This window comes from Rhineura floridana, chromosome 3 (genome assembly GCF_030035675.1).
Source record: "Rhineura floridana isolate rRhiFlo1 chromosome 3, rRhiFlo1.hap2, whole genome shotgun sequence".
Taxonomy (NCBI): Eukaryota; Metazoa; Chordata; class Lepidosauria; order Squamata; family Rhineuridae; genus Rhineura; species Rhineura floridana.
In genome coordinates, this window is record NC_084482.1 from 41,079,711 (window position 1) to 41,301,458 (window position 221,748).

At 42.3% G+C, this 221,748-nt stretch overlaps 2 protein-coding genes and 2 non-coding genes across 8 annotated transcripts; 3 read left to right on the top strand and 1 right to left on the bottom strand.

Annotated features, from left to right (window-relative positions):
- The first annotated feature begins 8,202 nt into the window (after positions 1 to 8,202).
- On the top strand, positions 8,203 to 26,629 carry LOC133379722 (uncharacterized). Of its 2 annotated transcripts, none has more exons than XM_061615523.1 (6): positions 8,203 to 8,224; positions 9,918 to 10,293; positions 20,105 to 20,358; positions 23,949 to 24,280; positions 24,393 to 25,840; positions 26,164 to 26,629. In XM_061615523.1, the coding sequence occupies exons 3-6, from the start codon at positions 20,295 to 20,297 to the stop codon at positions 26,552 to 26,554; spliced, it is 2,235 nt and encodes a 744-aa protein (XP_061471507.1). In that variant the 5' UTR covers positions 8,203 to 8,224; positions 9,918 to 10,293; positions 20,105 to 20,294; the 3' UTR covers positions 26,555 to 26,629. The 2 variants fall into 2 exon arrangements, with proteins under 2 accessions (XP_061471507.1, XP_061471505.1); XM_061615521.1 differs by having other exon boundaries at positions 8,210 to 8,887.
- On the top strand, positions 9,366 to 9,430 carry LOC133382654 (small nucleolar RNA SNORD104). The gene has a single exon (XR_009762038.1). It is a non-coding gene; the product is annotated as a small nucleolar RNA SNORD104 (small nucleolar RNA).
- Positions 10,074 to 10,210, top strand: LOC133382656 (small nucleolar RNA SNORA50). The gene has a single exon (XR_009762040.1). It is a non-coding gene; the product is annotated as a small nucleolar RNA SNORA50 (small nucleolar RNA).
- On the bottom strand, positions 12,765 to 152,571 carry TEX2 (testis expressed 2). 4 transcript variants are annotated; one of them, XM_061615519.1, is made up of 12 exons: positions 152,200 to 152,571; positions 68,493 to 70,129; positions 59,012 to 59,212; positions 58,139 to 58,478; positions 55,284 to 55,531; positions 53,780 to 53,917; positions 51,599 to 51,698; positions 43,075 to 43,207; positions 34,494 to 34,619; positions 18,756 to 18,965; positions 15,775 to 15,895; positions 12,765 to 14,693 (listed from the first exon to the last, which is right to left on the bottom strand). In XM_061615519.1, the coding sequence occupies exons 2-12, from the start codon at positions 70,101 to 70,103 to the stop codon at positions 14,571 to 14,573; spliced, it is 3,351 nt and encodes a 1,116-aa protein (XP_061471503.1). In that variant the 5' UTR covers positions 70,104 to 70,129; positions 152,200 to 152,571; the 3' UTR covers positions 12,765 to 14,570. The 4 variants fall into 4 exon arrangements, with proteins under 4 accessions (XP_061471503.1, XP_061471504.1, XP_061471502.1 ...); XM_061615520.1 differs by lacking the exon at positions 152,200 to 152,571 and adding an exon at positions 152,003 to 152,134; XM_061615518.1 differs by lacking the exon at positions 152,200 to 152,571 and adding an exon at positions 83,955 to 84,053 and having other exon boundaries at positions 34,494 to 34,613.
- Positions 152,572 to 221,748: the final 69,177 nt, after the last annotated feature.

A 221,748-nucleotide genomic window follows, 5' to 3' on the forward strand; every position in this document is an offset into this window, starting at 1 on the left:
AAAATGTTCTTGTGTGTGTGTGTATAAAACATTACATACTTACACACACACACACACACAAGTTGCATGCCATTTATGCATGTGCAAGGAATCCAGGACACATAACACCACCTCCTCTAGCCCTACATACTGGTGGAAGTTAGATTTTAAGAAGTCTCCGGCCCCCCAGCCACCTTCAATTTTCAGCTATAAAATATTGAGGGAGGCATGCACTCTAAAAGGCATGTCCTTTAAAGAAATAAAAAGAACATAATCCTGTTCTTTTTGTATTTATTCGGTTGACATTTTGTTTCTCCCTGGAATTCTGCAATGATGATCAGTCAGGCCTACACTGCACACCCTTTCTGAATAAATAAATAATTAAGACTGGTTTGCAATCACAAGATTTTTAGGTCTTCCTGTGATGAAAAAAGTGATGACAGATATAAATTGAATTAATAAAATAAACCTGTGTCAGAATTGTTCCACATCTGCTCCCAGCATTCCTACAAAACTAGGTGTCAGGGAAAAGGGTTCTAAACTAAGCATTTCCCTAACACACATTTCCCTGACTCTTTTTCTCTATCTACTTTAGACCCGTCACCTGTCTAAAGAGGTACAGTCCAGGTGTGTTGACCACCTCAGTGAGAAATAAGCCACACTTTGACAGGACTGTTGTGAAGTACTCTGTAGTGAAGTAAGCTGAAAAAATTACATTGAGATTATTAATGTCTCTGCAGCAAAATTTGTGAGTACCAAAGACCCCTGAGCATTTGGTGATGATGCCTAAGGGTTTTAACCGCCTGAAGGTATGCAGAATAAGATGTGCCAAAGCACTTTAGAATTGATGCTGCATGGTGGTGATCCTACACGACGCATTGATTTATGGAAAAGCTCATTGTCTCCTAAATACATTCCCTGCTACTATGATTCAATGCGACCCATCCAATGATGGCTTGGAATTCAATCTGGGAAGTGCAAGTTCATGATCTCATTCTACCGTAAACACAAGTGACTTGGAACTGCTTCATACATTACATTTTTTTGTATGCAGAAATAACCTTTGTGTGAAGAAACAAAAAAACACATACACCACCATGTGTTAAATATAATAACTCTCTTCATCACACTTTCACTGTGTAGTGCTTTTTGTGTTTGTTTAAAGAGTGTCTAGTTAATAAATCAAAATAATGGTGCAGGCCCTGGCTTCCAGACATAAAAGGGAACGACCATGAAAGGAGAAGGCAGAGGAGGGAGATTAGTTTGACAATGCAAGAACAAAAAAGGTTAATTGTTAACAGGCATGCACATCTTGTGGGGGCAACCAGGCTGTTCTTTCTCTGCTTGTGTTCTTGCTGGGAGAGAGGTGCTGCAACTACCTAGTGGTCCTTGGTCCTCTGACTGTTAATTATTCTAATAACACCCCTGATATTGGAGAGTTTTAATGTAATCTTCTCTGGCTGGTTAGGCGCAGCAACATTTCCCATAGCATATGATCTCTTATTCTAAGCCAAATCTTGAAAAACCAAAATTTGATATTCATCACGTGCAAAGTACATAGTCCTTGGTACCCCCAAATATTTACATGGACAAAGTGCTGGCCAAATACCACACTTTGTGATATACTACCACCCACAGTCTTAGTATTTGTTTCTTAATTTCTACTGTATGTATGAGTGAATATTCACCATATATTTTTATTGATAGAACTTTTAATCAATTACCATATGGGGTTATTCATACTTGACATGATTTTACAAAAAAGAAAATTAACAGCAATGGAGTTAAAAGTGCATGGCGTTAAAGCTCGATTAGGGCAGCAAGCTTGCAAGTTCTAGAAAGAACCATGCTTGAAAAAAATGGGGGGCCGAATCCATGCTGCTAAAATGTCTAAAAGTCAGCGCATTTAAAGAGTGTGACAAAAGCCTGTCTAACTTCCCTGACAATTTTAACCTGCAGAGCAAGTTAGTCCAATGAGAAATGTGTTTGCTTTGCACATTGGCAGGCTGATTTAGACAGAGAAAGTCACCCTGACCCTCCAGTGCCTAGGTGAATTTCAGTTGTAATAATAAGAGAAACCATGCATTTCTATTAACTATTCATCAGTTCCAAAGGTTCTTGAACAAACATAATAGAGATGAAAGGTGAGGTTTGACCCCTATGAATGAACGAATGCTGCATAGCAAATGATTTTCCTGACGGCTCCTAACTTGTATTTATATTTTTATGCTGTACTCATTGGCCCTTGTTAGGTAACATTTGCCTATGTTATAATTAATGGGAGTTGCAAGGCAAATGGTGTTCTGTTCAAAATCACAGCTTGTCTTCTAATTCTAATTTAGTTTTCCAAGTGCCATTGCTTATATAGTCAAAGGAGAGGCATCAGCAGATGCAGAGAGAGAGACTTGAGAAAACACAAAGGTCTGCAGAAGTACAAAAAATTGCTACAGTGGAGGCAGGTCTATTAGGGCGAATGGGGCACAGCCCCACCAACTTCAGTGTGCGCTCAGCCACCCCCCACGTGACTGCCTTCTTTCTTGCAACCAGTCCAGGGAGTGGTCCTACCTGTCAGCTTCAGCATGGAGGATGGAAACACAAGCAGAATTAGTTGGCTCCGCCTGTCATTAGCTCTGGCTCCACCTCCTTTCCGCTCTACCAGTCCCAATGGGCACCAGCCACCACTGAATTGCTAAGAGAAAATCTGTAGGGGAGTCCCATTGAGGACTGAGCATGCCCAGTAGCCACAAAATGCTGACCAACTTTTTGAGATGTGTGCTTGAGTAAAAATTTAGAACCAGGTAGGAAGAGAAATGGAATGGAGTAGATGGAAAAGAATGGAGGAAGTGACACATAGATAAAAAGGTCCCTCTCCCCAGCTGGTAACTGCCCCCCCCCTTTACTTCTGTCTTACCAGCTGGCGCCCACCCGGTCATTTCCTCCATTGTCAGCCTGTACCTGACTGTTCACTCAGTCCCTTGCTAGCTGGCACCTGCCCATTGACTTGCTCTGGGCAGCCTCCTGCCTGAGAAGAAAGAGCTTTGAAGGCCTCCCCCAACACACACATTTTGTTACGGGCATCCTTTTATATTTATTAATATTGAACTCAATACTCTTGACTGCTAGTCCTTATCTAGCCAAAATGGCACCATCCTTGTGCAAGAGGGAAGTATCAGCCAGTGATCCAATTAGGTAACTTTAGACTCTGGACTTAATAGTGTTTGTCCACATTTGAGCATTATTTAGCTGTCAATCCATTTTCCCCCCTGTCCCCTAGAGTAGTTTACACCCAAATTATGTATATGAGGAGCAAGTTCTCTCATTCCTGTTCATATCAGTAGCTGTTTCCTTCTGTGTTGGTTGCCACCTTCTAGTCTGTTGATTCTATTATGCGGGCACCTTGGTGGTTGGTTTGGTTTTTTTTAACTCCTCACCCAGGAAGCGTACAAAAGCACACAGTCAGGCAACTGTAAATTTGCTTATGCAGTTTTCTGGTTTTGTATTAGTTTGAGGGATTAAAAGAAAATTGGGCACGGAAAGGGGAGTAGCAGAAAGTGATGGCTGATCTACCCATTCCAAAACACTGAAACAAATTGTTTGTGATCCTAACTGCAGTCAGATTTCCTTCAGTTTATTGGATTATCCCTGTATTTGGTAAACCTGTATTTACAGGGGGAAAGCATTGAGATTGGTAATGTTTGAGGGTAAAGTCATGTGGACTACACAAATTAAATGGGAATGCAAACAGCTGCAAACACACAGAAAACTCTGTTGTGGACGGGCCCATGATCTTACGGGGAGAGGGGGAGGCTGTTTAGAATGACTATGTGTATTGTTTCAGTTACTTCAGAATGTGGCAAGCCAGCCCTGCTGCTCAAGCGCTGGGTCCTGGACTTGTACCCTAAAATCCTGTCCTGACAGCACCACTGACATCATCAGGCTAGAGTAATCTCAAAGTTTACAAAAGTACAAAAAAAAACTTTAGGGGATAAAGGGAGAGATCCCCAAAACAGCCCAATAAAGACTGAGCATGTTTAGTAGCCACAGAATACTTACTGTTGCAGGGGGTGGGGTGGAATTTAGCATCATGGAGGAGTGCATAAATGACTGATGGGATCAATGAACAGGAGTACTCCACACTGCAACATTTTGTTGCAGGTCCTACTTGTCTGTTTCTGTTATGCACTGTGAACATGCATCAAGTCTACCTCCTTTTTAAAAAAGCAGGTTTAATTTAATTTAATTTAATTTAACAGAAGAGGGTTTTAAAGCTTCCTTCTAAATACTTCTCCAACATAGCAACACTGCTTGAAATTTTGTTTTGAAAAAATTATATTTGCATTTGCAAAACAAAACAATTAAATAAAATAAGAAAAGGATAAATGCTGGCTCTGAACAGTAACAGGAGAAAAGATAGTACTGCATAATATGGAATGATGGAGTTGAAAGCAGTCAATGCAGGTTAAAATCCTGCCAGTCAACCATTTGGCAGGGAAAGGGGCTGAATCTAGTACCCAGCTTCCTCTCCCCAAGCAGCTGATCTGTGGAATTTTAACCTCACTGAAAGGCCCCAATGGACAGCTAAGGACAGAATAAGAAAAAACAATACAGAAAGATGGGGCTTCACCATCCATATCATCAACTGCATCATAGACCTCGCAGCGGAGTGGGGATGGGGTGCCAGGTGAACCACAAGCATGTTACTAATCGATATGTGAACGAGTGGCACTGCAGTTGTGATGGAAATTGAGGTGAGGGTCACCACAAACCAGGTTTTATAGGAGGACAACATTGGGAACATTGGAATTCAGTGGTCTGGCTGTGACATCCTCTGTATTGTAGTAACAGTGAATTCATCTGTCAGTTCTAGAGAAACCAGATAGTATGCGGAAGCACTCCAAGACATTATGGAAGTGAAAACACTTCTTCTGCTTTCACTGGAATTCACCAATGTGATCATAACAAAAACATGTTGAGGATTGTGTTCAATGATCAGTAGAAAACTTAAATGGCACAACCAGGATCCCAGTCAAATTGAGATCCAGCAGCAGCTCCAGAGAGTTGTATTCTTTGCTAGTATTTTTCCATGTTTTAATTTTTATATTTAAAATGTTAATTGGGAGCTTATTTAGAAATAATTTAGTACTTCTAAATTTGATTTAGTAGGAAGCAGGTGACCCTGTTGAAATCCTTGTTATGCCGTGGAACAACATGACGTGTTGAGCTCTTAACATGGTTGCCTCTGAGCGCCCTCTCTGGCCTTGTGGAGCCCGGTACACCAGTGAACTAAGGGCAATGAAACAGGTTAGATAATGGCTAGAGTGCAAGTGGTGAAAAATGTGCTGTGAGGCTGATAGAGTGTGAGTAAAACATCCTAACTGTGCCTACTGTGTGGCAGTGAGGGTGGTGAAAAAGGCCCACTTCTCAGCCTCCATCGCGTCCTCAAGTAGCCATCCAGTGGAGCTTTTTCGTATTGTCAGAGGTCTGTTAATATCAACTCCAGGAAATGGCATTTTAGACCTTGGGAAGCCCATTGTGAATTGTCTGCAAGGCTCTTTGAGGGTAAACTAGCTCACCTCCATAGCAATCTTGATGCCCCATCTACATCTACCATAGTCCTCAGTGAGGTGTCCAGTGCAACGTCTGCTTGAACTTCTTGGGATCAGTTTCATTTGATGTGGCCTGATGACGTGAACAAGGTGCTTGCAACGATGCAGCGAGCAATGTGTCCTCTCAACCCTTGCCCTTCTTGGTTTATTAAAGCTTGCCAAGGAGATATGACTGAGTGGATCCAAGGTATGGTCAACACGTCTTTGTGAGAGGAAGTGGTTCCAGCTGTCCTGAAAGAGGCAGTAATTTGATCGCTCCTGAAAGGGAAGGCGATTGAGAGGGTTGTGGTGCAACTCTTGAATGAAACAGATTATCTTGACCCATTCCAATTTGGGTTCAGGTGTGGTTATGGGACTAAATCAGCCTTGGTCTCCTTTATCAGGAAAAGGACGGGGGAGTGTGACTCTGTTATTCTTATTTGATCTCTCAGCGGCTTTTATACCATTTACTCATGGTATCCTTCCCAGCTGTCTTGGTGAGATGGGTATCAGCAGCACTGTTTTACAGGGGTTCCAATCCTATCTCAGGGGTCATTTTCAGAGAATAGCATTGGATGATTGTCTTTTGGCCCCCTGGCTGTTGTGCAGTGGGGTGCCCCAGGGTACCATCTGGTCCCCAATGCTGTTTAACATCTATATGAAGCCCTTGGGAGTAGTCATCAGGAGATTTGGGATGAGGTGTCAAGCAGTATGCTGATGATACCCAGCTTTATTTCTCTGTAGCATCTGAATCGGGAGAGGACATGCACGCCCTGGACCAATGCCTGGACTTGGTGGTGGGCTGGATGAAGGCCAGTAAACTGAGTCTGAGTCCTAGCTAGATGGAGGGATATGGGTTGGTGGTTCCCAAGTTCGGAAAATTGGTCAGTTGCCTGCTTTGGATGGCGTTGCACTCCCTCTAAAAGAGCAGGTTTGTAGTCTGGAGGTGCTCTTGGATCCATCTTTTTTGCTATAGGCCCAGGTGACCTCAGTGGCTAGGAGTGCCTTTTACCAGCTACGGCTGGTAAGATAGCTGTGGCCGTTTCTGTACTGGAATAGCCTGACTACTGTTGTCCATGCGCTGGTAACTTCCAGGCTGGATTACTGTAATGCAACTCTGTGTGGGGTTGCCTTTGAGGTTGGTCCGGAAGCTGCACCTGGTGCAAAATGTGGTGGCACGACTGCTCACTGGAGCCAGGGTATTGCCAACGTATTACCCTGCTGCTGAAAGAATTGCTCTGGTTGCCCTTTAGCTACTGGGCCAAGGTCAAGGCTCCAGTTTTGGTGTACAAAGTCCTATGCAGCTTCGGACCAGGATGCCTGAAAGATCGTCTTACCCCTTATATACCCAATCTATCAGGGTGAGGGCCTTCTACAGATCCCACCTTACCAGGATGTCCATTCAGCACAACATAGGAAGTGGACCTTTAGTATTGTGGCACTGACACTTTGGGATTCCCTCCTCTTCCTGTAAATATTAGACAGGTGCCATCTCTGTTTTCTTTTCAGCGCCTATTGAAGACCTTCCTCCAGTCTGCATCTGTGCTGGAACTGCTTTTTAAGATGTTTTTAAAGTTGTTTTTTAAAGATGTTTTTAAGATATTTTGTTTTAATAAGTTTTAAAGTATTTTGTTTTCAAGATGTTTTAAAGTGCTTTTAATGTTTTTGTTTGCTGTCCTGGGTTCCTTCTGGGAGTAAGGAGGGGTTATGTAAAACAAACTACTGCTTTAGTTTTGTCTTCCCATAGGGATCTGCAATAAAGATAAAAGAAATCAAGTCTTTAATCTCGTATTCATATGATTATTTTCTTCCAGCTGACTGTTCTCTTAAGAAACATTTATTTTGTTCAGAAGTTCAACCCCCGGCAAGGGATGTTTTTCGGGAAGAATGAAGAATCCTCTTCCCAGCTCCACCTGGCTGACTTTTTTTTTTTAAAAAAATGAGCAATTAGTGTCCTCTAGCGGGTAAAAGCATGAAATGCACGCAAGAGGCTAAAAATTAAAATAAATGGAGCCCAAATCGAAAAGTAGTCAAGGCAAAACAACTCCTTTCAAAACCAAAGACATTTTGCGTAAATTAACTGGACTCGCCTTGAGCTGAGTAAATGGCTTCAGAATAACATTAATCTGGGTTCTCTGGCCATTAAAACAAATAAATAACAAGTGTATTGCAAATAAATAAAAGAAGGAAAGCGGGTTAAAAATAAAAGTCAAGCAGGAAATGATACAGAATAAAAAGACATGGAAAAAAGACAAGATCTTCTTTCTTACACCGTTTATTTATTGCATCGGTTCGTGCGTCACATGCTGGCTCTTCCCTCCGCAGCATCTTGATTTACAGCGCAAAATTACATTCAGTAGGGCTTACTCACAGGTAAGCGTGCAAAAAAGAAAGTGCAGTCTTATTATTAATTGTTTTAGGGTGCAAAACTTCAAACGTCTATAAGAAAGAATTCCCCATATCTTCCCCCCGGGTATGAAGCGTACAAGGCAGAGAAAAAACAAAACGTATTGCGTGTTAGCGAAGCACTTCACCGCTTTACGTGTGGCCCAATTGGTTTCTGACGAAAAGGGGCGGGTCCCGGCGCGTCACAATGGCTATAAACAGTCCGCAGAGGCGGAGCTTGGCCTTTTCGTTGAAAGGACAGGAAGCTGGTGGAGGTTGGTGCAAATTGTCTTTGTTCGGAGGTGTAGCTGGTAACTCTTGAAGGGAAAGGAGGCCTTGGCTGTTTTGGGGATTAGAGAGTAGGAAACTTTTAGAACCAGCCATGCACAGGTGCTTTGAATCGAGGGGAAGACCGAGTGTCTGGGAGAGCCGCCCTGTAGGCGAGGAAAAAACGACGGCAATCTAGGCCTTCTCTGAGCCGAAAGCTGCAGTGCTATGTGTGCTTAGTGGTTGGTGGGCAAGCCCTGTTGAGCTCAGTGGGGCTTACTTCCCTGTAAAAATGCGTCGTGTCTGTTGCACGCGTCACCAGCAGAGTCCGGAAAAGAAAGACGGAGTAATTTGAGATAGTGCGGATTTGGGGTCGTAAAGCCCCATGTTCAAAAGGCCCGTATGCTTGCGTTCTATGTGATCCGAAATAACGGTTAACATAGATTTTATGTTTGCACTTACCAGTGAATTTTAGAGCTTTGATATAAAACACGTGTAACCATGAAGTGAAATGCGTTAAAGCTTTAAGTAACCGTGCTTTGAGCATGACCTGTTGGTGATGAGATTGGATGGCCTCAAATGTGCATGCACCGTAAGGATATTTAATATTAACAATTACACAGTTGCACACCCTCTTCAGTTTGTGCACAGACCACATGGTCAAAGATTTGGTGAGTATTTTGCAAAATTGCCCCACACTTTAAGCGCTCTCTAGTACAGTACTTAATATATGGTAGTATAAAAATGCATTTTCTCCATGATCTCAGTTTCCTTATATAGTCACAGTTGTGTTTTAATGACTGGTTGGATATCGCCAGAGCAGTTAAGCTTATAGTGGAGGGTCTCCAAAAAATATATATGTGGACTTCTGTGCAGGAAGTGGTTTAGACTGGAGTGGGATTAGAAGTCATTAGGCATGAAACAAACCTTGTTCTCCCCAAGCCAGGGATGGGGAACCTATTTGGATTAGCCTCAGCCAGCATAGCCAGTGGTCAGGGACAATGGGAGTTGTGGTCCAACAATACCTGAAGGACTACAGGTTTCCCATCCCTGTCCTAAGGCCTCTGGGATGCAGCAGGGTTTTTATTGGGGGAAGTGCTAGTAATTGAGTGAGGAAGGGAACACTCCTGACTCTGTATATTGCTGGCTGCTGTGATGATTCTCTTTTGGCGTGTTAGACTGCTGATGCAGATGAGGAGTCATTGAATCTGAGCAGCCAACATCAGAGAAGTCAAGTAATGGTACTGTTCGTGTCTTTCCACTGCAGCTGTTATGTTGCCATACCTGTCCCCGTTAGGATGCATTCACAGTGGGAGATAGAATGATGCTCCACGGCATGTTTAGTGGCAGTGTTGCAACGAGCAAATATATTCATAAATGTTAGTTGTAACTGTTAAGAGAATAGTAACAGCTGCAACAGGACTTTATCCTTGCTCCTATCTTCTATGCTTGCAGTGTTGTGGAGTATCATTTTCACATTAGATACCATGATAGCAGATAAATTCTCTTAGTTATGGGAGACAGGAGATTTACATATCTTCTGGGTTTACAGAAGATTTAATGATCACAGCCAGCTAGTATCCATTAATTACTTTGTGGTGTGCGTCCCTGGAAAAAGAACAGGCACGCCAGCTGTTTGTGCTATATAGGAACAAAATTGCCTCATGTTGTCAGCCTTCTGAACTCTCCTCTTCTTTGCAGGTAAGATTCTTTTTTTTCCTTGTGGAAAGAAAACCACTGGAAGAAACCGATGTTCTTTGACTAAAGCCATGCCGAGAGAGCTGCTGTGGGGATGCACTGTATATAAATAAAACTAAATTAAAAACCACTGTGTGGATCTTTTTTCAGTTGACTTTGATGCACTGCCTTTGAACTGGTGCATGGCCTGTTCATGGCCTCACTGGCTACGCTACAGTGCAAAAACAAAGGACTTGCTTATAACTGGTGTTGCTCAGCTGAAACCTGAGTAATTCTTTTAAGGGCAAGTTACATTTCATCCTATGATTAAATGCATCAGCTTTACTTGAACTGAAGATACTAGACCCCAGGAGTCTACTGCTACCTCCTCTTTGCCTAGGTACGCTGTCTTTGCTTTATTTGAAGTACCCCCTATGATTTTCATAGAATACTAGGGTTGGAAGGGGCCTATAAGGCTGTTGAGTCCAACCTCCTGCTTGGTGCAAGAATCCAACTTAAAGTATACCCAGGTGGCTGTCCAGCTGCCTCCTGCATGCCTCCAGTGCTGGAGAGCCCACCAGTGGGAAGGTGGAATATTTAGTACATTTCAGGGTAGAGGTTTTCCTTGGACGGGGGCTTATCTTAACAGGATTGAATTTGTTTAATAAATGCTAATTGGAGTTTTGTTGCTTAAGCTCCAGTAGCTCCTCCCAATTTCCTGAAAGAGTGTTTATTAAACCAAGGCTTGCAGATAGGTCTTGACAGAACATAGGATGATTGTTCCCTTCCCATACAGAGGAGGCTTCAAAATTGCAAGCTTCAAACTTTTTAAAATCCCAATAAAAAAACAGCATTGAACTAAATGGTCTTAATATAAGAATTGTGTATATGCAGCTATGTTTTCACATGGAATACAGACAATGACTAGGTAGTGTTACTCTTAGCCCTATATTGGTTATTAAAAGTTCATGCTATATACAAAAAATCATGCTTAAGCTGACAAATCGCTTGCATTGTCTAAATGAAAGTGCTTGAAATTGAAAAGAGTGAAAGATGTACACAGAGCTTATAAATATCCCTATTGCCAACAGGGATAGTTGCCTAGAGCCAACTGCTATGTGCTGCTGAACCCAAGTGAGTTGCAGAGGTTTAGCAAGAAAGTTTTAATTTGAATTTTTACTAGAGCTGTCAACCACATACACAGCTCCTTGACAGTGCTGTTGTACTACTTATATAGTATGTTTGTTGCAACTTCAAGCTACTGTTTAGTCTACAGCCTCCTGCTACTGAATAAATTTGGTTAGGATTCCTTAGTACTCTACTAGGTTGTAACCATCATTGTGCCACCACAAGGAAAAGTTGATAGAATATTAACAGCGACCCTTCAGCAGGCTATTAAAAAGGTCCCTGTCTATTCTGTAAGATTCTTACTCCCCACCCCACCCCACGGACCTCTGCTCAGAGAAGACCTGTTTATAGTGCATTGCCAAGACACTGCTTAGTGGTACCACCCTATTAAGCTTTAGTTTTTGGGTAGGAGACTGTTGAAAATATCTTACATTTAAGTACTGAGAAGTGCCTGCACTTACGCAGCCAAAAATGGTAGCACCAGAAACTCAGGTTTGTAGAAGTATGAAAAAACAACCCTAATGGGTGATCTGAAACAGTGCACAGGGCATGCTGTGGGCATAGATTGCTGATGGGAATGAGTAGGCGGCAGCAAATTGAAGGACCCTTTCTAACACTGGCATGAAAAAAAATACACATGTAGGTCATTGTTCATATTGCAGGCTGGAAGTGAAGAGTAGTTTCAGATCAAAAAGTCTTAAACCCTAGAAGGCTCATTCATAACTAGGCTAGGACTGATCATACTCTATGGGTATGAATGCAGAAAAATGAGATGAGATGTACTGTAGAAGACATTTAAGGTCAGGGGGAACCCTCTTTATGGATTGTGTTAAAAAGTCTAAATGAACCTGCCATGACTGCAATCTGGCACATGTATACTCAGAAGTAAGCTCCATTGGGTTCAATGTGACTTACTCCCAGGTGTGTATTGGATTGCAGCCTAAGTATCTCTTTAATCCATCCCACCTTATTTATTTATTTAATTAAGCTTATATACCGCCCGACTAGCAACAGCTCTCTGGGCAGTGAACATTAAAAATACAATAAAAATAACACAAAACTGTACACAAAACTCTACAGTCTAAAACCTTTGCTCTTACTGGACCCCTACAAATAACTGCAACCTCCTACATGATCTTGCTTTTGCCTGAAAGACAGCTTGGTTCGTGTGCATTTTGCATATAGTATTCATAGCTGCTGTTCTTAAAATGGTACCAGTCATGATCCAGTATTCATGACTTAATAGAACCATGCAGACTACTTTTAGGAGAAATCGTGAAATCACTACTGAAAATCATGTCAGCAGTAGGCTACAACTACCAGTGTGACTAATCAAGCTATGTCAGAAGCAAAATCACCATGTGCCCCTTTCTTCAGGAATCACCAGAAGCCTGGAGGCTTCTGGAGATTTCCCCACAGGAGCTTGTTCTAGCTGAGGCTGTACTGATGTCATAGGATCTGAGCAGATCGGACAGGCCGCAGACTGAACAAGAAAGCTAGCAGCAGTTTGGATGCAGGATTGAACTAAATGGCTGCTTATGGCCCTGATGTTCTTCTACTGGATAATCTAGGGAGTGGGGGAGAGAACTGACACTCCATTTGATGCTGATCCCTGACCGATGGTATGCTGGGTGGGGCTGATGAGAGTTGGGAGTCCAACAAGAGGGGCAAAGGTTTTCCACCAGATTTTGGACAGGACCTCAACATCCCTCCTTCATGGCTTCAGAAATAACACCCAATCAGTTCTTTGACATGGGATAATTTTATTTCAGAAAACAAAGCAAACCCATTGTACCCACACAGTCCAATTATGAAGTGCAATGAAGTCACGTGTGTCAAATCTGGGTATCTGTTTACATATTAATTAGTGCATCTAGTCTTTAGACTTTGATTGTTATTGCACATGGGGAAGAGAGCTGTGAACAAGACATGCAGACTTCTTAAAGAGAAAAATGTTTCCATAAGGAGCAGTACACAAAATGGGAATGGTCACAGGAGTTTAACAAAAATAAAGGTGACCAAATAATAAGACAACTTAAATATATTAAATGCTAATTTTTCTTTAAATATGTTTCAGGCAAGGTGCTTTTTTTAAACAAAAAACTTCACTCAGATTAGCTTCATTTAGAGATGGCAAATATTGAAAAGTTTTACGCACGATAACTGAACACAAGATACAAAAAGTTTAAAAACTACTTAAAGCATAGCACTCTATTAAAAGGTGAGCTGAATAACTCTCCTGCTTTGTAAACTAAATTAACATTCTCTTGACATAAATAGTTGGCAATATTGAGTATCAAGAAACACTCATTAGTGGTGTTGATCATTTAATGTAGTGTTAATAGTTACTGATTTAATGTGCTTGTATGGTCTAAAAACAAATGGTCTAAAAAGGAACAGCAAGGCAATTTGTCTTGAGAGTTGGCCACTATCAGTAGTAATGCTTTGGAGTTCTGTTGAGCTTCCATTTTCACACACCAAGATGGCCTAAAAAGACGCACACAGCTAATGATGATGCATGAGTTACAATCAGGATTTGCACCTTTTAAAAAGATTTTGTTTTTTAAAAAGTAAGTGGATCCACCACTCTATATCCATGAACAGTGTGTGCAATGAGGAAATCTCAACAGAAACGTGAGACAAGTTTAGTCAATCAAGCTGAATGACTTCATACAGGCTTTCAATCATTTTCAGTGGACAAATGGACGTACTCACACAGCATTAGACATTTCCATGTGTGTTCATGTCTAACATTTGTTATTAAATCACAAGCCATGGTGATTGCACCTCACTAAATAAAAGGCTTACTATGGTTTGGTCTCATGGCTTTGCCTAATTTTTATTTTGTTTCTATCGCTAAAGGACCGCTAGATCCCTCACTATACACTTCTGTATGTTTGCATGTGTTATATGGCTACTTGTTTCCAAAAGAAGCACAATTTTATATGAAAAAATAAGTGACTATGTATAATCCACATGAAGTGTTTCATAATATCACCTATACATCCAATTTACATTCCTATCTCCAGAAAACAGTTCAAAATTGCTTGACACAAGCTATTGGACTGCAGAAGTGAAAGAACATACCTTGTTCATTTTACACCTCCAACTGCCTGAGAGAAAAGCGTGGGGGAAAAATATTCCAGTTACGCAAATTTGTTCCTTATAGAGGACAGGTTCATGTGGCTGCATGAGACAAGCCATCCAATGTGCATTGCGCTAATATTGCACCCTCACAAACAACTCCATTTGTGTCAGCTCCTGGTTCAGTTGCAATTGGGAATTTTCCTAATTCTTTACTTCAGAATAGTGCACATTAACTGCTATGCTGAAAGCCCAACAGCAGCTACTGCAAAGATACGGACCAGTTTAGAATTGGAATTTATGCTCAAATAAGTAGATAGGAGCAATACTTGGACAACTGGAGCAACAACGGATATAAAGCAAAATAAAATGTGGCACAAGGACAAAATCTACTGGATAGATCATTTAAAAAAAACATACATATAAACAAAATCTGTTAATACTGTAAACTGTAGTCTTCACATTTCATGACTGATCAGAAGCTTCTGTGAGAGATTCTTTCAGAGAATACACAGATGAGCGGGGATCCATGGCTGAGTGCATCAGAGAGATATAAACATCATCCATGTTTGGCATGACAAAAATTTTCTGCAGGAGTGTAGAGATCAATCAGAAAATTCAAATGATACAGTTAAGTCAAAACATTGCTTCAAAATTGAGTTTAATTTTTCTTCAGTTTAGTCCATCTCCTTTCCCCCAATAATTGCATTAACGCATAAATGGGGCTTAAGAAACTACAATAAGTCTGCTACTTTTTAAACTTGGAAATAGTGAATATTTCAGACCTTCATATCAGTGGGCCAAACAAGTCCAATACTAAATAGGCTTATTTCAACCAAGCATAAATCATGGATTCCCAGTAACATTTTATTCTAAATTACAAAGCAGTTGATAAATGAGTAATTTACGACCCTTAGTTTTTAGATGAGAGAACATCCATCGATCAGACCCATAAAATTTTGATAAGCAATGTATCCTTATTTGTGTGTGTGTATGTTCACTGAGGCCTGGCAGAAGCCCTTTATTCCTCCACCCAGAGTTTTGAAGGAGGTACTAACCTGGTTTGGACAGAGGGTTTTATCCAACTAAGTTGCACTCAGAGTTCACTCATTTCAATTACAGTAGGGCCCCGCTTTACGGCGTTCCGCATTACGGCGTTCCGCTGATGCGGCGGCTTTCAAGCAGGGGAAATTTCCCGTTTTAAAGCCGATTTTGCCACGTTTTTGCGTCATTTTTTTGCGACGCAGCCCATTATAGCCTATGGGGCCCCGCTTTACAGCGACTTCCGCTTTACGGTGGGGGCCTGGTCCCTAACCCGCCATATTAGTGGGGCCCTACTGTAATGGACTGGTTAGTTATGGCCATTTCAATGGACCTACTCTGAGTAGGCCTAAAATTGGACCCATTATTTATGCTTCACCAAAAATATTACAGATGGAATTTTTCTATAGATGTACTCCACGAATTGTCTTTGAGCGCCTGGCATCAAACCAATGTGCAGTAAATTTAATCGAGTTTTGTATATTGCTTTTTTTCAGTTGGGTTATTTTATTATTGTGACAGTTTTTTCTACCCTGCTATCCTCACCAAGTCTTGTAATTTGGATAAAATTAGCAAATGACATACTAAATACACCAGTCAAAACTAAAAGATCTTTGAAGAAATATACCTGGAATTCTTGTTCCAATTTTTTCTCTATCCACTCAGTCACATGGACTAAAGTCACTTCTCTCTCACCAAGCTTTGGCCGAGCTTTTAGCTCCAGGTAGGGTGGTCTTCGGAAGCCGTACCTAAACAACACAAAGATTGAATGACTGCATTTCCTTGTTTATCAGATTTGTATCTAGTCCTTTCTCCAATTTGCCAAGGCAAGCACGTATTCTGCTCTATCATCAACTACCACCCTCTGAGGTAAGTCCAAGATAGGCACTTGCTCAGGGCCATCTTGAGACTTCCATAGCTGAGCAGAGACTTAAATTCATGTCCGCTTGATACAAATCCAACAATATAGCTAGAACTCCACATGGCTATCTTGTGAATTTCCTTTACGACATGACAAAGATGTGTATCTTCAGTGGTATATCCCACTAATAATTTGCATTGCTGCTGAATTCCATTATCAAGCTAATGCAGTCTTGGCTGCTAATAAGGTATTCAACAACAATACAGACATAAGCTCTTTCCAGGTATTAATTTCTTCAAATTTAATTGTGAAACAAAAGGTTGTTACTTGAACATATTGTGATCAAAATGGAATCCAGTCTTCCTGAATTTACAAGTATTATGTCCCTCCCCCCAATTAAAGAACACTCAGATTGCCATCAAGATTAATTGTAACTGTTTTAGAATGTTTTAACTGTTTTTGGAATGCTTTTGTTTTTGTTAAATTGTTTTATTGAGATGTTTGCCACCTGGACTCCTTCGGGAGGAAGGGTAGGATATAAACTCAATCAATAATAGATTAAATTTTGGATTTTTTAGAACCAAAGTAAGTGTGAAGATACCCACAAGTAATTTCCTTGTAAATTTCTTCCAGCCTATCAATTAATTGAAGAGGCAAGTTCCCCCCCCCTTCATCTATTTCAAACTACAGCAGGACCCCACTCATACGGCAGGTTCCGTTCCGGACTGCCGCCACAAAGTGAAATCCGCCGTAAAGTGGAACGCATTGACTAACATTGTCTAAAATGGTGCCCGCCTGAAAAACACTGTAAAAGTGGAACAAGCACCGTAGGAGCGGGGCCTTTCTGCAATTGACAACCGCCATATCGGTGGAAAGCTGCAAAGTGGGGCCCTACTGTATAGGCTAATACCATCAATGCGTGCTCTACACCCTTTTTGATTCTCATTTTGTGCAGTACATTGTTCTACCTAGCAAAGCATCTCATGATACAGTAACCTAGGAAAAGCAAATTCTTCTTTATGAATTGATTTCTGGATTGCAGAAGCTCCCCCTCACCCCATGGGTGCTTCCTTGTCCTAATAAATTGTTAGTTTTTTTAACAGTTTTTTAAATATTAGAAATATACAAAGGAAAATATTGAAAATATTTTAAAAATTGGATTTAGACACTTACATCATCAACTTATTTTGCATGGAAGAACATTCAATCAGGTAACCCCACTTTCCACAATAAGGAATGAAGGTCTACCACCTTAGTGTATATTAGGCCTAAGTAAACTGTTTATAGCAACAGTGGCTAACCCGTGGCTCTCCAAATGTTGGAGTACAACTTGCATCATCCCTTAACATTAGCTGTGCTGCCTGGGGCTGATGTGAGCTTATTTTTTTATTATTAAATTTATATCCCAACCTTCCTCCTAGAAGGAGCCCAAGGCAGCAAACAAGTGATAAAACACTAAAAATATCTTTAAAATCTTAAAAACGGTATCTTAAAAGAGAACATCTTGAAAACAAAACATCTTAAAAAACACCTTAAAATCAAGTCCACTACTAGATGCAGACTGGAATAAGGTATTTATGTAAAAGACTTGTTGAAAGAGGAAGATCTTCAGTAGGTGCCAAAAAGACAATAGAGATGGTGCTTGTCTAATATTTAAGGGGAGTGAATTACAAAGGGTGCCACAACACTAAAGGTCTGCTTCCTATGTTGTACAGAATAGACCTCCTGATGAGATGGTACCTGCAGGAGGTCCTCACCTGCAGAGCACAGTGATCGACTGAGTATATAAGGGGTAAAACAATATTTCAGGTATCCTTGTCCGAAGCTGTATAGGGCTTTGTACACCAAAACCAGCACATTAGCCCAGTAGCTAATGGGCAGCCAGTAAAATTCTTTCAGTAGTGGGGTAGCATATTGCCAATGTCCTACTCCAGTGAGCAGTCACGCTGCTGTATTTTGCACCAGCTGCAGCTTCTGGTCCAACCTCAACGGCAGTCCCACATAGAGCACATTACAGTAATCCAGCCTGAAGGCTACCAGTGCATGGATGATAGTGGTCAGGCTATCCCGGACCAGAAACAACCAAAGCTGGTACTCCTAGTCACTGAGGTCACTGACCTCTAGCGACAAAGATGGATCCAGGAGCACCACTACACTATGAACTTGCTCTTTCAGAGGGAGGAAGACCCCATCTAAAGCAGACAATTGATCAATTGTCAGTCTTGGTTTTGGAATCCAACAACATGTAGTAGGTTAGCCACGCCCAGTTTGCAAGGACAGTGAATGTCATACATACTTACTCAGAAGTAAGCCGCATTGTGTGCAATTAAATTCACTTCCAGGTAAGCGTGCACAGGAGCGCATCCTATGGGTTGTATCCAACTAAGTTATATACCAAAGTAGACCCATAGCAATTAATGTATCTTAGTCATGTCCATTAAATTGCAATCATTCTACTATGAGTAGGAGTAAGACTGGACACAACCTAAAGACTCAACATACATTTTGTATTTACAAAATGCTTTTAAAAAAAATGGGTATCAGCCAGTAAGTTTGAGCACCACAATGCATACCAGCTTGCAATGTTGCTTTAAATAGGAAAGAAATGGGGGTGGGGAGCAACCCAAATCCCAAAATGTGAAATAATAAATAATCATCACAACAGCTTCATATGAAGAAAGGATAAATTATACAGATTGTGAGGGTGACAGCTTTGAAATAATCTAAGGCTACAAATCTTCACTTACCATATTCTATCAGTAGGTGGTGGCGGAATGTTGACTGCTAATGTTCCTTTACATTCTTGTACCTCAACGGTTAGCAATAATGGAGTATTGGAGACCTCTTCAATCTTTTTTTTGATGAACTCTGTCTCTGTTGCTTTCTGGAAATATTTTGACTTGGTAATTTTATCCACAAATCTCATTATTTTACTTGTTCGGTGCCCTCCCACATACCTTTAAGAAGGGAAGAAGAATGCAAGGTGAGTTTACAGCTGTTCCTGGAAAATAAGGATTTACCTTTTTTTTTTTACTATTCCACAGCTGTAAATAGAACATTTTTGGCTGAGATAGCCAACATGATGCTCTCCAGATGCTTCTGGGCTACAACTCCTATCGTCCCTGACCATAAGACAAATTAAGCTGTGGCTGAGGGCACCACAGAGGAAACCATGTTGGTTATTACAACTTTAGGTGATGGATGAGCAATTTGCTGCTGCAGGGCTGTAAGGAGCATCAGGGCCGGTTCAAAAGGGCGGCCAGGTGGGGCACTGGCCCGAGGGCCCCTGGAGCTACAGGGGCCCCTGAGGGACCCCTCTGCTCCCCTTCCAAGATCGCAGGACAGGAGGCGCTTCCAAGCCTCCCACCATCTTGACTGATGGCAACCCTGCTCGCACTGCAAAAAACAGCAGACGAAAGGTAGGTGAAGCGGGGGGATGGCAGGCGGCTCGGAAGCTCCTGTCCTGCTGCTGCGGATTGCAGAAGGGGAGCGGAGGGGCCCGGGGCAGGCTGGTGCCCAAGGGCCCCTGCATGCCTGGGGCCGGCCGAGGAGCACACACAACAAGAGCTGGTGGAACTCCTGAACAGCAGCAGAAAGGCCCATGAGACTGGCTATGCTGTGGACAGAGAGAGAGAGACCTGCATGGCTGCCTCTCTTGCATCCCTTTCTGTAAATCAGTAGAATAGAAGCAAAATGTGCATTGATGCCTGGAGAGAGATGCATAAGGTGGCTATTGCTACAGGCTCAGGGGCACTTCCAGGTACCAAAAGGATCCAGGGCACACCAAACGCATAACATTTGCATCCACTAATTTCTATGTAGAGATGCTTTTGGGCAAATAGACATGATGGGTGGCTTATAGACATGAAGTAATCAAAGTACAAAAATGGGAGAGAAAGGGAAAGGAACATATGCTATCCAACGATTCTGGATGCAACTCAGAGGCAGAGCTTGGAAGTAACTCGTTATTTTTAACGAGTTACTTGTAATTAGTTACAATTTTAAATAACGAGTGGGTAATTCCATTACATTTGGCAAGTAAAGGAACGACTAGTAATTTCCCTACTTTTCAGCTGCAACTTTAACGTTTCCACAGGTTGGACGTTACTTGGGGGCGGGAACAAGGGGAAGTCAGCTCCTGGCTGTGATTGGTTAACACAAGACATGTGCCTCACACTGATTGGACCTCTGCGCAGACTCTCTCTTCCCTCGTGATCTGTGTTAGGAGGCACGAGGGAAGAGGTGAATAGGCAGGGCCTGCTACCGTCTGACTCTGAGAGGAAAAAATGGACGCCAGAGGAAAAAGCCAGGGCAAGGAAGGCAGCAGCAGAATGGCGAAGAGCTGTGGAGGTGAGTGATGATGATTTGTGTGTGTGTGTGTGTGTGTGTGTGTGCCCCGGTGTATGTGTTTTCGGCTGGAGTCTCTGGTTTTGGGGGGGGCCTCCGGCTCTCTGGCTACCACCCCTTACTCTCCGGACTCTCAGCTTCAATTTAAAAGAAAAAGTAAGTTCTAGGTGGTCTAATTCCCGAGATATACACCAAAACGTCACCCCCCACAACTTTTTTTTAAACAGATCCATGCTCTAGCTACAACTCCCACCAGCCCAATCCAGTGGCCATGCTGGCTGGGGCTGATGGGAGTTGTCATTTAAAAAAGTAACTTTTCAAAGCTCTGGCTGTAACCCCACCCTTTCATGATTGTAGCCAATGACGCCAGAGTTGTGACTTGTTGATCCAGGCATGCCTAGGCTGAACGTCAGAATATGGTGGCTTTGAGTTTTTTGCAGTTTGCGTAAGTAATATGGCTTAATGTTTTTTTTCCTCTTCTGTCCAAGAGTCAGACCCTGGGCTATGAAATATGAAAGTATTTAATCCAATATCTGCTTTTCTGGGAGTAAAGCCATTTCTGGGAGTAAAGCATGTACCTGGAGTAAACCCCATTGAACTCCATTAGGACTTGCTTTTGAGTAGACATGGTTAGGATTGTGCTGTAAATTAATGGGACGTGAGTAAACATAGTGCAGACTTGTGTTTGTGTTGTAAATCTCTCTCCCTCCAACCCTATTTTAAAGAAATTAGGCAGGGTTTATCACTGTTTTTATTATGTAGGAAACTAATACTCATTTTTTAAAAAAATGAATGAAGTTTATTTATTTATATTATTTGATTTATATCCCACCCTTCCTCCCAGTAGGAGCCCAGGGCAGCAAACAAAAGCACTAAAAACACTTTAAAAATCATAAAAACAGACTTTAAAATATATTAAAACAAAACATCTTTAAAAACATTTTTAAAAGCTTTAAAAACTTTTTTTTAAGAAAAAGTTTAAAAACATATTAAAAAGCAATTTCAACACAGACGCAGACTGGGATAAGGTCTCAACTTAAAGGACTTGTTAAAAGAACAAGTTCCTTATCACTTGAGGCTGCAGTTTTCCCTGGTTGAGTAAGCCCCATTGAATACATTGGGACTTGCTTCTGAGTAAACAAACATAGGATTGCACTATAAATATCTTTACAGGTTATATAAATAAACATATTTGATAGTCATGCTTATATAAATCTTTTCATAGAATCATAGAATAGTAGAGTTGGAAGGGGCCTATAAGGCCATCAAGTCCAACCCCCTGCTCAATGCAGGAATCCAAATCAAAGCATTCCCGACAGATGGCTGTCCAGCTGCCTCTTGAATGCCTCCAGTGTCGGAGATCCCACTACCTCTCTAGTAATTAGTTCCATTGTTGTATGGCTCTAACAGTTAGGAAGCTTTTCCTGATGTCCAGTCGAAATCTGGGATCATCGAGAAGAGATCCCGGCCCTCCTCTGTGTGGCAACCTTTCAAGTACTTGAAGAGTGCTATCATATCTCCCCTCAGTCTTCTCTTCTTCAGGTTAAATATGCCCAGTTCCTTCAGTCTCTCCTCATAGGGCGTTGTTTCCAGTCCCCTGATCATCCTTGTTGCCCTCTTTTGAACCTGTTCCAGTTTGTCTGCATCCTTCTTGAAGTGCAGAGACCAGAACTGGACACAGCACTCAAGATGAGGCCTAACCAGTGCTGAATAGAGGGGAACTAATACTTCACATGATTTGGAAACTATACTTCTGTTAATGCAGCCTGATATAGCATTTGCCTTTTTTGCAGCCACATCACACTGTTGGCTCATATTCAGCTTGTGATCAACAACAATTCCAAGATCCTTCTTGCATGTCGTACTGCTGAGCCAAGTATCCCCCATCTTATAACTGTGCATTTGGTTTCTTTTTCCTAAGTGTAGAACTTTGCATTTATCCCTGTTGAATTTCATTCTGTTGTTTTCAGCCCAATGCTCCAGCTTATCAAGGTCCCTTTGAATTTTCTTTCTGTCTTCCATGGTATTAGCTATGCCCCCCAATTTTGTATCATCTGCAAATTTGATAAGCATGCTCTGTACCTCCTCATCGAAGTTGTTAATAAAAATGTTGAAGAGCACTGGGCCCAGGACCGAGCCCTGTGGTACCCCACTCATTACTTCCACCCAGTTTTGTCATGCTGTGTCCCTATAAGTATCCAATTGCATACTATGGTTGTACAATACTTCCTTTACATTTTAAGTATGCCTTGGGGTAGTCATGGTTCTCCATTGTTTTCATCCTGAGGGGCAGATAGGCTGAGAAATGGTGAGTAGCCCATGGTCACCCACTACACTTTATAGCTTATTTCCATTTTGAAAAATTAATTAAAACAATTTACATGCAGGCAAAATTTATTAAGTGGATTCACACAATATGTGTAAAGCACATCCAACCCGCATTTAAAGCGCATGACTTCCCCTAAAGAATTCTGGGAAGTGTCATTTCCCCCTCACAGTTATAGTTCTCACCACTCTTAACAAACTGCAGTTCCCATGATTCTGTGGTGGGATTCATGTGCTTCAAATGGGTGTTGAATGTGCTTTAAAGGAATGGTGTGGATCTGCCTTAGGTATGATGTGCATTCAAGAGTGAATTGAAAAGAACAATTTTAAAAGATACTTCTTACTCTTACTCATTTTTCAGACCTCTTTCTGAAGTAAAGGGTCAAATCTGTAAAAACATTTGGAGCAGCCACATTAAAAGATAAGGGCAGGGTATTCCAGGCTTGGATATGGATGCCTTTGCAGAAGAACCCTAGTCAAGGTTTACCAACAGCACAGTCCAAACTATATCTACTTAGAAGTCAGTCCTGTTGAGTTCTATGGGGCTTAATCCCTTAGTAAGTGTGTTTAGAATTGCAGCCTTCAGGAGCCTCCATCTTTACTCCCCAAAGCTCCCATCTAACATCTCCACAACACTAGGCTCCTTTGTCTCTGCTGTGGCCTTCTGGTGACTGCCCTAGCCTGAAGGCACTTAACCCTTCTTGCTGAAAGCAAGTAGGCTAGATTAAATGTTCCCTACCCAGGCTCATATATATAAAATATAAAAGATAAACAGCATTTTGTCAAAAGTATTTTTGTCTACATTTTATACCTCATCCTTGGTTTTCCAAGCTTGGCATGGAATGCTTCTCATACAGAATTAATTTGAAATGCTGCATATTTATTATCATAATCATCATATTCAAAATAAAAAGTATATGTACCGCCTTCAAGTTGATTCCAACTTATGGTGACCCTATGAATAGGGTTTTCATGAGGCTGAGAGGCAGTGACTGGCCCAAGGTCACCCAGTGAGCTTCATGGCTATGTGGGGATTTGAACCCTAATCTCATTTTGTTCTCACAACAACCCTGTGAGATAATAGGTTAGACTGGCCCAGGCAGGGTTATTCAGTGAGCAAAAATGATGCAAATAGGATCTCTTTTAATTGTGCTATCGACCTGCTTACTTCCACTCTGACTGGGGCATCTTGCAGCATGGGGAAGAGATGGGGGCACATCACAGCTGAAGTTCACCCATATAGGAGCATTATCTCTTGTTTATTACAGAGACGCCTGTTGCAGGATTTGCTGCTGAGAGCAGCAGTCAGTTAGTGCGGCCACTTGAGTCACAGCTTGTTGATCCTGAGGAGGCAAAACTAGAAAGTGAGGTTCAGAAAGGAGGCCCTGTGCATGAGGAGGAGGAGGGCATGAAGCAGTGCCAGTTGCCCACAGCCACATCTGCAGAACAGCAAGTACCATGGTTTGGCTTTGAGAAAGCTTGTACATTTGTGAGCCAGAGTGGGAAAAATGTTGTCGTACGATGCAATTACTGCCTTCCAAGGATCAAAAATCTGAGATCAGCTGTTTCCTCCTCATCCAATGTGAAGAAACATTTTGAGGTAAGCCTTTGTCATGCTGGTCCTCAAAGAGTGTCCATTGTCTATTTATGTTTAAATTGTGAAGTTCCTCTTCCATTTTTTCTTGGATTCATGCTTTGTTCTTCTTCCTCAGAGGGCACACCCTGAGAAGCTGAGAGCAATTGAAGAAGCAATAAAGGCAAGGAGACGTGGCCTTCCTGAACCAATGCATGACACCCCTCCTCCCAAAATGCTGAAGCAGCAGCAGACAACCCTTGAGAGGTGGGGATCTGGCAGGGAGCCTGTCACCCAGAGCAATCTCGACAGGAGAATCATTGATTTCATTGTAGAGGAGACATTACCACTTCAGACTGTGGACAAACCATCATTCATTAATCTGGTTCGCATTGGACTCCCCAAAGATCTCACCATCATATGTGCCAAGACTCTGAGAGACAGAATTGAGAAGAGAGCATGCCACATGAGAGAAACTCTTGCAAACCGAACGGGTGCTGTGGCATATATAGCAACCACTGCAGATTGTTGGACCAATGGCAAGAAGAGTTACTTTGGGGTAACAGCCCACTGGATCAACCCAACTACCCTGAAACGTGAGGTCGGGGCCTTGGCTGGTAAGCGTCTGAAGGGGCGCCATACATACGATGTCCTTTCAAAAGCACTGCATGATGTACATGTGCAGTACAGGATCCACAACAAAATTATGTGCACTACTACAGACAATGGCTCCAACTTTGTGAAAGTGTTCAGAGTTTTCATGGCCAAAGAACCAGTGGAAGCTGCAGGCACCAGTGACGATGATGGTGATAACCAGGAGGAGGAGGAGGCTGAGGTGGAGTTTGTGCCTATCTGTGAGATCCTGGACACAGGACCTGAGGCAGAGGAAGAAGCTGCAGACTCAGGAGAGGATTTTGTTTTACCACCACACCAGAGATGTGCTAGCCACACTCTCAACCTTGTGGCAACACAAGACATAGAGGCCATGCTTTCTGACTCCTCCAAAAGTAGTCTTCTTGGTCCTTTCAAGAAACAGTTTCGTTCCTTGATGGGAAAGTGCAGCAAGTTGTGGTCCAAGCAGAACCAGTCAGCCCAGATTGCTGAGTATATCCGTGCGCAATGTGGTGTGTATCTGAAGGTACTGAATAAGACCAGGTGGAATTCCACCTTTGATGCGTTGAAGCAACTACATGAGCTCCTGTCAACTGTGCCACTAAAAATGCATGCCATAATGGACCGCTGCTCCTTGTCCAGGATCACAGCTGCTGAGATTGAAGTGGTACAGGAATACACAGAGATTATGGAGCCACTAGCCCAGTCCCTAGATATCCTGCAACGGGAGAACGGCATGTTCATGGGGTATTTGCTACCAACGCTCTGCAATCTGGACCGCAAGTTAGAAGGACTGGAAAACAAACCTGAGAGTTACACATACTGTTTTCAGCTGCTGAGAGGTGTGCGCGAAGCCCTAAGAAAGCGGTTTGCAGCTATCTGGGAGGACAAGAGGCTTCTTCTGGCAGCCTGCCTACACCCTCGCTTCAAACTAGATTGGCTGGAATCGTGTCAGGCCACCACCCATACCAACAAGTAAGAACATTAGGGAAGCCCTTTGGGTGGATTACTCCAAGGAAATGTTGTCTCAAGGGAGGCATCAGAGGGCTTAAGGTGGTAGGCAGGGGCTGGGCCTTTTCTTCCTGGGGCTCCTCATCACAACCTTGGGTTGCTGCAGGTAATCCTTAAGGGTCTGCTGTGCTGCCCCATGAGTGTGGTGACTTGGTCACCTTCCTACCTTCCATGTCATCATCCACAGGCTGGACCCTGAACCAGGGGACATGACAAGCATCTGGAAATGAAGAGCAGATGATGGTTTCCTAACATATATGTGTTAACATATCCTCTCTCTTTCTTAGATACACAATGGAAGCCTTGCTGAAAGCTGAAATAAAGATGGGTGTACTTAATGAGGACAGTGATCAGTCTTCAGATAAAGACCAGGAAGGAGATGACTTAGAAGATGACTTCTTTAACTTTCTGCCCCAGGGCAAGAAGTCAGCAGTGGACACTGCTGAGGAGGAACTGGTGAGGTACCTGAGGTCTCCCAGCAGGAAAGTGTCATCACTCCATGGCTTTCCACGTGTGCTGCGGTGTTTTTTGCAGCACAACACAGGCATGCCTTCAAGCGCCGCAGTAGAACGCCTGTTCAGTACTGGTGGCAACGTAATGACTGTAAAAAGACATTCCTTGTCTGACATGCTCTTTGAGCATCTTGTTCTTTTGAGACGTAACAGAAACATATTATAAAAGCATTTCAAGTGTAAAATTTGATTTCAAGAGTTGGGGTATCTTCATTGCTTGGGGGGATGTGAGATTCTGTTATGCCATTATGTTAATCTTATGGATAAATTTTTTTATTCTACTACCCCCTGTGTGTGTGTGTGTGTTTATTTTTAATATTGTTTTAGGCTTCTTAGATGTGCAGCAGCCAAGGCCAGCACCTTGTAGGAGTTTTTAAAAAAAAGTAACTGAACTGTAATTGTAGTGATTACTTTTGAGAAAAAGTAAAGTAATCAGTTACTTTCAGAGCAATTGTAATTGTAACAGTAATTACTACTTTTTGGGCCAAGTAATTGTAACTGTAATTTATTACTTTTTAAAAGTAATCTTCCAAGCTCTGCTCAGAGGTGCTTACATTCTCCCCAAACGTTTGAGAGTTTTGGTCTGATAGGCTGCTCACATAGGTTATTTCAAACTCAAGCAGAATTTGGAGGTATTTTGCAAAATAACTTCTTTAAAAACCTGCATGCTATTTCCTCCCCTTCCCAGTGGCCCCTTTGCACAGTTTTTACATATTGTCACTACTACTTTTAAAGCTCAGGAGAGAAAGAGGAGCATTTTAGGGATTGGAGAGAGCAGCTAGCTTAAAGCATACTTTGTTTGAGAGGGTTTTGAGGTGGCTGGTTTCTGGTGCATGTTTGTCAATGTTATTTTCTGCTTGTTGCATTACAGTTCTCAACTTGATACTGATTTTTTAGTATTTTGGTTTGGTTATGTTTGATTGGTAGTTGCTTTGAGATTCCAGGGAATTAGAAATATGGAATACAAATTTTAGAAATAAAAAAAATATTGAAATGTGGGTGAGAATATGACTAAAAGGAGGTCCTGATATTTTTAAGAAGGTGGAAGCCATATCCCTTAGAAGTGTTAAAACATTGCTAAGCATGATCTATATGTAAGGGAATGTTCCTGAGTTGCCTGAAAATATAGATGTGGTCATTTGACAGGTCTTTACCCAAGAACATGCAGGGAAGATAGCAAAGGCAGACCACTCATGATTGGACTTACAAATATGCAGTGGACAATGAAAAATGCTGCTCCCTAATAGTTACTGTATGTGCTACATCAGAGTAGGCAGCAGTTTCTGGAATTCCTATAAATCAGTAAAATTTGCTAAATTATTTATGATTTTCCTGAGACGCTGCATAAATCTACATGCTGGTCAACAACAACAAAAGTCTTTGGCACACAGACTCCTCAGCAAAAACACCTTCCTATTTACAAATGTTTAGCAACTATCTTTCATTCAGCCCAAATGCTTCTCCTTTCCAGATGGCACTAGATGTGTGACAGCTGGCTATTTTTAACCACGAAATGTTTTCATTGTAACGTGAACTAGCATAAGGAATGGCAATTTATTCACCACAGTGCGCGCACACACACAATTGTCTGGGAAGACACTTAAACATATGGAGTTATTTCCCAAGCCTTTAGATATCATCCCTTCCTTAACCTCTCCCATCCTATTAAATTCATTCAGTGACAATGCTGAGCTAGCTAGACCAATGCGCTGCCTCTGACTCATTATAAGGCAGCTTCCTGTGTTTTGTAAGATAGTTTTATATGCACAAAAGGGACAACAGCAGCACAGGAATAAGAGGGACACTACTGAAAGCAATGGGCATCTTATTCCTGTTCAGAACCAGTAATGCAGCAGCTTTGGTGTATTTCCCAGGACGTGCTTAATTGTGGTTCACAGCCGAGGTGGCTCTTGAACAGCCTGATGATGCCACCCATCACTACGCCTTCTATGGACATGCATATGGACCACATTTATTATGTGTGATGTACATTATTTACGCCATCTGAGGATTATATTCTATATGAAAAGAACAATGCAATTTGCTGGGAAGAAGTACACATCAATTATCTGCCGGGTCCTTTGGCTTCAAGAACAGGTATTTTTAGGTGAGCTAAATCCAGCTTCATACTCCTAGTGGGCTAATCCCATATGTGGTCTCTACAACAATCACTACCTCTGGAGCACTGACTGGCTTTAGGTTGTATAGAAATGTAGTAACTTGCCTTTTACACGAGCAACTCACAGTCCAAGTCTGCCATTCCTTCCATTGGCAAAACAACTTAAGATGGCCTAGAGTAGGTGGGGGAAGCCTTTGGCCCTCCAGTTGTTGCTGAACTACAACTCCCATTATCCCTGGCTATTGATTATGCTTGCTGGGTCTGATGGGAGTTGTAGTTTAGCAACATCTGGAGAGCCAAAGTTTCCCCACATCTGGCTGTCCTGGCCAAGCCTGTTGGAATCGGATTCAGAGTTGCTGGTGTATTTTTCTCCAGTATGTTTTAATGAGAAACTTCACTTTAGAGCAGTGGTTCCCAACCTTTATGAGTATGGGCCCCCCTTTGTAAGCTCAAAGTTTTTGTGACCCCCCCCTCCACGCTAACTGTAATTTTAAACTCTGTTAATTGAAAAAATGGTATGTGGCAAAATCACATCTCCAAATATCCCTTTCCATAAAAAGCTCCCTGCAGACAGGGAGGTATTGCTTTCTTTTCTTAATGCAAAGGTCCAATCAAATTGGTATCCCCCCCCTTCTGGAGATGTACAGTCCTGTCTCCCAGCACCAGTGGGTTACAGTGTTGGCCGAAGATCCAAGTTGAAAACCCCACTCAGCCAGGAAGCCCACTGGGTGACTTTGGACCAGACACAGTCTACCGGCCTAACCTATCTCACAGGGTTGGTGTAAGGATAAAAGGGAAAGGGAAGGAACCATGTGCACCACCACGAGCAACTTGCAAGAAAGGTGGGATATAAATGCAATAATAATTAAATAAATACATTTCAGCTGAAGTATGTGGGCCCCAGCTTCAGCCAACCTGACCTTTTTTAAAAATAATAATCAAGAAGCAGCAATGTAGTAGTGGTAGGGATGCTAGATTGTAAAGACAAAGGGGTAGATAGATTGAGGAGGGGGATTAGTGCTTTTAGGCCTTGGGATGATTATCAGAACTGATGACTTGGTTAGCATATACTTGGGGAATGAGAGTGGAGCAGAACATAGATCAGTGCACGCATACAAACACACCTGCCCCTCCTGCAAACATCTGCAGGAGTGCATGCATTTGGGCACAGGGGGAAGCCCTCAACTGCCGCAGCATCTTGGAGAGAGAGATTGGGGGGGCAGAGTGTAGGGAGAAGAAAGGGGGGATAGTGGCACACACACTTAGCCTCAGAGATGGGGGCGAGCAAGTCCTGCACTTCCTCACTGCTCCTTGGCTCCATCTGGGCTGAAGGCGAGATCCGGGTGGCCTTGCAAATAAGAGTAATTTTTAAAAGGAGGTGGCAGTGAAGCAGGAGCCAAGAAAGGCAGGCAGGCAGGCTGGCTGCCAGGAAGGAAGGGGGAAAGCAGCTTTTCCTTGTAGCCTTGCTACTTTTTGCTTCACGAAAAGCCCTCTCCTCTTGTTCTGAGTAAGGGCAGCAGCAGCAGCGGCAGTGCAAGAAGATGGGAGTCAGCGATATTAATCCTTCTTCCTGGAAGCTCCACACGCAGCCTCCTTGACATGTGCCACATGCTTTAAAGGCAGATGCCTGCCCTCAGCATGCCTGAAAGACACTCTGGTGCTTCAGCAAAAGGCCTCCCCTCTCGTTTGGAGCAAGGGGGAGGTGTCTTCTGCAGCAGCAGTGGGGAGCAGACAGCATCCAGGGAGTGAAGACTTTTTTTTAAAAAAAAAAAATTCATTACCTAACTGTTCATGGCCCCCTTTGGATTACTTCGCAGCCCCCATGGGGGTCAAGGCCTCTAGGTTGGGAACTACTGGTTTAGAGCGCTTCATGGATCAGCTTATAGGTCACACAAGATTCTGCATCACTATACAACACAACTTGACATGACTACTCAAAACTAAGACATTGTCACTGCAATTACACACACACACCTACAACCCTTAAATAGGTTTGGGGGGCTCCTACTACGTGCGTGAGGAAGGTGTCACAGAACAGGAATGTGTGTACAAACAAGTACTCCGAGTTGGGAAAGTGGGGGGTCAGCTGAGCCTATTGGTGCAGTTGTCTGCATGTCTGGGGTGATGATGGTGGCATATCATCAAGATCCTTCTCCTCTAGAGGAGATGCATGCGGCAGGTGCAGTTTGGGTGAAGAGGGGGGGAAGGGGAGGAGAAGGGACTGGCTCCTGATCAGCCAGTGTTCCTTCTGTTGTAACTGGAGGAAAAGGGGATGATCTGTCCCTGTCAAAAGTGCTGAAGCCTCCCCTGGGTCCCATTCTGTATCTTCTTCTTTGTCACTCCAATAAAACTCCACGGGGCTCATGACACTGGCCTAGAAACACTATAAGCTTCCTCAACATAAAGCAAGGATGAAACTGGTTGTTTTCTAAGTCGGTCCAAAGGTCAGGAGTGGGTACTCACTAAGAACTTGCTTCAGATGTAAAAAAAAAAGTGCCATCAGAGGATGCACAAGTGACTTGCATTTCTATATTTATTCCTAGTACAGCACACAGAACATTGATTTAAATGTGTTTCCTCACTGCAAGATGCACATGTGAATTTCACATGTCTCACCACAAGATAGATGTCTGAATAATTACTGTGCATGTTACACAAGAAATATGGGAAGAGAAAACATGAGTCACTTGGGCACTCCACTGGCATTACTCTGAATGCTCAAGGCCATCTTCTCACTCATGAGTAGAAAACTATGGAGGGTGTCATTACATTCAATTGCGTCAGTATCACCTTGACACCATGGCATTTCAAATTACCTCATACTGGTATACAAACCAGTTGAGTGGTTCATGAGCATTTTTAGGGCAGATATCTGCAGAACATAAACAGCAGCCCCGCTGGATCAGACCAAAGGCCTATTTAGTTCAGCATCCCATTTCCCCACAATGTTTCCCCAACCAGATGCCTATGATAGTCCACAAGCCGGACATGAGTGCAACAGCATTCTCTGGTTGTTCACCTGTAACTGGCATTTGGGGCATGTTGCCTCTGATCCTGAGGTACAATATAGCTGGCAGCTACAGACAGCCTTATTCTCCATGAATTTGTATATTCTCCTTTTAAACCCATTTACAATGGTGGAATTTGCCACATCTTGTGGTAGCAAATGCAATAGTTAATACACTGTGTGGAAAAGCACTTTCTTTGGTTTGTCCTGAATCTCCCAGCATTAAGCTTCACTGGATGACCCTGGGGATTCTACCATTATGAGGAAAGGAGGAAAATTTCTCTCTATCCACCTTTTCTACATCATGCACCATGTCTCTCCTTTATTTTCCTTAACTTAAACTAAATAGTGCCAGGCACTATAATGTTTCTCTATGGGGCAGTTTCTTTACCATATGCTCAGAGGCACATGTTACCAAATTCCTCCAAGCTACACAGCAAGTGGATTGGACTGTGAAAGACCAACCCAAATTGTGTTTGCATTTTGACAACTTTGTAGGGCAGTACAGTATCTCAGAGAGGAGTTCAGGTCTCCTGCTCCCCTGGTGCATTCACTATAGCTGCCCAATTTCCCTGCTTTTTAAAGTTTGGTAGAAATATCTGTGGGCTATAGGTACATTCTTAAACCACAAGGTTTTTTTGCCTATTAGTGAATTTCCCTGCTTTTTAATCCGGGAGGTAAGATATAGGATCCTGCGCACGTTTGCTGAGAATGGATTGATCATTTGCATGCTTATTGAGTTAAGTGGGATTTACACACCCACACACACAGCAATCATGCTTAGGATAGGTGAAACTGACCACGGGATGGGGAAGGGAGGAGGGGAAAAGAAGGACAGATGTGGTCGTTTGCATGTTTATTGAGTTCAGTGGGATTTACTCCCGTGCAATCATGCTTAGGATAGGTAAAACTGACTGGGGGGGGGAGGGACGGAGGGCTGGAGTGGGCAGGGAAGGCGGAAGAAGGAAGAGGGGAGGAGAAAGGGCGAGGAACGGGGAAGGAGGGGAAAGGCAGGTCTGATCATTTGTATGATTATTGAGTTGAATTGGATATACTCCTATGCAATCATTATTAGGATAGGTAAAACTGACCAGGCTGGGCCTGCCAACCAAGATGTCTTCTGTATCTTTCACAGTTGGGCAGGGGGAAGGGACAATTCTACCTTGTGGTTTTTCACATGACAATGTTGCAAGAACACCGGCACTTGGCTGACTTTCTCTTCTCCTAAAGATACAGGATCAGTCTCAGGCCCTGAACCTGGCAACCCTACCTCCCACCCAAATTTAAAACAAAGCTGTCCCTGGCCACATCCACACCAGGCCTCTATTACACTTTGGACAATCATTATTTATTTATCTATTTATTTAGTGTATTTATATACTGCCCCATAGCCAAAGCTCTCTGGGAGGTTTACAATAACTAAAAACATTAAAAACAATATACAAATTTAAAAACACATCTTTTAAAAACAATTTAAAACAATTTATCATGGCTTCTCTCAAAGCCATGGCTCAAAGCCAATCATGGCTTCTCTCAAAGAATCCTGGGAAGTGTAGTTAGTGAAGGGTGCTGAGAGTTGCTAGGAGATGCCCTGTTCCTCTCACAGACCTTCAGTCAGAGTGGCTGACTGTTAACCATTCTCTCAGGGGAATAGGAGTCTCTTCTCAGCACCCTTCAGAAACTATACTTCCCAGGATTCTTTGAGGGAAGCCATGACTGTCTCAAGTGAAATCAAGTCTGGTGTGGGTGTGGCCCTCTTATTAGCCAAGCCCAGCAGCTGTGAGGCTTTTAGAACACTGACAGTTGGTCCTTACTGAGCATGCCCCGCGTTATAATAGGCTTCCAGCCAAAATTTCTTAAATTAATTAAAAATCAACCAGGCATTTTTTTTAACTTTTAAACTGCAGTAGATGAAGGTCAGAGTATGGGGCAAGGTCAGTATTAGGATTACAGGTACTCTGTGAACATGGCTGGTTTTTAATGAATTTCAACAGATTATGAGAACTCGCAGAAAAAAGTCCAAAAGGGCTCTGAGTTTTTTTTCTCTCTTTTTAGACTTTGAACTCTCGATTCTCTCTGTTTTGTGTATCGCCATGAAAATTGACAGGGTCGTTAAGCAAGCGTTTCTGAGTTCAGAACTATAAGTTTTGTAAGGTTTTGTTTTGAAATGAGCTTATGGGAAGCCTCAGAATGGCATGGGGGGATATTTTCCATTTAACATTGCGGAATGTGAAAAATCCCCGCTGACTATAGTATACAGCCACTCTCGTGGCTGTATAATACTAGTATGGGTGATGAGCACAGACCACAGGATTTGGTTTGAACCTTGGCACTTTGAAAAACAGCCCGTTTTTGTTTGGACCAATTTAGAGATTTTGATCTGAACTTAATCTGAAGCTTCATTTCTTCCCATTCACTATTATGGGGAAATTTTTAAAAAAGCTATAATCCCCACCCCCACCCTCAGTTTGACAGAACTGGTTGGAATTTGTAGCCACAGGAGCTCCTGAAGACAAATGGACCAGGGAATTTTATGCTGGGCACCTTTAAAGTTTGATTTAAGTAACTGAATGTGGTGATGCATTCCTTTAATATCTCCCCCAAAGCACTGTGATTAGAGAAGCCTGGCAAACCCATTCCTTCCGATTAGTAGCTAGATCTATTAGGAACAAAAGAGACGTCCCTCCCCCCAACCGTCCCCACCCTGACATTTTTCGGATATGAGAGAAAGTATGTCTGCCAGAAGTGAAACCTGCCTACAGTATTTGTCTTTCAATTTCTGAATCTCTGAAGTGACTGAGTTGCTTCAGAGGTCTCTGCTTTGGTTCAGTGCACTTTGGAGAGATCCCACTTCATTTCAGACCAGCCCAAGATCTTTTCAAAGTGGCTCACTTCAGCCTGGGATTTGTCCAAATCCACGTACACCCTGGCCTAGATCACGCTAGCCATGAACCAGACATAAGACAGAGATGAGCTCACCCTTCTCCTCCTGCCACTTGAGGCTTCTCACTTCCTGTTGCTTCAGGAGCATCATCTTCCTCTGAGGAGCCGGCACTAGAAGATTCTTCATCACTGTCTGCCAGGCAATATGTCCTTGGTCTGAACCTGAAAGGAAGGACACATTTCAGTGCTGAAGTGAAACTTCATTAACCTGAGCTGGAACAGTATTTTCATTCATTGCATATGATTATACTATGGTGGCACCCTTTGTCTGTCTCCCCAGACAAAAATGTACACTGTAGTATACTTGTTTTGTACAATAATTATTTCCTTCAACACAGCTGTGACAAACCTTATTTAAAATGAAATGAAGCACATGTGAGTTTCTTGCATGCAGTCAAATGGAATGGGATACAGTTTTTAAAGTATGCACAGAAATGTATCTTCTTCAGTAGTGTCTTTCCAGGACAAATAAACACAATGCAAACAATTATAACACCAAAGTACAATGAGCACTTTGACTTAGCACATTTTTTTTTACTTGATGGGACATGCTTGGAAGGTCCAAATGGGTTTCTGTATGAAACTGAGGGTTGCTTTTGCAAGAATCATGCACTTTTCTTGCCCATTCTATCATATATTTTCCTCTTATTGCCCCCTGTACAGTAGTAGTTATTGCCCCTTGTGGTAGCAGAATCAGAAGTGTTTTAAACATTTGGTATGCAGCAGTAAAAGCAGTTGCGGTCTCACATTCAGAGTATACAGCTGTCATACTACTACGAAGGCCTGAGACAATATAGGATTCACTAATAGGCAAAAAACCTTGCAGTTTAAGAATGTACCTATAGCCCACAGATATTTCTATCAAACTTTAAAAAGCAGGGAAATTGGGCAGCTAAAGTGAATGCACCAGGGGAGCAGGAGACTTGACCTCCTCTCTGAGATATTCTACTGCCCTACAAATCTGCCAAAATGCAAAGACAATTTGGGTTGGTCTTTCACAGTCCAATCCACTTCCTGTGTAGCTTGGAAGAATTGGGTAACATGTGCCTCTGAGCGTATGGTGAGTGGTGGCAACACCTGCCATCTCCAAAGATGGAGAATTACATTTTTGTATGTTTGTCAGTGTTCTTCTTACTTTGCTTCATTCCTGTGTTACTATTGTTTCTACAGAGAATCTAATTTAGAAAATTTTATTTCTCTCATTATTCATCCTAGAAACCTGTGTCAAATGTATTTTTTATTAATTTCAAAGCCTTTTTATTAGTCAGTGTCATATGATGGTGAAGACAGCCTTTTGTGTTTCAAACTGGAGGTTATGTTCTATTTCTATTTTGGGTGCATTAACAGTTGAATCTGAAATTGCAGTTTGATGTAAAATCAGACTGATTACAGTATGTTGCTACTTCAGGAATGACTCTAGCTGTTGGAAAAAACAAACTTAGCCCGCCCAAGATGCATGTTTTCAGCCTACTATGTTTAAACCACTTCATTTAAGGCATTTAAAAACATAGAGCACACCTAGAATTTTGTTACAATATATTTCTCCTCCCACTGTTTTATCTTGTGCAAACTGAGACACTCCTCATGTCCACTGGAAACTCTTCTGCAGAATCAGTGCCATTATCCCACAATTGTTTTTGGAGTTTTTTTAGTGTAAATTTTGCAAAGTGTTGCTGTACTTCACATATTCACAGAAATAGAAGCACTAAAATTGCAAAGTAAATCAGACATATTTAAAGTGACCATCTGAACTATGTCAACTGTCTTAATAATGTTGCTTCCTTCCTGCTAAAACAAGATCAGCACAGCACATGTCTTCTTTCTATTATTTGGGCTGATTGCAGGTGTTGCCACCATTCACCATATGCTCAGAGGCACATGTTAACAAATTCTTCCAAGCTCCACAGGAAGTGGATTGGACTGTGTAAGACTAACCCAAATTGTGTTTGCATTTTTACATATTTGTAGGGCAGTACAATATCTCAGAGAGGAGGTCAGGTCCCCTGGTCCCCTGGTGCATTCACTACAGCTGCCCAATTTCCCTGCTTTTTAAAGTTGGATAGAAATATCTGTGGGCTATAGGTACCTTCTTAAACCACAAGGTTTTTTGCCTATTAGTGAATTTCTCTGCTTTTTAATCTCGTAGGTAAGAAATGGGATCCTGTGCAAGTTTACTGAGAATGGATTGATCAGTTGCATGCTTATTCAGTGGGACTTATTCCCCTGCAATCATGCTTAGAATAGGTGAAACTGACTACAGGGGATGGGGAGGGGAGGAGGAGAATGGGAGCAGGAAGGAGGGGGAGGGGAGGAGAAGGACAGGTTTGATTATTTGCATGTTTATTGAGTTCAGTGGTATTTACTCCTGTGCAATCATGCTTAGGATAGGTAAAATTGACAAGGGGGAGGGAGGGACGGCTGGAATGGGCAGGGAAGGAGGAAGAGGGGAGGAGAGGAGCAAGGGAGAGGAGAGGGAAAGGCAGGTCTGATTATTTGCATGCTTATTGAGTTCAATGGGATTTACTCCTATGTAATCATGGTTAGGATATGTAAAACTGACCATGGGGGAGGGGGAGGAAAAATGGAGGGTAGGGGGGAGTGGAAGGAGGGGGAGGGGGAAGGAGGAGATTGGAGGGGGAGGGGCAAAGAAAGGGGCAGGGGAGGGCAGGTTTGATCATTTGCACGCTTATTGAGTTCAGTGCATTATGCTTAAGATTCCCATGCAATCATGCTTAAATTTAACATTGCGGAATGTGATCCACGCTGGTTATAATATGCAGCCACTCTCGTAGCTGTATTATAAGGTTAGGTAATGCATCTTATTGGGGCTCTGTTGTAAGTGTTTTTAAGATAACATGGGATTTAGCCCCTTGCATGGAGAGCATATGGTATTCCTAGCCCCAGGCTCCAATGTTATGATTATTGGATTGCCACCTAACCCAGAATTACTTAAATAAATAAATGGAACAATGCCTAAATTGTAATCCAAAGGCCATACCCTGCCATTTCTCCCTAATTGGTGTATTAATCTGGTATGAATATTTCACACTTGTATTATCACAAGTGGACAGTCATAGCCATCCTTTCCAAACACCTGCCCTAGCAAGAAGCTCAGATTTTTTAAGTTACATGTTACCATACAAAACCAGAATTCAAGACGACTATTTGCAAGTGGTAACCTATCAGAGTGTTCATAGTAACATGGAAAAGCCAGTTATCAGCACCATCCTGCCAAGCTTTCTGGATCACTATGGATACTTTCCCCCACTTCACCCATCCAACCATTTAGAATGGCCAGATGCAAAACAGGACAAGGCTCTTGTACCTTTAATAGTTGTGTAGAAGAGGAAATTTCAGCATGTATAGCTTGCATGACAATCTACATTTGCCATAATTCCCTCTTCTCCATAACTTCATAATAAAGGCGACATGGGGCAGACTCCAGCAACTTTCATCAGGGGCTGCAGCAGACCACTGGTCAGAAGCATGCCCAAGCCTCCAAAACCTGCTGGAACATAATATTTCCTGTAGTTTTTCAGGGGTTCCAGTTTGCTATTCTGGTCCTGGAAACTGCCACTGGTCCATTTCAATTTGATCATAGACAGGAATCTTTTGAAACCGAAAGCCTAATAGCACTAACCCAACCAAAAGCATTTCCCTCGCTTCCATGACTACTTCTTACATTTTGTTTTAATCTCGGTATCTCATCCCAAGGACAAAACTTAAATACTGTTTGATTTTGTGGCAATTATTCTGCCATCTCTCTCATAAGTCAATATTAAATCCTAGCTCATTATAATGAGCTTTGTGATGAAAACAGTGAACTCTGAATGTTACAAAGGCTTTCATCCAAATTAAAATCTCCTTTTGAAGTCTTATATAGGGACCGCAAAGTGCTGTTAAAAAATGTGTCCTACAATAAAGTAATGAAATGATTCTGGCCCTGGTCACCCCATTTTTAAGGGCCATTCATAGAAAATGTGAAGTTATTAGAAAATCTGTTGGTGCCTACAGACAACAGTAAACACGGGGGGGGGGTCTTGTATGCTTTTGCCACAACAGCTCCAAGGGTTGAGAGAGACAAGTCTCTTTTTAAATTAATAGCAGCTTGTTTCTTCAGCAGTGGGAGCTGCCATGATAAGAACCTCAAAGAAAGGGATAGCTAAATGCATAGTCCTCGCCTGTAGCTGTGGACATAGCTCTTTTGGACCACAGCCATTAATACCGATATTCCTAGGAACAGACAGCTGAACTAGAATTCTAAGGGTCAAACTAGACACAAAGCTAAACACACAACACATTAGTCACAACATCTGCCTCTTAACAACAATTAATAGCAGGCATGAGGGATCTCTGATAGAAGCTTTCCCTAAGGGCTAATGGCAACTTTGGGGGGATTTTCCTCGGGGGAGAGGCTAATGACCTCTAGTCACATCTAGGTGGCTTTCTTTATAGCAATTTAAAGAAAAGTGAAAATTGACATCCACTGTATTTCTGCACTATTCAAAAATAAGAATCCTTGAAAAAGGAATGTACATTCCCATAAGTCTTTGCAGACATAATGAAAGTTTCCAATCTATCCCTAGAATTTGGTGTACTTTGGGGAACAAGACAGGGAATTCCTTTATTTTGCAAAAAACACTTTTAATACCTGGTCATAATTTCCAGATGTTGCAATTCATTGCTAACTGTGGTGGGTAAAGTTGACTCCACAAGTGTTTTCTTCAGACAGAAGCTGAATTCATGCTATACAGAAAGGTACCCCAGCACAAAAAATTGCACAACTTGGTGTGACTAACCTACACACAAGCCAGGGCTCAGGAGTCTCACAATGTGTGAGTCAAACTCATAACCCCATTATGATTATTGGATCGGAGCAATGTTGTTATGAATCCACCTGACAGCTGTGGGACACCTTATCCAAAGTGAAGATGCAAGAAGGGTGCTTAGGAGCTGCTGGTTGGGGCTGGGGGGAAGGAGAGAGAAGTGGTGCTGAATGTACATGCAGGAACCAGGAAGGTATACCCAATTAGGTGTCTTGGTAGTGGCAGCAGGGAAAAGGGGAGAAATGGAAAATCTTGTAAGTTCAGAGAAAGAAACTCTGTACTGCTCAATACTTAGATCAGATAACACTGCCAATAAGATTCTTAATGTGTTGATGTTCCTTGGTTTGTTTGATTTTTAAAACGGGAAAACCTGGGCAACAGGTTTGTAGTTGTTATATTTAGGGCCAAAATATACATGATGTTGGAGATTCAGATGACCCAACGTTTGTTTACTTAAAAGAAGCTGCCAGGGAAGGAATTGGACAGGGGTCAGCAGAGCTGGGCCTGTTTAGCCTTCCCCCTGTGCCATTTCCCCACTCCACCCCAATGCTGCTATTAGCGCAGCAGGAATGGGGAGGCAAATATCCACTGTTGTCAATCCAGTGGCTCCCTCCCCTCTGCAGCTGCTTTTAGGTATGTTTTTAAAAGTTGGGAAATCCAGTCATGGATCTCTCACATCACATGTAGTTTGGTCCTGTGAAATTTAATTTTAGTACCATTGTACCTGGTCAGGTTATCATAATCATAATGCCAAATAAAGCATCATGAGTTAGCAGATCAGTCAGAGGACCAGATTTTATCTGTAGACTTGATGAGTACAGAGGCTGCAGTGTTTTCTCCTTGAAGCCAAAACCCAGAGGTGCTCTAACAAACATGGCAAAATTGTAAATATAGAGAGGGCACACACTTCTTTCTCTAACTTCAGCTTCAGACATTCCAAGAAAACCAGGGAAAATAGGACTTTATTCTCTTGTGTTTCCTCTCTCCCTCTGCTAGTTTGGAAGTCATTCCAGTGATTCTAGGTAGAATCAGTTACCTAGCATGTACAAAAATCAGTTAATGAGTACGTTCAAGCAAATTTAAAGAATCTAGCCTTGATTCTGTAATTCAAGAAGGTAGCTAATGTGGGTTAAAGACAGATATTAATTCTGAGGAATGCCATGTCCACATCAAGGCTACATAAGGTACTACAATGACCTTAGAGAGGCAGGTGGCTTCAGCAACTAAAGGGGCTAACAACTTGCAATACAACTATCCCTTATTTTCAGTAAAGAAAGCCCTTTGAATGGTTTCAGCACTAACAGAATGACACTCCACAAGGGGTGAGATGTGATGACAAATACCACTCACCAGATAATATAAATCCACAGATTGACGAATCCAAATATTATTTTAAAAAAAGGAAAGAAAATGAAAGGGAAAAAATAAAAAATACAAGTTAGAGAAAATACAGTATTTCAAAATTGCCGACTACCTTTAACTAGGAGGGGCTTTACTTGGCAAACATGAAGCAAACTGAACTAGCTAGCTGACATTCAAGCAAAGCTTTTCTTTTTTTTTAAAATCATGTTAGACCATGCAGCAACACTTGAACATTTGGCACAATATCAGATACATTGATTCAACTGTGTAAACCAGGAATGTACCATCAAAACAATAACACTAGACAAAATATTTATACTAATTCTTAATAATAGGTAAGCAAGAATAACCACTAACGTATGTGTTAGATTCAAATACAACTCAATAGTAGTACAGAGAGGGGAAGCGGAATCAATGTGGAAGAGGAAGGTACCCAGTTCTACCATAGCTATGACCTCTCTTCCTTAGGTCTTATTAAACATGCATATGCCCATTGATTTTTTTTTAAAATTAGTTTTCAGGTAGAAACAATGAAAGATTAAAAAAAAATCAAGGAGGAGGAAAAATAATCCCTCCCATTCTCCCAGTCAATCTGACAAACTTCACACAGTTCATCCCAAAGTGCTTTTCCAAAGAAGTCTATGCATTCCAAGTGGACAAAAACCATAGAATCATAGGATAGTAGAGTTGGAAGGGGCCTACAAGGCCATTGAGTCCAACCCCCTGCTTAATGCAGGAATCCAACTTAAAGCATAGCTGACAAGTGGCTGTCCAGCTGTCTCTTGAATGCCCCAGTGTTGCACAGCCCACCACCTCCCTAGGTAATTGGTTCAGTTGTCATACTGATCTAACAATTAGGAAGTTTTTCCTGATGTTCAGCTGAAATCTGGCCTCCTGTAACTTAAGACCGTTATTTCATGTCCTGCACTCCGTGACGATCAAGAAGAGATCCTGGCACTCCTCTGTTTGGCAGCCTTTCAAGCACGAAGAGTACTATCATATCAGTCGTAGTCGACTTGGAGGCACATAACAACACCACGTAATAAAAGGTGACCAAATAGCGTACGCCTACTGATTTATGTTCACATATAATGGATGTCCTGTGTTCCGCATCTGTATTTTGTCTTCCTCATTAGCCTTGTTGTAGTCCAGGAGCACAATATTCTGTGTCTATGCAACAGACAGGGAGAGGTAGCCTTACAGTTGTTTGCTATTCTCCTGTAACGCGGACAATGAAATAACCTCCAGCATTAGGGAGGAAAAGTGCAAAGCCTCCAAAAGGACTAAAAACACACCCACCCCATGCCTAAAAGGTGCACAGAATATGGGGAGGGGGTATTAGAAGGTAGCAATGGTGCCTTGTTGCTTTTTGCAGCCGTTTCAATATTGGATTGAATATGTCTTTTAGTGCTGCGCACAAAGACATACATACGATTTACAAAAATTATTTTCTCTCATTTCATTTATTGCTTATAGGCTGCTTTTATTTATTGCTTATAAATAAAATTTGCATTGTGCCCCTTTTTTCTTCCTATTCTTATTTGGGATAGAGAAACCAGGAATTGAAAAAAAAAATCTGGAATAATCTGTATTCAGTGCATTGTTATTACTGTTAGCTTACCAGAGCAATGTAAAGCTAACTTTAAAGCTGGCATTTGCAGCCCGCCTGAGCATCAAATTGCAGGTGGTTGCAAGACTAACTAGCCCTCATACATACACATTAACAGAGTTTGAGATCGGTTTACAGCAGCTTCCCCATAGCTGTAGTATTAGTTCTCCATTATCAAGAAATAATTTCAGACTCATTCAGCTCTTTCAAAGAATTAAGCTATAATTGCTATTAGAATTTTACTAACAGCTTTTTGTACTAAAGGTACTGGGCCAAGTTCAAGGTTCTGGTTTTGGTGTACAAAGCCCCATACAGCTTGGGACCAGGATACCTGAAAAACCGTCTTAGCCCTTATATACCCAGTCGATCACTGCGCTCTGCAGGTGAGGGCCTCCTGCAGGTACCATCTCATCAGGAGGTCTGTTTCGCATAACATAGGAAGCGGACCTTTAGTGTTGTGGCACCTACCCTTTGGAATTCCCTCCCCTTAAATATTAGACAGGCACCATCTCTGTTATCTTTTCAGCACCTACTGGAGACCTTTCTCTTTCAATAAGCCTTTGAAGTACAGACCTCATCCCAGTCTGCACCTGCTTTGGAATTGCTTTTTAAGATGTTTTTTAATGTATTTTTTAAAACAATGTTTTAAGATGCTCTATTTTTAAGATTTTTTAGATGTTTTACGATGTTTTTAGTGTTTTGTCCCATTTGCCTCCCAGGGCTCCTTCTGGGAGGAAGGATGGGATATAATAACAATAAGAGGAGGAAGAGCAGGAGGAGAAGAAGAAAACAACAACAAAGTAGTAGTAAAATTCCTTACCCTTCTTTGCCAATGTCTCCAACTTTCAGTGCTTCACCCAGAGGTTCTTTCCCAAGTTTGGTCAGATTCATTTTGGTCTCCAGGGTCATTAGAAAAGATCCACTGTACGAAATTTCCAAGTCAATCCAAAGCCCTAGAATTATTGTTGAAAGCAACATTTTAAGGACAACTGGCATAGACTTTTTAAAAAAATATAAAAGATTTTTAAAAATCCATATTGATCCCTGGTTCTTTTTTCAGACTGCTGGCTTTATAGTAAGCCAATATTATTATTACTAGTCAAATAGCTATTTAAATTTCAAAACATGAACATAATACAGGGGAAGTACTCTGAAAGTCACCAAGTTAGAAATGCTAAGTGTTTTAAATGGTATTTGCCATATTGGTCTCAGAACAAAATACAATTATATTTTTACTAGACTAACTTTAGGAGGAAAGAGATGGCATTTTCTCTTATAACCCAGAAGGTGGTCCAATAAAGAACCAGCTTTCCTTTGCCCTCTCAGAAATTCTGAAGACAACACTTACTGTCATAGGTCATAGCACCGGTGCCTCAAGTGGCACAGGCATCCTAAAAGAGAGATGGGCGACCTGCAAATGTTGTTGGACTTTCAACTTCTGGCTGCCCCAGCCATCATGACCAATGATAAGGGATGGTGCGAGTTGATAGTCCAAACAGGAAATCCACCAATTTCCCCATCCCTGTCCTAAGCAGTAGCAAAAGGCATAAATTTCTGCCTGCACCACTGATTCTCTGAAGTTCAGCAGATAAAGAAGGCACACCACACAAACGCATGCGATCCACACAGGTATTATACTGCACATTGAAGCGACATGACATATCTTAATTGGACTTCATATGGACCACCTTTGCAAAAAAAACCACCACTGCAATTATTTTTGCCTCTGATGGTTCCCTCTAGGGTATTCCACTGAAAATAGTTCTAAAGGTATTGGCAAGGATTCAAAGCAACCCCCCCCCAGCTACTACTTTTGTCCCCAACTCCAGCTGCTTGTACTCCACTGGATAATGGTCTCACAAAGCCCCCCTATGCTTGAAGCAGTTTGCCAGGGAGTGCAATGTGGAAAAAGACAGTGACAGGAAATAGAAAACTTAGAAAACCAGCTGCATGTGCAGAAATACCTAGACTGATCTTTGGATCCAGGTTATTTAACTGCCATTAATTTTACATGGACATTTATTTGTTCAAGATATACATGAGTAATGGGAGGTGTTCTGAAGAACTGCCTGCATCTGAACTATTGTGTTCCTCCGTGCAACATCCTGCAATTACAAAGGAGGAAGTTTCAGACAGAACATCTGTGAGGCAAAGAGAGATAAATGGCCCCTTAACAGACCTTTGTTCTTGTTTTGCTAATGAAGGAAGTAAAAAAAAGTGGCATTTCATATGCAATGTAATCTTTACAATTAATTTGGAGGAAGTATGCTCTTGATATTGTTAGGTCCAAACCCAACACGCAAGTCGCCCTGTCAACCCCAACTCGCTTATTACACCCGGGAAGAGTGCGGAGCTGAGTGCAAATGAACCCGCTATCAGAGATCAAGTAACACGAGACAAAAACCTTTGCAAAGGGGACCCAATACTTACAAGCCGAAGCAGGCCAGCATGGGAACCTCGTTTATTGATGTTCAAGGGTTTATATAGGCTTACCCCGAAGTTTACAATATCGGGTTCACGTCATAAAATACAAAAGAAGCAATTGCTAACTGTCATAGCTTTGGGGCATATGTAAGGAGGTAAAGGGGTACAGGGGGAAGGACAAAGTAGAAACATCAAGACTATCTTTCAGACTCCATGTCTGCATATTTTGCATGTCCTTGAGATAAGCACTATGCAGCAACAGACAAAGGCAACTATTGAGGGGAGGCCCAGCTGCAACCGGGCGCCCCCTAAACCAGAGACAGACATGATATTATTCTGCTTACATATCAAAAGGAGTGTTACAAGTCAAGGATATGAGGGGCATTGGAATAGCGTTTGACATTTCTATGCAAGGCACATTTGTAACAATAAGCAAGGCCATAAGCATAAACGTGATACAGAAATGCATAGTAGGGAAGTTTCCAGCTTAAACCGGCTTTTATTATGCGAGCCACTGGAATGTAGGTAAGGGTCAGGTCACCAGGAAATAAACCGACATTTTATATCAAAAGCCAAATAAAGGCCACTTTGGTTCTATTTCCCATTAAGCCCAAACTGGTTGCAATGGGACGAGTGAACTATAGTTTTATAGGCACTGAGGATTTCCATTTATCCCTAACAATATGATAGAGTATGCAAGCTGCTGATGAAGACCAAAGATAAAAAAACATTCAACCAAATCATTGACTGCAAGAAGGCAGCTTTTAGAATGTGTTCTTGACATTCATAAGTTATATTTAATGGGGATGTAAAAAGTCTGTCCCTTTATTACCATCGATTTCCCCCACTTCCCCCCCCCCCATAATCTCAGAAATCCACAAATGCTCTTTGAAGTATCTTGAATATCCTTGCTTTTAAGAACTGCAGACATAGATCTGGATGCTCATTGGCATGTGCATCCAAATGCAGAGGCTGTTTGATTTCAATTGATTTTGCAGATCCAGCCACAAGTAGTTCTTTTCCAAGTCAATTTTTTTTAATCCCACCTTTCCTGCAAGCAGCTTAGGGTGGTGATCATCACTCATCCTTTTTATCTTCACAACAACCCTTTGAGATAGACTAAGACCGAGACATAGCATATGGTCACTCAGTAAGCTTTGTGGCTTAGGCATATCTGAACCTAGATCTCTCCAATGTATGTCTGACACTTTAACCCAGGGATAGTCAAAGTAGTGCCCTCCAGATGTTATTGGACTACAGCTCCTATCAGATCCAGCCAGCATGAGGGATGATGGGAGTTGTCGGTCAAGCAACATATGAGTGGCACCATACTGCTCTAATCACTACATCATACTGGCTCTGTTTGGACAAAAACAGACAGAAGATGAGTTCAGAATAATTGTCAGCATCAAAAGAACTACAATATCAGTGCCAGAAATCAAACTTGCCATATTACCACACCATCTTTATTTTTTATAATTTTATAATTTATTAAATTTGTTAGTTGCTTTTCTACACATATATACACACTCAAAGTGACTTACCATAAAAAATAAAAGTAAAAGATTTCTATTAAAAGTAAACAACAAAAGATGGTGGAGCAACCCTTCTTAGGAAGGCTACACTACAGAAGCCCTCCAAAAGCCTTCCAAAGTTAAGAATCCAATGCCTGGGAGAAATGTTGTTGCCCGATGCCTCAAGATGGATAATGATGCCACCAGGCATACCTCCCTGGGGAGAGCGTTCCATAATCAGAGTATGCTGCAGTTTTACACTCTAAAATCATCCTACTAAGACTTCCAGTTTTAAAGTTCTGCAAGATGGGCAAGTGTCTTCTCTTTGGACTAAATGCCATGCCTAATAGAGGCAATAACTTGTTGGATGAGTAGCAGCCTGTCAAGCAGCAGCAGCCTTCCAGTCTCTCAAGTCCAACCTCTTATTCAAAGTTCAATGCTCTTTGGATATGCAGTTTAAGAAAAACTGGCATATCTTTCATTCCTTGTAATGACTTCTCCAAATTATCATCATCGCTAACATACTCAAACACTTAAGTGGGTGGCAACAGTGAATGGGTAGAATGATTTAGCATCCACCCAGAATTTCTAAATGATTATCAAAGTACTTTCTCCAGCACACTACATTTGGAATTAGTTTAACATAAGAACATATGAAAAGCCTGCTAGATCGCCAGTGGCCCATTTAGTCCAGCATCCTGTTCTCACAGTGGCCCAGATGCCTATGTGAGCGCAAGAGCACTCTCCCCTTCTGTGGTTTCCAGCAACTGATATTTAGAAGCATACTGCCCCCAACAGTGGAGGTAGAACACAGCCTTATCCTCCATGAAACTGTCTAATCTTTTAAATCCAAGTTGGTGACTATCACTGCCTCCTGTGGGAGGGAATTTCAGAGTTTGATTATGCACGGTTCTTAAAGATCTTTCAGCATTCCATTACTTTGCATGACTTCATAGGCAGCTATGAAGACACAGACATATTCTGCCAGGCAATTCTAGATTATAACCTAACCAGTTCAAGATGAGCAGGGGATGGAATGTTTATTCACACTGCAAATAGTAGTTTAGTCTTATCAATGAATGCACTGGACCATAAAACACACTACAATATTTTCCCTGCATGGAAAAATGGGATTGTCTTTGAAAAATCCATTTTTTCCAATAAGCCACAGCAGAGACCATCCTGCAAAACAATATGGAGTCCATAAAACCTATAGCCTACATTTTCTGAATCTATTAGTCATTGTGCATGCATGCCTGTGTTTCGGATGCTAGGAACTTAGTACTTTGAAAAAAGCAACATGGGAAGGGCTTTCTGAATAGTCAGTATTGCTAACAAAAAGCAAAGATGAGTTGGAATTTAAAATAGAAGAATACGAATAATTCCCATTTAACCCCCCCACAATAAAGACAAAAACAAAATACAAGATTTTCCTTGGGTTTCAACTGGTGAAATGAAAGGGCACCAGAAACAGTCAGATTCCATATGTAATCTGTTGAATAAAGCTCCCACTTATGTAAACAGTGAGTCAGCATGCTCCAGATAACAACAATTCTTTTTAAAAACAATATAATGAATCAAGCAAAGGAAACAATTCAATCAGATTACTGGGAGGATATTTTCTTTTGCACAGCACAAATCCAGGTTTTCAAATATTGAAAACCCAGAGGGGATAAAAAGCAGATGTGCCATACAATGTAGTCCAAGTGTTGTGTTTTTTACAAAAACAGGACAGCAGAATGACCGGCTGGAGACAGACGACAGTCTGAGAAGCAGAGGCATGTTTGATAGTGTCACTGTTTTCCATATTGTACACATTCATTTTTCTCTCTCTCTGTTCCACTATTGTCAGGTCAGATACATGTTTTGTAGTTTTTTTGTTTAATCTCCTTTTTTTGAAAATGCAACATACATAAGAAGAACAGCACAACCACAAGACAAACAGCATACACTTCTTTAAACACTAAAATTCAGGCTAAGACTTCACATGTAGAAATTAAATATTCCTGTCAACTTTCTGCCTCATTGCTACAAAAAGATGTTCAAATGAACATACCAGTTTGATGTCATTCTAGAACTTCTTGCTCCAGAACAGTTGACCATCATTCTGCACATAACCAGGAAAACACACACACACACACACAGTTCTCTCTAGCCTTAATGTGTTAAGTATGACGTTTCAAGATCTACTTTTTTTCAGAAGCAAAGCATATGTCTTGGAGATCAATATTCACCTTTCATTCCAATGCTGTGAGAATGTGAGCCAATAATCTACAAACTTCATAATAAGTTGCAAATACTAGAAAAACCACCCCTCCTAGAATATAAGATCTCCTCAATGTTGTGAGATCAGTTCTGGGACATTTCCCTCACCATATAAAAACTCAATACAAAGCAATTATCATGTTTTCAAAAAAAAGAGATCTCTTAACGCTTGTTGTTATGTGCCTTCAAGTCGATTATGACTTATGTCGACCCTATGAATCAGAGCCCTACAATACCTTCTGTTATAAACCACCCTGTTCAGATCTTGTAAGTTCCTGGAGATTTGTTTCTTCCAAGTATTTTAAGAGCAGCTTTCAACTCACATTCTAAAATTACTGGTTCTTCATCATATGGTTCCTCCGTGAATGAATCTGTCATCCTTGCATCTCTTTTATATAGTTCTTCAGGGTATTGCTTCCATCTTCCATTTCATCTCCGTCAGTCAGTGTGCTCCCCTGTTGATTATTCAACATCCCTACTCTTGGTTTAAATTTCCTTTTAATTTCTCTAATATTTTGGAATAGGGCTCTTGTTCTACCTTTTTTGTTGTCTTCTGTTTCTGCATAATAACTATTGTAATAGTTCTTTGTCCCTGTGTATTAGTCGCTGTATTGTTGCATTTAGGGTTCTGACTATGTTTCTATCACCTTTTGTTTTTGCTTGCTTCCTTTAACCATTTTAAGAGTTTCATCAGTCATCCATTGAGATCCTTCTCTCTTTTTAACTGGTGGTATTGTCTTTTTGCATTCTTCCCTGATAATGTCTCTGACTTTAATCTATAGTTCTTCTGGATCTCTATTAACTAAGTTTAAAGCCTCAAATCTGTTCCTTATTTGATCTTTATATTCTTCTGGGATGTTATTTAAATTGTATTTTGGCATTATTATTGCTTTGTTCTTCTTCTTTAGTTTTACTCTGATTTTCGATATGACCAGTTCATGATCTGTACTACAGTCTGCTTCTGGTCTTGTTTTCGCAGAAAGTATGGAACTTCTCCATCTTCTGCTACCAATTATATAATCAATTTGATTCCTATATTGACCATTTGGTGATGTCCACATGTACAGTCGTCCTTTCGGTTGCTTAAAAAATATGTTTGCACGAAACAAATTATTGGTTTCACAGAATTCAATAAGTCTTTCTCCTGCTTCATTTCTATCTCCTAAGCCCCATTTCCCTACAATTCCTAATTCTTCTCTGTTCCCTACTTTTGCATTCCAGTCCCCCATGATTATCAGCACATCTTGTTTTGGTGTGTGATCAATTTCTTCTTGTACTTCTGTGTAAAATCTCTCCAATTCCTCCTCTTCTGTGTTTGCTGTTGGAGCATAGACTTGGATGATAGTTATGTTAATAGGCTTCCTGTTAAATCTCATTGATATCACTCGCTCAGACCTTGCATTATAGCTCCTAATTGCTTTTGCTACATCACTTCTCACTATTAAAGCAACTCCATTCCTTCTTAATTTCTCATTTCCTGCATAAAATATTTTGTAGTTGCCTGATTGAAAATGTCCCATTCCCGTCCATTTTAATTCACTCACGCCAAATTTTGTAATGTTGATGTGTTCCATTTCCTGCTTGACAATTTCTAACTTTCCCTGGTTCATGCTTCTCACATTCCATGTTCCTACTGTGTACGTCGTACAACTCCGGACTCTCTCTTAACCCTAAGTGGGATTATGTTAAATTGGAAGAACATTTATTCTTCAACCAGCCATATTGAGCATATTTATTTATAGCCAGCTTTCCTTCCATCATGAAACTCAGGATGTCAGGTGTGTGTTCCCAGACAGTTTCCCATCCAAGCACTAACCAACCCTAGACCTGCTTAAGTTCAGCAAGGTGGCTGCATCACGTGCTCACAGACTATGAAGCAACTACTAGGAGTATATATATTAAAAAAAGCTGTAAAAGACAAAAAAGACAAAAAGTGACAGGTGCAACAATATATGGTTTCCAGTGCATTTTGTGGTAAGTCCCTTTATCAAGGGAATTCCTTCAATTACTTCCAACGCTGCTTCTAACGTCAGGATGGCTCAGCTTTGTCTCTCCAGATTTCTTGGCCTCCAAATCCCATCAGCCACAGCCAGCATGGTCAGGGATGATGGGAACTGTAGTCCAGCAACATCTGGGAGGACCAGATGTTCCCCACCCTTGCTTCCTGAAGAGCTACTTGAGCAAGCTGAAAGTGAGGTACCCCAAGAAGTTCGCTCATTTATCTTAATCATCTGAGTGTGTGAATCTGAACCCCGCATGAATCTGAACCCTGCCTAACATGCCAAACAACCAAATATCAGAAATGAAAATGTTGTAACCAAAAATAGAAGGGAAGGCATGAGGGCAGAGGGAGAAAGGGGAGATGGGAGGACAGGTGGTGAGGGAATAAGGGATTTACTGTTTTATTTTAATAATGTGAAAACTCTAACTATAGATTTAAAAAAAGTTCTTTAGGAAACATTCGAAGAAAGTGAAGAAATTCCCCTGCATATTTTGACTTTGGATTCATTCTCTCTCCCCCCCCCCCGTCTCTCTCTCTCTCTCTCTGTCTCTCTCTCTGCAGAAATATATTCCTGGTTGGCTGCCTCACAATCTCAGTACCATTTCTTCAGGCTCAGTCATAAAAACATGCTGTCATAGTAACTATGCACACACGCATTTTGGTCTCTGTGCAAGAGTATGAGCTCTGACATTCAGGTGGGTCAATTTGTAATTCGATGAGAAGCCTGACCTCCACCCCGGAAGCAGTATCCCTTCATACACCCTCCTTTCAATGGTAAAGATAAAAAAGTTACCATATACCACTAGTTTTTTTGCTCCTGTGCTTTTCAAGGAAAAATTCCCCACTCCTAATGTATATGTGTATAAGCCTTACTATTCAAGAGCATAAATCTTCTATTCAAAAATAAAAGGCAGAAAGGCTGCAAAACCAAATAAAATGAATTGTCATACAAATGTGGTATACAAAAAGGAAAATGTAAGTAACATTTAAAAACCAGCATGGTTACCCTTCTGCAGTTTCTCGAATTGGAAACGTGATGGTCATAGCCCAACTGCTTGCCTTCAATTGTTAGCTAGAAACAATCACAGGATAGTTGCATTATAAAAGCATTCTACAACATTAAAAATCGAACATATTACCTTTATAATCAATGGCAGGTTTGTAGGCTTGAAGGATTTTCGGCACTGCTATTCCCATGTCCAGTTCAGTCAGAGTCAGCTCATTCATGAAATATGGCAACTGGGGGGGGGAATAAAGGAAGAAGCCAGTCTTTTTTGAAAGCATAAAAGTACATGAACATTATTCAGAATCTAAGCCCCACTTAGGGTGTAGTAACCTTACTTCCTAGTAAGTGTTATTGAAGCCTTAGCACCCATCCACACCATACCTTTAAAATACATGATTCCCATCAAAGAATCCTGGGAATGGTAGTTTATTAATGGTGCTAGGAACTATAGCTCTGTGAAAGGTAAACTACATTTAAAGCCATGTGCTTTAAATATGTTTTTAAATATATAGTGTGGAAGTAATCTGAGTGTTGGGAAGACAGGAGTGGGGCAAGCAGAACACTGGTGCCAGGGGCCACCTTGGGCACTACTGTATAGAAAAACAGGATATATATATTTAAAAATAATAATAATAATAATTCTTGCGGGCCACCCAGAACCTGCAAAGGATGCTGCCCTGGGTGAACCTTTATCTGATTACGTCACTTCTTGCTTACATTCTCAAGATGTATACTCAGGATTGGTGAAAACAGAGTGCTGTGTATACGTTCCTACTTTATAAATTTAACAGCCATCACTGGCCATTGGGTATTTTGGTGTTAAAAAAAAAGTTATCCACACAAGGCTGAAATAAGCCCATCCCATGTTAAAAATATAACAAAAATACATTAAAATATTTGATATTCAAAACATAATGTTTCAAAGGCCTTGGTTGAATGTAAGCTTAGCAATAATTTGTGTTAGGTTCCAGAAATGCATTGTTTCTAACATTTCTTGCATTGTATTCATTGCAAGAAATGTGAAGATGCTGCATATGTATTTCTGACCAACTCTTCGTACAAGAGTGACATAAAATAAACAAACTACACACCTTAGTGGAAGATCAGGACCTATGCTGACTACCTTATCATGCTGATTTTTGCAACACCCTCAGGAGAGGTCAATGGCAGCACTTCAAAAAGTGTCCAACATATGCATTCACTGTGTAATACAGTTGCTGGAAGCCACCTTTCCACTGGAAATTGACCAAAGTAGTGGAACAAGACAAGCAACACAAAATCAGTACAATGATCAGTACATGATGGATGGGGCTGATAAGAGTTATAGTCCAAAACAGCCTTTGCGATCATGATGCCCTCCAAATGTTATGAACTTTTTAAGGTAGTAACTGGAAGTTTTATTCAAGCCTGGAAACAGGCAGCCACGCAAAAAATAAGAGTATGATATGGATGTGTTAAATCTGACAATGTTTTCAGCCACAAGAAAAAAATTTATAAGCAAGCCATCCTGATGATGCTCAAAGTCAAATTATAAGTTCAGAACAGGTTTTGCTGAAAAAGTAGACTAGTCATTAAAAAGCAATACAAGGACCAAACACAGCCAATCTTAGTCACTGTCATACCTTGTAGTAATGAATAAAAGAACATTCAAGTTTGCCTAGCTGTGTTAGAACAAAAACGACCATATAGGTTGACATTCTGTTTCCAACAGCAGCCATCCAGAGCACTACCATTTTTTCTCCCAAGTTGCAAGCTGCCTATGCATCGCAGCTTTAAAGCACATTCAAAGCACATTTCAGCCTCTCCTCCCAAGAATCCTGGAACTGTAGCCAATTAAAGGTGCAGGGAATTTTAGGTATGTGAGGGGTAAACTACAGTTACCAGGATTCGTGGCAGGGGGTGAATGTGCTTTAAAGTTACTGTGTGTGTATGCAGCCTGAGCAGGATGGGAGTGTGAAAAGGTGGGCAGGAAAGGCTTCTTAAACTTTTCTTCCTCAGGTATTTTTTAAAGCTTAAAATAATTATCTTTCTCAAGTTGCCTTTTCAGCTTTCAATAGTGGAAAGCATACAGGGACCCCATGTTTTCCTTATAGGTGAAACAGCAGCTTGGGGAGAGGTGATTTTGAGCTGGAAAATGCTCAGAGGGTTAAGCAGTCTTTCTCTACCCACCCTTTGTCTGCTCAGAGCTGCAGGATGCCCAAACTATTTTCAGTTCAAGGTAGCATCCTGGAACTACATAGCCTGGAGCTACATGTTAAATTCTTTATTCAAGAATAAAAAAAAAGAGGGTACACGCTTAGGAAAACATTCATACCTTTATTTTGCTGAGCTTCATTTGTATCTTCTTGGATACCATGTCAGACCAGTACTTTTCACCCAAGAAATCCCAAAATATTCTTCCAAGCAAAGCATTTACCCATGCTTCCTGCTCCTCTTCTTCACCATCTGGCAACTGGCAACAGAGAGAGAGGTCTCCTTACTTTTAGCAACTCTGACAACAGTGCTGAAAATATACAATTCTCCCTGGGCTGCTATTTACACAAGGAACTGCATAGCACACTTAACAGACTAACATGAACTTCTTTATAGAAAGGATGTAATTTTATCTACTCAATAGTAAGTTAAACTTATTTCATATGCCTTATTCAAAGAACTGTATTTCCCAATGTAAGCAAGCCTTTATTTGAGAACATGGGGTCATTTTAGCAAACAGTTTTGCCAACAGTTTTCACAGGATGTATTGTACAGAGTTTCCTTTCTTTTTCAAGAAAGCCAATATAAAAAAGGAACTATGTAAAAGGTCACATTAAACCAGGCTGGAGATAGCAAAAGAGAGGGTTGAGAGAGGTTTTGCCTCTCATATAGTGTATAAACATTTCTTTTGTTCCCCTGTCACCTCTGGTCAAATACAATTACATTTCATGGCTTGCACGCAAACCTGAGATGCTAACAGGATCACCTTATACCATGCCAATATACTGCCCTCCATACTCTTTGGGGGGTGCAAGGGAGAAATCAGTTCACTCCAGCCCAAGTGGTAAGAATGAAAGTGTAAGCAACAAGGGAGAGGGCCTTCTCAGTGGTGGCCCCAAATTATGAAATGATTTCCCTGACAAGGTGTGCCTGGCGCCAACACTGTTCTTTTCAGTGCCAGGTCAAGACTTTACACCCAGGCATTTTAGCATGTGTTTTTAAATTGTTCTTTAAAAATGTGTTTTTTAAATTTGTATATTTGTTTTTAATGTTTTTAATTGTTGTAAACCACCCAGAGAGCTTCGGCTATGGGGCGGTATACAAATGCAATAAATAATAATAATAATAATAATAATTTATTTCTCTTTCTCATGCTCCTTGGGTAACCATGGACAGCTTGTACATCCAACAATGGAAAAAGCACTGGATGTTGCACATAACTGGGGAAAGAAAGGAAGCTCACACTTCCTGAGTAATGTCCAAAGCTGCTCTAAGTCATATTGACAAGAGCAGTATATTGGGGAGGGGGGTGATTATAGAACAGAGGCTGGCCTCATCTTGCTCCTTTTATCACATTCAGCTTCTGGATTACTGTGTAGACACCCTGGCAATTGCCCACTGCTATGGAAACACTACGGAGACCAGTAAAAAGGTACTGTATCATTCAAAGTAGACAAATATACTGAAAATAAAAAGTGGGCTGAGCTCTATCAAGCTCATGGAAGACATACCCTTCCCAACACCACACTACTGGTAGTAAGACGAGAAACCTCTTGGACACAACAGAAGTTGAAGGGTATTATTATTATTTTCAGTACATGTAAGTTAAACCCTAGAAACCTCACCTTCTTCACAGCTGTAGGGCTGCTGTTGGCACTGTGAACTGGACTAGCAATAGGGCTTGTGTGTTCTTGTGGAATATACTTGGCCATATACACGTTATAATCCAAAAGCATTTTTTGTCTCACGCCTGCTGCCAGTTCCTTCTGCTTTGGCTGAGAGAGGATTTCTTCTATGCTTCCTTTGCTGCTGCTACGGCTATGTGTAAGAACTCCAGACTGGCTGTCAGATCTACTATGTGCTGGCAAGAATCCTAAATGCAGGGAAGGAAAAAGACCTCAGTCATTAATAAGTAATCAGGTATGAAATCTGATGACCAGAAGGTAAGATTCTTGTGGGAGACAATAGCTGCAGCAAGATGAGAAAAGCATGTATTTTATCTACCAGCTGAGGAAGTGGATAAAATATATTCCAAAGTCATCTATTCCAAATTGCTATACATTGGAATTGGGCTTTCACGTAGCCACACATGCAATCGGAGGCATCATTCTCTCATGTAGTCCCCATACAGGTGTTTTGATTAAGTCATCAGTGAAATAGATTTACATTTTTACACTGCTGTGCTAGACAGTGCCCCAAGGCATATGTTAAGTTGTTGCTAGCAAGTTTTTTTCCTCAGAAGTTAAAAACCCTGTGTTCTTAAATTTGCAAGCTGTATTTTGGCAATTGCAAGGAGCACCTGCCATTTGGAAGGGAACCACAAGGAAGGAAAATAAAAACACAGGAAATTCCAGGAAAAAAGACGGCCAAGGCTCAGCTACAACACGACTGCCCACAGCCCACCAAACCAGGTATGTTAAGGAACTTTGACACAAAATGGAAACAAGGTTCCTGTCAAGTCTACAGCATGGGCAGAAAGCTATACACCTCCCCATCTAAACCCCACTGACTTTTGGCAAAAGAATCTTCCACTTTCTACCAGAATCCTAAGTACTTAATATGCCTGGGTGAGTGAAGCCACTAAGGATAAACCAAGTGCTAGAGGAGACATTGTGTATGTCCATCATAGTTTACAGGAAAAAAAAAATCTCTGAACTTCATTACAAGCAAATAAATAATGGGCAGAGCAATCCTACTTTGGGCCAGGGAGGAGCACAGTGGCAGATCTGCTGCTGCATCCAAAGCCCTGCCTGATCTCAGAAGGCAGTGGGACGGAGTGGGGGGGTGGGAGTAGTTTTGCCTAATTTTCTACTATTGAAAACTGATGGTGACACCTCTGCTCACGAAATGCCCCATTTCAGGGTCTTCTGATTGCTTCCACTGGAAAGATAACAAGCAACTGCTGTCTGCTTGCCTGGACAAAGCTGGAGCCTCTGCTACAGCAAAGTCCCCTCCTGACTGACAGCACTTCTGGTGGACAGGCAACTACACACAGTAGTCTTAACCCTCTCAGCCTTTAAAGTTGGTGTCTGTGTGCAGGATTGGGCTTCATTTTAATAGAAGGAATGCTGGATTAAATACCTCTCATTGATGAGGTAGAAAATTCTATAAGCTTGGTAGGTTATGCAAACCTGTTGAATTTGCATGAGTTCAATTTGTAAATTTATATTAGTATTTATTTTATAAAACAGGCAAGAATTTTGCACTACAATTAATAGATATGTTGGTTTTGAACAATGGCAGGGAATGTGTGAACTATGGGGAAGGACTGAAGTACAAGTGAAGTACAAGTCAGTTTGTATTTTTAAAAAACTATAATCACCAAATGCTTAGCAGAAACTGTCTAAACTTTCTTTGGGGTTATTTTATTTTATTGATATACAATGCACTCCAAGGTTCAATTATGGCCAGATTTCTAGATTCTACATCTATATTGCTAAACAGGGTCAGATTCAATGCCAGCCCTTCTCAGAGCAGACACACTGAAGTTAATAGACATGATTAACCTAGGTTCATTAATTTCAATGGATCTACTCTGAGTAGGCCTTAGTTGATGACAACCCATAAGCAAGCTACAAACATTTCCTTCCACAAACATTTTAAAACGGGTGGGGAAAGATTTGTGATGGGAGAGGAAGGATGAATTAAAAAGAGGCTTATTAAAAATGTAATGGCTGCTTGCCACATTAGATTTTACAATTATATGTCTTAGGCTGCAATCCAAAACACACTTACTTGGGAGTAAGTCTCATTGAATCCAATAGAGCTAGCTACTTCTGAGTAGACATGTACTGAATTGCAGCCTTTGGCAGTAAGTCTGATGTTTCTTGTCAATGTAACTTTAGAACATTTAGATTCATGTCAGGTTTTGAGATTAGCATACCCAACTGTTTTTCCTAAGTATTTTTCTCTGAAGAGTATCTGATTATTCTAAAGAAACAATGGCATGTTTTACAGGAGGACACCAATTAAATAAATTGAGATCACAAACACTCTAGAAGACTCTACCTCCTAGGATACTTCAAAACAGAACATCAAAACATTTTATAATTCCCCTCACAAACAACCTTTTAAACAGAATTTGTTGGGCTGATAACTAGAGTGAATTTCAAATGCACTACAAGTTCACACAATATTTGCTGAAGGTCAAAAACTACTTTATATTTTACCTTTAGGACAGAGTATTAACTCCAGTGAAAGCAGAAAGTGCTAGTAGATACTCAAAATCTCATTTCTACTTAATGCATCAAACTACATATGGCAGGATATAAAAATGCAGATAGTTAAACACGGTTTTAAAATATGGAATGACTCTAGGTGGTGTTAAATTGTCCCCAGACTGCAGTCTAGACATGTTCTGTTTAACACACTGAATACCCAATGTTCCTTCTGGAATATGTAACTTCAGTGAATCTTTTATAAGCTGGTATTTTGAGCTCACTGCAAGTAGTCTTAATAACATGAGCAAACAGGTTCCTACCAGGTTTGTTTCCACACAAAGCAGTTGGCTTTTTTCCTTCCGATTTTAATTTGGAAGCCAGAAGGAATCTCCTAAACCATTCCTCCTTCTCTCTACCAGTCCTTCCAAAGAGATAAAGCACTTGGTCCTTCTGAGTAATGGACTTTGTGCCATCCTGAGGTTGTTTCTTCAATTCTTCACTATTTGTATCCACTTTTTCTGTAGGTGGCTTCTCTTCAGAGGTCTCTTTGTCAGTCTGGGCTTTAGCCATAAAGTCGTCTTGTCTCCCAAGCTCAACGCAAATAGGATACTTTTTATTCCAGATTCTTTTTCGAGCCAAACTTTTGGGGACCAGATGAATCTGGAAAACAAGTCATGAGACAGTCTCATAGTCCACCTCACTTGGCAGAAAAGTACGGAATGGTATGCATTCACTGAATATATAAACAGCTGCAAATAATGATGGGCAAAGACCCTCCCTTACTATTTGGAAGAGGCACTGGCCTTCCTGAGTTCTAGACTTCTTTCGTAGAGCTCATTGAAAGTTTGGAAAGTCTTGGCACAGTGGAGCTCCCCATCAGCCCTCTGCTATCCCCAGCCTTTCCTCATGCCAGTTTACCTCCCCCATAACAAGCTAGGTTTGGGAAATCAAGAGGAGGAAATGCTGGATCAGCTAATACCAAGAGGAGTCAAATATGAGCAGAGCCTAATTTCAGAGGGCAAAAGCTGGTTCATCTTGCAATGCTGTGGATCTTCCAAGCTGGCAGAGATAGATCCCCCCACCACAATTCAGAAATTAAGCACCTTCTCCAGTTGCAAATGGAGAAAAACAAAAGTCCCATTATAATATCAAACACTCTTAGTTCTCATTATTAGAATTTCATTGGCGCTCACCTTGCTCTCTGTAAGATCATAAATTTTCTGGCTAATGTAGGTGACTTCAGGCTTAGCTTCATTGTAAACAGCCCTTCTGGAAATATTTTTGTTGGGTTTTGAAAGTCTCAAGGTGCTTCCTTCAAGTCGCACAAAGACAGAGTGAGTCAATGTAGCATGGTATGTTTCTGGATCATAGCTATGGATCTCATTCATCCAGCCCTAGAGAAAACATATGCACTTTATTGAAGGTGGTTCATAATAGTTCCAAAGACTAATTAAAAACATCAGCCACTGAAAGCCTAAATCCAACAGAACAGGTTCAAACTATAATCTAGCTAAGATTCTGCATGGCAGAGACCTCATGCATTCTAGGGAGGAACTGATTCCTGCATCTCCATAGTATGTCAACCTCACCTCTTCCATAATGTCTGAAGAGGAAATACATTTAGATATAGAGCTGGAGAAGGCTGGCGTAGGTTAATGGCTAAGCAGGCAGTAGGACCTAGAATAAAACCTTTAAGGTCCTCACGATATAGAACTTTCTAAGGTTCTAAGAGCTTTCTAATGTGACTTCTCCCAAAGGATAATGGAAAATGCAGTTTGTTAAGGGTGCTAAGAATGTGTAGCTTTGAGAGGGGAAAACCACAGTTCCCAGGAGTCTTTGGGGGAAGTCATGTGCGTTCAATGTGTGTTGGATTTACTTTAAATGTATAGTGTGGATCCCACCAATTCAATTATTTGGGGCAGTGGGGAGAGGAGAGAATAAAGAAGACTGAGGTGATTAGCCTGTCCAGATTTAAAAAGGAAATGGAAGAGGTAAGACGCAGGCTAATAGTGGTGTAAAATGCTTCACTGAAATGCTTACTTGCTAGCCCTGCAAGCAGGTCAGACAGTGTGACTAAATGGATGTATAGAAAAGCAAGGCCTCAACCTCATCCCAGGGATTCCCAACAACCCAAACACTCAGGAGCAATGCCCAGGAGCCTTATGTACTTGCTTTCTCTCCTCTTCCAAGTGTTAGGGAAAAAAGAGATCAATATATGGCATCAGAACATTACCATTCTGACATGTCCAAAAGCCATTAGCTACTATGGTACAGTGCAAAGCTCAGCAAGACTCTGCTGTGCAAACTGAAGAGTGTACATACAGGGGCTGCCTACAATCTGCTAAGAGTTGAGGACTGATCCACACCAGCAAGGGGATTCCCCACTACACACACTTGGCGTATTTCCCTACCTATACACAAGAACAAAACAGTCTTCGTGTGCATGAAGCTCTTGGGTAAGCTGGAGGCTCTGATCACATAAGCGTTTCGTTAATCCATTACAAAACACAGATTCAGCATTAATGCAAAATATACTTACAGAGAGCAACAGAAAAGATTCCTCCAACAGTACACCACTATATAGCAGGAAATGAAGGCACTATTGAAGTACTATGTTTTTCTGCAGCAGATTACATTTCAGACAGTGACACACGCTCACAAAGACATACTTCAGACCAGCCTCCAGTTGCTCTTTTTTCAGGGTTCCTGCTTTCATTTCCGTTTAACTGGATAATGAAATTAGAATAACCACATGCTGTTCTACTGATTTATTACACCTGTTGCCTCAGGTTTTATGGTTAAAGTAAGTGGATGACACTCTGCACGTCTAACCACATTAGAAACCCATCCCATTCATTTAATCACTTTGCTAAGGGAAAAACAGCACCTTCATTTTTTTGGCACACTACACAGACACGGATTGGCTAGTAGTAGAAAAGAAGATTGCCACCTTTTCAGCTAAAAATCTCTAGGATCTCCCAATTCCATGCCCAATTCCTTAGCCATCAAACTCTCTCAACTACAGATGCACAGTACCTATAAACAGCAGGTTTTCAGAAATCTGTATAATGATATAGCAAAATGAAATTCAAAAGGCAGAACAAGTAAAAATCAGTCTCTAAACTCAATAGAGCAATGAGGGCCTCATTATATTGAGTCACAGCAAAGCAGAAGAAAACAGAGGTGCAAATCAGATGCCAACATTTTCATAATGTCATCACCATTTTGTATTTCAACAAAATTTATTGTTTTCAGTGTCTTGATTGAATCTATGTACATATTCAGAAGTATGTGTCAAAGACTGGCCGGGATTGCTTGCCTGAATGCTTTAACACACACCCCCCACACACACACCAGTGCTGTCTGAACACAGAATGTCAAGAAGAGGACTAATGTAGAATCCTCCTTTCCAGTGTTCTAGATTTCCATGGGCAAGGGGCTTTTTCATCTGGGAACACATTCAAACATGCAACCCTAGCCAGATTCTGCAACCATACACTCCAGGCCAGTAGTGAAGTGGCAAATTCAGAAGTGCAGGGACCCTTCATGAAAGTTATGCCACACCCCCTCACAGCTATACACTCTCATTCCCTTGCTTGCTCTCCATCATCATCTTCACACTCCTCAGTCCTTCCAGCATGTGCCTTCTCCCACAACAACAGACGTCCTTAGGAGTCAATCAGCATGAAAGGGGAGTGTGTTAGCTACTGAGAAGAGTCTTCTCAGTGGCTGACTCACCTTCATTCATGCTCATTGGCTCCAATCAGCAAGAAAGTACAAGGAAACAAGTTAGAAGACACTTCTCAGTGGCTAACACACTCCCCTTTTATGCTGATTGGCTCATAGGTCACTGGGACACAGGGACCTGGCTGGGACCCTGCTCCCAAAAAGGTAAAGGGTCTAAGACCTCCTGAGACCCTGGACAACTACACCCCTGACCCAGGCAAACTAGAGCAGGTAAGGATCTATGAAGTGATTTGGGGCTGGCCTTGCTAGCTAAGCCAAATCTTGTGGTTGTCAAGACTTCTGTTCCTCACCTTCTCCTACCAAGGAAATCCCACTTCAGCCTTTCCCAAGAGAAAGGCAGGTTGAGAACATTTTAACGTAGTCAGATAACAGCCATCCACAATGTTTGGGAACAGCGTTTGGGTTTCTGGGAACACTAACTTGAAAACCACTGGTTTGCAGCATGGCCCTTCTGCAGCAGCTACTTTTTGTATTAGCATGCAAGTGCAGAATTCAGAGGCACAGCTGTTTTAGCTTTAGATACTTAGCATCCATTACATTTCTACCTTATTTTATATTAAACTAAACATTAAAACCAGTCTTTCACACATAACAGATATGTGGCATACAGTTTCACAAACTAGACCCCACCTCATCAGATGAAGTCCATGAAAGTTTTTGCCACAAATCTGTTAGCCTTTAAAGTGTCACAGAATCGTTTTCGTTATCCCTCTGGAATAACAGCCATGTAACATTAAAAAATAAACACAGTTGACTACCCATTGAATTATTTGTTGAGTCAATCTCAAAAGATCTATCTGCATTTGGACTAGAAAAGCACAGAATTCTATACCACTACACTAATGTTTTAAGGTAACACTGTGTAATGCCTAGCATTAAGTACACTGTCCTAGCGTGGGTGGATTACTCCCCACAGATACTTGAACACATGAATCATACCGAGTGACGCATATATCCCCAATAAACTTGTTCATGGAGATGCCAAGCAGAAATGTATTATGCAAATCCAATAATAAGTGGCACAGCTGTGACAAAGCATCAAGTGTAACCTAAGCTGCCACAAGCAGAATAAGAAGAGAATGGCACTCTCCTCCTCCCCAGCCACTGGCATTCAGAGTGCTGCTGCCTCTGATCCTGGAGGCAATATGCACACATCATTAGTAGCTACAGACAGCCTTATCCTCTATTAATCTGTCTAATTTCCTTTTAAAACTGTCTACGTTGGTGGCCATCACTGCCTTTTGTGGGGGCAAATTCCATAGTTTAACCCTGCACTGTGTGAAGGAGGACTTGGTTTTGTCTGCCCTAAATTTCCCTCCATTCCACTTCATTGGATGATCCCAAGTTCAAATATTATGAGAGGGGGAGAAAAACACCTCTCTGTCCACTTTCTCCACATAATGTAGTATACATATATGCCCTACTTATTTGCCTTTTTTCTAAGCTAAAAAGTTCCAAAATGTGTAACCTTTCCTCATAATGGAGTTACTCCAGCCACTTTATCCTCAGAGTAGTAAGAGCTACAAGAGGAATTGTGGCTCACTGCAACCTTTCTAAATAAACAATAAGTGTACATTACATGGGACCTAACTTTTCCACCTTAGAGCAGTGAGATGTTGGTCACATACGAACTAAACAGAAAAATGAAGTCATTTATCCATTTTCATTTCCCAAGATTAATAAAACTTCAGATCTGCTGATAGCGCATGGAGCTAACCCTCCTCAAATACTCTACTGCAAGAACATTTTGCCTGTCAACAGCAGCAAATTTAAGCCATAACCCTTATCACATAAACACATGGAAAACTGAATAATGAGTTACATTGTGTGATTGCCACATATGTTATTGCAACAACCCTTTTAAAAATCAGATCCTAGTCAGCACTGGAAAATTCTTCTGAAGAGAGAAAAAAAGCTAAGCCTCTTCATAAATTAAGGCCACTAGACTGCTAACATTTCACTTCAATAAACAAACTTAAGCCCATTTCTTTCCTTGCAAAATCCTTCCACTTCAAAGAACAGTAATTGTTAAAGATAAGGAAGTTTTAATAAGTGTTTTTACTATAGGAAACTCAATCTACCACAGTGAATGTGTGACTAGAATCCACAATTTTCCTGGCCCCTAAGTTTGCCTTTAATCTGTACCTGTAATGACAGCAGCTGAATGGAATAAATAGGAAGTCTACTTCTTCACTCTACAGTAGCTTTACACCAGGCTTCGCTGCTATGACAGCAAAGGCCTTTAGTTGTGCCCCCAGCAGGTAGCCTAGAATTTGAGCTTTCATGGGTTGTTGTTTTTTAAATAGTATGTCTCTAGCCCTCCTAGGAAAATGTCATGGAGCAAAATGTGCAAGTACCCTTCTAAGCTATTTATGTGAAATCAGCCGGCTTGGCTATGCCTGCCTGTCAATGTTGTGAAGTCAGAGCTATGACTGATGACTGAGTTGTTTGGACACAAGGTGGCAGGAATCCCTGGGGTCCCAAAGAGCTGCTGTTTTGCCCTCCCTTTTAGTGCACTTTTCTTGCATCTTTCTTATTTCCTAATCCTTGAAATCTCCATAGTTTGCCCTTCCTTTTTCTCTAGCAACCAGGATGAATCTTTCCTGTGCTTGGTTTACTTGAAATCAGGTAGTGCCTAGAAATTATTTTCTGCAAATGCTACTACACAGTAAGTGTGGTTGAATGTTAAAGAATCCCCCTCCCCAAAAAGGCAAATATGAAAAACTTTGCAAAGAGGCTTAGGCATGTTCCTCGCTTTATAGGAGCTTAAAACCAGGGACTCATTAACAATGCAGTGCATAGCTAATTTACAGTACAATGGTATACATTTCTACTCAGAAGTAAGTCTTTGTGTTTAATGGGGCTTATTTCCAGTTAAGTGGATACAGGGTTTAGGGTTGGCATTGGAAAAAAACAGGGTTCTTGTGCCTTTAACAGCTGTATATCAGGAAGAACTTTATCAGGTTAAGGCTTTTCTAGTATGAAAATACAATTATGGGAAAAGCTTCACCATGACTACTCTAATTTTGTGTTATGTCATGCCCCCCATGGCAGTCATTTTGTGACTGGTGCCCCCAGCATTCTCTCAAAATTTAAGATGTGCTCTCTGTCATGACCCCCAGACCCTCAAGGTACTGGGTTCATGCATCAGACTCAGACCCCCACCCTTAGGGAAATGAGACTGGAACCAAAAAGCTATTACTTCACCCTTGCCAAGGCTGTGTACGCTCACAACAACCCTGCAAGGTAGAAGGTAGGCTGCCACCACCCCTGTATACTGGTCCACTCAGAGCCAGGGGATCTCTGAGCCCAGAAGATATATAAAACCAAGGTCCTAAAAGGCAAGAGTCACAGTTACACTCCTTGCCAGGCACCTCTGGATTAACACTTAAAATCCAAGCCTTTAACTTCTTAACCCTCTTTGGTAGTTAGTGACTGAGATTGGTCAAGGCACTGAATCCAGAACCACCCCTTCTCTCAATTGAACACACCAGGTTAAATAGAAGTAGCTTTATTAAGAAATATAAGTGCACATAACAAATAGCAGCAAGTAATCCTTTAAGACCATTCACCCAACAGGGGTTTAGGTTCTTACAAGAGAATTCATACACACAACAAGAAAATAACAAACTAACTCACCTAACTACTTACACACGAGGTAGTTGGTTGCGTGGCACCTCTCCTAAGAGAGATGGATGTTCAACATAAAGCAATGGAACCAGACATAGGTTGCCTTCCCATAAGCAACCCCTGGAACCATAAGGCAGAAAGGTTTGGAACTCTGGTGCCAGTCAGCATAGGCAGAGAACAAAGGCTATGGGTCTCTAGCCCTATACTTAAGGGAAAAGGATCCTAACGGTCCAAAATTAATTGACCAATCAGGAATTGGCTGATGTAACTTTCTTCTCGATGTTTCTCACATTTTCGCGCCTTCAGGCCCCCCTCCCAACTGTGTTTTCCAACTGTACAGGCCAAGGATGACCTTGGGTACCAGGCACTTGCTAATCAGCAAAGATAACCAGGTGCAGCTTGTTAAGGCTTCTTCTAACCGTCTTCAGCTGGAAAATGAAACTCAAGATTGTACATTGGCAAAGGCTTGTCTTTTCTAACTGTAACCGTCTCCCAGAGTCCCTATTGTTATTAGATTTTTAATAACTCATGACCATTACAGGTTCATGACACTCTCTGGTCCAGAAAGGTTGACAACCCCTGCCTTACACAATCCCTCAACTGTCTTCCTTTACAACTCTCCTTTACTGAAGGTTTAGGTGTGAAGCCTTATAAATAAATCAATATACCATCGATACTTGTTTTGGACAATTTGTCCCACAAATGCTCCCTATTAACCAGATCAAAAGCAACCTTCAGATCGACAAGTGCAAAAATACAAGGTGCATTCCTTTACTCTGACATCACAGCTCTCCCCTCCAAAGGTTTATATGAATTCTTGATAGCTTTTCAGAGCGGAAGGGGGAGAGTTGTCTTCCTCTTTCAGAACTAGAGATATTACAAATACAAGTACATACAGCTTTCCCAACAGAGATATATATGTCAAACCATCCCATAAAAAAAAACCTAGCCCAACTCACGAAGAAAGACCACCACTTTAACTGTGAAGAGCATCAAGGAGACAACTACAAAACAAATGTCCCAGGACAGCGTCTTTTTAGGACTATTCCAGCTGGCTGCAAAAGAACCAACCAATTATTCAGCCTGAAACCACTGAGCAGGAGGTGAAGAGTCTGATCTGCAGCTTCTGTTACAGTTCAGGCACGTAGTACTGGCAGAGGGAAGGATAACTAAGTTCACACAAAGGTTTACCAGGTAAGCGAGAAACAAGACAGTGGCTGCACACACACCGTGCACTCAAAGCACATACACCCTGGGAAGTGTAGTTTCTTAAAGGTGTTGGGAATTGTAACTCTGTGAGTGGTAAACTACAGTTCCTGTGCCTCTTTGGTGGGGAAATGTGCTTTAAATGCAAGGTGTGTATGCAGCCAGTGAGTGTGAGAAGACCAAGAACTTTAAGAACACAAGAGTCCTGCTGGATCAGGACAAAGCCCCATTAGCTGAACACCCTATTTCCCACAGTAGCCAATCAGATGCCCATGGGAAAACTGCAAGCAGGACCTGAGTGCAACAGTGCTCTCCCCACTTGCGTTCCCCAGCAACCGGTGTTCAGAGGCACACCACCTCCAGTACTGGAGGGAGTACATGACAGAAGGCAGGGCCAAGTTGGAGCGGAGTGCATTTTAAGCATCTTGTCTCAAGGAGAGAGCCAGCTTACTGTAAGGATTGCCCCCTGAGAAAGCATTTGGGTTGTAGAAGAGAGGATGGACAGCAAAGGTCATGCACAGGAAGAACTACAATAAACAAATCAGTAGGAGTGCTGATAAGCCTTTGTTCTGAAAAAGCTACAGGAAGAACCCAAGTGGAGTAGACAAAAAAAACCAAACAACCACATCAATCTGAAAGCAAGGAGGGTGCATGTTTTAAATGAAATAGGATGTTTCAATTTTCTATGCAATCCACAGATTCATTTAGACATAAAACATTAATTAAATTGTGACGGTTTCAGTCACACATTTGAGAGATTTGCACATGATACAGGTCTAAACGGTGTGGGATGGTGGTAGAATCCTTAATAAAAGGTTCTCACCATGTTAATAATTGACCATTTCACTGGCATAAGATTATTAAAGGAATTTTTCATAATCTGATTTACAGTTATTCCCTTAATAGCTGCTACAGGTCAGATTTCCCCCCCTGCAACTAAAAATCCTCATTAAGCTTCTATTTGCTTTATCATAGCTGGCCTTGGGTGTAGGAACTGCAAATATTTTATACAACCTTTCAGCTTTTTCAGTTTACTGATTTCAAGAAGCAGTTAGATATACTTTGTTTCATAAATTTATTCTGAAAGTTCAGGTTACCTCACTGACAGACCTGAGGCAGCACTGTAGAGTTATGCCTCTGAAAAATATACCTGTGGATAGTTTTTTCACTTTACAATAGACTCCAGTGCAGACTTCTTAAGTATTTGGTAGGAATTTGAATCCATGCTTCCAGTGGGACCCAAGGGTTTAGGACTCCCCCTGATATTTGGAAACATTTGGAGCTTGCTCTCTAAAGGCATCACAATATTACTGTCTGGATTACAAGGATTGATGGGGTGGGACTTGTTGGACACCATGGACTTCTGAACTTTTCAAGCCACAGATTCTACTTTCCGCTATCTCCCAAGGATTCTCCAGCAATATGTAGAGGAAAAAAATCCAGTGGGGCAAAAAGATTGGGGGTGGGAGTGTTCCTTTTCAAAAATCTGAAGTGTACACATTCAAGCAACAGTGCTCTTCCTCAGGAAAATTGTCTCTGGAACTTTAGGGCCGGTGAGAGGAAGGGATAAGGCATTCAGGTCACCTGTTCTGACAGTATGATCATGCTGGAGCAGATTTCAGTAGGTGAATGAGGAGCAAAGTAACCTTGGCAGTGGTAAGCCCATATGTTAGATGCAGCCCACCACTAAACTCCTATAAAGAACGAGGGTCAGTTTAAAAGTAGTGGGTGAGGGGTGGAGAGTGTTTTCCTCACCAGTTTCTCCCCACTTCCCAAAACTGCCTTCCAGCTGTTTTTCTCCAACTAGAGCTCCAAACCAAAACCAGTCCGTGTCAGGAGGAACATGGCTGCTGGTGGCATGATGACAGAATATCAGCAGGGAAAGAATGGGCATGGGAAGTCTTCAGCACCCGCTCCCGCTCTAGCTACTTTACAAGAATTCAGCATGACCCACATTCTAACAACTGCCATCTTATGTTGTGAGAACCTTAGAGGCTGCAGAGCAACTATCAATGCATTAGTTCCATAATGGAAGCAGAAGCCACTATACAGGATTGTGTGCCTCTGTGAAAGTTAGAAGCAGCCACTCACCTTCAATATCTCAGGTTCCTGGATGTCCAGAGGGAGTGTATTAAGTTGCTTGTTCCAATTTCTATGTAGCCTGTAACACCTAGAACTTGGTGTAAAAAGCCAAATTACACAGACAGCAATCATAAATCCAATGGCAACTCCAAAAAAGAGTCCACTAAAGTAACTGGGAAGAGGGAGTATAAGGTACACATAGATCAACATTGTGAGAAAGTACAATGTCTTCATTGGAAGTTTAGGCTCTTGCACATGTAGTTCGATGTTACCTTCACTGCTGAAAGGTGTAGTAGAACTTTCCTCAGGCATCTTCTCCATTTTCAGATAACTTTCTAACTGTTTGTCAGGCTTACTGTCATCCTCTATCAAACAGAAGTCTTCAGAATACAGTTCACAGAACTCCTCGTCTTCTTTGCTCGCCAAGGCAGATAGAGAACATCTTTCAAGTACCAGTGAAGTCTTTGAATTGGAGTCTTTTGTGCTTAATAATGGGGAACTTCTAGTTTCGGCCTTTTTTGCATGCTCCTCAGTTGTTTGGGGCTGTTTAGCACCCTTACTTATATTGGAGTCACTTCCATAGAAGTCCCCTTCAGAATCACACTCTTCCTCCTTAATGCTATAGTTGTTATTGCTTTCCAAATGGCCATTCAAGCTGGAGAGATTGGACAGTTCTGAAGCACTTGAAGATAAGGCTTTGGGCCTGTGGCTGCTGCTCTCATCACCCATTATTTTGCTGAGGAGCTGAAAAGGCTCATAAATCACTTCGGAAAAGCGTCTCTTTGTGTCCTCGATTTTGGCCTCCATTTCAGGTACTTTAAAAAAAGAACGAGCATCTGAAGGAGATGTTAAGGGAGATGAGGGAGCTGTTTTGGAGTCGCCACCTGTACTCCGAGGCTGGGTGAACTGTTTGAACAAGTGTAAATTCAGTTTAGAGTCTGGCGGCTTGTAGGACACCGCTTCAGGCTCCTGTTTAGAAGTATCTGTGGACAGAGACTTCACCAGGGTTTTCATTAACTGTCTATGTCTCATGGGCGGAGTGGGCTCTTTTGGTTCGATGTCTGTCGAAAGGGACTTAACCAAACTCATGAAAGGCTTTGAACTAGTAACAGTGGTTGGTGTGCTAGACAAAACAAGTGACTTGGAAGGGGAGGGCAATGGAGAAGATGACAGGCTGGTTTTCAGTTCTGAAGGCAACGCCACACCCGACAGGGTGGTGGCATGACACAAATGTGAGGAGGGTGGAGCTAATGGCACCGCACTGAATACTTGGGACTCTAATGGCTTTACAGTTGGCATGATTGTGGGAGACGAGACGAATGGAGATGCAGCCATATTAAGCGAGGTAGCGGAAACAGAAGCGTCATGGTCACCATGATCAAAGCATAGGTCTTCCTTAGCTTCAAGTGCAGTTACAATGCTTTGGTCATCAAGTGCCTCAGGGGGAGATTCCATGAACTCTTCTTCCTCCTCCTCCTCCTCTTCCTCCTTCCCAAACGCCGAGAAATGAATGGTGATGGTTTCTCGGGAAACAGATCGCTGAACCTGCACTTTTGGTGCTGGCTGCTTTGAAGACATTTCAACAGTTTTCTCTGCATGGCTACTGTTCAGACTTGTCATTGCAGGTCCCAGAGATGAAACAGGGTCTGTGAAGAGGAAGCCAAATACAGATTATAATGATGAAGAAAATAATTTTAGTTAACAAGCTTTTGAACACCACACAAAAATAAATCAATGGTCTAAAGCGGCCAGAAGGAGAATAGAGGCCATTGTCACTCACAGTTCAGCAGATGGGAAAAAAGTCATACCATAAAACTAGAAGATGGTTAAATGGAGAAAAGGGGGCAAATTGTTTACCACAAAGCGATGAGGCCTCCTACCCTCTTTGGACCAGCCTGAAAGTTTTCTTGCTACTGCTGGGGGAGGGGAGGGAAGAATGCAGCAAATACGCATGTAGATAATCATAACATGGGAGTACAAAGTACTCATAGAGGGCATGAGTGGGGGGAAATGCATTGCAGAGAAATGCCTTTTTGAATTAGTGTGCAGAAGCATTTGCACAGGAATGTGTGCAGATGGGCATACATAAAAACAGAACTGGCATGCTGATTCCTGAGCACATAAGATTCAAACATCTTTAAAGAACGGTAAGGATGGGATCCACAAGAGGACCACAAGTGGAACAGATATTGCATGCACAACATACAGATGTACAAGGCTTCACAGAACCTCTATGCAGCAAAGTCAGCTCAAAGCATGATTCCATGTGCTGAACTTAATATTTGGATCACTACCTACATGCATGCAATGCAAAGGGATGAAAGGGAAAAATTAGGCTGAGTTTAACAGCTCACTGGATTGTACTTTACAGATATTAAAATAGTCACACAGATTCATTTCCATACAAGTAAAAAAAATCTACCAGCTTCCAGTCAGCACATTTTGAACTGTGACAGAACTGTAAGAGATGATGGATATACCATTGTTATTTACCTCTTCAGCTGATTTGTCAAGTTACAGCCAGTCAGGATAATTACTGTGATGTTAATATACACTCCAGTGATTATAAAATCAAGCCATTAAGATTATTAATGGACAGGATGGGGATTTCATAAACCAGCTAATTATGAAAAAATTGAAATGGACTGCCTTCAAGTCGATCCCGACTTATGGCAACCCTATGAACAAGGTTTTCATGGTAAGTGGTATTCAGAGGTGGTTTTACCATTGCCTTCCTCTGAGGCTGAGAGGTGGTGACTGGCTCAAGGTCACCCAGTGAGCTTCATGGCTGTGTGGGGATTTGAACGCTGGTCTCCCAGGTTGGAGTCCAACACTCTAACCACTATGCCACACTGGCTCTCCAACTGACTATACACACACAATATTTGTGCACACGTAGTTAAGACCACCATGCAAGGAAGTTATGGAATATATATGTTACCTGTCAGAGCCAAGTACATAGAAGACTGAGTGCTTGGCATTCCAGTTCAAATCAGCCCCCTCACACACAGCTGTGTGATGGGATGGGGAGGCTACACAGGTAGAAACAACAGCTCTAGAACATGTTTTAGCTCAGAGAATAAGAATTTGTGCTGTTGCCCACCACCCCAACCTCCGACAGGTGCAAGACTTCCAGGGGTTCCTGTGCTTACCCAGGATTTGGTTTCCTTGGAAAGAAGGTCAGTGGAGACTTGTGGTATCTTATAGGATATATGCTTTTTGTTTACACACATTCACACCCTAAGCATAAGATGGAGCGGTTCACAGCATTAACAATCCATCAGATCTTGCTCCCCAAAGCCCATAGCTTTGGGGGTACAGACAGAGAGGCCAGGCCTTTCTCTGTGTCTTTCCAGCTTCACCTCCAAGACCAGACTAAAAAACACAAGCCTCTCCTTGCCTCCAGGAAGGGGGGAGGAGGACCTCTCCCCTGAAAAGTTTCAATAGCCACAGGATTTCTCTTGGCCAAGTCCCTTTGGATATGCACACTGACCACTCAAAAAAACTCCTTAACTCACAGGTTGACTTGACGAAACTATTAGATTAACAAAAGAAACTAATCTGACCAGTGGAGCAGGTTTCTTCCTTTGCAGATCCCAAATCAGAGGCTGGAAAGGGGATTCATAGAAATCATCTATCTCAATCCCCAAATCCCATAACAGTACCATTAAGAATTATCAACCATTAACAAGTGGGCAGAGAGGAGGTGAAAGAAAATCCTGCTCCATTGGCTGCCATACTGTGGTGAGCCAGTTGTATGTGATCCATCTGCTGTAGTGCACAGGACTTACGTTAAATCTAACGACACTTCAGAGGCCAAATTTGTGATGGTGCACCAATAGCCGAAACCAGCATGTGGCAGCGGAGACATAAAGCAGACTCGCCACAGCCTATATCACAAAACAGGGATACTCTTTCAGTTATTGCTATGCAGTTAGTGGATACAGATTTATATTTTCACATGATGTCTGAGAATTCTGATCTCTTTACAGTAACATGGAGATTCTAAGACATCTTTAGAAAGAGCCAGAAAACATAACAAAATCTTGACTTGGGGAAAAGGGTGGTGTGGGAGAAAGAACAAAGTAGAGATTACCTCAATTGTCAAGACAACAGGTTTGTCACCTTAGTAACTAAAACATTTTTTTCAGGAGCTGTGAAAGGTGCCATAATCAAACTGTCAAGCAGAATTCATCAGAACTCCTTAAGTGTAACATTAATCTGAAAAGCAGCTTAAAAAAAGAGAAGAAAAGACACCATTGCCTTATTATTGTGTTCTACATGGCATCGGAGAAACAATTTTTTATTCTCTCCTTTTTTACGACATAAATGGCAAAAGAACCACACCTTTATCAGCCTGAAATATGACAATTTTGCACATTCCATCATTTTATATAATTAACAAATCTGCACAAATCTAAACAGGCATGGGATGACTATTATAGGACCAATGGCTATTTCCCCCCCAAGTCATTAGTATATTAAATATACATTTCTCTGTTGAAGCCCGAGGAATTTTATTATTCGAAATGCTGATGCTTTTTAAAAAAGATCCACTTCTTTAAAAAGGCCTTCAGAAATCAAAGAAAGCATGTCACTGTAGTCTGCCTTCCCCTCCAGTTAAACAGAGGATGTAATTATAGCAAGTTAACATTAACTAAAGCAGGAGGATATCCTGGAACACAGTATGAATACATCCTGGATATTTAATTGAACATGGTACATGCACACACAGGGTTGAGTGCTAGTCTGAAAACAGTTGTAGATGTTCAAAGAAGCTCTACAAGATCAGAATAATGTCACACACTGCTTCTTACAATTGTTCATTTATACAACAGACCTATACCTGCAATATATAAAAAAGTACATATCTGTTGAAATATCACATACGCCATGGTTAATCTGCCCAAAGGATTTTTTATAAATGAAGTTTATGGATCCACTGCCTCTTGACTGCAATCCTAGACAATCTTTCCTGGGAGTAAATCCCATTGATCTCAATAAGACTTATTTTTCAGTAGACATGCAGAGGCTTGCATTGTAAAGTAGAAGGCAGTATTACACATGGTCGATATCATTTAGAATTTAAGGAATTCAGTGCTACTGAAGGGCTAGGGAAGTCAATCAGTCAGATACAGCACTCAACCTCTTGAATACAGACTAGGGATTGTGTGTGTCATTTCTCCCCAATAACATTTAAGAGGGACTTCTTCTCTGATAAAATGTAGCACTAATCGCACAAACTTCTACTAGGGCCAAGTACATGGTGTGTTTCACTAATGCACTCAGAAATTTTAATCCACATCTATAGCTATCGATTTCAACCTTAAATTATGATATTTCCCATTCACACACCAGTTGACTTGGGTTTCACATACATTCATCAATACAACCCTGGTCTAGCCATCAGCAGCTTTCCCCCCCTTGCGTTCACATTCTAGAACAACAACAGAAGATTTTCCTCCTCCTCTCTGCTAAATATATTACTCTGCCCTCTTTCTGAGTATATTGAGAATGTAGTTGGTAGCATCCATGATCTCACTGGACCATCTGAATAGTGAATGCTGTGCAAACTGAGATGACAGCAACGTATTTCTCCCTGGAAGGTTCATTAGAACAGAAAAAAGTGTTGCTGTGCCAGATGTTTTCCTTTGTTAGTCCATCCCTCAATTTCAGCACACAGTACCTGAAATCTGTCATCCAATCATTTCCCCCAATGTTTGAGTTAAGAACTGAAGCTTCATTGCATGGGGACAGCACAGTATATGGCTCATGGAGACACAGGCTGCCTGCAAAGCAGTTCCACTCAAGCCAACATCCATATAATGCAGTTTGCAGCCGAAGAAAAAATCCAGCACCAAAGTGTACAGCTTTGCAACTTGGGCCAGGCATCTTTATAATGGAGCTCACTTGAGAAAGGGAAGCAGAAGATCTGATCCTTCAAAGAGGAAGAGCCAAACTACCCATTTGATCAGTGCCACATTCAAGACTCTGACCTCATCTGCACTACATACAGTAGGGCCCCACTTTGCGGCACTCCGCTTTGTAGCGTTCCACCGATATAGCGGTTGTCAACTGCAGAAAGGCCCCGCTCCTACAGCGCTTATTCCACTTTTATGGTGTTTTTCGGGCGTCGGGCACCATTTTAGACAATGTTAGTCAATATGTTCTGCTTTACGGCGGATTTTGCTTTACAGCGGTGGTCTGGAACGGAACCTGCCGTATGAGAGGGGCCCTACTGTATTTAAAGCAGTATTATACTTAAAGCACTATATATTTAAAGCAGTGTTAAACAGTCTTGGCTTCCCCCAAAGAATCCTGGGAGCTGAAGTTTGTTAAGGGGTGTTGTGAGTTGTTAGGATACCTCCTCTTCCCCTCACTAATCTACAATTCTCAGAGTGGGTTAACAGTCAATCCCTCTTCCCAGGGAACTCTTGCAAATCCACTCAACAGACTCTGCCACAAGAAGCTACAATGCTGCAATATTTAATGGCCCAAACAGCCACTGTTATTTATAGTACTCATTAAAATTGTTAGGATGGGCTAGGCGTGTAAAATCAGGACTTAAAGCCTGACCACCAGAGAACCACTGCTGCAGAGTCTTCTCTGTCATGGCCCCTAGACTATGGAATGCCCTCAAGATCAGCCCCCCTCTTCCCATTTTTAGATGGCTGCTGAAGACCCATCTTTTTATTCAAGCATCTGGTTACATTTTTGCCCCTTCATACTGATGTTTTTAAGGATTATATGGATTTGTTTATGCATGGATCTTTGTATGTTTTTGTATTTTTAAATTTCTGTATGGTTTTATATATGCCTTATATTTTTAAATCTACACAATCCACCTCAGGATCCACATTCCAGGTGAGAGGCGGACAACAAAAAATTATTAATTATTTTGAAAAGGAAAACTGTTTGTTCTCTATGCATTTGGACACCTCTTTAAGATATCTTAATCAAAACTGACATAATGGTTCGCGATACCAAGGAGCAAGTCTATGTTTGGATTCAATTGGACCCCATCTTGAATCAAGATGGTGGACCACACTGATTTTGGTTTCCTGAGTAACTCCTGGCATGAGGCTGTTGGCAAAGAATATTTGCAAAGTACAATTGACTATTATAACGACTGAACTGCCTCTTTCAAATGCCACTCCTTTCATTGCACTTGTGGAACTAAAAGCACTAAAGCAATAATCCAATTTATTCTGTTCTTCAGCACTTTAGTTCCCTGACATCCATTTAGATAGTCTTAAGACTTGATAATTCAAACAATTTGTTTTAGCCCTTGGGTTTCTGTCCCAACATTTTTCTATTCACACTAGATTTCACACTAGCAGATACATCCTTTGCATCACTTCTTCCCAATGTACACTGTGGTTCTATTTGTTTATAGAAAAACCATACGAGTTTAACACAGTTTCAGGTATTACTTACTAATATATAGTGTTAATTACCTGAAAATAAACGAGATTTCCTATTAATTAACTAAATTGAAAAATATTGATGAATACTGAATTTGTGAGATTTGACAAAGAAATAAAAATCTACAAGTGTGCATTTAAATAGCACCTCTTTAAAACATCATAAATACCAATAGCTAAGATTGTGGCATCTGTGCAGTACAATAATTTCTTGCCAACTTCCCCCTTTAGTATATGATTTTTGGGCTTATACAAATAAATGCTGAAGCATTCCTAACTTAAACGAAAACATTTTAGAGAACTTCTCAGTCTAAATATTCAGCTTGTGATTCTGCTAGGCAAATGTGGACTTCATCATCTTTGTATAGCAGGAGTAAAATAAAAAGATAAACCTAAACATTATGTCTTCTAGGATCAAGGCATGTATGGAAATGTTCATTGTTCTAAGGTAGAGATGGCCAGACAGCAGTCCTTTGATTAAATCCATCTCCCATGACTATTTCATCTGGTCCCTAGCACCCCTACCAAATTTTCAAAGTGTGGTAAAAAGTCTGCCTGTTATTCCACTCACTCTAAAGGAAAAAAAGTCTTATTGTAGAAAAGATATTCCACACTTAGTTACATCTCTTCTGGATTTTGTATGTGGTGCAAGTGTGCATATTTTATGTAATATACTGAAAAGCACGTATTGATGGTGCCAACTTTTAGGATAAAGCCTGACAACTCAGTTGTGTAACAAAACCACCATTTGCAGACCAGAATGGGACCCAAATATACAGTACTCAGCCACCCCAGTTCTGCACATTCTGAAACACCACTTGGTTCAGTCAGTCTCTTTCTTCTGGGATACACTAAAAAAACACCTAGTAACCCATTTACTTCACTATTATATTTATTAGTATTAACAATGCTATTTTAGTGTTACACTAAGAGCATAGGAAGCTTATACTGAATGTAGACCATTGGTCCACTCAGCTCAGTATTGCTAACATTGATTGGCAGCAGTTCATTTCAGACATGGTTCTTCACCAGTCCTACCTAGTTATGCCAGGAATTGAACCTAGGACTTTCTGAGTGCAAAACAGATGTTCGACCATACTGAGCTTCGGCCTTTTTACAATTCATCTATAAAAAGTGATGCTACCTTTGTATCTGATCTGAGTTTCATTTGGAAGCCATGAGAAATACTCCCCCCCAAAATAGTGTACAACAAATATTTGCCCGCATCACACACTTTAAAAACACTGATAAGGAGGATCTTACACTTTTAGAAAAGAAACTCTAGAAAGAATGCACTTCTCCAGTTCCAACTTCATATTCTGATGCTACCCCACCCATTAGTTTCTTGGGCCACACTGTACATTACTGGAAGCCTTGCCCGCCCACCTAAAAAACTTACATGACTAGTATGACTTTTGCTAAGTTCCTAGTTTCCAAAAATATGGTACTAATGTCTGGAATTTGAAATATTTTGCTAGTCTGAACCATAACAAGTCTGAGAAAAACTGGACTGTGTTTGCTCAGGAAATTTGAGGTACTCAGGGCTGTGCATATTTAGCAGGACATAAAAACTGCTAGTTTTGAACACTCCTTGCTATTCATTTGACCTGGGAAACTTTGCTTGTTCTCTACCGGACCTGTTAGCCCATGGAAACAGATTTTGGGAGATGTGAAGCAAAAATAGGTTCTTCTGGGTCACGGTTGTATGGGATGGAAACAAGGTGAAATATCCTTTTGTGCATTCAACTCAGGTGCTTTGTTCATTTCTATTTGATAGAAGAGAGATTTTGAAGGCGACACACGGCTGGGGCTTTGGTCTGTTCCAGAGACTTATATGCAGGTAAGTGTATATAGGACTGCAGCCAAAAATTGTTATTTTGAGATGAAGTGGTTTCTCTTTGAAATAAATTAATCTGACCCACCCCCAAGGAAGAGTTATAATACTCAAACCATACTGGGCAAACAATTATCCACTGTGTACCTTCTGAGGTCTCCTCCTCTTTCATTCTTGCTTTTGGTGTTTTCCACTTTATTGCCTCCCGGCAAACGCTCATGAACCAAACTGGTCTTGCTTCTACATCTAGCGACTGCATTTCCTAATATTACACAGAGCTTTATGATTTATTTTGTGTCCCTTTTACTCCATTTAATACACTTTTTTCTTCTATGCTGTTCCTTTTTAAAGGGGGGGGGCAATAATCTACATTGTGTAAAAACCTGGAACTTCAAAGTATGTTTATGTAATATATAAAATACACAAAAATCTAATTTGGCTAATTTATTCTGATAGAAGGTTTGGATATGCATATATACATGAGTTTTAATTATCTAGTGTATTTACTATTTCTCAATGTGTTTATGCTGCATTAATCTCCAATTAATCTAGATTAATCTAGTTAGGATAAACTTGCAAATAAACTATTTGCAATATAGGTTAAGTACCATACAACTTGTTCTGATCTCTGCTCTTACTAATGGTACCAGAATTAATCATTCAGCTGCTAAAATAGGTGGCAAAATGCACGTGCACATACACACACACACACAACCACTGGAACCTTCTCATTTGAAACTATATGCACTCCTCCTCCCGACCCCACAACAGCTCCTCCGTCTTATGCTTCACCAGTGAAACTCCTTCAAACACTTTGTATAATGCCTGGCACAAATTCTGCAGAGTCCACAATTTGTACCACTAATTTATTTGTTTGATAGCTTTTTTAAGACAACAATTAACTGTATGGGCAAAACCACAACTTTACCACCAGAGCTTTGTGTGAAACCTCCGGTGTCCTTCCAGTAGCTGCTCTGCAAAGTTACCAAGCTCACTTTTTTCCGACTTTCAGATGATCTTTGATCATTTACTGGCTCCCTGCTTGTCCAATCGTTCCAGAAAGCCTTCTCTCTCCAGCTACTAAGAGAAAAACAAACTGCCATTCTCAACCTTTAAAGGAACTTTACAGAACTAGCATTCTTTTCCCATTCCTTTTAAAGGAGCATCACCTTAAATTCAAGCAATGTTTCATAGAGATAGTCATACTGCTGAAACCCCCATAAGTTACTTCAAGTCCTCGTTCACATAGGAGAAGCAAGAAGGATTCAGTGCCTTCTTCGCTTGCTTCCTCTTGTTGGCATAGTTGGTGAATCTGTTTCTGTCCTCTTGACTAGGCCTCAAAGGACTGGGAATGGGAGAAAGTACAGAGCAACACAAAAACGCAGAAACTGATAGTGATAAAGAAAATGACTGACTCAATTTCATGTAGTCTGAGTCTTGGTTCCCCCACTCCTTTTCCTCAGCTCTTTCTATGGCAGTGGTTCCCAAACTTTAGTCTGTGGACCACTGGTGGTCCATGAGCTCCATTCAGATGGCCTATGATGTCTCTGTAAAAATTCAATTAAAACTCATACAGCATCTAGCATAGTGTATTAAAATTGCTACAACAGGCAGAAAAATCATTAGGTGGTCTTCCAAGCCCATCAGCAATTTTAAATGGTCTGTGGGGGGAAAGGTTTGGGGGCTACTGTTCTATGGAAATGAGTGCTTTATGTCTGCTTCACATGAGGAGGACTGGAGGACACATAATAATTTTCAGAATACATAATAATTTTCTTTGCTTTGCTTTTTTAAGGATGTTTTTAAATGCTTTATTGTTTGTGTGTTTGCCAGCTTGGGCTCCTTTGGGAGGAATGGTGGCATATAAATTTAATAAATAAAAAAATAAATATAATGTTCATGGTTTCTTCTGGGTTTTTTGTGTTTTTTGCCTGCTCCTCATAAACTGGCAAAACCAAAGAGATACTAGGTTACTTACAATTCAGCAACTTGTAGCTCAATTTCTATCTATCTCTATCTTTATATAATATTTTTTAAGCCTTGACGCATCACACTGCAGTTCACTTGGCCACACACATGTGGTGCTGTGAACTACAGTGTGACTCAGCTGTGCTGGGGTCCAGAAGAACAGTGAGCAAGTGGGCGGCAGGGGGTGGCCTGGGGGAAGAGGAAGGTTAGCCGGTCAGCTCCAGGTGCTCTTGGATGAAACCGATTATCTGGATCCGTTTCAATCCGGTTTTAGGCCTGGTTTTGGCACTGAAACAGCCTTGGTCGCCCTGTATGATGACCTTTGTCGGGAGAGGGACAGGGGGAGTGTGACCCTGTTGATTCTCCTTGATCTCTCAGCGGCGTTTGATACCATCGACCATGGTATCCTTCTGGGGAGGCTCACGGAGTTGGGAGTTGGGGGCACTGCTTGGCAGTGGCTCTGCTCCTACTTAGCGGATCGTCGCCAGAAGGTAGTGCTTGGGGAACATTGCTCGACACCCTGGACTCTCCATTGTGGAGTCCCTCAGGGGTCGGTCTTGTCCCCCATGCTCTTTAACTACTACATGCAGCCTCTGGGTGCGGTCATCAGGAGTTTTGGAGTGCGTTGCCATCAGTACGCTGATGACACGCAACTCTACTTCTCCTTTTCACCTTCTTCAGGTGAGGCTGTTGATGTGCTGAACCGTTGCCTGACCGCGATAATGGACTGGATGAGAGCTAATAAACTGAAACTTAATCCAGACAAGACTGAGACACTGTTGGTGAGCTCTTTACCTGCCCAGATGGTGGATGTTCATCCTGTTCTAGATGGGGTTACACTCCCTTTGAAGGAACAGGTTCGTAGCTTGGGGGTCCTTTTTGACCCTTCCTTGTCGCTTGAGGCTCAAGTGGCCTCGGTGGCACGGAATGCGTTTTACCATCTTCACTTAGTAGCCCAACTATGCCCCTATCTGGACAGTGACGATCTCGCCTCAGTTGTTCACGCTCTGGTAACCTCTAGACTGGACTACTGTAATGCGCTCTACATAGGGCTGCCCTTGAAGACCGTTCGGAAACTTCAGCTAGTGCAAAATGCGGCAGCCAGGTTGTTAACGAGGACCCGCTGGTCTGCGCATATAACACCTGTCCTGGCCCGCCTGCACTGGCTGCCTATTTGTTTCCGAGCCAGATTCAAGGTGCTGGTTTTGACCTATAAAGCCTTACACGGTGTGGGACCACAATACCTTGTGGAACGCCTCTCCCGCTATGAACCTACCCGTTCACTTCGTTCAATATCCAAGGCCCTCCTCCGGGTACCAACTCATCAGGATGCCTGGAGGATTGTTATTAGATCTAGGGCCTTTTCTGTGGTGGCCCCCGAACTGTGGAACAGCCTACCTGTGGAGATACGCCTGGCGCCTTCGGTACTTTCTTTTAGGCGCCAGGTTAAGACCTGGCTATACTCCCAGGCATTTTGATGTTCAATGTGTTTCATTTAATTTTTTTTTCGTTTAACTTGTTGCTGATTTTATTGTAATTTTATTGTAATATTGTATTTTAATCTTGTTTTGTTCACCGCCCAGAGAGGTATTCGCTATGGGCAGTTTAAAAATGAAATAAATAAATAAATAAATAAATACAAGGCAGTGGCCTAGCTGTGCTGGGCTCAAGGTCAAGGGGGGAAGGGGAAGGAGGGCGAGTGAGTGGCTGGTGGCCTAGGTAACTCAGAGTTACTCAGTGTCACTATAGCCAGGCTTCCCTTTTCTCCAGGCCATGGGAGGGAGGGTGAGCGAGACCATGGGCAGAGTGGACGAGGTGCCTTGGCAACCTGGAGGAAGGGGAGGAGTTGGCATGCGAAGCACATGGGGGCAGAAACCCTAGTGTAACAAACTTTTTTAAAAATGTAATAATGTAATTTCAATTAGCAATTATTATATGAAAAAACAGTTCATTTAATAAACCAAACATGATAATTTCATGGGCAAACCAAGTTTTACATGATACATTTTATGCTCCTAAAATAACAAACTTTCAATCTGTAAAGGGTGCTAAAAAGGGTATTGCGTATTTTTCAGTTTTTTCAAAATTTCTGCCCCGCCCCCAAACACATCCCCCCCCATAGTTTCTGGAAATTTTACATCTCTAAATCCATCCTTTACCATTAGGGACCAAAGCAGACATGAACAGAAATATGCCACTAGGGCCAAAGTCCAAATATCATTTGGTTACTTTGAGGAACAAGAGCAGTTAAGAGCACAAGAGGGGCAAGAGCAGTGTTGCGTAGTCGTCTTTTGAATACAACTTGTTTAAAAGTTAGCAATTCATAAAGAAGAAAAATATAGGACTGGCTCCAAGTCCCTGGGAGAGCCCACTAAGGCAAAGCAGTTGCTGTCACATGGTCTCTCCTTTCCCAAGCAGCAGTGTAATTGGGTTCCCTCAGAGGTTCGGGTCCCCCTCCCCAAAAGCCCCTTTCCTTAGGATGAAGGCTTCTCCACTCCCCAGACAAAAGGCAGGTGGTACAACTCTGGGCAGCAGCTTTGGCTTCTGCTTACTGATAACTGTTTGCCCATCTGATAAGTAGTACATCTAGAGGGAATGAACTAAAAGGGCATTTTTCCCCCAGAACAGCCAAACCCTGAAGCCAGCCATGGATAGGTGCACTTTCAAAACAAATGAGCTGCTCTCTCCTTCAAGGGGACATATGACCTACAAGTCATCATACTGCCTCACAAATGCTACATAAAGTTGAAGAGGGTGGAGGAGGACTAGTCTAATTTCATAAAGGTAGGTTACATTTGGAAATGTGCCTTAGCCAAGACTATACATTAAGCTTCACAGCCAAGGGCAAATTCACACTGGTACAAAATGTAGGTTTAAATGGCAACATATACATTCAAAATGAACATAAGGAGAGTCCTGCTGCATCAGGCCAAGGGCCCGTCCAGTCCAAAAGCCTGTCCTGACAATATAGCTAGGATTCTCTCAAGTGAAAAATTGTCCTCTCACCCCAATTCATTGTTTAATGCTTGGAACCCAGCATCTAAATCAGAGCTTGGAAAAGTTTTTTTTTTTTTAACTACAACTCCCATCAGCCCAATCCAGTGGCCATGCTGGCTGGGGCTGATGGGAGTTGTAGTTCAAAAAAGTAACTTTTCCAAGCTCTGATCTAAATGCATATGCAATATTCACACTGAACAATACTTCACAACAAATGATACCACACATCTGTTTGGCAATTTAAATTCAGGTATTTTTAAGTATGAATTGGCCCAACGCTCCTCAGTGTCTAAATTTTTCTCAAGCTCAAGACTGACACTTTTAACCACTATACCACACTGGCTCTGATCAAGCCTCTCTGTTATCAAAAGGTAACCTATTTTATTTTTTATGTATTTATTAAATTCATGAGAGCCAGTGTGGTGTAGTAGTTAAGGTGTTGGACTCTGACCTGGGAGACCAGGGTTCAAATCCCCACACAGCCAAGAAGCTCACTGGGTGACCTTGGGCCAGTCACTGCCTCTCAGTCTCAGACAATGGTAAACCACCTCTGAATACCGCTTACCATGAACACCCTATTCATAGGGTCACCATAAGTCAGAATCGACTTGAAGGCAGTCCATTTCCATTTCATTAAATTTATATCCTGCCCTTCCTCCCAGGAGCCCAAACACTAAGCACACTCTAAAACATCTTGAAAACAAAAGACTTTAAAACGTATTAAACAAAACATCTTAAACATGTATTTTAAAAAACAGCTTTAAAAACATCTCAAAAAAGCAATTACAACATAGACACAGACTGAAATAAGGTCTCTACTTAAAAGGCTTGTTGAAAGAGGAAAGTTGGGCCATTTAAACTTTTGTTCCAGGTATCTTATGAATGAACCTCATGCAATAATGTATATCTGCTGTAATTAATTTCTTTGTGCTTACAATTAAAGTCATTTTGGCATGTAATCAGTGCACTGTATTAGCGCGAAGGCTGTAGTGCAAGACCATCAGAAACTTTAGACAACTAAGAGCAGGTTTTCAGTGACACTATTAAAAAAAGTCTTTCATTCTCTAAAGAAAGATGGGGGTGGGTTGGAATCAAGCATTCAAGACAAAACTTAGATTTACCACCTTCTCAGGCTTCTTTTCCCTGCTAAAAAGGCAGCCCAACAGATGAACATCCTAATGAGCTAATTGTTCATTTCCCTCCATATAGATTCATTCTGAGAACTTATTCTTAAAAAGTCTGGGTTACCTGTAAGAGATATGGCCAGCCTATCTCTCATCATGATGCAACTAAAACTCGCAAGGCTATTACTCGTCCTGGTTCCTAACATGAAAGAGGCATGATTTACTATAGAGTTAGTGATGAGTATCCTTTAAACTTAACTGTTGATTATCAATGTCATACACCTGAACCAGGTCTGAGGTTTTGGAGACTTTGCCATGTGCCTGGATCTTTAAAAACATTGAAATATCCTGAAAAGGCCTTCAAAACCCCAACTGGCATAGTTCCAGATTTTCTCTAAAACAAACTACTTTAGTGGCATTAGTATAATTCATTAATAGGCAAAAAACCTTGCGGTTTAAAAACATACCTATAGCCCACAGCTATTCTATCAAACTTTAAAAAGCAGGGAAATTGGGCAGCTATAGTGAATGCACCAGGGGAGCAGGAGACCTGAACTCCTCTCTGAGATACTGTACTGCCCTACAAATTGGTCAAAATGCAAACACTATTTGGGTTGGTCTTTCACAGTCCAATCCACTTCCTGTGTAGCTTGGAAGAATTTGGTAACATGTGCCTCTGAGCATGGGGATTGGAAGGGGATGGGGTGTGAGGGGCAAAGGAAGGGGGAGGGAAGGGGCAAGAGGAGGGGATAAGAGGAAAGAGAAGGGAGGGTGGGTTTGATCATTTACATATTTTTTTAGTTCAGTGGGATTTATTTCTATGCAATCATGTTTGAAAATGAACTGCCTTCAAGTCAATCCCCACCTATTGCGACCCTTTGAATAGGGTTTTCATGGTAAATGGTATTCAGAGGTGTCGGAAGGCAGAGCTGGGGTCCCAATCCCGGGGAGCTGGATCCCGGAGAGTTGGGAGAAGAGTATTCGGATGGATGGCAGAGGGAAGGGGGAGGAACTTCCCCCCTTTGGAGCGAAGACGAAACAGAGGAACTGCCAGTGATAAGGTCACTTAGCGACGGGGAGCCTGAGCCCTCCCTGGACATTCTCACGCCTCCCCCTCTTTCAGGCTCAGAGCAAGAGGGGAAAGAGGGAGGGCTGCTCACAGCCGAAAAGCGGGGAGGCAGTTTACCATCAGCCCCTCCCCTATCCCCCATCCTGGAATCGGAAACTTCAGAAGAGGAGGGGGTGATGCTTCCCCCCTCACCGCGCACACGCAGACAGCTGAAAAGACAGGAGAGAAGGGGGGGAAGGCGGGCAGTACCTGAGGGGCAGTTAAGGAGGAGCGAAAGATTGCGCGCCCGTTTGGCCCCTTCTTAAAGAACAGGCGGGAAGAAGTCCCTTGCTCTGTCAACTTTCTCCCAATGCCGCAGGACCTGTATCCCTGTATTGCTTCATGAGAAAATGCAGTCTTTGTTTGGACATTACCCTAATAAAACACGAATTAACTACAGCCGTTGGTCTGGTTCCTGAGTCACATCCTGGGCCTGACAGCTTGACAGAGCCACCTAAATCACCCTCAACGCTCTCTTCACTTGACTGGGACAAGATGTCAAAGGGAGCAGCGGGGGGGACGAACCCCACTTCTGAGACGGAAGAAGTGGAACTCTTGAGGACTAAGGTAGCTGATTTGCAGACGGATGTTCAAGCCCTGCTAGCAGCAGTCAAGGCGCTGAAGACGGATAATCAAAACTTGAAGGCCACGATAGACCAGATGCGAACAGCCCCTCCAGCTGCCGTAGTAAAGGTTCCCATTGGATTGCCCCCAAAATACGCGGGACAAAGTGATCAGTTGGCAACCTTCGTGGCTCAATGTGAGTTATATCTGGATGTCAGGCACACAGAATTTCCAGACGATGGGGCTAAAGTAGCTTTCGTGATTAGCCTCCTGGAGGGAGAAGCTGCAAAATGGGTGACTCCGTATCTCGTGAGAAAGGATACTGTCTTAGGAAGGTACAGAGGATTTATACAGGAGATGACCGAGATGTTTCAAGACCCGCAAAGGGCTGAAACAGTAGCGCGGCAACTAGGCGCTCTGAAGCAAGCTAAAGGGACTGTTTCCGAGTACACTAATGCTTTTAAAATTCTGTCCCAGGAAACTGGTTACAATGACACCGCCCTGATGTTTATGTACTGGAGTGGATTAAATGCTGAAATCCTGGATGAGTTGGCCAGGACCTCCCCCCCCGCTGACCTACCAGGGCTCATCCGGCTATGCCTACAGATAGATCACCGGATGGAAGGAAGGCGCCTGGAAAGGAAGCAGGAGGTCCCGAGATACTCAGCCTCGGCATCCCGCAACAAGACCCTTCCCACTGCAGGGATGGCAGGTAATGCATCTGAGGGACAGGGAGGGGCTAGGCCAAGACTGTCGGAAGAAAAAAAGGAAAGACGACGCCGGGAACGTTTATGCTTTTATTGTTCAAAGCCGGGCCATGTGGCCAGAGACTGTGGACTGAAAGGGGGGAAAGCCGAGCCGTCGGGAAACTAGAACACCCAGTCCACGTGCAGGCCGGTGGACTGGGGGCAGCGTTGTATAAAGGCCCCCCAACGATCCAACCTCCCTCAAAGGGGGTGTTAGTCTTGCCTATTCGGATTACAACTTCCAGAGGAGTGGTGTTTAATTCCACTGCCTTAATTGACAGTGGAGCCTCCACAAATTTTATTGATGCAAAGTTAGTCAAGCGTCATGGAATTTCCCGGTGGAAACTGGACGCTCCCCTAGCTGTGGAGACTATCGATGGGAGACCCCTGAAGTCAGGAGGGGTGACACAAGCCACGGAGGAAGTGAAACTTCAAATCCCTGGGCACGAAGAGTTCATTTCGCTATACGTGTCAGATCTCTCGAACTTTGAGGTGATTCTGGGAATGCCCTGGCTAGCAAAGCATGAACCCAAAATAAGTTGGAAGGAGGCGGTGGTGTGGTTCACCTCACAGTATTGCCAGGAGAACTGTCAACCTGAAGGAATCAAGAACACCTTAGCGGGGGCAGTGCAAGAGATCGAGCAAGTGACCCTGCTGCCAAAGTATGAAGAATTCAAAGATGTGTTTGATGAAAAAGAGGCAGAGACTTTACCCCCCCACCGCCCTTACGACTGTGCGATTGACCTAGTGCCAGGAGCCAGCATCCCATCAGGGAGAATCTACTCTCTCACAGAGAATGAGAGGGAGACCCTGAAGGAATTCCTGGATAAAAACCTGAGGCGAGGATTCATACGCGCCTCACAATCCCCTGCTGGAGCGCCACTATTGTTTGTGAAAAAGAAGGGGGGGAACTCAGACCCTGTAACGACTATCGCGCATTGAACCAGATCACCATCCCCAACAGCTACCCGCTGCCCCTGATCTCAGAGTTGCTGGACCGACTGCGCTCTGCAAAAATCTTCACGAAGCTGGATTTGAGAGGAGCGTACAATCTGATCAGAATGAAGGAGGGAGATGAATGGAAAACAGGATTCTTGACCGCTTACGGACAGTATGAATACCTGGTCATGCCGTTTGGGCTTTGTGGAAATTCAGGAATTTTTCAAAAATTCATGAACAATGTGTTTAGAGACTTGTTGGACACGTATGTAATCTGTTACTTAGATGATATCCTGGTGTTCTCAAAGAACCAGGAAGACCACGACCAGCATGTGAAGACGGTGTTGAAGAGACTGAGAGAAAATCATCTGTATGCTAAATTAGAGAAATGTGGATTTGACCTCAAGTCTCTAGACTTCCTTGGATATCGAATCTCAGCGGAAGGCGTGGAGATGGACCCAGGGAAAGTAAGCTGCATATTGGACTGGGGCCAACCTGTCACCAAAAAGGATGTACAACGGTTTTTGGGGTTTGCCAATTATTACAGAAAGTTCATTCCAGGGTTTTCCAAATTAACAGCTCCTCTGACCGACTGTTTAAGGGGGAAGAAGAAGTTTCAATGGACAGAGAACGCCACCGAGGCCTTTGAGGAGCTGAAGAGAAGGTTTGCTACTGAGCCCATTCTGCGCTTTGCTGATCCGAACCGCCCTTTCGTAGTGGAAGCAGATGCTTCAGATTTTGCCATCGGGGGGGTCCTGCTACAATTAGACCAAGAAGGGAAGGAGCTGCACCCCTGTGCGTACTTCTCTCGGAAGTTAAAGCCCGCAGAGAAGAACTACACAGTTTGGGAGAAGGAGCTGCTGGCCATCAAGGACTCTTTTGAAAACTGGAGACAATACCTAGAGGGGACCTCTCATCGAATTGAAGTGCGCTCCGACCACAAGAATCTTGAAAGCCTCCAAACAGCCAGAAAGCTGAACCAGAGACAGATAAGATGGTCCCAGTTCTTCACTAGGTTTAACTTCCAGATTACTTACCATGCCCAAGCCAAAAACCAGAGAGCGGATGCCTTATCCAGACAGCCACAATACAAAGAAAGTGAATCCGAGGACCAGCCTCAGTACGTAATCCCGCCAGAGAAATTAACGTTGGGAGTATGCCAGCCTTCATGGGAAGAGGAACTCAAAAAGGCACAACAAGAAGATGCAGACCTGCTAAAATATCAGCAGGAGACGGGACAAGGTCAAGACTCAGAAGTAACCTTTCACTGGAGAAATGGACTGTTATGGTTCAAAACCGCCAGATATGTGCCAGAAGGGGAATTAAGGCTCAGAATCCTACGCCAGTGTCATGATTCCATCACAGCGGGACACTTTGGGATTTACAAGACCATTCAGAACGTGGCCAAGGACTTCTGGTGGCCTAAAATGCGTCGGGATATTGAGAGTTATGTAAAGTCCTGCTCTGTCTGTCTGCGGACAAAAACACAAACAGGGACACCAGCAGGACTGTTACAACCGTTGCCTGTCCCACACGAACCCTGGAAGGACCTCTCCATGGATTTTATAACTGATCTACCCAAGTCCCAAGGAATGACAGCCATCTTAGTAGTGGTGGATCTACTTACCAAAATGGCACACTTTCTTCCTTGTGCAGGGGCCTTAGAGGCTAAAGAAACGGCCAAGTTATTCATAAAAGAAGTCTACCGGCTGCATGGATTGCCAAACAGCATAGTCTCAGACCGAGGAACTCAGTTCACAGCCAAATTTTGGAGAGCAATGTGGAAACAGTTGCAGACGGAATTAAAACTCTCCCCCACCCATCACCCCCAGACAGATGGGCAGACGGAACGCTTGAACGCCGTTTTGGAAAGATATTTACGAAGTTATGTGTCCTATCAACAGACTGACTGGGTATCATATTTGCATTTTGCAGAGTTCGCCTACAACAATTCTCTGCACTCCAGCACTCAACAAACCCCGTTCTTCGCTAATTATGGATTCCATCCTAAAGTCTTTCCAAGCAGCTCAGAAGGAATGCTGGTACCGGCAGCTGAGAACTTCCTTAAGGAATTGCAAGCGGCGCAACAGACACTGAAACAGCAGTTAAACGAAGCCAAAACGGAGTACAAGCGAGTTGCTGACCTGCACAGGAAGGAGCCCCCCCCCCTTCAACCGGGAGACCAGGTATGGCTGTCCACCCGCTTCCTCCAGATGCCGGGCAAATGTAGAAAATTACAAGACAAGAGGGTGGGTCCTTTCGAAATAGAAACTCAAATCAATCCCGTGGCGTACCGACTGAAGCTGCCTGACACGTTTAAAATACATCCTGTGTTCCATCGATCCCTCTTAACGAAAGCCGCCCCTCCCAGTGAGTTACGGCCGGAGGAACCTCCCGGAGCTCCACTCCTGGTAAATGAGCAGCTTGAGTTTGAAGTTGAGGAGATCTTAGATTCCAGGATCAGACGCCACAAGCTGCAGTACTTGATTCACTGGAAAGGCTATGGGGTGGCTGACAGATCATGGGAAGATGCAGCTGATGTGCATGCTCCAGAATTGGTAAAACTTTTCCATCAACATTTTCCCCACCGTCCCAAGCCAGACAAGGGGAGGGGGGCACAGCCTGGGAGGGGGGATGGTGTTGGAAGGCAGAGCTGGGGTCCCAATCCCGGGGAGCTGGATCCCGGAGAGTTGGGAGAAGAGTATTCGGATGGATGGCAGAGGGAAGGGGGAGGAACTTCCCCCCTTTGGAGTGAAGACGAAACAGAGGAACTGCCAGTGATAAGGTCGCTTAGCAACGGGGAGCCTGAGCCCTCCCTGGACATTCTCACGCCTCCCCCTCTTTCAGGCTCAGAGCAAGAGGGGAAAGAGGGAGGGCTGCTCACAGCCGAAAAGCGGGGAGGCAGTTTACCATCAGCCCCTCCCCTATCCCCCATCCTGGAATCGGAAACTTCAGAAGAGGAGGGGGTGGTGCTTCCCCCCTCACCGCACACACGCAGACAGCTGAAAAGACAGGAGAGAAGGGGGGGAAGGCGGGCAGTACCTGAGGGGCAGTTAAGGAGGAGCGAAAGATTGCGCGCCCGTTTGGCCCCTTCTTAAAGAACAGGCGGGAAGAAGTCCCTTGCTCTGTCAACTTTCTCCCAATGCCGCAGGACCTGTATCCCTGTATTGCTTCATGAGAAAACGCAGTCTTTGTTTGGACATTACCCTAATAAAACACGAATTAACTACAGCCGTTGGTCTGGTTCCTGAGTCACATCCTGGGCCTGACAAGAGGTGATTTCATCATTGCCTTCCTCTGAGGCTAAGAGGCAGTGACTGGCCCAAGGTCACCCAGTCAGCTTCATGGCTGTGTGGGGATTTGAACCCTAGTCTCCCAGGTCGTAGTCCAACACTGACCCAGGGAAGGGGCAGGGAGTGGGAGGGGAGGAGATTGGGTGGGTGGGCACTGGGCAGAAGGGAAGTCCCTTTCCTTTCCGAAAGGAAAACATTGTGAACAGAATCATTCTTTTTCAGGCTTTCCCCCACCTTTTTATTCTACAGCAGACACCCAAATTTAAACCAAAGCTTTCCCTGGCCACATCCACACCAGGCCTTTATTTCACTTTGGACAGTCATGGCTTCTCTCAAAGATTCCTGGGAAGTGTAGTTAGTGAAGGGTGCTGAGAGTTGCTAGGAGACGCCCTGTTCCCCTCACAGACCTTCAATCAGAGTGGCTGACTGTTAAACCATTCTCTCAGGGGAATAGGAGTCTCTTAGCACCCATCACAAACTATACTTCCCAGGATTCTTTGAGGGAAGCCATGACTGTCTCACATGAAAGCAAAGTCTGGTGTGGGTGTGGCCCTCTGATTAGGCAAGCCCAGCAGCTGTGAGGCTTTTAGAACTCTTGACAGTTGGTTCTTACTGAGCATGCTCCGCGCTATCAGCCAAAATTTATTAAATTAATTAAAAATTAGCCAGGCATTTTTTCAACTTTTAAACTGCAGCAGATGAAGGTCAGAGTATGGGGCAACGTCAGTATTAGGATTACAGGTACTCTGTGAACATGGCTGATTTTTAATGAATTTCAACAGATTACGAGAACAGAGAAAAAAGTCCAAAAGGGCTCTGAGGTTTTTCTCTCTCTTTTTACACTTTGAACTTATTCTCTCTGACTGTTTTGTGTATCGCCATGAAAATTGACAGGGTTGTTAAGCAAGCGTTTCTGAGTTCAGGACTATAAGTTATGTAAGGTTTTGTTTTGAAATGAGCTTATGGGAAGCATCAGAATGGCATGGGGGGGTATTTTCAATTTAACATTACGGAATGTGAAAAATCCCCGCTGGCTATAGTATACAGCCACTCTCGTGGCTGTATAATACAAACACAAACTATTTTATATAATTTATGCTTTCTGTTTCCTGCTTTTTTGTCTTTTAAATAAATCTGACTTACACAATTGGACATTGATTTTGGAGACACTGTACCTTCCTGGGAAATAACACAAAGTTATTTAGGCTTGTATTATGCAAATTAGTTGCATGATCAGTTAAGCCAGCTGGGACCCATAGGAATACACTTCAGTCAAGTATCCTAGATGCAATAAGATCTCCCCCTAGTCAACTTTTGAGGCTTCCAGAATAGTTTGAATCTGGGTTGGGGCAGCTTATACACCGCACTCAAGCAAAAAGACTCAGACACTGTATTAGTTCAGACTATATATTTACCACATGAGAGGAGCTCATACTAAAGGGCTATGCTAAATTTTCAGGGGTGAACTTTTAAAAAAAGTATTACTACTTATAAAAATTAAACTACATACATACATGGTAATTTCATACATCGTAAGAGCCAAAGTTATCATTTTTATTACATACTGAGTGCTTTCTATATATTTTTCTTAAAACATTCCAGTTCTTAAAAAGAGAAGACTGCTTGTCTTTCCCCTTATTAACAATGTTGATTAGTTCTATTGTATTATGGTATCTCCCAAACTTAGTAACTATTTAGATCTTGATGGCAGGTTTACTTTTATCTCCACTTCAATTTTATTGCCACCCTTTTATTGCTACTACTAAGAAGTATCTAAACATTACCAGATCCTCTGATGATGATGATGATCAGATGATGAAGAAGAAGAAAACCTTATTTCCTTAACAGTCCATTAACCATGCAGTGGACCTGGAAATACTGCAGCAAAGGCAAACTAGAAACCCAGAATAAGTCTGAGCTGTACACATTTTCATTGCTCAGCCCTATATAGACAGCCTTACTTAGATATGTTCTTGGGTCATCCCAGAGTTGTATCTCTTCTAATAAATCTTTATTTCCTAATTATAAAAAATTGTAATTAAAGGAGACAAACCAGAACTGACCTAGCTTAAACTTAAGCCAGACAATATACAAAATTTTTGTACAAGGAGTGAACATGTACTTTTAACATTAAAAAAATGACTTTGAGAATTATCTCACATATTCATCAAATTATCCCAAGCATTTGCCCTTTTCACACCTGTTTGCTGCTGCAACAAGTATGTGCTTCAGCACGTTTTTCATGGGTTTTTTTTGTTAAATTTATTGAAGGTTTTGTACAATGAAGAATAGGGATATAAGTCCTGGGGTTATATTATTGTATAGTACACATTTTCCAATTCATAATACATTAGTTGTAATCTAAGTCAGCGTACAGGGTGGGGGGAAGGACAAAGATGGAGGATGGTTCATGGCAAGGAGTTTAGACTGATGCAGAAATGTGGGTTTCTGTTGAGTGTTTTTATGTTTGCCTGCTAAATTTATCACATGTAGCGACAGGTTCATACCAACTAAAAAGGATGATTGGAAACCTCCATCAACACATGCTTCATTATGGAAGGACAAATTAGGTTGAACATCCAACAACTCAAAATATTCCAATATCTAACCAGAAACTGATTAGAATGTGGCCAGAAACACGCACCAATCCTCCTTTTTTTAATGCTGATTACAACTGGTTCCATTCTAATGTTTTTTAGCTGCTAAAGTTTAACACTTAGGAATGGATTGCTTTTCCACTATCTGCTGAAGCACCATTACAATGGTGGTTCTGCCCAGCACAATATTCCCCATTTAAAAAAAACAACACTCTGAAGATGTCTGACTCCCAGGGCAAGATTATACTGTAAATTTACTCCGAGGTAAGTCCTGTTTAGTTCTGTGGCACTTACTTCCCAGAAACTGTGCTCAGGATTTCAGCCTTCAATCAGTAAAACAGCTTCATTTCCCTCCCACCCACCCAAGCTCTTCTGCTACAGATCCTTCACATTAATTTCTTCCCATTCTCTCCTAAATTACTGGTTTTCTCTTTGCAGCCAGAGCCACTGCTTCTTCCTTACATAGGAAAACCCCTACTGGATGCTGCCCTACTGCAACCACACATAAACATGCACAACCAACCACAATCTCACAACAATGTGCAATGTCAAGACTGACAGCAGGTTTCCTCTGCAATTGTAACAGACACTTTTATAACCTCCACACATGAGTGCACATCCTTTTGCCATGGAGCCCAATCATTGCATGAAGGGCCATCTAGACAGGATGGAGTACCAAGAGGGGGGCCCTTCCAGAGCCAGATGAACCAGAACTCTGTACTGTGTATTTAACAAGGATCTTTTGATGACCTGTTTTGCAAATATTTTACTTTTACTCCTAAGAGAACATTATTTGATGTTAATCATGATGACAAAGGGCCACAAGAACAGCACACATTTGGCTCACTGACAAAAGCCAGCAGCTGCGGCCATAGCCTCCTCTAGGCAGACCAAATGCCAGGAGTTGGTTGGGTTGATTACAACATGTTTCAGAAAAAAATTGTTGGCCAATCCTGCACACACTGTGGCTGAAAAATAAAGTACACCAAGCTGATGCCTACATTTTAGTCTTCTGTTGTTGTCATCCTCATCAATACACCCACTCCAACAAGAGAACAAATACACTCTCAAATATTAAGAGAACAAATATCTTGCATTGAGGCCCTGAGAAGATGGCTAGACACCATCAGGTTCCCTTTGTTATTAGAGAACAGAGAGAGTGAGTGTAGGCTGGGAAAAGACAAAGAGAGTAGGTGGGAAAAGCAATATTCAGATTTGACCAGCTTAGTAATGCACAGCAGTCTTTTGCCCCCAGTCAAGCCCCTATCTCATCCTCCAACCCCTTCTCTTCTTTCTACTGCCAGTGCTTCTCCAAGACAGTTTTATTCTTCTTCCTTTATACAGGTTACCAAATTATCAAGGTAAAGTGGAAAGAATCTGTAAAATTTAAAAATAAAAATATTCCAGCAAGAAAAATGGTGCACAGTGAAAGAACCTGCTGAGTTCTCTACCTGTAATCAGAAGGCTAAACAGTTTTGAACTTGCCATACATAGTAAGCCACCACTCACATACCCAAAGCTAGAAGTCCATTAAAAAAAAAAACAGCAGATGTAGTAAGGTATCCTCAAGGTCACATCCTCACAAGCAGAATCAAATACAGTAGGGCCCTGCTTTTCGGCAGCCCACTTTTCAAAGTTCCACTAATACGGCGGCTAAAATTAGAGTAAGGTCCCACTCATATGGTGCTTGTTTCATTTTTACAGCGTTTTTCGGGCACTGGGCACCATTTTATTGAAGGAGTTCCGCTTTTCGGCATGTTTTGCTTTTAGGAGGGGGTCTGGAACGTAACCCGCTGTATGAGTGGGGCCCTACTGTAGGTCCTTTTACAGTACTACTTTAGGCAGAATGCTGTATTACTTCTCACTGTAGGCCAACTTTCAAAATAGTACCAACTTCTGTGAGCCAAACCCTTGCTTCAAGCAGTTCTTAAGGGGAGAGAGCTACCATATTCTTTTTGCGTAAGGGGCACATTTTCCACTGGAATCTGACCATGACTCAGCATAAAGAGGTAAAGAAGCCATGTATTTGGACAAGGTCAGCAAAATTAGTTATTTTAAGCAAGATCTACTGCTGAGCTAAGTGAAGGAAGAAACGGGGAGACTGAAAGGGAAGAAATTTTCTTTACTGAAACATGTCAGCAATTGGGCAGTGGGGGGGAAGCTTTGACATCTGTTCCCAATGTCACAAATTTCTAAGCTGATTTGCAAAAACTTTGCAGGGGGGATATTTTTTTCTTGAAAAGACTCTTGAGAAACCTTAAAGACTGACAAATCAATAACAAATTGTTCTTCTGGCATATCTTAAGCAGGGTGGGACAGCTGTGGCCCTCCAAATGTTGTTGCACTCCAACTCCCATAATCTGTGACCATTGGCCATACTAGCTGAGATCAATGGCTGCTAGGTGTCCAACAACATCGTGTCTTAAGAAATCTGTCTGTGTGTCTCTCTGTCTTTCTCTCTCTCTCACACACACACACAGCTTTCTGCTATCAGAAATACAAAGCCATTTCTTCAATCATAAATTTTAAAAAAATGTTTGTTGCACTACGCTAGTTATTTTTAAAACAAAAAAGAGCAAAATGAACATGCTAACAACAGTAGAGGTGTACTGATGTAAATGATTATTTATAAATTTTAACTACCCACTCTTCAGTTTAGTTAGAACTCGTAAGGCAGACTTCAAAATGAAAAAAAAGACACCCACAAGAATGAGAATATAGTACAATGGCTTGGGTCACACATAATGCTAAACTATGGTTCAGCATTATGTGCATGAGCCTCAGGGTTTATCTGCTCCACCCTCCCTTATTTGTCTTGTGCAAACGTGAAGACATCAGAAGTTTTCCCTTCTGTTTCAACTGTGGTTACTCATTATGGTAGAACTCAGACAAACTATGGTTTAGGGCAGGTGCTGACATCCCGCAGCTCAAGGGCTACATGCAGCCTTTGGGCTAATTTCAAGCAGGTAGCAAGGAGGGGAAAATGAGGAGAAAGGAGGTGGCAGAAAGATAGAAGTGGGGATGCCCTCATCAGCTTTTAGGTCTGGCCCAGCCACCACTAGCTCCAGCCCCTGGCAGATTAATCCCAAGGGTATACAGCCCTTAGGAGGAAGTTAACTCCTGGTTCATGATTCTGACTTGTTTTCCTAAATAAGGGACAGGGATCCTGCGGCCCTCCAGAAATTAGACTGCAATTCCCATCAGCCCCCAGCCGCATAGCCATGGTCAGGGGTGATGGGAGTTATTGCTCAACAACACCTGGAAGGCCACGGGGGGCCCCATCCCTGCTCTAAACCACAGCTGTTTTAAGAACTGGCATCACTGACTGGACCCCATCAATCTAGCAATTGCATTCTGGATGAACTGAAGCTTCTAGGTAGTATTGAAAGACCACTCCAGAGCATGAACAGTAGCGGCCAGGCTCAGCTTGCACAACAGTGTACATTATACAAGACAACATAGTTATGAGCAGCAGCACTCATGAAGAAAGAGGATTATGTTAACTATTAAGCCAACACAGTGGGATATGGGTAGGAGTGGGGTGCTTGGGAGGGCTACAGCAGGTAATGCTTGGGTAGAGATGCTAGGTAAAATGATAGAAGCAGGAGGGAGACAGCCACGTTGAATCAATATGGCTTCATGTTGATCAACAGGGCATTTTATTTTTAAAGTGGGGAGAAATGTAGCGAGTTCTTGAATACTGCCATGAAAACCACACAGAAAAACAAGATTTTCCCTTAATCTCTGCCTCTTTGGGGACAAATCTGCTACACTGCACACAATCCTAATGCCAGTGTGCAGAAGTACCATGGTCAAAAAGTAAATCCATGAAGCCGTACTGAATATTCCAGCTGCCTTCTGAAAAGGCCATGTAAGCTTTGAAAAGTGGAACAGATAAAAACTGGAAGCTTTATACAACTCAGGAAATTGCTCAGTTCACCCTGCCAAGCACAATTTAGTGAGCATCAGACAGAACAGTCAGAGAGACAACAGCTTTATATCCCATCATTTTTTGTCCAGTAACAAAAAGAGAAAGGTTGTGGAGCATGTGAATGAGTTCCAACCTGCAGAGCAGTTCAGAGAAATAAGCAGACAAGTGAAAGTTTTTAAAACACCATTCAGTTTTCATTTGTTCTGCAGTTAGAGGTTTGGAACATATAGGTGCTTACTGGTGGCCTTCCTTCAGTGAAGAGGCTCCTAAGTCTTTTGGGGTTCAACCTTCAAAAAACAGATGTATGGAGGCACAGCCAAGGAAAGACTCCAGGCAAGGTGCATTCAAACACAGGTACGTAGTTTGTAAGAGTTAATATAGCAATCAAACCCTCATACAAAGTTATAGTTCCAGATGGATAGTGCTTCTATTCTGCTAAAGAAGGCTTTCCCCTCAATTACAGTTACAACAGCTCTACGCAGCAAGAGGTTAGGCCTTAGATTCCCACCCTCTTGCTTCTAGCCATCCAAGAAATCCATGTTACAAAGCAACATGTGAAACTCATGATTAACTGAATTTGGGTGTTCACTGTGACACAGCATTAACTGAAATGTTGATGAACACCTAGAATTGTAAACACTCCATTTTTGCTGAAACCTCATAACCTTTAGTAACATCAAGTCTTTTCAGCTATGACATTCTTGACACTAAGGGTATCCCAAAGCAGAACCTCAATGACTAAAGGTCTACTAGAACCAAGGCCTTTTCAGTGGTGGCACCAACTTTAACAAATGCCCTCCCTAGGGAGGTCTCTCTGGTCGTAATACTTTCGCATGCCAGGTGAAAACATAGCTTTTTCTATGTTTTAGGACTGGCTGAGGCTATTAAAGGGTTTTTTTCTGTCTGTCTTGCTAGGTATTTTTCATCCTTTATCATCTTTCTACTATTTTTTATTTTACATTGCTTTTATTGTATTCATGTAGCTAATGATCTGTTTAAAATTTGTCTGTAAGTTTTCTATACAGATACAAACTAATGTAGTAAAATTATATTAATCCTGATCTACACTAGATAACAATTTTATAACGCAGGTGTTTATGCAAAATGGGTAAATCAGTATCCATTTTGTCAGTACCAAGACAGCTGGTGGGGTCATATTTCTTTTACATTTTATTCTGCTTCTGCAAGAGATGGGACTCTTATCTGTACCAGCAGAATATCTGTCTATTAATGAAGAGATTGTTATAATTCTGTGAACTTGTTCCAAAGTGTTTGTGATTGTCAACCTTCCCTGAAGGCACTGGGCAAGCAGTCTCAACATCATCAGTTAGTATGCAGTACATTCTATAAATGCAACATGTGTTAGACCGGAACTCTTCAGATCACTTGTGGGTATAGAAGAGGCAACAAACAGTGAGATTATTGTAACAGCAAATCAGTTAAATCAGACTATTTACCCCAAAACCAACAGAAGAGTAAGAATGAGCAACAGGGCCAGGGGAGTCACAAGCCTAGGGAAGACTTGGCAAGGATTAAAAACAATTCCACAGAAACTCAAAAGGAGCCCCCCCCCCAAAAAAATCACAAGCTTATCCCCAAGCATGGGATTTGGGGGAAGGAGAGTATGAGAGACCTTGTAGACAACATGCAAACTGATGAAATTAGTAGCATTCATCTCTCACTGAAGAAAACGAGTGCTTAGCTTACATTAATTTTTCCTAGCTGCGCATATAATTTAAAAGAAATATTTCATTAGCATATAACTCTACATGGAATATAATTTACCATGTACATTTTTAAGAAGGCATTAACATATTTTACCTATAGGAGATAGGACCCATACTTCAGGTTCTCTATATCAGACGTAAACTCTAGGTATGAGACCAAGCATAGTATACAGACAAGCTAGGGCCAACAGGTAGCATCCCATCTTTATCTTTAGAAGAGCCAAATGCATATATGCAGCCATGCTGGAAAGATACAAAAATACTCCATCTCTCTATCTGCAAGTTTAAATGTCTCCTTAATACTCCAATAAATGATAGAATACAGCAGGGATGGTTATAGCCTTCCAATTGTTGTTGGACCCCCAATTCTCATCATCATTGACCGTGCTGGCTGGGGCTGACAGGAACTCAAGACCAACAACATCTGGAAAGCGACAGTTTTCCCATCCCTTGGATACAGGGATGGCATTCTTTGGAACTGAGGTCCAAACTAGGATTCTGGTAACTTTTTCTAGTTTTAGGAAGTAGAGCCTAGCATCTGTACATTATCTTAGTAATGAAATTCTGCTAGAATATGCCAACTGAAAGTTTGCAAGAGAGATGACCTAGCTCAATGGTAGAGCACATGCTCAGAAGGTTCCAGGCTCATCTCTGTGGAAGTAGCCTCAAACCTGGGTTTCAAAGCTTGGTTTAGAAGGAACCCTGGTTAAGGATGGCAGGAGAAATTTGAGCCAAAGGAGGGGAAGCAGCATGCAAATTCACAGCTCCCAAACTTTTTTATTGTGTAATCTATTGCTTTTTAAATTGCTGCATGTTTTTAAGTAATGTTAGCATTATTATTTTAATTCGTATTTTGTTTTGTTTTAAGGCAGCATATAAAAATATTGCCTTAATATCCCATGTAAGTAAAGTAATGCTCAATATTCTACAACAAAGGCTCTTACTATCTTTGGAGCGAGAAGTGCCAGATGTCACTGATGCTGGATTTAAAAAGGGAAGAGGTACCAGAGATCATACTGCAAACATACGTTGGATAATGGAATGGACCAAGGAATTTCAGAAGGAAATCACCCTGTGCTTTATAGATTACAGCAAAGCCTTTGATTGCGTAGATCATAGAAAACTATGGAATGCTTTAAAAGAAATGGGGGTGCCACAGCATCTGATTGTCCTGATGTGCAACCAATACTCTGGACAGGAGGCTACTGTTAGGACAGAATATGGAGAATCTGATTGGTTACCAATTGGAAAGAGTGTGAGACAGGGGTGTATTTTATCACCCTACTTGTTTAATCTATACGCAGAACATACCATACAAAAAGCAGGATTGGACCAAGATGAAGGAGGTATGAAAACTGGAGGGAGAAATATCAATAATTTAAGATATGCAGACAATACCATGCTACTAGCAGAAACCAGTAATGATTTGAAACGAATGCTGATGAAAGTTAAAGAGGAACACACAAAAGCAGGACTACAGCTCAACATCAAGAAGACTAAAGTAATGACAATAGAAGATTTATGTAACTTTAAAGTTGACAACAAGGACATTGAACTTGTCAAGGATTACCAATACCTCAGCACAGTCCAAAATGGAGACAACACTCAAGAAATCAGAAGAAGGCTAGGACTGGGGAGGGCAGCTATGACAGAAGTAGAAAAGGTCCTCAAAGTCAAAGATGTATTACTGAACACTAAAGTCAGGATCATTCAGACCATGGTATTCCCGACCTCTATTTATGGATTTGAAAGTTGGAGAGTGAACCAAGCGGATAAGAGAAAAATCAACTCATTTGAAATGTGGTGTTGGAGGAGAGCTTTGTGCATACCATGGGCTGCAAAAAACACAAATAATTGGGTGTTAGAACAAATTAAACCAAAACTATCACTAGAAGCTAAAATGATGAAACTGAGGTTATCATACTTTTTTGGACACATAATGAGAAGACATGATTCACTAGAAAAAATAACACTGGGAAAAACAGAAGGGAGTAGAAAAAGAGGAAGGGCAAACAAGAGATGGATTGATTCCATAAAGGAAGCCACAGGCCTAAATTTATAAGATCTGAACAGGGTGGTTTATAACAGAAGCTATTGGAGGTCGCTGATTCATAGGGTCGCCATAAATCGTAATTGAATGAAGGCATATAACAACAAATAACAATTTCCTTACACTGGTTATTATTGTGGGGTGGAGATTTAATTCCTAGAAAATGTTCCAAAAAAGGTGGGGTAGCTTTGTGCTTGACATGAGCTAACCAGTCACAGCAGTGCAAACCTGGCTTCTGCTACAAAAAAGAAAAACAGGTTTCTCCTGACCTTGATCCGGAAGAGAAAATTCCCCAAAAAGTTGGGAGTGTGCATCAACAGCAAGCTCTCTGCTAAATGTATACACATGCTTATGCACCCTTGGGAAGGGCTCCACCTGTGTTCCACCTGTCCTGTCTGCTATCCAAAATCCCTGTCCCCTTACTACTAAAAGATGCTAATGCTGGTGAGGCTTATAGCCATTCCCACAGTCCTTTTGCCAGCTATGCTTCTGTCTGCATTGACAAAGCCTCTTATATAGCCAGCAGCTGCTGCATCTGTGCAGTGGGGTAAAGCCTAGCTCCAGTGCCAAGACAAGAGGACAAGTTGCCCTTTAAATCCTACACACCACTGTCCCATGGCACACCTTAAACAAGAGTCATGCACCAGAAAACAAGGCAGCCATTTAATTGCCTTATCGCCATACAATAAAACCCATTCAAAACCAACCTCATTCTGAAAGAATATGAAGTACAGATCAGCATAGCACAAAGCATTACTTTCCTCCCACACAAATTACAGGGCTAAGTCTCCAGCAATTTGTATTTAACATAGCATTATTTAATGCCCTTTCCTCCCAGTCGTCATAGCCTTTTTGGCTAAACTGCCTCCAGATTATTTGCTCAACCTTCATCCAAAACCTGTAGATTAACATTAATTTGAGAGATAGAAGACAGCAATTGCTGAGTGTCATCTATTTACACTGTTGCACTCAATATTAATCAGCTCAAGAAGCATGAAGGAGGCTTGAAGTATCCAACAGCAAGAGGAAAAATTAAAATCTGTGTTTTAACTTTGGGGATACGGCGACAGTCTGTCTCTCTTCTTCTGTATTTACATTGATTTTGATTTTATGGGTTTTGGCCTTCTTTTGCATTTAAATTGTTTAAACATATTTATTTTAAGCCGCCTACAGAACCTTGTTGTGGGGTGGCATACAAATGTTATTAATAAGCAAATTAAAATGGTCAAATCTTCAAGGCACATTTGGATTAAGAAACATTAACAATCCCTCTTTTGTTTCATCAAGGAGCCAGCCAAACAGCTGACATTTATACAAGTCTATTCACACTTTAATTTAAACCAAATCATAGGGCCCTAACAGCTTACATGTACAATTTTATTCTGGATAGACAGTATATACACAAGCCGGCTGCAATTCGGCAATTCTAAACACCATCCATCCAAAACTGCCACTAAGATAGATAAAAGGTCTGAGATAGGGCTGGCGCCAAAGGGCGCCCATGTCAGGCCCTAGCCAAGGGCCCCTGTGGCCCACACCCTCCTTAGGGTGTGGGGGTAGCGCTCCGCTTCCGCAATTCTCAGCAGGGTTGACTCCTGATCCTGCCACAGATTGCAGAGATGGAACTCCCAGCCCCTCCTACAGACCATGCGGGCCCACAGTGCCTACCCACCCCACCTACCTCTCCTCCCTTTCTGTGAATGCCCTGTGTGCACAGCTGCCATCAACCAAGAAGGCAGCAGAAGCTTCTATAGGGGGCTGATGCCCCTACCATCATCTTGATTGATGGCAGGCATGCAGGTGCACGCAGCATAGCGCACATCGCCCAGCACGCAGGGCATTCACAGAAAGAGAGAAGAGGAAGGTGGAGCTGTCCCACACAGTCAGGGGGGAGCTGGGAGCACAGAGTAGGCTAGCGCCCTAGGGTCCAGTCACTCCTGGTGCTGGCCCTGGTCAGAGGCTCCTCGTATGAATTTCCTAATGGTTATCTGCTGGGCTCCACCAACATTATTTAAGACAGCTACTGGCTTTTCTTTGTTACTGCCCTTCTAAAAGCACCTTCCTGCCCTTCAAAGTAAGCTCACACACTGGAAGGGCTAATGGGAATAGTGGACATAATGCATTCAGGCAGACAGAGAGTGCAAATGTGCACAGCCTCCACCACCACCACAGAAGAAAAAACAGGAGACCTAATTGGCTTCATGAATCAGCTTTAAATCTGTTGAATGACAATATTGCAATAGTTACAGTTACCTCTGTAGGTCTCACTCTGGTACATTATAGTTCTTGATATCAGAAACAGCAAAGGGCTGTTTAAGCTTGTATTTCCTTAAGTTCTTTTTATTTTTAAGAATGGAACTTTTTCAAACGCAGCCCTCACAAGAATTAATGTAAAAGGTGTTCCTCTACCTTAATGATACCACCATAATGTTACCCATTGTCCATTAACTGCTTTTAAACCCTCACCGGCATGAAACAGAAGCCCTCTTATTGCACATCTAATTGGGTCAACTTGACATCGTTGTTTTAGTAGCTTTCTTGCTGCTTACACAATGGCATTAGCTTCCTGCATGCAGTTCCCCCTGTGGGTTCCCAGCCTCAACTACACTCCTGGATTGGAAGACAAGATTACTGATTAGAATGGGGCATTACAGGACTTTCAGTGTTTTCCGGCTATGGTATAACAAGATAACTTATTTATATCCCCTTTTTACCAAATTGGTTCTCCAATACATTCAAGTCTCAGAAGGTTTTCCTTTTTGCTCTTTTGCTGGGGGACTAAAAGTGAAACAGAAAGAGTGTCATTGTAGATATAGGCCATAATTTGGCCTGGGAAACCTCTGTCCAGTTTACTACCCAGGGAGTGACTCAGTGACCTTGAGTACAGCATATTTTAGCATGTACTCCGCATCTGTAAAAATGGAGATAGTGGGTATTCAATGCTAGACCACCAAGGTTAGTAGACATGACTAACTTAGGTTGATTTCAACAGGTCTATTTTGAGTAGGACTTAGCTAAAAACAATCCACTGAAAGAAGGTAGAAACATGACTGTGCTCTTCTCTAGGCTCTCAGGGAGTTAATCACACAACACAGCATATATACACAGAGTTGGAAAGCAAAGAATACAAAGTGCTTCCAACTAACTCCTTGTGCACCAAGTGCGTAGCACATGTTACATTCAACACAGAATCGCCCATAATCACCAGACAAGCCATGGCTTGAATGCAAGGATGACAAGGTCTATGGCAGCCTAGATTTCTTTGACTTTGGGGGCAATGCCACTTTCACACTGCACTAAGCAGGGGTGATGGTGTCCCTTTGTTGTGCTGAGAAAAGCATCCTCATAACTTGCACGGGCATGGAATAGGAACTGTTTTAAATTTACTTAAAACCCAATTATCGGGGCGTGGCTAGCCTGCTGCCAAGATGGCTGCTTAACCCTGGATCTCAGTGATATCCCTCATTTCTTTTTTACTGCGAATGGATGATTGTCTGTACTTTTCATGGCCTGTGAATAGCTTCAGTTAGAGGACTTAAGAGGTCACAAATGCTCTAATTTTAGTTCTCCTAGTTTTTAACATCTCTGTTCTGTTACATTGCAACTTTTGACAGCTCAGTGGTGGGGTGAAACTAACATGCTCAAAATCGCAACTAATAAAGTGAAGGTGGGAAAACTGTCAAAGGCCACTGCTGAACTCTCTCTGGCAAATTTAGCAGCACAAATGCAAATTAACCTTATGGAGAGTTGGCAAGCTGCTCTCAAATCCCTTGAACAGTCTTAAGGATTTGACCACCCAAGTTGCAGAAATCACTACAACCACTGATGAAGCTTTTGACCTAGCTTTAAGACAAAAGGTAGAACAGACAAGGTAATGAATCAAGTACTAGATCTCCAAATGAAACTGGAAGATCAGCAGGATCATAATTGCAGACAGAATCTGTGCATATGTGGGGTCCCGGAAGGGACTGAAAAAGGAGATATGATTGCTTTTATTGTTGAATTACCTACGCAACTGCACCTCACAGAACCAGTAGCAGAAGCTGATACTTAAAGGGCTCACTGTGCTCTGTGCTGTAAATCACAGGATGGTGGTCGCCAAGGGACATTGTTATTCACTTCGAGCGATTTTGTAAGCAAGAATTAATCTATGCTGCACTGCAGATCTCCTATTAAAATGCTGAATTACATATTTTTCAAGCTGTCTGCCCCGACACCCTGCTGCACTGCAAGGGTTTCAGGCCGTTCACTGAGATTCTGCAAAAAGGTAACATCCCCTACTGCTGGGGTTACCCTTTCAAGCTTATGGTTCGTTGAGGAGACCATTTTTATACAGCTTCAATGATAGGTCAAGCATCTGTTTTATTACACGATCTTGGGCTTGAGCTCCCAACACTACCATCTGAATCCCCACACAACAGAAATACACTTTCACATTCAGTCTAATGGTCTAGCCAAAAGAAGCAGGGCACTTCTAAATCTATACCTCCTAGCCCTTCTGAACCCAACTGAATTTTCTATCAGACAACCTTCGTTCTTTTTATATGTTTGCTATTCTGAGGAATGTTGCTGCTTAACTTTGGACTCTTTCTCTGCCACTATCCCAATGTTGGCAGAGTCAACCCATTTTATTTATTTATTTATTTGATTTGATTTATATACCGCCCACAGCCCGGGGGCTCTCAGGGCGGTGCAAAACATGGATAAAATACAATAAAATTACAAAAACAGTAAAATATACATTATTAAACAAGTAAACAGCCAGATATACATTAAAAGCACAAATAGATTAAAATGCCTGGGAGAATAAAAAGGTTTTAACCTGGCGCCGAAAAGATAAAAGTGTAGGCGCCAGGCGCACCTCATCAGGAAAACTGTTCCATAATTCGGGGGCAACCACTGAAAAGGCCCTAGATCTTGTTACTACCCTCCGAGCTTCTCTGTGAGTCGGAGCTCAGAGGAGGGCCTTAGATGTTGAACGCAGTGAACGGGTAGGTTCATATCGGGAGAGGCGTTCCGCTAGGTATTGTGGTCCCGCGCCGTGTAAGGCTTTATAAGTCAAAACTAGCACTTTGAATTTGGCTCGGAAACAAATAGGTAGCCAGTGCAAACGAGCCAGAACAGGTGTTATATGTGCAGACCGCCTAGTCCTCGTCAGCAGTCTGGCAGCTGCGTTTTGCACTAGCTGTAGTTTCCGAACTGTCTTCAAAGGCAGCCCCACGTAGAGCGCATTGCAGTAATCCAATCTAGAGGTTACCAGAGCATGCACAACTGAAACGAGGTCGTCGCTTTCCAGATAGGGACGTAGCTGGGCTACCAACCGAAGGTGGTAGAACGCATACCGTGCCACCGAGACCACCTGCGCCTCGAGAGACAGGAATGGATCGAAAAGAACCCCCAAGCTATGAACCTGTTCCTTCAGGGGGAGTGTAACCCCATCCAGAACAGGTTGAACATCCACCATCTGGTCAGAGAAGGCACTCACTAACAGTGTCTCAGTCTTGTCAGGATTGAGCCTCAGTTTATTAGCTCTCATCCAGTCCATTATCGCGGAGTCCAGGGTGTCGAACAATGTTCCCCAAGCCCTACCTTCTGGAGACGATCCACCAAGTAGGAGCGGAACCACTGCCAAGCAGTACCTCCAACTCCCAACTCCATGAGTCTCCCCAGAAGGATACCATGGTCGATGGTATCAAAAGCCGCTGAGAGATCAAGGAGAATCAACAGAGTAACACTCCCTCTGTCCCTCTCCCGACATAGGTCATCATACAGGGTGACCAAGGCTTTTCAGTGCCAAAACCGGGCCTAAAACCGGATTGAAACGGATCTAGATAATCGGTTTCATCCAAGAGCACCTGGAGCTGGCTGGTGACCACCCGTTCTAAGACCTTGCCCAGGAATGGAACATTCGCTACCGGTCTATAGTTGTTCAAATTATCTGGGTCAAGGGAAGGTTTCTTCAGGAGTGGTCTCACTACTGCCTCTTTTAAGCAACTAGGGACCACTCCATCTCTCAAGGAGGCATTTATCACTTCCCTGGCCCAGCCGGCTGTTCCAGCCCTGCCAGCTTTCACTAGCCAAGAGGGGCAAGGATCCAGTACAGAAGTGGTTGCATGCACCAGTCCAAGCACCTTTTCAACGTCCTCAAGCTGTACCAACTGAAACTCATCCAACAAATAAGGACAAGACCGTGCTCCGGATACCTCATTAGGGTCAACTGCAGTAATACTGGAGTCTAAGTCCCGGCGGATGCGTGAGATTTTATCTTGGAAGTGCCCAGCGAACTCATTACAGCGGGTGTCTGAAGGTTCTATAATTTCCTGAGGGCTAGAATGTAAAAGCCCTCGGACAATTTTAAAGAGCTCCACTGGGCGGTTGAGAGATGATTTAATAGCGGCAGCAAAATATCGCTTTTTCGCTGCCCTCACCGCTTCTGTATACAGTTTGGTGGAGGCACTCACCAAGGCGTAATTGCATCCGTCAGGAGTACGCCTCCATCTGCACTCAAGCCTTCTCCTCTCTTGCTTCATCGCTCTCAGCTCCGGGGTATACCACGGGGCTGCATGAGCTCTGCATGGGATAGGGCGCGCAGGAGCGATCATGTCCACGGCCCAGGTCATTTCCATATTCCACAGTTCGACCAGGGCTTCGACAGGAGCACCTGTCTTATCAGCCGGAAAATCCCCCAGAGCCCTTTGGAAACCCAAAGGATCCATTAGTCTCCGAGGTCGGACCCACTTAATAGGTCCTCCACCCTTGCAGAGGGAAAGGGCGGCTGGGATGTACTTCCAGACTGTGAGGTTGCAAAGTCTCCCCCACAATATAGGTTGACCAGTTCTAATTATTTAGGTCTTGTTGTGTTCTTAAAAGTTGTTTGCCACTCCATACCCTCTCAAAGTCACATTATTCTTCCCATTCTCACCAATCCAACCTCCAGCTATAACAAACTTAGGGAATGTCTGGACTAAAACTGTTTTCCCTTAACATGAATGGATTGGGGACTCCTCTGAAGCATGCTAGAATAGGAATTTTATTATGCAAGGCAGATCCTGGTATCACCTTTTTGCAAGAAACTCATCAAAAACATGTATCCTCTAATACACTTAAAGGTAGATGGATGGGCAATTATTATATAGCTTGTGGATCATCCAAATCCAGAGGAGTTGCCGTTATTATAGCTGCTAGATGTCCTTTCCATGTGGCAGAACTGCTTTTGGATCCCAAAGGACGCTACTTATTTCTTTGTGGTTCTATAGGAGACTCAAAAATAACTCTGGCATCTACTACCCAAACACTCAACAACTCTCCTTCCTGCTTGACACCTTAACTCAGCCTTTTCCAACTAGTGGGCCACCAGATGTTGCTGGACCACAACTCCCATCAGCCTCAACTCCAGCATTGCCAATGGTCAGGAAAGATGGGAATTGTGGTCCAACAACATCTGGTGGCCCACTAGTTGGGAAAGGCTGCTTTAACTCATCTTGAAACATTTGTTGAAGGTGATATTGTTGGAGGCAATTTTAATGATGTTCTGCACTATGGTAAAGATAGGAGTGGAGCAAACCGCCCAGCTCCCTGTCCTAACTCAGATTTCTCCCATGTAATAGACAAATTAGCTTTAATAGACATTTGGCGGGAACGTAACCCAACAGAACACAATTACTCTTTTTACTCAAAAGGGCATAAGGTTTATTCACGCATAGATATGTTCCTGATCTCCAAAATGCTGCTCCCTGCTCTTGTTGATGCAGACATTGGTCCAATTTTAATCTCTGTTCTTAGCCTTCTCTCATTGGTGATAGATTTGAAGCAAAATGGCTCCCACGCTGCCCCCTGGAGACTCAATACATCTCACCTACACCAACGAGATTTGGTTAGCAAACTTAAGGAGTTGCTCTCTGAATATTTTAAGCTCAACTTTTCCCCCAATCTCACCCAGGCGACAGTGTGGAATGCTATGAAATCATAATGAGCAATTTGTGTATTAAAGAAGCTTCCATACTAAAAAAAAGTGGGAAACTTCTAGAACAGTTCTAATTGCAGAAAACTCTGCCCATGAAACAGCCCATAAAAACAAGGGTGGCTCTAAGATATACCACAAGCTAACAGCAAAACGTACAGCGCTGTAGACTTATGACATAGACACTATTCACAAGTCTCATTTATACAAAACAGCAATACTTTGAATTCGGAAACAAGAACTCAAACCTCTTAGCCAATATAGTGCACAGAGACTGAAAAATGTTATTTCTAGTGTGCTCTCTCATGAAGGAAAAAATGTTGTAGCACGATTGATATTAGTTCTGCATTCGCTGGTTTTTACACTAATCTGTATGGTACAGTCTCACCAGAAGATTTTTCTAGTGACACATTTTTAACAGACCTTCAAATTCCTCTGTTGAGCCTGGAGCATAGAGAATACTTAAATAATCCTATTCTTTCTGAAGAAATAGAAGTCGCTATAAAACATCTGAAAAATGAAAAGAATCCAATTCTTGATGGCTTTGGTGCAGAAGACATTTAATGAAATTCTCCTTCCTCATCTACAAGCACTGATGAATGGAATTATGAAGGGAGATAAGATCCGAAAGACCTGGAAAAAAGCTAGAATAGTTGTCATCCCTTAACCTTATAAAGATCCATGTTCTCTGGGGTCCTGTCACCCAATAGCTCTTCTGAATCAAGATGCTAAGCTACTTACTTCAATAATGGCTCAGAGACTAAATGTCTTTATCTCTAGATACATTCGCACCAATCAGACATGTTTTATTCCTAAGCAGCAACTTTCAGATACTGAAAGATGAGTTCTTAATATTGTCCGTCATAGTTCATGAACAGGCACTCCTCTTGCACTCCTTTCCCTAGATGCTTTCAAAGCCTTTGAACATCTTGAATGGCCTTTCTTACTCAGCTTATTAACTACCGTATATTCCGGCGTATAAGACGACTTTTTAACCCTGGAAAATCTTCTCCAAAGTCGGGGGTCGTCTTATACGCTGGGTGTCGTCTTATTAGGGTTGCCATATTGCCCGGATAGCCGGGTTTTACCCGGATTCTAAGCATGCCACCCAGTGCCCGGCTAGCCCCTTAGGTGGCCCGGATTCTCAGTTTTCATTTAAAAAAAAAATTAAGTTTCTAGGTGGTGCGGTTCTCGAGATATATATAAAAACGTCAGGCACCCCCCCCCCGGTTAAATCTTTTTTTAAACTACTGTATAGCACTTCGTAGCTTTAACCCCGCCCGTTCAGGATTTCAGCCAATCAGTGAAGTGTTTGGTGGCAGTGTCTGCAAAACTTCGTTGCGAGGCCAGAAAATGGTGGTTTCCCCTCCTGTTTATCTGAAAATCTCATAAATTGGGTAGGTATATACATTTCAGTTTTTCCCCCTGTTGTGTGTAGGAGTCAGATCCTGGGCAGTGTTTTGAAAACCTTCCCAATAGTTGCTTTTGGGGGTAAAAACAGTGCTAATCCCATATGTCCAGAGTAAATCCTATTGAATTCAGTAGGAATTACTTTTGAGTAGACATGATTATGAATGTGCTGAAAATCAATGGGACTTTGGAGTGAATGTAAAAAAGAATTGTGTTTGTGTTCTCTTTCTGCCCCCCCCCCCAGTCCTATTTTAAAGCAAGTAGGCAGGGCTTACTTAGGTATTGCAGTTTTTATTCTGTAGGAAACTAATACTGATTTTTAAAAAACTAATACTGATTTTTCTGTAATGACCAATTGGTTTGACAATAAACTATTATATGGGCTGTATGTATTTATACATCTGCAGTGTGTGCGTGTGTGTATGGAGTCTTTCCAACACCCCTGTGAGGTAGGGTTGGAAACCAAGGCAGCTCACAACAAGAAATGAAGCCATTTAAAATCCAATAACCATAAAAACAAGTATAAACAGTTGCAAAACAGTGTAAAGTGGCATGATTTGGAATTTTGGGTTGTGTGAATGAAGTTGCTTATCACTTGAGGTTGCATTTCTGTCCCTGTTTGAGTAAGCCCCATTGAATACACTGGGACTTGCTTCTGAATAAATAAATTTAGGATTGCACTATAAATATCTTTACAGTTTGTGTAAATAATAAATATATTTGATAGTTATGCTTATATAAATATTTCTTCATTTATCATATTTTTGGTTTTTGGTTAGGAATCCTGACTGGTTGTGAGATGCTTAGTTTTTTGCCTTATAGGAATCTTGTTGTGGTTGGTATGGTATTACATTTAGGAAAGTGTTACTGCCTTCTGTATTTTTTTTTCCTATTTGCATTTCACTTATCTTTAACCTCACTCCGTTACAGCCATAGAAGCAACAGCAGCATATGCAAGATAATTAACTCCCATTAGTGATAAGAACAAGAATTTATCATTATTATTTCAATTAAAACAAGAGGCTTATCAATACTTTGAAGAGGACCAGATATTTATTTTCTTTCTGAGCCCAGAACTGGGTCTTTCATGATGCCCTGTGTGTGGGGGGGGGGGAGCAGGAGAGTAGTTGATAAGACAGACATCCTGGCATTGATAATCGAATTAGCAAGGTATGTGTGGGGTTGTTGTACACTTCCAGGCTCAGTTTCATTTTGAGTATGGAGGTGGAACCTGTGTAGATGTGGTTATCAAAGGGAGAAGAAATTTTGCGTTAACCAAAGCTCTGCTTTTATAAAACCTAAGAAACATACAGTACTTTGAATGTCTGAGTGCCTGCACCAGTGGAATACTGGAGGAACTTGTAAAACTTGCTGCAACAGTATTTAGAACTGAGCATGTGGTGTGAAAGACTCCTTTTCCTGACATTTTGGCTTGTTTTTCTCTGATTGTGTATTTTTATTGTTTTTACTATATTTGTAAGCTGTGCTGAGCTCTGTTTTTAACAGCAAAAGGGCAGGATATAAATTCTCTTAATCAATCAATAAATACTCCATAGTGTTCGAAACTAGAGTCTAGTTAATGTTGCTTTTAAAAAAAAGATTTCTCACATCTTTCCCCAGTTTTTGGTGGTAATTCCTAGGCACAAAAACAAAACAACTGGACAATCCAAATATTACGTAATATTTATAAGTTTATAAGTGACAGTTTTCCTGCTAAGTACCTGCATGTCATAAGCAGGGGTAGTCTTATACGGCGAGTATATCCCAAACTCTATATTTTAACTGGAAAAGTTGGGGGTCGCCTTATACGCCCAGTCATCTTATATGCCGGAATATACGGTAAGTTAAATTTTGGTCCTTACTTCCTTAATGTCATTCATCAGTTTTATTCTGGGTCCCAACCAACAATTCGTATCAATGGATTTGATTCCCCTTGTTAATTTAACAAGAGGCACTAAGCAGGGATGCCCTTTATCTCCTATATTATTTGCAAATGCAATAGAAGTACTGGCCAATAAGCTTAGAGCAGGTCCTAATATTAAAGGTTTGGCTATTAATGGCCAAGAGCATCTTATCAACCTCTTCGTGGATACCTCATGATGCACCCCCATGGCGGAAAACCCATTTAGCTAATTTTAAAGAAGTGGCCGGGTTAGAAATCAACTACAGAAAGTCAAAACTTTTTTGCATCGATTTCCCCTTATGAGCACAGGCTCGAGTAGTGTATTTGGTCTCCCGCTGGTGTTTGGTGGTTTTAAATACATAAGGATAACTATTACAAAAGACTTAAAACAGTTAAAAAAGCGTAATTTCCATCCATTAATACGAGCTATTAAAACTGAGCTTTACTCTTGGAAAAACCTTTCCCTTTCTTGGCTTGGCAGAGTGGCTGCGTGAAAATAGCCATTTTGCCCAAATTCCTCTTCCTCTTCTAAACTCTCCCCATTTATCTCCCTGACATACTCCTACAGAAATAGCAACAAATGCTTGACTTTTACTGTAACTATGGTAAATGTTCATGCTCAAATAAAGCAGTTCTGTATCGCTCAAGTAATAAGGGAGGTTTTGGCATGCCAAATCTGCAACTATATTACGAAGCATCGCAGATTAAACAACTAGCTCAAATGAATCATTTTGATCTAAGTATACCTTGGATTTCAATGGAAATTACTTCAGAAGTGAAATGCCCATCAACACGACCACTCTCTTTGTTACCACTATCTAAATGTGCTCTTTCCTCAATCACACACCCTTTCTTGAATGCCACCTTGAAAATCTGGACTCAATGGGCCCGCAAACTAGAGCCTTGGCTGTCCCCTCTTCTTCCATTCCTAGATCACCGCAAACTTTTGTCACTTTGACAAATACAGGCAATTTGAAGGTTGGGAACAGAGAGGATTGCTAACCAGGGCTGTGGAGTCGGAGTCAGAAGCAATTTTGGGTGGAGTCAGAGTCGGTAGAAATGTACCTCAAAATAAACTTTCATAGGAATTTAGGAAAGTTTTCTTGTTCAGAAAATTTAATCAAATATATTTTATGTTCTATCAATCTAGCCTGATGATTCATGCAAAGCTTGGAAAAGTTACTTTTTTGAACTACAACTCCCACGAGCCCAGTCCAGTGGCCATGCTGGCTGGGGCTGATGGGAGTTGTAGTTTAAAAAAGTAACTTTTCCAAGCTCTGGATTCACATGGTGGTGATGAAATGCCTTGTGCTACCATTTTACTACAGTAATTTGTTATTACTAGTTAATATACATTTGCCATTTATGAAGGAGTTGGAGTCAGACAGTAGAAAAATAGAGGAGCTGGAGTTGGAGTCAAAGGTTTGGCGTACTGACTCCACAGCCCTGATGCTAATGATGCACGATCTGTTTGATCAAGGATGTCCTTTACAAATTTCTCAATTAGAAAGACATCTCTCTGGGTTAAGAGTCAACTGGTATAGAATCTTACAAGTATCCTCCTTTATAAACACGATTTACAAAGCAGGTTTGCCACGTTCTTTGACATCCTATGAAGCCCTGTGTAAACAGGGAACATCCAGCCAAAAAGGTGCTATCTCTATAATTTATAGCCTTCTATTAGAGTTTAAATATGGAAAAGAAAATTCAGCACGTAAAACTTGGACTAAAGATCTGGGGAGGGAAATCACAGAAGACAAATTGAGTGATATATGGGTAAGCCCACACTCAAGAGCCACCTCAGTCCTCATCGAAGAAAATGCTTTGAAAGTTATGTATCAGTGGCACCGTACACCAGTCAAACTGAACTATATACCATCTCCTCCCTCTCCCCTCTGCACTGGAGGGGATGCCCAATCTGTGCCTCTTTCCTACATTTATAGTGGGACTGTGATAAAATGAGACAATTCTGGAATGATGTTTTTCAAATTGCTAGTAAAGTTCTTAAGGCTACAATTATCCCAGATCCAGTCTTGGCACTGCTTTTCCTTAAAGGGGGTTCCATTGTTCCTAAAACTCAGATGTCTCTCCTATCCAGATTCCTACTTGCAGCGAGGATTGAAACAGCTAAAATTTGGAAGGGTGCAGAACATTTATAGATAAAAAATGGTTTACCAGACTTTAGCAACTTGCACTAGATGAAAAATTAACTCAATGAACGAAAAAAAGCTTGAGGGAGAGACATCTTCCAATAAATTTATTCCAATGTGGTATCCCTTTTTATGTTATGCTATCAAAGATGGGGCACAAGTGAGACCACCCTCATCCATTAACTTCCTTTTGATGGGATATGTACCCTGCTTTTTAATTCTATTATTCTGCTTTCTGGTATTCTTTCTATTTTATATATAAAACTTCTGTTGCTGAATGTACTCTTTTCCTATTCTATATAGAATGACATTTTATTGTACTTCGATTGTTGTACTTTGTTGTTACATTTACTAGAAATCTCAAGAAAACACTTTGTTATGTGCCTCCAGACCTGAAAACCATCTTGAAACTAAGCTCCATAAAGGCACCCACAGTGTCTGCAGTACAGCCACCACTAATTTTAGAAGAGCCAATGATCACTTTGGTTGTCACCTTTAGGAAACTGTTGTTATGTGCCTTCAAGTCGATCATGACTTATGGCGACCCTATGAATCTAGTGGCTTCCTTTATGGAATCAATCCATCTCTTGTTTGCCCTTCCTCTTTTTCTGCTCCCTTCTTTTCCCCACAGCATTATTGTCTTTTCTAGTGAATCATGTCTTCTCATTATGTGTCCAAAGTATGATAACCTCAGTTATCATAGCTTCTAGTGATAGTTTTGGTTTAATTTGTTCTAACACCCAATTATTTGTCTTTTTTGCAGTCCATGGTATGCACAAAGCTCTCCTCCAACACCACATTTCAAATGAGTTCATTTTTCTCTTATCCGCTTTGTTCACTCTCCAACTTTCAAATCCATAAATAGATGTCAGGAATACCATGGTCTGAATGATCCTGACTTTGGTGTTCAGTAATACATCTTTGACTTTGAGGACCTTTTCTACTTCTCTCATAGCTGCCCTCCCCAGTCCTAGCCTTCTTCTGATTTCTTGAGTGTTGTCTCCATTTTGGACTGTGCTGAGGTATTGATAATCCTTGACAAGTTCAATGTCCTTGTTGTCAACTTTAAAGTTACATAAATCTTCTGTTGTCATTACTTTAGTCTTCTTGACGTTCAGCTGTAGTCCTGCTTTTCTGCTTTCCTCTTTAACTTTTATTAGCATTTGTTTCAAATTATTACTGGTTTCTGCTAGTAGTATGGTATCGTCTGCATATCTGAAATTATTGATATTTCTCCCTCCAGTTTTCATACCTCCTTCATCTTGGTCCAATCCCGCTTTCAGTATGATATGTTCTGCGTATAGATTAAATAAATAGGGTGATAAAATACACCCGTCTCACACTCTTTCCGATTGGGAACCAATCAGTTTCTCCATATTCTGTCCTTACAGTGGCCTCTTGTCCAGAGTATAGGTTGCACATCAGGACAATCAGATGCTGTGGCACCCCTATTTCTTTTAAAGCATTCCATAGTTTTTCATGATCTACACAATCAAAGGCTTTGCTGTAATCTTTGCCATGTAAGGAAACTGTACTCTGAAGCTGATATCTTCTATAACTCTTGCACTATAAGGCATTACTTCAAAATGAGCTAGGTATCAAGTGTCTTAACGAAACTGTACTCTGTAGTTAACATCTTCTATAACTCTTGCACTACAGGTCATTTAAATGAGCTAGGTATCAAGTGTCTTAACAGAAGCTTACATGACAGAGATTGTAATCTTTGCATTATCAAGGTGAGTGCTCACTATCTCAGGTTCATCTTTCCTTCCTATTTGCTAAAAAAGGGTCACGCTCAAGGTTCATCTTGATGGTAAATGAGCAGGTAAATTAAAGAGTGTTGAAATGAGCTGGGAATTAAATGAATGCCAAAAGAGGGTGAAACAATCAGTTTCTGCAGCTGGCAAAACAGTTCAAAAGCTCAACAATAAGAACATGAAATTTTAATGGCACAATCAGGTAGGACTACTAGCTGATACCATCTCAGAGTGCCCATTGTACATATTTACTATTCTGTGATATATCTGAGTAGTATAATCTGAGTGGTTGCCACTTAAGACTGAAATGCTTTTATCTGCCGCTTTTCTGACTATTTTTTTGTTTTGTTTTTAATGTTGTATGCCATGTAGAAACCTTTGGATATATGGCAGTACACAAATATTAAATAAATCAAATAAAAATATTTATTAGTTCTCTCCCAATAATCTGCTTGCTGATTCAGTTAGATGTGCAGAGAACCTAGAAGCATCTGATCCAGAAAACCAATTTGACCTGGCTCCCAGTGGGCCTACCAAATTTTAAGGTGTGGGGAAAGTTCTCTTACAAGGAAAGCAACTTTACCAGAATGTGTGGTATGCAGAGATATCTTACTCTTTGAAGCAGGAATGGGGAACCTGGTGTGAGGCTCCTGATGTTGCTGAACTGCAACTCCCATCAGCCCCAGCCAGCAGATATTATGCCAGCAGATAACAGCCAGAGTTGTCATACAACTACATCTGGAGAACCACAGGTTCCCCAACCCTGCTTTAAGGTAACATCCCTTTAGACTTTGTATAATAGCCTAGCAATGCCCAAATACACATGTGGTATAATTATAATGTCTTTATCATTAGGTGGTACTCATTATAGAACCTGACTTGTAGTATGTGATCTGGCTGTAGAGCCAATATAAGTTTCCAGTCTCCAGAACACTTTCTGAAGAACAAAACAGCCTCCTGGGAGTACAGAAGTTGGCCATCCTTGGTTTAAAAGAACATAGGTGCCAAATCACCATGGTGTCTTGTCAGATTGTGTGGAATTTGACAGTTCCAACAGCACACCTCCTTTAATCAGTGAGCTTGAAGCCTCAACCCTGCATGTGAGAAAGCTTCCACAGTGATTGTCAACTCCTTATGTCTTTACCCTTTCCCATGGCACATGGTTTCTTATTAACATGGCAACAGCTAGCATTTACCATAACAGATAAGAAGTGCAGAGAACCAATCAAGGCAATCTGTACCAGCTGTCACCATATGGAACTGGCATTTCACGATGACTGCTCCATGCCAAAAAAGGAATGAGAGAACTTGATTTTATATCTACAGATAATGGACAGATAGGAAATGGATGGTCAATCTCAGGCTTGCACAGACAAATGCAGCCCTTCAGGCATCTCTGTTTGTTCTTCAGGACTCTCCCCAGCCCGTGCTTCTCATCTTACCCTCCTTGAGTGATTTTGCCTGGCTGGAATATGCCCTTGAACTGTGATAATACCTGTTGCTTGCTTGGATGCAGGGTGGAGAAATGTTATCTGAAATGTGTGTTCACGCATGCATGTGTGTATGTAACTTGTGTGGCTGGAATGTAGTTTACTGTCCAAAGGTAATAGTCATATCCATTGCTCCACTAACTTTTGCCCCTTGCCCCACCCACATCTGGCATGTAGCTCCCAGAAGATTGCTCACAAGAGGATACAGCCCTCCGGCCAGAAAAGGTTCACTGTTCCTGGTCTAGAGGGCAGCAAAGGAAGTCTTTGGTCACAGAGCCTCCCAGAGCCTCTAGACAGAGAGAAGAATAAAATAATCATGAGAAGAAAACACTGACTAGACTGCATGGAAAGACCTACATGGGGCTTCTTTACATTATTGGTCCCAGAAAGTCTGGTATATAGCTCTCATGGAGAAGCTACCCTCCAAGCTCTGACAAGCAAGGGGAGATTTGAAGGAGGAAGGAGTTTTGTTGATTCCTGGTACCCTTTCATATCATACATGAGTCAAACACATGGGTGGATCCTGCCAATCCAGTATGCCGTTAGCTGGAATGCCTAAGCCACAAAATCTCCTTTATATATAAAACTTTAAGAGAAATAAAATACCTAATACTCATCCCTTTTCTTCAAGTTATCTTAATAATTCTGTTAATTTAATTGAGTTCACTCAAGAAATATGCCATTGCCAGGCGGGGGAGTCTAGACAGGGATTCAAAATTAGGATTTAGATAGTAGTCAATGTAATATAATATGGGTTTTCAAGGTAAAGTACAAATGATATATTTTGTTTTTTCATTTTTATATCAGAAAGATAAGAATTTCTGTATGTGGAATGTACCTGATTGCTGATTTAATTTAAAAGATGTAAAATTCCAAAATTCCAATTAAAAGTGTTTAAATAGGCAAAGTGTATAAGCATCTGTTTCACTTGACATTTAGTTATACTAAAGATTAGTTGTCCAGTGGTAAAGTATAGAACTGAGCTTCCAAAAGTATAGACCAGGCTATGGTCTGAAGGCACATGAGGCCAGCACCCTGCTGAAGCTAAGCAGGGTCAGGTCTGGTCAGTGCCTGGGTGGGAGACTGCCTGGGAACCAGATGTAAGCCACCTTGGGTTTCTATTACAAAAAGAAAAGCAGGTATAAATTAAATAAATAAATAAAGTCATGGTTTAGAGCTGCTTGTCTGCTAAGCAAATTTTTAAAAGATGGCAATCTCTAATGCACAGCTGCTTCTTGAGGTGGAGTGGCTGCATTCACATAATGATTTAGCAGTTTAGGCATCATGACAAATCATACTTAAGTTTGCTTAACCATAGTTTGGCTTTGTCAAAGAATTGTCCCCCTAGGGTCCCTTGCCCTCAGCACCCCAAGAGGGGTTCTTTGCTTCTGAGAACAGTCCCAACACCTTTGAGTTTAAAAACACTATATTAGAAGCTCAACTGGAGTGCATACCGCAGATCAGAAAAGGTACCGCCAGGGCCAAGAAGATGCCAGCATGGTTAACGAGCAAAGTCAAGGAAGCTCTTAGAGGCAAAAACTCTTCCTTCAGAAAATGGAAGTCTTGTCCGAATGAAGAAAATAAAAAAGAACACAAACTCTGGCAAAAGAAATGCAAGAAGACAATAAGGGATGCTAAAAAAGAATTTGAGGAGCACATTGCTAAGAACATAAAAACCAACAACAAAAAATTCTATAAATACATTCAAAGCAGGAGACCATCTAGGGAGGCGATTGGACCCTTGGATGATAAGGGAGTCAAAGGTGTACTAAAGAACGATAAGGAGATTGCAGAGAAACTAAATGAATTCTTTGCATCTGTCTTCACAGTGGAAGATATAGGGCAGATCCCTGAACCTGAACTAACATTTGCAGGAAGGGATTCTGAGGAACTGAGACAAATAGTGGTAACGAGAGAGGAAGTTCTAGGCTTAATGGACAATATAAAAACTGACAAATCACCGGGCCCAGATGGCATCCACCCGAGAGTTCTCAAAGAACTCAAATGTGAAATTGCTGATCTGCTAACTAAAATATGTAACTTGTCCCTCGGGTCCTCCTCCGTGCCTGAGGACTGGAAAGTGGCAAATGTAACGCCAATCTTCAAAAAGGGATCCAGGGGGGATCCCGGAAATTACAGGCCAGTTAGCTTAACTTCTGTCCCTGCAAAACTGGTAGAAAGTATTATTAAAGCTAGATTAACTAAGCACATAGAACAAGCCTTGCTGAAGCAGAGCCAGCATGGCTTCTGCAGGGGAAAGTCCTGTCTCAGTAACCTATTAGAATTCTTTGAGAGTGTCAACAAGCATATAGATAGAGGTGATCCAGTGGACATAGTGTACTTAGACTTTCAAAAAGCGTTTGACAAGGTACCTCACCAAAGACTTCTGAGGAAGCTTAGCAGTCATGGAATAAGAGGAGAGGTCCTCTTGTGGATAAGGAATTGGTTAAGAAGCAGAAAGCAGAGAGTAGGAATAAACGGACAGTTCTCCCAATGGAGGGCTGTAGAAAGTGGAGTCCCTCAAGGATCGGTATTGGGACCTGTACTTTTCAACTTGTTCATTAATGACCTAGAATTAGGAGTGAGCAGTGAAGTGGGCAAGTTTGCTGACGACACTAAATTGTTCAGGGTTGTTAAAACAAAAAGGGATTGTGAAGAGCTCCAAAAAGATCTCTCCAAACTGAGTGAATGGGCGGAAAAATGGCAAATGCAATTCAATATAAACAAGTGTAAAATTATGCATATTGGAGCAAAAAATCTTAATTTCACATATACGCTCATGGGGTCTGAACTGGCGGTGACCGACCAGGAGAGAGACCTCGGGGTTGTAGTGGACAGCACGATGAAAATGTCGACCCAGTGTGCGGCAGCTGTGAAAAAGGCAAATTCCATGCTAGCGATAATTAGGAAAGGTATTGAAAATAAAACAGCCGATATCAGAATGCCGTTGTATAAATCTATGGTGCGGCCGCATTTGGAATACTGTGTACAGTTCTGGTCGCCTCATCTCAAAAAGGATATTATAGAGTTGGAAAAGGTTCAGAAGAGGGCAACCAGAATGATCAAGGGGATGGAGCGACTCCCTTACGAGGAAAGGTTGCAGCATTTGGGGCTTTTTAGTTTAGAGAAAAGGCGGGTCAGAGGAGACATGATAGAAGTGTATAAAATTATGCATGGCCTTGAGAAAGTGGATAGAGAAAAGTTCTTCTCCCTCTCTCATAATACTAGAACTCGTGGACAAAGAAGCCGAATGTTGGAAGATTCAGGACAGACAAAAGGAAGTACTTCTTTACTCAGCGCATAGTTAAACTATGGAATTTGCTCCCACAAGATGCAGTAATGGCCGCCAGCTTGGATGGCTTTAAAAGAAGATTAGACAAATTCATGGAGGACAGGGCTATCAATGGCTACTAGCCGTGATGGCTGTGCTGTGCCACCCTAGTCAGAGGCAGCATGCTTCTGCAAACCAGTTGCCGGAAGCCTCAGGAGGGGAGAGTGTTCTTGCACTCGGGTCCTGCTTGCGGGCTTCCCCCAGGCACCTGGTTGGCCACTCTGAGAGCGGGATGCTGGACTAGATGGGCCACTGGCCTGATCCAGCAGGCTCTTCTTATGTTCTTATGTTCTTCTCAGGCAAACTATCCCTCCTTCAGGATTAATCAATGGTAGAACTGCCACCACCCCTCTTTCCAACTCCCTTCTCTGAGCAAGGGAATCTCAGAGCTACGTGAGTTCTAAGGGAATTAACCCACATTAATCAACAGTAATCAGTAGCGTTCAATGATCAAGGACTAGATTTAGAATCATTAGTTTCAAGCCAATACACACCATTTATAAAAGAGTAGTTTATTTAAAAGAAAAGAAAGGTATATACAAAAAGAGAGCAGCAACTGTTTCCTTAGAGCTAATTGCCCTCAGCCAGCTACGAGAGATACATTGGAATAACAAAGGTAAGAGGTTCAATACAGACAAAGAATATAACAAAAAGCTTACTAAGCTAAGATCCTATACTCACAGTAGAATAGCCTGGTCTACAAACAGCTTTTCCCTGTTAAACTTCAGGCGAGTCGAGGCAGATGGAAATAGGGAACAATAACTGAAGGAATATCCTTCATTTTTATGGAGTTTCTCGGTCCACAGAGAGGGGGGGGAGGCAAATAGCTATATTCTGCCCCTGCCGTGATCCACTCCTTTGAAGCCTTTGAATATAAGGGGGCCAGACAGGGGTCCTGATCTACAACACCCCCTCTTCCAGACTTTTGATCTCAGGAAGCCGATAAGGGATAACAGCTAAGGTTCAGCTGCATTTTCTTGTAATGTTGCAAATTGTCTGTCTGGCACTGAGCTGCAGTTCTCCCCCAGTAGGGTGTCCCAGGGATTCCCAGACTCCCAGAATTCTCTCTGGTTGACCCATTTCAACTTGACCAAAGTTAGCTATTCTTGACAGACATGATATCTGAATTAAGGCAGTGAGAGATGACCATTACCAAAAATATCCTATCTACCTACCTAAAGGTTTTAATATTGCTGACATATTGTACCATTATCACACTAAGACGCTATGCTTATCTTACTAGGGACAGATTCCTATAGAAACGTTTTGTGTGCATTAGGGTGGAAAGATCTGTCCATTTTGGTTCCCTCAGCTCCTCTTTTTTCCAATCTGAAATTCAGTTCTCCAGTTAATTAAAAACCCTCTTGAAAATTCTTCAGCATTTTAGCGTAAATTTCTCCTAGTAAACACATTTCTGCATGGACTTTGACTAATGTACAAACTTTTGCAAAGCAATTTCTCCTAATATGATGCATTTTTGTGTGTTATTTTCACCAAGGTATTCATTTCACACACCTTTTCCCCTAACATGAAAAAATTGTTTGGTTAGAGAAATTTGCTGCAAAATTCAGGTAAGTGCAAATTTGAAGGGATAGCTGTGTTTTGGTTCTCATACTGTTTCAGAAAGTGCAAATTTGATAAATTCAGCTTTAAATGTGAATTGGATCTCTCCCCCGTCCCTAGTATGCATGTTGTAGACAGGGGAGCTGCCTTTAAGTTGTCTGACAATCAGCAAAGTTGTCTGGCAATCAGCAATTCTAGTAAACAAGCCTGGCTCATGCTCTTGGGTAGCTGTTTCCCTTCATGCACCATTCACACAGCTCCTGTCCATAAAAATATCCCAGGAGTAGTCATCGGAGATCATCCCTAATGGATAAAGGCACATGCTGTTAATATACTCCATGTACATATATTGGGAAACTCCTTTCTTAAAAAAAAAAAAGTACAATGCACAAAAAATGCCCCAAGCCAGTGGCAGCATTCACAAAATGGTTCCACTTTTGATCCTCTCCAAGCATGAATAACAACTACAGTCACCAGCATTGTAACATATCTGAACTGGGGGTCATCGTTTGTTTTGCCCTGAACAAACCACAATATGAAGCCAAGCACCTTGGTTTTGCTTCATGGGTTTACTATCAATCACTATGGTGTACCCTAATATGTGGACTAGATCAGAGTTATAATTTTCACTAATTCACAGTGACTTCCCATTGTTGATTAGAATGCTCAAAGCTGCCCCTGCCCTTGAGGAGATGGCATATGCTGTCTGTTTCAGGAGTGGCCTTCCTCACACTGAGACTGTGGATTGTACTGATGCGCACACGAAACAGACTTCTGGTCATGCAATGAAACATCCCCTTATTCTCACCCCCCTGCAGTCCCCCCTCACTCTAAAAATCTATTCTGTATGGTTCCACAACCCTGTCGAACAGATTTGGGGGGGGCTACAGGGGGTGGAGAGGAAGGAGAAGTCCCACTGCATGAATGGAAATCTGCTTGTGTAGTGTTGATGCAACCCAATGGGCTTAGCTCCAGATGTTCTCAACAAATGTGAAAAAGAGGACACAGTACTCACCTGCTAGTTTAGAACCTCTCACCCATGACCTCTTGATCAGTTTTGTCCTTTTGAGAGCTTATGTTTTGCTTCTTTATATGCATTTATGCTTCCCAAGAAATTGTAAGAATTAACTAATAGCCATAGCTCTGAATTCACACTATTATTTATTTAATTAATTAATTTGTATCCTGCCCTTCATCCCAGCAGGAGGCCAGGGCGGCAAACAAAGCACTAAAACACTTTAAAACATCATAAAAACAGGTCTTAAAATACATTAACAAAACAGCATTAAACTTTTTTTAAAAAAAACTTTAAAAAAGGGTTAAAAACATTATTAAAAAACATATTAAACAATTCTGACACAGATGCAGACTGGGATAGGTCTCAACTTAAAAGGCTTGTTGAAAGAGGAAAGTCTTCAAAAGGCGCCAAAAAGATAGCGGAGATGGCACCTGCCTAATATTCAAAGGGAGGGAATTCCACAGGGTAGGTGCCGCCACACTAAAGGTCCGTTTCCTATATTGTGCAGAATGAACCTCCTGATAAGATGGTATCTGCAGGAGGCCCTCACCTGCAGAGCACAGTGTTCGACTGGGTGTGTAAGGGATAAGACGGTCTTTCAGGTATCCTGGTCCCAAGCTGTATAGGGCTTTGTACTGCAAACCTAGAACCTTGAACTAGGCCCGGTAGCAAATGGGCAGCCAGTGCAATTCTTTCAGCAGCGGGGTGACATGTTGGCGATACCCTGCCCCAGTGAGCAGTCTCGCTGCCGCATTTTGCACCAGCTGCAGTTTCCGGACCAACCTCAAAGGCAGCCCCACATAGAGCGCATTTCAGTAATCCAACCTAGAGGTTACCAGTGCGTGGACAACAGTGGTCAGGCTACCCTGGTCCAGAAACAGCTGCAGCCGTCTCACTAGCCGAAGCTGGTAAAAGGTACTACTAGCCACTGAGGTCACCTGGGCCTATAGCAACAAAGATGGATCCAGGAGCACCTCCAGGCTATGGACCTGCTCTTTCAGAGGGAGTAAGGCCCCATCCAAAGCAGGCAAATGACCAATTATCTGAACTCGGGAACCACCAACCCACAGCACCTCCGACTTGCTAGGATTCAGACTCAGTTTATTGGCCTTCATCCAGCCCACCACCGAGTCCAGGCAGCGGTCCAGGGCTTGCACGGCCTCTCCCGATTCAGATGTTACAGAGAAATAGAGCTGGGTATCATCAGCATACTGCTGACACCTCACCCCAAAGCTCCTGATGACTGCTCCCAAGGGCTTCATATAGATGTTAAACAGCATGGGGGACAAGATGGTACCCTGCGGCACCCCACAGCACAGGTGCCAGGGGGCTGAAAGACAGTCACCCAATGCTATTCTCTGAGAATGACCCTGGAGATAGGATTGAAACCACTGTAAAACAGTGCCTCCAATACCAATCTCACCAAGTCAGCCCAGAAGGATACCATGGTCAAGGGTATCAAAAGCCACTGAGAAATCAAGTAAGAACAACAGAGTCGCACTCCCCCTGTCCTTCTCCCGATAAAGGTCATCCATCAGGGCGACCAAGGCCGATTCAGTCCCATAACCAGGCCTGAACCCAGACTGGGATGGGTCAAGATAATCTGTTTCATCCAAGAGTACTTGCAGTTGCTGCGCCACAACCCTCTCAATCACCTTCCCTAAGAAGGGGGTATTTGCAACCGGTCGGTAGTTGTCAAAAACCAATGGGTCCGGGGGGGCTTTTTCAGGAGTGGTCGAATCACTGCCTCTTTCAAGGTGGCTGGAACCACTCCCTCTCGCAATGATGCGTTGACCACACCCTGGATCCACTCGGTCAGACCCCCTCAGCAAGCTTTAATAAGCCAAGAAGGGCAAGGGTCGAGAGGACACGTTGCTGACCGCATCATCGCAAGCACCTTGTCTACATCATCAGGCTGCATCAACTGAAACCGTTCCCAAGAAGATGCAGCAGACGTTGCACTGGACACCTCATTGGGGACTACAGTAGATGTGGATGGGACATCAAGACTGCTATGGAGGCGAGCAACTTTACCCTCAAAGTGCCTTGCAAATAATTCACAATGGGCCTCCGAAGGGTCTAAGACTCCATTTCCTGGAGTTGATGTCAACAGACCCCTGACAATACGGAAAAGCTCCACTGGACGGCAACTTGAGGATACGATGGAGGCAGAGAAGTGGGCCTTCTTCGCCGCCCTCACCACCACACAGTAGGCACAGTAGGTTATGATGTTTTACTTGTGCCCGATCAGCCTCACAGCACGTCTTTCGCCACTTGCACTCTACCCGTCGTCCAGCCTGTTTCAATGTCCTTAGCTCACTGGTGTACCAAGGTGCAAGCTGGGCTCCACAGTGCCGGAGAGGGCGCTCGGGGACAACCGTGTCGAGAGCCCGACGCACCTCGCTGTTCCACAGCGTGACAAGGGCTTCAACAGGGTCACCTGCTCTATCTACTGGGAACTCCTCCAGTGGATTCCATTAGGCTCCGGGGCGGACTATCTTAATCTGTCCACCACCCCTGCAGGGAAGGATCAGAGCGATAAGTCTAAACTTCACCAGGAAGTGATCTGACCATGACAATGGGGTGACATCCACCCCCGCTATCTCCAGACCACCCCTTCCTCCATCTGGAGTAAAAACCAAGTCGAGGGTGTGCCCTGACCTATGTGTTGGGCCAGTAACAAGTTGAGACAGCCCCATGGTCGTCATGGAGGCCATGAAGTCCCAAGCTGGAACACTAGAGGCAGCCTCAGCCTGGACATTGAAATCACCTAACACTATCATTCTGGGCTGCTCCAACACCACAGCCAAGACGACCTCCACCAGCTCTTCAAAAGATTATAAAAAGTTTCAAGCATAATCAGAGCTCTTGTCAACAGGAGATATTACAGTCACCATTTCTTCATTTCTCAGAAACATTTCAAGACAGAATTTAAGAAAGTTTTAAAAAAGAAATCAGAGAGACATCTTGCATAGTAACTGCCTTTGGATGCAACACTGAGCCATTGAACTATGGCATGTTAAATAAGCCAGAAACTGACTTGCAGATATTGGCCCAGCTTGCATGTCACAGTAAGCCATACTTCCATGAACACATTAGTCTATGTTTCTTTTGGTGCTGCTAGAACACGGAGAAAAACAAGCCATAGTCCCTAGCTAAGTGTTAAGTCTGAACCAAGCATCATGGTTTGTTTCACTCAAATCATGATTGTAGGCCAAGAATGAACCTTCTTTTATCATCATGGTTTGGAATAAAACCACAATTCCCGGTTCAGAAATAACATAAAGTCAGGGTTCATGGGGTTCACCCCACCCACCCCCAGAGCTAGCAGGGAGAAGCAAAGCAAGTGCAATCATCTCATGCACAGTAGGCCCTAGCCTATGGCTTATGTGACATGTAAACATGGCCAAACAGTGGTTTGCTTCACTTAAGGTTGGTTTGTTGTGCCCTCACCTCCTCTTTGAATACCAAGCTGCTATACCAAAGCACTGTGCAATGTCCAAAGACTAGCAAGGCACTCTCTTATCAGCTGCCTGAAGAAACAGGGCAAAGAACACGAAGAGCTTTTACTTCTCTTTGCAAGATCCTGAACAAAAAATATCTAGCCCAGAATCCCTTCTCCCATTTACAGATGCCCCCCATGAAAGCCTGTATACCCTCTTTGTTAACCCTTTCCTCAACTAAAATCCTTCCAACTGTGTATGGCCACTCTTTCAATAAAGTTAGACATGTTTTTGAATCCTAGAATAATACTGACAAGTAAGTAGAACAGATGTTAGCAATAACTTGAGATTTTTTGAACAAAAAAGGGAATGGGTGGATTGCTGCAGAAACAGAATTTTAACAGGGGTCGGGGAGTGTGTGGCAGCAGTGATGGCTGAAGGAAACTTGGGTCAAACTGTACAATGTCACCTGTTAAAATTGTTAGTATAGTTTGCTAAGAGCAAAATGTATGCTTTCAACATATAGTCATTGTTAGATGTGGATAAGAACACCTGTGGTCCCATTTTAAAAAAAAACACTGCAAAGCAAGGAGGTGGGTAGGGAAAGGAGCCTATTGCCAGCTAGAGGGAGGAAGGAGGGAGAGATCTGTAAAAGTGCCAGTGAGAGCCTCTAAAATGTGTGAGTGGTTTCATCTGAGTCGCTCTTCCTGGATTAGGCAGGCAGCTGGGGAGGCAAGCATGGAAGCAATACAACAAACTGGAATTAAGCCAATTTCAGGCATAACAAACCATAGTTAGCACAAGCAGCAATTAACATAAATCAGCGTCAAGCCATGTTTGGAGATCCGTTGGCTCCAAGCAAGCCAACCTCATATTTGGTGAATTTGCTCAGATTCAAACATACAAAAATTAGCCAGAGTTAAGCTAAACCAACCACTGTTTAGGAATACAGCCAAACTAGGACACTGTTATTATGAGATAATGGACAGAGACAATTTTATATGAAGCTCTCATAAACAAAGATTAATTTGACAATTTAGAACTTTGCCACCAATGTAATCATAAAAGGGGTCAACAACTGTTCTACTACACTATGCAGCTACTTAGCTGTGTGAATATAGACACCCTGCACCCAGAGAATTATATGAAGGTGCCTACTGTGTAGTTTTGTCTTTGCAGGCTTGGGCTCAGTGAATAAATGAGATAAATAAATCCAAATAAAGCAGATCCGTCTAGGGAAAACATTCTTCCACAAGGGTATTCCAGAGTTTTTCCAGTAATTCCGGTTGCTCTTCCAAAGAAACTATGAAAATATCAGGGATTTTAATTCAAACAAAGATTGGGAAATTCTGTTTCTAAAACTCTGGATAAAAGTGAAAGTATGCCCACAACTTTGGGTTATTACATTTCCCACTAATCATGTTTTGTTCCCAGCAGATCTATATAGATCAGTTTGTTCTCTTTTTGGTTTCATTTATGTTTTAAAAGCTCCAGATGGTTCTTCCAGGCCATCTTAAAAATATTGTAGAAAGAGATTTGGGAAATGTTAGTAAAATCAAAAGCAGCAGTCAAAACAATAAATCTCTCCCCAAGAATGCTCTCACACCCAGCATCCAAGTGCTTCTGCCAGATATGGGACATAACAATTATATATGTATTTTAAATGTTTATATCTCCTTAATTAAAAGATCCTGGGGCAGGTAACAATAACTTCAAAAACGCAACAACTTTATCACAGAATAAAAATCACACATGAAAATAAAAATACAGTCAATCAAAACCTATCACAGCTGAACATACGTATCAATTTCCAAAGTGTAACAAAATATTATTTAAGCTACCATCTACATAACAATTTATTTGTTAAGATTTATATACCATTCGATTGTAAAAACCTCTAAGCAGTTTCCAAAACACATTAAAATTACTGATAAAACAAGAAATTAAAACATTTTTAAAACAAATTAAAAACAGCAACAGAGAAAAAAGAAATTAAAACACATCAACATCTATATGCCTGGATAGGCTTGCCTAAACAAAACAGTTTTAAACAGGTGCCAAAAAGAATACAGCGAAAGCACCTGCCTGATGTCAGTAGGCAGGGAGTTCCAAAGAATTCCAAACAATAATGTAGATACCAGCTGAGTTTTAAGGGGCAGGGCCTTCCAAAGCTGGGGTACCACCACAAAGAAAGCCTGCCTATGCATCACTGAATACGGCCCTAGGCTTCTTTGGGAGGAAGTGCGCGATATAAACAGAGTAGCTGTAGTAGTAGTAGTAATAGTAGTATCTGCCCTAGTAGAACAGCATCCCTGACAGATCTTAAGTCTCTGGCAGGATCATAGAGGAAGAGATGCTCCTTTAAGTAAGTGGACCCCAAGTCATTCAGTTATGTCATAACTTACCTATTATGACAGAGTTGGAGAGCTGGAACACTGGTAAGTACTTTATTGCTTCTTGGAATAATAACACCACACTATTTTCATTAATCGGAAGTAGTTCCAACCATGTTCATAGGTATTTAAAAAAACCTGACAAGACAGTCCCCTTGAAATTGGCATATTTGCAATAGTCCCACAGAGGAGTTAAGTTCACTGAATATCAAACTGCCATCATCAAATACAGCTGTGGTCCATTTCACAAAAACCATTTGACAAAAACAACTCTCCCAGGTCTCAGGTCACATCCTCTTGTACCTCTAATGCAAAATGCCTTTTAAGCAGAGATGGAAAAGACTGAAACCAGGACCTTATTCATTCAAGGCATGAGTTCTGCCTCATCTATAGATACAATACCTTCTTACCTGTCTTGTCCATTTCAAAACAGAATTGCTTTCAAGCAAGCACTTAGGGTAAGAGCACAGAATGAAAATATCCTCATTAAGTTTTCAAGTGCTATATTTAGTACTTTAACGTTCTTTTTAACACTCAAAGAAGCTCTTGCATCAAGAGGGGTGGATGGGTGGGAATAAAACACTTTCTCAATTAGCTACCTGCTCTTTAACTTCACAGGGGAAAGGCTTCTAGTACTCCTGGCTGGAGCAGGGGAGGTGAAGGGAAAGAAAAGCAAAATGGCTCCACTTCTCTCTTGTTTCCTCCCTCCAACCCCAAGATACATTTCATTCCCCGTCGCTGGATCATCACCTTGTAGTGGCAAAGAACAATGAATCAAATGAAGAACAACAAATCTAGCAGACCTGGTGGGATTCCTGTTGAAGTCTTTAAAGAAGGTGAGCCTGAACTTACACAACAACTTCATAAGCTCATTGAAAAAATCCAGATGAGGGAAGAGATCCCGGAAGACTTTAGGGATGCCATAATCATCACCCTGTTTAAGAAGGGTGATAGAACAGATTGTGGGAACTATCGAGGTATCTCTCTTCTTCCTACTGCAGGTAAAATCCCTGCAAGGATCCTCACAAAGTGCCTCCTGCCGATCTCAGAGGATGTCCTACCCAAATCTTAAAATGGTTTCTGCCCTTCCAGGGGGACAGTGGACATGATATTCACTGCATGACAGCTTCAAGAAAAATGTCAGGAGCTGAATCGACCTTTATATATGGCGTTTATTGATCTGATTAAGGCCTCTGATACTGTGAATTGAACCGCTCTCTCGACCATCCTTCTGAAAACTGGATGCCCTGATAAATTTGTGAATATTTTGCGACTCCTTCATGACAACATGACAGCAACAATTTTGGACAACAATGGCTTTCAGAGCGATCCATTCAGAGTTGGATCAGGAGTACAACAGGGATGTGTCATTGCTCCTACCTTATTTGCTATCTTCATTGCTATGATTTTACACCTTATTGAGGGGAAACTTCCTACTGGTGTGGAAATCATATATCGAACAGATGGAAAGCTTTTTTATCTCAGTAGGCTGAAAGTAAAAAGTAAGGTAACGTCAACCTCTGTCATAAAACTTCAATATGCCGATGATAATGTAGTCTCCGCACTTTCAGAGAAAGATCTTTAAACTATCCTAAATGTCTTTGCAGAAGCATATGGAAAGCTTGGGCTCTCACTTAATATTAAAAAAACCAAAGTGCTTCATCAACAGGTGCGAACTAGTCCCTCTGTAGCACCATCAATCCAGCTTAATGGTGTGACGCTGGAGAACATTGATCACTTCCCCTATCTCGACAGCCATCTCTCTGTAAAAGCTGACATTGATGCTGAAATTCAACATCGTCTGAGCTCTGTGAGTGCCACATTCTCCCAAATGAAGCGTAAAGTGTTCAAGGATCAGGATACTCGCAGGAAGACCAAAATGCTTATTTATAAAGCCACTGTACTACCGACCTTACTATACGCCTGTGAAACATGGACCATGTATAAATGCCACTCCCAACTTCTTGAAAGATTCCACCAATGCTGCCTCCGGAAAATTCTGCAAATTTCTTGGAAGACAGACTAATGTTAGCGTTTTGGAAGAAGCAAAAACTACCAGTGTTGAAACAATGATCCTTCAACATCAACTTCACTGGACTGGCCATGTTGTTTAAATGTCTGATCACCTTCTTCCAAAGCAGCTACTTTACTCCCAACTGAAGGATGGAAAACGGAATATAGGTGGACAGCAAGAACGGTTTAAAGATGTTCTTAGGGAATCTAAAAACTTGTAACATGAGCACAGAGAACTGGGAAGTCTTGGCCCATGAATGTCCCAAATGGAGGTTGGCTATTATCAAAGGAGCTATGGACTTTGAAGAAGCACAAATACAGGGCGAACGGGACAAGTGAGCTAAGCGGAAGGCATGTCAAACAAATCCTCATCACGACCATCTTCCATCTGGAAACCTATGTCCTCACTGTGGGAGGCTGTGTGGATCCAGAACTGGCCTCCACAGTCACTTACGGACCTTATCTTGGAAGAAAAATAGAGGAGTCGAAGGTCTGGCGTACCGACTCCACAGCCCTGTGTGAAAGCAACCCAAGTCTCAGGTTTTACTCAGTCAGGAGTTGATGCCACAACTGTAATTCCTTCCCAAGATTTCCTCAACTCATTCTACCCTTCTGTTGGAGCACGTTGATATGAACAGACATTTTACAATGTCCACAGTTCACAATCCAAAATGGGGCAAAATTTCCTTGTGAAATCCAAGAAAAAATACAATACTTGAAATTAAGCAAGGCCTGCTCAGTAGCTAGATGCCAATAGCCAGGCAGTTTAAAACATGGTTTGAAATGGTTATGGACATTCTGGACAAAAGCGCCAAATTTTTCCTACATTACCCTAGCTTTCCATTTTGATAGGAACCACTTCCTCTAGATACATCATAATGGCCATCTTGAAAATTAATGTAAAAAACCATATCTACCAATAACTCTGGTTCCTATCAACAATGGAAAGCTATGGCAACGGGTAGTATGCAGGAAAATTTGACACTTTTGTCTGGAATGTCCACATCTATTTGCTAAGCTGTCTGATTAAAATTCCTGTTTCTGTCCACAGTGGCATCTCTAGAACAAGTGAGGCTAACATACAAGATCCCAGGCAAGGAAAATAATAATAATACTACTAGAATCACAGAACAGTAGAGTTGGAAGGGACCTATAAGGCCATCGAGTCCAACCCCCTGCTCAGTGCAGGAATCCAACTTAAAGCATACCCAACAGGTGATAGAGATAGCCATGCCCTACAATAGAGGCATTCCGTAGCACTTAAAAAAAAAAAAGTACAGCACAGTATGCTTGGTATTTCTATTGACAGTCTTCCTTTCTCAAAGCTGTTACCTGCAGTATCTAGAAATATACCCCAGGTAGAAAATCCTCATCATCATATGATCTGCTTAAGGCAGTCAGGTTGTAAAGTTAAGTTTGTTCTGAATACTTTTGGTTTCTGCATTATGACAAGTTTGAGCTCACACTTAACTATCTTTTTAAGAAGCACCTCTTTTAATATGTGTGTGTATATTTTTGTTCATACACACACACACACACACACACACACACACACACACACACACACACACACATGTTACAATAAGAAAAAAATAATAATGAAAGGCAAAGACAATCCAACAAGGAGTGGAATCATAATTACACAGTCATAAGTGGAGCTGGGTGAGGGAAGGAGGTAGGAACAGTCTCCAACTAAGCCTGCTGGCCATATGAATAAATGAATAGATCCATAGATGAAGTCCAAACATCTCAGTGTCTACCTGTCGTTGCCTATGAAAGTCTACTTTTTTCATATGCTGCAAGAGTTGACAGGCCCTCTGCCCATTGGTTGATAGGGTTAAAAAGAAGCACATCTTGTAGAATCAAGCCTAGTATCTCAATTTTTTTACCAGTTTACAGAAACTAACAACCTAGCATGCAGTGTTATCTATCAACAACGTTATTATGCTCAAACATAAAATGTGTAGCACAATTTAATTTGGTACTATGGCACAACAAAACAAATGTCATTGGCTTAAATTGCGTGTAGCCAATGCAGTGCCTCCAGATATTGCTTGACTACAGCTCCCACCAACCCTGGCCACTAGCCATACTAGGCAGGGCTGATGAGTATGCACTCCAACAACATCCAGAGCGCCACAGGTTCCCTGCCCATGGCTTAAGTTGTCTAGGATTGGAGATGTAAGGCATTATAATTCCATGGGGAGGAGGTATCTTTTCTCCAGCTTTTTGGAAAACAGAAGTTTGGGGTAAAAATGGGACAAATGCAGCACTGACTTTTTTTTTTGCAACTTGCAGATGTGAGATCACAGTTTTGAATGCTTCCTTAGTGTACAAGATTCCAGAGCAAGTAGAGAACTAGCAGAATATGGAAGGGCTGACCAACAGCCTCTTTCTTAGATAAGCTACATTTTTGTTTTGCTTGCAGAGAATCCCTCTGATGAGCGAGTTCCCCCACATGCAGTCTGAAATGACACAGTCCATTCTGCCAACTCATTCTGTTGTGTGTGCATAAAGTAGACCTCAATATATCTACCAAGTCTACAGGAGTAAATGTTGATTTCTTCATTAATCACTATAATGCTTTCACTTCCTGCTAAGGAGCATTGCTTTCATCCTACTGCAGAGATGAGTACCACCATAGACTTCAGGCTTACAGGATCCACTTTGTTTTCTTTCTAGAACCTCGTGATGACAAATTTATGGAAAATAAGGCTGTCAACGCTCAGTAGTCATGACGGCCATGTACTGCATCCAGTATCAGAGGTAGTATGTCTGTGAATCTCAGTTGCTGAGAATCACAAGTGGGGAGAGGGCTATTGCGCTAATATCCTTGCTTGCAGGCTTCCCAGATGCGCCCTCTGTGAGAACAGGATGCTGGACTAGATGGGCCTTTAGTATGATCTATCAGGGCTCTTCTTAAAATCTACCAGCCAGAGCCAGATGCAAAAATACACTTAAGATTAAATAATTCTGATTCCAAGAATTTGTTTAGAGTAGGAGAAATGAACAGAGCTCACAGTACCTCCACACAAAAATTGTTACCCCAACTTTCTTCATTTCAGCAGTATAATTTAAGGTAGAAGGGGAGTCATTTTGTCGCTGACATTGTTAAAACAATCAGGAGTCAGAAATTCTTGCCAATTCATTACAAGTCACCTAGAGAACTACCAGTAGATCCAAACCTATCTTCTGCCAATCTCTGCCACATAAGATAAAGTACAGAAGGCAGCATGACTGAAACTGCCTGACTTAAACAGGATCAGGGCACAATGCTTTTAAAAACAACAGCATTAATGACTCTTGGAGGTCAAATCCCCATTTAGATCAAAGACAAAGTTTAAGTCATAGGGATTTTTTTTTAAAAAAATCTGATACCCTTTTCCTCTGCAACTTGTGCGAGATAAGATAGTAAAAGATTCCAGACCAGCAGTTTGCACTTTTATCAGGTTTCAGAATTACCTGTTAAGTACCACCTGCTTGAACTGGCACCACCCCAAGAGAATAGAAATGGCTTTTCCACAAGTACACTGCTTCCATTCCTGCTTTAACAGACATTTGCATTTTCAAATGACTGTTCTCACCTCAGAATTTCCAACAGCTCAAGAAATCATTGCCACACCTTTCTACCTAAACTACAGTTTAACTGTGCAGCAGGAATGCCGATTGTTATGAACGTTCTTGTCGATCCAAAGGAAGCTTTAAAGCTGCATTCCCCAAGTAGCAGCAGACCATCTCTGCCTCCCACCAAGCCACACAGCAAGCCTATTTTGAAACTGAAGAGTTTCAGAAAAGTTTAAGCAGCAGCTGTTCAGAACGTTAGGTGGGGGCCCAGAAAGGAAGATCAGAATCCCACTGGTTGAGCCCAAGTCCTTAGGTATACCTAAAGTAGTTATTTAGGATCCCAGCCAATGTGTTTGAAACAAAATCTCTGCACTTTAAAATAAGGATAAGGAGTTGCTTGCTGGCTGTGTAGAACAGTGCCAAGAAATCCACATGATGTTTAGTGTTCTGTGTTAGACTCTATAAACACTGGCAATTATTTTGTACTAAGGAGCTGTCCTCCAAGAGTTTGGTGCTTCAGAAATCAACATATCTTTGCTGTTCCATTCTGTACTTGATTCAACCCAATCTGTAACAGTCTCAAAGATACAACAGTTTCTCCAGCAAGATAATGTAATCCACCATACAATGCTGAATTGGGTAATATGTTGTTGTGCAGATGTCAAGTTCAAAAACTGCCCAGAGAGCTTTGGCTACGGGGCAGTAAATAAATGTAATAAATAAAATAAAAAAGTCGCTAGTCCCAAGTTAGACGGCATCTTTAATCACATTCCCTCTGAGTTGTGGCTATAATGTCTTATTATAAGTGTAACCTCTAAGCCAGGAGGTGGCCCTCCAGATGTTGCTGAACTACAACTCCCATCATCCCCATCCCTGACCTTCAATCATGCTGGGTGGGACTGATGGAAACTAGACTTCGACAACATCTTGAGGGCCATGCAGGTGAGCTACCTCTGTTCTATCTCCACCTCATCTGCAGGAACCCAATGCAGGCTCAGGAGTGGAGGGCCTTATGAAGGGTCTTCCACCAGAAACAGTAGAGTATAGCATCTCATACTTTTCTTAATTAAGCCGAGTAGCTCCTTAAAATTGTCCCCTCCCCATAGCCTGGCACTCAGTCATTGATTCAGCAAATACATGCAGGTCATACCCACTTCACTTAAGCGGGGGGGGGGGACGATCAGCCCAACCTGAGCAAGAGACAGCCCATTCTATACCCTTCTCCTCTATTCTACCTTCTCCAGTTCTAGTCATTTGCTGTTTGCTATATGTGGTTCAAAACCAATTTGTCTTATTTTTCTAGAAGTCTGTTCAGTACCTTTTTGGGGATGGGGGACACAGAAACGAAACCCATGTGCACATTTGATGATATATGTCCCATTTATTATAGCATTAATTTTCTGTTACAGAGTGTCTACAGCCATGGCCTGTCATCGAGACAATTAATGAGTACCAGCTTCTATCAACACAATGAGCATGACTTATCAATTAATTTATATGAAAGTGGGAAAAAGAGAGCCTGCTTCCCCTAAAAGGAAAATACCTTTGGAAAAAGCTGTAAAGCTCAATATACTGGTCTTTCTAAAAGATAAAAGGGGTGGTATTCAATGCTAGTCCTACTTAGAATAGGCCCATTGAATGCCATTAATAGACATTACCAACTGAGGTTTGTTAATTTCAATGGGTCTACTCTGAGTAGGCCTTGGTGAATACCACATAAGAGTACAACACCTTTGGATATTTTCCTCTTGCTTCTGCCATTAATTTATATGACTATAGTACAAAGGGAGAGCCAGTGTGGTGTAGTGGTTAAGGTAGCCTTTCCCAACCAGTGTGCCTCCAGATGTTGTTGGACCACAACTCCCATCAGCCTCAGCCAGCATTGCCAATGGTCAGGAAAGATGGGAATTGTGGTCCAACAACATCTGGAGGCACACCGGTTGGGAAAGGCTGGGTTAAGGTGGACTATGACCTGGAAAACCAGGGTTTGAATCCCCACACAGCCATGAAGCTCACTGGGTGACCTTGGGCCAGTCACTGCCTCTCATCCTTACAGAAAGGCAATGGTAAACCCCCTCTGAATACTGCTTACCATGAAAACCCTATTCATAGGGTCACCATAAGTTGGGATCAAGTTGGCAGTCCATACATACATACATACATATAGAACAAAGTGAGTTTATTGGTGTCTAAACCACACAGATATTTCGACAGGAGCAAAAGGGAAGTCAGTAGGACTGTTCATATAACTATGTCTGTTAGATTTTAAACAAAAATATCAGTGTTTACCATGTATCATTGATCCACCTTGGAGTCACCCTCTTCCAAATCATTGATTTTATGAACATTCTCTCAAAGAAAACAGGCACATCACACCTCTTTTCATTGCTTTTAATTTCCATGGCCTCTTGCAACAAAAGCAACAAGCCACTTATGCACTTAGAGCATCATACTGGGCAAGGGCCAGCCTAAGATATTCTGCTGCTTAAGGCAAAGTACAAGACCCCCATCCAAATCCAACACACAGAAGCTGACCAGACTGGCAGCTGAATTTTACTTTTTCTAGCACTGGTGACGGGACAACTCCCTTAGCATCCAAGGGCTGCAAGCTAATTTAAGAGGGTACAAAACAAGCCATGCTGCACACAGCTCTGCCCGCAAGCAGGGGGGAACTGGTAGCAGAGCTCAAAAGAAATCCTCTGGGCACCCACCACTGCCTTTTCCACCACCAGGATCTGCCTCATTTTCTTCAATGTGAAATCAAAGCATCTACTCGCCTAACCAATGCTGCCTATGGCAGCCATACAGAAAATTTCTTTTGTCTATGTTCATACCAAATTGAGACAGTCCCTTATTTATTTATTTGATTTATATCACACGCTGCCTCCCAGTAGGAGCCCAGGACAGCAAACAAAAGCACTAAAACACTCTAAAACATAAAAACAGATTTTAAATCATATTACAACATAACATCCTTTAAAAACATCTTTTAAAAAAAGCTTTAAAAATCATATTAAAAACATTTCCAACACAGACACAGACTGAGAAGATGATCTTCAGTAGGCACCAAAAAGATAACAGGGATGGAGCCTGTCTAATATTTAAGGGGAGGGAATTCCAAAGGGTAGGTGCCACTAGGCTAAAGGTTGCATCCTATGTTTTGTGAAGTGGACCTTCTGATAAGATGGTATCTGCAGGAGGCCCTCACCTGCAGAGAGCAGTGAGCAACAGGGTATATTGATTGATTGATTATGGTCAAAGACCGGCATAAAATACATGAGATCAAAAATTAAAATATTAATACAGGACACGTTTTCCATGATAAAACAGACTCTAAATAGGGACCCAATTCTCAGGTCTATGTTGGTTGTTGGGTTAACCATGCTCTTCGGTGTGTAATAGCTGCAGCACAGAATCTCACAACCTTATTTGTGACCTGAGAAATTTGGTCGGATAAAAGATACCTAACATAAAATGCAGCGTCCCTGCCCAGAATTTTTTGCATGATCGGGGTAATAAGTGAAAGTCGAAGATCATGCTAGAAAGCACAGTCCGATAAAATATGGCCCACGGATTCTACTACACCCGCATCACAGGGCATAGGCACTGAGCATAGGGAATTTTTTGATATCTACCATCTAGAAGAGCTGATGGTAACACATTGAACTTGGCAAGTGTGAAAGCTCTTCTAAGCCTAGGAATAGGGAGGGAAGCCAGATAATACGCGGGAACAAAGGGCCCAGTGCTAGGTATGAGGCCAGAGTTGGACACTAATCGAGAAAGATGGTTTTGAAGTTCTGTGTCTAGAATTTGTTGGAGGATTACCGACTTTGCTTTGGGGAGGCCTAGCGAGAGGATAGCAGTGGGAGAAAATCCTAAACTCAAAAGTTTCATAATTAGGGTTTTCTTCCACCTTGACTGAAATACGTCTGACAATACAAGAGGGGCCAATCCCACAGGTAAAAACAGCAGTTTTAGCCAGTACTTAATCTTGAGCATCCATATACAGGCCTCTATCGAGGAGAGCCCTGTTTCAAGACGAAGAGTGGCGTTAGGGATGCAAGATGGGATACCCAATATTGTCCTCAAAAATTTAGTTTGAACAACTTCAAAAGGTGTATGTATATTTATCATATACACTTATCTGGGAGCCGTATATCATTTGAGGGATAACTTTGGCAACAAAAACTTGTATGGCAGAGGGGACATATTGCCCGCCTTTGGTATAAAAAAACGACAGGAGAGCCTTTTTGTTCCTCTAAGCGTTGGTAATGGCGTTTTTGGCTTGAAGTTGCCATGATCCCGAAGAATGGAAAGTTACTCCCAGATACCTGTACGATGGTACTTGTTCTATTGGGAGTCCATTTAAGTACCATCGGTGCTTCACCTTCTTTCTGGTGAACACCACTAACTTCGATTTGGCCTGGTTAATAGCTAACAGTTCTTCCTTGCAATAAGTCGCAAGCTTCCTCAGTAAATGTCGCAGGCCAATACTTGTAAGAGATATAAGTACTGCATCGTCTGCATACAGAAGAATTGACAGAGGTTTATTCGACAGAGTGGGTTGATGGGAGGAAACCAGTGTCAAGCTTCTGACCAGGAAGTTAATATAGAAATTGAACAAGGTAGGGGCCAAAACACATCCCTGTTTAACTCCCTTCAAGGTGGGAATAGGCCTAGTCAGACTACCGATGTTGTTGCATCTTATGCGGAATTTAGTGTTTGTATATAGGCACCGAATAAGTGTTAAGAATCGTCTATTGATGCTAGTGGGCTCAAATTTTTCCCACAGTCTGTCTCTAGGTATGTGGTCAAAAGCTGGTTTAAAATCTATAAAGGCGGCATAAAGGGCCCCACCTGGTTCAGTTAAATATTTTTCCACTATAATAATAATAATAATAATAATAAAATTTTACTTGTTAGTCGCCTATCTGTCCAACTTAACGGACACTCTAGGCGACTTACATAGAATAGAATATACAATATACAATCAACACATTCATCAAATTAATCTAACATCAAAACAATAATTAAAACATCAAGAAAAGACTAACCCACCCCAACATTCTTATAGGCCTGCCTGAATAGCCAGGTCTTTAAAGCTTGGCGGAAACTCATCAGGGAGGAGGCATGTCGGAGATCGTAAGGGAGAGAATTCCAGAGGGTGGGAGCCACAACTGAGAACGCTCTCTCTCTGGTCCGCACTAGCCTAGCTGTTTTGACTGGTGGGACCGAGAGGAGGTCCTGTGTGGCTGATCTTGTAAGGCGGCCTAATTGGTGATACTGGAGGCGGTCCTTCAGATAAACTGGGCCGAAACCATATAGGGTTTTAAAGGTCAACACCAGTAAACCACTGGTAACCAGTGTAGATCTATCAACACCGGAGTGATTGATCCCGGCGGCGGCTATGCTTAATCAAGCGTGCCGCCGCATTCTGTACCAGTTGCAGTTTCCGGAGCGTTTTCAAGGGTAACCCCACATAGAGCACATTACAATAGTCTAAGCGAGAGGAGACCAGGGCATGTATCACTCGTGGGAGCAGATGTACAGGAAGGTAGGGTCGCAGCCTTTGTATCAGATGTAATTGATACCAAGCTGCCTGGCTCACCGCCGAAACCAGAGCCTCCATGGACAGCTGGGATTCAAGAATGACTCCTAGGCTGCGGACCTGGTCCTTTAGGGGTAAACTCACCCCATTAAGTACCAAGTCGATGTCTCCCAACCTTCTCTTGTCACCCACGAGCAACACCTCGGTCTTGTCGGGGTTCAGCTTCAGCCTATTTTCACCCATCCATCCACTTACGGACTCCAGGCACTTGGACATGGTCTTCACCGCCAACTCTGGTGAAGATTTAAATGAGAGATAGAGCTGAGTGTCATCCGCATACTGGTGACACTGCAGCCCAAAACTCCTGATGATGGCTCCCAGCGGCTTCACATAGATGTTGAATAGCATGGGGGAGAGGATAGAACCCTGTGGTACTCCACAGTTCAGAGGCCAAGGGTCTGAAACCTCATCCCCCAATGCCACCCGTTGGTACCTGCCTGAGAGATAGGAATGGAACCACTGTAAAACAGTGCCCCCTATTCCCAATCCCTCAAGGTGATTTAACAAGATACCGTGGTCAACGGTATCAAAGTCACTGAGAGATCCAGGAGGACGAGGAAGGTATATTCACCCCTATCCAACGCCCTCCTCATATCATCTACCAGGGCAACCAAGGCTGTTTCAGTTCCATGTCCAGTCCTGAAGCCCGATTGGAAAGGATCTAAATAAACACTAGGTGTTTTAGAACCAATCCGTGGTCTATGGTAGAGCGCTCCGCTCTGAAAGTAGCTTGTTCCTCTGCCAAGATGTTTTCCTGCTCTAGCCAGCTTTGTAGTTTTTCAAGTAGGTGGCTGGCACATAGTTTACTAACGATGTTTAACAGACTAATGGGTCTATAACTGGCAGGATCAGATCGGCAGCCTTCCTTATAAATTGGAATAATAATAGCTAGGCCCCAGTCATCAGGGATACAAGGAGTGCGATCAATGCTTGTGAATAGAGCTGCCAGGACCAGAGCCCACCAATCAATGTTGGATTTGAAAACTTCAGGGGGGATGTTATCAGGCCCCGGGGCCTTATCCGGCTTCAGTTTTGTGATTAGTGTGGTGACTTCCTTGATAGAGACCGGAGGCCACTCAGGAAGATCCTTTATAGAAGTTTCAGCAGGTTGAAGTCGATTCTGTCCTCTTGCTTAGGTATTATAAAAATGCAGCTCCCGCGAATACATGGGGATGTGATAATCCAGATTGATAGAGGTTTTAGGCCAACACCTGGCCACCAACCTCCAGAAGGTGGCCGAGTCCTTAGACCTGGAGGCTTGTATCAGGGTCTGCCAGTGCTGATTCTGTGCCAGTCTTTTCCCCCTCTTAATTAAAAGTTTGTATCTTTTCTTCAGTGCTAAACATTCAGTGGGTAGTCCAGGCAAGTTCTTGTCTCTGTACACTCTATATTTCTTGATTAGCAGTTTCTTCATATCAGTGCATTCCCGGTCAAACCAGGGTTTGGGATTGTATGGGCGAGTGTGGAGCCTTGTCGAGGGCTTAGCGATTAGGCAATTTTGTAAGTCCGCGATCAGTTCTTGATACGCGACAAGCAGGGATTCCTCGGGGACTGCTGCCATCAAAATTTCACGCTGGCATTTCTAGTTCATTCACTCCACCCAGTGAGGTAGCATCAGAAGGTCAAATTGCAATAGCTTTAATCCTCAGCATGTCTCAGTAACTTCAGAGTACAGCTGAGAGACAACACTGCAAGTTATTAGTACTATTATGGGCCATTCAGCTTCCCAAGCAGATTTAACTAGCTCTACAACTCTTTTAAGTCCCACATGCAGTATATTTTTTTTATTTATTTAAAATCCTTTCTAAACTGCTTTAATGTTTTAAAAATCTCTACATATAAAAACAATATCCATTAAAACAGTATAAAACCATAAAAGCAAATAAACATTCAGGGGATTCATTACACATAAATCAGAGTCCAATTTTATGGGTCAGGGAAAGTCTGGGCAAAAAGATAAGTCTTTACAAGACATCTGATGCAACTGATGGTTGCTGCTTTAAGGAAGGGTATTCCAAAGAACAGGGGCAACAGCCGAAAATGCTCATTTTCAGGTTACTGCCTTATAGTACTCTGTAAGGTGCAGGGCCACAAGTAGAATTTCCCCAGATGATCTAAGTGAACTTACAGGTCTACAGAGGGGCAGGTGGTCTTTCAGGTAAATTATTCCCAAGTTCTTGAGGGCTTTATATGTTAACAAGACATTGATCATAGCCTGGTAGCTGATTGACACCAGCGTAGTTCCCTCAGCACAGATGTTATATGTGTGCATCCAGGTGCTCCACTCAACAAGCTGGCTGCAGCATTCTACACCAGCTACAGCTTCCAGACCAAACCCAAGAGAACCCCCACACAGAACACATTACAGTAGTTCAGTCTTGAGGGTACCAATGCATGAAATGCATGAACCACAGCGGTAAGCTCTTCCTGTCCAGGAAAGGGTGCAGTTGGCACACCAACCTAAGCTGATAACAGGCGCTCCTCACCAGAAAGGTCATTTGAGCCGCCAGCAACAGAGATGGATCTTGGAGCCCCACCCAAGCTATGTACCTGTTCCTTCACAGAGAGAGCAGCCCCATCCAGAACTGGTGAACTCCCTAGACTTGGGAACCACTCGCCCACAGAGTCTCTGCCTTACTAGGGTTCAGTCCCAGTTTATGATAAAACTGCATTCTCACACTGTTAGCACTAAAGAGAGCTGGTTGCAACCCAAGCGCATTACAGAACAGCCACTGCCATGAATGGATACTAAATGCCAAAGACTGATTAAAAAGTCAATAAAAACACTATGAAAAAAGATGCTATGCAAATTGTTCACTTAAATAGCAAAAGCAATGGGATTGGACTAGCACAAGGATGGTCAACTTGTTCAATATTAAGGCTCATCTGTACTTTCAGTATTTATATAGATGAGGGAGATTTTAGTAGACACAATCTTTCAAGCCCTTACTGCAGTTAGGACATGCTAGACCTCCTGAAATGTCCTCATCTATACAACTATTTGGAAGCTCTAATGCTGGACAGATTGGCTATCCCGGGACTAGGCTAAGTGTTCATTTGTTTCTGTAGCAAATATTTTAATATCAAGGAATATCATAACAAGCTTTCAGTATACAAAATTATGATCCTCCTGCAAACTAACCACAAAACTGGAAAACACCACTGGCAGGAAAAAAGCTGAAAGAAATTCCTTCCTGACTTTTTCTCCTCCACAAACCAGTTACAAACAAAGATCCAGTTATGTATATTTGTTACCAGCTGCTACAAAATCCTACAGTATTCAATGTCTTAAACGCCAGAACAGTAGCAGAAATGAATTAGGTCAATGTCAACTGACTGAAAGGTGCCATTTCCAAAGTTACTCACTATTCTTTAGTTAATTAAATCTTCAAAGGAATAGATTGCTGGTTGGAATTAGTATTTTGTGCAGACAACACTTACTCAGATCATACATTTAATAGTAAGATATTACTGTATTGACAAAACGATCATAATAACCCCATGAGATTGTTTAGCTAAGATTAATTCACTTGGAAACAAATATGTAGCACTTTTTTCTTCCTTTGAAGAGGCGTCATTGTGCAAGAGAGATTTTTCCATCAATTAATGTAGGAGGCAGCATGGGTATGTATGTATATTTGCAGGCACAAGAACAGCTAGCAATAGTACATATTGATGCAAACAAGCTAACTAGCACTATAATTAAATTAAGAGAAATTAAGGGGATTGTTTTGCTGCCACTATTCCACTACCATACACTTAAAGTCAGTTGATTGAGTGTGTCTTGTTTCCTATGTTCTCCATTTGACATGTTTCACAGGGAATAAAATCACTCACAGCAGAACATCAAATGATGTTATTCAGCACAGACAGGGCCAGGTCATCAGAGATGCTGCACATCTACCAAGTTAGAAGATCAGTAGCCAACATGGTGCCATCCAGGTGTTTCTGGATTCAAACTCCAATTGTTTCTGATCACTGGCCATGCTGACCAGGGCTTATGGGAGTTGGAGTCCAACATCTGGAGGTCGCCACACTGGCTATCCCTGGCTTAGGAGCATACCGAGTTTTTCCAGTGGATTTCCCTATTCTATCACTCTCTCAGTGACTTTCATATTACACATTGTAGGCACACAGCACAATCCTTGGAAGTAAACCTCATTTCAATAAGTATAAGGTCACAGCCACCATTGCTAATTTCCCCCATATATAATGGGAGTAAAGAAACAGAGTCCTCACCCTAGCCCCGAAAGTTCACCATGAACAGAACAGTATTCAGCATTTATACATTGATCAGAAGGGGTTAACATGGTGCTAAGAATTCAGTTGTGAAGTTCCTAGTTCAGCTCTGCAAATACATCCACAAGAAGTGCTATGTTAGTCATTTATGGCCTAAAAGAAAAACAAAAGAATTAGTTTACAAAAGCATGCTGACTGAACACTTGGAGGCATTTACTAATAATCAGGCAGGGGCTGTTTAGAAGTTTGACCTAGATGCTGTTCAACAAGTTACTACCAGGTCAATGACTTTAGCCTAACTTCAGACTGAGCAATTTATTTACTTGTAGTCTTGCAGCAGACATAATTTCTCATTTTAAAAAATGTTATACATTTTATTTATCTGTTTGTTTATTTTATTATTAGATTTATATCCTGCCCTTCCTCCCTTTTAAATAAATAAAATAAATAAATGATGGGAGGAACAGTAGTGCAGCAACATCTGCACAGCACCTACATACTGCTGGACCAACTTGAGAATGCTACTCTGCACCACTTTCCATTACCATACCTTCTCCAATCTATCTTCAATTTTACATTTTGCACACAAGAAAGAAGGAAAGTAGTGACTGGCACTTACTCTTTTTCCACTTTCAGTGTCATGCTCAAATCTCATGACCAGGGCACTGGAGCAGCTTCCCTACAAGGAAGCCTATACAGTTTGAGGCAAGTAAAAGGGGGGGATGAGAGAGGTGTATCCAGATTATGCCTGGTGTGAAAGTGGAGAGAAACGTTTCTCCTTTTCTCATAATAGTAGAACCCCCAGAGTCATCCAATAAAGTTGAATGGTGGGAGATTCAGGACAGATTAAAGCAAGTACTTTGTCTACCACAAGATGTGGTGGTGGCCATCAACTTAAGACTGCATTAAAAGGGGATTACACAAAAGATTCTCCATGTCTACTAGCCATGACAGCTATATGCTACCCCTCCAGAGTCAGAGACAGCATGCCTCCACCAACTGGTTGGAAACAACAGTAGAAAAGTCCTATTGTCTTCATGTCTTACTTGTGGGTTTCCCATCAGCATCTGGTTGGCCGCTGTGGGAAACAGAATGCTGGACTAGATGGGCCTTTGGTCTGATCCAGCAGGGCTCTTCTGGTGCTCTTCTGCCCAAGAGAAATGGTGGCATTTGTGAAGCATAAGAGAGATGTGCCAGTACCAACTTTTAAAAAAATTACACAGAAAGCATGATGAGGAAGCACAAGTCTATGAGATAAACATTCCTTTATTAGCTCATTTCCCACCGTAGCTTCTTCTCCACCAATCTAAGCCCATCCTCAGTTCCCAAAGAATCCTTATTTCAGTCTTCCTCCACTGTGACCTTAGAATTACTTCCTTCCTATACAAGATGACCAAAAGTAGAACTTTAATAATCTCACCTCCAATTTGCAAACTGCACCTTATAAAAATTATCCATAGGCATCTATTAAATTATCCCTACGAAGCTATTAAAAGGCAAAGGAGGACTTGGCTACATCTAAGACTGTGTTCACAGCAACGGAACATGCTACTTTATGAGTGTTCTCTTTATTCCTCAGCTTTGCAGCCTCGCAGGAGAGAAGCAGTGCTTTCCTCACAATACAGCAGTTCCAAATGGATTCCACTACCAGTATGTCCTACTTTGATGTGGTCACACCAAAGTGACTAATGTTAAGCCCAGGGGGGTGGGGAGCATCTTTCAGCTCAAGGGCCACTTTTCCTCATTGACAATCTTCTGGGGGCAGTGATGGCCAAAGACAAGGCCAAAAGAAGGAAGAGCTAGAACCAACAGTTGGTGGAGCAACAGATGTGAGTCTTGCTTCTGTATAAGCAAGTACAATGTAGTAAGCTACATTCCAGGCACAGAAAAGCAAGTTTTCTACTAATACCCACACACATATATTTCTATCTTCCATCTAAGCAAGCAAGAGGCATTATTGCAGTTCAATTACACATTCCAGCCTGGCAAAAGCACTCTAGGAGAATACGGAAGAGAGTTGGAGAGGAATGTGGCCTGGATGAGACTCCCAGGGGCCAGACAGAGAGGCCTACATTTTGCCCAGAGGCCAAAGGCTCCACACCCATGGTCAAAACCATTAAAGAGAGGGCCTTGGAGGGAGGCAGGATATTACAAAAACTTCTATAAATTCAAACAGTCCATTTTTATTTTGAAGCTATTGATGTGCCACAAGTGACTTACCTCAATATGGGAAGGCAGCAATGTGGGCTAGTTCTCAAAGGGGCTTGCAAGGATGCATTATTAGTCAATGCCACAATAACAAACTTCCTCTTCTGTGCTGTTCTCTCTGCTCTTTATACTAAAACACTGTCATTTTTATTCATACTAAATATGAATACAATTCATACTAGATCTCTATATTTGTTTATTCATACTAGTTTATTCATACTAGATCTCTACATTTGTCGCCAGCTTTGTTTCTTCTGACAAATTCCACTATTGCTTCAATCTCTACCAAGAACGAAGAGTTCACTGTACTAAGCGCACTTCCAAGAAATCATCCTTAGGATTGCACTGCAAATGGAACAGAGCTCATGCCTTTATATTTATGGACTCCAAAACAAATGTCTATGTCCAGTATGTATGACATAATACAGAGTTGCTGGCTGATCTTCACTATGTTGCAAGGTCTCACTAAAGTTTTGGGTTAAAGAAGAAATTATGACAGCTGCTACATATCTTTACAAAGCTTGTTCTTCATTGACATAAGTGAGTTTGTATGGAAAACATGTATAAATCAATGAACACAGACGTGTTATCTTTCTCTCCACCATGTACTATTTTAAAGCAAGTTACAACAGCCAAGCAAACAGAATTCAATCCTAATAAGCAACCTAGCAATCCACAGATATCATGCTGCATGGCATTCAGTCTGTGGTAAATGTCTTCACTACCCAGTGACCCATTGTACTTTCTTGCAGCAGCAGCAACACCCATTACAAAAAAATTAAAATAAATTCGACAACCTCTTCCTCCTTTTAAGCTAGTTTCTATTAGGAATGTCAACTGATCTAACAAGTTTCAGTTTTCACTTACATATTGTGCAATTTCAAGGATGACGCTTTTTTTAGAATTCTGAATGAAAAGGAAACATCTCTCAAGGGTGATATAACTAGCTTATAATCTAACAAACTAAGCTATAGCTCATTGTTAGAAGAAAAAGGCAACTGTAATGTTTTCTTGGAAACATTCTACAATCCCATATAACTAACATGTCATAGCCAAAAATGGCTTCAACACAGGCAGGTAGTTGACACAGACAAACTAAAAGGTCTCATCAGTACTGTGGACAATACAGGTCATGTACCAGAGACTGAAACCACAGTTTTATTCTGAAAGGTAAGTTCATCAAGTTTAGTACAGGAAGGAAGGAGTTGGTGTGTGCCCTTCATGAGCACTGTCTTTTTTATTTTTCTCATCTCCAACTTTAAATGAATGGTTGAATCTTTAATTAGTACACGGACAGAAGCTTTCAGCCCTTTTCACAGGCCCAGCACTCTAAAACCACTTCACCACTTTTAGGCAGAAAATCATCCTTGCCCTTTCCTAAGTTCTTCCTGAATAACTTTCTGTACCTTGTTGTTGTTATGTGCCTTCAAGTCGATTATGACTTATGGCTTCCCTATGAATCAGAGACCTCCAAGAGCATCTGTCATGAACCACCCTGTTCAGATCTTGTAAGTTCAGGTCTGTGGCTTCCTTTATGGAATCAATCCATCTTTTGTTTGGCCTTCCTCTTTTTCTACTCCCTCCTATTGTGTGCGTCGTACAACTCCAGACTCTCCTTTCGCATGTGTGTGCATCAGCCCCTGGGCTTCCTTGCGGCTTTGACCCAGCTGCGTCATTAGTCACAGCGCTACTCGTACTTGTCCTTTGTTTTTCCCCAGTAGCTCGGTGAATGCCTTCTGACCTGGGGGTCTCATCTTCCAGCACTATCTCGTGTTGCATTTTGGATACTCTGTTCATAGGGTTTTCATGGTAAGAGATTTTCAGAGGTGGTTTACCATTGCCTTCCTCTGAGTTTGGATTCATCTTAGTCTGGTGTTTCAGCTTTGACCATTCCGCCTTGGGTGCCCCTGCTAGGAGTCTAGCCTCTTAGTCTAGACTCCTGACGGCATTGCTCTTAGCTTCTTCAACACTCTCAAACCCCCTCACCACGCTACATATCCCTATTTCTCTTCAGTAATCTTAAGAGGGCCACTTTACCCTTCCATTTAGAACAGGAAGCATTTTCAGAAAGAGACCATGAACAAAATGGCATCTCCATTTAAAACTTTAAAAACAGCATAGGCACCTGTCTTATACCGAGTTAGACCACTGGTCCTTCTAGCTCAGGATTATGTACACAGACGGACAGAGGCAGGGTTCCAGGGCAGGGGTCCCTCCAAGCCTTACCTGGAGATGCCAGAGATTGTATCTGGGACCTTCTACATGCAAAGCAGATGCTGTACCACTGAACGATGACCTTTCCCCCCTAGAAAAATACCTTGTGAATACAGTTAATTCAGTAAGTGAAATGCTTGGAATAGGAAATGGACTGCCTTCAAGTCAATCCCGACTTATGGCGACCCCATGAATAGGGATTTCATGGTAAGCAGTATTCAGAGGGGGTTTACCATTGCCTCCCTCTGAGGCTAGTCCTCCCCAGCTAGCTACGGCCTGCTCAGCTTGCCACAGCTGCACAAGCCAGCCCCTTCCTTGTCCACAACTGCCAGCTGGGGGGCAACTGGGCTTCTTGGGACTATGCAGCTTGCCCATGGCTGCACAGGTGGCAGAGCACATAACCCCTGAGCCACTCACTGTGGGGGTGATCTTTAGCTGGCCCTTGACACCCAGGAGACACGAGAGGGGATTTGAACTCACAGAATCTGGACTCCCAACCAGGCTCTCCTCCCCACTGTGCTAAAAACAGTATCTTCAGCCTTTGGAATCTATTTGACAACTCTGTGCTTAGCCATTTTTAATTCAGGTGGTAGTCCCTAGAAATGTAGCTCCTAAATGTGAATGATCTTGTGAACAAACATTAGCCTGTTCCTACAAACCTGAAACATGTAACCTGAAAAACATGCAAGTAGTTTTGGCCTCTGAGAAAGGCCATGTTTGTGGCTCCTAGAAAATACGGTGTGGTCCTTCTAACAGCTCAGTGCTATGCAAAGTTGGACATATTTAAGCCCGCTGACATCAATAAGCATACCCAACTCTGCATAAGATCAGGCTAGAAGTGTGCACAAGTATTTAGATTAGAACAAGCATAAAACAGGTTAACTGTGCAGGTGGAAGATTCTAATACTGATCAAAGCATCTCTTGTGGAAAGTAGCTTTACAGGTAGAACACAGGAATAGTGACAGAATCTGGGGGATCGTTCAAGAACACATGCACTATATAGTCCTATTGTCATCATGGTCGTGGAAAGAATGAGGAGAGTGAATTGGTTTGGTTTATTATTAACAAATCTTAGAAAATAAGTGTGACAAAACAATCAGCAAGAATCTGTGTGACAATTTCAACAAGGTTTGAACACAGGGTATCTTTCTGCATCTTTGAAGTCTAAAATCAAAAAGCTACAAGTGGCATTTTTGTGAGATGTTAGAACCAGAAACGCTTGAAATTATTTATATGGTTTGTTTATCCAAAGGATAGCTTGGAAGATGTTGACAAAATTACTTGATTTCCTGTGGATATCTCTTGTGGAAATTAGCTAGAAAAAACTGAAGGTTTACTAACCAAAAATTGACATTTTACTAAAGTGACTGTGCCAACTTGGGTGTTTTTTTTTAGTTCATGTTATCAATTAGAAGTATTTTAGGAAACAGACAAAGATAGTGGGGGGGGGGAGTTTAAACAGTGCCCTCCTACTTCTGCAACCTTAAAAGCTTTGGAAGGACAAATCTTATTCTTTGCAAATCAGAAATAACTCCACCAGCTATACAATCTGAATAGATCAAAATCTGATGCAGCTGTAAAAACTGAACACAGCAGGATCCATATTTGTGATGAGCCTAGGGCAGTCCTCCAAAGCTTCCCTCCCTTCATCAGGTGATATTAAGACACTGTTGGCTGCCTGAACTCAGCTTTGGTATGCAACAACAACAAAACCACTAAATGACAGCACAGACCAATGCAACACACCGTGAAAACTAGAACGGGGTATTCTTCTGCCCTTCTGTGCCTGATCCTATCAGGCTGATCACTTGTAAACTTCAGCCATAACAGAAAGAAATATAAAATAAAACCCTTGTAGCCAGTCCTACAGCTAAAACACAGCAAGGTTGCAGCTGTTCTCCTTACAAGTTGTGATCTTTTCAGTCAAGTAGCTATCCACACAGACCAACAGAGAAAGCCTTCCTCCTCTGCTATATCCCAAACCTGCCCCATTTCTCCACACTGAAAGAAGAATGAGGTGAGCCCGAACTTGTTGCTAGAGCAAATTACATGCTAACCCCATGCAAACACTAGACAGAAACTCAGTTATCCAAAGTCACCTCTACTCAATACTCCACAGTTGTTTTGTTTAAAAGGACCTCTTAATATCTTTCTAAGACACCTTCCCTACCAGAACAGATGCCATGGTTGGCATGGGTGTCTCCAAACTCTCTCTCTCTGGATGCCTTCCAAGGAAAAAAATAAACAACCTTTCTTGGAAGGGCACGATTTTTGACCTATTACTTCCCTAACACTTGACCTGTGGTGACTGGCTGTGGTTACTCCACAGAGAGGAGAGAAAACACTCTGTTCTGCAACAGAGGCTTCTTTCTCAGGACTTCAGATATTCCATAACTGGCATCGGGAACTGAAGAAAGTTCCAGGACTGTGCAAGGAATCCAATTAAGTCTCCCAGAAGCTCTTCCCCCAACCCCTGCAGCACCTCACACACTCCCCGGAAACAAGCAGTTCACAACAAGCAAGGCCATGTTAAAGGTTCTGGGGTTCAAGCCAACCCTTCCGAGGAGGAGCCCCTGGTTCTCCCCTTCCCTCAAATCCCCAGAAGTTAAGGGTACGTCGCGGCGAGTGAACTGCACTCTTCATAGACTCAGAGACACCTTTTTCTTTCCCGCGTTCCAGACAAGAGAGTCCAGCACTGCAAACAGGTGCCGGAGTCGAGCCCCGGCTCGACGTAAGGTCACTACAACTCCAGAAAAACCTTCGCTTTCCAGAGTGGCCCTCCACCCCGCATATCAGTCACAAACCTCCCCTCTTCTGCCAGCCTCCCGTTTCCTCGTTACGCTCGCCTTACGTGTCCCCCCCTCCTCCCCGCTGCCATGTGGAATCCCAGGAGACGCGCGCCCTCGGTTCCCTTTTACCCCAGCAGCCTTAGGCCCAGGCAGGCTCCACTACCTCCGAGGCCGAAGGTCTCCTCCTCCTCCTATCAGCCTAAGAGTGAAGAAAAGAAGGCGAGCAGTCGGGCTCCTGGAGCCTCAGCCGGTCTCTGCAGCTCCTGCTGCAGGGCGGGCTGCAGTTGCCTGCTTGCTTCTCTCGCTAGCTACCAAGCAAGCTGCCCACCAGGAAGGCGGCTCGAGATTCACCCCGTTTACCTCATCTGCGGCAGCTCATGGCAGCTCATGGCACAACACTGCCGTGGCTGGGTTGGCAGGGCGGCTCCCTTCTTCCCGGCGCGGTTCCCGAGCTCGTCGCTTGCCAGTCCAAGTCAGGCGGCAGCAATAGGAAAAGGAGCGACAGGGACTGACAGAGGCGGCCGGTACGGCCCCGCCCGACGACGGGCTGGGTCTACAAGGAAGGCCGGCTTCCTGGTTAAAGGCACAGTGGCCAGAAAACGAAGACGAACGATGGGAACCGACGAGCCACGGCACTGTGAGAGCCGCTGGGCTGTAAATTGCCGGGGTGTAGTTAATCCCTGCCGCGGATGAGAGCTCTCAGTCCCAGAACCGAGTAGGAAAGTCCGAGATCAGTACTGGAAAATGTAAAAAAAGTGCAAACACACACACGTACACAAATAGAAGGATATGTAAGCATGTGCAGAGTGCGTCATCACTGCTGAGAAACTCCAGCCAGAAAATAATACCTTTGGGATTAGGGGGCAGGGCTTTCAAGCAGACACGGGCACTTGCTTAGTTGCACCCTAGCCAACCACTGCTTTCGACTTTCCATTGAAAAACCACAGGGACAACCACACTGTTAAGGAGCATGATTATTTGCTGCTGTAGCAGTTGTGGGGAATGGCAAACTGGCAGGTGGTTGGTGATATGTACTCAAGTTATACCTAATACTGCAAATATCCTATCAAGATTCTGGTTGCTACTTTTTTTATATGGCAGAGCCCCTGTGCCTTTAACATAGAAGCTCAACAGGTGCAGCTTTCTGACACAGTTTTGGAGGTATGATAATATTTTTCCAAAAAATAACAAAAACCCTGCAACTGTTGAATTTCTGCATTCCGGAGCTATTAAATGCACATGAGCGCTGATGAAAGTTCTGGCTGAGCCATCTTTCCTTGGGACCTGGATTTCATAACCTCTTCAGTATGTTCTGAATTTTGAACATCTGGACATTTAGTATTTCAGAAGAGAAATGTGCTGTGACAATAGAAGTGGAGATTGATTACATCTAAATGTGATACCTTTATATATATATATATATATATATATTGTATTGTACCAGTTATTGATTTGTGTTGTTTTCTTTTTGTATTGTTTTGGTTTTGAAAATTGGAATAAAAATTAATTGAAAAAAAATAAATGTGATACCTGAATGATGATCGTTAATCAAGATAATCAATCTTGATTATGTAGAAATTGATAGTTTGAAGTGACATGTTCATATAACAGAAGACCCTAAAATCTTCATAACCTGAAGTCCCTGCTCATGGTGGGTTTGTGTGATTCAAGGAAGGGGCAGCTGGACTTTGAGACTTCTGGAATGCTATTTTACTCAGAAGGAGGTCTCACGGTGTTCAATGGGACTTACTCCTTGATAATTGTATTTATGATTGCTGCCTTAGGTTCAAATCTCTTCTCAGCTGAGAAAAAACTGAATGACTTTTAATATTGTTGGTGATTATACTATAGCCAGCATGGATTTTTTTGCATTCCACAATGTTAAATTGAAAATACCCCCCATGCCATTCTGTTGCTTCCCATAAGCACATTTCAAAACACAACCTTACAAAACGTATAGTCCTGAACTCAGAAATGCTTGCTTAACAAACCTCTATGTTTTCTTGGCAATACATTCAACAGTCAGAGTGAATCAAGAGTTCAAAGTGTAAAACAAGAGAAACAAATCCAGACCCATGTTGGACTTTTTTCTTTCAATTGTACTATAATTTGTTGAAATTAATTAAAAACCACCATGTTCACAGAGTACCTGTAATCCTGACCTTGCCTCATACTCTGACCTTCATCTTCTGCAGTTTAAAAGTTAAAAAATGCATGGCTAATTTTTAATTAATTTAAGAAATTTAACATTGAACTGTATTATAACATTGAGCATGCTCAACAAGAACCAACTGTCAGAGTTCTAAAAACCAGACTCATAGCTGCTTGGCTAATCAGGGGGCCGCATCCACACCAGACCTTTATTTCACTTTAGACAGTCCTGGCTTCCCCCAAATAATCCTGGGAAGTTTAGTTTATGAGGGTACTGAGAGTTGCTAGGAGACACCCCATTCCCCTGATAGAGCTCCAGTTGCTAAAGTGGTTAAACAGCCCCTCTTCTGTGGATTGTAGCTCTGTGAGGGGAACAGGGCCTCTCCTAGCAGCTCTCAGCACCCTTCACAAACTACACTTCCCAGGATTCTTTCGGGGAAGCCATGAGTGTAAAGTGAAATAAAGGTCTGGTGTGAATGTGGCCAGTAATAACTTTGGTTTACATGTGCCTGCTATAGAATAAAAAAGTGGGGGAAACCCTGAAAAAGAATGATACTGTTCACAATGTTTTCCTTTTGGAAAGGAAAGGGGCTTTCCCTCCGCCCCGTTCCTGCCCACCCAATAATCTCCCCTCTCCCTCTCCCCTCCCTGCTGCTCCCCCAGGTCAGTTTCATCTTTCCTAAGCATGATTGTACAGGAGTAAATTCCACTGAACTCAAAAAGCATGCAAATGATCAAACCTGCCCTCCCCTTCTCCTCCCTTTTGCCCCCTTTTCCTCACCATCCCCTTTCCATCCCCTCTCCCTCTCCATCTCCTCCATGGTCAGTTTTACCTATTCTAAGCATTATTGAGCGGGAGTTAATCCCATTGAACTTAATAAGCATGCAAATGATCAGACCTGCCTTTCCCCTCCCACTCTCTCCTCTCCTTCTCCTTCTCCTTCCCCGTCTCTCCTTCTCTTTCCCCATCTCTCCTTCTCCTTCTCCTTCCCCTCTCCTCTCCCTTCCTCCCCGTCTCTCTTCCTTCTTCTTCCTCCTCCCCCACCCACTCCAGCCCCCTCCCTCTTCACCCATGGTCTGTTTCACCTAGCCTAAGCATGATTGCACAGGAGTAAATCCCACTGAACTCAATAAGCATGCAAATAATCAAACCTTTCCGCCTCCTCCCCTCCCCCTTCCGCCTCTTCCCCTCCCCCTTCCGCCTCCTCCCCCTCCTCCTTTTCCCCCTCCTCTCCTCTGCCCTTCCTCCTCCTCCTCCTTTCCCCATCCCCTGTGGTCAGTTTCACCTATCCCAAGCATGATTGCAGGGGAGTAAATCTCATTGAACTCACTGAGCATGCAAATGATCAATCTATTCTCAGTAAACTTGCACAGGATCCCATTTCTTACCTCCTGAATTAAAAAACAGAGAAATTCAGTAATAGGCAAAACAAGATCACCACAGCACATGCCTTATTTCTGTTATTTGGGCTGGCTGCAGGTGTTCCCACCACTCACCATATGCTCAGAGGCACATGCTACCAAATTCTTCCAAGCTACACAGGAAGTGGATTTGACTGTGAAAGACCAACCCAAATTGTATTTGCGTTTTTACAAATTTGTAGGGCAATACAGTTATCTCAGAGGGGAGGTCAGGTCTTCTGCTCTCCTGGTACATTCACTATAGCTGCCCAATTTCCCTGCTTTTTAAAGTTTGATAGAAATATATGTTGGCTATAGGTACATTCTTAAACTGTAAGGGGTTTTTTTGCCTATTAGTAAATTACCTCTCAGTTAATTAAAAATCTTCACTGATAAATCCTATGAGGTTTAAGTGATTGTTAAATATACACATGAGACTAAAACAATAGTTCTGAAGGGGAGAAAAGCAATCATGTATAGTTTTTCAGATGAGAATAAGAACATAAAAAGAGCCCTGCTGGATCAGACTAAAGGCCCACCTAGTCCAGCATCCTGTTCTCACAGTGGCCATCCAGATGCATCTGGGAAGACCACCAGCAGGACCTGAGGGCAATGGCACTCTCCCCTTTTGCAGTTTCCAGCAACTGGTTTTCAGAACCATACCAGTGTGCCCTGATCCTGGAAGTAGTGAATAGCCATTATGACTAGTAGTAATTGAGAGCCATAAGTGTGCTTGTCACTGCTGCTGACCATGGGATAGGCCTCTCTTGAGATCCGCATGGAATAGTGGGTGAAGTGGATCATTTATCTGCTGCAGAATGGCCTGTGAAGAACAATGGGAGACACAGAAAGAGAATAGTGAGCAACAATCAATAGCTGGAACACATGATCTCTGGAGTTTGGATATATGGTAGATGTTTGTGAAGAGGTGAGATAGAAGAGTGAGTGGTGCCATTTGATGGTGGTGTGCTATGACTGGGATACAGACTAATAACGGTGCTCTTCCTCCTCTCTGCCATGACCCACATTCTGCCAACAATTCCACCTTGTTTCAGCCACTCTGCTGGAGTATGTTTTATTTTTATTTTTAATAAAAATAGAGGTGTTCTACCTGCTTATTGGAAGGGTTCAGCTGGTATAGCTGCAATGCTGGTGGTATATCTGTTCCAGCAGTTTAATCGGACTTCTGTCCAGTCCTATAACACCTCAGCCAGCAATCTTCAGTATATGATTGTGCCCTTAGTTAAATAACTGGAAATACTGTTTATTTCCTCCTCTCTGCACCCCGTGGGTTTTTAAAGGACAATTTGACTGCACTGAACCTAGTAGATGAAAGTTGTGCTCCCCTTAGTTAACAATGGTCCTCCAGGGTAGTTTGTTCAGTTTACACATAATGTAAAAACAGAGCTAACACGATAAAGAAAAATGACGATTATCAAATCCTTTGCCTTTGTCTTGGACTATGTAGGCACATGGAAGTATGTGTCAGGGATTTTCATATTTTGTTTCTTGCTTTATCTGTTTGTTTTAATATGCAGATAAAATTGAGACATTTAGATCTTATTTCTTCCAGCCTTGTATCTTGTCTATATATATATATATGTATATATATACAATCCTGCGGGAGTTATGCTGATGGGAAAATGGAGCACAGAATATGCATGTTCAGCTGAATGTGTGAAGGTTGAATGTGTGTGTGTGTGTGTGTGTGTGTATCATACACACACACAATTACCCTTCACACATTCAGCTGAACATGCATATTCTGTGCTCCATTTTCCCATCAGCATAACTCCCGCAGGATTGTACTTGACCCCAGCCTCATCCCTGTTCCTGCACAGGCTTTGTCTACATAATCACAGATGCTACCTGTTCATGGATTCACAATTGTGCAGTCAAAGCCCACACACACTTTGTATGCATATAGGCTTTTTCACACCTTCACTTAATTACGTGTATTACAGAGCTTGGAAATTTTACTTTTTTAAACTACAACTCCCATCAGACCAATCCAGTGGCCGTGATGGCTGGGGCTGACAGCGTTGCCAGGACAGAAGCATCCCAAAACCTGAGATTGTAGAGGTGGGCCTGAGTGATGTCACGGGGCGGGCCTGAGTGATGTCATTAAGCATGATACATTAAGCATCAATCACAGTTGCTTGGAGCATACAATTAAAAAAAATATCTGATTGGAAATTAAGCTAGAAATCTTAGCTAAAAGATGGAGCCTGGGTAGGGAACATTTAATCTAGCCTACTTGCTTTCTGCAAGAACAGTTTAAGTGCTGCCAGGCCAGGCCAGTCACCAGAAGGCCACTGTAGGAAGAAAGGAGCTTAATGTTGTGGAGATGTTAGATGGGGGTAGACGGAAACCCCACCCCTATGTGCATAACGTTACCATTGCAAGTAAAATACAATGATAAAATGTTTAACCATGTTTTTCTTTATTCTGCTTCATGCCCTATTTCTTTAATGGGCCGTGATATGTTATGTAAACTGGAGGCTACCTTAACCTGCACCCCTAACGGGGTGGGTTTGTTGATGAGTGTATTGGGGGTGCCTGTGGGGAACACAATTAAACACAAACATATAGGTCACAGCTTACCAGAAGATCTCGTTGACCTGCCACCCAACTTGTGGGGCACAGAGGATACGGATGTGGGACTGTTGCGATCGGTAAGCCCTGTCAGAATTCAGGTAAAGCCATTCCTCCCGCCACCAAATGTTGCCCAGTATCCTCTGTCATTAGAAGCAAGAGAAGGCATACGCCCCATAATTGAAGGGTTTATCGCAAAAGGAGTCATCCGGCCGCAGCGAACCCCCTGCAACACGCCTATTTTACCCATAAAGAAACCCCCAAAGAAACCCGGAGATCCAGTCCGATGGAGATTTTGCCAAGACTTGAGGGCGGTAAACAGGTATGTGGTCCCTTTACACACTGTTGTTCCAGACCCGGTGACAATCATCAGTCAGATTCCATGGGACACGAAGTGGTTTACCGTCATTGATCTAAAAAATGCCTTTTTCAGTATCCCTCTCCACCCAGATTCGCAGCATTTCTTCGGGTTCGAATGGGACCAGCGCTCTTTCGTTTGGACCTGAATTCCTCAGGGATACTGCGATAGTCCTGGGGTGTTTAGCCAGTGTCTACGGGACGACCTCGAGGGGTTCACCCCCAAAGGGGGTCTGGTTCTTGTTTTGTACGTTGATGACATCTTGATTGCGAACGGATACCAGGGGGCGCTGCGAGAAGACGGTAAGGCTTTTCTGCTATACTTGCATTCAAGGGGTCATAAAATCGACCCGAAGAAAATTCAGTGGCTATCAGAGAAAGTTAAATATTTGGGGTTCATTTTAACGCCAGAGGGGCGACAAATGGATCCCGGGTGCGTTTCCACCATACAGAGTTGTCCGCTCCCAAAGACAAAGAGACAGTTAAGAGGGTTCCTGGGACTGACTGGGTTTTGCAGACCGTGGCTGCCATCCTGTGGAGAATTGAGCAAACCGCTACACACGCTCACTGCAAGTAAAGCTCCTGATTTGATACAATGGAGCCGGGACAATGAAAAGGCGTTTGAATTACTAAAACAAAGTGTAGCCACGTCTATGTCTTTGAAACCGCCGAATTACGGTAAACCCTTTCATTTGTTTGTTCATGAAAGGTCGGGGGTAGCTAGCGGAGTTCTGACACAACTGTACGGTCCCAGTCACTTCCCAGTGGCGTTTTATTCGCAGCAAATTGACAATGTGGCTCGTGGGACCCCCACATGCACACGCACGCTGACAGCGGCGGCTTTACTTTTGACCAAGGTGAAAGGATTGACCCTCGGTCATTCCACTACTGTTTGGACTTCGCATGCACTTTCGGCTTTGTTGCGAAAAGGTACCACGCAAGTGTTTTCAGTGCAGAGGCAGCAACAGCTGGAAGCAGAGCTGTTGGAGGATCCTAATGTGCGGTTTGAACGTTGTGGACCGTTAAACCCAGCTACCCTCCTGCCCGAGTTGCCTCCGCCCTTCCCGGACCATGACTGCATAGAAGTTTTGCAATCCACCTTGCAGATCAGACCCGATCTATCTGATGAACCGCTACCGGAATCAGATGTCATTCTCTTCACGGACGGCAGTTCTTACTATCAGAATGGGGTAAGATACACAGGTTTTGCAATAACAACACAATGGGATGTGGTAGAGGCGGCAGCACTCCCAGGACGGTGGGGAGCGCAAGCAGCAGAAATCTACGCGCTGGCCAGAGCGTGTCAATTGTCAGCAGGTAAAAAGGTGACTATCTTCACAGATAGCAGGTATGCTTTTGGGGTTATACATTGTCACATTCATTTGTGGAAATACAGGGGGTTTACAACTGCAGGGGGAAAACCAATCCAACATCTGGAACTCGTGCAAAAGTTGTTACAAACTATTCTTGAACCTTTACAGCTAGCAGTGGTGCATTGCAAAGCACACACCAAGGAGCAGGATCCTGTGACACTAGGAAATGCCCTGGCAGACCAAACTGCGCGCCAAGCGGCACTGCTTCCTATAAGTATGCCAACTTTGGCGCTGGCAACCACTGCTTTTGTCCCGCCTGTATCTGTTTCAATACCCCCACAGGAACTGAAGCGATGGACCGAGCTAGGAGCGATCCTGAAACAGCAGTTATGGACTATGCCTGACGGTCGAGCATGCCTTCCCAGAGCTCTGTACCACACAGCAGCGAAATGGTTCCACGACCATGGGGGCCATTATGGTAAACATCCGCTAGTGGATTCGATAACGCGCTTTTGGTATGCTCCCGGAATTCAACCAGTATGTGGTGCAATAGTGAAAGCATGTCACATTTGCCAAGCAAACGGCCTAGCTTTACCAAACAGGGCCCCGCAAGGGGGCAGACCCGTACCGGCTGCACCATTTATACATCTTCAAATTGACTTTGTTGATCTCCCTAAAGCAGAAGGAAAGAAACATCTTTTGGTCATGGTATGTCCTTTAACAGCATGGGTAGAGGCATTCCCAACCACAAATGCCACCGCCACAACGGTGGCCAAATTACTGCTGAAAGAAGTTCCAGAGGTAATAGACTCAGACCGAGGAACACACTTTACAGGACAGATTTTGGCAAAAGTCGAAGAAGGTCTGGGAATCAAACATCTATTTCACACTGTTTATCATCCACAATCGTCCGGGGCGACGGAGAGACAGAACCGGGAAATTAAGACGGCATTGGCTAAGTATACTCAGGAAACAGGTTTAAGGTGGCCTCAGGTACTCCCTCTCGTTCTTTTCCATTTGCGCACCCGCCCTACCCGAGCCTTAGGGCTCTCGCCGTTTGAATTACTGTATGGCAGGCCTCCCACAAAAGGGGGGAGCTTGCCAAATGTGGATGTTTCACTATTGGGGGGGGATCACATAACTGTATCCCAGTATCTTTCTCTGCAGAATAGACTCCGTGAACTGTGGAAAGCTGCGGGATCCACCAAGACGGTGCCCCTTGAGGACCAGGTGCATCCATACTGTCCCGGGGACTTTGTTTGGGCAAAGAAATTCGTGAGGGGCGATTCTTTGCAGCCAAGATACACAGGACCACATCAAGTCCTTTTAACCACACAAGCAGCCATCTTCCTGGAAGGACGGAAGTCGTGGATACATCATTCCCACGTAAAGCCTGCTGTGGTAGCGGCACCACCACCCCCCCAGGTCCCCAAAATACATTTGCAGAGGAACGAAGAAACAGGCCAGTGGCAGGCGGCCCAACTCCCTTTCCAGGACGCAGACATCGAGTAAACATCAACGCAGAAATGCCCCGGCAAGGATGGAGGATGTCTGCCTACTTGTGGGTTGTGGGTGTTTTGATTCATCATGCCTGGCCCCTATGTTGCCCCCCCAATGTGAAAATATGCAGTGACAATGACTATTACTATCTGAAAGATTTTGGACGAACAATTCCGAAAACACAGGACTGTCCAGATCCCTTCCTGTATGATGTGGACCAGATAAAGGAAGGAATGGTGAAGGCTGACATAGCGGGACATTTGTGTCATAAAGCAGCTGTTATATTGCAACATAACTACACAGGCAGCTGGATAGTACATTGTATCCGAGTGGAAATTGAATGGCCCATCAGACTTGCACTTCGGTGCAGACAATATCGCCCTATGCCTAACTATGGTTGCCCCCCTAATGTGGATGTAAAGTCCATAAGAGCGGAGTATAACATGCTTACTTTTCAGACACAAGATAATAGAATTACTTTTCAATTCAGGACAACAGAAAAACAGAAGTTTTGTGTGGGTATCGGTATACCCTCTTGCTATGCGTGGCTGAATGATAAACTGAGCGCTCAGAAACCTTTACAGAAACAGGTAACACAGGCCACACAAAAAATAAAGACATTAGGTGGGTTTAAACAAAGAAATACTAAAATAGGCGATGGGTGGGATGGTAATACGTTTGTTGCCTTAATGGAAGAAATAGCTCCTAAAAAGGGCACTTGTTATGTCTGTGCACACACACCACCACATGGACAGGCTGGAGTCCCCTTGACTGGGGCCCCTCTGCCGTTAAAAGAATATCTTTCCTTTGCCTTACATTCCAGCTCACAGGAACTAGAAGGGGGGCTGGTTTTAAGCGGGCCCATCGCTAGATCAGTCTGCGTAGGCAGCGGAAGCCAGCCAACGAGTGGGATGATGTGTGATGGCTTGATTTACTCTACAAACCCGGGTAATTGGACATTTTTGAATGGAACACATAGAGCAGAGGGCTTGACTTGGTTATCCATCTGGCAGCATCTGTTGCGGCTGACTTTTGCAGACCATCATCTGGTGCCTTTCCTCACGGACTTAGTGGACCATCAAACCCCAGCTGGACTCTGGTGGCTTTGTGGACACTCAGCGGTAAGGAAACTACCAGTATCAGGCTCCTGGACCTGCACTCTGGGAAGGGTGGTGCCAGGGCTCCGGGTTTCCTCCACTCTGCCCACTTTACGCCGCCGTAATAAGAGAGGCACAGGGGAGGCAGTGTTGAGAGGATTTTTTCCAATGTATGGCGCAGCCAAAACATACCAGGAACTCATAGAACTTTCCCAAGCTTTTGAACGTTTTATGAATGATTCGGCCATTTCCTTTTCAGATCTTACAAATGAACAAGGACAAATTAGAACTGTAGTTTTGCAAAACCGGCTCGCCTTGGATTTTTTATTAAGCTCTCACGGGGGGGGGTCTGCTCGTTAATAGGGAGCGAATGTTGTACCCATATTACGGACAGCAAGGCTGACGTCATTAAACACATTAACGATATTGGAAACATTTATCATGAGGTAGAGCGCATTGGGAATTTCTCTTTGTTCTCTGGGTTTTGTGACTGGTTTTCTGCATGGCCAGACTGGCACAAAATTTTATTTTACATTGTTATGGTACTTGCCTTATTGATTTCTGTTTGCTGTTGTTTGCAATGTATTCCTAATTTAATGCAATTGGCCTCAGTCTGTCTAAGCAAGCTCACACTGTCCTTTTCCCGAAAACCACAACCAACTTATGTGGAAATGGCTTTGAGACCGATTTGGCAACCCAAGCAGGGAAATACAGCTACCTGAGAGACTAGTCAGTCTCTCAGGGCTGAAAGGGGGGACTGTTAGGGATAAATTGAAACCCCCAGTGCCTGTAAAACTATAATTCACTTGTCTTACCTAAACCAGCTTGGGCTTCATGGGAAATAGAACCAAAGTGGCCTTTATATGACTCTTGATATAAAATGTCGGTTTATTTCCTGGTGACCTGACCCTTACCTATATTCCAGTGGCTCGCATAATAAAAGCCGGTTTAAGCTGGAAACTTCCCTACTATGCATTTCTGTATCACATTTATGCAGCTCTACTTCTCCTTTTCATCTTCTTCAGGTGAGGCTGTCGATTTGCTGAACCGTTGCCTGGCCTCGACAATGGACTGGATGAGAGTTAACAAACTGAAGCTCAATCCAGACAAGACTGAGATGCTGTTGGTGGACGGGTTCTCTGATCGGATGGTGGATATATACCCTGTCCTGGACGGGGTTACACTCCCCCTAAAGGACCGGGTTCGTAGTCTGGGAGTCTTTTTAGACTCTTCCCTCTCACTTGAGGCTCAAGTAGCCTCGGTGGTTAGGAATGCGTTTTACCAACTTCGGTTGGTAGCCCAGCTACGTCCCTATTTGAGTAAAGAGGACCTTACATCAGTGGTACATGCTCTGGTAACCTCACGTTTGGATTACTGTAATGCGCTTTATGTAGGGCTACCTTTGAAGACAGTTCGGAAGCTACAACTAGTGCAAAATGCGGCGGCCAGATTGCTGACAAGGACCAAGCGGTCCGAGCATATAACACCTGTTCTGGCCAGCTTGCACTGGTTGCCAATATGTTTCTAGGCTAGATTCAAAGTGTTGGTATTAACCTATAAAGCCTTATACGGTGCGGGACCACGATACCTTGCGGAACGCCTCTTCCGATATGAACCGGCCCGTGCACTACGTTCTGCTACGAAGGCCCTCCTCCAGGTTCCAACTCACAGGGAGGCCCGGAGGGTGATGACAAGATCTAGGGCCTTCTCAGTGGTGGCCCCCGAACTATGGAACAGTCTCCCTGAGGAAGTACGCCTGGCGCCGACTCTGCTCTCCTTCCGGCGCCAGGTCAAAACCTTCCTATTCTCTGAAGCATTTTAAGTTACACTGATTTAATTTTAAAAATGTTTATTGTATTGGATTGTTGATTGTATTTTAGTATTATTTTGTTATTCATTGTATTTTTATGCTATTTTATGTTCACCGCCCAGAGAGCTATCGCTAGTCGGGCGGTATATAAATTTAATAAATAATAATAATAATAATAATTATGGCCTTGCTTATTGTTACAAACGCGCCTTGCATAGAAATGTCAAACGCTATTCCAATGCCCCTCATATCCTTGACTTGTAATACTCCTTTGATATGTAAGCAGAGTAATATCATGTCTGTCTCCAGTTTAGGGGGCGCCCGGTTGCAGCTGGGCCTCCCCTCAATAGTTGCCTTTGTCTGTTCCTGCATAGTGCTTATCTCAAGGACATGCGAAATATGCAGACATGAAGTCTGAGAGATAGTCTTGATGTTTCCACTTTGTCCTTCCCCCGGTACCCCTTTACCTCCTTACATATGCCCCAAAGCTATGACAGTTGGCAATTGCTTCTTTTGTATTTTATGACGTGAACCCGATATTGTAAACTTCGGGGTAAGCCTATATAAACCATTGAACACCAATAAACGAGGTTCCCATGCTGGCCTGCTTCGGCTTGTAAGTATTGGGTCCCCTTTGCAAAGGTTTTTGTCTCGTGTTACTTGATCTCTGATAGTGGGTTCATTTGCACTCAACTCCGCACTCTTCCCGGGCGTAATAAGCGAGTTAGGGTTGACAGGGAGACTTGCGTGTTGGGTTTGGACCTAACAATAGTACAGCCACCACCCTTCCTCCCGGTTCCTTTCTCTGAGGGAAGGGACCTCAGAGCCTAATGTGAATTCCAAGGGATTAACCCTCATCAATTAACAGTAACAGTAGCATTCAGCAGTCAAAGGACTAGATTTAGAGTCCTCATTTCCAATCCAATACACACTGTTTATAAAAGGATATTTTATTTAAACGTAAATGAGTTGGTATTTACAAAAGAGAGCAGCAGCTTGTTTCCTTAACGATAATCACCCGCAGATGGGTTACACGAGGCACATTGGCATGACAAAAGGGGAGAGGTTCAATTCAGACAAAGGAATAAAAAAAAGTCTTTCTAAGCTAAGATGCTATACTTACAATAGATCAGCCTGGTTCCCGCAAAGGGCTTTCTCTGTCCCATTTCAGGCAGGTCGAGTAGATGGCAAAAAGGGAACTCTTCTGGAAGTTTATCCTTCCTTTTTTATAGAGTTTAACCATCACCAAAGAGGGGGGAAAACAAACAGTCATCTCCCACCTCTGCAGGTTCTACTGCTTTGAAGCCTTTGAAGATAAGGGAACCGCCCAGTCTCACCCAGGGGTTCTGATCTACACACCTTTTCTTCCTGACTTCTAATCCCAGGAAGCTGATAAGGAATAATAGCTAGGGATCAGTTACATCCCCCTGCCCAGGTTGTAAATTGCTTGTCTAACCCTGAGCTGTGGATCTCCCCCCGTGGGGAGTCCTAGGTAATCATGGGCTCCCAGAATCCTCTCTGGTGGCCCATTTCAGCTTGACCAAAGTTAGCTATTCTTGCCAGTTTATACTTGTTTTATGGTTATTGGTTTTTAAAGGGATTTATTTCTTATAGTGAGCTGCCTTGGTTTCCAATCACCAACCCTACCTCACAGGGTTGTTGGAAAGACTCCACACACACACACACACTTGTAAAAATACACCCCATATAATAGTTTATTGTCAAGCCAGTTGGTCATTGCAGAACATTTTTTTAAAAAATCAGTATTAGTTTCCTACATAAAAAATGTGATACCTAGGTAAACCCTGCCTAATTGCTTTAAAATAGGATTGGAGAGGGAGGGAAAGATTTACAACACAAACACAATTCTTTGCTATGTTTACTCAAAAGTCCCATTAATTTACAACACAATCCTAACCATGTCTACTCAAAAGTGAGTCCTAATGAATTCAATGGGGTTTAGTCCAGGTACATGGGATTAGCATTGCTTTACTCCCAGAAAAGCAAGTATTGGATTAATTACTTTCATATTGCCAAGGTTTTCAAAGCACTGCCCTCTCCAATAGCCCAGGGTCTGACTCTTGCACACAAGAGGAAAAAAACTTTAAGCCATATTCTTACTTACTCAAACTGAAGCTCTCAAAGCCACCATTTCCTGACATTGCAATTAAGTGTAGGCACTGCCTGGGTCAACAAATCACAACCCTGGCTTCACTTATTGGCTACAGTCCTGAAAGGGCGGGGTTAGAGCCAGAGCTTGGGAAAGTTTTTTTTTTAACTACAACTCCCATCAGCCCAATCCAGTGGCCATCCTGGCTGGGGCTGATGGGAGTTGTAGTTTTAAAAAAGTAACTTTCCCAAGTTCTGCTAGGAGCTGCTGTAACAGATCCTTTAAACAGATTTAACAGTCGCGGGGGGTGGCTGATGTTTTGGTGTATATCTCGGGAACCAGACCACCTAGAAACTTAATTTTTTAAAAAATTGAAGCTGAGAGTCCAGAGATTAAGGAGAGCCAGAGGGGACTCCCAGAAACCGGAGTATCAGGCTGAAAAACGGAGATCTGGCAACCCATGGCTGATGGGAGTTGTAGTTTAAAAAAGTAACTTTTTCAGCTCTGCATGCATAATGGGGGGGAAGGGGCAGTGCCCATGAGTTTGTACAAATCACACTTCTTCCTGTATGTCTGTTCAGTGGAACCTGTGAAAGGTGCTACAGTTACAAACAGACGTGAAGTCCTCAATAGAATCTATGAAAATCTGAATAAAATCTGTTTGGTTTTCCAACACAGAGGACTGCAACCAAAAGCAGCAAGGCTAAATTCTGCTACTGCACTTTATGGCCACAATAAAAGAGAATGCTAAGCACACTTAAGCTCACTGAAGTCAACGAGGTTTAAACATATTTAAATCTCTGTTAGATTGTCTGTCTTGAGCACAATCCAGGTTTGGCCCTCCCATTAGGCAGAATGAAGCAACTATCTCAGCCAGTAGCAGATACTCAGAAGCAGCAACGGCAGCCCTAAGCTGTCCCTCCTGAGCCTCCCGTCATTCCCCTCTGTTGCCACATGGTCTATCCTGGGGGCCCTAATCTGGCCGGCTGTCATATGTGTGGTGAAAGGTGTTACACTGTCACCAGTGTAAGACTGTGTACACACCCAAGTCTTACTGCATATATGAGTTGCACAGATCCGGTATTTCTGAGTGCGCTTTTGTGAATGTTTGTCCACACACAAGTACTTTCAATTTAACTCTGTTTCAGTGTTTCACACCCACATTAGTGGGCAGTGCTTGATGGAATGTATTCACACTGTGTTTTGTTGTCCCCTCTTCTCAATCACTCGTGGCCGAGTAAGATTGCCTTCCAAGATAAGGTCTTTAACAGTGGGTCCGTAAGTGACTGTGGAGGCCAATTCTGGATCCACACAGCCTCCCACAGTGAGGACATAGGTTTCCAGATGTAAGATGGTCGCAATGAGGATTTGTTTGATGTGCCTTCAGCTTAGCTCGTTTGTCCCGTTCGCCCTGTATTCGTGCTTCTTCAAAGTCCACAGCACCTTTGATAATAGCCAACCTCCATTTGGGACATTCATGGGCCAAGACTTCCCAGTTCTCGATGTTCATGTTACATTTTGCTTCTTCCAAAATGCTAACATTAGTCTGTCTTCTCAAGTAATTTGCAGAATTTTCCAGAGGCAGCATTGGTGGAAACTTTAAAGAAGTTGGGAGTGGAGTTTATATATGGTCCATGTTTCACAGGTGTACAGTAAGGTCAGTAGTACAATGGCTTTATAAATTAGCATTTTGGTCTCCCTGCGAATACCCAAATCCTTGAACACTCTACACTTCATTCAGGAGAATGCGGCACTCACAGAGCTCAGACGATGTTGAATTTCAGCATCAATGTCAGCTTTTACAGAGAGATGGCTGCCGAGATAGGGGAAGTGATCAACGTACTCCAACGTCACACCATTAAGCTGGATTGATGGTGCTACAGAGGGACTAGTTCACACCTGTTGATGAAGCACTTTGGCTTTTTAAATATTAAGTGAGAGCCCAAGCTTTCCGTATGCTTCTGCGAAGACATTTAGGATAGTTTGAAGATCTTTCTCTGAAAGTGCGGAGACTACATTATCATCGGCATATTGAAGTTCTATGACAGAGGTTGACATTACCTTATTTTTTGCTTTCAGCCTACTGAGATTAAAAAGCTTTCCATCTGTTCGATATATGATTTCCACACCAGTAGGAAATTTCCCCTCAATAAGGTGTAGAATCATAGCAATGAAGATAGCAAATAAGGTAGGAGCAATGACTCATCCCTGTTTTACGCCTGATCCGACTCTGAATGGATCGCTCTGAAAGCCATTGTTGTCCAAAATTGTTGCTGTCATGTTGTCATGAAGGAGTCACAAAATATTCACAAGTTTATCAGGGCATCCAGTTTTCAGAAGGATGGGTCCAGAGAGCGGCTCGATTCACAATGTCAAAGGCCTTAGTCAGATCAATAAACGCCATATATAAAGGTTGATTCTGCTCCTGGCATTTTTCTTGAAGCTGTCGTGCAGCGAAGATCATGTCCACTGTCCCTCTGGAAGGGCAGAAACCATTTTGAGATTCGGGGAGGACATCCTCTGAGATCGGCAGGAAGCAATTTGTGAGGATCCTTGCAAGGATTTTACCTGAGGTAGCAAGAAAAAAAGATGCCTCGATAGTTCCCACAATCTGTTCTATCACCTTTCTTAAAAAGGGTGATAATTATGGCGTCCCAAAAGTCTTCCAGGATCTCCTCCCTCATCCAGATTTTTTCGATGAGCTTATGAAGTCATGTAAGTTCAGGCTCACCTTCTTTAAAGACTTCAGCAGGAATCCCATCAGGTCCACTAGCTTTGTTGTTCTTCATTTGATTGACGGCTTTGCTGACTTGATCCAAATTATGGGATACTGCAAGCTCGTCTCTAATTCGTTATTGTGGAATTTGCAAGAAGACCTCATCAGTCATAATAGAGTTATGATTAAGGAGGTCGTGGTAATGCTCTTTTCAGTGCGGTGCAATAGACTTTTTATCCTTAAGAGGTTTGCTACCATCCATTGAACGTAAGGGATTTGTACCGTAATTTGTTGATCCATAGATGGCCTTTGTGGCATTAAAAAGCCCCGTGCATCCTGAGCATCTGCAAAGTGCTGGATTTCTTGAGCTTTCTTTATCCACCAGGCGTTCTTTAGTTCTCTAGTTCTTCTTTGGACCTCAGCATTTGCACTGGCATAGATGTTTTTCTTAGCAGTACAGTTAATGTCTTTCTGCCATATCTGAAAGGCTTTCCTTTTCTTGTTGATGATATGTTCAATCTCACTATCATTCTCATCAAACCAATCCTGATGTTTCTTAGTTTGGTATCCAATAGTTTGCTCACATGCTGCAATAATGGATGTCTTCGGTTTAATCCAGTGTTCCTCGACATTTCCTGGGAGTTCCGTCAGTAGATGTTTCTTGAGAGTTGTTTGAAAGCAGGCTCGCTTAATAGGATCTTGAAGGGCATGGATGTTCATTTTACACCTTGGTTTTCTTCCTTGGAGCCTACGTTGAGGAACAATATTAATGGCCATAGTGGATTGAATTAATCAGTGATCTGTCCAGCAGTCATCAGCACTTGTCATGGCCCTGGTGAGGAGTACATCACAACGATCTTTGGCATGAACATTTATGTAATCCCAGAGATGCCAGTGTTTTGACCAAGGGTGCTTCCATGATGTTTTAAATTTATTTTTCTGGCAAAAGAGTGTTTGTAATAACAAGATTATGCTCTGCACATTTAGTCAGAAGTAGAATGCCATTCAGGTTGCTATTGCCATCTTCTTCTTTCCCAATGGTTTCTGGCCATAAATCGAAATCATGCCCAACTCTTGCATTGAAAGAACCCAAGAGGATAATTTTATCCTCCTTAGGTATCTCTGATAAGATCGTGTCCAGCTGGTTATAAATGTTTTCCTTCATGTCTTCATCAGCATCTAATGTTGGTGCATAAGCACTTAGAATAGTCGCCTGCTGGTTTTTGACAAGTTTTACCTGGAGAGTTGGGAGTCGTTCATTAATGCCAATAGGAACTTCTGACAAGAGCTTCACAAGATTATTTTTAATAGCAAAGCCTACTCCATGTATTCATCGTTCTTGTTCAGGCAGTCCTTTCCAGAAGAAGGTATAACCTCCTTTTTCTTCCTTCAGTTGTCCTTCTCTAACTCTTCGAGTTTCTTGGAGTGCTGCTATGTCAATATTAAAATTCCTCGACTCCCTTGCGATGATGGCAGTCCTGTGTTCAGGACACTCACTATCTGTATTGTTCAGCAATGTCCGTATATTCCATGTTCCAAAATTCAATTGTCTTTTCCGACCGCTAAGTGGTGACCCCACTGGACACGGTAATCCAGTCAGGGAGAGAGATGAGGCACACTATGTTTAGGGCACCTTTTCTAGCCCCCTCCCCACACGGGGTGAGCAGATTGGATCCTGAGTAGGACTGCTCAGTTGTGGATATAGCTGCCGAACTACTCAACTGCCTCAGTCCTTGAGCCAGGACGACTAAGTCTGTATCCACCGCCCATGTGCCGGTCCATGACTAGGGGCTTCCAGATTTCATAGTCTTGCCCCCATCGCCATTCGCCGATTGCCATGGGACTTTTGGTTTGGTTTGGTTGGAAGACGCCTGTGCGTGAATTTGTTTTATGTGGGGAGATTGGCGCACGACAATCAACACACAATCTTGACAGAAAAAGGCTTTGATCCAATGGGATGGATACCACGATGATTGGAAGTCCTTATCTGCTGCAGCCTTCATCCGCCTTCACAGTGGTAGTAACGTATGCATTGTTACCCTCTGCCTTTTCTGCTGTTGAGGACTTTCTTGGATCATTCTTTGTCTGGTTCCTCTCCCTTGACCTTACCGCCATGGGTGACCCTACTGGGAGTACATGACTCCCGATGGCATTGCTCACAGGGTTCATTGGGACACACAAGCCACTCACCACTACAAGGTGACGATCCAGCGAGGGGCCTCAGTTAGTACATCCCCACAGTCCCTGAGTTCCCTGAGAAAGTGTGGGCTGCCATGTTGATGAGGACAATGTCATGTGGACAGCACAAAAACCATGCACACATGGAATGCACCAAATCCAGTTTAAGTTGCCATGTGTACATGGCTTGGATTCAACTGTCAGTCCAGTTGGCCTCTGGCAGTGAAGTTGGGAGGAGTCACCATTTTGCCTTTGCCTCAGGCAGCAAAATGTCTTGGGGCAACCCCGGCAGAATCATATGACTGGTTTCCTGGTCAGTGGAGAATCTTTCTATTTCAGTGTTATGCTTATCAGAGATTGATTACACAGCCTCATTGTGTGTATTTGTAAATAAAGCAGATATTACAGAAATATGTCCCCAGTGTCCCCCTTCAAAGGAATGAGGTAATCGGTACCATACAGCAAGATGTACAACCCATTGGTGCTGGTTGCTTCTTTCAAGTAAAAGGTTATTTGAAGAACAAATGCTGATAGATGTAAAGTCCAATGTTTGTGTGTGCTTTTTCTCAGTTGTTATTTGCAAGGCAAATCCTCTCTCAGCTATGCTATTGCATTATAAAGTAGAGTTGTCAAATAGAGTCCAAAGGCTGAAGATATTGTTTTTATAATCACACATGTGTCACAGCACCAGGAACATATTTGATGACCTGGGACTGATACAAAGGGTATTTCTTCTAGACAGGGTTTAATTTGCAAATGAGTCATTGTTGCTCTGGCTCCCAACCAGAGAAGTAGACTCAGGGCTCAAACACTGGGTTTTGCATAGAGTTTCTATTTCAGAGGATGCACAGGAACGTAGCATCAAAACATAGTAGTCACGAATCAGGATACAGAACACCAGCAGATGCAGCTAGGCTTGTGGAAACAATGGAAAGTTGTCACAACAAAGTGCTCACCCCAATACACTCCAAATAAAAGAGAGGGGGAGGGCACTCTACTTGCACGAGCTAAATCTAGCACTTTCTAGTCTTTGAAGCAAGGCGGGGCTTCTGCTGGAAAAGAGGATGATTTCTCAAGTTGCAACCATCTCTTCTCCCATCTCTCTGACCTTGGGGAAACTGTCAGCTTTGACTCTGTGAAAGATTCTCCTTCCTTATCTCTCTGGAATTGTCCAGCAGATTCATTAAGGCCTGCCTGCTCAATGAATAACTCTGGGTTAGGTGCTAGCAGACTATGTTCCTCACTCTCAGTTACAGGTGAGGGGGAGGTGGCTGAGGCCTTCCTCAACAGAAACACTAACACCACCACTGGGAACAGGGCTGACTGGGGGATCAGGAAGCCTTTCTTCCATGGTCTCACTAGACCTTTCTCCAACATCTGGAACCCCCTCCCCATTCTCCCAGTCCTGCCAAATGTTTTCCATGGGGCCCATGACAATGGTGATATCACAAACAGGTCACTGTTTTTTTAACTTATCAGATTTTTCAAGGAAAGGGTAAATCCAGACTAAAAGGGGTGTGTGGATATGGGTTGACATTTTGATACAAATGATATCATGTGGACACTGCAATAAAATTGCATTCTGGGATTGAGGGCAATGATCCCACAATATAACCTGTCTGGATGCACTGAAAGAGACTGTGCGAATGTAGGCTGCTTTGAAGCTATTGCTATTTTGTTTGGATTCAATCATATACTGGCAACTTCAGGCAATACCATTAAGGTGGCTTTGGCGCTTTTCAGCAACAAACCTGCCTCATCCCCAACAAAAAAACCTGGACATTTATTTTATGGTAAGAAAAGTGGCAGAAAAATGCACTGGAAAATGTGGGATAACAATTGCTTGACACAACATCATATACAGTATCTTCTCCACAAACAAATCACAGTGAATGCTCAACAATAAGCAGACATCATATAATCTCCCTGCAAACTTTGCAAACAAATCAGAAAGAATTCTTAAGAAACCGGTGGTCTGGAAGTGACTTTACATACATGCTATCAGTGTCTGACTTAGCAGTGCTGGACTTATATTTCTCAAAATGCAGAATAACTGTAGACATGGTAACAGCCATTCCATCAAACCTGTGGGACTTACAGAGCAATCCAAACCCTCTGTCAGCTCTGCACTGAGACAGCAGTGCCGGTGGGGGCTGGAAATTCCTGAGTAGTTATCAGGGCGGGAAAGTCCTTAGCTGGCAGCCTGGTCGTAAATCTGCCAGGCTAACGAGGATGAAGCGCGATAAGGGCAAGGCCCGTCCTAAGCTTACGTGCCAAGCCCCAAGTCCAGAAGCGAGGTCAGTAGAGGTCCGGGTTCAATTGCCAAGGAGTCAGTCTAAGATAAGATTCAGGGAAACCAGAAACACATGAAGCCACGCCTGACATTGTAGTCAGCAACAAGCTGAACCCAAGGTTTGACTTTTAAGGAGCAGGTTTGTCAGCAGGTGTGAGCCCTCAGCATTTTGGCCTTAAGTGGACAGGCCTGCCCCTCTTCTGCCTGACCTTCTGCTGTCTACGTTCTGCAGGTGAGGGGGGAGTATCCACTGTCTGTGTCTGGCTGAAGGGCTTCAGCTGTGTCTGGGGTGCTCTGCAGCTGAGGGGGAGAAGGAGCTGGGTTCTCAGGAGTTTCCACTGTTTCTCCTTCTGGGTCTGCTGCTTCTGGGTCTGCTGCTGTTACTCCTGAGTCATCCTCGTCTGATGAGTCCTCTGACGGGGCCATGACACCCTCTTTGTGCCAGGCTAGGGGAGGGGGTACCCTTGCTGGCCTCTGCCAGTTGCCACCACCTGCAGAGTGACACTAGTATCACTCTGCTAGTGCAGCACTCCCACCCACAGGATCCCTGCTGGCAGCAGTCAGTGGAAAGGGGTTCTCCAGAGGTGCAGAGGGGCAGGGCTGAGCACAGCAATCTGCTTGACACCCTTTTTGCCCTGGCTGCTACACACAGCAGGGCTATGGATGAGACAGTGGCCCCACTGCTGCATTGAGCTGCGTATGTGTGTGTGGTAGGATTGCTCCCTTAGGGTTTAACTGCAAATAATGGTGGCTAGACTACACTTTGTGCCAAAGTGCAGTCAGAAGCAGCCAGTGGAAAGGAATGCTAAGTCCTCCACCCATTTGTGCTTTCTGTGATTAAACTATTTCTCTCCCACCCCCTGCAGCTTTCATTTTGAAAAGGGGCTTATTTCTAGTCTCAGCTGAGCAGCCAAATTGTTTTCAGAAGGTTCAGAAGTTATTTTGTACACCAGCAAAGTAATTTTCTGCTAGTGTATTAAGGAATCCTGGAGCAAATAATATTTATTCAAAGAACAGCAAAATATGCATCATGGTTCATTTAATTCAAGATAACATTAACAAAGGGAGCAATAGAATCTGATGTATTGCGCAAAGGATTGCTCAAGAAATACTTGAGGCAAATTGATGCCCTTGTCCTGGGCTGCAGTTACTTCATTGCAGGGTAAAGCTTATTGGGACTTTTTAAAAAAAATTAATGATCCATAATTTCCTTCTTGTCTGCATTATGAAGCTTCTTCTGAAATCAACAGAATTATTCCTAAACTACAGAGATTAGCTCGTTCAGAGATAGGGGACATTGATGTGATTTGGGTATGGTTTGCTACAGATAAGCAGCTCCCAAATAAACTGATCATGATGATGATGTGAGCACATTCACACTTGTTGATCTTTGAATGCACACCATAACCCAATGCCAGAGGTGGAGAACCTGTGGCTCTTCAGATGATGTTGAAGTACAACTCCCATCATCCCTGACCATTGGGACTGATGGCAGTTGGAGTCCAACAGCATCTGGAGAGCCAATGGTTCCCCATTCCTGCCCAATGTGCTGCAGGTTCAGTAACTGGTGCCTTCCAAGTTATGGCTGCAACCTTCTACAACATCTAAATATACATTGCTAAAGCCAAACCAGTTAACACAGAATCAAAGTTCAGATAATTTGAAAACTCACACATATAACCCAGCTATTTTGCAAGGAAGGCTTTAAGGGACTTGGTATGCCCCACCAAAGAAAGTTTCAAATATTATCTTCAAATCATGCGTTTCTCTCCAGCATTTATTTATATACATATAGTGTCTTTTTTATTTTTACTGTCGCAATCCGTTGCTCCCCCTCTCCCCAATATTACAGTTGTAACTATATGAAAATTACGGGTGTAAGATTGTTACTCTGTAAAGTATCATATGCATATACAATACATTAATAATAATTTTCCAGCATAATTCTATACATGCCTGTTCTGTATACTTGGATGTGTGAAATGTATTTTACTTTTACATGGAGTTTAAATGTATTTTATTTGTTCTCTTTTGACATAGTATACAGACTAATTTGATAAATTCTATTATATTCTACATGTCTACTCAAAAGTAACTGGCATTTTAATTTGATGGGACTTATTTCTAAGTAAGCACGTGTAGGAATGTAGCCAGGTAAAGCAATCCAAACCCCAGCTGGGAGCAGCGGATCTACTGCTATATCCAAAGCCTTGCCGCTTTGGTCAATCTCTTGCTGAAGCTCCAGGCAGGCACAACTGAAAGGCCCAAGGATCAGGCCCCTTGGGGAACCACTAGACTTTGGATTCAGTGGATCCAAAGCCTCTGGAACTCTGCCCCTACACCAAAATGCCGTTTCAGGGTTTTCTGGTGGTTACCACCATTGGGAGAACTGTAAGTGATAGCTTCCCACCAATCAGGATGAAGCTTGGGGTCGCCGCTGCAGTGGACCCCTTCCACCACCTGTGGCACTTCTCTCCACTGATAGAAGCTGATGGAGGTGGGTATGCACACTATCCTTCTCCTTCAAGCCATCAAGATGAGGAAATGTTTGCAGCATTTGAGGCTTTTTAGTTTACGGAAAAGGCAAGTAAGACATGATAGAAGTGTATAAAATTATGCATGGAATGGAGAATCTGGTTAGAAAAAAGTTTGTCTCCCTCTCTCAGAACACTAGAAATTCAGGAGATTCAGGAAGGGCAAAATAAGTACTTCTTCACACAGCAACGCATAGTTAAACTATGGGATTCACTCTCACAGGAGGCAATGATGGCCACCAACTTGATGGCTTTAAAAGAGGATGAGACAAATTCATGGAGGATAAGGATATCAGTGGCTATGAGCCATGATCTTTTCGGCGCCAGGGGAAAACCTTCCTCTTTGCCCAGGCATTTTAATATTTTATTATTTTAATATCTTTTCTTTTCTTAATAATTTTTAATAATTTTAGTTTTTGTATTAGTTATATGTTCCATCTTTTTCTTTGAATTACTTTTGATTTGTATTTAATATGGGTTTATTATGTTAATCTTGCTTTTGTTATATGTTTAAATTGTTGATTTGGTGATTAGGTGGTTTTAAATTGAATGCAGATATATTTTTATTTGATGTACACCGCCCAGAGAGCCTTGCTATGGGCAGTATAAAAATTGAATTAAATAAAAAATAAAATAAATGATGGCTATGTTCTGCCTCCATAGTCAGAGGCAGCATGCTTCCAAATACTAGTTCCTGGAAACCACAGGAGGAGAGAGTGGCTTCCCACACACATCTAGCTGGCCACTGTGAAAACAGAATGCTGGATGAGATGGGCCTTTGGTCTGATTCAGAGGGCTCTTTTTATGTTCTTAAGATGCGAGGTTGGAAGTGTTATATATACATCCCAGTTCCAAAGAAAGGGGATCCCAGGGAATGCAGTAATTGTCGAACCATCGCCTTAATATCCCATGCAAGTAAAGTAATGCTCAAGATTCTACAACAAAGGCTCTTACCATATATGGAGTGAGAAATGCCAGATGTCCAAGCTGGATTTAGAAAGGGAAGAGGTACCAGAGATCATATTGCAAGCATACGTTGGATAATGGAACAGATCAAGGAATTTCAGAAGAAAATCACCCTGTGCTTTATAGATTACAGCAAAGCCTTTCATTGTGTAAATCACAAAAAACTATGGAATGCTTTAGAAGAAACGAGGATGCCATAGCATCTGATTGTTCTCTTGCACAACCTATACTCTGGACAAGAGGCTGTTGTAAGGACAGAATATGGAGAAACTGATTGGTTCCCCGTCAGAAAGGGGGTGAGACAAGGGTGTATTTTATCACCCTATTTGTTTAATCTATATGCAGAACTTATCATATGGAAAGCGGGTTTGGTCCAAGATGAAGGAAGAGTGAAAACTGGAGAGAGAAATATCAATAATTTATGGTCCCAGGCTATGGTCTGAAGGCACATAAGGCCAACTCCCTGCTGATGCTAAGCAGGGTCAGGACTGGTCAGTGCCTGGATGGGAGGCTGCCTGGAAACCATATGTAAGCAGCCTTGGGTTTCTATCATGAAAAGAAAGCAGGGTATAAATGTAATAAATAAATAAATTAAGATAATGCAGACAATACCATACCACTAGTAGAAACTAGTAATAATATGAAATGAATGGTGATGAAAGTTAAAGAGGAAAGCATAAAAGCAGACTACAGCTGAGCTTCAAGAAGACTAAATAATGACAACAGAAGATTTATGTAACTTCAAAGTTGATAATGAGGACATTGCACTTGTCAAGGGTTATCAATACCTTGGCACAGTCATCAGAAGAAGGATAGGACTGGGTAGAGCAGCTATGAGAGAACTAGAAAAGGTCCTCAAATTCAAAGATGAATCACTGAACACCAAAGTCAGGATAATTCAGGCCATGGTATTCCTGATCTCTATGGATGGATGTGAAAGTTGGACAGTGAAAAAAACAGATAAGAGAAAAATAAACTCATTTGAAATGAGGAGTTGGAGTATGCTTTGCGGATACCATGGACTGCGAAAAAGACAAATAATTGGGTGTTAGAACAAATTAAACCAGAACTATCACTAGAAGCTAAAATGATGAAACTGAGGTTATCCTACTTTGGACACATAATGAGAAGACATGATTCACTAGAAAAGACAATAATGCTGGGAAAAACAAAAGGGAGTAAAAAAAGAGGAAGAGATGGATTGATTCCATAAAGGAAGCCATAGATCTGAACTTATGATATCATCTGAACAGGGTGGTTTACAACAGATGCTATTGGAGGTCTCTGACTGATAGGGTCGCCATAAGTTGTAATCGACTTGAAGGCACATAAGACACACACAAGATGCGAGGGGGATTAGGATTGTACCCTCAGTTCTCAAGTAAGTCATGTAGTATTTTGCCATTCTAAAATTGGTACAGCCCACAATATGAAGTACAAATTTGGTACATGCAACCTGTGCATATAATGAATGGGAAAAATATAGGTGGTGTACTAAATAAATATAGCTTGAGAATATGCTGTTTACCCATTTGTAAAGAGAGAAATAAGAATGTTTGGCTTGCTTGTGTTTCCATCTCTAACATCACTTCTTAAATCACATTATTTGCTCAAGTGTTTGTTTAGATTTTTTTTAAAGCCCTGGGGATTGTTTGCGTTACCCTGGAAACTACCATAATTTGCCTTATCCTGGAAACCACTAAGGTACTTCCATGTCTTTTTGGATGTGTACACAAATGCATGTGTGGGTAGGCACATAGTGCCACATGCATATGCGTGTCTCTTCTCTTCTTCTGCTGGGACATGGACACTTTATTTTATGTTGCACAACAGGCAATTAAAGATGCCAGTTTGAAGACCTGTGTGCTTTGTTACTTAGGCCATCCTCATAACACTGGCAAACTTCTGCCGTCCCCGCTGAACAGCAACTGCTGCTGGTGGAGCAAATGTGGATGGCTACTGAATTACTCTGCTTCTCCCCTTTTCAGTGTTTGAATAAGTCTCACTTCAACCGGTCATTTCAATGCTTCAGAGAAACAGAAGTGCTTCCTTGGTAAAGCATACGCATATGACAACACCTCTCAAATTCCTTTTCCTTACCTTTCCCACTCTACCTTAGCACTCTGAAACTGAGCCTAATTTACCAGGCTGCACTTGTGGCAGTTTCTCTGTTTGTCACATGCCCTTTTAAATCCAGTTCTTCACTTCCAGCCTGCCATTCAGTCCACTTCAGTCGCTTCCATTTATGTTACTAACAACTGCTAACTCAACTTCTTCAGACTTCACTGACACCTTTTTATCTCCTCCTGTGCGCAAATAAATGTAACTAGACCATCCCCACTTTTCCCGGCTTCTCTTCTGCTCCTTCTTCCAGGATAAGGTTCCAACTGTTTTCAGTGATTTTCAAAGCCTGCCCTAGACCATACGAAGCCTCTCAGCTACCGTCTTCCTCTGTACCATATACTTGCTTCCTTCCTCCCTTGAACAAAATACAAGAAAACATGTCTGCAGACCTTGACATGAGGGTCTACAGAGCCCGAGCCAGCAAAGTGTGGTAGCCACCGCAAGAGTTGAGTGTTGGGTTTGGTGGTGCAGCAGCAGACCCCCAGCCATTCTTCCTTAGACACCCCCCCCCCAGCCATTCCTCTTGATACTCTCTATATTTCCCCTGAGCTCCCCAGCAATTCCCATCCTCCTGGTGGTAGCAGTGCTGGCTTATTGCTGGATGGATGGCTGTCACGCCTGTTCACCTTCTCCCACCATCTCACACACAGCAACACTGGGAAAGCAACAGAGGTGGCCAGGCCAGGCCAAGCCATGCACTCTAGCAAGCGTTGCACATGCACAGGCAGTGCACTGCTCATATAACACATGGGGGCACCACTGCTGCAGCATTGCAGCAGTTGTGGGAAATGAGCAGCTGCCAACCAAACAGCAAATGGGTAGTGGCTGCGAGGTGTTGGAGGACATTGCCATATGCATCATGTGACCTGTCCTATGCCTTCTGCTGCTTCCCTTACATATACTGGAAATGCTGTTTCCTTGCCAGTGTTGAAGTAAGATGAAATTGTCAGTTCATTGGAATTCTCTTTGTGGAATGGGAGAGGGCGGCCACCTTGTCCTTTGCCTCAGACAGCAAAATGTCTTAGGCTGGCCTTGTCATGCTTTGTTTTCTCTTATGCTGCCCGCCTGTTCCTCCATTTTCAAAAAAAGGGACACAAGTATGGATGGTGGTGGGGAGAATGATAAGGAATTCTTGACACATGCTAGTGTATTCTGAGAGGAATTTAGAAAGGTGCCAGGGCTGAGTTATGCATCAGTGATTGTGTCACTAGCTAAGCTGGGGCCTTCCATATAGATGTGAGAGAATCTTTGTGCAGTAAGTGAATCTATATGCCCTTGTACCAAATTTCTATGAAATTCCTCAGTGATCATAATGTGATATGGAAACTGGAAATAAATGACAAGTTAACAGGGGCCATTTTCTGAAAAAGGGAAATGTAACCAACCATAACACAGCATTACAAGCAGGATGGGTTTCTAGTTCAGTGGACAGAAAGCTGAGCTTGGATTTGGAAAATGTGGGAAACTCTCAGGTGTGTTACAAATCTATGTACTGAGTGACCCAAAGTAAGTCATTCCTTTTCAAACTCAGTTCTCCATTCATAACAGGGGAATAATAATAGCTTAGCTGTAACATGGGAATAATAGCAGCCTATCTCAAAGGATTGTTATGAGTGAAAGTGTACAATACTTCTAAAAGACTTTGCAAATAAAGACTCCAATAACAACAACAATAACAACAACAACAATAATAATAAAGGTTTGAAAGTCTGTACACATTCTTTTTCTGAGCCATTTTGTCTGCTTGGGTTACATAATAAGCTACCTTGTAATCAAGTTACATACAGCTCAATATTGTCTGCATCATGGGTGGGGAACCTGGGGGCCAAATGTGGCCCTCCGAGCCTCTCCATTTGACCTTCAGGGCCTTCCCCACACCACACCCCTTCTCAAGCCACGCCTCCTCTTCCTCAACAATACCTCTCACCAGCCCTGGTTCATATTCTCCTTGTGTGTCTTTGCCTGCATGATATGGCTCCATGAATCCTGATAGTTTGCTTGACTGGATGCGGGATAGAAAGAGATCCGTGAGCTTGCATAGTAACTAGCCTCCTGTACCAAGAGAACATTTACATGCATAATTCTGCTCACTTTTGTCTCTAGCCCTGCTGCTACTGGCATGAGGCCTGAGGAAGATTGCCCAGAACAGAATGTGGCCCTCAAGCTGAAAAAGGTGCCTCATCCCTGCTCTACACTGACAAGCTGCGTCTCTCCAGAGTTTCAAATGGTGGTCTTTTCAAGTCGTACCTGGAAATGCAAGGGATTGAACCTGGAACCTTCTGCATGCAAAGCTGACACTCTAAAAGTGAGTTACAGTCCTACTGTGTGAAAGCTGAGTGAGGAGAGTAGACTGTGTTTGTGGAGGTCTGCAACCCACATGGACTGAAGGCACCTGTTGCACCATTTTTGCTGATGCTAAGATGGGCTGTGTGAATGGGGCACTATCTGTGAACTATGAACCTCTTTAGCTCCTGGAGTAAAGGTGAGACTTAGGTCACTTCTAGATGACTGTTTATTGAGCATTCATCCCAATTTGTCTGCACAAACTCTGACAGTAAGATAGACTACATTAGGTATTTATTGAGCATTCATTTTAATTTGTTTGCAGGGAGGTGTGTGATGCTGCATTAAGCAATTGCTGTCCCACATTTTCAGTGCACTTTCCTCATGATATATATGTACAGTGTGTGTGTGTATATATTAAAAGATACATAATCTTTAAAATATAAAAGATATACTGAGGGGTAAACTATATAATTATCCTGCTTAATATGCTTATGTCCATGCATAGTACAAATTTCCTATGTTGTAAAATAGCAATTGACCTGAAATCAATATAAATGTTCTTTTCACCGAACACTGTAAACCCTAAATCCATGACATAATTTTGGTTGTAGCCTGTATCTCCTACAATGATCGACAAAAATACATCTTAACCTGTCTTTGTTTTTGTTCTCTGAATCTACTGAAGCATAATCCCATATTTTATTCTTTGATAGATGGTACAGTTGCCAGTCTCCACTTTCCTACATATAAAGTTCTCACTGCTGCTAACAACCAAGGAACCAGCTCTATGTGTTCTTGCCTCACTGAACCTTTCAGATTGTTTAATAAGACAAAAACCTGGTCCAGTGGGACTCCAGATCCCAATTTCCTGTCACTTTCCTTATCCCAGAGTCCAGCTTTTTTGGGGGGGGGGGAGCTGGTTTGTTGCACAAGAGCACCGAATCCCCTTTGATTGTCCAACCTGAATTTGCTGGATTAAACCCCAAAATAGCAACAGTCTAGAAGCACCAATAGAGATAATAAAGAAATATAAAACAAACCTGTTGCCTGGGAGATTGTTTCCCCACATTCTACCTACTGGTTGCAGAGAAGAATATCATTGCTTGCTCCACATTTAGGGAGCCTTCAGTGCCTTTGTGACATCAATGGCTATTACACTAATATTCACACTCATCTCAGAAATATTTGCCTGCCTAGTAGCAACCAACACATATCACACCCAAGCAGCCTGGAAGCCAAGCATCCAGAAAATGAAGGTACACAGAAGTGAACAACAGCTGGTCCTTCCTGCCCCCGGCGATATCTTGATGGCACATTTTCAGATACATTCCCACCATTCACTGGACATTTCACCACTCATCAATAATAGTAGTAGCATGTAATACTAATGTGCAGGAAAAACTGCACAGGAGGCACATTTTCTTTTATGTTAGAGCCAAGGTGGCGTAGTGGTTAAAGTGTTGGACTGGGATCTGGGCGACCAGGGTTCAAATCCCCACTTAGCCATTAAGCTCACTGGGTGACTTTGGGCCATTCACTGTCTCTCAGCCTAAGCTACCTCACAGGGTTGTTATGAGGATAAAATTGGGAGGCGGCAAACCATGTTTGTATGCCACCATGAGCGCCTTGGAAGAAAGGTTGGCTATAAATAAAACCAATCAATCAATATACTTTAAGAGAACATCTGCATCCCTGCATATCTGCAGACAAAATTGGTAGGGTTGCCAGGTCATCATCCAGAAACAGTGTCTATACCTTTAAATCAGGGGTGAGGAAAACATCAGGCCTAGGAGACTAAAATATAACCTTCCAGGGCTCTCTGTCCAGCCCTTGGTACTCTCCCTAGGCTACACCTCCTTGCTTCACTCCTCACTGGCACTGCTCCATACCCTCTGTTTGTGCTTTTACTTGGACGAAACTGTGATCATGCTTGTCGGGATCGAGAGAAGTGGGTGTGTGTAGAAACCTCTGGCTTTTGCATGGCTAGAATGCAGTGCACTGTACAAGAGGAAGAGTTATATCTGTTGCTCCACCGATTTTTCTTTTTTGCCACTGGTTCCAGCCCCCTGGAAAGTTGCCTACAAGGACATGGTGACCTCTGGCCAAAAAAGTTCCCACCCCTACTTTAAATGTTTCAAAGCATTGAAGGAGAATAAAACTGCTGCACCTCCTACACCCATTTCCCCAGCAGTTGGGAGTTGCACAAGGGGATCTGTGGAGAAATGGAGTAGGAGACTCAGCACCTGCTTCTGCCTTGGTGACTCAGGCTCAGAGAATAAAAAGGTATAGGTAGCATTTCTGAGCGAGATGCTAGCATCTCTATAATTAGGGCCTGCAAAGTACAATTCAAAGTTCAAGCTGTGGCTGCAAGGGAAGAATGTCAAGTGATTGACAGATGGGTGGCCCTGCCTCCTGTCAAAATGACTCATAGAGGGTAGCCCAGTTATGGATCTGTCTGGATCCAGTTCTCCACACCTTGTCTACATGGTGTGAAGCTACAGAAAATTGTTCCATGGAGGTCTCCATCTAATTTAATCCACTGAGTTAGAGTCACTGAGAAGTGGTGGGGTGCACTTTCTTACTCATGACTGATTATGCTTCTAGCTTCTGTGGTTTCTACAAGGCTATAAGCAGTTGAAATACAACCACAGCTCCATCACATGTCATACACCCCCTCCAAAGTTTCATTTGCATCAAGCATTTCAAGGACCAGAGGCAGGCAGACAAAGAACAACATAACTTTTGCTGCATCTTCCTGAAAGGTATCTTACACAACGAGAATCTTTGCAGCATTAGTTTGCTGTAAGATTCTGCCACCCAACATAAAGTAGCCTCAAGAGCATTCGTGGATCATTTCCAAAAAGGGAGTGATCAGAGCTCAAGGCTACATAATAGGAATGGGTTCAAGAGTACTCAGTGGTGAAGAAATGGGTCAGGGACACTTTCTTTTATGACTGTTTGTATTCCAGTGCTAAAGCCTAAGATTGAAAAACAACCGAAGCCCTGCAAAGCATCCACTACTTGCACCCTTGCAGAATGTTGATATTTTCCTCCCTTCTCCTGCCATTTGTCTCCTCAAAGGGAAGCACAAGCCCACACAGGCTGTGTAAGTGCAGCCCTATGTTGGCAGCCAAAGTCACATGAAGGTCACAAGTGCTGATATCTGGATCACTAAAGGGTCTGGCAGTTTCTCAACTTTAAATAACTGATATTGGATTGGAACATGATAGGGAAGTAAATTCCTTCGCTCACTTTGCGATATGAGAAAGCCTTCACACAGAAGGGCCAGTCTCTCGAGGACAGCTTGGCACAAACTTGAGAGCTGACAGTAGCTCTGAAGGATTCAGTAACTAAGTCTGGTATAAATTCATTACCTGTCCACAGCCCTTTACTCCTGAAATCCCTGACAGAACCATTAGATGTTTATATAGACAGTTTGCTACTGGTATTTTGCTAGTGGTTTTTTGTTAATAAAGAAATTAAAAGCATAGCAAAAAACATATAACGAATGTAAAAAGTGCTTCAGTCTAGTACTGAAGTGTAAGTCAGTTTGTTTTAAATCTGAATGAATTTTAGGGACATTTGCAGGCAATTCTGAAGGATTAGCATCAAGATTCTGGTGAATATCTTACCAAGGATGTCCACATTTGCCAGGGAAGGTCACTGTCTATTGGTCCCTCGCCTATCCATATATCCCAACTGAGGAGTCTTTAAGGACAAAACTAGATGTCTACAATGCCATGGTCCTGGCATGTGTGCAGTCTTCTATGGGCACTGAAACCCTGCTCGATCAGGGTTCCATCTCCTTTCCCTCTTCTTCTCTTTCACACGCCAGAGGAAGCTATCAGAAGCATCCACTTCCCATTTTAAACAAATCAGAGTTACTCAGGACATCTGAAGCTGGAAAACAATGATTTGTTGAAACTATGGTTTCACAACAAGCCAAGTTATAAAGCCACAGTTTGATCCTGGCTTGTTCTCATCAATGATAGTTTAAACAACCCCCGTTCCCAAAGTTTGTACATCGCAGGTAACTAATACTATTTTGTTTAAAATAATCTTATTCCCAGCACAGGAGAAAGGGGAGGTATGTGAACCAAGGCTCGCCACAGCTCATTCGCATAATGGGAAAGCATTGTTTCCCACTGTATCCAAACCAAGCCAGTAAAATCTTCCACAAGAATAGCTGGGTTATTCTGCTGCAGCAAAAATAATGAGACCTGGGGCACCTTAATAACCAATTTTATCATAACATAACCTTTCATCAGATAGATGAAGTGTTATCTTCTGTTGGTTAGCAGATGCATGGGCGTGTGCGTGTGTGTGTGCATGTGTGTGTGTAAATGTGACTAAAGATTTTTTAAAAAATGTTAACAATGGAGGTCAAATGGCTGATGAAATGTAAAAAGTACAATCTGTGTCAATTCTATTACACTGTTGTCTACTCTTCATCATTTTATAATACAGCCTGTTAATAATCATGCTAAGGCATACATTAGTTGGCTCAGTGGCAGGTAGGTCTTTCCAGCTTTTAAAGAAACAGGATATCTGCCACATCTTTATAAGCCAGCAACCCACACACCACCTCCTTTCCCTTTGGCAACTCTAGAATCAGCTCATGATACCAGAAACTGACCTTGGCTTGGCTAGAATTCATCATCTCTTCAAGAAGCTGGCAAAAGAGCAGCAGCTTTTGTATAAACCACACTCCATTCTGCATTTCTCCATTCTTCTGACCCAATCCTGGATTGTAGTATCTAGGCCTGGCATAAGCACCCAACACCTCAGTAGAGCCCATTGATGACCTCTGCCCTGGCACTCTGATGAACATGGGGAGCTGCAATTCACAATGTTAAATTGTGGAGTGCTCTGAGGCATTATAGGAAATGTAAATAACTCCAAGCTGCCCTATACTCATTGGCATGCAACTGTTACTGTTGCCCACTGACCAGGTAGCCCACCAGGCAGGCATCAGAGGACATCATGCCAAAAGTCCTGTGAAATCTGGAGCTACTCTTATTTATTTATTTTATTTATTGCACTTTTAGACCGCCCTTTAGCGACAAGCTCTCAGGGCAGTGTACAACAAGATAAAAACAGATTAAAATACAGGTGTGGGTACAATACAATATGAAAACATATTTAAAAACAAAATTAAGACAAAAAATTAAAATTAAAATAGATTAAATTTAGAATTTAAAATTTAACATTTAAAATGCCTGGGCAAAGAGGTAGGTCTTTACCTGGCGCCGAAAAGATAATAAGGAAGGCGCCAGGCGTATCTCATCAGGGAGGGCGTTCCATAATTCGGGGGCCACCACTGAGAAGGCCCTAGCTCTAGTTATTGCTCTCCGGGCCTCCCTATGCGTTGGAACCCGGAGAAGGGCCTTCGACGTCGAGCGCAGCGACCGGGTAGGTACATAGCGGGAGAGGTGTTCCGTCAGGTATTGCGGTCCGATGCCATTAAGGGCTTTATAGGTAAGAACCAACACTTTGAATCTGGCCCGGAAACATATTGGTAGCCAGTGCAGTTGGGCCAGGACAGATGTTATATGGTCAGATTTTTTAGACCAAGTAAGAACTCTGGCCGCAGCATTCTGCACCAGCTGAAGTTTCCGAACCGTCTTCAAAGGTAGCCCTACGTAGAGTGCATTACAGTAGTCCAATCTAGAGGTTACCAGATCATGGATAACTGTGGTGAGGTTCTCCCTGTCCAGATAGGGTCGTAGTTGGGCTACCAGCCGAAGCTGGTAGAACGCATTCCATGCCACCGAGGCTACTTGCGCCTCCAATGACAGGAGCGGATCTAATAAGACCCCCAAACTACGGACCTGCTCCTTTAGGGGGAGTGTAACCCCATCTAGGGCAGGTCGGACATCAACCATCTGGGCAGAGAGCCCCTCCACCAACAGCATCTCAGTCTTGTCAGGATTGAGTCTCAGTTTATTAGCTCTCATCCAGTCCATTATCGCGGCCAGGCAGCGGTCTAGTACATTAACAGCCTCACCTGAAGAAGATGAAAAGGAGAAGTAGAGCTGCGTATCATCAGCATATTGCTGAAAACGCACTCCAAATCTCCTAATGACCCCACCCAGCGGCTTCATATAGATATTAAAGAGCATGGGGGACAGAACTGAACCCTGTGGGACCCCATATTGGAGTACCTAGGGACTTGAGTAATGCTCCCCAAGCATCAACTTCTGGAGACGATTCTCGAGGTAGGAGCACAGCCACTGCCAAGCAGTGCCTCCAACTCCCAAATCCGCAAGTTGCCCCAGAAGGATACCATGGTCGATGGTATCAAAAGCCGCTGAGAGATCCAGGAGAACCAACAGAGTTACACTCCCTCTGTCTTTCTCCCGACAGAGGTCATCATACAGGGCGACCAAGGCTGTTTCTGTACCAAACCCCGGCCGAAAGCCCGATTGAAATGGATCCAGATAATCAGTTTCATCCAAGAGCGCCTGGAGCTGGCTAGCGACCACACGCTCTAGAACCTTGCCCAGGAATGGAACATTTGCTACCGGTCTGTAGTTGTCAAGGTTTTCAGGGTCCAAGGATGGTTTTTTTAGGAGCGGTCTCACCACTGCCTGTTTCAGGCAGGGTGGTACCACTCCCTCTCGTAAAGAGGCATTGATCACCTCCTTGGCCCATCCGGCTGTTCCATTCCTGCTAGCTTTTATTAGCCACGAGGGGCAAGGATCCAGAGCAGAAGTGGTCGCCCGCACCTGTCCAAGCACCTTGTCCACATCCTCGAGCTGTACCAACTGAAATTCATCCAATAAAACAGGACAGGACTGTGCTCCGGACACCTCATTAGGTTCAACTGCTACAATGTTGGAGTCAAGGTCCCGGCGGATGTTCGTGATCTTATCTTGGAAGTTTCTTGATTAGAAACCATTGATAGACATTAATGAAAGGCAGTCATTCTGACCACAGCAGCTTCCAAACAAAGAAGGAAAATTTAAATAGTTATTTTTGATATCAGAATTTCTTAAAGACATCAAAGCACTGAGACAACTGACAGGTGGTGACAATTTTACTGCTGAGGAGGTCTTTCTTCAACTCCATTCACTCAGCCTGACCCAGCAGAAAAACCAGAGCTGAGTTCCCTCAACCCAAGATGGCATATTGCCAAGGGTTAATAGGGTTGTCAGATCTCCAGTTTTCACTCGGAGACTCCGATTTTTTGGGGTCCTTGCTGGGTCTCCGGGTGACTTACCTTAATCTCTGGACTCTTAGCTTTCATTAAAAAAAATAAAATTCTAGGTGGTCTGGTTCAAGAGATATACACCAAAACATCAGCAGCCCCCCCACAACTTCTGCTAGAAGCTGGCTGCACTAATCCCCACCCTTCCAGGTTTTTAGCCAATACATGAAGTCAGGGTTGTGACTGACAAGAGATTTGCTGACCTCCAGGCAAGAGCTAGAACCCACTGCAAATTTTGAAAACAGTTTTCTTTTCTTGTTTGTCTGCTAGGGATGGAAAGATCTGTCTGTTTTGGTTCTCTCAGCTTCTCATTTTTCCAATGTTAAATTCAGTTCTCTACACTTCTACAGTGATCTGTGATTTTTTAAAAAAACCTCATGATAATTCTCCACCATTTTAGTGTGAGTTTCTCCAAATAAACACATTTTTGTAGCCAGCTTTGGCACAGGCACACATTTTTGCAAGCCATTTCTCTCATTTCATGTCTTTTTGCATGTTATTTTCACTCATGTATTCATTTTTATGCACACTTTCCCCTAATATATGCATTTCTGTAAATGTTGTTTAGTTGGTGAACTGCATCCCAAAATTCTAATAAATGCGAATTTCAAAGGATGGCTGTGTTTCAGTTCTCATACTGTTTCAGAAATTGCAAATTTGATAAATTCTGCTTGAAATGTGAACTGAATCAAAATTCTCACCTATTCTGTTGTCTGCACATCAGAAGTTGAGTGAGTGGATATGTTATACTTTTCTAATTATAACGAGTCAAACAAGTTTAAATTTTACTAGGCTGTTGAAGAGGGCAGACTTATTTGTTGTATTCATAGCCTATTTTGAAAACCTTCCCAATATGAAGTTTCCATCCATTATGCACTTTTCTGGGAGTAAAGCTGCAATACTAATCCACATACCTGTGAGTAAACCCCACTGAATACAGTAGGGCTTACTTTTGAGTAGACATGGTTAGGATTGTGCTGCACATCAATGGGACTTTTGAGTGAGCATAGCAAAGAATTGTGCTGTAAATCTTTTGCTTCCCCTCCAATCCTTTTTTTTTTTTAAGCAACTAGGCAGGGCTTACTTAGAATTTATTACCAGCCCTTCATCCAAAAGTCAGTGCTTTTGTTTGGTAGGAAACTAATACTGTTTTTTTTAATGTCCTGCAATGACCAATTGTTCTGACAATAAACTATGATATAGGGTTTATGTATTTTTACATCTCCAATGTTTGTGTGTATGGAATCTTTCCAACAACCCTGTGAGGTAGGCTTAGAAACCAAGGCAGCTTGCAACAAGAAAGAAATCCATTTAAAATACAATAACCATAAAACAAGTATAAAACACTTGCAAAACAGCTTAAAGTGGCATGATTCTGAATTTTGGGTTGGATGAGTGAAGTTCCTTATCATTTGAAGTTGCAGTCCTGTGCACACTTCCCTGTTTGAATACACTGAATACATTGGGACTTGTTTCTGAGTACCCATGCATAGTATTGCACTATAAATATCTTTACAGGTTGTGTATGCATGCATGCTTGCATGCATGCATACGTAAATATTTCTTCATACTAAGTCTCAATATGTATGTGATTTCACATTATGGTTGTACAATATTATTTCCTCTACATTTTAAGTGTGCCCTTCTTGCTTGGGATGGTCATGGTTCCTCTCCATTGTTTTCACCCTGAGGGGCAGATTAGGCTGAGAGATGGTGAGTAGCCCATGGTCACCCTGTAAAGAATCAGTTAAAAACAGATTAAAAACATAATAGCTTTGCATGCCTGGGTAGGCTTGCCGAAACAAAAATGTTTTTAGCAGGTGCCAAAATGAGTACAAAGAAGTGCCTGCCTAATGTAAATAGACAGTGAGTTCCAAAGCATAGGTACTGTCACACTAAAGGATCGATTTCTTACAAGAGTAGAATAAGTACTATGTGGCACCTGTAACATAGAAAGCACACCTTGAACTTGGCCTGGTAGCAAATCAGCAACCAGTGCAGATTTCAGAGCAGAGGTATTATGTGCTGATAGGGTCTCTCATTTATTTATTTATTTATTGCATTTATATACCACCTCATAGCTGAAGCTCTCTGGGCGGTTTGCAACAATTAAAAACATTAAAAATTAGTATACAAATTTAAAACCATAGCAAATTAAAACCCATAAAAACCAATAGGCGAGTTAAAAACGTGCTGTTCAAATGCTATTAAAAATGCCTGGGAGAAGAGGAAAGTCTTGACCTGGTGTCGAAAAGATAACAGTGTTGGCACCAGACGCACCTCATCAGGAAGATCATTCCATAATTTGGGGGCCACCACTGAGAAGGCCCTCTCCTTTATTGTCATCCTCCCAGCTTCCCTCGAAGTAGGTACCCAGAGGAGGACCTTTGATGTTGAGCGTAGTGTATGGGTGAGTTCATGTCGGGAGAGGCATTCCATCAGGTATTCTGGTCCCAAGCTGTGGACGGCTTTATAGGTTAAAACCAGTACCCTGAATCAGGCTTGGAAACATATAGGAAGCCAATGCAAGTGGGCCAGAACTGGTTTTATACGTTTGAACTGTTACCAATCTGGCCACTGTATTTTGCACAAGCTGCATTTTCCAAACAGTCTTCAAAGGTAGCCCCATGTAGAGCGCATTGCAGTAATCTAACTTGGAGGTTACTAGAGCATGGACAACTGAAGCCAGGTTATTCCTGTCCAGATAGAGGTGTAGCTGGGCCACCAACCGGAGTTGATAGAAGGCACTCTGTGCCACCGAGGCTACCTGAGCCTCAAGTGACACAGATGGTTCTAGGAGAACCCCCAAGCTATGAACCTGCTCTTTCAGGGGGAGTGCAACCCCATCCAGGACAAGTTGGACATCCACCATCCAGTCAGATGAACCACCCACTAGCAGCATCTCAGTCTTGTCTGGATTGAGCCTCAGTTTATTAGCCGTCATCCAGTCCATTGTCACAGCCAGGCACCAGTTCAGCACATTGACAGCCTCACCTGAAGAGGGTGAGAATGAGAAATAAAGCTGTGTGTCATCAGCATACTGATGGCAAAGCACTCCAAAACTCCAGATGACCGCACCCAACGGTTTCATGTAGATGTTGAACAGCATGGGGGACAGAACTGACCCCTGTGAAGCCCCATACTGGGGAATCCATGGGGCTGAACAATGTTGCCCAAGTATCACCGTCTGGAGCTGACCAGCCAAGTAGGAGCAGAACCACTGCCATGCAGTCCCTCTCACTCCCAACTCAGCCAGTCATCCCAGAAGGATATCATGGCTGATGGTATTGAAAGCTGCTGAGAGATCAAGGAGAATCAACAACACTCCCCCCCCATCTCTCTCCTGACAGAAGTCATCATACAGGGTGACCAAGGCTGTTTCTGTGCCAAAACCAGGCCTGAAACCTGACTGAAATGGATCCAGATAATCGGTCTCATCCAAGAGTCTCTGGAGCTGGCCTGCCACCACTCGTTCAAGGACCTTGCCCAGGAATGGAACATTTACCACCGGTCTATAGTTATTAAGATTTTCTGGGTCCAGGGAGGGTCTCTTCAGGAGTGGTCTCACTACCGCCTCTTTCAGGTGGCCAGGGACCACTTCCTCTCGCAGAGAGGCATTAATCACTTCCCTGGCCCAGCCAGCTGTTCCATCTCTGCTAGCTTTTATCAGCCAAGAAGGGCAAGGATCCAGTACAGAAGTGGTTGCACAAACCCGTCCGAGCACCTTGTCAATGTCCTCAAGCTGTACCAACTGAAAATCATCCAAGAAATCAGGACAAGTCTGTGCTCTGGATACGTCACTTGATTCACCTGCTTGTCTAAGTCCTGGCGGATGCTAAAGATTTTATCCTGGAAGTGCCTAGCAAATTCATTACAGTGGGCCTCAGATGGTTCTACCATGTCCTTGGGGTGAGGATGTAATAGCCCCTGGACAATTCTGAAGAGCTCCGCTGGGCGGGAAAGTGATGATTTGATAGTGGCAGCAATCATGCCACAGCATTCTGCAGCCCCCAGGACAGGTTGTTCTGCATGGGGATTTCTGCAACCTTTGCTGCCTGCATGTCAGGATTTTTTTAGTTTTGGTTAGGAACCTTGACTGGTTGTGGGATGCTGAGTTTTCTGTCTTACTCATAGGAATCTTGTTTATTTATTTATTATTTATTAATGATATTTATTAGTCGCTTTTCCCCCCAACATGAAACTCAAAGCAACTTCCAAAAAAGAAAAAAAATCTCAAAAACATATACAGAATAAAGATAACAGTACAAAAGCATACCAAGCAAAATTCAATACAATAAATAGAACAATACGATAAAAATCGCAATACACAACTCAAATATAGATTTTCTGCTACCCCCTCCTGTCCCCAAAACTCAGAACCTACTAGTTCAACCATCGTAGCCAAGAACACACACACCCCGGCTTAGGCTACAGGGAGCCCCACTTCAGGTATGTTTGGTGGCAGAAGCCACCTCAGAAACAAACAAACAGGGCGCTGCCACATTGGAGATGGAGGAAGGGCGCCTCCACGTGCCAAGCAGGGGGTCTCCGCGGATGCAGGAAGGCCATGGGGCAACCCAGTGGGTGGCCCCCACCTGTGTGGGTCCAGAGGTGTGGCTTCAGGTGGGAACTCTTGATGTAGATCTTCTTGCAGCCACATAAGAGCGGTATAGATGGCCATTGTTGAAGGAAAAACTTTCCAGACCAAAGATTGTGCTCCAAAGGACAGAGGTTTATTGTTCAATAATACAGATATGCCAGTGGCACCAGTGGGAGAGGAAGTTGTCTCGAACTTCACTCTGGCAATACCAGGTATACACAGCTTTTTATAATAATCAATACGTCATACATAAATTGGACCTTGTGACCCTCTTATGCCAATCCCCACCCTGGTATCCTCCCCCAAGGGCAGGCTTTGGCCCATGCATCTTAAACTATCTTCATCTATACCAAGAAAAGAGGAAGGTCTTCTACGCCTTTCTGGCCCATGTTTTGACATCTCATAAGATACAGGACAAGGCAAACAAAAACAGTTCAATGAAAAAAACTTCAAACCCACTCAATATATAATCAACATATGTAGCTTCTCCTAAGAAAACATTCTTGTGCATCAGTTCCTCTTTTAATACCGGGTTACCCTGACAATGGACTCAGGAAACATGCTAACCGCAAACCACAGCCTCTTCTCCCAAATGTTAGGAGAGTATCTAAACGCATTTTCTTCCCTTTTTATAAGCAACACTTCAAACAATATAGTTTAGCAACCACTGCAAACCAACTCAAAAGATGACTTTCTGATAATATAAAAATCAGAGTTCCTTCCACACTATCCATTTGGGAGGCCAGAAGCAGCATCCCCTCTTGGGCTTGGCTTCCAACAGCTCCAGCGAGGAGGAGGGCAGGGTGAGCAGCCTCCCCAGGGCATAGGCCTTGGAGGGGAGGCTCTCCTTGAAGAAGCCGGAGGCGCTCAGGTGCAGATGGAACTGATACTGGAGCGGGTGGGCGAAGGCCAGTGGTAAGGTGGCTGCGGTGGCTGCTGCAGGGATGTTCTCTGGTCCTCGGAGGCTGCCAGAAGGTCATTGGGGCTGAGCGGTGGCATCTCCGCACCGGGGGTCTGCAGGGAGCTGGCAGCCAGCATGCACGGCATGGGGCTGCCCTGTTTGATCAGGGCTGCAGTGCCAGGCCCATCAGGGGTTCATAGTCCATCTCCGTAGTCCATCTCCAGCTCTGATTTGATGTTCTCCACCACGACGGCAGCCAGGTGAAATATTGCCAAATCTTGTTGTGGTTAGTATGGTAGTGCATTGAGGAAATCATCACTGTCTTTTATTTTTATTTTTCTATTTGCATTTCTTTACCTCTCACCTTACTCCCTCACATCCATAGAAACAACAACAGTTGTTCCATGTGGTCAGCTCAACCCCCTTAAACCCACTGATGACGCACCTTGTTGTTTGCATGATGGTTTGTTTCTTGCCCAATAGAGGTAAAAGAGAATTCACATACTGGGAAGTATGGCTTCAATTGCTGTTGTTCCCAAGCTACTGCCTATAAAGGTAGACCAAACCATATGTGTTTTCTCTCTGTCAATTATTACTCACTGGAATTGGGTTGGCTGTCAAAGTGAGTTTATAGCAGTCCACAGGTTAGGCAGGAAAGGGTAGAAAATCTTCTTAACTCTTACTCATTTCCCAAACCTCTCTCTGCAGTGGTCAAGTCTGTAAAGAGGTTTAGAGCAGCCATGTTAAAAGGCAGACAGGGCATTCCAGGCAGAGGGTTGCCAACCCTGCATCGATATCAATATCTTTGCAGAGAATTCCTAGTCAAGCCTTACCAACAGCACAATCTTAACCATATCTACTCCCAAGTACATCCTGTTGAGTTCTATGAGGCTTAGTCCCTTAGTAAGTGTGTTTAGAGTTGTAGCCGTCAGGGGCATCCATCTTTACTCCTGAGTGCTCCCATCTAACATCTCCACAACCCTAGGCTCCTTTCTTCCTACAATGGCTTTCTGGCAACTGGCCTGGCCTGAGGGCATTTAAACCCTTATTGCCAGAAGCAAGTAGGCTAGGTTAAGTGTTCCCAACCAAGGCTGCCTAAACAGGTGAGAAAGAATGATCCCGTCACTTCAGCTGAACCTGGGAACACCCTCATTTAGCTAAGATTTCTATCTTAATTTCCAATCAGATTTTTTTTAGTGGTATGCTCCAAGCAACTGCGGTCGATGCTTAACATATCATGCTTAATGACATCACTAGGACCCATCCCTGTAATCTCAGGGTTTGGGATGCTTCTGACCTGGTAACCCTAGTTACAGAGGATTTTTACTACACATCAGCTGCAGATGTATAGCTAAATCTTACCCCTTATATACCCAGTCAATCACTGCACTCTGCAGGTGAAGGCCTCCTGCAGACACCCTCTTATCAGGAGGTCCGTTCCACACAACATAGGAAGTGAACCGTTAGTGCTGTTGTGGCACCTGCCCTTTGAAATTCCTTTGCCTTATATATTAGATTTCTGTTATCTTTTAGTGCCTACTAAAGACCTTCCTCTTTCAACAAGTCTTTTAAGTAGAGACCTTATCCCTGTCTGAGTCTGTGTTGGAAATGCTTTTTAAAGCGCTTAAACTTTTTTTTAAAAAATAGGTTTTTTGTTTGGTTTTTAAGATGTTTTTAGTGTTTTGTCCCTTGTTTGCCCCCCTAGGCTCTTTCTGGGAGGAAGGGTGGTATAGGTGGTGGTAGTAGTAGTAGTAGTAGCAGCAGTAGTAACAGTAATAGTAATAGTAAATGTGTGATAAAGTGGTTGCCCCTGTCTACTCAGTGTTCCAAGCTGGTTATGTCCAGGTGCATTCATGTTGGCATGGACTGGATAAATTCTCAAGTTCCAGTGTTCCATTGTTTGAGGGGGGGGGAAGACATATGGCTTGGGAAGACAACACCTTAAAATATGTTTGGATCTGGACAGACAGCCAAGGATTGATAATACCTCCTCTTTTAACTGAGGTCACATGAGCCTTCCTTCTTCCTTCTTCTGACCCAGCAAATTCACCTGAATGTATTGCCAAATTACATTGGAGGCCACATTCATACGATACATTCAGTTCATGACTGAGCTCTTGGGCACCAGCATGCCCCGGGCCCATGGCACTGTAGCCCAACACCCCCCTGATACAGGTGGTGCGGAACTAATAAGCCCACCTGTGCACCCCACCTACCTCTTGTATTGTGTGAATGATGTGCATGCATAGCCCACATGCCTGCCATCAACCAAAATGGTGGTGGGGACTTCAGCCCCTTAGGGAAGCCCCTGCCACCACCTTGGGTGATGGAAGGCATACATGCACAACGCACATGGCATTCACACTGATGGGAGAGGTAGGTGGGGTGGGTGGACAGGCTTATTGAAGCCTTCACTGTCTGTATTGGGGGGTACCTGGGAGCTCCTTCTCTGCAATCTGCGGCAGGGTCGGGTTGCAGGACCCGACACTGCCATGGATCATGGAATGGAAGCACCATGCTCCCACCCTAAGGAGGGGCCCTTTAGGGGCCTCTTTGGGCCACAGGGACCCTTGGCCTGGGACCAGCTTGGCTGCCCTCTGGCGCCAGCCTTGCTTGTGAAGGATGCTGAGAGTTGCTACAATACTCTTATTCTCCTCCCAGAGCTACAATTTTCAGAGTGGTTTAACTATCAGTTCCTCTTCCCAGAGAACTCTGAGAACTGTAGCTCGATGAGACAACTATGGGTCTCCTAGCAGCTCTCAGCACCCTGCACAAACTACACTTCCTAGGATTCTTTGGGGGAAGCCATGACTGTTTAAAGTGGAATAATAGTGGAATAAATGTATGGTGTGAATGTGGCCTAGATTGGATGGTATTTTAGGACAGCACCTTTTTTTTAAGGGAAAGGAATAGCTGCCTACCTAGGGCCCCTATTTTCCTGATTAGTTGTGTGCATAGATGCCTTTGTCATAATGGCTTTGGCTGGAACAATAACATTTACCTGAGCTGGTGGAAATCAGTTGTGGGTGTGTCAATGTGTTTGACCCAGTTAGGAAATGTAAATTTTGTGCACAACACCCAAGCTGCTCTTGTAAAGGTTACAGATAATTACAGAGGAGAGAAATGCATTTCCTGCCACTTACATAAAGGTCATTTAAACAACATCCTTTTGACATGCATGTTGAAAGCTCTGCTACACAGAAGTGTGTGACAGCCTGCAAGACATCCTATTCAAGAGTTTTTAGTCATGGATTTATGTTATTAGGAATGCCCTTTGCAATGATTATAATTTATTAATTTTAAAATTATTTCTTATATTTTAATAAAATATGTTCAACAACTTTTGCATAAATTGCAGGGAAGAGAAACACTTGCAGAGTGGTCTCACCCACCTGCCCCCCTTCCCACACCCTCCATCTCCCCACTAGTCTAAAATTCCATTCCTCTGTATCTTAATATCTCCCATTACCAGTTTCTCCATACAAACAGTACTCCTGAACTGACGCCATACACATCAGGGATGACTCATTAGTAGCACAATTCTAATCATGTTTGCTTGGGGAGAAGCTCCTACGATTGAGTTGTATGCCATATAACCAGTAGCAAGTGTGGGAGAGCACAACTCCAATACTTTTTTCACAGCAGGAGTGAGGATGTCATCTGCTGGAGCAGTATAAGCCAATGTTTTAAGCTGCGGGGCTGGTGAGGGGTGGATTGAAGACAATTATGGCTGGGCCTGTGATCTCTTTGTTAAGTAGGTTAGGCATAGACAGTTACTGGTCCAAGGTCACATAGTGAACTTCATGGCTGATCAGGAATGGGAACCAAAGTCTCCCCAGCTAAGGTCCAACCAGTGCAACTGTCTTTGCCAGCATGCTATTCAATGGGCCCGTCCATACAGCTGTATGATCTGCAGTGTTGTTGCTTTGTGTCCAGCTTGCCCTGGGTCCTGGCACGCATGTGCGCATGCACACATACACGTGTGTGCGCGCCCAGGGCCAGCCCCACACACACTGGAGCCCTTGGGCAAAAGCCTGCCCCAGGCCCCAGCGCTCCCCTTCCGTGACTTGCGCACGGCGAGAGCTTCAGGGCTCTGCCATTCCCTTCCTTAACTTACCTTGTTCTGCGGTTGCGCATGCAGCAGTGCCCTTAAGAAAGATGGTGGCTGAGGTTTCCCTAAGGTGCTGAAGCCTCTGCTGCCATCTTGGTTCATGGCAGGGATGCAAGCGCATAGCACGCATATGTGCCATCAGTCTTGGTACCACTCTGATCTCCTCTACTTACTTTGCTTCAATCTGGAACTTTATATGACTGTTTTACAAGATTTTCTTGATGTTTTTAAGTGTTTTAAACATTGTTACTTTAAATTGTATCGTTTTACTGCTTTGATGTTTGCCACCCTGGGCTCCTCTGGGAGGAAGGCTGGGGTAGAAATGTAATAAAAATAATAATAATTCCCTTCCTTGTTCCATCATCTTCCATCACTGAGGGAGGTGCAACCTATTAGCTTCACTAATTATTAATGTTTTAAATAAGAGGCTGTCATTTTGAGCTGAGGGATGGCTGGTAGTAGGGTTGCCAGGTTCAGGGCCTGATCCTGATCCTGTATCTTTAGAGGAGAAGAGAAAGTCATTCAAGTGCAGGTGTTCTTGCAGGAGTGTAATGAGAAAAACCACAACGTGGAATTCTCCCTTCCCCCTGCACAATTTTTAAAGATACAGAAGACCTCTTGGTTGCCAGGCCCGGCCTCCCAGAGGTCTTCTGTATCTTTAAAAGTTGTACAGGGGGAAGGGAGAATTCCACCTTGTGGTTTTTCTCATTACAGTGTTGCAAGAACACTTGCACTTGGCTGACTTTCTCTTCTCCTAAAGATACAGGATCAGTCTCAGGCCATGAACATGGCAATCCTCGCTGACAGGGAGGAGCTCGGTGAACCTTTTGCCTCTGGCTATTTTCCTTCTCAAAGTCCTCCCACAAGCTGATTTCCCACATGTGGGGGGATAGAGATCACTATCCACATCTTTTCTACCTGCAGGTAAAAGAATTTTGAGCAGAAATAATAATTTGCTACATAATGTCTGGTTTGGCCTTAAGACTCAGAGAAAAAATTAACAGAACTAAGGCTGTAGATCTGGATATGGCTGACCAAAAGACTTACTAAAAGTAATAACATAGGCAAGAGGCTGCACAGAAAAGAATAGGTAATAAAATATAATGGGAACACTCACATCAGGGGAATGGAACCCATGTTCCCTCCAGATATTGTTAGACTCCAAATCCCATCAGTCCCAGCCAACATGGCTAATGGTCAGAAATGATGGATTGTGGTCCAGCAACATCACAGATGTTACCAACCCTAGCTTAAATGATAACAGCCCCAAGGTTATAATCCTATGTGTGCTTACTTGGGAGAAAGCCACACAGAGTATTGTGGCATTTATTTCTGAGTAAAAATGCATAGGATTGCACTTCAAGGGCCTTTCCAGAGTCAGGACCATATCTTTATGTGATAGTGAAAAATAACAAAGACCTTTGTCATGTAGAACCGGGGGGGGCATTAGAATGTCATACATAATAAGCATCAAACATGAATGTGTGGGCTGTGTACTGTACAGTACAAAAAGGCAGCAAAAGCGTAAAGACTGAAATTATGTGTTAATGTTGCAGAGTTGAAAAAATACCATAATGCAGGAAACATATAATTAAGAAGAATAAATTATACCCTTCTCTTTGCAGGGGACGTTTAATCAAGTCTGCTTTGCTGAACCCAACAGACAGCTGTGTATGATTATATAAATTAGCCCATAACAGGAAAGTGGGAGTAAGTATCAACCTGGAAAACCAGTTTTAGCAATATGTGTGTGTGTGTCCTGTTATTGACAAAGACAGGGTATGAATATAAGAAAATTCTTCTGTACTATTATGTAACTTAGGTAAGATTTAGTTTTGAAGATGCATTATTTTTGCTATTATCTAGATTATGTTTTTCTTTATTGCTGGATTTTATATGAATTATTGTGAATTGTTTAATTTCATTGTCTATTAATGAGATATTTTCATTAACCTATTGTTTATGACTATTTAAATTTTGTTAAGTCTTGTAACTGTTAGTGCCTTATGTAAACTTTTTGATGTTGTGAGCCGCCTTGAACATAGTTTACTATGGAAAGGTGACATACAATTATGTATTTAAGCCCTTTTCAAACATCTGGGAACTATATTCAATGAATGCCCGCCCGGAGTAGGATGATGTCTGATGTCCCCCGCATTTTTTAGGGTTCCAGATCATGTGCACAGGGTAAAACTGGTACAGGCATAAGCTGTCTTCATTAGTGAAGAATGAATGGGCAAATGTTGGAGGTGGGACAGTGCTCCACACATTTATTGTATGTTTATTATCCTTGCACATCAGAAAAGAGCTATTGTCTTCTAAAACTACTGACTGTACCAAATAACACCTTTTGTGTGAGAGAGGGAACCTTCCATCTCTTGTAAGCTCTCAGTCACACCTCAAAAACATCTCCCAAGCAAGCTTGGTTTAACAACAGAGGTAAGCAAGGCAACTGTCTGCAATGTCATGATTTCAGGGGCAGGTATCCCAGCTATGCACATATCTTGGGGAGGGGGAGGGAGAGGGACTGCCTTCACTTTTGGAGGAGGTACACAGAACTAGCTTAGCAGGTTGTGAGCTGGAAAGTATCCCCTGAAGTTCCATGGGACATGAATGGGAGCCTTCTGATATCCACCAGCTGTCCAAGGGAAGGCATAGGCACAGCTATAAAGAGGACCAAGTCAAGAAATGACTGGTCTTTGAACAATGCACGCGAGATCTTTGTCTCCTGACGTACCTACAAACTGACCAAAATCACACACCATCATGCGATGGAAAGCTAGTGAAAGTAGACTAGGAACCTTTCTGGGAGGCTCAAGGTCTCTGAGGTTAGTGGCTGAGTTAGAGTCTGATGAGCATCACACAATAGGAGGTTCTGGCTCTGTTGACCAGGGAAAAGCAAAAGCTTTGGCTCCTAGTGTTTATACCTGGCTTGGCCCACAGAAGCTTCATAGTGTTGCCAGGTGCAGGGGCCATTAGTTCCTTCTACGTCTGAAGGGGATTCTGAGGCCCGAGTGCTCAGTCAGCAAAGTCCCAGCCTCTGATTACACAGTTAAGCCCCAGAGTCCCTGACAATGGGGGGGGAGGTTAAATGCACACAATATTTTTTTTCTTGCACCCACTGTTAGAAAAGCTGGCGTTAATGGTATAGGTAATACTTCTATGCCCTCACGTTTAGCCCTCTCCATTGCATGACTTCATTGATTGCAATTATGGGAGCAGAGCTGTGGATCTTTATCCTAAAAGTGAATGAGTAGGTCGACAATGCAGGGCAGATTAAAAAAAAAAGCAATAACTTGGTATGCAAAATTGCCAGTAAATACTTTGTGAAAGGGATATTCATGCTTACAGTGCAAGCATTGTATCACTCTTGGATTATGCAGACTAATTAACTGATAAGAGAGTGACACTTTTGCATAGACACCAACTCTCAATGGAAGTAATCGCAGCCTATTTATTCTACCATCAACAACAGCCTGTTTCCTTGAGATTATGGGCACAATCCAGAGACATCAATAAATTCTTATTTTAAACTAATTTAAATAGGATTAAGAGTGGGCATTCTGTGACTGGGCATTTAGTAATCCTATCAGGAAGATGAGACCTTTTTTTTAAAAAAAATTATTAACTTTGCAACCCATATTTGCTCGCCAATTATACAATTTTTTATTACTTGTTTCATTTCTATAAACGAGGGAGAGACGTAAACCTATTCAGGAGGTGGTGTATACATATCCTGCTTTTGGTTTTGTTTCAAAAGAATTGCCTCTACATTACAGCAACATGTTTTCCTCTGAAAGTGCCTCAAGCACTACCACAGTGTGAGAGCTGGATTTACACAAGGTAAATCTAAAAATAATCATAATAATAATGCTGGGATTGGGGGATGGGAATGTATGGGCCATTGTCTTGTTTCATTTGAAATCAATGGACTTATCTTTCTTTGGTTTGGAGCTATTGATGGGGTCTTGGTGGTATAGCAATTTGCAAGCTGTAAACAATAGCAGTGACTTCTATTGACTGGCTCAGCATTTAAAGTTTTATTCCCTTGATCTTCTCTTGATCACTAGGAGCTAAACAACACCTGCCAAAAACAGCACCTCTTTGTCAAGTTTTCTCCTTCTGACCCCTACTGTGTAAAGTCACTTGGTTTGTGTCCTGACCTCATCAACAGTGTGTGTTGCTCTGCCCCCAAGTGTTAATTATGTGGAGTGTGTGTGTGTGTGTGGGAGCTGGAGATGACAAACTTGAGATACACAACCTGTTGTTTTATCAATATTTTACCTGCCTTCTTGTTATGGATAGTATCTGAATAATTTATGCCCACTGATTTTATATCAGAGTATGCTTTTTTGGTATGTATTTTATTTCTGTTACTGTATTTGTATTATTGCTGTTAGCTGCCTTGAACCCCATTTGGTAAGAAGTAGGGTAGCCAGGTCAGAAGCATACCAAACCCTGAGATTTCAGGGCCGGGCCCATGTGATGTCATAGGAGGTGTGCCCCAGGAATATCATAGGGGTGTGCTCTAGTGATGTCATAGGGGCAAAGTGATGTCATTAAGCATGATACACTAAGCATCAACCACAGTTGCTTTGAGCATACCACTCAAACAAAATAATTTATCTGATTGGAAATTAAGATAGAAATTTTAGCTAAATGAAGGTGTTCCCAGGTCCAGCTGAAGTGACGGGATCACTCCTTCTCACCTGCTTAGACAGCTTGGTAAGGAACATTTAATCTACCCTACTTGCTTCTGGCATGAAGGGTTTAAGTGCCCTCAGGCCAGGCCAGTCACCAGAAAGCCATTGTAGAAAGAAGGGAGCCTAATGTTCTGGTGATGTTAGATGGGAGCACTGAGGAGTAAAGATGGATGCCCCTGAAGGCTGCAATTCTAAACACACTTACTAAGGCACTAAGCCCCATAGAGCTCAACAGGACTGACTTCTGCGTAGATAGGATTGTGTTGTTGGTAAGGTTTGACTAGGGCTCCTCTGCAACAATATCAATATCAAAGCAGGGTTGGTAACCCTCTGCCTGGAATGCCCTGTCTGCCTTTTAATGTGGCTGCTCTAAACTTCTCTACAGACTTGACCCTTCACTGCAAAGAGAGGTTTGAGAAATGAGCAGGAGTTAAGAAGATTTTCTACCCTTTCCTGCCTACCCTCACAAGTGAACCTATACATTGCAAGGAGAAACTCAACACAGAAATTAACTTTTTGGAGGCATTTACTTGTTGCGCAGAATGTGTAGTTCCTACATTGCTATGTTCACTGGAGGCCAATCTATTGGGGCTACTGGGGCGTAGCCCTCCCAATGAGAATGTCAAGCAATTTTTTAAATTTCACCCCCAAAATCTCTAAGTCACATGCTTTTTCTTGTTCCCCCCACATTTTATATTTATATTTGAACTCAGAGAAGCTCTGGAAACATTTATGTCAATGTACTATTTTCTGGCCAATCAACTCTCTGCACCACTCAGCCTAACCAGACTGGGCCCTTTTTATTATAGGGGGTTGGGAAGAAAGAGGAGAGTTGTACTGGTGGCAAATTGCCCCTAAAAATGTTTGGCTGGCATCATAAGGGGGTGGGGGGAAATCTGGTCTTCATGGGCCATACTAGGTCTTTTTGATTGTTGAGGGGGAGAAGAGATTCTTAGTGGCAAACAGTTCCCCCCCCCCAGTGTTTGACTGGCATCATAAGTGTATATGTGCATGGAGAGAATCTGTCCCCCCCCCCATGTGCTGGACCTGAACTGGACTTTTTATTGTCAAGGTGCAATGGAGAAGAAATCCTTGGTGGCAAACTGCCCCAAGAATGGACTGGACCTTTTAAATTTATTTTTATTTATTTAAAGTATTTGAAAATTTGATATAGGTTTATGCAAGATAATTAATCCCCATAGGGATAAGAGCAAAAACTTATTATAATTATTTTAATTAAAACAAAAAGCTTAGGAGTACTTTGAAGAAGACCAGATGTTTCTTTTCTTTTCTGAACCCAGGACTGTGTCTTTCATGATGGGGGCCGGAGGAGAAGAGAGTGGAAGAGTGGTTGATAACACAGATACCCTGGCATGGGTACTCCAATTAGCAGGGTATGTGTGAGGTTCTTGCACACTTCCAGCCCCAATTTCACTTTGAGTAGAGAGGCAGAACCTGTGTAAATGTGGTTGATCAAAAGGAGAAGGAATTTGATTTAAGCAAATCCCTGCTTTTATAAAAACCAAGACACTTAAATATAGTTTGTGTGAATGGTCGAGTCCCTGCACCAGTGGAATACTGGAGGAATTTGTGGAACGTCCTGCTACAGTATTAAAAACTGATCATATGATGTGAAAGACTCCTTTTTCTAACATTTTGGCATTTTGTTTTTCCCCACCTGCCATAACTGTTTCTCTGAGTGATAGGAATTTACAGTTTACAGGATTGGTTTTATTTATTATTTAAAAGGAACTCTGGAGATCTTGAGGCAATAACTATTATCCATGATAAGGATAATATCCATGTTGAGGAACAAGTGGGTAATTCCTTTACATTTTGATTGTAACAAACTAGGAGTAAATTTATTACTTTTGTGGAGTAATTGTAATATTTTCAGCATTACTTTTGGGAATTACTTTTTTTGGGGGGGGAAGCAGAGGAAGTCTTCTGCTCCTTTGATTTGTGGATGAAAACCATGTGCCTCAAACTGGGCTTCTATGCAGCAGCACTCTTCCCTCATGCTCTGTGGGTGGGTAGGAGGTGACGAGGGAGGAGGTGGAGAGTGAGACTGGGTAGAGTGGAGAAAACAATTGTTTAAAAAAATGGATGGTGATGGTGAAGAGTGGAGTGGAGTGAAAAAGGAGCCAGAGGGCAAGAACATGGGTAAAGGAGGAGGAGGCAGCAGCAGAATGAAGATAAAGGACTGTGGAGGTGAAAGATGACTGTGTGTGTGTGTGTGTTTGTGTGTGTGTGTTTGTGTGTGTTTGCTTGCACTTGGCACACAAAGTGGCCTCCTCCACCCTCTCTGGCTACTGTGCTGCATTTGCAGTATTTTAACTTTTCTGCATCTCAGGGGGAATTTTTTTAAACAATTTTAAATTTTTAAAAATTGTGTTTTGAAACTGTTTTTTTGTTTTAAAACTTGTATATTTGTTTTTAATGTTTTTAATTGCTGTAATACAACCGCCCAGAAAGCTTCAGCTATGGGGCGGTATATAAATGTAATAAATAAATAAATAAAAATGTTTGCTTGGGTGAGTGTCCCTTAGTTGGTGGCAGGGCAGGGTCCAGGAGGTGGTTAAGTGAGAGAGATTATGCTTGCTGGCTGATTGGGGTGGTGGTGTTGCACTTGGTTTGATGTGCAGAGATCTGAGTAGTGGCCTCTGCCTCCCTCCCCACCTCCCTTACCAGCCGAGAGACCACCATTGCTATCATGGATAAAAAGAATTATTCTACTACTTCTGTATGTGTGTGTTTATTTTTAATGTTGTTTTAGGCTACTTAAATGTGCAGTAGCCAAAGCCAGCAATTTGTAGGCATTTTTTTTAAAAGCACCTGACATGTAATTGTATTGATTACTTTTGAGAAAAAGTAATCAGTTACATTCAGAGCAATTGTAATTGTAACGGTAATTACTACTTTTATGGGGCCATGTAATTATAACTGTAACTTATTACTTTTTTAAAGTAATCTTCCAAGCTCTGGCCTAGACATCTTGTGCTAGGAACTTCACTCAGATGATATGAGGTATTTATTCTTTGGGTTCTGTCCCACAGAGCTTAGAATGTAATAGTGTAACTGTTCTTTTTATGCTTCTGTCAAAAAACAATTTCAATATTTTAAAAAAGAAAGAGAAAAAAGATAAGAACATTAACTCTGATCAAATTCACACTGAAATAATACCATCTATGAATGCCACACTTCAATGGGAGCGGCCAGATTTAGTGGGGATCACTTTACAACAGCACAACAGAGTTCAAAACAGTGTAATGTTTAAAATATAGTAGAGAAAAATGACAATCTACCCCTTGTATGTTTCAAAATTTTAATGTAGACCGTCTATCTGCATATTATTATTAACTAATAATGAAAGTAGCGCTCATTCATCCTCTTTCCCCAAGTCTTCTATAACATGCTAATATTGCTGATATGTGTGCTATTTATGCATGTATATATTTAAATATTTGTAGCCCACACTTTCATAAAAATACAGCAATGTAGCATATATATACACAATTACAACATTAAATAAGTATTGTAAATTTACAAAATTACAAAATAAAATGAAATAAAAAGTTACTTAAAATGTGGACTTCTTGGTTCCCTTTCTTTTTTCCCATTCATTCTTTTTAAACGATGTCTGCTTAGCCCCCCCATCTCTAAGTTTCCCTCATTATTCCTCTGATGTGAATTTCTGAATAGCCACTACAGCTTCCGTCCAATTCCGAAAAAGAGTCACAGCCATGCACTAATAACTGACAGAATACATTTCTCCTCAGGAAGGCATAATTAGAGAAGTAGCTACTGCATTTAGTAAGTATAGAAGCTGCCTTACACCAAGACAGGTTGTTGGTCCATCTAACGTAGTAGTATCATCTACTCTGACTAGCATCAGATCTCCATAGTCTCAGGTAGGGATCTTGTCTCAGTTCTGCTGCCTGAGATCCTTTCACCTGGAGATGGCAGGAATTGAATCTGGGACCTTCTCTAGGCAAAAGAAAATGCTTCACTGCCAGTGCTATGTATTGTACCTTCAGAGTACACTTTCAGCATTGACATTCAGCCAAGGAACACCTGGGAATCTACTATGGAACACCTATGCATTGCAGAACATTTTGATGCATGTTCTACAGTGCATGCTCAGTTCATGCAGATCACTGGCCAGGTCTGTTGGATCTTATCTTTTGTGAAGTGATAGTGTGCCACTCTAGAACACACCAGACATTCTCCTATAGCTGCACATCATAGGGAAAGAATGTTATTGATGGCCAAGTTTCCCTACAGGGACGCTTCTCTGACATTATGATCTTTTGGATCTTTTCATTGAGAAATCCTGATAAGCTTCCTCATAAGGGTTCCTTGGAACACAGTTTGAAACCCACTGGGGGCTCCTCTAGATGACATATTTATTGAGCATTCATCCAGATTTGCTTGCGCAAAGCCTTTGTGGAGGTGTGACTAGACATGTCCAGTCTTTATTGAGCATTCATTCTGATTTTTTTGCAGGCATTTGCGGCTGGTGGCTCCATGTCAGTGTGGCAGTAGAATCCACTCCAGGTTTTACTCTGAACTTTCAAGGATCTGTCCACTGTCCCACTAACACAGAGCCACTGCTTGCAGGGTGTTTATATGTCCTTCCACTAGTCAATAGTTCACTCTACATTTTTCAATACATTTCCATGTCACTTTCCTCATTGTAAAAAGCAATGTTGACTGGTGTCCATTTTGACGGGTAGGTCTGGAAGCAGAGAGGCCAACAGCAGGTGGAGCTAGAGCCAATAACAAGTGGAACAAACTCATTCTAATTTTGTCCCCATCCTCCTCCCTGCCAAGTTCTACAAGAGCAACACTGAAACTAAGGAGGAAGATGATAACCAGGCCACCCCCTGGATTGGTTCTAAGTAAGAAGGCAGGCAGGCTGAAGGCAGACTGAGGTTGGTGGGATAGTGCCCCATTTACCCTAATAGACCTCCACTAGCAAAACGTCTGTTTATTCTTTAACAAAGTGGATTTGTTGTGCTACAGTGGCAGAGCTCTTTCATCCACTTTAATTGCACAAACCTAAATTTCCTGAGAGTCTGGAGGCAGTGTTAGAAAATAAAGGCTGTGCACAGACTTACCTGTCTGCCCAGTTGCTCCAATCCAGAGCAGGGGCATTGGGCCGACACACCCTGGGTTGACCCGGGGGCTGCTCACTCCAGCTTGGAGCTGCTCCCAAATAAGTTTTGGGACAGAGCTCGTGTTTAATTAGGGTAAAAAAGACCCTAGTTAAACTATGGTGGGAGAGCGTGGGGGAAGGAGACATTGCATCTCCACACACACACACACACACACCCTCCGACCAAGAGTGGGGTCATTTTATCCTTCATTTTTTTTTTACAATAATTTTTATTCAAATTTTCATAAAACATAGAAAACAAAATCATAAAACATTCAAAGACAAAAAACAAAACAAAACAAAAATGATTAAACAAAAAAAAATAAAATGTTGACTTCCCATTTGTCACATATCAAATCAGTTATAGGTCTACAATATATAACAATCCTGTCTCTTAAATCATATTATAAAATCACTTTCCTCCAGTAGTTATCTTAATTAATCATCAAATCTCATAAACATTACTTTATTCTTTCCACAAAAAGTCAAAGAGAGGTTTCAATTCTTTAAGAAATATATCTATCAATTTTTCTCCAAATAAACATGTCAATTAATCCATCTCGTTAATAATTATAATAATCTTATTGTCATAACCATAGTCCAAATAAACATTTCGATTAATCCATCTCATCAGAATCTGTTAGGTCCAATAATTTCAATAGCCATTATTCCATTATCCCTATTAGTTCCATCTTCCATCTTCAATAGTCCTGTTAAGTCCAGTAATTTCAGTGTCCAATCTTCCATTATCAGTATTCCATAATAATCTTGCTGTTGTAGCCATAGTCATATAATAAGAGTCTGATGGGAATTTCCTCTATCCCAAATATTTTCTTGCCATCCATTCTGAATAAGTTGCTGAAATACTGTTGTAAAGTCATATCTGTGTTCTTCTTTTTTACAAAATGCACTGGCTCATCTCTTAAGAGTTTTTCCATTGTCACATGGCTGCAGTTAATTCCATAGATTTTCTCTATATCAAGCTCCATCACATCATTCCAGTCCAGAAGATTATCCAAGCCATTGATAACTTTATCTCTAATATCTTCATTAATTTCTTCAGAGATAACGTTAAATTCCAAACAGTAGATTTTATTTCTAAAATCCATAAACTCCAGATCTTTTTCCAATTCCACATTTGTTCCAATCTCCAGGGCTTGTATCTTCCCTTTATTTTTTCTTTTCTCATCTCTGATCTCATTCTCCTCTCTCACAGGATCCCCTATTTCTTTAAGCTCCTGCGTCATTTTGCTCAGTTCAATTTTCAGCTCCTTACTACCCTGTCGCAGGGTTTGTTTCGTTATCTCAATCTCATCCATTATTTTCTGAAACATAATTACTTCCAGATTCTCAGCCACTTTCTTGATTGCCATTTTTAAAACCACGAAAACCAAGCAAAACAAAAATAAAGAAGAACCACTTCTTATTTCAGCAACAATTGGGTTAATATTCCAGGCTTGATGACATCACAGTATAAACAGAGCAACCTGCCTTATCTCTCTATGTTCAAGAATGCAAAACAAATTTAGTTCCCAGCATCAAAACAGTTAGTGGCGTCGTGAAGAAGCAGATTCGTCAAAATAAAATAGACCAAAAAGAGAATAGTCCCAGACAATATAATATTCCTCGGAATAGAAATCAGGAATAGAAATCCCTCTTCTGTTTATTATCTTTAGAATGCACTTCCAGGACAGCTTTTTGCGACAGAAACAGAGATAAGCTGTTAATTTCGTGAATAACAGAGAAGAGCTATATCTCACCCAGAAGTTGTCCAAAGCCGATCAATCTGACAAGTCTCCTTTTGCTGCAACAATTTAAACCAAGTAAAAAAAATAATAGAAAGAAGGGTGCTTGCCTGTTAGTCCGTTCTCTCTTTAAAGAAAAAATAAACGTATCGCTTAAGCAGATAGAGCTTGTTAGGAAGTCCGTCCGGCATTGTTGGCTGGACCTTATCTCATAAATTAATGAAATCCAGTCCTCCCAACAAAAACAGGCTTTTGAGGTTGATCTCTACGTTTCTCCCTGCCCGGGAGAAATTTCATCAGTCAAAAAAAAAATGTTCTGACTGATTTATATCTGAATAAGCTTCTTTTGAGGCGGGAGCCCGTCCCAAAAGCAGGCACAAGCGAAGTCACCCTTCCCGGAAGTCTGGTCATTTTATCCTTCATGATGCTGTTTTGCAAAGGGCTTTCCTACAGGAGACAGCAATTGCCTAGGATCATTCCTCTGGCTCTGCGGCAAAGGAGCGATCCTGTACAATGCTATTTTGCACCTTACAAAACAGCCCCCGCATCCCCAGAGGATCACTGTGGCTGCTTATCAGGAAGGAAGGAGAGCCACAGCTGCCTCTTCTTCCTGCCTGATGCCCCGCCCCCTGACAGCCCCAGATCACTCTGGACCCTGAATCCAACCTGTAGTAATTAATTTTTCTTGACCATCCAACCAGAAGTTGCTAGAACAGACATCAACCTTTCTCCAGAATCTGTGAATAGCAACTCTCTTTAAGCCGAAATATAAAAGATGCCCTTTTTAAAGCTACATGACATGATGGGGACGATTAGGTCCAGTAGACATAGTCAAAGCCTATAATCCGTACTCAGGGAGTGGGGTAGAATACACACCCCTTGACTATCATTTACAAAGCTATCAGTTGTGTGCTGAAATGCCTAACAAATGACCCATAAAACATTTTTTGCCACCAGGGGTCAGAAGTAGCTTAGCACTCACAGGAATCAAGTTACAGTTGTACACATTAAGTTAAAACGTTTCATAGAATTTTCCCTAATAGTAAGAGCACTCTTTATCTTGAAAATCATAAAACCCAGAAGGAACTGGATAATAATGGCATGCGAAATATCAAACAGACCTGCCGTTTCCAAGGTGAGATGATAGCACATATTCCTATACATTTTTAAACATAAGCTTCCAAAATAGGTCAATCTTTTATGTTTTTTTAAAAATATATATTTGTTACTCCCATAAGACGTACGTACCAAACATTTTAATTTTCCTTCTGTAAATGCCAAGTTTTGCTGCAATAGAGATATTACCAGAGCAATCGGATATGTCCTTCCAGGAACAGAGGATGGCATACATGGGGGAGTCAGCCAGTTTTATTCTCACAACACTCCCAAGGCAGGTTGGGCCCAGCCACTCTCAGCCTAAAGCCACCCAGTGAGATTCAGAGCTGTTTAATGCTGTCTTTAAAAAGAAAAAGAAAAAGAAAAAGAAAAACTTTTACAAAACAGTGTTATATATCTATAGCTGTCTGTCTGTCTATCATTCTATAATACAATGAATAAACCAACAGGATTAAAATAAATATCTTTTATTATCCTTAATAATAAAAGTGATAATTCCAAAGAGTGATGATGGTTACCATGAAACACGAACAGTGGAAGGTACAATTCTGAGCATTCAGTAAAAGCGTGAGCTATCTTACAGTCATAGCTACTACAGAATCACAACCAAGTATTCAGGCATGGGGCCTAGTCTGAGAAGGCCGAAAGAAAAAATTAAGAAAATAATGGTGGGTTGCTAGGTTACCAGCCACCTGTCTCCTCTTACTTCAGGACAATATTCATCAAGATGGAGCCTACAAGAAATTATGCCTAATAATGACATATCTTGCCTCCACTTCTGTGGCAAGAAATATTGTGTTAAATGAATCAGGATGTTAGTACCACAACAACATATTTCATATCCCCAAAATTCAAGATTCCAGCAAATGTGCAAAGTATAATTCCTTTCTGTTCCTTTCTTCTGTTTCTGCTCCCACTCACTGGATTGTGGGACCGCAATACCTTGTGGAACGCCTCTCCCGCTATGAACCTACCCGTTCACTTCGTTCAGTATCTAAGGCCCTCCTCCAGGTACCAACTCACCAGGATGCCCGGAGGACTGTTACTAGATCTAGGGCCTTTTTCTGTGGTGGCCCCCGAATTATGGAACAGCTTACCGGAAGAAATACGCCTGGCGCCTACGGTTCTTTCTTTTAGGTGCCAGGTTAAGACCTGGCTATACTCCCAGGCATTTTAATGTTTAATGCTTTATGTTTAATGTTTTTAGTTTAATGTGTTCCTTTGTTACTGATTTTATTCTATATTGTATTTTAATCTCGTTTTGTACACCGCCCAGAGAGCTATTAGCTATGGGCGGTCTAGAAATGAAAATAAATAAATAAATAAATTGTCACCTTGCAATGGTGAGTGGGCTTGTGTGTTCCAGTGAACCCTGTGAGTGATGCCATCGGGAGTCATGTACTCCCATCAGGGTCACCCATGGTGGTAAAGTCAAGGGAGAGGAGCCAGACAAAGAACGATCCAAGAAAGTCCTCAACAGCAGAACAGGCGGAGGATAACTATGTATGTTACAAAGGCTGTGAAGGTAGATGAAAGCTGCAGCAGATAAAAGACTTCCAATTGTCATGGTATCCATGCCATTGGATCAAAGCCTTTTTCTGTCAAGATTGCGTGTTGATTGTTGTGCGCCAGTCTCCCCACATAAAACAAATTCACGCACAGGTGTCTTCCAACCAAACCAAACCAAACCAAACCAAAAGTCCCATGGCGATCGGTGAATTGCGACGGGGGCAGGACTGTGAAATCCGGAAGCCCCTAGTCATGGACTGGCACATGGGTGGTGGATACAGACTTAGTCGTCCTGGCTCAAGGACTGAGGCAGTTCAGTAGTTTGGCAGCTATATCCACGACTGAGCAGTCCTACTCAGGATCCACTCTGCTCAGCTCATATGGGGAGGGGGCTAGAAAAGGTGCCCTAAACATAGTCTGCCTCATCTCTCTCCCTGACTGGATTACCGTGTCCAGTGGGGTCACCACTTAGCGGTCGGAAAAGACAATTGAATTTTGGGACATGGAATATACAGACATTGCTGGACAATATAGATAGTGAGTGTCCTGAACTCAGGACTGCCATCATTGCGAGGGAGTTGAGATGTTTTAATATTGACATAGTAGCACTCCAAGAAACTCGAAGAGTTGGAGAAGGACAACTGAAGGAAGAAAAAGGAGGTTATACCTTCTTCTGGAAAGGACTGCCTGAACAAGAAGGATGAATACATGGAGTAGGCTTTGCTATTAAAAATAATCTTGTGAAGCTCTTGTCAGAAGTTTCTATTGACATTAATGAACAACTCTCAACTCTCCAGTTAAAACTTGCCAAAAACTAGCAGGCGACTATTCTAAGTGCTTATGCACCAACATTAGATGCTGATGAAGACATCAATGAAAATATTTATAACCAGCTGGACACCATCTTATCAGAGATACCTAAGGAGGATAAAATTATCCTCTTTGGTTACTTCAATGCAAGAGTTGGGCGTGAAACCATTGGGAAAGAAGGAGTTGGCAATAGCAACCTGAATGACATTCTACTTCTGACTAAATGAGCAGAGCATCATCTTGTTATGAACACACTTTCGTCAGAAAAATAAATTTAAAATATCATAGAAGCACCCTCGGTCAAAACACTGGCATCTCCTGGATTACGTAATTGTACGTGCCAGAGGTCATCGTGATGTACTCCTCACTAGGGCCATTACAAGTGCTGATGACTGCTGGACAGATCACCGATAAATTCAATCCACTGTGGCCATTAATATTGTTCCTCAACATAGGCTCCAAGGAAAAAAACCAAGGCGTAAAATTAACATCCATGCCCTTCATGATCCTATTAAGCGAGCCTGCTTTCAAACAACTCTCAAGAAACATCTACTGACGGAACTCCCTGAAAATGTCGAGGAACACTGGATTAAACTGAAGACATCCATTATTGCAGCATGTGAACAAACTATTGAATACCAAACTAAGAAACATCAGGATTGGTTTGATGAGAATGATAGTAAGATTGAACATATCATCGACAAGAAAAGGAAAGCCTTCCAGATACGGCAGAAAGACATTAACTGTGCTGCTAAGAAAAACATCCATGCCAATGCAAAGAGTGAGGTCCAAAGAAGAACTAGAGAATTTAAGAACGCCTGGTGGATAAAGAAAGCTCAAGAAATCCAGCACTTTGCAGATGCTCACGATGCATGGGGCTTTTTTAATGCCACAAAGGCCATCTATGGACCAACAAATTACGGTACAAATCCCTTACGTTCAGTGGATGGTAGCAAACTTCTTAAGGATAAAGCATCTATTGCACTGAGCTGGAAAGAGCATTACCACGACTACCTTAATCATAACTCTATTATGGCTGATGAGGTCTTCTTGCAAATTCCACAATAACAAACTAGAGACGACCTTGCAGTATCCCATAATTTGGATCAAGTCAGCAAAGCCACCAATCAAATGAAGAACAACAAAGCTAGTTGACCTGATGGGATTCCTGCTGAAGTCTTTAAAGAAGGTGGGCCTGAATTTACACAACAACTTCATAAACTCATCAAAAAAATCTGGATGAGGGAGGAGATCCCAGAAGCCTTTAGGAATGCCATAATTATCATCTTTTTTAAGAAGGGTGATAGAACAGATTGTGGGAACTATCGAGGTATCTCTCTTCTTACTTATCTACCTACTTCCTGATATAACTTCAAAGCGTATTAAACCTTCAGACTGGTGAAAATGAAAATACTGAGTTGCAGCGCGTCATAATCAGTTAACTGTAAGTAGCTTCAAGGTCGGAAATACAAAGCTAGAGCATTTCTCTACTCTATTTCGTTCTACTTTAAAGTAAATAGAGATGGTTTTCACCAGGAATGCATGCAAAACATTAGGTATTCCTCTTGTAAGTGAAATGCAGATGCCTACTCCTAGAAAATCCTATAATAAACACAAACAAACGGAGATTACTGAATTCTATAAAATAAAAATGGAGAAAATAGAAGCAGAAATAAAAGCAATGAATTACTTACATCAGATCCACAATCCCCCTCCATCTTGGGGATGGATGAGATCGGCTTTGATGTCTCTTTAAGCAACATAGGAGTTTTAACTCAGAAGTGGGCAGACCCGACTTGTCCAAATTTAGAGGAAGAATTAAAGTGCCAAGAGGCCCCTAATATTTTTAACGGCTTACATTCTACACAACCTCCAGCTAACCTTTCCACAGACAGTTCTATGCCTCTTTTAGAATCTTCTTATATAGAATCAACATCGGATCCAATATCACCAAAAAATAAGGAGATTAATTTGTCATCTTTGGCTCTTACATCGGAAAGGGATTTATCAGAATTTCTATCAGAATATCCCGAATATAATACCTGTGATCTTCAAGACTTCATCGACATTACATACAAAGAGCAAGGAGCAACAGCCAATATAGACTCACATAATTGATCTTCCTATGAGAAGCATGACAAGTGCAGGAATAGTGAACCAGCGACAGAATGGATTACTGCAGTCACCCAATATCTTTCACAAATTGTTACATATGCTGCCGAATTAAGCTCCCTAGTAACTACGCTAATTGAGCTAACTATAAAAATTGATTCACAAACTAACCCAGCAAAAGACAATCTGAAGTGTAGGTCCCGAGCCTCACAAACAAGAACTAAAGATTGGGATTTAACTATTAAGAATAAGGCTCATAAGAAAGCACAACTACAAGTACCACAACAAGACAAAAAAAGGGAAAAAAGGAAAAATATAAAAAATCCCAAATTAATTAGGAAGTCCCATCTGAACTTTGGGAAATTATATAAACTATTAGACCCTCCTCGACGAAAAACAAAGAGGAATAAAAAGAAAAAGAGAACTGGTCGAAAGAAACAATCCAAGAACTCACAAGATGTTGAACTCCCACGAATCACAAATACTGTTGTTCTGACTCAAAAATCACCCCAATAGATTATACCCCGACAATTGGATAAGCCACTTTATTACTACTCTCAGCAGACACAATCAGAACATAAAAAGGACAATTTACTGACAGTTCCTCAAACACAGAAACAAAATTGGAAACTGATCCTAAATCCAAAGAAGTTGGTGCTCTCAAACTTCCCCAAAATTAAAGGATGGCTCTCGCAAACTGAACGTAGATGCCACATGTGGGACTTCTTTGAGAGAATTACTCCTGGTCTTATCAAAATAAATTCAATTCTATCGGTCCAATATCTCCACTATAACTATGTTTCGGCCAGAGCAATTGTCACCTTTCAAGATACAAGGACTGTAGACCTGCTTTATAAATATAAGGAGTATTTCATCTACTACCATATACCGATCACAAGATACTTTGAAAATCATGCTCTCCCACAAAGTCTCCTTAGGCCACATATATGACTTTTAATATGCAATCGAAGCAAATAATGAACACTCAGATAGAAGAAAGGGATAATAATCTCTATGAGGCGTCAAATGATCATCATCTAGCGACAAAAGTTTCTAACACCCATTCAACAATAACATGCACTAAGTCAAAGATGTTGAATATTCTTCCAGAAGAATTGTTGCTCCTTGAGCTATATCCTAACTTTAATGCGGATGAGCAATTGGAGACCATCAACAGACTGAAACTTTTAATACAATCATTGGAGAATACAAGAAAAAGAACTTCCTCACCTGAAATTTGTGAATCTCCAGTTATAATACAACCTAGAGACGCAGTAAATAAATCATGCGAATCCAATAGGATGCAATCAAATTATACCAATCTCTTAAGTCCCTCATCATCAACTATTTCATCTATTACTGATATTCAGCATCTAGGTGAGAACGTAACCAATCGTTCCCATCTCTCTTTAAATAGAGAAATTAAACACAAGAAGACGATACCGCAACGACGCGCAAACTTCTTGCCCTCAACAAACTGACTGAAATCTAAGTCAGGAATGAAAGAACTTAAGATAATATCATGGAACATTGCTGGATGGAACAATAACTCTATCAATCATGATACGATTGACTTACTGACTTCTAATGATATAATATCCCTGCAAGAAACCTGGTCTCTGAGTGAACCAACCCTTGATGGCTTCATATCTTTCCACCTTCGAGCAACACCCAGCGAAAAGGGAGGTAGACCTAAAGGTGGTCTGTGTACTTTTATATCAACCTCCCTGAGGGTCAAAACCACACTTGTTGGGACTTTACAAGACCTGGCTATTGCTCTAATTCTGGAATTTGTTCAATTTTCAATAATAATCATCAATGTCTATTTACCTTCTGCACGTAATAACATCCTAGCAGATAAAAGAATATCACTACTTGAGGTCTTCATTACTAAACTGATGACTGAAAATCCAGATAAAGAACTGATTCTTCATGGCGACTTTAATGCTCAAATAGGTGCCTCAGACATGACTCTTTTCCAAAAATATCATCATGTGCCCTTGTTGTCAACTGAGTCTACAAATATACCTTCTCGCTCTTCTAAGGACACTGGCATAAATTACACTGGATTTGTGTTGATGAAAATGTGTATGGAAGCAAATTTAATACTGCTTAATGGGCGAGCTCTGGGTGATATTAATGGGGACCACACTTACCACTCATTTAATGGTTCATCTCAAATTGATTTTGTCTTTATTTCTACAGAATTATATCTCTCGATAAGTAAATTTTATATCGAGAATCGACCGGAAAGTGACCATCTTCCCACCATCACAGAACTTAATTTAAATCTAAACGACATCCACTTAATCCATAGGACATTTACTAACAAGGAAATAGAAGTACGTTCACTTAGAGTTAAATGGTTACCTAAGCTCAATAACGAGATATCTGTGGCACTAACTTCCCCTTTTATTATTAAAATCAAAGAAGAATTATTAGAATTTACCTCTGATACCAAGCTGCTTCTTATTCTACAAGAACTAATGATAAATTTACGAACAATTATAGAAAACAATATGCGCCCTGGCATCGCCTTACACCATCTAAAATCTAAAAAGTGGTTTGATAGAGAATGTGTTATGATTAAACGGGAAATGATGAGTATTTACCAAAGAGCCAATTTTACAAAGGATAAAGATGATCTCCAAAAATATTGTGAATTAAAGAAAAAATACAAACTCTTGATTAAGAATAAAAAACAACAAGAAACAAACGCCATTTGGCGGAATTTACTTGCAGCCGCAAAGTAAAAAAACACCAATATTTTTTGGTGACGTGTTACATCACACTGGCCAAAATCGCATTTACAGGATTCTGCAAAAGTGTCACCTCATATTTGGGAATCATATTTCTTTAACTTATACCTAGACCGAATAGATCCAAGCCCAATGCATTATACAATGAATGAGAGTGTGCCGGACTGGCCCCCAGTTAGCATACAAGAAATTATTTATTTAATTTCAAAACTGAAACCAAATAAAGCTCCTGGTCCAGACAAGATCCCCCCAGAACTCTTTAAAACTAATGCAAATTGGTGGGCCCCTGTCCTTGCTTCATTATTTACATACATAGATTCTACCCTAGAAATACCAAACGATTGGGGATTGGCCACAATTGTACCTATCTACAAAAAAGGCCCTGCAAATGATCCCGCAAATTATAGGCCGATCAGTTTACTAAATATAATTAGTAAACTATATGCAGGTCATCTGCATATAAAACTGAACGACTGGATCGACCAGAATGATATACTGGCGATTGAACAAGCTGGTTTCCGTCCAAATAGATCAATTTTTGACCACATATTAGTGCTACACCACTTAATTGATAAGTATGCGGGCAGAAAGGGCAGAATTTTCTATGCGGCATTTGTAGATCTCAAATCCGCATTTGACTCAATCTCTCGCCCCCGCCTTTGATCGAAATTAAATCATTTAGGTATGGACAGACGCCTTATCGCCTTAATTCATGGTCTTCATAAAAATACCTTCCTACAAGTAAGCTGTAGTGCCAATGGCCTTTTATCCAACCCAATTCCAACAACTAAGGGAGTTAAGCAAGGATGTGTTCTAGCTCCTATATTATTTGATATTTATATCAATGATATAGTAGACAATATATCACCAGTAGCTACACACACCCCCATTTTAGCTAAGAAATCAAGAAATATTCTCTTATATGCTGATGACATAGCTCTACTCTCAAGAACTCCAATCGACTTGAAACGACTTTTAAATAAATTAGCAACCTACTGCCATAGTGAAATGCTGATGATAAATTATCAAAAAACAAAAATAATAGCTTTCTCTCGGAAAAAAACCAAACAACACTGGCAGATTCAAGGGCATAAAATCGAACAAGTTAAATCATTAAAGTACTTGGGATATGTCTTTCAAGCGACAGGGAACCATCTGATCCACAATAAACTTATGATTATTAATGCAAGGAGATCGATGAAAGCATTATTGACTTTCTACTTCTCCAAAGGTGGCCAAGCTTTTTTACCAGCCATAAAAAAATTTAACGCTAAAGTAATACCCCAGTTGACTTTCGGCTCACAGGTAAATAAGAACTTGAAATTTACTGATTTTGAATCTATACAGACCATCTTTCTGAGATCTATTATGGCAATCCCTTCATGTGTCCCAAATAACATTCTCAGATTAGAAGCTGGAGTTCAATCAATAGAGACTAAAATTTGGCTTCTAAGAATCAATACCTGGTTAAAGCTTACTCTAAATCCCACTGGCCTTGCTCCAGATATTTTGAAAGACAATTTCCACTCTCCCTGGGCAAGTCTAGTGATGGATAAACTTCTAAAAATTGGCTTTTCACCCCAGCTCATTTTTACCATGGGATTCGAAGCAGCAACAATTAGTATACGCCAACGCCTGATAGATATCGACTACCAGCATCAGTTATTATTAGTTAAAAAACAGAGACATAACCCAAAGTTCTTTAATTCAATGCCATACTTAACAAATCTGGAAATCCCTAAACATCGGAAAGCCTTTACCCAAATCCGCTTAGATGTTTTACCTTCAGCCGTCATGGACGGCAGGTTCTCCAAAATATCTTATAAAGACCGAGTGTGTCTCTGCGGAGAGGGAGCTGTTGAGAACAATATTCATGTACTTCTTTATTGTCCTCTATACAAAACTCCAAGATACCATCTAATTACTCCTTTGCTATCTCCTTTTCCACATGAGTCTGAGCACTTCTGGATGGAATATCTCCTTGGAGATACCTCTCCAAAAGTAACTTTCCATGTGGCAAAATTTAGTGTTATTGCTCAAAGCCTTAGAACTAATATTCTAAAAAAGTCTTCTTAATTAATTTTAGCGACATCAATTTAAATTGACTTATAAATATTTATGGCTATGCTGTTTTATATTAGTTTTATATTTCTTTTAAATTAAAATTTATCTATTGATATACTAATATTGCTGTATGATATGTACATGATATGTCTTCACGTCTTCTATTTTCTTTTATTACGCTGACCATTGGTCGAATAAATTGAATTGATTGATTGGCTCTTCTTACTACCTCAGGTAAAATCCTTGCAAGGATCCTTGCGTATCGCCTCCTGCCGATCTCAGAGGATGTCCTCCTCAAATCTCAAAATGGTTTCCGCCCTTCCAGGGGGACAGTGGGCATGATCTTCACTGCACAACAGCTTCAAAAATGCCAGGAGCAGAATCGACCTTTATATATGGCGTTTATTGATCTAAAGCCTTTGATACTGTGTATTGAACCGCTCTCTCGACCATCCTTCTGAAAACTGGATGCCCTGATAAATTTGTGAATATCTTGCAACTCCTTCATGACAACATGACAGCGACAATTTTGGATAACAATGGCTTTCAGAGCGATCCATTCAGAGTCGGAACAGGAGTAAAACAGGGATGTGTCATTGCTCCTACCTTATTTGCTATCTTCATTGCTATGATTCTACACCTTATTGAGGGGAAACTTCCTACTGATGGAAAGCTTTTTAATCTCAGTAGGCTGAAAGCAAAAATTAAGGTAATGTCAAGCTCTGTTGTAGAACTTCAATATGCCAATGTTAATGTAGTCTCCGCACATTCAGAGAAAGATCTTCAAACTATCCTAAATGTCTTTGCAGAAGCATATGGAAAGCTTGGGCTCTCACTTAATATTAAAAAAGCCAAAGTGCTTCATCAACAGGTGCGAACTAGTCCCTCCGTAGCACCATCAATCCAGCTTAATGGTGTGACGCTGGAGAACATTGATCACTTCTCCTGTCTTGGCAGCCATCTCTCTGTAAAAGCTGACATCAATGCTGAGATTCAACATTGTCTGGCTCTGCAAGTGCCTCATTCTCCTGAATGAAGTGTAGAGTGTTCGAGGATCAGAATATTCGAAGAGAGACCAAAATGCTAATTTACAAAGCCATTGTACTACCGACCTTACTGTACACCTGTGAAACATGGACCATTTATAAACTCCACTCCCAACTTCTTGAAAGATTCCACCAATGCTGCCTTTGGAAAATTCTGCAAATTACTTGGGAAGACAGACAGACTAATGTTAGTGTTTTAGAAGAAGCAAAGACTACCAGTGTTGAAACAATGATCCTTCAACAGCAACTTCACTGGACTGGCCATGTTGATTGAATGCCTGATCACCATCTTCCAAAGCAGCTACTTTACTCCCAACTTAAGGATGGGAAACTGAATATTGGTGGACAACAAAAGAGGTTTAAAGATGTTCTTAAAGCGAATCTAAAAAAATGTAACATGAACATCGAGAACTGGGAAGTCTTGGCCCATGAATATCCCAAATGGACGTCGGCTATTATCAAAAGTGCTGTGGACTTTGAAGAAGCACAGATACAGGAAGAACGGGACAAATGAGCTAAGTGGAAGGCACGTCCTCATTGCGACCATCTTCCATTTGGAAACCTATGTCCTCACTGTGGGAGGCTGTGTGGATCCAGAATTGGCCTCCAAAGTCACTTATGGACCCACTGTTAA

Coding starts and splice junctions, on each gene's coding strand:
- TEX2 (XM_061615517.1), bottom strand. CDS start 84,036: ATGTTAGGAACCAGGACGAGTAATAGCCTTGCGAGTTTTAGTTGCATC. Junction 58,479..59,011: donor ATGATCTTACAGAGAGCAAG/GTGAGCGCCAAT, acceptor CTTGTTTTCCAG/ATTCATCTGGTCCCCAAAAG. Junction 34,620..43,074: donor GGAGACATTGGCAAAGAAGG/GTAAGGAATTTT, acceptor CCTTCCTTTCAG/GTTCAGACCAAGGACATATT.
- LOC133379722 (XM_061615523.1), top strand. CDS start 20,295: ATGGACGCCAGAGGAAAAAGCCAGGGCAAGGAAGGCAGCAGCAGAATG. Junction 24,281..24,392: donor ATGTGAAGAAACATTTTGAG/GTAAGCCTTTGT, acceptor CTTCTTCCTCAG/AGGGCACACCCTGAGAAGCT. Junction 25,841..26,163: donor GCCACCACCCATACCAACAA/GTAAGAACATTA, acceptor TCTCTTTCTTAG/ATACACAATGGAAGCCTTGC.